This window comes from Cherax quadricarinatus, chromosome 35, assembly GCF_038502225.1.
Source record: "Cherax quadricarinatus isolate ZL_2023a chromosome 35, ASM3850222v1, whole genome shotgun sequence".
Lineage (NCBI taxonomy): Eukaryota > Metazoa > Arthropoda > Malacostraca > Decapoda > Parastacidae > Cherax > Cherax quadricarinatus.
In genome coordinates, this window is record NC_091326.1 from 12,693,726 (window position 1) to 12,921,225 (window position 227,500).

Genomic DNA, 227,500 nt, shown 5'->3' on the forward strand with positions numbered 1-227,500 from the left:
CCAGGAACTGAGTCTCGACCCCTGCCACTACTATTAGGTTAGTACAATTAGGTGAGCACACACACACACACACACACACACACGCATATACTACAGGCCTAGTGTCTAATCGACATGTGCCTAGGACAAAATGGTAACTAACACACACACACACACAAATTCATACACAAACTCATACACACACACGCACACACACACACACACACACACACACACACACACACACACACATACACACATACACACACACACACACACACACACACACACACACACACACACACACACGTACTCATATACAACAGGCCTAGTGTCTAATCGACATGTGCCTAGGACAAAATGGTAACTAACTAACACACACACACGTGGGCCAGGAGCTCGGACTCGACCCCCGCAACCTCAACTAGGTAAGTACACGTATATAATTTCACAGCCTGCTTTAGGACGATACCGTGTTGTATAAGACTAGGTTAATCTCAGCAAGATAATTACATCTAAATGTTGTACTGGTGATAACAATGAAGAAACAGCACAGGTTACAGAACAAGCTTTGAGCGGAAGAAAGTTTTGCTATGTGACTTGATAAACCTCTACACATGGCGAAATGTTGTGCCTAAGTTGTCTGCCTGGCGCATGTTTTCTTTACTAGGTAACTGCACAGTCAGCTTACACCTAATCAAACATTTATAAAAACGAAAAATTCAGAGGTCGGCTACACGATTTGTCCCGCAGCGGTCATAACGTATAAGAAAATAAAAAAAAAACTTGCAACATTAGAAGGCAGGAGAACTACTGGAGATATGATCACTACATACCAGATACAAGGCGAAGAGAGACGCTGGAAGGAATAGACCTGTGCAGTTTAAAAATACAAATGAGTCAACGTTGTCAGGAAATGCTTCTTAAGCCTGAAGATTGGAAAGTGAAGCCACCACCTGGAGGAGGAAGTGGTTACAGAAAGACCTGAAGGTTACCTGATGACAATTCCAGGGGTCTCCCTTCCCCCCACCCCCAGGGCCGGTCCCAGACCAGGCTTGGTTCATGGCCTGTTAACCGTATTAAGAAACAGAAAAACTTAAATGTACACCGAATACAAGTAGAAGTATACAAAATACCACAGTGAAAATAGGAAAAAAACTGATCGCTTTCATGTACTTACACACACCTCCATACGCTTACACTCATCTTCCTGGGAATACACACACACACACATTTTCATTCCTCTGGAGATGTGTAAGCACATGAAAGTGGTCAGGTTTTATATTTTCTATTTTCACTGTGGTATTTATGCAATCACTCGTTTTATTGTGATTTCTTCCAAGTATAAATATATACGGTGAGATTTATCTGTCATCTTACGTGTTCAAGAGACATAGAAAAGCTCAGCAATCGTGTCCGAGTGTAAAACGCTTAACAGGTTTCACACTCATACAAGAGGATCCTGCTCCCTGGATGGTTGCTGTGCAATGAATAGGAAGAAACTGCGGTAAGAAAAATGGGAAATACTGAAAGAAGGGAGAATCAAGCCTAGCCGTGGCATTCTCAGAAGTTTGTTCATAATTGTTTTTCCACCTAGCATACAAAACACTATATGACTAACGTGGAACCAAGAGCAGTTGCCTCAAAGATAGGAAATTTGTGAGACTTGCTGCCAATCCACTTAACATCAGTAACAGTATTTACACTGTTGATTATAGCAGTTGTGAAGGATGTTAACATATCCTGCACAGTAGTAACAGTATTACACTTTTCTTCACGGTAGCTTCGAGGGGTTAACCAAACGAGTCAGGGAGGAAGCCTCGCACTTCACAGAATGTTTGTGAGAGAAGTTGTCCTTGGAAGACACCAATTGCTTGAAGACGACTACGTGCGTACTACAGTGCTTGCTTGCTCTCTCTCTCTCACACACACACAATATATATATCTATATATATATATATATATATATATATATATATATATATATATATATATATATATATATATATTTATTTATTTATTAACACATCGGCCGTCTCCCACCAACAAGGTAGGGTGGCCCGAAAACGAAAAACTTTCACTATCATTCACTCCATCACTGTCTTGCCAGAGGTGCGCTTACACTACAGTTATAAAACTGCAACATTAACACCCCTCCTTGAGAGTGCATTGTACTTCCTATCTCCAGGACTCAAGTCCGGCCTGCCGGTTTCCCTGAATCCCTTCGTAAATGTTACCTTGCTCACACTCCAACAGCACGTCAAGTCCTAAAAACCATTTGTCTCCATTTGCTCCTAACACGCTCACGCATGCTTGCTGGAAGTCCAAGCCCCTCGCACACGAAACCTGCTTTACCCCCTTTATATATATATATATATATATATATATGTATATATATATATATATATATATATATATATATATATATATATATATATATATATTACAATGAACACTTGATGCTAACCAGGAACCAGCAGCAAGATCGTAAAACGGAAAATAGTCATTCAGAGCATTAAGACCTCGAACTAGGTCCACTTCAGCAGATGCAAAAAGGGAGTAAGAAATATGTTTAAATAAAAAGAAAATATCAGTACCGTAGGTGAAGTTCACATATCGATATATCACCTACACTTGAGACACTGATCTTGTCTATGTAAACATGTTCACTATTTCACTTTTTGCACCTGCTGAATCGACTTCAGCAGTTAAAATGTACACCACGACAAACAACCACTAACAACAACTATCACCACAAACAGAAACACCCATAACTACCATCTGTAACAATTATCAACACCTGTACCAACAATCACCCCTCACCAACACAACCTCCACAAACGACAACAATAACAACGACCAACAACAACAACAACCGCCACCACCACAAATGACAACAATCAACAGAAATCACCATCAACAACAGCCACCACCAACAATTACAACTGCCTCCACACCTCTACCAACATTACTACCACCACCATCAACACCCACCATTACCATCAACAACCACTACCACCGTCACACCAACAATGTCACAAACATAAACCAAGATATAGGAACCAGGGATGACGTCAATGACGCTAGGTATGACCCAAGAGTTCCCGGTATCCCCATCTTAATTGCTCCACCACTACACTGTAGCCTCTACACCCCTCCCAACCACACCCTCCACCACCCAACACCCACACATACACATCCAGTTTCTGCTCAACTGGCAGACGTTAAGTCGCCACTAGCACTGAACATAAGAATGGACAAACACTGCAGTTGGTCTACTAGCTTATCTAAACCATTTAACTCTTATTTACGTTATGTCTACGACGATTGCTAAGTAGGTCCAGCTCACACCCACTCATATAACTGTCCAACCTATTTTTAAAAGCTACACAAATTTCACACTTCAGTGACGCTACTTCAGAGTTTGTTCCACTCATCTACAACTCTAGATGTTGAAAATGATATAAAATACTAACAAGTTGATGATTAAGACACATCTGCGACAGCTGGGTATCTTGAGTGCTGAAACGTTTCGCCTACACAGGAGGTTTCTTTAGCCAAATACAGAGGCAGCAGGTGTTGTGACGAAATGAAGATGTAATCAGTCCATCAACCTTGGAGAAATAGTGTTTGAGGCGGTCAGTCCCTCAGTCTAGAGAAGAGTCCAGCTCCACGGAGCTGAACTCTTTTTTCCAGGCTGAGGAATTGATTACTCCATATCTCCAAGGTTAATGGACTGATTACATCCGTCTTCATTTCACTACTACACCTGCTGCCTCTGCATTTGACACAGCTCTTGATACAGCTTGACAGAGCTCTTGATACGGCTTGACAGAGCTCTTGATACGGCTTGACAGAGCTCTTGATATGGCTTGACAGAGCTCTTGGTACAGCTTGACAGAGCTCTTGATACGGCTTGACAGAGCTCTTGACACAGCTTGACAGAGCTCTTGAAACGGCTTGACAGAGCTCTTGATACGGCTTGACAGAGCTCTTGATACGACTTGACAGAGCTCTTGATGCGGCTTGACAGAGCTCTTGATACAGCTTGACAGAGCTCTTGATACAGCTTGACAGAGCTCTTGATACATCTTGACAGAGCTCTTGATACAGCTTGACAGAGGTCTTGATACGGCTTGACAGAGCTCTTGATACGACTTGACAGAGCTCTTGATACGGCTTGACAGAACTCTTGATACGGCTTGACAGAGCTCTTGGTACGGCTTGACAGAGCTCTTGATACGGCTTGACGGATCTCTTGATACGGCTTGACAGATCTCTTGATACGGCTTGACAGAGCTCTTGGTACGGCTTGACAGAGCTCTTGGTACGACTTGACAGAGCTCTTGATACGGTTTGACAGAGCTTTTGATACGGCTTGACAGAGCTCTTGATACGGTTTGACAGAGCTCTTGATACGGCTTGACAGATCTCTTGATACGGCTTGACAGAGCTCTTGATACGGCTTGACAGATCTCTTGATACGGCTTGACAGATCTCTTGATACGGCTGGACAGAGCTCTTGATATAGCTTAACGTTGTGCCAATAAAAGTTAGTTCTGCACTGCGACTCTTCTTCAACACTGTCCTTGAAAATTAATTTATTATTCTTTGTTCTTTTACGATTTTATCTGTGTTGTGGAGTGCTTCGTAGCTCAGTGGTAACACGTTCAACCCACAACCTAAGGGCACAGGTTCAATCCCGGGCAGATGGAGATTTGGAGGACGGGTTTCTTAACACCTACTGCCCCCGTTCACCATATATAAATCAGTACCCGACTATCAGTAGACCGGTACGAGTCGCATCCTAAGATAAAGGAACAAAGAAGCCTCCAGAGGAAATCAACCATATTGGATTTTTTTCTTGTGGGGGGGGGGGGAGGTTATCCTGGGTTACCAACCTTCCAGGGTAAATAATCCGAATCAAGTCTTCATCCACTGATTTCGCTGCTCAGGAGTTCACTTCTGCTTATTTCATAATTATCTCCAATTCGAGAGAGAGAGAGAGAGAGAGATTAGTTGGACCTGGGATGGTAAAGACACTACAACTCTTAAGCTAGGTAAATCAAGTTGTGTGTTGCTCTGAAACAGTCAACAAAATTCACGCGAGATAATACTGAACAAAGCACATGACCGTCATAACCAAACAAACTCGAGAAAGTTACTGGAACATTTCACAAGAGGAGGTTATTTGTAAATTCTTATAAATTGTATTATTATTAATTATTATTATTACTGCTGAACAAAGGGCACACGAGTGTCACAAGCAAAACGCAATTATTATTATTATTATTATTATTATTATTATTATTATTATTATTATTGTTAGCAGTAGTAGTAGTAACAGCAGCTATAATAGTAGTAGTATAAATTATCATTACTGAACAAAGCACACACGTGTCACAGATAAACAAAGCAAACAAGATACAGAGGTAAACAGAGATGATAATATATGGAGGTGTTGGCATTATCAACGTGGCCAGTAAACAAAGAAGGGACACACCCACACTGGTATTAACGTATGTACTCATTGTTTTCTCCACATGAGGAAGTGTGAGCCAACTCTCCTTTCCCCCTCCCTCCCCCTTCATACACACACACACACAGTCTCATAGACAACGGCTTTAAACAAAATAGTAACTTACACACACACACGATTAACCTCTGCAGCCAATCCTAGGTTGCCAGATCTAAGAGTAGCCTTCAGGAATCTCAACAAAGAGACACGGCCTTTTATAATAACATACGTCAGGAACGTCAAGAAACTGGAGAAAGAGGACAATGAAGGACACTTGTCGCTTGCTAGTCATTCCCCCTAGCTTCGTGGACTCTTGTCATACCTGCTCTTAGAACTATGTATGAAGCTTGCCTCCACCACTTCTTTGTCCGGGTCATTCCACTTCCTAAATACCCTAAGGCTGAAGAAGTACTTCCTGACATTTTTGTCTCATCTGTTTCTCACTTCCAACTGTGTCCCCTCGTACCTGTTTCCCGCCTATTAGGCTATCGCTGTCTACCCTATCAATGCCTCTGAAGATTTTGTATATTGTTGTCATATCTCCCTTAGTTGTTCTGCCCTCTTAATATAGTCAGGTTCAGTTCCTTTAGACACTCATACCCTTGAGCTCTGGAACAAGAGTCAATGTTTATCTCTTCACTTCTTCCAGTTTAGCCTGCTGTATCAAATGTGAGTTTTGTGCTGGCGCTGCATTCTCCAAGATATGTTCTTAGACAAGCACTCTGTGGGGTGAGTGGCACTCCTCAGAGAAAATATGCTCTTACCTCCAGGCACAAACTCAAATTCGTTAAGGTGACCCTGCGTGACTAGAAGTGGTTTTTGACTTGTTTTTGGCATATGAAAAGAAATATTTCTAATTTCTTTCAAATTCATTAATCGCTTTTAGCTCCTCTTGTCTCTCCTGGATCCTGTATGAGTCCTTTAGCTTCAGCTCAATATTTTCCACTTCCCTGGTTAGCACTTCCTTCCGTGTATCAGATAATCTGGCATTCTTGAGGAGCTCAATGATTCTTCGTTTTCTCCTGTAGAGGGAGCGTCTCTCTCTCCACTTTACTTCTTCTTTTCTAGATCAATACTTCTCAATATCCTTTCTAAATCTTAATTTTTCCAACTTAAATCCATTACTACGAGTTCTATCTTGGTTAGATATTTTCAATACTCTATTTATATCTCCTTTATGTATTCCTATTTTTCATCTGTACACTTCAGTCATATCTCTATTAGCTTTATTACGAACACCGATGCACCGTTTTCTTGGCTTTAAACTTCTAACCGGAACTCCTAGACTTTTCCACATTCACCTTGACTAAGATCTATATTATTTAGCTTTTATGTGCCATAGCTGTTTTCGTGCCCTAGGATTAGAACCTTACACTTGTCCACAATGAACTGCGTCTGTTATTTCTGCGACCACATCAGAATTTGACATCCTATTTATAGGCAAACCTACTAAAGTTATTTACTCCCTCATCAATGTCGCTTATATAGATGATAAACAATAAGGGCCCAAACACTGACCCCTGTGGCACACCACTCGTAACAGGTCCCCATTCCAATTTCTCCCCACAAATGCAAAATCTCTATTGCCTATCAGTCAGCTATGCCTCCACCCAGGAGATAATTTCTCCTATTCCACACGCCGCTACTTTCTTTTAATCAGTCTCTTGTGTTGAACTTTACCAAAGGCCTTACTGAAATCTATATATACAACATCGTGTATTCTTTATCTTGGTCTGCCGCCTCGAATGCTTGGTAAGGCAAGAACTTCCCTTTGTAAACCAATGATGAGATTCGCTGATCAAAATATATTTTTCAGGGTGACTTCAAATTGCATCAACAGTTATTGATTCCATTAACTTTCCCACGACTGAGGTCAGGTTGACTGGTCTATAATTTAATGCTAAGGACGTATCTCCCGCTTTATAAATTGCCATAGTTTGCTACGTTCCTCTTTACATTCTTTACGAACCCTTGAAAACGTAGTATCATCAGGGTCCGATGACTTGTCTGGCTTCAATTTATCTAGTTGTTTGAGGACCATGTCACCAGTGACTTTGACACAACATAATATATTCCAGTTCTGACCAGTTTAGTTATAGATTTCTGGGATTCGTTTTTATCCCCGTATGTAAAAACAGAGAGAAAAGAAGTGCTGTACATATTTCATAATCAATAACATTAAGCTGACCCGAGTTATATATAAGCGGGTATATCTTTTCCCTATTTTTATTCTTGTATACCTGAAAGAAACCCTTAGGATTGGTCTCTGATTCCGTCGCAAATTAAGAAACCGTTCAGCTTTAGAGTACAGCTTAACATTAGTTGACTGAACTTTAACTGAACGAAACGTAGCTGTGTCCCTACAAACCCCATGATTAAGTTTACCTTCAACAGGAGATGAAGGGTGTGCCCTGAAGCAGAAAGGCTATTAATGCAAGTAATCTGAGCTATCCTCGCCTTCGTTAAGTCAAACCTGATTACCTCCCATTCTGCAGACGTTCTATGATCCCTACGGGTTAAGTGCATCCCATAATAATAATAATAATAATAATAATAATAATAATAATAATAATAATAATAATAATAATAAAAACAGGAGCTAAACCCGAAAGGATCTAAGAATAATGAAGTGTTTTAAAATTACCTCGTCAAACTCACCAACTCCCACCCAAACTAATTATATTTTTTGCCTTTATTTGCTAGGAATATTTCAATTTAATTGAAACGGGTGTAACTGTATACAGAGGTGTAAGAAGGAACGAGAGTGGTGATGGAGTGCTTGGTGGTATGAGGTGACTGGTGGTGATGAAGGAGTGTCTTAGTGGTGTGGTGGTGATGAAGGAGTGTGTCTGAGTGGTGTGGTGGTGATGAAGGAGTGTGTCTGAGTGGTGTGGTGGTGATGAAGGACTGTATTTGAGTGATGGTAGTTATGACGGGGGAGGGTGTAGGGAGAGATGGTAGTGGGAATGATGATGAAGGGTAGGGGTGGTAGTGGTGGGTATCTGAGTAGTGCGTCGCCACACTGTCTAGCCAGCCACGAACTGGGGGGAAAGGGAGGGATAGGAGAGGGAGAGGGGGAACAGCGTGCAATGTGTCCCTCTCACTTTACTGTGTCTGCCTGCACTCCTGCCTTTCTGTCTGGCTACTTGTCTGTAAGCAAATCTAGTTATCTGTCTGGAGTCTTTGTTAATGTTCTCTCCTTTATATGTCTGTTAGCTCTTAATCAATACGTCAGTTTTCCTATTAAAGTGTAATCTGCTTGGCTGTTCATTTTTAAGTCGTTTTCTCTTCCTGTTTAATTATAATTTGCTTGACTTTTGCTGCCAATCTGTTTAATTGCAAACCTAATTGCAAATTCAAATACACTCGAGCAACTTGTCATCATGCTCTGTTTATATTATGTCACATAAACCCTTACAAATCTGATAAATTTTACATATAAACTAATATATTACAATATTAAAACGCAGACTACAGTAGGCTATGTTAAGATATGTTTATGTTTAGGTTAAATTTGGCGAGGCAATGTAAGGTTGCCCCGCCTCGCCTCGAAAGCACATGGTAGACAATGTGCTTTCACCAGCCTACCTTAACTTACATTAAATGTTACCAGTTAAAATTTTACATATATAATATTTATCTTGGTTGTAAGGATACTACTTCTGGCTCTCTTACTTGAAATATTTTACTTACTCGACATTAACACTATAACTTAAGAAACTGTGAATAGACTTACCAAAGAAATGAGTGGACGGTTGTAGGTTGAAAGACAAACAGAAAAATACCAATAAGTAAAATATATGAACAGAAGCAAGCGGGAATTCCAAATCTGAATGGAGTACTGGGGTGTAGGTTGAGAGGAACGCCATACATGCACTGAATCTTGCAAGAAATAATCCACGGAAACAAAATAAAGGAAAAAAAAATAAATAAAACAAAACCGTCCATGGAAAGAAACTCAAACAGAATAAATCCTTGCCTAACCTAGGTAACAGTTAAGGCTTTTTCTGTATATTTTTTTTTCTCGTGGATTTACTTCGGATTTTTTTCATAGATTGTTCGTAAATAACATTATACGAAAGTATACCTTGTCGTAAATTTGTGAAACTGACGTCAGCATTCTGGCAGTACTACAAGGAGGGCATTCTGGGGATCAACGCTCCCTGGCCAGGTCCACGACCAGGACTCCCGGTGGATCAGGGCGTGATCAACGAGGCTGTTACTGCTGGCCACACGTAGTCCAACGTACGAACCACAGCCCGACTGCTAATCCTTTTTTTTTCATATTATTAACATAAATATTACATGTAAATCTTGCGAAGTTCTACTTACATTCAGTATACACAGAATCTTACTGACCTGACCTGTGTGTTTCTTAATTGTTCTTATTCCTATACAATTTCCTCTCCATTTAGGTGGTTTGGTGTAATATCAGGTCGTGGGACGACGTTGGTAAGAGCCATTAACAGTGAAAGTGACGGTGGTAGGTAATGGGGGTGGGTAGGAAAATGAAGATGGATGGGAGGAGGATTAAGAAGATGAGAAGGTACAGAAGAGGAGGTGATGGAACACAAAGGAGATGTTGAAGAATAACTAGGCCATGACTATCAAAATAGTCACAAACAAATAACAAAGACGGGAAACTATTTTAACAAAAATATTCAACCAGCAAAACTTGGTAATAAATCTTGAAGTTATCAACAGCAAGAAGAATAGGAAAAAGAGACGCGAGGAGTTTTTTCTTTTTTTTAATGAACATCGTAAAGTGAAACGATACCTTTTACCCAATACATGAATATGAATACTTTCAACAGGTACTGGAGTTTCTTATACCCAAGATTGCACTGCTTTCTTACACAGGATATACATTCCAACACACAACCGGAGTGTTTTCTTACACAGGATATACATTCCAACACACAACCGGAGTGTTTTCTTACACAGGATATACATTCCAACACACACAACTGGAGTGTTTTCTTACACAGGATATACATTCCAAGACACACAACCGGAGTGTTTTCTTACACAGGATATATATTACAACAGGTAATAGAGTTTCTTACTCAGAACGGGAGATTTTTTTTTTTTTTTTGTATGGGATACGACATTCCATTTTTCTCTGGATGCGACCCACAAATGTCAGCTAGCACACAGGTACCTATTTTTACTGTTAGGTGCTCAGGCCTGGCAGTTAGGTTTTCCATTTGTTCCTCCATGCCAAGGAATCGAACCCGGGACACTGCGAGTGATCTCACCAATGAACTACGCGGTACCCTGAAGGGATGGAAATGAGAGATGGTTGAAGGTGAGGGGAGGGAGGGAAGGAAGGGAGAGGGAAGGAAGGGAGAGGGAAGGGAGAGGGAAGGAAGGGAGAGGGAAGGAAGGGAGAGGGAAGGGAAGGGGAAGGAAGGGAGGGGGAATGAAGGGAGAGGGAGTAAGGAAAGAAAAGAGGGGGGAATGAGCTGGGGGAGAGGACGGTTGGATATGAAGTTTGGTTGGTGGCGGCCGTCTCATTACAAGCCAGTTCCTTCACGTATATAATCTACATAACTTATGCTATATACGGTGCCTAGGCAATGTTGCGCACAGGGGAGATGCACGGGGTTGTAGGAGGGGGTCCCCAGTTCCCCGGGACTGAACCACCACCACCGACCCCCCTACACAACCACCCTCACTGGTGACCAGTAGCTCAGCGGTCAGAATGCTCTACAGTCTCTACACACTGGTCCCGGTTACGATTTTCAGACCCGTAGATACGTACGAACATATCTCCCTATACAGATCATTATCCTAAAAAAAAAAAAAAATATTATTTTACTTGAAGTCAATATCGTCGGAACAGTGACTGTGACACTAAAGTACGAACGTTGGTATTTTACTGTAAGTCAATACCGTCGGTACAGTAACTAATACCGAAGTATAAACGCTCGTATTTTACCGTGAGTCTATACCGTTGATAAAGCGGCTATGACAGTGTGTGAACGCTGATATTTTACTGTAATCCTTCCTCAGCTTTATTCTTTTCGCGCATCAAAACAGACCTGACTTTATGCATTACTGAGTTAACTGAAGTTAATGTCTGGTATACTTAGTTAAATGTGGTTAAATGACGTCAACCTACCTTAATAAGAGTATGTACATAAATTAGCTTAAACATATAAAATAAAAAATACACTCGTTAATGCAAGCGGCAACCCTTGCGACACATTTGCTTTATATAGTATATATCAAGTTTCCATGGATAAACGGAAAAAAAACATGAGAAAATACACTGAAAGAATCTGACCATTACTTAATTTGGTTTGATTACTACACCCATACATCAGTATTATTATTATTAAGAAGCGCTACAACCATGAGGAATAAGAGAATCATATTTGATCCAAAGAAGGGGAGGGGATTAGCTTCAGTCCCACTAACAGTTTTTCACTGGCATTAATGCCCTATCTTCAAGGGAACCACTGTGGATAAGTCTGATGTGCGCAGCAACAAGGAATAAGAGTGTACGAACGAGGCTACAGAGAGAAAGACACCATGAAGTACAGTTAACACTCGTAGTAATCACCGCTACCAAATTTATCCAATAAAGGCACCATAAGGGAAGCTGTTATGCGTGCGTCAGCATATTGTTGTCGGTATTGTTAACATAGCGTTAGTCACTTGCAGCCCTCCGCTGCCCCGCCATTATGGCTGACCCAAATTTAGCCTGCAATATTATATTCATGAGGAAGCACTAAACCTGTATGGGTTATACATCGCCTGAAAATGTAAGAGTTAATAACTGAATGATCGCGGTATATTTTGGCAATACATTTTAAAGTGTCCAATACAAGGTTAGTTCTGCCATAGAGATAGTTTTATGTTATGTTTTGGGGAAAATCCTAACGAAATCAAACATAACCTACTGTAACAGACCCTAACTTACTCTGTTATCGGCAGAAATAGAACTGACGTGTCTTTGTGTTCCCCATGATTGGTCCGGTGTATTGACTGATACACTAACTGCTGATTGGCCCTGACGCGATATTCGACTCAAAATGGATATTTTCACTACCTCCTAAAATAACAAGTTGCACAAGATATAACTGTTTATTCCGTGTTGCAGAAAAGTTGCGAGTATCGTAAAATATAGAACAATGCCTGATTTCCGCCGAGGATCAACATTCATTAATAGTAATGAAGGTAATCAAATTTTATCCAAGGAATGAGAGAGAAGTCCCAACTCTTTGGACCAAGCAACACCCCCCCCCCTCCCCTTTCAAGGGCTAGGCAAGTAAAGAAAGGAGACAAGGCTTTCCAAATAGTTAAAGTGGATCTGTTCGCCGAAATGCTGAGCACAGCAAAACACATTCACAGTCAGTGACTGGCTTGCTACAAACTCGGCAGCGCTGAAAAGGAAAAGTTGGTGTTTGGCGCCCCACCTCCATATCAATGTGTCACAAGTAAATTAGAACAAACATCTCGATAAACGTCAGAAAAAATTGCCTTAACGAAAGCCCAGGGCAGAGCGAGACATCCAATTGAAACAAGTCACATCTTTGACTCTTAGGTTATCCTGGGATAAATACATAATGTAATAAATATATACATACCCATAACATACATGTGCCCTCAAAAAAACACTAAAAATTAAGCTTATGTTTTCATAACCCAGAATAAATGAGCAAATTAGTATAGAATATCTTAATTATGCACTCCATTGATGTGAAAGTGGTAAACACAAAATGCGATCACTTTTCTTCATATTTAACATAAACGTTTCGGTCCTGGGACCTGTCACTCCAACTTTACATACACACACACATACATACATACATACACATACATAGATACATACATACACATGCATTACACATACATACATATACATACCTATACATACATACATACACATACACACACATAACTGGTGCTTTTATTGTTACTAAGTTTGCCATACTAGGCAGCAGTTACGTACAGCAGATCACAACTTGTTAGATACTGAGTCAGAACAATACATCAGGTGAAAAGCATCACTCCCACCTTCGACGCAACTTCCACCAGCATTCATGCCAGTCACCGTGTTGACCTCTGACCCTGGGCGAAACTTCCTACATGTCATCGTACAGGAGGGCCTCGCTTATACAGCAGGTTAGGTCCCGGGCTACCACTGAAGCTAAAGTCGCTGTAAAGTGAAACTTAACTTTTTTACACTTTCAAATGCATATAACATGTTTACACCATCATATATTAAGTGAGCAATATAGCTAGGCCTAAAAAATGCAAGTACAGTACATACATTACTTACCTTAAAATATTTTGGTTGAATGCTGAACATATTTATTGTAGGCAGTCTGAATAAATGAAGAATTAGTATAGCTGAAAACTGCTGCATTAGCGAAACGCTGTAAACGGAATGGTTTGTATTGATCTCTGAACCATGCGGGTTTAGCGCTTGGTTTTGATTACAATAATCTGACCCGAGGCGTAACTTCCGTCAGCACTCTTACGGGTCACTGTACTGACCAGTGACCCCAGGCATAACTTCCATCAGCACGCATACACGTCACTACTGACTACTAATCCTACGTATAACTTTCGTCAGCACTCATACATGACATTTCTGGCCACTAACCCAAGGCACAACTTCCGTCAGCACTCATACATGACATTACTGGCCACTAACCCAAGGCACAACTTCCGTCAGCACTCATACATGACATTACTGACCTCTAACCCAAGGCACAACTTCCGTCAGCACTCATACATGACATTACTGACCACTAACCCCAGGCACAACTTCCGTCAGCACTCATACATGACATTACTGACCTCTAACCCAAGGCACAACTTCCGTCAGCACTCATACATGACATTACTGGCCACTAACCCCAGGCACAACTTCCGTCAGCACTCATACATGACATTACTGGCCACTAACCCCAGGCACAACTTCCGTCAGCACTCATACATGACATTACTGACCACTAACCCAAGGCACAGCTTCTGTCAGTACTCATACATGGCATTACTGACCACTAACCCTAGGTACAACTTCCCTCAACACTCATACATGACATTACTGACTATTAACCCCTGGCACAACTTCCGTCAGCACTCATACATGACATTACTGGCCACTAACCCCAGGCACAACTTCCGTCAGCACTCATACATGACATTACTGACCACTAACCCAAGGCACAACTTCCATCAGCACTCATACATGACATTACTGACCACTAACCCAAGGCACAACTTCCGTCAGCACTCATACATGACATTACTGACCACTAACCCAAGGCACAACTTCCGTCAGCACTCATATATGACATTACTGACTATTAACCCCTGGCACAACTTCCGTCAGCACTCATACATGACATTACTGACCACTAAGCCCAGGCACAACTTCCGTCAGCACTCATACATGACATTACTGACCACTAACCCCAGGCACAACTTCCGTCAACACTCATACATGACATTACTGACCACTAACCTTAGGCACAGCTTCTGTCAGTACTCATACATGGCATTACTGACCACTAACCCTAGGTACAACTTCCGTCAACACTCATACATGACATTACTGACTATTAACCCCTGGCACAACTTCCGTCAGTACTCATACATGACATTACTGACCACTAAGTCCAGGCACAACTTCCGCCAGCACTCATACATGACATTACTGGCCACTAACCCCAGGCACAACTTCCGTCAACACTCATACATGACATTACTGACCACTAACCCAAGGCACAACTTCCGTCAGCACTCATACATGACATTACTGACCACTAACCCCGGGCACAACTACCGTCAGCACTCATACATGACATTACTGATCACTAACCCAAGGCACAACTTCCGTCAGCACTCATATATGACATTACTGACTATTAACCCCTGGCACAACTTCCGTCAGCACTCATACATGACATTACTGACCACTAAGCCCAGGCACAACTTCCGTCAGCACTCATACATGACATTACTGACCACTAACCCCAGGCACAACTTCCGTCAACACTCATACATGACATTACTGACCACTAACCTTAGGCACAGCTTCTGTCAGTACTCATACATGGCATTACTGACCACTAACCCTAGGTACAACTTCCGTCAACACTCATACATGACATTACTGACTATTAACCCCTGGCACAACCTCCGTCAGCACTCATACATGACATTACTGACCACTAAGCCCAGGCACAACTTCCGTCAGCACTCATACATGACATTACTGGCCACTAACCCCAGGCACAACTTCCGTCAGCACTCGTACATGACATTACTGACCACTAACCCAAGGCACAACTTCCATCAGCACTCATACATGACATTACTGACCACTAACCCAAGGCACAACTTCCGTCAGCACTCATACATGACATTACTGACCACTAACCCCGGGCACAACTTCCGTCAGCACTCATACATGACATTATTGACCACTAACCCAAGGCACAACTTCCATCAGCACTCATACATGACATTACTGACCACTAACCCCGGGCACAACTTCCGTCAGCACTCATACATGACATTACTGACCACTAACCCCGGGCACAACTACCGTCAGCACTCATACATGACATTACTGACCACTAACCCAAGGCACAACTTCCGTCAGCACTCATACATGACATTACTGACCACTAACCCAAGGCACAACTTCCGTCAGCACTCATACATGACATTACTGACTATTAACCCCTGGCACAACTTCCGTCAGCACTCATACATGACATTACTGACCACTAACCCAAGGCACAACTTCCGTCAGCACTCATACATGACATTACTGACCACTAACCCCAGGCACAACTTCCGTCAACACTCATACATGACATTGCTGACCACTAACGTTAGGCACAGCTTCGGTCAGTACTCATACATGGCATTACTGACCACTAACCCTAGGTACAACTTCCGTCAACACTCATACATGACATTACTGACCACTAACCCCGGGCACAACTTCCGTCAGCACTCATACATGACATTACTGATCACTAACCCTAGGCACATCTTCCGTCAGCACTCATACATGACATTACTGACCACTAACCCCTGGCACAACTTCCGTCAGCACTCATACATGATATTACTGACCACTAACCCCAGGCACAACTTCCGTCAGCACTCATACATGACATTACTGATCACTAACCCCGGGCACAACTTCCGTCAGCACTCATACATGACATTGCTGATCACTAACCCCAGGCACAACTTCCGTCAGCACTCATACATGACATTACCGACAACTAACCCCAGGTACAACTTCCGTCACCACTCGTACATGACATTACTGACCACTAACCCCAGGTACAACTTCCGTCACCACTCGTACATGACATTACTAACCACTAACCCCGGGCACAACTTCCGTCAGCACTCATACATGACATTACTGATCACTAACCCCGGGCACAACTTCCGTCAGCACTCATACATGACATTACTGATCACTAACCCCGGGCACAACTTCCATCAGCACTCATACATGACATTACTGATCACTAACCCCAGGCACAACTTCCGTCAGCACTCATACATGACATTACTGACCACTAACCCTAGGTACAACTTCCGTCAACACTCATAGATGACATTACTGACCACTAACCCCGGGCACAACTTCCGTCAGCACTCATACATGACATTACTGACCACTAACCCTAGGCACATCTTCGGTCAGCACTCATACATGACATTTCTGACCACTAACCCCAGGCACAACTTCCGTCAGCACTCATACATGACATTACTGACCACTAACCCCCAGGCACAACTTCCGTCAGCACTCATATATCACTATACTGACTACTAACCCCAGGCATAGCTTCTATTAACACTCATATACTTCATCGTGTTGACCTGTGACCCCGGCTTAACTTCCGCAATACATATCACCAAGGACAAAACAATATGAAACGTCGAGGAAACACTTAAAGACCAATTACTATCCAAATTGACCAATTTACTGTCATTTACGTTTTCCGGTGTCCTAGACGGTGACACTTGACACACGAGTCAGATTAATAACATCGCCGAGGTCAATGTTTCCGACGAGCTGTGTAAACCCCTTCCTAGTAGCAGTAAACAAGACATTGCCTATAAAACGCAGTAGTCACTGCCAGTCATCAGAGGTATCAAAAACAATCTATAAAAGATATGACTGAAGCAAGATATGTTATTTACTGTCGCTGTTACTACCCTACTACTACTACAGCTGCTGTTACTACTACATCCGCTATTACCCAACTACTACTACTGTTTTTACTACCCTATTGCTGTTCCTACCCTACTACTACTGCTACTACAACTGATGTTACTATATTCGCTTGTACTACCCTACTGCAACTACAACTGCTGTTACTACTAAATCTGCTTTTACTACCCTACTACTAATACAGCTGCTGTTACTACTACATCCGTTGTTACTACCCTACTGCTGCTGTTACTACCCTACTACTGCTGTTACTACATCCACTGTTACTACCCTACTGTTACTAATGCTGCTACTGTTACTACTAAGACATGGTTATAAATATGACCATAATTTTCAAAGGGGTGGACTGGTAAGCCAGCGGAAGGCCTCGGTCAGATGACCAAAAGCTCCAACGGCAGGTCATCATCTGACTATGACCCGCGTCAGGAGACACTTGTCCTGTTTCCTGACGAACCTTACCTAACCTAACCCTACTGTTACTACACCTGTTACTAAACTGCTGCTACTACCACTACTGCTGCTACTACTACATCCGCTGTCGCTACCCAGTTAATAATACTACTGCTGCTGTCACTACCCTATTATTACTGCTGCTGTCACTACCCTATTATTACTGCTGTCACTACCTTATTACTGCTGCTGTCACTACCTTATTATTATTGCTATCACTACCCTATTATTACTGTTGCTGTCAATACCCTATTATTACTGCTGCTGTCACTATCCTATTATTACTGTTGCTGTCAATACCCTATTATTACTGCTGCTGTCACTACCCTATTATAACTGCTGCTGTCACTACCCTTTATTACTGCTGCTGTCACTACCCTATTATTACTGCTGCTGTCACTACCCTATTATAACTGCTGCTGTCACTACCCTATTATTACTGCTGCTGTCACTACCCTATTATAACTGCTGCTGTCACTACCCTTTATTACTGCTGCTGTCACTACCCTTTATTACTGCTGCTGTCACTACCCTATTATTACTGCTGCTGTCACTACCCTATTATTACTGCTGCTGTCACTACCCTATTATTACTGCTCCTGTCACTACCCTATTATTACTGCTGCTGTCACTACCCTATTATTACTGCTGCTGTCACTACCCTTTATTACTGCCGCTGTCACTACCCTATTATTACTGCTGCTGTCACTACCCTATTATTACTGCTGCTGTCACTACCCTATTATTACTGCTGCTGTCACTACCCTTTATTACTGCTGCTGTCACTACCCTTTATTACTGCTGCTGTCACTACCCTATTATTACTGCTGCTGTCACTACCCTATTATTACTGCTGCTGTCACTACCTTATTATTACTGCTGCTGTCACTACCCTATTATTACTGCTGCTGTCACTACCCTATCATTACTGCTGCTGTCACTACCCTATTATTACTGCTGCTGTCACTACCCTATTATTACTGCTGCTGTCACTACCTTATTATTACTGCTGCTGTCACTACCCTATTATTACTGCTGCTGTCACTACCCTTTATTTCTGCTGCTGTCATTACCCTATTATTACTGCTGCTTTTGCTATTACATCCTTGTTACTACCCTATTACTACTGCTGTCGCTGTTACAACCCTACTGCTGCTCCTACTATACCCATTATTACGTAATTACTTCTGCTGCTATTACCCTAATACTACTGCTGCTGTTACTACTGTTTTGCTGCTGTTACCGTACTATTACTGCTACATCCAATGTTACCACTACATCCAATGTTACCACTACATTCAATGTTACCACTACATCCAATGTTACCACTACATTCAATGTTAACACTACATTCAATGTTACCACTACTATTGCTACTACAGCTACTCTAATAGCACAAGCTACAACTACTGTTAGGGCTGCTATTACTGCTACATCATCTGCTATTATTACAATTGAAACTAAATGCTAAACCTGTAAGGGTCATACAACATGCTACTGCTATTACTGCTATGCCTAATGCTATTACTGCTATTACTACTAAACTGTCACTATTATTGCTGCATCTGCTGCTGCTACGACCATATCCAGTGTTGTAACTATTGATACAATTACAACTGCAGATACTACTACAGTGCTATTGACACTATTACCACTAGTCCTAGGGTGCTACTATAACTGCTACTTATGGTGTTGCTGCAGCAATATCTGCTACTGTTGTTGCTACTGCTGCAATGCCAGAGAGTACTACATTGCAATACCCCCAGGCACCACACTGCAATACCAAGGGTACTTAACTGTAATACCAGAGGGTGCTACACAAAAATACTAGGGGTACTACATTGCAACACCAGGGGTACTAAACTGCAATACCAGGGGTATTACACTGCAATACAAGAGGATACTACACTGTAATACCAAGGGTACTACACTGCAATACCTGGGGTACTACACTGCAATACCTGGGGTACTACACTGCAATACAAGATGATACTACACTGCAATACCAAGGGTACTACACTTCAATACCAGGCATACTACACTGTAATACAAGGGGTACTACACTGCAATACCAGGGGTACTACACTGCAATACCAGAGGTACTACACTGCAATACCAGGGGTACTACACTGCAATACCAGGGGTACTACACTGCAATACCAGGGGTACTACACTACAATACCAGAGGTACTACACTGCAATACCAGGGGTACTACACTGTAATACAAGGGGTACTACACTGCAATACCAGAGGTACTACACTGCAATACCAGAGGTACTACACTGCAATACCAGGGGTACTACACTATAATACCAGGGGTACTACACTGCAATACAAGAGCATATTACACAGAAATACCAGGGGTACCACACTGCAATACTAAGTTAACCATACACTCTGGAGAGTGAAGACAGTGGGAGGTGCAATCTCTCTTGAAGGTATACAAATATATAATATAAACACAAGACCACTGCTGGTTGCCAAGCTTGGTGGGCAGGTCCAAATATGATGAAAGAGTAACTGATTTATTTAATAATGAAACCAGTTACACAAATGTCGAGTGCCTGGTCATAAAAAGTTAGTACTACTGCACTTGTGTGCAATTAAGACCAAAATTTAAGATATGTGTGTGTGTGTGATGTGGTTAAAATTATGTTTAAATGTGTGCAATATATTTCTTAAAGATCCATACCAGGAGTCATTTTTCAATATATTGCAAAAAAGTAATTTTCAGTAAATAGGGGATTATTCCAGTATAATACGCTGAATAATTATTTAGTATTACTCTGTTTTGTGTGTAAAAAATATCAAACAACACAGCAGAGTACCATCATAATATAAAAAAAACTAACAATGAACTATTAAAAGAAATGTTCGCATACAGCAATAAGCAGCATGACACAGCTCTATCAGTTTACAATTTCCTTCAACATTATGTTTTGCTTATCCCACATAACTCCCAAAACCCCCTTCTTTTTTGGTACCATTTTTATTAATGTCGAGCTGCTAAGAGAGTTTTAGAGAATAGTTCTGACACAGGCTCCAAGAACAAAAGCACAAATATAAAGTATGGGGGGTTTGGGGAAGGGGTGTCTTTGTATGATAATATGAACAGTGTGACTGCCTCATCAACACATAATACTCAGCCAATATTTACCTTCTCCAATAGAGATGAATTTCAACACTCACCTGCAAATCAAGAAAACAACTACATTAATTCATATACATATTGTATTCCCAACAATTGGACATGAGTCATTTACACAATAATTTACATCTGAAAAACATTAAAAATCTATAACACTAAGTAAAATATACAAACAAATGATCTATAAATGTGCTTGAAAAGGATAACTCTGTTTCTATCTTCTGTAAGCAGTTTTCCTTATTATTTAAGACTTAGACATGCATACATCAGTCTAATGTTTACAAAAGTGATTGTTACAGTTGGTTACAGTATTTTGCAGCATACATGATGCAAGCTTGGGATTTACAAATAATTCCATTTAACAAAGAGAACAATTAAAAAATATAATAGGTAAGGGATATTCAGCATATTTAGGGTGCATCCTACATGCTGGTGCATCTTATGTGGCACAAAATACGTACAGTATTTTATTATCCAATTATTCAAGGATAATAAAGAATTCACTGTATTCTACAGTTGGGGGGGTGTCACCCAAGAAGGGGTTTGGGGAGGAAACTAAGCACTCAAGACCCAGGAAGGAGGTCAGTAAAGACATTACATTAACCCTTCGACTGTTTACATCGTATATATACGTCTTACGCGCCATTGTTTCTGACGTATTTATACGCGTAAATTCTAGCGGCTTGAAATCAAGCAGGAGCAAGCTGGTAGGCCCACATGTGAGAGAATGGGTCTGTGTGGTCAGTGTGCACCACATAAAAGAAATCCTGCAGCACGCAGTGCGTAATGAAAAAAAAAAAAACAGCTTTTTTGGATTAAAACGCCGACTTTGAGGTGTATTTTCTTACAGAATTTATCGTGGTATTCCCGTTTTCATGGTCTCAGGTGACAAAATGGAAAACATATTATAGAAATAGAGATGATTTTCATTATTTTCATGATGAAAACGACCTTGAAACTGAGCTCAAAGTAGCGGAAATGTTCGATTTTTGCCAATGTTCAGGAGTAAACAAATTACACCGCACATTCAATACACGTCAATATCAGTGCACTTGTGCACTGATATTATTTACATAATTTTTACAATAATGCATTAGTCTGCATAACAGTAAATTTTGTATTTTTTTTGTATGAATAAAAAATCAAAATAGAAAGCAATAGTAATATAAGAGGGGCCTAGAGATGTGACTAATGAACACAGGATATGTTATTTTAGTGCCAAGAATGTCTACATTGTTTATTCTGGACCCTATTTTGAAATTGGCATCTTTTTTAATTTGTGTGAAATTGGCCAAATAGCCAATTTCTGACCACTTTATTGGGTAGTTCAAATCGGTAAATGGGCGGTTTCTTGTACTCAACTGATAGAAAAAAATGGAGTTCTAAAGAAATAGCTATGAGTTTCGTTAACTGGAGCAACGGAATTGGCCAAAAACAGGGCTCAAAGTTGGTGAAATTGCCGATGCGTATATGTCGCCGAGACCGCTAACTTCGTGGGAGCGTAATTCCATGAGTTTTCGACCAAATTTCGTATTTTTGGTGTCATTACCATCGGGAAAAGATTCTCTATCATTTCATAAGAAAAATTTTTTTTTTCCAAAACTTTTGCAACATAGAATCACAGTTTCAGAAAGGGGCTTGCGACAGTCAAAGGGTTAAGCCAACAGTACTGACTAATATCAATCTCTCTCATATTATGCATCCATAATTGCTAAATATAACATTCTGTTCAGCATTATGACATGCTGTAACATCTCTTGCAGCCCCCATTTAAAACAGTGCACAGCAAAAGCGTGTTAAACAGAATACATAGGAAATTTTAGGACATGTAGAGTGTAACAAGCTTTCACTTTGTCACAAGAGGAGATATAAAACAAATGCGGCAACAAAGCAGCAAAGCACTCACCACATAGCCTGAACGGAGATAGGCTTGAAGATGTGTTTCCGCCCACCTGTACACACACTGAAGCCACTGCAACCAAGCAATATGAAAGGGATTAGCTTTAAAAAGTATAAATGTGAAGCAAAAAAGAAAAATTTAAGAGCTTAAGTAGTTGTTTATACAGAAGGTAAAGAAGAGAGCTGTTTACTGAATATTTTTTTATAGGCCTATGACTGAGCTGGAATGTTTTGAACTCCCAACTAAAGCAATCTAAAAAGGATTATTGGAAAGGATGGCATTCCACATGGAAAAATCATAAGAAAGCATTCCTTTAATTGATGTGAAAGATTATATAAATAACAAAAAAAGCACAATACCGTGACTGGAACGATACACAAATAACCCGCACATAGAAGAGAGGAGCTTACGACGACATTTCAGTCCGACTTGGACCATTTACAAAGTGACTTTGTAAATGGTCCAAGTCGGACCGAAACGTTGTTGTAAGCTCCTCTCTTCTATGTGCAGGTTATCTGTGTAAAGATCATATACTGTACTTTACTATGTACTACTGTGTTTTCTAGATTGAATATTTCACCTACCTCAACAAGAGATATGAGTGAAGATACACGAACATGAGAGCACAAGCATCTTGAACACAAGTGCCTTGAAGACTATCATCCCTTGTTTTGAAAGCTCTCATAATCTGCCTCGAAATTTTACAGAAGAGGCTATACATGTTTTACTGTACCATACTCTATAAACATTAGATTATTTGACTTTTAATAGTCCTACATCCTATATTTGTTCCCTTCAATCTATAAAATGATGTACCTCATATATAGTACCTACTTACGAGCTCTTCCTCTTTTGCAATACACAGTAGATGTAATTTCTCACCACTGAGCATCACATCAGTATACAATACAGTATAATCTGTTTCCATGCAAAATGGATTACATCCAGGGTAACAGCCTCTAATTCCACTTGTGAGAGTCCTCAACTTACATATAAAGGAGCAATGTGAATGAATTTTTCCACACTGCTAGAGAAAATCCTATTGCATTCACCCCTAGCACTGAACTAATCAGCTACTTTACATTCTTTAAAAAAAGTACATCCAGTGAACACCCTACAACCATTCCATTATATGATTACATTGCAGTACTATCTGTACCTCTACTACTGTAGTACATGGCTTTGCCACAAACTCACCCATCGCCATTAAGGTTAATTCTGGTGTCAGCTAGAACTGGTAATACAAGTCCTATGGAAGGTTTCTCCCCAGTAAAATCTATTCCAAGCAAACAGTCCTCCTCTTTATCCTGCCGCCCAGTCCTCCCCGTCACAGCCAAGTAACGTACGCGGCCAACATGCTGCGACTCCAAACGGACAGCCTAGAAGAAAATGGATAAAATATCACTAAGACAAGCTGGCAAGAAAGAGCAACTGTTAGAAGCATAGTAAAACCATACTTTAACTTTTAATATTACAACAGCACATTTATTTTTCTACCTTATAAAAATTACTTTAATTCTGTGACAATAATAATAACAATAATAATGATGATAATAATAATAATAATAATAACAACAGGCATGTTAGATAGGAGTGAGTTGTGGCAAGTAGTTCTTCATAATAATGTGCTGTTGGAGTGTGAGAACAAGGTAACATTTATAAAGGGATTCAGGAAACCAGTCAGAAGGATATAATTCCTGGAGGTGGGTGGACACTGAAGGAGGGGTAGGGATGCTGCAGTCTGGAAGAGTATCTGAACTGTAGTATCAGTGTGCCTCAGGCAAGGCAGTGATGGAATGAGTCATGGTGAAAATGCTTCTTTTTTGAGTAACCAAAAAAGAAGTATGGCCAACTGTGTGGTTTTATCATGAAGAAATGAGTTTCCTGTCCATAAATGTGCAATCCAGTTTTTAAATGAACCATGGAAAACCTCAACATCATTTATCTGCTATAAATGTGATCTTCAAAGAAGCTAACATCCAAAATTAAATCAAAAAAAATCTGTGTTAAGCAAAGTAGTAGTATACTAACCATATGCAATGTATCCCCTGGGCAGAGGAGATGCAGCATAGCCTGCAAGTGGCCCTGAATATCAGGCGGGGCCGTACCCGTGCGCCGACCTCTACCCAACTGACACTCATTTTTTGGTAGTAGTACTCCGAAACCTGGAATTGAGAACCAGAGCAATTAAACAAAATACTATGCCTAAATATTTCCTACAGATTAAAAAATATAATGCAATGAATTAAAATTATGCTATTACAAATGCATTTAAGACTGCAGTATGCAGAATGGGGTACCTTAAACTTTTCAGCTCCCAAGTACATACTGTACATATAATACACTTCTTTATTAAAGTGATTAACTTTACTGAATTACTCAATAAACGTACTACTATGAAATGTACCAGTTTAAAAGAATAGCAGAGAAAAATACTATACAGTACTTGAACATTTTCACATTTACAGTTACACATCTCTCGAGGAACTACCAGTTACTTTGAAGATGCTTGAAAATTCATGAAAATGCTTGGGTATTTTTTCCCTGTAAATTTTTTATTCTTCTTCTTTCAACCAACCAGCCGTATCCCACCGAGGGTGGGTGACCCAAAAAGAAATACAAAAGTTTCTCTTCATAAATTTAGTAATGTATACAGGAGAAAGGGTTATTAGCCCCTTGCTCCCAGCATTTTAGTTGCCTCTTATGACACACATGGCTTACGGAGGAAGAATTTTGCTGCACTTTCCCATGGAGATGAAAGGAAATAACAATAAGAACTCGTAAGAAAAAAGAAGAAAACCCAGAGAGGTGTGTGTATATACATGTATATGCTTGTACGTATTTGCATGTGTAGTGTGAACTAAGTGTAAGTAGAAGTAGCAAGAAGTACCTGAAATTGCGCATGTTTATGAGACAGAAAAATAGATACCAGCAATCCTACCATCATGTGAAACAATTACAGGCTTCCATTTTACACTCACTTGGCAGTTGCTGTCTCCCAACCTACTACCTAGGAAATTTTTTATTATGGTATTGGATTTTTCATAATTTTAGCAATGTGTTTTATAAGGATTTCTTGCCATAGCCTACTATTTTACGAAGTAATGTTACCTAAGTAACTACTCACCCTTTACTGCGAAGTAATATTCACTCAAACTGTAGCATAAAAGAAAAAAAAAACATTAATGAAACACCAGCATAAAGGAAAAAGAAATTCTCTCTTATATTTTTTTTTTTTTCATTTTATCTGAATATGTAATTAATAATACAGTATATACAATGTACAATATAGATAAATAGTACTTTTTTCAAGTGATATTCTTGTACATTTCACACAAATTCTAACACTTTACTTATTACATTATATGGATATTATAATTACATTTAGAAAGAGTCAATATTAATGTTGAATTTCACCTTAAATAAATACCTTTCCCTTGCAATTTATTTTACAATGTATATTTTTAACCAGTGTAATTTACAAATTTTAAATACAACAAGATTACCCTACTGTAATGAAAATGTTAATAAATTCAAGTTGCTAAGTGGGATTATTTTTTGTGTAAGTGTTGATATACTGTATACAGTATCCGGAAAAACAATTACAGAAACAGTGCATACCTTCTATTTTTCTGTTCCTCTTCTTCTAATGAATGTCCTGAACTTCCATATTCCTGACACAAAAAATTATTATAATTAAAGAATAGTTATATTTCTTAAGTAGCAAAAAAATCTGACAAATGAATAGGTGATCAGTTAAAAAATACAAATAAAGTAAAAAACTAATTTTTCAAATCCTTTGAAAATAAAAACTGACAGAGCAAAAATTTTAGCATTATAAAATATACACGTACGCTATCCAGTATACATATACTCTAAATTATATAAGAATGGTTTACTGTGTAAGTACAATATACATGAATGATTGACTGTGTATGTTATTAATAAACAAGCATTCTTTTGAGGATGTACCATATTCCTATCACTTGTTTGCATAATCAATGGAAATTCCAAGAATTATTATTTCATTAATCCCACATTCATTTAACCTTTGAATCATCAACTGTATAAATTGAAACCTTTATGCCCCATTCTCTAAAAATGAAAAACACTTACTAATATTTTTAAAAGGGCCAGGGTTAATCACCACACTTGCTCTGCAGTTATATGTATAATCTTACAATCCTATCAATTATCAGTGGTACCTTGTAGGTCAGTATTAAAGTGTTCAGCTAATAACTGCAAGGACCCAAGTTCAATCATGGACATGGATAGATATATGGACAAGTTTCCTAACACCTGCTGCCCAAGTTCACCTGGTAATAAACAGATACCTAGGGGTTATCTGATGGTTGTAAGTTGCATCCTAGGAGAAGATCTATATGGACCCTAATAAAAATCAGCCATACTGCTTCCTTAGGTTATCCTGAGTTTTTAATCCGCTTGGTTAGTAGTATGTAATCCAAATAGTCTTCTTCATCCTCCTATCCAAAAATTATTATGACACCCACCTAAAGTGGCCTAGCCAAAAACAGTCATGTTTATTGAAAGAATATGGTTTACTGGGAATTAGGATTGCATAGGAACTATTAAAACCCTGTGAGAAAAGCAGGTATGTAAATAGTATTTTCACAGCCTCACTGTGAATAAGTACCATACAATAGTGAGATTCACCATTATCTGCAAAGAGGTCTAGCAAAACGTGATACAGAAATTGGAAATTTTTCACATTGCATCTGTGAGAAGCAAACAGATATTTAATGGCTGTGAAGAGCCTAAAGATGAAAACCTTTACACTGTATCTCAAAGTTATCAGGGGTAGGAATCTCCTTCAAATAACCAGTTTAATCCAGGCTCTTAACACATCAAACTCTATGCATACAGTATTATAAACAATAAACTACTTCAGTCATGCCTGATCCCATAATCTAAAATTTTTCAATGCAAGCTTTATACATATTTTATATAAGAACATAAAAACATAAGAAAGAAGGAACACTGCGACAGGCCTACTGACCAATGTGGAGCAGGTCCATGTCTCCCCCTCCAGATTAGACCAATGACCCCCCCCCCCTGGATTAGCCCAATGACCCACCCAGTCTGGTCACCTCCACTCAAGGATGGAGCACTGCACCAGACTCAGCAGCACAAGCTGGTCAGGTCCAACTCACACCCACCCACACCCACTCATGTATTTATCTAAAACTACACAACGTTTTAGCCTGAATAACTGTACTCGGGAGTTTGTTCCACTCATCCACAACTCTATTACCAAACCAGTGCTTTCCTATATTCATATAGTATAACAAGTCTCTCCATCCACTCCTGGTCCCACAATCAAACATTTCTTTGGAGTTAGGTAGTACTAGTGAGCATTACTAACATAAATACATTTTCACCAATGGTGAGTTCAGTGTTTTTTACTCTTATAACCCAGCCTCAGATTAGGCTTTCCAAAAAAAAACATAAAAACTATACTATATATTTTGTATTTTATTGACAATGGCAAAAGAATCTTTACATACCATTTAAAATTTAACATTTCAAAACAGTTATGTACATTTATATTAATTATTTAATTATGATACATGCTTGATTTTATTGGGTTGGCCTACTTTAAATCAACAAAATGTACATAATTTTATTGCTTAAAACATGTGTGCCCTCATATGACCACTGTATGTTAAATATATAGAGCCTAAATAAAAATTTACTTACTAAAGAACTACCATAACCTGAAATAACTAAGCCCAGTAAATTTATTTCCATTGGCATAAGCCTTTTTTCCCCCCCTTCAAGTTTATTTCTACTCTATGTACAATACATGAATAACATTCTAATGAGTCATATGAACCTTTTTTTAATAGTAACAATAAGAGCTAATATAGCTTCATATATATTATCAAGAAATTATCCTTCTACTGTATTTTTGTGTCTTCAATTTGTATGAAGAATTAATACTCCAAGTATTCAGACCATAAATAAATTTGTTCTAAAATCAAGATAAAATAAGCCATTTAAATTAGTACTGAAGTACAACTGCACAATGGAATAAATATTGCCATACAATTTTTGTGTGTATATTGATTTAATTAAAAAATCTTATTAAACACTTGTCAAAGTCATAACCAGAAACAAATGATTAATACTGTAATCTGCACTTATTTATATGTTTTGGCAAAACAAATCCTGGAGAGTGTTGATACGGCTATCACAAATATATGGATACAATCTTCAATGTCATTCGTGTAGTCAGTGAATAAATGTTTAGTACAGTCATTATTATTATTCACAGAGAGGGCTAAACATGTAAGGGTCATACAGAGAAGAAAGATGTATGGATGAGGAAGAAGTGGTGTTGAGAGAAGATCATTTGGCAATACCATCTCTAAAATTCTTATGTAATGAACCAAATGATGATGATAATTATTATTATTATTTCATAAATGAACCATTTCCAAAATTCACCCTGAAGATTATATTATTATTACTATCTTGGAGAGGAAATGTGCCTGTAAGGGTCACACACATCCTGGAGAATGTATTGTAGTCAGTAAAACTATATATATTTAATCTAAATAGTAATTTTTTTTTATAATTCCATTACTGAAGCCTCCCCAAATGTCTCCCCATTATTATTATAATTATGGGGAGTGGCTGAACCCATAGAAGTCATACAGCACCTGGGAAATAGGAGGCAATCAAGATTCACCAGAGGAATGAGAAGGCAACTCCACTTCCTCAGATCAAGAGTCCTTTCCCCAGCCCCGTCACCCCCTGGAAGGGTCTTCCCCAGGAACCTACTGCAGAGCCCCACCTGAGGCTCCAGGACACTTACCGACGATGGGGGTGAACTGCTGACACTGGGAGACCTCTGGATGGTCACTAGCGCCATTATCTTCCTAATAACGTCTAAGCCTCTCCACACACCCAGTGTCTATTCTATTCACATCATTATAACTTCAAGAATCTAGGACAGAGGACTTCTAAGCAGTGCCATATTTACAATAACAAATTCCAACAATATGACTCATTCTGGTATTAACTTTATATCACCATCTTTCTCATATTACTCCATATTTACCAGCATCTATTAGCCTTCTTAACCTAAATATTTTTTTGTATTTGGAATACACAGCATTTACAGCAATTTTATATATTCTGTATTTGTCTTTTTAGTAAATATTTTTCTTCTTGCATGAATTTAAATCTAAAGTCCGCGGGGTTATTTGTAATATAAAGTTAATTTGATAAATTTAACTTTCTTTGTTCAAGAATTAATTTCAAGATATTCAAAAAGAAATTTAGCCTGATAATAAGATTTGATGTCACTTAAAAAGTATTATGATAATTCCCCTAACGTAAAATAATATTAGTTAATAGAAAATGAAAGAAATCAGTTTCTGGTGATGCAGTAGTGATTATTAGATGATTCATTGGAATTATCCATTATTCCTACGAGAACATTTATTATTTTTGTTTCCTTATTTAATAAATAAATACATTTCTTGCGTTGCTGGTTCTAATTCTTTGGATGAAGAGACCTTCACCCCCATTAATGTACCCCCCTACCAGGTGGCCTGGTGGCTGAAGCTCTCGCTTCACACACGGAGGGCCCGGGTTCGATTCCCGGCGGGTGGAAACATTTCGACACGTTTCCTTACACCTGTTGTCCTGTTCACCTTGCAGCAAATAGGTACCTAATAGGTACCTGGGTGTTAGTCGACTGGTGTGGGTCGCATCCTAGGGGACAAGATTAAGGACCCCAATGGAAATAAGTTAGACAGTCCTCGATGACGCACTGACTTTCTTGGGTTATCCTGGGTGGCTAACCCTCCGGGGATTAAAAATCCGAACGAAATCTTATCTTATCCCTTCCTCTTCCTTCAAGAGCACTGCTTATAAGCTAAGAGGATGGAGATCACTGTTATTAGGAAGCCTTGAAAGATTATCTTCAAGTGGTTGTCCAAATTTTTTCCCCTCTGAGATCTTCGTTTATATCTTGAGAATGCCTCATCCGATCGGTTTCAAACTTTCAGTGGTGATATATCCTACTTAATTAAAAAAAGATGGTTGGGACTGTTGTTGCGTATATTATAAAGTGACAATTTTCCAGTTTTACTTCTAAAATTATGTAATATTTTCCAAGAAATAACATGAGTATGCCTCATTTGAACACCTTAAGCTTAAGGAGAGGATGAACCAACAAGACTGGACCTAGTATTCATCTTGAGTAGTGCAGACATTGAGGACATCACATATGAAAGACCCCTCAGGGCCAATGATCATGTGGTTCTAAGTTTCGAATACACAGTAGAGTTACAAATGGAGGGGGAAGCAGGAAGGGCCGGAGGAATGAAGCCAAACTACAAGAGAGGGGACTACACAGGCATGAAGAATTTCCAACACAGGGTTCAGTGGGACTGAGAACTGACAGGGAAGTCAGTAAACGTGATGATGGGGTATGTGACAACAATATGCAAGGAAGCTGAAGAGAGGTTTGTACTCAAGAGTGACAGAAATAACGAGAAAGCCAGGATGAGCCCTTGGTTCACCCAAAGATGTAGAGAGGCCAAAACCAAGTGTGATAGAGAATGGAAGAAGTATAGAAGGCAAAGGACCCAGGAAAATAAGGAGAGAAGTCGTAGAACCAGAAATGAATATGCACAGGTAAGAAGGGAGGCTCAATGATAATATGAAAATGACATAGCAGTGAAAGCCAAATCTGACCTGAAGCTGTTGTACAGCCACATGAGGTGAAAAAATGACAGTCAAGGACCAGGTAATCAGGCTGAGGAAGGAAGGAGGAGAGATCACAAGAAACAACTGCAAAGTATGTAAGGAGCTCAACAAGAGATTCAAAGAAGTGTTCACAGAGGAGACAGAAGGGACTCCAGAAAATTGGAGAGGTGGGGTACACCATCAAGTGTTAGACACAATACATACAACCGAGAAAGAAGTGAAAAGGCTGCTAAGCGAGCTAGATACCTCAAAGGCAATGAGGCCGGATAACATCTCTCTATGGGTCCTAAGAGAGGGAGCAGAGGCGTTATGTGGACCCCTAACAACAATCTTCAACACATCTATCGAAACAGGGCAACTACCCGAAGTATGGAAGACAGCAAATGTAGTCCCAACTTTTAAAAAAAGGAGACAGACACGAAACATAAACTACAGGGGCTGATCCACCAGGAGGCCTGGTCACAGACCGGGCCGCAGGGGCGTTGACCCCCGAAACTCTCTCCAGGTAAACTCCAGGTAAACAGACCAGTGTCACTGACATGTATAGTATGCAGAGTCATGGAGAGGGTTATCAGAAGAGTGGTGGAGCACCTAGCAAGGAATGAGCTTTTCAATGACAGCTAGCATGGTTTCAGGGATGGGAAATCCTGTCACAAACCTGCTGGAGTTCTATGACAGGATGACAGCAGTAAGACAATAGAGAGAGAAAGGGGTGGGTATATTGCATTTTCTTGGACTGTAAGAAGGCATTCGACACAGTTCCACACAAGAGATTAGTGGAAAAGCTGGAGGACCAGGCAGGGATAACAGGGAAGCCACTGCAGTGGATCACGAATACCTGTCAGAAAGACAATAGCGAGTCATGGTACGTGGCGAGGTGTCAGAGCGGGCGCCTGTGACGAGCGGGGTTCCACAGGGGTCAGTCCTAGGACTGGTGCTGTTTCTGGTATTTGTGAACGACATGACAGAAGGAACAGACTCCGAAGTGTCCCTGTTTGCAGATGATGTGAAGTTGATAAGAAGAATCCAGTCGGATGAGGACCAGGCAGAACTACAAATGGATCTGGACAGGCTGCAGGCCTGGTCCAGCAACTGGCTCCTGAAGTTCGTCCCCACCAAGTGCAAAGTCATGAAGATTGAGGAAGGGCAAAGAAAGTACAGTCTAGGGGGCCAGAGACTACAAACCTCACTCAAGGAAAAGGATCTTGAGGTGAGTATAACACAGGGTACATCTCCTGAGGCGCATATCAACCAAATAGCTGCTGCAGCATATGGGCACCTAGCAAACCTATGAACAGCATTCCGACGTCTTAATAAGGCATCGTTCAGGACCCTGTACACTGTGTACGTTAGGCCCATATTGGAGTATGCAGCACCAGTTTGAAACCCACACCTAGCCAAGCACGTAAGGAAACTAGAGAAAGTGCAAAGGTGTGCAACAAGACTAGTCCCGGAGCTAAGAGGTATGTCCTTCGAGGAGAGGTTAAGGGAGATCGACCTGATGACACTGGAGGATAGGAGAGATAGGATGGATATGATAACGACATATAAAATGCTGGGAGAAATCGACAAAGTGGACAGAGACAGTATGTTCCTGAGATGGGACACAGCAACAAGGGGTCACAGTTGGAAGTTGAAAACTCAGATGAATCACTGGGATGTTAGGAAGTATTTTTTCAGCCACAGAGTTGTCAGGAAGTGGAATAGTCTAGGAAGTGATGTAGTGGAGGCAGGATCCATACATAACTTTAAGAAGAGGTATGATAAAGCTCATGGAGCGGCCAGTGAAGAGGTGGGGTCAGGAGCTGTGAATCGACCCCTGCAACCACAATTAGGTGAGTACAGTCACTTATTTCCATTGGGGTCCTTTTCCGACACTCTACTATTTAGAAAGCCCCTGGTTACGCAGAGCATTTCAGGCAAATTAAGTTAATTTTGTCCCCAGGATGCGAACCCCACCCCAGTGGACTAACACCCAGGTACCTATTTTACTGCTAGGTGAACAGGGACAGCAGGTGTCTTAAGGAAAAACTGCCTGTTTCCACCAGTACCGGGGATCAAACCATGGACCTCACTATAATTTACTAATGTGTACCTGTGTCTAAAGAAACTTACTAAGAGGAATTGTTAAGGCAAATTGGTACAGACTGTTGGAATTAAGAGGACCACGATCAAGGGGACACAGCTGGAAGTTGAAGACACAGATAAACCATGTAAGTATTTTTTATCCTCATGGTGGATGAGAAGTGTAATAGACCCCAATGGAAATAAAGTAATTTTGAGTTTCTTGGGTTATCCTAGGTAATTTACGTTATATGATAATTGCACATATGCGTACCTAGCCCTAAAACTTACCTGATATCTGGAGAGAGTTCCGGGGGTCAGCGCCCCCGCGGCCCAGTCTGTGACCAGACCTCGCGGTGGATCAGGGCCTGATCAGCCAGGCTGTTACTATTTCTAATGACTTAGATAAGGCAGTGGTGGAGGGAAAATCATTACACAGCTTCAAGTGTGGAAAATTGCATTTATCTGAATGTAACTAATTATGTACATAACAGTAAATGATAACAAAGATAATTATTATTTATCAATGTTACATAGACAGGTAGGAATTTGGGACACCTAGGTCGCAAAAAATGTTCCCCTTCGATACCTACCACTGTCATAACCACAAGTTGCTCTGGACCTATTAATTAAATAAAATATACATACACCAGGAATACTGGTAAATATATAAATTTGTGGACTGTATATTAAAAATAATAAATGGTTATATATATACACAATTACATAACAGAAGGAAAATATATCTTAATATCACTCACCAATTTGACTGGAGATTAATGTGTATCATACTCAGAAAACCTCACTCTAACTAAATCTATGAAAATAATGTTGGCCAGAATTACACACAAATCTAGAGAGCTTATCTGAGGTCCCTGGAGCTGTCTTGTCCAGTCGTCTGATATCTCAAGTTATGCAGGAATGCACATCCACCAATTTCGCCTCCTATTTGAGAGGTGTCAACACAATTTTAACTTCTAGAGCACGAAAAATTCTTCCCATTACACCAACATTTGTACAAAATTCAAAACCAAGATTGCGAGTCTCCTCTGCGCAAACGCAGGCTTTCCGTTTTCTATGACAAATATTATTAAATACAGTATGGCCATCTATTTACATATAAATACTGAATTTCTGGAAAATATATACAGTATTTTCCACATCAAGAACAGATATGATAAGACCCCAACAGGCCCGAAGTCATTGTTGCAGATCAAAGTAGTGAAGGAGGCGGGACCAGGAGCTGAGTCTCGACGCAAATACAACTTGAGTTCATACACGTACATGCATACGTATACAATTCATATATATTCACACATACATGCACATGTATACATATGGGTAAACATACATACAATTACATTAAACATATGCACAAAAATACATACAGTATTTACACATATTACTATGCAATAAGATCACAGTAAACAAGTGATATCACAATATGTAGAACAACCACCGTGAAAAAATAGTGAAATTCATAATACTTTTTTGACTTCTCACATTATCATTATTTTTATAGTTCCTTGACAGTGTGAGAAGTAACGAAAGCACTGTGGAAAATGCTGTATATATTTTCCAGAAATACAGTAGTTATATGTAAATAGATGGCCATACTGTATTTAATAAAATTTATGTTATAAAAAATGGGAAATTCTGCGCCTGGGCAGAGGAGACTCGCCATGTTTGAATTGAGTCAACACAAATGTTAGTGAATAATGGGAAGAATTTTCCTGCTCTAGAGGTAAAATTGGGCCGACACCTCTCAAATAGGAGACGAAATTGTTGGATGTGCAAACCTGCATAACTTGAGATATCAGGCGACTGGACAAGACAGCTTCAGGAACCTCAGATAAGCTATCTGAATTTGTGTTATAATTCTGTCCAGTATTATTTTCATAAATTTGGTTAGAATGAGGTTTTTGAGTATGATACACATTAATCTCCAGTCAAATTGGTGAGTGATATTAAGATATATTCTCCTTCTGTTATGTAAATGTGTATATATATATATATATATATATATATATATATATATATATATATATATATATATATATATATATATATATATATAATCATTTATTAATTTTAATATACAGTCCACAAATTTATATATTTACCAGAATTCTTGGTGATGCATATTTCATTTGTAATTAATAGATCTAGAGCAACTTGTGGATATGACAGTGGTAGGTATCGAAGGGGAACATTTTTTGTGACCTAGGTGTCCCAAATTCCTACTTGTCTATGTAACTCTGATAAATAATAATTATCTTTTTTATTTACTGGTATGTACATTATGAGTTACATCCAGATAAATGTAATTTTCCACATTTAATTTGCCCATTGGTCCTTCGAACCGGATAAACAACTTTCGTGTCACCCGGGGTGGCATCTTTGGTGTCACCCCCGGGGTGGCATCTTTGGTATCACCCGGGGTAGCATCTTTGGTGTCACCCGGGGTAGCATCTTTGGTGTCACCTGGGGTGGCATCTTTGGTGTCACCCGGGGTAGCATCTTTGGTGTCACCCAGGGTGGCATCTTTGGTGCCACCCTGGGTGGCATCTTTGGTATCACCCAGGGTGGCATCTTTGGTGTCACCTGGGGTGGCATCTTTGGTGTCACCTGGGGTAGCATCTTTGGTGTCACCCGGGGTGGCATCTTTGGTGTCACCCGGGGTAGCATCTTTGGTGTCACCCGGGGTGGCATCTTTGGTGTCACCCGGGGTAGCATCTTTGGTGTCACCTGGGGTGGCATCTTTGGTGTCACCTGGGGTAGCATCTTTGGTGTCATCCGGGGTGGCATCTTTGGTGTCACCCGGGGTGGCATCTTTGGTGTCACCCGGGGTGGCATCTTTGGTGTCACCCGGGGTGGAATCTTTGGTGTCACCTGGAGTAGCATCTTTGGTGTCACCGGGGTGGCATCTTTGGTGTCACCCGGGGTGGCATCTTTGGTGTCACCCAGGTTGGCATCTTTGGTGTCACCCGGTGTGGAAAATACTGTATATATTTTCCAGAAATACAGTAGTTATATGTAAATAGATGGCCATACTGTATTTAATAATATTTGTCATAGAAAACAGAAAGCCTGCGTCTTCGTAGAAGGAGAGTCGCCATTGTTAATTTGAATTGGATGCAATGTTAGTGTAATGGGAAGGAATTTTCGTGCTCTAAAGGTTAAAATTGGGCTGACACCTCTCAAATAGGAGGCGAAATTGTTGAATGTGCATTCCTGCATAACTTGAGATATCAGGCGACAGGACAGGACAGCTCCAGGAACCTCAGATAAGTCTGTTATGTTATAACTCTGGCCAGTTGTTATTTTCATGTACAGACAGTGAGGTTTTCTGAGTATGATGCAACTTAATCTCCAGTCAAATTGGGGAGTGTTATGATTAAGATATATTCTCCTTCTGTTATATAAATGTGTATTTATATATAATCATTTTTTAATTTAATATACAGTCCATAAATTTATATATTTACCAGCATTCCTGGTGATGTATATTTCATTTATAATTAATAGGTCTAGAGCAACTTGTGAATATGACAGTGGTAGGTATCGAAGGGGGACATTTTTTGCGACCTAGGTGTCCCAAATTCCTACTTGTCTAACTGATAAATAATAATTATCTATGTTCATTTACTGTTATGTAGATAATGATGCATTCAGATAAATGCAATTTTCCACACCCGGGGTAGCATCTTTGGTGTCACCCGGGGTGGCATCTTTGGTGTCACCTGGGGTAGCATCTTTGGTGTCACCCGGGGTGACATCTTTGGTGTCACCCAGGGTGGCATCTTCGGTGTCACCCGAGGTGGCATCTTTGGTGTCACCCGGGGTGGCATCTTTGGTGTCACCCGGGGTGGCATCTTTGGTGTCACCTGGGGTAGCATCTTTGGTGTCACCCAGGGTGGCATCTTTGGTGTCACCCGGGGTGGCATCTTTGGTGTCACCCGGGGTAGCATCTTTGGTGCCATCCCCAAAAATCCAAGGGGGAAGAATGGGGGGAGTAAACTCCAGTTATGTCACTACTACATGACCAGTGACTAATGTTTATCAATGAGAACATTTAAGGGCCATAAACCGAACAGGAGAAAACTTCTCAACTTTATTAATGATAAAATATATAATCATAGTAATATTGAGGAAATATAAACTCAAATACCACTTTGAGTACAGCCAACAGATTCTACATTTATTCATCTTCAACAATGCAAAAACAAAAAAAACTTGAGAAATAAAGAAAAAAATTGCAATATCAGAGAAACACTAGTTCCAATATGACCTTGAGTATAGGTAACATCTCAGTGAATCTGATCTTGCATTTCCTTGCCTTCAATCCTGCAAAATCATCTATCACATCATCAAAATCAATTATTTTCCCTCCATAGGCCTATTTGTATTCTGTAATCATATAATAGGCTATATAGAAATGAAAGATTTTTCTTTTATGTTGCTGCAGCACTGTTTTGGGCATTAGTGGCATATGGTGCCACCTCTTGATGGTGTCACCCGGGGCGGCCCGTCCCCCACCTCCCCCTCCGCCCCCCTTACGACGCCACTTTGATAATCTATGTAACTGTATGTGTGTATGCCTGAATAAGCTTCCTATTTTAGGGTATTTATCTCATATTATTATTCTTACATTCATGGTAGAGCACTAAGCCCAAAGAAGGCATACAGTGCATGGAGAATGAGAGGCAATCAGATTCATTCCAAGGATGGGAAGTTCATGTCCACTTCCTTAGATGAAAAGCTGTTCACCAACATCAAGGTACCTCCTTTCCCTACCTTGAAGGGCAGAGAGAGTGGAGGTAGTTCCATTTCCTTAGACCAAGAACTGAGCATCAAAGCACCTCCCTTTAGGGATAGCACTCTGGGTGAAGGGAGACTAAATTTTGAAGCAGCATAATTATTAATATTATTTTTATATGGGAGTGGACTTGTCGGCAGATGGGTCTGTGAAAGATGAGGTGAACTATAGAATTGATGAAGGAGAAAAGGGTGGGTGGTGCATTGAGGCATCTGTAAAGGCAAAGAACATTATCCATGGAGGCAAAAAGGATAATATACCAGAGTATAGTGATACAAATACTCTTATATGGGTGTGAAGCATGGGTTTTAAATGTTGCAGCAAGGAGGCCAGAGGCAGTGGAGATGTTATGCCTGAGGGCAATGTGTGGTGTGAAAATTATGCAGAGAATTTGTGATTTGGAGATTAGTTAGAGGTTTCGAGTTACTAAAAGCAATAACCAGATGGCTGAGGTGGTTAGGACGTTCAGAGAGGATGGAACAAAATAGGATGACTTTAAGGGTGTATAAATCTGTAGTGGAGGGAAGGAGTCGTAGGGGTCATCCTAGAAAAGGTTGGAGGGAGGGGGTAAAGGAGGTTTTGTATGCAAGGAGCTTGGATTTCCAACAGGTGTATATGTGTGTGTTAGACATAAGTAGAGGCAAGTGAATTTACGACTTGACATGCTATTAGTTTTATGGAGCTTTATTAATTTTATGGTAGCCTAATACTTTGTCACCCCTCATGAGGTTGGACCACAAAGAAGTTCATGGTTCAAGTTTTCCATGTAAGAAATGTGAAATCCAGCAGGAGGACTTATTTGAGTTATACCGAAGAGATTTAGCAAGGTCATAGTAGTCTAAAGTAGGTGGCTATTGCTATACAATATGTACTGTATTCATAAAAAAACGCCAAACCTGTATAAGATATTCACAACTGATGTAGGCAAAGGGGTCTGATGACAATCAAGTTTGATCTAAGGACAGCAGAGATTCAGTTCTTTGGATCAAGAGCCCATTACCAGCATCAAGGCACCTCCCTTAAAGAGTCTAGGTAACTGAGAATGTTACATTTCACCAAATATTGAAAGGGTGATTATGAAATACGACAGCCATTGCATATTGGTCGAACGAGAGTAGTGGTCAGATTTTTCCAAGGGTGAGTCAACTCATCCAAACTGAATATTAAAATGGTATAAAATACCAACAGGTTGTTGGGTAAGACACATATGCAACAGTTAGGTATCTTTATTTCGAAACGTTTCGCCTAAACAGTAGGCTTCTTCAGTCGAGTACAGAAAAGTTGATAGAAGCAGAAGAGACTTGAAGACGATGTAATCAGTCCATCACCCTTGAAGTTTTGAGGTGGTCAGTCCCTCAGTCTGGAGAAGAGTATTGTTCCATAGTCTGAAACAATATGGAGTTATATACCGCCTGGAGGTGAGATGTAGGCCACAACTCCATATTGTTTCAGACTATGGAACAATACTCTTCTCCAGACTGAGGGACTGACCACCTCAAAACTTCAAGGGTGATGGACTGATTACATCGTCTTCAAGTCTCTTCTGCTTCTATCAACTTTTCTGTACTTGACTGAAGAAGCCTACTGTGTAGGAGAAACGTTTCAAAATAAAGATACCTAACTGTTGCATATGTGTCTTACCTATCATCCAAACTGGACCCTGGAACTGGGCACATACTAGACACCAGTTCTTGGTTATCAACGTAGTCCACTCCCACCGAGGCAGGGCGATCTGAAAAAGAAACACTTTCACCATCATTCACTCCATCACTGTCTTGTCAGAGGCATGAGTCCATATTACAAATGAACAATGCTAAACCAGTATAGGTTATTCAACAAGTATAAACCTGGACACAGTAGAGAATTTTGCATATTCTAGGTAATTCACAAACTCCAACTTGGTCTTACTTTTGAGACCCAGTCAACAAAATCACACTTATATAAATTTTAAGACTGCTTTCACTGAACTCTATTTTTTTTTATTTTGCCTGCACTACCCATCCCTCAATATTTTTTTTTTTTTATTTTTTTATTATCACACCGGCCGATTCCCACCAAGGCAGGGTGGCCCGAAAAAGAAAAACTTTCACCATCATTCACTCCATCACTGTCTTGCCAGAAGGGTGCTTTACACTACAGTTTTTAAACTGCAACATTAACACCCCTCCTTCAGAGTGCAGGCACTGTACTTCCCATCTCCAGGACTCAAGTCCGGCCTGCCGGTTTCCCTGAATCCCTTCATAAATGTTACTTTGCTCACACTCCAACAGCACGTCAAGTATTAAAAACCATTTGTCTCCATTCACTCCTATCAAACACGCTCACGCATGCCTGCTGGAAGTCCAAGCCCCTCGCACACAAAACCTCCTTGACCCCCTCCCTCCAACCCTTCCTAGGCCGACCCCTACCCCGCCTTCCTTCCACTACAGACTGATACACTCTTGAAGTCATTCTGTTTCGCTCCATTCTCTCTACATGTCCGAACCACCTCAACAACCCTTCCTCAGCCCTCTGGACAACAGTTTTGGTAATCCCGCACCTCCTCCTAACTTCCAAACTACGAATTCTCTGCATTATATTCACACCACACATTGCCCTCAGACATGACATCTCCACTGCCTCCAGCCTTCTCCTCGCTGCAACATTCATCACCCACGCTTCACACCCATATAAGAGCGTTGGTAAAACTATACTCTCATACATTCCCCTCTTTGCCTCCAAGGACAAAGTTCTTTGTCTCCACAGACTCCAACAACCTTTTAAAACTGCTAGAGGGTGCTAAATTCATATATTTTGTTGAAAACACTCATGAAAAGCAAGCCTGTTTTTCTTACTTAGAAACTATCCAGCCCCTTCAGGAGGGAGATGCACCAGATTTTCAATAACATTGGATAATTATATTTACCCTAGGTAGTAGGTTGGTAGACAGCAACCGCCCAGGGAGGTACTACCGTCCTGCCAAGTGAGTGTAAAATGAAAGCCTGTAATTGTTTTACATGATGGTAGGATTGCTGGTGTCCATTTTTCTGTCTCATGAACATGCAAGGTTTCAGGTACGTCTTGCTATTTCTACTTACACTTAGGTCACACTACACATACATGTACAAGCATATATATACATACATACCCCTCTTGGTTTTCTTCTATTTTCTTTCTAGTTCTTGTTCTTGTTTATTTCCTCTTATCTCCATGGGGAAGTGGAACAGAATTCTTCCTCTGTAAGCCATGCGTGTCGTAAGAGGCGACTAAAATGCCGGGAGCAAGGGGCTAGTAACCCCTTCTCCTGTACATGTTACTATATGTAAAAGGAGAAACTTTCGTTTTTCCTTTTGGGCCACCCTGCCTCGGTGGGATACAGCTGGTGTGTTGAAAGAAAGAATTATATTTATGGTACCTTTGTCTTGTACATTCATTTTTAAAGAATAAAAAGGTAAAATTTAGGTAGCAGGTTGGAAGACAGCAACTGCCCAGGGAAGTATTACCGTCCTGCCAAGTGAGTGTAAAACTAGAACAGCAACAGATCACAGCTGAGGAAATTGCTTCAGAGAAGGAGGAAGAGAGAGTGGAGAATGTGCCTTCGTCAGTGATAGGGACTTGATACCTGAAGTCCTTATGGAGGGGGATTCCCCTTCCAATCAATACCCTCTGCCCTCCTCGTGTCTTCCATATGCCAACAAGAGTCGTCAGTAAAGGTGAAAGTGATATTAAATGTTCATTTATCCATTTCATTAGTTCTTTATATTTATTTCTCATTGTTTTCTGTATGTAAAACTATAGTTATTCTCTATAAAATGTATTTTTTGTTAATACTTTTGGGTGTCTGGAACGGATTAATTGGATTTACATTATTTCTTATGGGAAACGTTGCTTCAGTTTTCGTCAGACTTTCTGGAACGAATTAATGACGAAAACCAAGGTTCCACTGTATCTACTTTACACTAATTTTCTCCACAATGATGATTGCTGGATAATTGACGAGCTACTGTACAATGCAATTTTTCTTAATTTTGAATTAATTTTGTTGATACAGCATTATATTAAATTTTGATCACCTCAAAACTGCCTACCCATTAATTTTTTAAGTATTTTTTAACACATCAACTGCCTCCCACCGAGGCAGGGTGACCTGAAAAAGAATTAATTATAATCATGGGGAACTGCTAAACCTGTAGGATTATACAGCGCATGTGGGGGGGGGGGCATGGAAGGTATTCAGACTCAATTCTGGGAACCAGAGCATAGATCCAATTCCCTAGATCAAGAGCCCCTCACCAGCGTCAAGGAACTTCCCTTGAGGGGCCCGAAAAATAAGAAACAATAAACTCTTCTTTTTTTGGGTCACTACATTCTGGTTTACAATTAGGAGAGAATAATTTGGTGGCTTGGTTGTCTCACTATAAGTGGATGAAGATTCAAGTCTTCACCATACCTCTCACAGAAAAAATGACTCATAAGGTTTAGCACTCTTCAAAAAATATTTAAAGTATCTACTTTCTTTAACTGTATTATAGAGAAGAAAGATTATCAACAAATGGAATAAAACTCATAAGGATACTTGTTTAATCTATTTATTTAAATTTTATTATTCCATAACTATGTGTATGAAGAAATTCAGTTGTGTTGAAGAAGACAAATGTCTCCATTAATAAAGATTAGGCTCCTAAAGCATTATGAGACACTGATAACATATTTTATTACTGCATTGCAAAGCCTGTAAAGCTGAAATAAAGCTGATAAGCAAGATGATCAGGCTAACAAAGTGTGACTGTAATTAAGTGCATTCACACAAAGTGAAATTTAATATTCAAGCAACATAAAGTACGTACATTTATTGCAATGCCTTTTTTTAATACTTTTTTAAATACTTTTAGAAACCCACAATTATAGCACCATAATAAAAATAGTCTTTCATAATTTTTAGATAAAGCAGCAAATTTTCTATATACCATTCAATGTAGAAGTTTTCATTTTCAAGTGTAATTGAAATACAGTGGACCCCCGCATAACGATCACCTCCGAATGCGACCAATTATGTAAGTGTATTTATGTAAGTGCGTTTGTACGTGTATGTTTGGGGGTCTGAAATGGACTAATCTACTTCACAATATTCCTTATGGGAACAAATTCGGTCAGTACTGGCACCTGAACATACTTCTGGAGTGAAAAAATATCGTTAACCGGGGGTCCACTGTATTTTCATAGATGACCTATGTTTTTATGAAATATGAGAATTTTTGTAATACAGTTTTTTAGGACTGCACTATTTTTAAATATGCATTAATGTACAATTAAAATTACTAATAAAAGATACCTTAAATAAATAAACAATGCATCAACAAATATACTTGTCATGAAGCAACCACATATGGGTTACTAAATAGTATTAAATCATGAACAATAATGTTAGTTTCTTCTTATTATCTGTTAGTATTTTCTTCAGATTCTGCACTGCCTCGTCTCATTAACTCCAACATCTCCTGGATGTATCCTTCTTCCTCCTGAAGAGAGAAATTTCAGTTATAAAATATTCACCCTGTACAATTTTCTTTTTCTGTAAGCTAATAAATAATACTGATTATAAACAGAGTAGGAATGAATAACTAAAGAAAATGTAATGAATACTTGTCAGTTCTCAATAATAGCCCACATGGAAACAGAAACTCAGGAAATTATTGGATCTGTATACAGTGGACCCCCGGTTTGCGATATTAATCCGTTCCTGAGAGCTCATCGTAAACCAAAATTATCGAGAAGCGAATCAATTTTCCCCATAAGAAATAATGGAAATCAAATTAATCCATGCAAGACACCCAAAAGAATGAAAAAAAATAATTTTACTACATGAAATATTAAGTTTAATGCACACAAACTGAAGAAGACATGCACAGTTTGTAGTAGTACTCTACTAACAATAGAATACATGACACTTACCTTTATTGAAGATCTGGTGATGACTGACGGGATGGGAGGGGAGAGTGTCGAACTTATTGTTTAGAAGGGGAATCCCCTTCCATTAGAACTTGAGGTAGCAAGTCCTTTTCCGGGTTACTTCCCTTCTTCTTTTAATGCCACTAATCACAGTTGCACCTATTGCAACAACAGCTTCCTTGATTGCCGTTTTCCTGGTCACTATAGTAGCAATGGGTAAATAACAAAAAGGCACAATACCGTGACTGGAACAATACACAAATAACCCGCACATAAAAGAGAGAAGCTTACGACGACGTTTCGGTCCGACTTGGACCATTGACAAAGTCACACTAACAGAGGTGGAGCAGGACGGCTATATATAGGCAGGAAGAGGTGGTAGTAGTAGTAGTAGTAGTACAAGAATTGTATATAATACCGACAGGATGAAATTAAGACACATGCACAATGCCCGGGCATCCCCATCATAGACGTTTCGCCATCCAGCCAGCCACTGGATGGCGAAACGTCCACAACAAAGACAACCAGACGCCGCACATGTGTCTTAATTTCAACAGTAGTTGTAATAGAAGAAGAAGAGGTAGTAGTAGTGGTAGTGGAAGAAGTGGGAAATAAGGAAGACGAGCCAGTCAAATACAAAGGAAGGGGAGCACTGCAAGAGAGCTAGATACCCACAGAGGGAGAGCAAGCGCACAGAGGTGCGTGAAAGGGGAAGTGGTGAAATAAAATAAATGAAGAAGGAACAGAAACACGAGACAGGAGAGAGAAAGACAACCCAGAGGAGAAAAGGAGAGAGGAAAGGGGAAGAGGAAGAAGAAAAAGAAAAAGAAAAAGTGAGGATTCAGGTTAAGTCATGGGTGTTCTGAAGTTTGGAGCATTTTACAATGTAGTGGGAGAGGAAGTCATCTACAGAGACGAAGCCAGGGCTAAGGTTCATACAAGGAAAGTTGTGTATTAGAGAGGATTCAACTAGACGGCGACTGTTCGAGTTGGAAGTAGGGAAGACAGTTTTAGCAGAAGACCAGTCAATAGGATGGCTATGATCTCTGACGTGACAGAAAAGAGCATTGTTAGTGTCGGCAAGCCTAACACTATTTTTGTGCTCCCTAAGTCTGTCAGAAAGAGATCGACCAGTTTCTCCGAAGTATTGAAGAGGACAGGAGGAGCAAGAAATAGAGTAGACACCAGGAACATCTGTAGAGGGAGGAGAGGTATGAACGAGATTAGTGCGAAGAGTGTTAGTCTGGCGGAAGGTAAGCTTAATGTCTAAGGGACGGAGAGAATTGTTGAGATTAGAAAGACCGGAAATGTAGGGAAGGCAGAGGATAGAAGAGTTCCCATGAGTAAAGAGTTTGGGAGAGAAGAAATTGCGTTTAGCACATGAGAGGGCAGAGTCTATGAAATGGGAAGGGTAGCCAAGACGGGAGAACGAATTATGAAGAGTGGAAATTTCTGCTGGAAGGAACTTTGTCAATGGTCCAAGTCAGACCGAAACGTCGTCGTAAGCTTCTCTCTTTTATGTGCGGGTTATTTGTGTAGCAATGGGTGACTGGGGTTTTGTATACAACCTGGCCAGCTCCAACACATGCACTCCACTTTTTTACTTTGCAATTATCTCTTTCTTCATTTCAATAGTCATTAGCACCCTTTTTCTCGAAGGGTTGGCACTAGAAGCTTTCTTGGGGCCCATGGTGACTTATTTTGCAGAAACAAGCACTAAAAACACTGTGATAATATGGAATGTACCGAATGTATCCTTAGATGCGAGCACACTGGCTGGCTTGTAAACACTGGCACACACGGGGCAGTTCAGGCTACACGTGGACACGTCTCGGACGAATCGCGTATACCGGGTTTTTTAACGTGAACTGAGGCAAAATTTTTGTGTTAAAATGTATCGAATACCGGATTTATCGGATACTGGTGCCATCGCAAACCAGGGGTCTACTGTATTTCGACCCCCTGCTGTCTTTGCAGAGGCACCCAGATATGACAGTTTATATGTCACTCCAAACAGTTAACACCCCAAACCCTCCCTTAAAGTGCAGGTATTGTACTTCCCACCACCAGGATTCAAGACCGGCTAACTGGTTTCTCTGATTCCCTTCACAAAATATTACCTTGCTTACACTCCAACAGCTCATCGGGTCTCAAAAACCATTTGTCTCCATTCATTCCTATCTAACATGCTCATTCATACCTGCTTCATGTCCAGGCCTCCTGCACACAAAACCTCTTTTACTTCTTCCTTCTATCCTCCTTCCCTCCACTACAGATTTATACACCCTCCAAGTCAACCTATTTTGCTCTATCCTCTCTAAACCAAATCACCTCAATAACCCCCTCTTCAGCCTTTTGAATAATACTTTTAGTAACCCCACACCTCCTCCTAATTTCCACACTATGAATTCTCTGCATAATATTTACACCACACATTGCCCTTACACACGACATCTCCACTGTCTCCAGCCTCTTTCTCACTGCAGCATTCACAACCTATATCAGTATCATATCACATATATACAGTGGACCCTCGACCAACGATATTTATCCGTTTCTGAGAGCTCATCGTTAGTCGAGTTAATTTTCCCCATAAGAAATAATGGAAATCAAATTTATCCGTTCCTGACACCCCAAAGTATTGAAAAAAGAATTTTTTACCACATGAAATATTAATTTTAATACACACAAACTGAAAAAGACGTGTACAATTACATGACACTTACCTTTATTGAAGATCTGGTGATGACTGATGGGATGGGAGGAGGGGAGTGTGTGGATGCTGTTAGTGTTTAGAAGGGGAATCCCCTTCCATTAGGACTTGAAGTGTCAAGTCCTTTTCCGGGGTTACTTCCCTTCTTCTTTTAACCCTTTGAGGGTCAACAGACCCTCCCCGAGACTTGTTCTCAGGGTCGGCCAAATTTAAAAAAAAAAAAAAAAAAAAAAATTTCTTATTAAAAGATAGAGAATCTTTTCCCGATCATAATGACACCAAAAGTATGAAATTTGATGGAAAACTTACGGAATTATGCTCTCGCGAAGTTAGCGGCCTCAACGATGTTTACGCATCGGCGATTTTGCCCACTTTGAGCCCTATTTTCGGCCAATTCCAGTGTACTAGGCAACAAAAATCATAACTATTTCTCTAGAACTCCATTTTTTCTATTGAATGAGTACAAGAAACCACCCATTTAGTGATTTCAACTAGCCAATACAGTGGTCAGAATTTAGCAATTTTGCCAATTTCACACAAATTTCAAAAAATGCCAATTTCCAAATAGGGTCCAGAATAAACAAGAAAGACATTCCTGGCACTAAAATAACATTTCCTCTGTTCGTTAGTCACATCCCCAGGCCCCTCTTATATTTCTTTGGCTTTCCACTTTCAATTTTTATTCTTACAAAAAATAGAAGATTTACTGTTATGCAGACTGCTGCATTAGTGTAGAAATGGTATAAATAATATCAGCGCACTTGTGAAAGAATATTAGACTCACCAGTTGACGTGTATTGGACGCTTGGCATGATTTGTTTACTTTTGAACTTTGGTAAAAATTGAACATTTCTGCTACTTTGAGCTCAATTTCAAGGTACTTTTCCTTGTAAAACCAGTCAAAATCATCTCAATTTCTGTAATATGTCTTCCATTCTATAAAATGAGACCAAGAAAACTAGAATACAACAATAAATACCATACGAAAATACAGTGCAAAGTCTTTGTTTTATTCCAAAAACATGGTCAAAGTTTTTTTTTTCTCATTATGCACTGTGTGCTGCAGAATTTTTTTTATACTGAGCACACTGACCACATAGACCCATTCTTTCATATGTATGCCTACCAGCTTTCTCCCACTAGATTTGAGGGCGCTAGAATTTAGGCGTACTAGTACATCAAAAACCCTGGGTCATAAGCCGTACTAGTACAGCCGAAACCCTCAAAGGGTTAATGCCACTAGGACCAGCTTGAGAGTCACTGGACCTCTGTCGCACAACATATCTGTCTATAGAGCTCTGTACCTCCTGTTCCTTTAAGACTTTCCTAAAATGGGCCATAACATTGTCAGTGTACAGGTTGCCAACATGGGTTGCAGTAGCTGTGTCAGGGTGATTTTCATCAAAAAAGGTTTGCACTTTAAGCCACATTGCACGCATTTCCTTAATCTTTGAAGTAGGCAACTTCCTCAATTTCTCTATCCCCTCCTCCTGAGCAGTTTCCTCAGGTCTGGCCTCTTGCTGTTGAAGATGATCTTGCAGCTCATCAGTGGTTAGTTCATCATTGTCGTCCTCCACCAATTCTTCCACATCCTCCCCACTAACCTCCAACCCCTTAGCAATGATCTCTCTTCATATCCATAGTAATTCTCACCCTTTTTGCTGTAGGGTTGGCACTAGAAGCTTTCTTGGGGCCCATGGTGACTTATTTTGCAGGAGCAATCACTAAAAACGCTGTGATAATATGAATTGTTCTGATTGTATGTTTGGATGGGACCGCGGTGGCTGGCTGGCTTGTAAACACTGGCCACAAGTGGACGCGTCTCGAACGGAACGAATAGCGTTGGTCGAGCTTTTTAGCACTAGTCGAGGCAAAATTTTTGCGTTAAAATGTATTGCTAGTCAGATGCCATCATTGGTCGAGGGTCCACTGTACTATATCGATTAATTTTCTGAGTTGCCGCCTCCCTTGGAGTTATTACAGAACACAGCAGTAATGCTCCATAATAAAGAAAATGTAGTTACAGTTTCCCAAGAACTCCAACTTAGGTCTTACTTTCATGCAGAACCGTTATTTGTCAACATTAAAGCTTTCTCTTGACTTGGAAATCATTCAGCTTAAACATTAAATCCAATACATGAAATTCGGATATCACATTTTTTTCTCTAAAGCATATTTGTGCAAAACATTTGTGAGTAAAAATTTCTGAATAAAACTTGCAATTTTATAACTTTTTTTTTTTTAGTGGTAAAGACTCACTCTTCAGACAATAATATCTCATTCAATGCAAGCATTGTAAAATAATTCATAACCTTAACTAAATCCACAATCTCATTATTACTGGTTCCTTTGCTGAATTACCGTTATCTAGTCTTGTCACAAAAGCTATTAAATTCTCCAATTTTCACCTGTATTCACTTATAAAATATTGTTAATTTATACCCTGCACCATTTAATATACAATATTTATTTTAAATAAAAAAAAAAAAAAAAAAAAAAAAAAAAAAAAAAAAAAAAAAAAAAAAAAAATTATTTTAACTGATGATATTAAAAATACTGTACATCATTTATGTATGTCTGTGTAGTGTTCAACAATCAATACTGAAAATGTAATATTCATATACTACACGTTTATAAAGCATGGATAAAATATATGAATCAGTGTTCAAATACAGTATACAGTATTGTGCTTAAAAAGTAAACCTTACTTCCAGTTCTTCTTTGCCTTTGATATCTTCTAATCTAGATGTCAAAATCTGTGAAACATTCAGTTCTGGTCTCAGGCACTCAGCTAGGGCAGGGGGATAAGAGGATGCCAAATTAAGGAGAGCTGCTGTACAATGTTCTCGGGAAATATCATCAGAGTTTTCATTGCTCAGTAGTGTCAACAACTGCTCAACAAATCCCATTGAAAGTGCTGTGGCTGAAAAAAAAAAATGACCTTAAGTTATACTGTATGTAAAGTAAGTGACAAATGCAATAAGTAACTTGTACAAAAAATAAAAAGCACAGCCTCCAAACTTTTTTAAGTAAGTAGCACTGATTATGCTAATTCACTCTGAAGTGCAAAACATCCAGCTGTAATGTTCTTATCCCCAGTAACTTTCTGTACCATCTTCACTTTATTTACTCTAAACACTTCCTTTTAATTTTATACTGTTTATTTTGCATGCAAATGGCAGTACATGTATTTTTTAATCTCTGAAACACCCAACATGAATACAAACTGTACCTATATTTTATTAACTGCTTCCTCCTTAGTTTGCTACCAAGGATAGTAGGTTTTATAATTTCTAAAATTCATGTTACTATGCAAGTATTTTTGAGCTATTGGAAAGCTAAGAATTAAAATTTGTAAGTTTATAATTTAATCAATTAATGTTACTCAATTTTACAATAAAGATTTGTGAAATATTTTATACAAGAAAACAATTTAGAAAAATTTCAATCTTCATATTATTTCTTCTTTAAAGGTTTTACAAAATTGAAGAAAATATTTTTCCCTAAGATAAAGAAACCTACTAACTATTATTGACTCACAAAATCACAACATGATTACAAAGAAACCACAGAATGGGTGGGGCTTGAACTTATGGCAAGTGAGTCGTAAAACTCCATGTCAGTGGCCTGGAGTTTTACGACTCACCTGCCATGGGTTTAAACCCCACCCTTTCCATGGTTTATTTAACTACTGTTATTAATTAACTAAGTATGATTATGGACTTACCCTTGTGTGAATCATTCTTTCTAAAGAAGTTGGTTAAAATAAATGCAGATTTAACGACCAATTTTTCCACATCTGATTGCATTGCACGCATTAAGTATGATAAACCATCGGTTTTAAGAAACTGCTCTTCTCCTTTAGGGCAGTGTCGAATAAGACCTTCCAAAAATGAAAAGAATATTAATACATTTAAAAACAGAGTATTTGTGTATGACTACCTATACATTATTTTAGCTTACAGGGAGTGAGTTTCAATTTTTGGTCCTGCCTCTTAAATTCTGACCAACCTGAAATACAGTATTCATATACTGTAAGTTTTTTTTTTTTTTTAATAAGTCGGCCATCTCCCATCGAGGCAGGGTGTATCATATTTAATGATGTTCATACAGCCATACTAAGTAAATTTATGCTAAGCTTTGGTTGGGTAGGTTTATGCTACTGTAGTTTGTAACTAAATGAGTTTTGGATGAAAAAAAAATGTATACCATACATACTTGCACTCTAATAATGAATGTAATGCATGGCATCCAAGTAGTGGTATTTAATTTATAAGCAAAATTTCAGTCTCAGCAGAAATTACAGTATTTTTTTCTTTCAGTGATTTCCACATTTTCAAATAAAGCATAACTTAATACAGTATTTTTCTTCTCCTTCTTTCAACAAACCAACCACATCCCACGAAGGCAGGGGGTCCCAGAAAGAAAAACAAAAGTTTCTCTTTTTCTTTCATTTCTTTCAACAAACTGGCCATATCCCACCAAAGCAGGGTGGCCCAAAAATAAAAACAAAAGTTTCTCTTTTTAACTCTGATAATGTATACAGAAGGGGTTACTAGTCCCTTGCTCCCGTCATTTCAGTCACCTCTTACGACAAGCATGACTTATGGAGGAAGAATTCTGTTCCACTTCCCCATGGAGATAAGAGGAGATAAACAAGAACAAGAACTAGTAAGAAAATAGAAGAAAACCCAGAGAGGTGTGTATATATATGCTTGTACATGCATGTGTAGTGTGACCTAAGTGTAAGTAGAAGTAGCAAGACATATTTTAAAACTAGCAAGTTTCTTTCCTTCTTTCAACACACCGGCCGTATCCCACTGAGGTGGGGTGGCCCAAAAGGAGAAACGAAAGTTTCTCCTTTTAAATTTAGTAAATATACAGGAGAAGGGGTTACTAGCCCCTTGCTCCCGGCATTTTAGTCGCCTCTTACGACACGCATGGCTTACAGAGGAAGAATTGTTCCACTTCCCCATGGAGGTAAGAGGAAATAAATAAGAACAAGAACTAGTAAGAAAAATAGAAGAAAACCCAGAGGGGTGTGTATATATATGCTTGTACATTTATGTGTAGTGTGACCTAAGTGTAAGTAGAAGTAGCAAGACGTACCTGAAACCTTGCAAGTTTATGAGACAGAAAAAAGACACCAGGAATCCTACCATCATGTACAACAATTACAGGCTTCCATTTTACACTCACTTGGCAGGATGGTAGTACCTCCATGGGTGGCTGCTGTCTACCAACCTACTACCTACTACATACTTAATATTTAAGCCTCTGAATAATACATTGAGAACTTTACTCTTTAAGTTGCTAACAAATCAAAATTATGAATTTGTGGCACATGCCATCAAAATATAGAGTACAGTACTGCATCTTGTATAGACAGAAATTCTAAACATCCACTAAAATCAAATGGAATAACAAATTAAAAGATGATGAATATATTTGGCATGCTTACCTTCCACAGAGATACCACAGAGATATCACTGTTTTGCTTTTGGCAAGACAGTGATGAAGTGAGTGACGATTGAAGTTTTTTTTTTTTCGGGCCACCCTGCCTTGGTGGGAAATGTTTGATGTGTTAATAAAAAAAATATTTAATGTTGACCCACAACCTAAATTAACTTACATGATACAGCATACATAGCCTTGACTCTTGCTTGGTTATCCTCATCTGTGTCTATCATATGAAGCAGTACGGGCATAATGTTTAGTGACAGCATATTTTCTTGACAATTTAAGTAATTTTGACATATATCTCCAATCAAACCAGCAGCACCAGTACGAAGTGATGTGTGAGGGGAATCCAAGCATTTCATCAAAATGGGAAAACCGCCTAGTTTTTGGAGGTCTGAAAAATACAAAAATACGCATCAATAGTTACTTTCATCAGCCTAAATCCTTTGCGAACAACACCCACCACAGTCAAGTGTACACATACAAAGTTGCATTTCTGTCCTGAATATAGCTCAATTTAAAATATTTGTTGAAAAAAAACATACTGCATTAATAGTAAATTACAATTTTTTTTAAATAATTACTAATTTGACTGTAGATAATAAGTAAAATGGCACATCATGAAAGGTGAAACAATAGGCCACACACACCTGAAATCATTGTCATTTTATCTAAAACTGAATATGTCATGTACTTTAGCCTAATTTAACATAAATAAGCCAAAATTTACTTAAATCTAAATAAACCTAAAAAAAACCCAACCAATGTATAAGTGGTTAGATAAGTACTCAAATCACTTGGTAAGTGGACATCAGAAAACCAGCATTAATAAGGTTCATTATCGATGGCATTACATGGTATTTCATTATATATTTTTCTATCATACATTTCAGGCAGATTTAACATTGTGTTCTGAGCACCTCTGCAAAAACAGTGATTATGTGTGAGTGAGGTGAAAGTGTTGAATGATGATGAAAGTATTTTCTTTTTGGGTCACCCTGCCTCGGTGGGAGATGGCCGACTTGTTAAAAAAAAAAAAAAAAAAACTATAAAATTACATAGATTATATTACAGAAATGTTAGTGAGAATTTAATGAATTTATAGAGAATAGGAGAAAAGACCAGCAATCCCACCAAGGCTCAAAACTTTTAAAAAGGTTGCATTTTGCATTCATTTGAAAGGTCAGTAGTACTGTACTACTTCCTAGGATGGTTGCTATCTATCTGCCTATGTCATCACTGGAAAGTTTGCATGCTGCCTTACCAAGCACCATTTTACTGATAAAGTGCAATGCTACATTCTTGAATAGAAACATTGTAATTACGTATTTGGAAACTCTTGACAAGGAAAGTCAATTAATAATATCTGTCAAAGGCTCTGCTATGAATTTAACAGTGTTAACAGTTAGAGCAGGGTAAATGGTCAAACAGTGAATATAAAGCCATTTAGAATACAGCAAAACAAGAATTATGGAAGCAGAGTAAACTGAATAAAAATATGAAAATGAAAACTTGTGTGTTCCTCCTAGGAGCATAAATGGAACATGAAAATTATGAAATACTACTGCACTGAATAATGGTATTACACTGTATGACTAAACACCATTACCTACCTTCAGCATGATTAAGGTCATCAACATATTCCTCAATGATCTCTATGGCTCTCTCTTGCTCTGTGACATCTTCACCAGGCATTGTTACAGATTCACTGCATAGTGCTTTCAGAGCATCTGCCAACCTCTTGACCACATCCACTGTCATTGAATTTAGAGCTTCCTCCAGAAAAGATCGACGCTGAAAAGTTAAAAATGGCACAAATTATTATTATGGAAACATCAGATATTTCTTTCTTTCAACACACCGGCCGTATCCCACCGAGGCGGGGTGGCCCAAAAGGAAAAACGAAAGTTTCTCCTTTTACATTTAGTAATATATACAGGAGAAGAGGTTACTAGCCCCTTGCTCCCAAACATCAGATATATGTGATGCAAAAATCTAAAAATGAACAGAGGGACATACCCATTACAAGTGAAACAGTTAAGAGGGATATTGAAATTAATGCATCAGGATGGATGAACTTAAGTTTAACATTATTAAAGTACCATCTGACTAATTACATACACCAAGAGTATAAATTATTGTAAAAACCAACATTAGTTTAGGAGGATAGGTTGCATAAATGATGTACTGTATTATACTGGATACATTCATACTGTACTCACATACATATTTTCAAATTTTTATTGACATGTTCACATACATTCATTTACGTTATCCATGGAGGCAAAGAAGGGACTGTACGAAAGTATAGTGGTACCAACACTCATCTATGGGTGTGAAGCTTGGGTTGCAAATGCTGCAGCAAGGAGGCAGCTGGAGGCAGTGGAGATGTCCTATCTAAGGGCAATGTTTGGTGTAAATATTATGCAGAGAATTCGAAGTGTGGAAATTAGGAGGAGGTGTGGAGTTACTAAAAGTATTAGTCAGAGGGCTGAAGAGGGGTTGTTGAGGTGGTTTGGTCATTTAGTGAATGGAGAATGTACAAATCTGTAGGTGAAGGAAGGTGGATTAGGAGTCGTCCTCGAAAAGGTTGGAGGGAGGGGGTAAAGGAGGTTTTGTGGGTGAGGGGCTTGGACTTCCAGCAAGCATGTGTGAGCGTGTTAGATAGGAGTGAATGGAGACAAATGGTTTGTGGGACCTGATGAGCTGGTGGAGTGTGAGCAGGGTAATATTTAGTGAAGGGATTCAAGGAAACTGGTTACATGTATTTTTATATAGCCGGACTTGAGTACTGGAAATGGGCAGTACAATGCCTGCACTTTAAAGGAGGGGTTTGGGATATTGGCAGTTTGGAGGGGTATGTTATATATGCTCTAAACTGTTGTATCTGGGTGCCTCTGCAAAGACAGTGATTATGTGTGAGTGAATGATGATGAAAGTATTTTTTGGGGGGGATTTTCTTTCTTTTTGGGTCACCCTGCCTCAGTGGGAGATGGACGACTTGTTGAAAAAAACAAAAGTTCATATAGTATATGGATACTGTATAAACATCACATACATACCTGTAATACTTTGCCTACCTCAGGATCCATTCCTTGAAACCGTGAAGGTCCTGTTGTATCTTCTCTTGCCGTTATTTCCGTACAGAAGTTTAGGAGCCCTTGCAGGTTCCGTGGCCTATTATCCCTGGCTCCCTCATTGCTATCTTGTCCATCCGACATATTGACTGGAATAAGAAATACAGTACAATATAAATTTTTAGGTCATCCTGAACTAAGATCTACCAGCATTATGCTACATGGATAAAAAAAATAAAAATATATACGTATATATATATATACTTAATGATAAAAACTCTGATAAACATTCATATAATAAAATCTTACTTAACCCTTTGAGGGTCCAAGCCATAGATCTAAGCTTTGTCCACAGGGTCCAAGAATTTAAAAAAAAATATATCTTTTATTATGATATTTAAGAGAATCTTTTTCCAAAAGTACGAAATCTGACGGAAAATTTATGAAATTACGTTATCGTGAAATTTGCATTGTGAGCGGTATTTACACATTGGCAATTTTGCCCATTTTGACGCCTATTTTAGGCCAATTACATTGCTCCAGTCGATCAAATTCTTAGCTATTTCACTAGTATGCCTTCTATTTTATCGACTGAGCACAAGAAACAGCCAATCCCCTATTTCAACTACTCAATAAAGTGATCAGAAATTGGTAATTTGGCCAATTTCACATAAATTTCAAAATATTCTAATTTCAAAACAGGGTCCTGAATAATCAATACAGACATTCCTGGCACTAAAATAACATTTTTCTCTGTTCATTAATTACATTTCCAGGCTTTACACATGAATTCCATTTTTATTTTTTATTCACACAATGAAGTTTTATTCACTCCCAAAAATAGAAGATTTACTGTAATGCAATAGTGTAATACATGTATAAATATTATCAGTGCATTAGTAAATGCATATTAGGCCCACAGTTGATGTGTACTGGATGCGTGATGTGGTTTGTTTACTCTTGAACATCAGCAAAAATCAATCATTTCTGCTACTTTGAGTTCAATTTCAAGGTACTTCCCATCCTAAAACCAATCAAAATCATCTCTATTTCTGTAATCAATTCTATCAAATGAGACCACAAAATCGTGAATACATCCATGAAAACCACATGAAAATACACTGCAAAGTTGCTGTTTTAAACCAAAAACATAGTCACTTTTTTTTTCTCATTATATGCTGTGAGCTGCAGGATTTTTTATATGGTGCACACTTACCACATAGATGCATTCTCTCATATCTAGGCCCATATTTACTGCTCACAGCTTATTTGAATGAGCTGAGCTCATCACATAGTACTATGGCACAGATCCTGGCTTTAAACCCGTAGAACAATGGCATGGACCCTCAAAGGGTTAAGATATGATTTGTTAGGATTTTTAACCCAGAGGGTTAGCCACTCAAGATAGTCAGTGCATCATCAAGGACTGTTATTCTCAGTTAAACATGGTACATTTTCAATACCAATACTGTATACTTTATTTTGAAGGTAGGTAGACAAGCATGAGAAGATTAATATTATATAGTATTTATTGGGAAATGCCCAACCCACAGGTGTTATAAAGCACCTGGGAATAAAAGGTAATCATATTTAATCCAAGAAAGGAGAGTATAACTTAAACTCCTGTGATTAAGATCCCTTGACCATCATCAAGGCACCCACCCATGAAGGGGTAGCCATACATGACATGAAAATGACAACTTGCAGTTTATGTCAATCATCATATTTCAAGACCAAACCTAAAGAAATTTTCTGTAGGAATGTTCATAATCTTTGGTAAAACATATGTATTTGTGAATAAATTTTATGTATACAAGATGAAAATTCTAAGGTCAAAACTTACTGATGAACATTTGCACAAAATTTAAGAATGTGAGCACAAACACTAAATTTAATGTTCATGCTCTATTTACTAAACTGCAACTGCAATCAAGATTAAGTAAATAAGAAGTACTCACCTAAATTTGGTTGTTGTGCATGCTATGATTATCTATCACATCTGATTATCTATCAGTCACATCAATTCAGATGTGACTGAACATTAAAAAACTGTTATATTCAATTGCATTATATTATATATTTATAACTTATTTTCTTATGTGATTTAGCTGTTTTATGCTAGGTCTCATTATTCTTTCAAGATAATAAAATATGACTGAAAATATAGAGTGAATATTTTAGCTGCTGTGTTTTTTATAATGAAAACCCTACAATATTAAAATAAGACTGTGCAAAAGAGACAGCTATAATTTTGGCTTATGGGGAAAAAATTAGGCTAAATTGAACTGTTGCTGACTTCAGGGGGCACCCTACAAATTAATCTTTTATTTTCATTTCTATAACACAAGCAATCAATCCAAAGCCCAGGAAAACAGTTATTTCTTTGTGATTTTTGGGGGGGGAGGTGATGGGAAAATATTAGTTATTGTATTACTAAATGCAAAATTAGAAAAACTTTACAGATTTCTTCTTTATTGAGTCGCCCTGCCTTGGTGGGAAACAACCGGTATGTTGAAAAAAAAATTACATAATGATTTTTAAAAGGTACAATGCACTGTATATGGTAAAATATACACCATGCCAATCAGTGCATGACTCGCTGGTCTGGCGAGGCAAACAATTCCAACATTTGAGATCTGATTCCTAAGTATGTCCTGGATTGGGCTGGGTAAATTTGTTTCAATAGTTAAATAAAAGTCGTTTTAAATATCTCTTCTTGAGACAAAAAATATCCAGAATCTTTGTTTTTCCAATTTAGACAAAATAAAATTAGCTACATTGCACAAACCAACCAATACCTGGAGTTTACCTGGAGAGAGTTCCGGGGGTCAACACCCCCGCGACCCGGTCTGTGACCAGGCCTCCTGGTGGATCAGAGCCTGATCAACCATTGAACTATTGAATTCTTGTGAAACTCAATGGAGCCCCTAAACACAATATTTACCAAAGCTTATTTTTGGTCACAAAAAAATCTATATTTAATCCAATTTTTGGTCACAAAAAAATCTATATTTAATCCAATTTTTGGTCACAAAAAATTCTATATTTAATCCAATCTAACCTAACCTAAAATTTAACTCAAAATCTAGGTGAGGTGAGGTTATATAGGGCTTCTTTTTCATTTTTTGGCACCACACACACAAAAAAAATTTCCTCTCATAAGCCCAAAATAAAATGTCTCCATTGCACAACCCACCTAATATAGGAGAAGTTACATAATAACCCATAATTAAACTGAAACATGGGCAGCTAAAGTATATAATTACCAAAGATAAATTGTGTTACACTTATGTTAATTAATTATTGAAAATTATGGTTATTTAGATAATAAGTAATTTTTAGAAGAGCTGCACTAACTTTGGTTCGGTCTTTTAGTTTATAAGGGAATACTTAAAGTTACTGATATGTCAATGAAGCTAATACGTTAATTTACCTTCTGCTTCAAAGTGCGGCCCTAAACATACATTTAACTACCTTGTATGTTTATTTTGGTACAGGTACACATAAGTACAATTATCATACATAGTGTAAATTACCTAGGATAACCAAAAGAAGAGTCAAATTGATTTATTTCCACTGGGGTCTTTGGGGGACTACTACCCTAGGTGTTTGTGTATTTATTTATTTATTTATTTATTTATTTATTTAGAAATTTGAGCACACATACAGAGGTACAAAAAATACAGATAAGAGCAGCATGCCAAAGCCACTTATACTATGCATAGCATTACGGGCTGGCTTAAAATTAACTTAAGATTAACTAAGCAATGATGATATCAGTGATAAAACTTTAATGTAAACAGATTACTATAAAGCACGAGTGAGTATTACAAAGACAGGTCATATGGTTGTATGCATTGTTGTACATTCAGTAGAATGGAGTATTCTGTTAGGTAGTGTATTTAAAAAATAATAAAGTTAGATTGGGTTTTAGGTTTAACATTTATGTGATATAATTGTGAGAAACATTTAAGATATACAATTTATAAGGTTCAGTTATTCAGTATTTATTTGGTTTTGGGTGAGTAAGTGATCTTTGAGAAGAGACTTGAATTTATAAAAAGGTAGTGTTTCTTTTATATTTACAGGTAATGAATTCCAGATTTTAGGGCCTTTTATGTGCATTGAGTTTTTGCATAGCGTGAGATGGACACGAGGTACATCAAAGAGTGATCTGTGCCTTGTGTTATGGTCATGTGTTCTGTTGAGGTTGGCAAGGAGATGTTTGAGGGGAGGGTTAATATCAGAGTTAAGTGTTCTATGTATGTAATAGGTGCAGTAATAAGTATGGATGTTTTGTATGGTGAGTAGGTTTAGTGTATTGAATATTGGTGGAGTGTGCTGCCTATAGTGAGAATTTGTTATCATTCTAACTGCAGCCTTTTGTTGGGTAATTAGTGGTCTGAGATGGTTACTTGTTGTTGAGCCCCATGCACAAATTCCATAGGTGAGATAGGGGTAAATAAGAGAGTGATATAGGGCCAGGAGGGCTGACTGTGGAACATAGTACCGTATCTTCGATAGTATGCCTACAGTCTTGGAAATTTTCTTAGAAATTTGTTGTATATGTGTATGAAATTTGAGTCTATTATCAAGGTGGATTCCTAGGAATTTTCCCTCTGTTAGCTTTGTGATAGGTGATCCGTTTATCATTATGTTAAGAGGGACATCTGTAGCTCTGTTACCAAACTGAATGAAGTAGGTTTTGTCAATGTTTAGTGTAAGTTTGTTAGTCCTCATCCAGGTAGATATTTTCTGTAATTCGGTATTTACAGTATTGGCTAGCGTGACTGGGCTCGGGTGGGAGAAGACGTATGTAGTGTCATCTGCAAATAGTGTGGGTTTGAGTAATTGCGAAGCATTTGGTAGGTCATTTATGTATAGGAGAAAGAGAAGAGGGCCAAGGACACTTCCCTGTGGGACACCAACTGTAATTGGTTGTGCAGAAGAGTTTGCCCCATTTGCATACACATATTGGCTTCTGTTGCTGAGGTAAGACTTGAGGTAGTTGAGGGAGTGCCCTCTTATACCATAGTGTGACAATTTTACGTGGAGCAAGTCATGGTTAACTGTATCAAAAGCTTTACGTAAGTCAATGAAGATCCCCAGTGGGACTTCTTTTTTCTCTATTGCAGTGTATATATGTTCTAGCATGTGTATAATAGCATCATTAGTATTTTTATTTGGCCTGAATCCAAATTGGCAGGGGTTGAGTATGTTTTGGGAGATAAGGTAGGAGTAGATTCGTTTATGAATTAATTTTTCAAAGATTTTTGAGAGAGGGTGTAAGTTGGATATTGGCCTATAGTTATTCAACTCTGTTTGGTCTCCTCCTTTGTGGATCGGGGTGACCCTTGCTATTTTGAGTACTGTTGGGAAGGTGGAGGATTCAATGGATTTGTTAAAGAGTGTTGCAATGATTGGTGATAGCACTTGTGACACTTTTTTGTATATAAAGGGTGGTAAGGTATTTAAATCTCCTGCCTTGTTTTTTAGTGTGTTGATAATAAGGGAGACTTCGTATGGGTTAGTCGGAGCTAGGAACAGTGTGTTCGGGTAGTTGCCGGTGAGGTAGTCATTTGGTGGGGTATCTGAGCTTGGGATTTTATTGGCAAGGTTTTGTCCTATAGTGGAGAAGAAGTCATTGAGTCTGTTTGCTGTTTCTGTTGGTGGGAGTTGGGGTTCATCTGATTTTGCTAATTTTATTTCGCTATTTCGTGATATCTTTTTTGTTCCTAGAATTTCTGATAGGGTTTTCCAGGTCTTTTTTATATCACCTCGTAAGTTGGATAATCTGTTCTCATAATACAATTTTTTTGCCCTTCTTATCAGGCTGGTTAGGATTGACGAGTAACGTTTTGTTTGGTCTCTGGTTATGTGACCCATTCTGTACTGTTTTTCATATCGGTGTTTTGTATTTATGGATTTGAGAATGCTGGGTGTTAGCCAGGGACTGTTCAGTCTCTTAGCTGTCATCTGTTTAGTTTTTTTAGGGCAGTGCTTGTTATAGAGGTATTGGGTCTTTTTTAGAAAATTATTAATACATTCGTCAATATCTGTATAGATTTCTAGCTCAGTGTGCCAGTCAATGTTTGCTACTGCTGTTGTGAAGTTATTAATGGCTGCCTCATTGTGAAGTCTGAAGGTGACTTTAGTAGTGTCTTGGGGTAATTTACCAAGAGTTGTTATGAGAAAAGTAGGGTAGTGGTCTGTGGTATTATCTGTAATTATGCCTGATTTTAAAGGGGATATGGTGTTGGTCCAGATGTGGTCAAGTAGGGAAACACTAGTCTCTGTAACTCTTGTAGGTTTTGTTACTGTTGGTAGCAACATACAGTTACTCATTGTGTTTGTGAATTCAGTAACGTGTGGGTCCTGGTCTTGCAGGAGATTTATATTGAAGTCACCTGAGAGTAGTAAGTGATCTTTGTTCATGCGTGCATCAGTATATACCATGCAGTGGCCTGTTATGTCAATTATAATGTATTCACACACATTAACAACGTAATAATAAAAAACGAAAAAATATATTAAGTTAACGTAATGATAACAGGAGACAATCTAGAAAATTCCAGAGGCCAAGCTAAATACCTTCTTTGGTGCCTTTGTTGTGGGTTTATAGGGCGACTCAGAGTTTACACCGCACCAAGCACTGTTGTGTTGCCTCAGCCACTAAAATGCCCTGACTTCGTCCGCTGTAAATAATGCATTAGAATAAGAATAAGAACTATATTTCAGTATATCAGAGTATAACAATTGAGTGTATATGCCAAAGGCCCTTATATATACAGAGCATTTCGAGCAAACTTAAGATTAATGTAAGATTAATAAATAAATAAAATAACTATTTCCTTGCAAAGCTTACAATGTGTGGTAAGGCAATAACAGCGCAATAAATTTGTACATATGGTCATCAGGTAAGTTTACAATGAATATAAGAGAACTGGATATTCTATTATTTCATATATAAACATGTAAGTGATTACTGACGAAATCTTAATAACACGATTGCAAATAAATCACGGTACGGGTGGAGACTCCACTGTAACTTGTTCAGCAATCAAAACTTTGCAACCCAGTCCCTGACCCATTATTTGTCTCTGCAGTCTTGAGACTACCGCCCACAGAATGGGTAGAGGGTGCACAATAGAGGTATTAAATTAACTAAGCTATTGTGTTCAGTCTGTGAACGGTAGGGCAAGTACCAGGATTACAGAGGTCACTATGGATCTTTGGCTGACCCCACCAGGCATAGTTATAATAATAATAATAATAATAATAATAATAATAATAATAATAATAATAATAATAATAATATCTTTATTTGCTACATGCACAAGGTATACAGTCCTAGCTGACATCAATGACATGCTACTACATAGAAAGTCGCTTGTTATGCAGAGCATTTCGGGTAAATTAGGTTAATTTTTGTCCCAGGATGCCACCCACACCAGTTGTTTAACACCCAGGTACCCATTTTATTGATGGGTTAACATGGACGGTAGATGCCTTGAGGAAACATGTCCTAATGTTTCCTGTCGTACCGGGTAATTAAACCCCGGACCTCAGTGTGTAAGCTAAGTGTGCTAGCGACCGAGCTATACATTATTAGAAAGAAATACTAGTCATTTCAGGTTTTATAATTATTTCATATAGTTGTTGCAAGTAGTACAGTATGGATACAATCTCATAAAATTAATGTGCAATTGCCACTAAAAATAAAACAATTATTTCATATAAGTGTACACAGTACAGTAACCTGGAGCTTGACCTGGAGAGAGTTCCGGGGGTCAACGCCCCCGCGGCCCGGTCTGTGACCAGGCCTCATGGTGGATCAGAGCCTGATCAACCAGGCTGTTACTGCTGGCTGCACGCAATCCAACGTACGAACCACAGCCCAGCTGGTCAGGTACCGACTTTAGGTGCTTGTCCAGTGCCAGCTTGAAGACAACCAGAGGTCTATTGGTAATCCCCCTTATGTATGCTGGGAGGCAGTTGAACAGTCTTGGGCCCCTGACACGTATTGTATTGTCTCTTAACGTGCTAGTGACACCCCTGCTTTTCATTGGGGGATGTTGCATCGTCTGCCGAGTCTTTTGCTTTCGTTGCGAGTGATTTTCGAGTGCAAGTTCGGTACTAATCCCTCTAGGATTTTCCAGGTGTATATAACCATGTATCTCTCCCGCCTGCATTATAAGGAGTACAGGTTCAGGAACTTCAAGCGTTCCCAGTAATTGAGGTGTTTTATCTCCGTTATGCGCGCCGTGAAGGTTCTCTGTACATTTTCTAGGTCAGCAATTTCACCTGCCTTGAAAGGTGCTGTTAGTGTGCAGCAATATTCCAGCCTAGATAGAACAAGCGACCTGAAGAGTGTCATCATGGGCTTGGCATCCCTAGTTTTGAGGTTCTCATTATCCATCCTGTCATTTTTCTAGAAGATGCGATTGATACAATGTTATGGTCCTTGAAGGTGAGATCCTCCGACATGATCACTCCCAGGTCTTTGACGTTATTTTTTCGCTCTATTTTGTGGCTGGAATTTGTTTTGTACTCTGATGAAGTTTTAATTTCCTCATGTTTACCGTATCGGAGTAATTGAAATTTCTCATCGTTGAACTTCATATTGTTTTCTGCAGCCCATTGAAAGATTTGGTTGATGTCCGCCTGGAGCCTTGCAGTGTCTGCAATGGAATAAGTAAGTAAGTAAGTAAGTTTATTCAGGTATACACAAATACAGTTACATAGAATTATCATACATAGCAGCATATGTGTAGAGAACCTAGGATAACCCAAAAAAGTCAGACAGAGCGACTTATTTCCATTGGGGTCCTTTTACCTTATTATTATAATATAAAGGTTATATTTTCTTATTATTCTACAATGAAGATAACATCTTATTATCATACTAAAAAGACTATCTACTACACCAAAGTCATTAAGACTATCTACAATACGAGGGTCATTACTAGGAATATGGTAAAATTTACACGTATGTTAGCTAAAAAATAAAAAATCATTCCCCTCCCTTTCTGTAGCTTCATTCATCAGACACTTTTTGGTACTCTTCTTGAACTGGTTCATGCTATGACTGGCTTTGACATGTGCGGGCGGTCTGTTCCATTCCTTTATTGCTGTACAATAAAAGGTGTTTGAAGCCTGGCCACTGACTGTGGGTACTACAAAGTTGTGCTCTCTCCCCCTAGTACTATGATTGCTTTGGTTCCCAACCTTGACAAAATTGACAGCAAGATATTCTGGACATTGTTTGTGAGCAATTTTATAAACATGATTTAGCTTCAGTTGTTTTACTCTGTCTTCAACATTCAGCATAACCAACTGCTGTAATTCATCCTGGCCTACATGTTCTCTTGGTCCCAGCCCCAGGATGAATCTTACGATTTTGTTCTGGGTGATTTGCAGTCTATCTTTCAGTTTTTTTGTCAAGGCAGAGTACCAAGAAGAACAAGCGTAATCCATATGGCATTGTATAAGGGCTAGACATAGGGTCCTGCGAGCCTCAGTAGGTAGACACTGTGCTTGTCTATACAGGAACTTCAGTCTGGCATTCGCTTTCTTTACTACACTGTTCCCTATCAATTCTCCTGACATGCATGGGTCAAAGGGGATTCCCAAATATTTTACTGATGAAACCAAAGTGATGGGCACTGTCATGCAGATTCGGGTGTCATCTGCAAAGGAAGACACGGTGCTGTGGCTGACATCCTTGTCTATGTCAGATAGTAGTAAGAAATACAATAAAAAAAATCTTATTACACTAAAATAAATTAGTCATAACTGTGTTACAATCTGTATAAAAACAGTGTATTCATCTAGTCGATGCGAAACGTGGATACAACCTCAAGATTTCAGATATCTTATCATTAATAGCGATGTGTTTTGTCAAATCCTGTAAGGTGTACATGGTAGTGTCTCTGAGAGGTTGGATGTTGAGACTCTCAGATATACTGTTCCAATGTCTCTGTCTCTGTCCATACACTGTGCATTTCGTGTCACTGGTACCTCCATACAAATCGTACTACCAGAGATACTATTTATGGTCCAATGGAAATAAGACAGACTCCTAGATGACGCACGCACTTTACTGGGTTATCCGAACAAAACATTATCTTATCTATATTAACATCAGTGATACTGATATTAAGGTCAATAGTAACAGTGGAGTTGTTAATATATTGTACTTTTATATATTTCTGTATTATTAGATTAGATTCAACCCAGTGTGTAAATACCTAATTTTATTCAGCCTCTGAATACTTCCAGCAGGACTAAAGTGCTTTAAAAGAATAACAATTCTTCTCTGGATGCGACATCCCTCAAGAGAGGTAGGTGCCTTGATGCCAGTGAGGGGGCTCGTGATCCAAGGAGTTGGATTTACCCTCTCCTTTCTTGAATCGAACCTGAATGCCACAAAGGCGAATTCCACTTGAGTAAAATAATAATAAAAAAATAATCCTCTGAATGCTATCCACAACAATCCCCAAGGGGACCAGGAACTGGAGATCAACATATTCAAAAGATTCAGTAGCTTTATCTCAAAATCCCCAGGAGATGTAGTTCAACATCCTGAAAATGCACAAGAACTATAGATCAGCATTCACAAGAGGCAGCAACTCTTGATCTAGTATAACCTGAGTGCTTTCCATATCCCAAGTGTTGCATCAGACATATAATAATAATAATAATAATAATAATAATAATAATAATAATAATAATAATAATAATAATAATAATAATAATAATAATATCTTTATTTACTACAAGTACAAGGTATACAGAACATAGTTGACATCAATGACATACTACTATATAGAAAGTCGCTTGTTATGCTGAGCATTTCAGGCAAATTAGGTCAATTTTGTTCAAGAATGCGACCCACACCAGTCAACTAACACCCAGGTACCTATTTTACTGATGGGTGAACACAGACAACAGGTGGAAGGAAACACGCCCAATGTTTTTACCCTTGCCGGGAATCGAACCTGGACACTCAGCGTGTGAAGCGAGAGCTCTTGTCACCAGGCCACGAGTCACTACATTTGGGTTTAGTGCTTCCTACTGCATATAATACTAATATATAACACATCTGGTGCTGGGTCTATATTGTCATGAGACCTGAATCAGGGGATCAGTAACAAGTGGCGTTCCACAGGGATCAATCTTGGGCCCGTTGTTGTTTATAATATATATCAATGATCTTGATGAAGGAATTGCTAGTGATATGAGCAAATTCGCCGATGACACCCAGCAGCAACAGCCTGGTTGATCAGGCGCTGATCCACCAGGAGGCCTGGTCACAGACCGGGCCGCGGGGGCATTGACCCCCGAAACTCTCTCCAGGTAAACTCCAGGTAGGTAGGATAATTGATTCAAACGTAGATGTTAGGGAACTTCAGGAGGATTTAGACAAACTCTACTCTTGGTCAGAAAAGTGGCAGATGCAGTTCAATGTAGATAAATGCAAGGTTCTGAAGCTCGGGAGTGTCCATAACCCTAGCACTTATAAGTTAAATAATGTAGAACTTAGCCATACAGATTGCGAAAAGGACTTGGGGGTTATGGTAAGCAGCAACCTTAAACCAAGACAGCAATGCCTAAGCGTACGTAATAAGGCAAATAGATTACTGGGATTTATATCAAGAAGTGTAAGCAACAGAAGTCCAGAGGTCATACTGCAGCTTTATACATCATTAGTAAGGCCTCACCTAGATTATGCAGCTCAATTCTGGTCTCCATATTACAGAATGGACATAAATTCGTTAGAAAACATTCAGCGTAGGATGACTAAATTAATACATAGCATTAGAAATCTTCCTTATGAAGAAATATTGAAGACTCTTAAGTTACATTCACTTGTTAGACGAAGAATGAGGGGAGACCTGATCGAAGTGTATAAGTGGAAGATAGGTATTAATAAAGGGGATATTAACAAGGTCTTGAGGATATCTCTACAAGAGAGAACCCGCAGTAATGGATTTAAATTAGATAAGTTTAGATTTAGAAAGGACATAGGAAAGTATTGGTTTGGAAATAGGGTAGTTGATGAGTGGAACAGTCTACCTAGTTGGGTTATTGAGGCTATGACTTTGGGTAGTTTCAAATTTAGGATGGATAAGTACATGAGTGGGATGGGTTGGATTTGAGTGGGACTTGCACATCGGAGCTTATTTCTTGGGTGGCATTGAAAATTGGGTTGGGCAAATGTTTTGTTAGTGGGATGAATTGTAAAGGACCTCCCTAGTATGGGCCAACAGGCCTGCTGCAGTGTTCCTCCTTTCTTATGTTCTTATGTTCTTATGTAACCTCATTAACAGTAGTCTTATTTTTGTCAGTAATTGTTTTTAACAAATGTGAAAAAAACAGAATGAGTTACATAAATGTTAAACCTAAAACCCAATCTAACTTTATTATTTTTTAAATACACTACCTAACAGAATACTCCATACGACTGAATGTACAACAATGCAAGCAACCATATGACCTGTCTTTGTAATACTCATTTGTGCTTTATAGTTATCTGTTTACAATAATGTTTTATCACTGATTTCATCATTGCTTAGTTCATCTTAAGTTAATTTTAAGCCAGCCCGTAATGCTATGCATAGTATAAGTGGCTTTGGCATACTGCTCTTATCTGTATTTTTTTGTACCTCTGTATGTGTGCTCAAATTGGAAATAAATAAATAAATAAATAAATAAATAAATACATACTGGCCTCATTCTACATCATGCTTTTGTTTATGCAATTTAGTTGTTTATTAAATATTAATATTTATCTTACACCCCACAACATTTTCAGAAAATTAAGCTTATTCAAGCTTTGAATTGATTGTTTTATTGTTAGGATCTAGCACACTAAGCACAGTGGTTATAAACCTGTTTCTTCAGTGCTGATAACCTTCCTCAAGACACATATTCAGTGGCTCCTGTAGTCAGTTTTATATTAGAACTTTTTCCCAAGAGTATTTAGCATTAATAACAACAACAACAACAATGTTGATAAATTAGACACATGTGCAACTCTTGGGTATCTTTATTGAGGAAACGTTTCGCCACACAGTGGCTTCATCAGTCCATACAAAGGAGGAGAATGAGGTAATCAGTCCCTCAACCTTGAGTCGATGTGGTCAGTCCATCAATCTTGAATAGAATACGGCATATGTGCGGAGAAGCAGCTTATAAACCGTAGGCAGGAGAGGTGCAGCAGTCGTAGGTGGGGTCACATTTGTCCAATGTGGAAGTAGGTCGTGCCCAAGGGTTAGGCAAGGGAAAAATTCTCCTGCCTACGGTTTATAAGCTGCTTCTCCGCTCATATGCCGTATTCTATTCAAGATTGATGGACTGACCACATCGACTCAAGGCTGAGGGACTGATTACCTCATTCTCCTCCTGTTCTTCACGATTCACCTTTGTATGGACTGATGAAGCCACTGTGTGGCGAAACGTTTCCTCAATAAAGATACCCAAGAGTTGCACATGTGTCTAATTTATCAACGTGTCGGTTCTCTGAACCATTCATCTACAACAACAACAACAATAATAATAATAATAATAATAATAATAATAATAATAATAATAATAATAATAATAATAATAATAATAATAATAATAATAATAATAACATACAAGAGAATAAAACACACATCCGATATTTTAGCATACATACAGAGGTACAAAAAAATACAGGTAAGAGCAGCATGCCAAAGCCACTTATATGCATAGCATTACGGGCTGGCTTAAAATTAACTTAAGATTAACTAAGCAATGATGAAATCAGTGATAAAACATTATTGTAAACAGATAACTATAAAGCACAAATGAGTATTACAAAGACAGGTCATATGGTTGCATACATTGCTGTACATTCAGTAGAATGGAGTATTCTGTTAGGAAGTGTATTTAAAAAATAACAAAGTTAGATTGGGTCCTAGGTTTAACATTTATGTGATATAATTGTGAGTAACATATAGGATATACTATTTATAAGGTTAAGTTATTCAGTATTTATTTGGTTTTGAGTGAGTAAGTGATCTTTGAGAAGAGACTTGAATTTATAAACAGGTAGTGTTTCTTTTATATTTACAGGTAATGAATTCCAGATTTTAGGGCCTTTTATGTGCATTGAGTTTTTGCATGGAGTGAGATGGACACGAGGAACATCAAAGAGTGATCTGTGCCTTGTGTTATGGTCATGTGTTCTGTTGAGGTTGGCAAGGAGATATTTGAGGGGAGGGTTAATATCAGAGTTAAGTGTTCTATGTATGTAATAGGTGCAGTAATAAGTATGGATGTTTTGTTTGGTGAGTAGGTTGAGTGTTTTGAATATTGGTGGAGTGTGCTGCCTGTAGTGAGAATTTGTTATCATTCTAACTGCAGCCTTTTGTTGGGTAATTAGTGGTCTGAGATGGTTAATTGTTGTTGAGCCCCATGCACAAATTCCATAGGTGAGATAGGGGTAAATAAGAGAGTGATAAAGGGCCAGGAGAGCTGACTGTGGAACATAGTACCGTATCTTCGATAGTATGCCTACAGTCTTGGAAATTTTCTTAGAAATTTGTTGTATATGTGTATGAAATTTGAGTCTATTATCAAGGTGGTTTCCTAAGAATTTTCCCTCTGTTAGCTTTGTGATAGGTGATCCGTTTATTGTTATGTTAAGAGGTACATCTGTAGCTCTGTTACCAAACTGAATGAAGTAGGTTTTGTCAATGTTTAGTGTAAGTTTGTTAGTCCTCATCCAGGTAGATATTTTCTGTAATTCGGTGTTTACAGTATTGGCTAGCGTGACTGGGCTCGGGTGAGAGAAGACGTATGTAGTGTCATCTGCAAAAAGTGTGGGTTTGAGTAATTGCGAAGCATTTGGTAGGTCATTTATGTATAGGAGAAAGAGAAGAGAGCCAAGGACACTTCCCTGTGGGACACCAACTGTAATTGGTTGAGCGGAAGAGCTTGCCCCATTTGCGTACACATATTGGCTTCTGTTGCTGAGGTATGACTTGAGGTAGTTGAGGGAGTGCCCTCTAATACCATACTGTGACAATTTTACGTGGAGCAAGTCATGGTCAACTGTATCAAAAGCATTACGTAAGTCAATGAAGATCCCCAGTGGGACTTCTTTTTTCTCTATTGCAGTGTATATATGTTCTAGCATGTGTATAATAGCATCACTAGTATTTTTATTAGGCCTGAATCCAAATTGGCAGGGGTTGAGAATGTTTTGGGAGATGAGGTAGGAGTAGATTCGTTTATGAATTAATTTTTCGAAGATTTTTGAGAGAGGGTGTAAATTGGATATTGGCCTATAGTTATTCAACTCTGTTTGGTCTCCTCCTTATAGAAAATATACAATCCTGTTAGTCTAAGTAATACACAAGCAATGTAGATCACAACAACAACAACAACAAAAAAAGTAACAAATTTGTCTTCAGTAACGTTTTTAGTGAAATATTTCGGCTTAGTGTGGTTGGCAGATCCTTTTGATATTTAGGTGGAATATTGGACAGACAAGTCCTCGTTACTTTCTCTGCCAATTGTAACATTTTCTCCTTGTTAGTTGTTATGTGTGTGAGCACAGAAAGTGCCAACTCACACAGGTGATATGATATACCTGCTGACATATCATGTATCTGTCTGCTGATGGTATCGTCTGAGAGTTAAATCTTTTTAATTTATTTTTTCTGCTTGGCTCCCAAAAGTCGTTTTTACTATGGTACTTTATGCAGGGAAAATAAATGTTTATGCTTCTGTATGAGGCTTCATGTTTTTAGAGAGGTAATTCTGCTACTATCTGGCCTCTTGACCTTTATTACAAATTTTGACAGTTTTGGAAAATATCAAGTTCTGTTGTCTTCCCTCATTTAAAAGTCTCTCAGAGTATGATGGAGACTTTTCAGTAAGATAACAATATTTCATAGTAAAATATCTTTAATTGCTGGGTATCATGACTTCAGTGTACAGTTTATCACCACAAATAAGATATTCTGGGGTAGGATTAACGTTATTATCACACCAGGTAAATCCCAGATCTAAATAACTGTCCAAATAAAGACGACATTTCTTTCTTCTAATCACATCAGTTTTACCCTAAGTGGGAACTGTTTCTTTTTTTGTTCATATTTCCACCTTTGTTTTCCTTTTCATCCTTATTGCAGTCATCTTCATGTTTTCTCTTCTTGATCACAAAGTTGTCCATGTTAAAGGGCAAACTACTGTTTAAAACGTCTGGTTATAATACAATGAGAAACTAACTTGTTCCATCTCCCCGGGGAGTCAACACCACACTGACGAAAACCAGTCATGTATTGGATGGCACAACTGTGAAGTTGTAAATAAAGAAAATGACAGCTTTTCACTACTCATTATTCACACTATCTTCGGCACTCGTTATCCACACTTGCTTCACTATTTATCATCCTCTATCTTTATTACTCATTCACGCTGACTTCACTACTCATCATTCACACTCACTTCACAACTCACCGTTCACACTATCCTCACTACTCATCATCTGCACTAGATTCACTTCTCATCATCCTCACTAAATTTACTAACCATTACATATTATAGCTTTCTTAGTCCCTCTCAATCCTTGATTTTCATCCCCATTAGCAAAGTTTGCCTCTGATAACAAACATGTCTAAGTACATGCGCTTCACTGGGCGGAAATCCTATTTTTTCAAAATTTACGTCGAAAAATGCAGCTCCGGACAGTATATTCTCAGGAATGAATTGCTAGCCTGGTGCTATGAGTTGGGTGGGTGTCCAGGCTAACAGACGTGTAGGAGGATGTAATGGATAGGATCAACAATACATGTACACTGGTGAGTACTGGAGTAGTAGCGTGGAGGGTCGTCCCGGCTGGTTATTGTCCACAGATCATTGTCGAAGAAGATGAGCCTTGTGATCTTCTCCTCTTGACATACTGTTACGTTCCTTTGGTGCGACTCAGTCGGAACTTGTATGATGAAGGTATGGAGACATGAATGGAAGGATGAAGAAAATTGTAAGGCGGACTTGTTTAATAATATTATTTTGGATGATGCGCAGGAGCTTCCACCATGTCTTCATTCTTAGAGAATGTGTTAAGATTGTAGTTTTTTTTCTTTTAACACAATTCCCAGAACAACTATGTTACAAAGATGAGCAAGAAGAGTGGATGATAAATTATGAATCTCAGTTCTTTTCCATCCACTCGTAAACATTACCAGCTAAAGGAAAGAGATATTAAGGATATATAAACTTTTGATAATTTTGAAAAGTAAAAAAGTTAGCACATAAGAATGGTATGAGGTTTACAGCCAATAGAGATAAATATACTGTGTTGATAAACTAGACACATATGCAACACTTGGGTATCTTTAATGGGGAAATGCTTCTCCACGCTGTGGCTTCATCAATCCTATACAAAGAAGAATGGTGAAGAATAGTGCTTATAACTAAATAATGTAGATCTTAATCACTTGGAATACAAAAAGATTTAGGAGTTCTGGTTAGCAGTATAAATAACAGGAGTCCTCAAGTTATTCTTCAACTCTATATATCACTGGTTAGTCCTCATTTACATTATGTTGCACAGTTCTGGTCACCGCATTACAGAATGGATACAAATGCGCTGAAAAACGTACGGAGAAGGATGACAAAGTTGATCCCATATATAAGAAACCTCTCCTATGAGGATAGACTGAATGTACTGAATCTACGCTCTCTAGAAAGACAGAATCAGGGGTGATATGAGTGAGGTGTATAAATGGAAAAAAAGAATAAATAGAAGGGATGTAAATAACGTGCTTAAAATATTTAGATAAGATAGGACTCGCAGCAATGATAAACGGATCACCTATCACAAAGCTCACAGAGGGAAAATTCTTAGGAATCCACCTTGATAATAGACTCAAATTTCAAACACATATACAACAAATTTCCAAGAAAATTTCCAAGACCGTAGGCATACTACCGAAGATACGGTACTATGTTCCACAGTCAGTCCTCCTGGCCCTATATCACTCACTTATTTACCCCTATCTCACCTATGGAATTTGTGCATGGGGCTCAACAAAAATAAAATATCTCACACCATTAATTACCCAACAAGAGGCTGCAGTCAGAATGATAACAAATTCCCACTACAGGCAGCACATTCCACCAATATTCAAAACTCTAAACCTACTCACCATACAAAACATCCATACTTATTATTGTACCTACTACATTGTATCATGGTTCTCGCTGCGTCCTGGTCTTCCTTGATGTAATCCCCTCGTATTTTGGGGAGAAGCTATATTTTCCCTGACTCTTAGGAGGCTGGGTTTAAATACCGTAGTAAAGTTTTACTACTACAACATGGATGTCAACCCTCTGTGTGTTATATTGGTCAAGAATGGCAGTAGGGGAGACAGGTTGCTTTTTCGTTATCCATACTCTGTTGATACAAAAATGGAGACAAAAGCTACAAATAGACGATCTAACCCATATTCAGTGATCAATGATGTGAACAAACTTACATCTCTAATAGCCCACACATCAAACATCTCCAATGGCAAACTTGTTGGCTTTAGTGATAAGATTATGTCGAATCTTTTTGCTGTGAAAAGTGAATTGTGCGATAGTAAATTTGAATTGAAAGTTAATGATGTGAGATTCGTTGGACACCCTGTACGCCTCGACCCCTCTACAACACATAGTCGTCCACAAGACAAGCGCAAGTCATCAACAATCATTCTTTTCAATATTGTCTTTGCATTAAAGGCAACTTTAAACCATGATGTTGTGAATTGCTACCATGATCTGAGTATGAGGCTTGGGTTGGCTCTGCGTCATGAAGAGTACCGCTGCCAATTTCTCTCATCTGAAGCTAAGATTATGCTTGCAGCTCATGATGAGGCTTCCCAGCTGCCAGAGGATGGTCAAGTCTCACCATTTCAGCTAATCTTGGACCGAAGCCTGCTTGCTCGGCACCTCAGGCAAGTTTATGAAGAGTTGTGTGGATCAGGTATTGTTCAACTTCGACTCAACAAATGGATAGAAGTTAGCTTTTGTTTGCCACAGAAAGTTCATCACAGTTTAGCAACTGGTCGTCCAGTTGATTGTGAAGGGCTTCTTCGAGGGCTAAAAACCTTGAAGCCATACCACATATTGCTTCTTTTGGTGGAGCGGTCAGAACTCCTACATACATTGTCACCAGATGCGTCACAAGCTCTCTGGCGATTACTTCATGTAGAAGAGTCACATCTAACTCCCTTCTTCACATTAGCTGCTGATGCTGACCTTACTCTAACTCAGGTTTTAATGCTAGTGGGTCACCTAGTGTACTGGGGCAAGGCTACTATCATATACCCTGTCTGCAGTACCAACATGTACGCTCTATCTCCAAATGCTCCCACCATTTTAAATAGCCAACTATCTGAGAGCTTTAGTCAGCAATTTCCGGGTTCCTCTCTCCTTGGTGTTATGGCAGAGTTTTCTCTACCAACATCTCTCAGTGATAAATGTTATCCCATAACTTCACCTCATCAGCAGCAAGAACAAGTGCAGCAGGTATTATGGCTGTTGAAACATGGTCTACTGCAGCAACTGCATACTTACGTCTATCTATCTCCTCCAATGTCTTATGATTGTGATGGAGTGAGAGCAGGGGGGCGAGAGCTTGGAGCAGGCCAAACAGGAAGCCATGGGACCAGTTCTCCAGCTAGTACTAGCATTCCAACACCAACTGTCCATGAGCCACCACCTCTCTCCAATGAAACCTCATATCTTGCACCACACCCTCAGTCTAATCATCATCCAGACATAACTCGTGATGCTCTCCATCATGCAGTAGTGCAACTTAGCCAGCCAGCTTCTGAGAGTGATTTGGGTTCAGTATGTAGCGATGAGAGGAGCCCTAGTCCAGGAATAAACATTGGCACCACACCAGAGGATTCAGTTCACCATTGTCTGGATGCTGTATTATCTCCTGCAGAAAAAGAGATGGTGATGAAAGTGGAAGCAGCACGCAACCCAGAAGATCTCAAACTTTTCTCAAAATTGTGTGTTTACTTCCGAGGTCATCACCATCTTGAAGAGATGATGTACAGAGTTAATCTAAGAAGATCAACTCTGCTTCAACTTATCGACAAGTTCCGCCAGGTGCTTATAACTTGTCAGCATCCAGATGACTCTACTACATTATCCTCTCATGCTAAGTGATATTGTGCAAGTCTAGCATGAGATTTCAGTTATTGTAAATAAAATGATGTTGTCATAAGACATGTGCTTAGAGAATTATATTTTTTAATATTTATTTTTTCAATTATTTAAATGTTTCTGACCTGCACTCATGACAATAATAAAGTATTCTGTGAGTAGACCATGCATTCAGAGTATTAAATGCTTTTATCACTGCTGCTGCAACTTTTATGGATTGTTTATTTCAGCAGTTGCACTGAACTTTAAAAGCATATGGAAATTCAATCTAATATGCATGACATATTCAGTTTCTATAATATGTACATTTCCTGGCGGATTCTCTCCCACTTCATGAAAGTGTAAAAAGTAATGATAATGAATAAAGATTTGATTGCTTAGTATATTTGAGGTGATAATTCGGGTTAGGTAGCATTCAATATTCTGATTCAAAAATACTGAGCTATATTATACAGAAGATACAAAGTTGCTATTTGACATAAAACTAAATAATATAAACATACCATCTTCAAAAAAAAATGAGTGTGAATGCTCAGATAAGAATTCATCATCATACGAGCAGTGGCTCGTACGTTGGATTGCGTGCAGCCAGCAGTAACAGCCTGGTTGATCAGGCTCTGATCCACCATGAGGCCTGGTCACAGACCAGGCCGCGGGGGCGTTGACCCCCTGAACTCTCTCCAGGTAAACTCTCCAGGTAAACATACATAGAACACTCCAAACCAACAGATACAGATACTAATGCCGGAAACCCCCCCCCCCCCCAGTACCAACAATACCACCAGTCCGATGACATTCTTCTTTGCAAATATACAGGGTCTAAAGCCAGCAACAAACAACAAAATACCTTTCATCCGTGGACTGCTTGCAGAGGCAAAGGCAATGTTCGCGGCTTTCACTGAGACCCACATAAGGATCACTGGGACAAAGAAATATGGATCCCAGGTTACAACCTATACAGATGTGACAGAGTGAACAGGCAAAAGGGGAGGGTTGGCCTGTACATTGCAGAGTCACTTGTTTGCACAGAACTGCTTAATGCCTCAAATGATGTAGTGGAAGTTTTAGCAGTAAAGGTCGAGAACCAAAACCTAGTCATTGTGGTAGTCTACAAGCCTCCGGATGCAACATCCCAGAAATTCCAGGAACAGCTGTTAAAAATTGACCACTGTCTGGAAAATCTTTCAGCTCCTGCACCCAACATCTTGCTCCTGGGGGATTTCAACTTAAGGCACATAAAATGGAGGAATATAGCAAATAATATTGTTGCAGTAATAACGTTAAGAGACCATACAATAAGTGTCAGGGGCCCGAGACTGTTCAACTGCCTCCCAGCACACATAAGGGGGATTACCAACAGACCCCTGGCAGTCTTCAAGCTGGCACTGGACAAGCACCTAAAGTCAGTTCCGGATCAGCCGGGCTGTGGCTCGTATGTTGGTTTGCGTGCAGCCAGCAGCAACAGCCTGGTTGATCAGGCTCTGATCCACCAGGAGGCCTGGTCTCAGACCGGGCCGCGGGGGCGTTGACCCCCGGAACTCTCTCCAGGTAAACTCCAGGTAAAACCAGGAGGCAGCTCTGATGAAAACTCACACTCACACGAGCTTTTAAATCTCTGCACAAAATTCAATTTAAACCAGCAAATAATAGAGCCTACTAGACTGGAGAATACACTAGACCTCATCTTCACTAACAATGATGATCTGATACGAAATGTCACCATATCAAAAACAATATACTCAGATCACAACATAACTGAGGTTCAGACATGTATGCGCGGAGCCCCAGACCAACATAATGAGATTAGTCACGAGGGAGCATTCACCAAATTAAACTTCAATAACAAAAACATAAAGTGGGACCAAGAAAACCAAATCCTAACTGATATAAGCTGGGAAGATATACTAAGCAACACAGACCCCAACTTATGCCTAGAACAGATTAACTCGGTGGCACTCGATGTATGCACAAGGCTTATTCCTCTAAGAAAAAGGAGGAGTAGATGTAAAATAGAAAGAGATAGGCGCTCCCTTTACAGGCGACGGAAAAGAATAACAGAGCTGCTAAAAGAGGTCAATATATCTGAAAGGCGTAGGGAGACACTTGTCAGAGAAATAGCAAGCATCAAACTTAAGCTAAAGGAATCTTATAGGAGTCAGGAATCGCGGGAAGAACTAAAAGCCATAAATGAAATTGAAAGAAACCCAAAGTATTTCTTCTAATATGCCAAATCAAAGTCGAGAACAACGTCCAGTATTGTATCCCTACTTAAACAAGATGGGTCCTACACAGATGACAGCAAGGAAATGAGTGAGTTACTCAAGTCCCAATATGACTCAGTTTTTAGCAAGCCGCTAACCAGATTGAGAGTCGAAGATCAAAATTAATTTTTCATGAGAGAGCCACAGAATTTGGTTAACACAAGCATATCTGATGTTATCCTGACGCCAAATGACTTCGAACAGGCGATAAATGACATGCCCATGCACTCTGCCCCAGGGCCAGACTCATGGAACTCCGTGTTCATCAAGAACTGCAAGAAGCCCCTATCAGGAGCTTTTACCATCCTATGGAGAGGGAGCATGGACATGAGGGTCGTCCCACAGTTACTAAAAACAACAGACATAGCCCCACTCCACAAAGGGGGCAGTAAAGCAACAGCAAAGAACTACAGACCGATAGCACTAACATCCCATATCATAAAAATCTTTGAAAGGGTCCTAAGAAGCAAGATCACCACCCATCTAGAAACCCATCAATTAAACAACCCAGGGCAACATGGGTTTAGAACAGGTCGCTCCTGTCTGTCTCAACTATTGGATCACTACGACAAGGTCCTAGATGCACTAGAAGACAAAAAGAATGCAGATGTAATATATACAGACTTTGCAAAAGCCTTCGACAAGTGTGACCATGGCGTAATAGCGCACAAAATGCGTGCTAAAGGAATAACGGGAAAAGTCGGTCGATGGATCTATAATTTCCTCACTAACAGAACACAGAGTAGTAGTCAACAGAGTAAAGTCCGAGGCAGCTACGGTGAAAAACTCTGTTCCACAAGGCACAGTACTTGCTCCCATCGTGTTCCTCATCCTCATATCTGACATAGACAAGGATGTCAGCCAAAGCACCGTGTCTTCCTTTGCAGATGACACCCGAATCTGCATGACAGTGTCTTCCATTGCAGACACTGTAAGGCTCCAGGCGGACATCAACCAAATCTTTCAGTGGGCTGCAGAAAACAATATGAAGTTTAACGATGAGAAATTTCAATCACTCAGATATGGCAAACACGAGGAAATTAAATCTTCATCAGAGTACAAAACAAATTCTGGCCACAAAATAGAGCGAAACACCAACGTCAAAGACCTGGGAGTGATCATGTCGGAGGATCTCACCTTCAAGGACCATAACATTGTATCAATCGATCTGCTAGAAAAATGACAGGATGGATAATGAGAACCTTCAAAACTAGGGAGGCCAAGCCCATGATGACACTCTTCAGGTCACTTGTTCTATCTAGGCTGGAATATTGCTGCACACTAACAGCACCTTTCAAGGCAGGTGAAATTGCTGACCTAGAAAATGTACAGAGAACCTTCACGGCGCGCATAATGGAGATAAAACACCTCAATTACTGGGAACGCTTGAGGTTCCTAAACCTGTATTCCCTGGAACGCAGGCGGGAGAGATACATGATTATATACATCTGGAAAATCCTAGAGGAACTAGTACCGAACTTGCACACGAAAATCACTCACTACGAAAGCAAAAGACTTGGCAGACGATGCAACATCCCCCCAATGAAAAGCAGGGGTGTCACTAGCACGTTAAGAGACCATACAGTAAGTGTCAGGGGCCCGAGACTGTTCAACTGCCTCCCAGCATACATAAGGGGGATTACCAACAGACCCCTGGCAGTCTTCAAGCTGGCACTGGACAAGCACCTAAAGTCGGTTCCTGACCAGCCGGGCTGTGGCTCGTACGTTGGTTTGCTTGCAGCCAACAGTAACAGCCTGGTTGATCAGGCTCTGATCCACCAGGAGGCCTGGTTTCAGACCGGGCCGCGGGGGCGTTGACCCCCGGAACTCTCTCCAGGTAAACTCCAGAACACTTAACTCGGATATAAACCCTTCCCTCAAACGTCTCCTTACCAACCTCAACAGAACACATGACCATAACACAAGGCACAGATCACTCTTTGATGTTCCTCGTGTCCATCTCACTCTATGCAAAAACTCAATGCATATAAAAGGCCCAAAAATCTGGAATTCATTACCTGTGAATATAAAAGAAACACTGTTTGTTTATAAATTCAAGTCTCTTCTTAAAAATCACTTACTCACCCACAGCTAAATAAATACTGAATAATTGTATCTCATAAATGTTTAACCTGTGACCCAAGCAAACTTTGTTATTTTTAATTACATTACCTAACAGAATACTCCATTCTACTAATTGCACAGCAACACAGTAAATAACCATATGACCTGTCTTTGAAATACTCATTTGTGCTTAATTGTTATCTGTTTACAATAATGTTTACCACTGAATATATCATTGCTTAGTTAATCTTAAGTTAATTTTAAGCCATCACTGTCTTGCCAGAAGGGTGCTTTACACTACAGTTTTTAAACTGCAACATTAACACCCCTCCTTCAGAGTGCAGGCACTGTACTTCCCATCTCCAGGACTCAAGTCCGGCCTGCCGGTTTCCCTGAATCCCTTCATAAATGTTACTTTGCTCACACTCCAACAGCACGTCAAGTATTAAAAGCCATTTGTCTCCATTCACTCCTATCAAACACGCTCACGCATGCCCGCTGGAAGTCCAAGCCCCTCGCACACAAAACCTCCTTTACCCCCTCCCTCCAACCTTTCCTAGGCCGACCCTTACCCCGCCTTCCTTCCACTACAGACTGATACACTCTTGAAGTCATTCTGTTTCGCTCCATTCTCTCCACATGTCCGAACCACCTCAACAACCCTTCCTCAGCCCTCTGGACAACAGTTTTGGTAATCCCGCACCTCCTCCTAACTTCCAAACTACGAATTCTCTGCATTATATTCACACCACACATTGCCCTCAGACATGACATCTCCACTGCCTCCAGCCTTCTCCTCGCTGCAACATTCATCACCCATGCTTCACACCCATATAAGAGCGTTGGTAAAACTATACTCTCATACATTCCCCTCTTTGCCTCCAAGGACAAAGTTCTTTGTCTCTACAGACTTCTAAGTGCACCGCTCACCCTTTTCCCCTCATCAATTCTATGATTCACCTCATCTTTCATAGACCCATCCGCTGACACGTCCACTCCCAAATATCTGAATACATTCACCTCCTCCATACTCTCTCCCTCCAATCTGATATCCAATCTTTCATCACCTAATCTTTTTGTTATCCTCATAACCTTACTCTTTCCTGTATTCACTTTTAATTTTCTTCTTTTGCACACCCTACCAAATTCATCCACCAATCTCTGCAACTTCTCTTCAGAATCTCCCAAGAGCACAGTGTCATCAGCAAAGAGCAACTGTGACAACTCCCACTTTATGTGTGATTCTTTATCTTTTAACTCCACGCCTCTTGCCAAGACTCTCGCATTTACTTCTCTTACAACCCCATCTATAAATATATTAAACAACCACGGTGACATCACACATCCCTCTCTAAGGCCTACTTTTACTGGGAAATAATCTCCCTCTTTCCTACATACTCTTACTTGAGCCTCACTATCCTCGTAAAAACTCTTCACTGCTTTCAGTAACCTACCTCCTACACCATACACCTGCAACATCTGCCACATTGCCCCCCTATCCACCCTGTCATACGCCTTTTCCAAATCCATAAATGCCACAAAAACCTTTTTTGCCTTATCTAAATACTGTTCACTTATATGTTTCACTGTAAACACCTAGTCCACACACCCCCTACCTTTCCTAAAGCCTCCTTGTTCATCTGCTATCTTATTCTCCGTCTTACTCTTAATTCTTTCAATAATAACTCTACCATACACTTTACCAGGTATACTCAACAGACTTATCCCCCTATAATTTTTGCACTCTCTTTTGTCCCCTTTGCCTTTATACAAAGGAACTATGCATGCTCTCTGCCAATCCCTAGGTACCTTACCCTCTTCCATACATTTATTAAATAATTGCACCAACCACTCCAAAACTATATCCCCACCTACTTTTAACATTTCTATCTTTATCCCATCAATCCCGGCTGCCTTACCCCGTTTCATTTTACCTACTGCCTCACGAACTTCCCCCACACTCACAACTGGCTCTTCCTCACTCCTAAAATATGTTATTCCTCCTTGCCCTATACACGAAATCACAGCTTCCCTATCTTCCTTAACATTTAACAATTCCTCAAAATATTTCTTCCATCTTCCCAATACCTCTAACTCTCCATTTAATAATTCTCCTATTTTTAACTGACTAATCCATTTGTTCTCTAGGCTTCCTTAACTTGTTAATCTCACTCCAAAACTTTTTCTTATTTTCAACAAAATTTGTTGATAACATCTCACCCACTCTCTCATTTGCTCTCTTTTTACATTGCTTCACCACTCTCTTAACCTCTCTCTTTTTCTCCATATACTCTTCCCTCCTTGCATCACTTCTACTTTGTAAAAACTTCTCATATGCTAACTTTTTCTCCCTTACTACTCTCTTTACATCATCATTCCACCAATCGCTCCTCTTCCCTCCCGCACCCTCTTTCCTGTAACCACAAACTTCTGCTGAACACTCTAACACTACATTTTTAAACCTACCCCATACCTCTTCGACCCCATTGCCTATGCTCTCATTAGCCCATTTATCCTCCAATAGCTGTTTATATCTTACCCTAACTGTCTCTTCTTTTAGTTTATAAACCTTCACTTCTCTCTTCCCTGATGCTTCTATTCTCCTTGTATCCCATCTACCTTTTACTCTCAGTGTAGCTACAACTAAAAAGTGATCTGATATATCTGTGGCCCCTCTATTAACATGTACATCCTGAAGTCTACTCAACAGTCTTTTATCTACCAATACATAATCCAACAAACTATTGTCATTTCGCCCTACATCATATCTTGTATACTTATTTATCCTCTTTTTCTTAAAATATGTATTACCTATAACTAAGCCCCTTTCTATACAAAGTTCAATCAAAGGGCTCCCATTATCATTTACACCTGGCACTCCCAACTTACCTACCACACCCTCTCTAAAAGTTTCTCCTACTTTAGCATTCAGGTCCCCTACCACAATTACTCTCTCACTTGGTTCAAAGGCTCCTATACATTCACTTAACATCTCCCAGAATCTCTCTCTCTCCTCTACATTCCTCTCTTCTCCAGGTGCATACATGCTTATTATGACCCACTTTTCGCATCCAACCTTTACTTTAATCCACATAATCCTTGAATTTACACATTCATATTCTCTTTTCTTCTTCCATAACTGATCCTTCAACATTACTGCTACCCCTTCCTTAGCTCTAACTCTCTCAGATACTCCAGATTTAATCCCATTTATTTCCCCCCACCGAAACTCCCCTACCCCCTTCAGCTTTGTTTCGCTTAGGGCCAGGACATCCAACTTCTTTTCATTCATAACATTAGCAATCATCTGTTTCTTGTCATCCGCACTACATCCACGCACATTCAAGCATCCCAGTTTTATAAAGTTTTTCTTCTTCTCTTTTTTAGTAAATGTCTACAGGAGAAGGGGTTACTAGCCCATCGCTCCCGGCATTTTAGTCGCCTCATACGACACGCATGGCTTACGGAGGAAAGATTCTTTTCCACTTCCCCATGGACAATAGAAGAAATAAAGAAGAACAAGAGCTATTTAGAAAAAGGAGAAAAACCTAGATGTATGTATATATATATATGCAAGTGCGTGTCTGCGAAGTGTGACCAAAGTGTAAGTTGGAGTAGCAAGATATCCCTGTTATCTAGCGTGTTTATGAGACAGAAAAAGACACCAGCAATCCTACCATCATGCAAAACAGTTACAGGTTTCTGTTTCACAGTCATCTGGCAGGACGGTAGTACTTCCCTGGGTGGTTGCTGTCTACCAACCTACTACCTACAAAGCCCGTGAAGGTTATACGGCATCTGGGATAGTGAGGCAACCAGGTTCGATCCAAAGATGGGAAGGATAATTATAATTCCATAGATAGAGAGCCCTTCACCAGTAATGCAGTCCATAGTTATTCGCTTCTCCATGTCTGACACAACCTATATTTTTTATTATTATGGTGCAACTGCATCCTCGAGGACAATACGCTAGTAGTATTCTAATATTCAAGGATTCTCGCCATATTAAACCCTACGGACACGATCAACCTAGTTTCGTCTAATTAGTCTCATATCGTTTGTCTGTTGATCTCTAGGCTCCTGAATATCCTTTGAGAATCGAATCATAGCTGCTAGATCTGTTTTCTTCTTCTTTTTGACGGGGTTGAACTGTAGCTCCTGTCTCTAGTGCTGAGACACGAGGAAATTGAGGGTTGGGAGTTATGTAATACTAGGATCTCACATAAATGAAACTCATCTAGTTTTTCACATTTTTTACTTTTTGAATGTAGTAGCTGACGTGTGTATATGTGTTATTTGAAACAAATATGTATTAATCTCCTTAAGAATGAAATATAATGTAAAGATGAAGAAAAATAACCTGGCAAATAAGTAAGAAACTTTAGTCCTGTTGAGAGCTGCATCCTGGGGGACAGATCAACAATACCTGAAGTATACCTAGAGAGGGTTTCGGGGATCAACGCCCCCGCTGCCCGGTCTGTGACCAGGCTTCCTGGTGAATCAGAGTCTGATCAATCAGTGGTCAGTCGTCATGTGAGGTCACAGACCCTGAGCTGCTTTGGGGATTAGCGTGGACGGTTACAAAACATGGCTTGCTTCTGCAGTGTTTTAAAAATTGAGGTTGGAGAGTTGAAGGAGGTCTTGCTTCTCCAGGAGGAGATTAGGAGGCTGAAGGTCCACCTCAATGGGTCTGGGAGAGAGTGTGAGGTGGCTGGAGTTGTGGGGAATGAGGCTTCTAGCAGTGAGGTGCAGTCTGTCTCTCGCTGTGAGGAGGCTGTAGGTGGGGAGGTAGCAACGGCTACCAGCAGTGAGGTGCAGCCCAGCACCTGCTACAAGTGGCGAGTGGTTCACAGTAATGGGAGGCGCATCAGAGTAAAGAAAGTTAAGAGGGAAGATCTGAAGGTAGGAAATCGCTTCTCTGTTCTTCAGGATGAATGTACTTCAGTGGCCAGTGAAGGTAAGGGTACTACTGCCCCTGCGGTAGTAAGATATATTGACCGTGCTTTTTGTAATAGGAATAAGAAGATGAGAGATAGAGTGTGCTTCCCTGGAGCTGGTGTTGGGGACATAGTCAACAGGCTGGATAATATCATGTCAGGCAATGGGAACAAGCCCATTATCTGTCTCAGTGCTGGTGGAAATGATATTGGGAAGGGTAGGAGAGAAGAGCTGCTAGATAAGTACAGGTCATCTATAGATTTCATTAAGTCTATGGGAGGGATCCCAATCATATGTAGCATCTTGCCTAGAAGGGGAGTAGGAAATGAATGGTTGTCTAGGGCAATTGGTGTAAATTGCTGGCTAGACAGATATTGCAAGGAACTTGCAATCCCATTCGTTGACAACTGGAACAACTTTATATGGCAAACATGATATGTATGCAAGGGATGGGGTACATCTCTCTGGGGCTGGGGTGGTAGCACTTGCAGACTCGATTGAGAAGGCCATTGGTGAAATGCCTATGATTTTAAACTGATAGAAGATAGAGGTATGGATGTGTGTGGGAAACAAGCAGGTTGCAACACTAGGGTTGGAAACAGTAAATGTATAAAAGGCATTCAGCGTGAAGTTATAAATAAAAACAATAGATCAGGTCAGCAAACAAAGGGGGACAGCAGAGGGCAGCAAGGGACTAGCTCCCTTAAGGTTTACTATACTAATAGCAGGAGTGTAAGAAATAAGATAGATGAGCTAAGATTAATTGCAAGTGCAGGAAACATATATATTATTGCTATAACAGAGACCTGGCTCAATCTGAAAGATAGAGAGATGCCCTCTGAATGTCACATACAAGGCTATAAATTATTCCACACTGACAGGGTCAACAGGAAAGGTGGTAGAGTAGCGATGTATGTCAGAGACAATTTAAATTGTTGTGTTAGACAAGATATTAAATTAGAAGCGTCAGCCACTGAATCTGTTTGGTTACAGCTTCTCGAGGGCCGAGAAAAACTAATTTTGGGTGTGATTTACAGTGTCCCAAATCTTGATAGGGTGTGCAGTAAACTTCTATGGGACGAAATTCGTAAGGCATCTACATACGAAAATGTTGTGCTAATGGGAGATTTCAACTATAGACAGACTGACTGGAGCAATTTGACAGGAAATTTAGAGTCAGGTGACTTTCTTGATACGATCCAGGATTGTTTTTTAAAACAGTTTGTGACAGAGCCAACTAGGGGAAATAACCTCCTTGACTTGGTTCTTGCCAGTAGGGAAACACTAATTAATAATCTTGAGGTTAATGATGAGCTTGGGGAAAGTGATCACAAATCACTCAGTTTTAATATATCATGGAATTCCCCTAATAATGGCAATCAAGTCTCTGTCCCTGACTTCCGCTTGGCTGATTTCATAGGACTGAAAAATTACTTAGGTGGGCTGAACTGGAATGACCTGACTAAGGGTCAGGTAGGTGGTGATGGTTGCCGATATGACGCTTTCCAGGGCATAGTTCTAGCTGCTCAGTCAAATTATGTTCCAAATAGGGAAATCAGATCAAACAAAAATGATCCTAAATGGATGAACAATAGATTAAAATATCTAATTGGTCAAAAGATAGGCATATATAGGCAATTCAAAAGAGGAGAGGGGCAATTAAGAAATCGATAAATTCAGTTAAAGAGAGAAATAAAAAAAGGAATTAGAAAAGCAAAAAGAGATTATAAGGTTAAAGTTGCAAGAGATTCGAAGACTAACCCAAAAGGATTCTTTCAGGTATACAGAAGTAAGATCAGGGACAAGATAGGCCCACTCAAAAGTTCCTCGGGTCAGCTCACTGACAGGGATAAGGAAATGTGTAGAAGTTTTAACACATACTTCCTCTCAGTTTTTACACAGGAGGATACCAGCGATATTCCAGAAATGATAAATTATGTGGAACAGGACGATAATAAACTGTGCACGATTAGGGTCACAAGTGACATGGTCCTTAGGCAAATAGATAAATTAAAACCTAACAAATCCCCAGGCCCTGATGAACTGTATGCAAGGGTTCTAAAGGAATATAAAGAGGAGCTTAGCAAACCTTTGGCTAATCTTTTCAACATATCACTACAAACTGGCATTGTGCCAGATAAGTGGAAAATGGCAAATGTTATACCTATTTTCAAAGCAGGTGATAGGTCCTTACCTTCGAACTATAGACCAATAAGCCTAACCTCCATAGTGGGAAAATTTATAGAATCAATAATTGCCGAGGCAGTTCGTAGCCACCTTGAAAAGCATAAATTAATCAACGAATCTCAGCATGGTTTTACAAGGGGGCGTTCCTGCCTTACGAATTTATTAACTTTTTTCACTAAGGTATGAGGAGGTAGATCATGGTAATGAATATGATATTGTGTATATGGCCTTCAGTAAGGCTTTTGACAGGGTCCCACATCAGAGACTATCGAGGAAAATTAAGGCACATGGAATAGGAGGAGAATTTTTTTCCTGGATAGAAGCATGGTTGACAAATAGGCAGCAGAGAGTTTGCATAAATGGGGAGAAATCAGAGTGGGGAAGCGTCACGAGCGGTGTTCCACAGGGGTCAGTGTTGGGCCCCCTGCTGTTCACAATATACATAAACGACATAGATGAGGGCATAAAGAGCGACATCAGCAAGTTTGCCGATGACACCAAAATAGGCCGTCGAATTCATTCTGAAGAGGACATTAGAGCACTCCAGGAAGATTTGAGTAGACTGATGCAGTGGTCGGAGAGGTGGCAGATGCAGTTTAATATAGACAAATGCAAAGTTCTAAATGTTGGACAGGACAATAACCATGCCACATATAAACTAAATAATGTAGATCTTAATATTACGGATTGCGAAAAAGATTTAGGAGTTCTGGTTAGCAGTAATCTGAAAACAAGACAACAGTGCATAAGTGTTCGCAATAAAGCTAATAGAATCCTTGGCTTCATATCAAGAAGCATAAATAATAGGAGTCCTCAGGTTGTTCTTCAACTCTATACATCCTTGGTTAGGCCTCATTTAGATTATGCTGCACAGTTTTGGTCACCGTATTACAGAATGGACATAAATGCTCTGGAAAATGTACAAAGGAGGATGACAAAGTTGATCCCATGTATCAGAAACCTTCCCTATGAGGATAGACTAAGGGCCCTGAATCTGCACTCTCTAGAAAGACGTAGAATTAGGGGGATATGATTGAGGTGTATAAATGGAAGACAGGAATAAATAAAGGGGATGTAAATAGTGTGCTGAAAATATCTAGCCTAGACAGGGCTCGCAGCAATGGTTTTAAGTTAGAAAAATTCAGATTCAGGAAGGATATAGGAAAGTACTGGTTTGGTAATAGAGTTGTGGATGAGTGGAACAAACTCCCAAGTACAGTTATAGAGGCCAGAACGTTGTGTAGCTTTAAAAATAGGTTGGATAAATACATGAATGGGTGTGGGTTGGTGTGAGTTGGACCTGATTAGCTTGTGCTACCAGGACGGTTGCCGTGTTCCTCCCTTAAGTCAAGGTGACCTGACCTGACTAGGTTGGATGCATTGGCTTAAGCCGATAGGAGACTTGGACCTGCCTCGCATGGGCCAGTAGACCTGCTGCAGTGTTCCTTCGTTCTTATGTTCTTATGTTGTTACTGATGGCCACACGCAGACCGACGTACGAACCGGCTGATCAGATACTGACTTTAGGTGGTTGTCCAGCGCCTTGTTGAAGGCAGCCAGGGGTCTATTGGTAATTCCTTTTATGTATGCTGGGAGGCAGTTAAACAGTCTTGGGCTCGGTGAGGGAAATGTTGCATCTCCTGCCCAGTATTTTGCTCTTGTAGGGAGTGATTTTCGTGTGCAAATTTGGGACTAGTCCCTCTAGGATTTTCCAAGTGTATATTATCATGTATCTTTCTCGCCTGCATTTCAAAGAATACAAATCAAAAGAATGCAACTGTTCCCAGTAGTTTAGGTGCTTTATCGTATTTATATGTGCCGTGAAAGTTCTCTGTACATTCTCCAGGTCTGCAATTTCATTCGCCTTGAAAGGGGCCGTTAGTGTACAGCAATATTCCAACCTGGAGAGAACAAGCGATTTGAAGAGAACCACCATGGGCTTGGCATCCCTAGTTTTGAAGGTTTTCATTATCCATCCTTTCATTTTCTTAGTAGACGTGAAAAAACATTGTTGTGATCTTTGAAAGTCAGATGCTCTGACATTATCAATGCCAGGTCCTTCACATTAGTTTCTCGCTCTATTGTGTAAGGATACTGCAGACCTGCTTGTAATATTTCAAATGGATAAAAAAAAAAAGTATCCGCAGTATGTGGAATATCTGATGTAAAAAAACATTATTATACAACTTGTGCATTATTTTTCACTCGTGTAATCTTAATAACACAACGTTCCTCTCTTGTATCGCTGTGATTATGCTGTGTGGAGGCTTATCTAATGATATTTATTTAATAAAAACATAAGCTGTCTAGTAAATATTCTTATTATGCAACCCACCCCGGTTCTTAAACTAAGACCTTAAAATTTGGCATTATAAATCGAATTCACATAATAAAAGACATACATACAATTGTGAGTAGTTTCTTCGTGAATATAACAGAAGCTAGTGATAATTATATTAGTAAGGAAGAAATGAAGCCATATTGATAATTTTATTGGGATTATTAACGCAGAAGGTTAGTAACCCAGGATAACCCAATAAAGCCATGTCATCAGATTGTCTGGTTTATTTCCACTGGAGTTTTATTATCCTCTTCCTTAGGATACAATCCACGAGAATCAGCTAAGATTTCCATTCTACTCTGTTTCATTTGCCGGTATGGATCCCGGCCCCGGGTCTCTTCCAATTTGGTGACCCGGCATTGGCGCCCCGGGTAGGGAAGTGTCATTTATCTTTTCTTGTAAGATTTCCATTCGTCCGGGAATCGATCCCAGGTTCCTCAGTATGTGAACTGGAGGTAATGAGGTTCAGTATAAGAAAGAACTTCATGGGGGGCCTTGATGCTGGTGAAAAGTTCTTGATCCAATTATTATATTTATGGGGGCACGCTAAACCTGTTGGGGGTAATAGTGCTTGGGGTTCTGAGAGGCAATCAGATTCGATCCAGGGAAGGTTAGGTCAGGTCAAATTAGTTTCTTCTCCTTCCTTGGATCAAACCTTAACTTAGGTGTACCGCCTAAGCTGCTAGTTTATAGTGTCCCCCATGCACTATAATAATAAAATAATAAAACAAGATTACAGAAATCATAATGGGTCTTTATCAGACCCCACCCTAGTTACATCACGGAAAAATACCCTGATTACCCAGGGGCTGTATAACATTTACACATTAATTAGCGCTTCCCTCATTATTATTATGATAATGAGGGTAACTCAGATTCCTTGAAGCAAGAGCCATTAGCATATGATACTCCTTGAAGGTGCAACAATTTATACCGTACTGTAGTTATAATATATGCTGGTGATTGCATCTCTGTAGCCCAGGCTATAAAACGTGATTGATAATGAATGATACACAGATTTTCAATATCTGCAATATTTGTGTATATTATTATTATTATTAATATATTCATGGGGGAGCAGTCAACCCGTAAGGATCATGCAATGCCGGGAGAATGGAAGACATTCAGACTTGATTTAAGGAATAGGAGCACAGGTCCAATTCCTTAGATCAAGAGCCCTCCACCAGCCTCAAGGAGCCTTTCTTAAGGACATTTATGCTTATTAAAAATATTGAGAGAGGGCATTATGCGGCTCCCTGACCCCGATCATGGAGTGGTGCCCAGCTAGGTAATAATACAGGCCAGCGGCAGCGAGCTAATCTCACCCTTCCACTACAGATGCACTAGCAATATCAACAATCAATTTCAACCCCCCTTGGATTTATACAAATATATATCCCCTCTCGAGCGCGTTGCTGATGTTTCTTCGCACAATTTATGAAAAAAACATAGGTTTGTGTCAGGTTTCCAGGACAAAATTAAAGACAAGGCTAAAAATGCTTAGGTATTGTATTATGTGTAGTGGAAGGGAAGCAGCAGGCGTGGAGCGGAATGGAGGAGGCCCACCTCGTCAGCTGACTCTCACCAGCACACGTTTTCCACTCTAACTACCCTAGTAACGCTCTCTCAACACTCTCCACCATGCCCCTGGCAGGAGAGAGACAGCGGAGCCCGGCTGCGAGTGACTGGTTAACGTTGGGTGCAGATGTGAGGGTAAAACTGGTGTAGAGAGTGTTGGCCTTGGAGGCGGCCCTGCCTGTGGAGGCACCAACATAAACAAAGATCAGGTGGAGCAGCAGCTGAGACTTGACAGTTTCCACCTTCATGTTTCCTCTCATTCTTCTCGCCTGCCACCTTCCTCCTCCCACAGGCTTCACCAACCTGAAGGCCATTGCCCTGTCAAGGTTGTATATATAGATGTTTCTACCTGTGAAGTTAGTTTTGTATTAATTTGTACCGCTAGTAACTTAGGGCTCTAGCATGGGTAGGCCTATGAAAGTAACTATGTACAGTGAGCGGTTGTCGCGATGGTAGTTTTATATATTTGTATATGTGATTATAGACTGCATTAGTGAAGATGAGGACATCAGGAAAAATTAATGAGCTATCGGGGTGCTCCCTTCGCTATTTGGAATGGAGAGCATATCATTCTGCAAGACCGGATTGGGGTCCTTCAGTAGCGTCTTCATCGTTTCTTTCAAGGAGACTTGATACTTCAAAGAATCTCTACCGCAAGGACCTCTATGCCCACTATGGCTGTGTCAATGCTATAGAGTTTTCCAAAGAAGGAGATCTACTGGTATCTGGTAAGTTTGAAATATTTATTTTATTGTTAATTAATTATGAGAAAATATTGCAGCATGATATACTGTTATGTTTGTACACTAATCTTCATCTTGTGAGTATTAAATGTAACATTTTAAAAAAATATCAGTCTTTTCAGGTTTTATATTTATACAGTGCAGTACAAGATTAATTCACTAAATAACTGCATCAAATATAGCTTAGGATCAGCAGAATCTGTTAGCTAATTCTACAGCATAACATAACCCAAATGGGTTTAATGTATAGTTCTTAATATTTACACTTCATGTAAAATTGTGAAAATTGTAGTAACCAAAAATTTTTTTTAGATTTTTATTTTGGCTTTGTGTAAAAGATCATGTAAGTAATTGTGCAGTGTTATTGTGAAAATTATTTGAAATAATGGTAGTGGATATATTTAGAATCCACTTTGATGAGCATTTGATTAATAAGTCATTACTGATTCACAAAGGGTATTCTTGATTAGCAAATTTGCTGATCAGCAGATCATATTAAAGAATATGTCACATACTTGAATTTAAGTAAGGTTTTTGATAGAGATCATTATAGAAAGTGGCAGCACATGGTATAGGAAGAAAAATTCTTTCATTCATTTAGTCATAGTTGACAAATAAGTAGCATAAAATTTACACAGAGACCAGTCACAGGTGGCATGCCACAAGAATCAGTTTTGGGTCTCCTTGTTGTCTGTGGCCTACATTAATGACTTTGATGAAGGAATAAAAACTAACGAGTAAATTTGTTGATGACACAAAAATAGGCTGACTAATAAATTCAGAAGATGATACCACTGAACATTAGAAAGATTTAAATAGGCTGTATGTTCCAAAGTCATTCCCTCACAGCTTTAAGAGAATTATGTCTTTTTAGCTCTGGCCATCTCATGCTCTCTTGGCACTGGTCAAGTTGTGGTCTCTTGGCTCTGCCTAAGTTATTCCTTCCTGGCTCTTCTAGAGTCATGCCCTCTGGGCTCTCTCCGAGTCACTCCCTCCGGGCTGTCCCTCGAATCACTCCCTCCGGGCTGTCCCTCGAATCACTCCCTCCGGGCTGTCCCCTGAGTCACTCCCTCTGGGCTGTCCCCCAAGTCACTCCCTCCGGGCTGTCCCTCGAATCACTCCCTCCGGGCTGTCCCTCGAATCACTCCCTCCGGGCTGTCCCCTGAGTCACTCCCTCTGGGCTGTCCCCCAAGTCGCTCCCTCTGAGCTGTCCCCCGAGTCACTCCCTCCGGGCTGTCCCCCGAGTCGCTCCCTCTGGGCTGTCCTCCCGAGTCGCTCCCTCTGGGCTGTCCCCCAAGTCGCTCCCTCCGGGCTGTCCCCGAGTTGCTCCCTCCGGGCTGTCCCCCGAGTCACTCCTTCCGGGCTGTCCCCCGAGTCGCTCCCTCCAGGCTGTCCCCTGAGTCGCTCCCTCCTGGCTGTCCCCCGAGTCGCTCCCTCCGGGCTGTCCCCCTAGTCGCTCCCTCCAGGCTGTCCCCCGAGTCACTCCCTCCAGGCTGTCCCCCGAGTCGCTCCCTCCAGGCTGTCCCCCGAGTTGCTCCCTCCTGGCTGTCCCCCGAGTTGCTCCCTCCGGGCTGTCCCCCGAGTCACTTCCTCTGGGCTGTCCCCCGAGTCGCTCCCTCCGGGCTCTACCCTGAGTCACTCCCTCTGGGCTCTACCCTGAGTCGCTCCCTCCGGGCTCTAACCCAAGTTGGTCCCTCCAGGTTATAACCCGAGTCGCTCCCTCTGGGTTCTAACCTGAGACGCTCCCTCCAGACTCTACCCCAAGTCGCTCCCTCTGGGCTCTACCCCGAGTCGCTCCCTCTGGGCTCTACCCTGAGCCGCTCCCTCCGGGCTCTACCCCGAGTCGCTCCCTCCGGGCTCTACCCCGAGTCGCTCCCTCCGGGCTCTACCCCGAGTCGCTCCCTCCGGGCTCTACCCCGAGTCGCTCCCTCCGGGCTCTACCCCGAGTCGCTCCCTCCGGGCTCTACCCCGAGTCGCTCCCTCCCGTCTCTACCCCTAGTCGCTCCCTCCGGGCTCTACCCCGAGTCGCTCCCTCCTGGCTCTACCCCGAGTCGCTCCCTCCGGGCTCTGCCCCGAGTCGCTCCCTCCGGGCTCTATCCCGAGTCGCTCCCTCCGGGCTCTACCCCGAGTCGCTCCCTCCGGGCTCTACCCCGAGTCGCTCCCTCCGGGCTCTACCCCGAGTCGCTCCCTCCGGGCTCTACCCCGAGTCGCTCCCTCTGGGCTGTCCCTCAAGCCATGCCTTCCGGGCTGTTCCCCGATCCACGCCCTCCGGGCTGTCCCCCGAGCCACGCCCTCCGGGGTGTCCCCCGAGCCACGCCCTCCGGGCTGTGCCCAGAGCCACACCCCCTCCATCCCGCCGGCTCTCCCCTTGGTTGTGGCCTTGTTGCTTGGTCCCCAGGTCATGGCCTTGTTGCTTGGTCCCGAGGTCGTGGCCTTGTTTCTTGGTCCCGAGGTCGTGGCCTTGTTGCTTGGTCCCGAGGTCGTGGCCTTGTTGCTTGGTCCCCAGGTCATGGCCTTGTTGCTTGGTCCCCAGGTCGTGGCCTTGTTGCTTGGTCCCCTGGTCGTGGCCTTGTTGCTTGGTCCCCAGGTTAGGGCCTTGTTGCTTGGTCCCCAGGTCGTGGCCTTGTTGCTTGGTCCCCAGGTCGTGGCCTTGTTGCTTGGTCCCCTGGTCGTGGCCTTGTTGCTTGGTCCCCTGGTCGTGGCCTTGTTGCTTGGTCCCCTGGCCGTGGCCTTGTTGCTTGGTCCCCAGGTCGGGGCCTTGTTGCTTGGTCCCCAGGTCGTGGCCTTGTTGCTTGGTCCCCAGGTCGTGGCCTTGTTGCTTGGTCCCCAGGTCGTGGCCTTGTTGCTTGGTCCCCAGGTCGTGGCCTTGTTGCTTGGTCCCCAGGTCGTGGCGTGTTGCTTGGTCCCCAGGTCATGGCGTGTTGCTTGGTCCCCAGGTCATGGCCTTGTTGCTTGGTCCCCAGGTCATGGCTTTGTTGCTTGGTCCCCAGGTTGTGGCCTTGTTGCTTGGTCCCCAGGTCGTGGCCTTGTTGCTTGGTCCCCAGGTCGTGGCCTTGTTGCTTGGTCCCCAGGTCGTGGCCTTGTTGCTTGGTCCCCTGGTCGGGGCCTTGCTGCTTGGTCCCCTGGTTGGGGCCTTGCTGCTTGGTCCCTAGGTCGGGACCTTGTTGGTTGGTCCCCAGCTCGGGGCCTTGTTGCTTGGTCCCCAGGTCACAGCCTTGTTGCTTGGTCTCCAGGTCAGGGCCTTTGTTACTTGGTCCCACATTTGGGGCTTTCGTTGCTTGGTCCCTGGGGCATTATAGGGCCTTCTGCAAGTCAAGGCCTTGTGGGTCCTCCAGCAGGTCTGGGCCTTGTGGGTCCTCCAGCAGGTCTGGGCCTTGTGGGTCCTCCAGCAGGTCTCTGCCTTTTGGGACCTCCAGCAGGTCAGGGCCCTGTGGGCCTGCCAGTAGGTCAGGGCCTTGTGGGTCAGCTAGCAGGTCAGGGCCTTGTGGGCCCTCCAGCAGGTCAGGGCCTTGTGGGCCCTCCAGCAGGTCAGGGCCTTTGGGTCCTCCAGCAGGCCAGGGCCTTTTGGGTCCTCCAGCAGGTCAGGGCCTTGTGGGTCCTCCAGCAGGTCAGGGCCTTGTGGGTCCTCCAGCAGGTCAGGGCCTTGTGGGTCCTCCAGCAGGTCAGGGCCTTGTGGGTCCTCCAGCAGGTCAGGGCCTTGTGGGTCCTCCAGCAGGTCAGGGCCTTGTGGGTCCTCCAGCAGGTCAGGGCCTTGTGGGTCCTCCAGCAGGTCAGGGCCTTGTGGGCCCTCCAGCAGGTCAGGGCCTTGTGGGTCCTCCAGCAGGTCAGGGCCTTGTGGGTCCTCCAGCAGGTCAAGGCCTTGTGGGTCCTCCAGCAGGTCAGGGCCTTGTGGGTCCTCCAGTAGGTCAGGGCCTTGTGGGTCCTCCAGCAGGTCAGGTTAGATTAGGTGGTCATCCTATGGGTGAGGGCCCTGTGAGGTCCTCTTGTGGGTGAGGGCCCTGTGAGGTCCTCTTGTGGGTGAGGGCCCTGTGGAGTCCTCTTGTGGGTGAAGGCCCTGTGGAGTCCTCCTGTGGGTCAGGGACCTGTGGAGTCCTCCTGTGGGTCAGGGACCTGTGGAGTCCTCCTGTGGGTGAGGGACCTGTGGAGTCCTCTTGTGGGTCAGGGTCCTGTGGGGTCCTCCTGTGGGTCAGGGTCCTGTGGGGTCCTCCTGTGGGTCAGGGCCCTGTGGGGTCCTCCTGTGGGTCAGGGCCCTGTGGGGTCCTCCTGTGGGTCAGGGCCCTGTGGGGTCCTCCTGTGGGTCAGGGCCCTGTGGGGTCCTGTGGGTCAGGGCCCTGTGGGGTCCTCCTGTGGGTCAGGGCCCTGTGGGGTCCTCCTGTGGGTCAGGGCACTGTGGGGTCCTGTGGGCCAGGGCACTGTGGGGTCCTGTGGGCCAGGGCACTGTGGGGTCCTCCTGTGGGCCAGGACACTGTGGGGTCCTGTGGGCCAGGACACTGTGGGGTCCTGTGGGCCAGGACGCTGTGGGGTCCTCCTGTGGGATGGGGCACTGTGGGGTCCTCCTGCAGGTCAGGGCCCTGTGGGGTCCTCCTGCTGGTCAGGGCCCTGTGGGGTCCTCCTGCTGGTCATGGCCCTGTGGGGTCCTCCTGCGGGTCAAGGCACTGTGGGATCCTCCTGCTGGCCAGGGCACTGTGGGATCCTCCTGTGGGCCAGGGCACTGTGGGATCCTCCTGTGGGCCAGGGCACTGTGGGGTCCTGTGGGCCAGGGCACTGTGGGGTCCTGTGGGCCAGGATGCTGTGGGGTCCTGTGGGATGGGGCACTGTGGGGTCCTCCTGCGGGTCAGCACCCTGTGGGATCCTCCTGTTGGTCAGGGCACTATGGGGTCCTCATGTGGGCCAGGGCACTGTGGGGTCCTCCTGCAGGCCAGGGCACTGTGGGGTCCTCCTGCAGGCCAGGGCACTGTGGGGTCCTGCAGGCCGGGGTACTGTGGGGTCCTCCTGCGGGCCGGAGCTCTGTGGGGTCCTCCTGCAGGCCGGGGCACTGTGGGGTCCTCCTGCAGGCCGGGGCACTGTGGGGTCCTCCTGCAGGCCGGGGCACTGTGGGGTCCTCCTGCAGGCCGGGGCACTGTGGGGTCCTCCTGCAGGCCGGGGCACTGTGGGGTCCTCCTGCGGGCCAGGGCACTGTAGGATCCTCCTGCAGGCCGGGGCACTGTGGGGTCCTGCGGGCCGGGGCACTGTGGGGTCCTCCTGTGGGCCGGGGCACTGTGGGGTCCTGCGAGCCAGGGCACTATGGGGTCCTCCTGTTGGTCAGGGCTCTGTAGATTCATCTTTAGTGTGGACCTTATAGCTCCACCCCTGTGTCTGCTATATCTGGAGTATATCTGGAGGGTGTTCCGAGTGTCAATGCCACTGCAGTGTTGTCCATGACCAGGTCTTGTGGTGGATTGGGGCCTGATCAACCAGGCTGTTACTTCTGGCTGCAGGCAAACCAGTATACAAACCTCAGGCATCAGTGATTATTGGGAAAGCACTTTGCATCTATCCGACTATGCAGTACAGGTGTGCGGGGTTGGCTTTGGTCACTGGAACCTAACCTTTGCTCATGGACACCCAGTATGACTGGTTAACCATAGATCACTTATGGAACAGTACAATACTGTAGTAGCTCATTATGATTTGAGTAGTCCATAGTTAACTAGTCACCCAGGGTGTTCCGGAGTGAAGGTCAGTTTTCTAGTAACCAGAGTCAACCCCCACACACCTCATATTACATACAGCTGAGTTCAGTATTTGCAAAGTGTTTTCCTGGGTAGTCAGCAGCAATAGCAGTTTAAAGTTTAAACTCTACCACCAGCTTTCTTACTTGATATCAATACATAGTTCATTTTTCTTAAAATCAGTTTTGAAGCTGACAATGTGGCCAGAGGTAGTGAAGGACAGCAGGGAAAGAGCCCTCTGATATTCTGGTAGCTGTTTGGACAGAAGCAGAGGTAGCTAAACTATGGTTTGTCCATTTTTGTAATAGACTTGGTATAGATCATATGGTCTTCAGCTACATGTCTTTCACATGTACTTCTTTGCACCCATGTTCTTTAACTAGTGTCTACTGTATGTGTGTTCTGTGTAAACAATTATCTTTTTCATTACAATACTATGTTTTGTTTTGAGAAACTTAATATTTTTGTTTATTAACTATGTCCTGTAGTTAATATGTAATGGCTGTTATCATTCTTTTTCTCAGTTTGATATGTACTTAGTATATTTGTAGATTTTGAGCATCCCAGTGCAGTAGAGAGGTTATAGTGTGTTATTAATTGATTTGCCTTGGGGTGTTTTACATCAGGTGGTGATGACCGGCGTGTGCTTCTGTGGAATGTTGATAAGGCCCTGTCAGGTAATCATCGGCCTCGCACAATGAAGGGTGAACACAACAGCAACATTTTTTGCCTTAGTTTTGACTCCTGCAATGCTAAGATTTTCTCCGCTGGAAATGATGAGCAAGTCATTGTACATGATTTAAAAACGTAAGAAAACTTTATTTTTAGTGTACATGTATGTACGAATGTCTCTCTCTCTGTCTGCCTCTGTCTCAGTCTTTGTCTGTATTTTTTATTAATTTATTTATTTATTTGTAATGCTGCACAAAGAACTGGCTTTAGAATAATTTTTATAATAAGCTCAGTGGAGTTTGTTTCTGAACCCCCGACACTTTTTATAAATTCACACATATTATGAATTTCAACGTATTGCATTTGACAATGTTGTCTCTTTCACATTGTGTATTCATCATCATTTTAATTGCTTGACTTCATTCTCAGCTGGCTAGTCTTGGGTGATACTTATTTTCTTTCTTTCTGGCAACATTTTTATTGCAACAACCCTTCGAGATGGCACTTTGATGCCAGTGAGGAGCTCTTGAGCCACGGAATTGGAGCTACACACACACACCTTCCTCAGATCAGATCTGATTGCCTCTTTATTTGCCAGGCACTATATGACCCCCGTAGGTGGAGCACTAATAATAGTTGAAGATTGAGACACTTATGCAGCACATGGGAATCTTTATTCAGAAAACGTTTCGCCACAGTGGCTTCATCAGTCCAATACAAAGAGGAAGGCGTAAGGAGAGGAGGAGTATGAGGTAATCAGTCCCTCAGCCTGGAGTCGATGTGTTCAGTTCATCAATCTTGTAGAATGTACAGCATAGGGCCGTAGACGTGGCTTATGTACTGTTGTGAGGTGAGGTGAAGCAGGCTGAGGCGGGGTCATAGTGGTACCATCCACTAGTCGAAGTAGGTCTTCGTCCAAAGGTTGAACAAGTGTTGAAGAATTCTTTGTAACAAGATCCCATGATGCTGCAGTGTCTGACAGTTGTGATGAATGGTTTGAAAAACCGAAAAGTTGAAGATTGAGACACTTGTACAGCATATGGGAATCTTTATTCTTCAACACTTGTTCAACCTTTGGACGAAGACCTACTTCGACTAGTGGATGGTACCACTATGACCTCGCCTCCGCCTGCTTCACCTCACCTCACTACAGTATATAAGCCACGTCTACGGCCCTATGCTGTACATTCTACAAGATTGATGGACTGAACACATCGACTCCAGGCTGAGGGACTGATTACCTCATACTCCTCCTCTCCTTACGCCTTCCTCTTTGTATTGGACTGATGAAGCCACTGTGTGGCGAAACGTTTCCTGAATAAAGATTCCCATATGCTGCATAAGTGTCTCAATCTTCAACTTGTCGGTTTTTCAAACCATTCATCACTAATAATAGTACTAATAATATAATAATATGCAGTATATACCATATTGTCTTATAAGAAACAAGTTAGGTGTAATTCTGGATAAGATTTCTCTTTCAGTATATTATTTGCACCTTGTTATCAACATTCACAGTTCTCTGGCATTTTAGTGACTGCTGTCTTCCCTTTCTGTTTTTTCTTAATTTGTGCTTTTGTTGTTTCTTGTTTCATTACCTTTTTTTTTTTTTTTTTTTTTTTTGCAAATAGGTTCTTGAGGGAATTTTATAATTTTCATGCATTCATTTTTCTCTCAATGCAAGCAGATGATATTTGCTTCATGTGGTCATGAACTAAAACATCTGGAATTCCTTAAAAGAAGGGAAACATTTTATTTCTTGAAGCCTTCTTAAATGTTTGGAGCAAGAATCTTCATTAGGATATGAAAGACAAGTAGTTCCTAGTAAGAACAAAATGCCAAAAGTTCCTCATGGATGACAGGTCATCTATGTAATTTTCCCATGGTTTCTGTTAATTGAATACGTTAGGTAGTACAGTAAGCAAATAAAATAATGTAGTACATTATTTTATTTGCTTAATAATCCTCAAGCTCAACACTTTACATGAAGTATAATAATAATGATGATGATAATACAGTGCCTGCACTTTAACCCTTTGACTGTTTCGGTCGTATATATACGTCTTATGCGCCACTGTTTCGGACATATTTAAATGCGTAAATTCTAGCGGCTTCAAATCAAGCAGGAGAAAGCTGGTAGGCCCACATGTGAGAGAATGGGTCTGTGTGGTCAGTGTGCACCACGTAAAAAAAATCCTGCAGCACGCATTGCATAATGAGAAAAAAACCTGACAGTTTTTTTGGATTAAAATGCCGAATTTGAGGTGTATTTTCGTATAGTATTTATCATTGTATTCTCGTTTTCATGGTCTCACGTGATAAAATGGAAAACATGTTACAGAAATGGAGATGATTTTGATTACTTTCTCCATGAAAACGACCTTGAAATTGAGGTCAAAGTAGCGGAAATGTTCGATTTTTACCAATGTTCAAGAGTAAGCATATCACACCACACGTCCAATACACATCAACTGGGAGTCTGATATTCTTTCACTAGTGCACTGATATTATTTATACCATTTTTACAATAATTCAGTAGTCTGCATGACAGTAAATTTTGTATTTTTTGTATGAATAAAAAATCACAATAGAAAGCAATAGTAATATAAGAGGGGCCTAGAGACATGACTAATGAACAGAGGATATGCTATTTTAGTGCCAAGAATGTCTACATTGTTTATTCTGGACCCTATTTTGAAATTGGCATCTTTTTTATTTTGCGCAAAATTGGCCAAATTGCCAATTTCTGACCACTTTATTGGGTAGTTCAAATTGGTAAATGGGCAGTTTCTTGTACTCGACTGATAAGAAAAATGGAGTTTTGAAGAAATAACCATAAGTTGGTCAACTAGAACAACGGAACTGGCCAAAAACAGGGCTCAAAGTCGGTGAAATCGCCGATGCGTATATGTCGCCGAGACTGCTAACTTCGCGGGAGCGTAATTCCGTGAGTTTTCGACCAAATTTCGTACTTTTGGTGTCATTGCCACCGGGAAAAGATTTTCTATTGTTCCATAAGAAAAAATAATTTTTTTTTTTCCAAAAATTTTGCGACATAGAATAACAGTTTCAGAAAGGGGCTTGCAACAGTCAAAGGGTTAAAGGAAGGGTTTGGGATATTTGCTGTTTTGAATGACATCTGAACTATCATATCTGTGCACCTCTGCAAAGACAGTGATTATGTGTGAATGACGGTGAAAGTGATTTTTTTTTTTTTTTTTGGATCATCCTGCCTCGGTGGGAGACAGCCGGCATACTGAAAAAAATGATAATAATAATTATAATAATAATAATAATAATAATAATCCTAGGTAGTATGTTGGTAAACAGCAGGAGCCCAGAGAGGTACTACCGTCCTGCCAAATGAGTGTAAAACGGATGCCTGTAATTGTTTTACATGATGGTAAGATTGCTGGTGTTTTTTTTCTGTCTCATAAACATGCATGATTTCAGGTACATCTTGCTCCTTCTACTTAGACTTGTCACACTACACATGCACGTACAAGCATATATACACACACCCCACTGGGTTTTCTTCTATTTTCTTACTAGATCTCCATGGGGAAGTGGAGCAGAATTCTTCCTCTGTAAGCCATGCATGTCATAAGAGGTGACTCAAATGTCGGGAGAGAGGGATAGTAGCCCTTTCTCCTGTATACATTACTAAAGTTAAAAAGAGAAACTTCCGTTTTTCTCTTTGGGTCACCCTGCCTTGGGTGGGATGTGGCTGGTTTGTTGAAATAATAATAATAATATGCAATCCTAGGTAGTAGGTTGGTAGACAGCAACCGCCCAGAGAGGTACTACCCGTCCTGTCAAGTGAGTGTACAATGAAAGCCTGTAATTGTTTTACATGATGGTAGGATTGCTGGTGTCTTTTTTCTGTCTCATAAACATGCAAGATTTCAGGTACATCTTGCTACTTCTTCTTAAACTTACGTCACACTACACATGCATGTACAAGCATGTATATATACGCCCTTCTGGGTTTTCTTCTATTTTCTTACTAGTTCTTGTTCTTTTTTATTTCCTCTGATCTCCATGGGGAAGTGGAACATAGTTTTTCCTCCGTAAGCCATGCGTGTCGTAAGAGGCGACTAAAATGCCGGGAGCAAGGACCTAGTAACCCTTTCTCCTGTATACATTACTAAAGTTAAAATAAAAGAAAAACTCGTGTTTCTTTTTGGGTCACTGCCTCAGTGGGATACGGCCGGTTTGTAGAAAGAATAATAATAATAATAATATGCAACATATACCATATTGTCTTATGAGTAAAATGTTAGGCATAACACTGGATAAGATTTCTCTTTCAGTAAATTATTTTATGTTTAAAATGGTAAAATTTTTCAGGGGTGAAACTGTGGATGTGTTCTTGCACCGGGAGGCTGTGTATGGGGTATCTGTAAGCCCGACTCATGACTGTGTGTTTGCTAGTGCTGGCGAGGATGGACAGGTGCTCCTCTATGATATGAGGGAGTCTGCTGCTTCAGGTAATATATTTTTAATAGAAATATTTTATCTTATTTATTCGAGTTTTCCTTTTCATAAACTTGTATAATGTACCAAAATCTTCTCAAAATATTCATCTTGTTGTATAGGTAGTGGATAATTGTCCTTTGTTTATTTTTAACCTTGAAGAATGCGTGAAATTGAAATTTTAGTAAACTATACTCCATTGTGCAAGAACATTTATAGGAAATGTGACATTTGAGAGATTTTAACTATGTCTTAGCTATGTGATGAAAATATGGCACACGAGAAGTAGTCCTTTACTCTATTAAACTTATATTGTTGGCATTTTAGTACTATAGTAATTAAATTTTTCTAGCTTTTATGGATCATTCAAATATATCTTACATTTCATATACAGTATGTACTTGCTTATTTGTACTGTCTTATTTTTGGTTGCAAGTGGTTGTTTCCATGCATCATGTGTGTTCAAGAAAGAGGGGGAGAAAGAAGAAAGGTTGGTTACAATCTTTGTTGTTTGTGTCATGCATATTAGGTACATCCAGGGTGGCTTGTTTTTTAAAACTGCTGGTACTACAATTACTGTACTTATTTCATTAGGGTAGTGAGTAATTATGTTGTGAGGTATTACATTTTCATGTTTCGGTACTTGATATGCTTTGTGGCAAGATATTAAAAACTTTAATATTGTATTTTGTTGTGTTGATTTTATTGTTCTTAATAGTACTGTAGTAACTAGTATGGACTCTTGCTTGACATTTTTTTATGAATCAACCAAGATTATTATAGAAACATCAAATATCACTTGATTTCTGTCCTAAGTGCCTTTTGATATAAAAGGTGTTTAGTAGCCATAAGAAATAATTGCTCAATCAAATAAATTAGCAAATATAGTAAGAAAGAAGGAAAGTAGGAAAAGTAAAGTCTTTCATGATAAAGTTATGGTATAGAGTACAGATGTTTTGCACTTCATGACACAGACAACAGTTGAAAGGGGAAGTTTGACTTGATCTTAGTACCCTACTCTTTGTATAATTTTGAATTCAACTCGAATCAGATCAGCTCAAGATTTACTTTTAAAATACCTGTTACATATAAACACAGTGCAATAATTTGAAAAGCCCATAGTATGCACAGCATTTTGAGCAAACTTAGACTAGGCCTAATGCTAGTTAATAATAAAAGTTTACATGAACGAATTGCTTAAAACTAGGACTTAACACTAGTTGATATTATAGTGTTACAATTACACTGTTTAAATGCCAAGCTTAATTTGATACTTGATGAGAAGAGAGTAATCTTGACGGATGGTAGAAATGTATAGTGGTGAAAATAATGTACGAGCAGAAATGGTAATTGGTTTTGGAGAAGATGGATATTTTAGACATTTACAGATAATTTAAATTAAGTTTACATCAGGTCTAACAGATGTGTTGTACTGAGTAGTTGAATATATAGCAGTGACAATATTGTATGAACATTCAAATTAAATTTACATAAGACATTTTTTTAAAAAGTGTTTTAGCAATATTGCAACAGCTCATATATAAGGAACTCTGCATTTTCATATAGAGAATTCCATATTTATTGGGTCTTTCATCTGCATGGAGTTATTGAACAGACTGAATCGAACATAAATCATAGATAAATAATAGAATGGTTGGGGCTTGAACCCACGGTAGCGAGTCCGAAAACTCGCAGGCCAGTGTGCTAACCACTGGACCAGCTGAATCTGATAGAATTTATCTAACTAGGTATATTTCTGTACACCAAAGGGAGGTTAGCATGGGCCTCACTGTGACCACAAATGCAGGTTGTTGTAGATGAATCTCGCACCATCAATCATATTATAATTTTGTGAATTATGATAGTAACTTTCAGAGGCTAGAGCATGTAATATAATACAATCCTTTGTTGACAATGTATTGCAAACATCTGTTCGTGACTTAATAAGACCCACTGTGTGAGTGAAACGTTATCTGTAAGGGATCTCATTATACTGCATTTATCTATTTTTTCCTACGAGAACCCCACTAGACTACATTGAGATGCATTGAGATCTAGAATGATTAACAAGTTCATGTTATTAATTTTTATTCTTTGGATTTACAGCACAGAATATCAGTATAAATTCTGAAATTTCTTAATAAAGAGCCTCAGTGAGCATACATTTTTCCTCAGATCCTGTGTGTTTAGCGCGTTACCATGACGCCTTCCATGCTGTGCAGTTCCATCCAGTAGAATCAATGTTTGTAGTTACTGCTAATTCCCGGGAAGGAGTCTCTTTGTGGGATGTACGCAAGCCCAGAATGTAAGTTGAGAATATCTAAATTATATTGAGTATATATTGTTTTTCATTAAGTATTTAAAATATTTTGCGAGTGGAAATTTAACTGGTATTTTGGCTAAGGATGAGTAATATCATGCCAAAGTTTGGTTAAAGTAGGGCACGGGTGTTAGATAAGAAAATGGGTTAAAATTTTTTTTATCACACCCGCCTCCCACTGATGTAGGGTGATCCAAAAAAGAAGAAACACTTTCCTTATCATTCACTTTATCACTGTCTTGCCAGAGGTGTGCTGATACTACAGTCAAGATGCTCCTCCAAACTGCAGATATTCTCACCCCTTCTTCAGAGTGCAGCCACTGTTCTTTCTACCTCCAGGACTCAAGTCTGGCTAACCAGTTTCCCAGAATCTCTTCATAAATGTTATCTTGCTCACTCTCCCACACTTTGTCAAGTCCCAAAAATCATTTGCCTCCACTCCTGTCTCACTCACACACACCTGCTGGATGTCCAAGTCCCTCACATGGGTTTACTGCCAATAAATAATAGAAAACTGAGTGCTAAAAACATCCAACTTAATTAAAAAAAAAAAAGACAATCCTGTTTGAAAAGAAATACGCTCATCGTGGATCATGACAAGTAAAAAACTCCACCAAGCATGTGCAATAGTGAGAGGGCCCACTGTAGGATTAGTAAATGGGTTGGGCTGCCATCCTCAGATTCCCATGAGTAAATTTGTGATTGGCAATGTAAGCCCATCCACAGTCTATTTGGTTTGAGATTGATGACTGCATAAAAAGTGAGATCCTGATTGTTACGGCTATGTAGACCTACAGACAACACACCCTCATCCTGCTGCAGTACTACAGTATACACCCACATCATCACTCCTACAATATACACCCACATCAACACACTTCCAGTATACACCCATAGCAACACTCCTGTGATATTAACTCAGATTAACACTTTTCGAGCATACACACACATCCTTCAACACACTGATGTGTGCATTCACGAGCATGTACAAACACATGCACACATAAATAACAAAAAAAGGCACTATACCGTGACTGGAACGATGCACAAATAACCCGCACATAAAAGAGAGAAGCTTACGACGACGTTTCGGTCCAACTTGGACCATTTACAAAGTCACACTAACCAGAAGTGGAGCAGGACGGCTATATATAGGCAGAAAGAGGTGGTGGTTGTAGTAGTAGTAGTACAAGAATGGTATATAATACCGACAAGATGAAATTAAGACACATGCACAACACCCAGGCATCCCTATCGTAGACGTTTCGTCGTCCAGCCAGCCACTGGATGGCGAAACGTCCACAACAAAGACAACCAGACGCCGCACATGTCTTAATTTCATCAGTAGTAGTAGTAGTACATGTAGTAGTAGAAGAGGTAGTAGTAGTGGTAGTGGTAGAAGTGGGGAAAAAGGAGGACGAGCCAGTCAAATACAAAGGAAGGGGAGCACTGCAAGAGAGCTCGGTGCCCACAGAGGGAGAGCAAGCGCACAGAAGTGCGTGAAAGGGGAAGTGGTGAAATAAATGAAGAAGGAAGAAACAGAAACACGAGACAGAAGAGAGAAAGACAACCCAGAGGAGAAAAAGGAAAGAGGAAAGGAGAAGAGGGAGAAGAAGAAAATGCAAAAAAAAAAAATGAGGAGTCAGGTTAAGTCACGGGTGTTCTGAAGTTTGGAACATTTTACAATGTAGCGGGAGAGGAAGGCATCTACAGAGACGAAGCCAGGGCTAAGATTCATACAAGGAAAGTTGTGTATTAGAGAGGATTCAACTAGACGGCGACTGTTCGAGTTGGAAGTAGGGAAGACAGTTTTAGCAGAGGACCAGTCAATAGGATGGCTATGATCTCTGACGTGACAGAACAGAGCATTGTTAGTGTCGGCAAGCCTAACACTATTTTTGTGCTCCCTAAGTCTGTCGGAAAGAGATCGACCAGTTTCTCCGAAGTATTGAAGAGGACAGGAGGAGCAAGAAATAAAGTAGACACCAGGAACATCTGTAGAGGGAGGAGAGGTATGAACGAGATTAGTGCGAAGAGTGTTAGTCTGGCAGAAGGTAAGCTTGATGTCTAAGGGACGGAGAGAATTGTCGAGATTAGAAAGACCGGAAATGTAGGGAAGGCAGAGGATAGAAGAGTTCCCAGGAGTAGAGAGTTTGGGAGAAAAGAAATTGCGTTTAGCACGTGAGAGGGCAGAGTCTATGAAATGGGAAGGGTAGCCAAGACGGGAAAACGAATTATGAAGAGTGGAAATTTCTGCTGGAACTAACTGAGGATCACAGATGCGGAGGGCACGGAGAAAGAGGGAGATAAGAACACTTTTCTTGACAGGGGAAGCATGATAGGAAAAGCAGTGAATGTACATGCCACTGTGCATAGGTTTTCGGTAAACGGAAAAGGAAAAACCTGTATCTGAGCGGTGGACATGGACATAAAGGAAAGGAAGCAAGGAATTAGATTCCCATTCAGCTTTAAACTTAATGGAAGGGGCAAGATTATTAAGAGCTTCAAGAAAAGCTTGGAAGAGACTGGAGTCATGCACACATACACAAATGCATGCACACGCACACAGACATCCTCCAACTTGCCACTACATACACCTTTTTTTTTTTTTTTAACATGCTGGCCATCTCCCACTAAGGCAGGGTGATTCCCCCCTCCCCCCAAAAAAAAAGAAAAAAAGAAAAACACTTTCACCATCATTCACACATATCTCTGTCTTTGCAGAGGTGATCAGATACAATAGTTCATATGTCACTCCAAACAGCAAAAATCCCAAACCCCTCCTTTAAAGTGTAAGCATTGTACTTTCCACCTCCAGGACTCGAGTATGGCTAACCAGTTTCCCTGAATCCCTTCACAAAATATTACCCTGCTCACTCTCCAAATTATATATATTGGGCTTCAGTTATCTAACATTTTTACTGATGTACAACCAGCCAATTAATTAAATTAAATTATGTAATGTTTAGCTGGCTTAATGAATTTCCCAAGTCTCTCTTATTCTGCTTATTATTAAGCATTTCAGTAGTAACCAAATTAATGATAGATATTTCTTTGAAATACAAAATGATCCCCAATCAGAAATAAAATTTATTCTTTGCTTTGCACTATTTAAAGTTTCTAATTTCACAGGATCTCAAGGAACATAACCCAACTGGAATTTATAGGGTTGGTTATATTATATTGATATGGTACCTTTTGTTTTTTACTGTACTTGCAATTATTTTATATTGGCAGACCTGTGTTGAGATATGGAGAAAAGCGATGTGCACAGTCGTCCATGTGTGCAAGATTTAACAGAACAGGTAGCCAGATCATCGCACTGCGGAGAAGACTTCCTCCTGTCCTTTACGATACTCATAACTCAAAACCAGTCTGTCAGGTATTATGGATTATTTGTTTGTGAGATGCACAGTACATGATTTTGACTTAGCTAATACATGGTTTCAAGTGATATTTTAAGAGCAAAGTTTAACATTGAGCAGAAATTTCTTTGATCAGCTATTATAGTTTATCAGGTTTAATCTTAAAGTATTTAACAAATTCCAAGGCTAGAGTTGTTGTTTTTAGGGACTCGGTTGAAAGCAGATTTAGCTCTTTCTTCTTTATTATGAGTGATGTTTAAGATAGGGATAATTTTATGATACTTAGAGCTTTACAAATCTTCAGACTATTTTTGAGATACCTTATTACATATGATGTAGGTAACATTATTACATATGATGTAGGTATTACAAATGATTAATGACCTAGACAGACTGTAGTGAATATTTAGGAATGTTCCTTAATATTTTTTTAGAAAATATTTTAATACTGTAATTACAATTACCCAACAGAGAAACAGGAGAGTGAAACAATCAGTTAAACTTTTATTTTAAACAAATAAGGAGGAAATCTTAGGAGAAAGAGCATTATGAAACCTTGACAAATTTGAAGAAAATTCATGATATGCATGAAGAGAGTGGAGATCATTTTTGAAGAGTTAATGATATATAAGGATGACTATTGAGTGTCATAAACTGTTTCTTTAATGTGACTAGTGTTTTGGTTAGGCAAATGCATGAGCAGGATTGGATGGTTTTGAGTATGATCTGCCTAGCACGGACCAGTAGGCCTCCTGCAGCACTGCTTTTTTATATGCGGTCATTAAAATTAATGAATAGCTAATGTTGTGTTAGGTCATAATGGTGTCTTTCACTCCCTCCTCCTCCTTTTTTATGCTTTCTAAAGAACACACCTTCCAAGATTTTTCTTCTCACCTTAAGGAAGTAGTTATTGTCTTAGGTAATAACCAAACCGACATACAGAATTCTTTAGTGATTCTCTTGAAAAAAACAAATTCTTACACATACATATAGCAGCTTAGTCGAATTTATTCAGTAAATTTTCCTGTATAAAATTTGTAATAACCTTATAATAATAATAGTAAAAATAATAATAACAATAATTCTCCATGGGGAAGTGGAACAGAATTCTTCCTGCGTAAGCCATGCGTGTCATAAGAGGTGACTAAAATTCTGGGAGCAAGGGGCAAGAAACCCCTTCCCCTGTATGCATTATTAAATTTAAAAAGAGAGGCTTTTGTTTTTTTTTCTCTGGGTCATCCTGCCTCAGTAGGATATGGCTGGTTTGATGAAAAAAAAAATAATGATCTTTATTTTTACAAGTACAGTGGACCCCCGATTAACGATATTTTTTCATTCCAGAAGTATGTTCAGGTGCCAGTACTGACCGAATTTGTTCCCATAAGGAATATTGTGAAGTAGATTAGTCCATTTCAGACCCCCAAACATACACGTACAAACGCACTTATATAAATACACTTACATAATTGGTCACATTAGGAGGTGATCGTTAAGCGGGGGTCCACTGTACATGATACAACTTATACAGACCTAGCTGACATCAGTGACATACTATATAGGAAGCCCCTGGTTATGCAGAGCATTTTGGGCAGTTAGTTTAATTTTTGTCCCCGGGATGCAACCCACACCAGTCGGCAAACACCTAGGTACCTACTTAGTGCTAAGTGAACAAGGACAGCAAATCAAAGCACCTTATCTTGCATAACAATATAATTCGGCTACATTAAGAGACTTCAAATGTGTGACTAATGTAAACTTGAGTGTGGGAATACTAATTCTGCTTCAGTTAAAAATCAACCTTAGTTATAGGTAGTGTGTAGAGAGTACTTGCATATATTTTATGGATATTTAATTTCTGATAGTGTATCTACTTTTGCAGTTCGATGCTGAGCATTACTACAACTCGTGCACAATGAAAAGCTGCTGTTTTGCAGGTGATAATGACCAGTTTGTTCTCTCAGGCTCAGATGACTTTAATCTCTACATGTGGAAGATCCCAGAAAACAATAGTTCAGGCGAGTGTTCAGTGTTCTGTTAATTTTCAATGACCTATTACATCATTATTTCTGCTATACATGTAATTATAAATGCTGCAGTGAGGAGGCAGTGGAGATGTCCTGTCTAAGGGCAATGTATGGTGTAAATATTGTGCAGAGAATTTGGAGTGTGGAAATTAGGAGGTGTGGAGTTAATAAAAGTGTTAGTCAGAGGGCTGAAGAGGGGTTGTTGAGGTGGTTTGGTCATTTAGAGAGAATGGATCAAAGTAGTATGACTTGGAGAGTGTATAAATCTGTAGGAGAAGGAAGGAGGGGAAGGGGTCGTCCCAGAAAAGGTTGGAGGGAGGGAGTAAAGGAGGTTTTGTGGGCTAGATGCTTGGACTTCGAGCAAATGTGTGTGAGTGTGTTAGATAGGAGTAGATGGAGACGAATGATTTTTGGGACTTGACAAGCTGTTGGAGTGTGAGCAGGGTAATATTTAGTGAAGGGATTCAGGGAAACCGGTTATTATAGATTGAGCTGGACTTGAGTCCTGGAAATGGGAAGTACAACGCCTGTACTTTAAAGGAGGAGTTTGGGATATTGACAGTTTGGAGGGACTTCTAAACTGTCATATCTGAGCACCTCTGCAAAGACAGTGATTATGTATGAGTGAGGTGAAAGTGTTGAATGATGATGAAAGTATTTTCTTTTTTGTGGATTTTCTTTCTTTTTTGGTCACCCTGCCTTGGTGGTAGACAGTTGACTTGTTGAAGAAAAAAAAATGTATTTCTCAATGCTAGAAGTAGTAAATTGTTTACCCTGATGTTTATGGACTTATATCTGGGAAGTATTTTTAATGTACAGTATATTGACTTTATTTTTTTATTTTGTGGTATTTACTCTGCATTCTATTTGGGAATGACACACTTATGTCAGCTCTCGCATGAACTTTTTTTTTTTTCCATTTCTTCCTAATTATAGGTAGTAGGTTGGTAGACAGCAACCACCCAGGGAAGTACTACCGTCCTGCCAGATGACTGTGAAACAGAAACCTGTAACTGTTTTGCATGATGGTAGGATTGCTGTTTTCTTTTTCTGTCTCATAAACACGCTAGATAACAAGGATATCTTGCTACTCCTACTTACACTTTGGTCACACTTCACAGACACGCACATGCATATATATATACATACATCTAGGTTTTTCTCCTTTTTCTAAATAGCTCTTGTTCTTCTTTATTTCTTCTATTGTCCATGGGGAAGTGGAAAAGAATCTTTCCTCCGTAAGCCATGCGTGTCGTATGAGGCGACTAAAATGCCGGGAGCAATGGGCTAGTAACCCCTTCTCCTGTAGACATTTACTAAAAAAGAGAAGAAGAAAAACTTTATAAAACTGGGATGCTTAAATGTGCGTGGATGTAGTGCGGATGACAAGAAACAGATGATTGCTGATGTTATGAATGAAAAGAAGTTGGATGTCCTGGCCCTAAGCGAAACAAAGCTGAAGGGGGTAGGGGAGTTTCAGTGGGGGGAAATAAATGGGATTAAATCTGGAGTATCTGAGAGAGTTAGAGCAAAGGAAGGGGTAGCAGTAATGTTGAATGATCAGTTATGGAAGGAGAAAAGAGAATATGAATGTGTAAATTCAAGAATTATGTGGATTAAAGTAAAGGTTGGATGCGAGAAGTGGGTCATAATAAGCGTGTATGCACCTGGAGAAGAGGAATGCAGAGGAGAGAGAGAGATTTTGGGAGATGTTAAGTGAATGTATAGGAGCCTTTGAACCAAGTGAGAGAGTAATTGTGGTAGGGGACCTGAATGCTAAAGTAGGAGAAACTTTTAGAGAGGGTGTGGTAGGTAAGTTTGGGGTGCCAGGTGTAAATGATAATGGGAGAACTTTGATTGAACTTTGTATAGAAAGGGGTTTAGTTATAGGTAATGCATATTTTAAGAAAAAGAGGATAAATAAGTATACAAGATATGATGTAGGGCGAAAGGACAGTAGTTTGTTGGATTATGTGTTGGTAGATAAAAGACTGTTGAGTAGACTTCAGGATGTACATGTTTATAGAGGGGCCACAGATATATCAGATCACTTTCTAGTTGTAGCTACACTGAGAGTAAAAGGTAGATGGGATACAAGGAGAATAGAAGTATCAGGGAAGAGAGAGGTGAAGGTTTATAAACTAAAAGAGGAGGCAGTTAGGGTAAGATATAAACAGCTATTGGAGGATAGATGGGCTAATGAGAGCATAGGCAATGGGGTCGAAGAGGTATGGGGTAGGTTTAAAAATGTAGTGTTAGAGTGTTCAGCAGAAGTTTGTGGTTACAGGAAAGTGGGTGCGGGAGGGAAGAGGAGCGATTGGTGGAATGATGATGTAAAGAGAGTAGTAAGGGAGAAAAAGTTAGCATATGAGAAGTTTTTACAAAGTAGAAGTGATGCAAGGAGGGAAGAGTATATGGAGAAAAAGAGAGAGGTTAAGAGAGTGGTGAAGCAATGAAAAAAGAGAGCAAATGAGAGAGTGGGTGAGATGTTATCAACAAATTTTGTTGAAATAAGAAAAAGTTTTGGAGTGAGATCAACAAGTTAAGAAAGCCTAGAGAACAAATGGATTTGTCAGTTAAAAATAGGAGAGGAGAGTTATTAAATGGAGAGTTAGAGGTATTGGGAAGATGGAGGGAATATTTTGAGGAATTGTTAAATGTTGATGAAGATAGGGAAGCTGTGATTTCGTGTATAGGACAGGGAGGAATAACATCTTGTAGGAGTGAGGAAGAGCCAGTTGTGAGTGTGGGGGAAGTTCGTGAGGCAGTAGGTAAAATGAAAGGGGGTAAGGCAGCTGGGATTGATGGGATAAAGATAGAAATGTTAAAAGCAGGTGGGGATATAGTTTTGGAGTGGTTGGTGCAATTATTTAATAAATGTATGGAAGAGGGTAAGGTACCTAGGGATTGGCAGAGAGCATGCATAGTTCCTTTGTATAAAGGCAAAGGGGATAAAAGAGAGTGCAAAAATTATAGGGGGATAAGTCTGCTGAGTATACCTGGTAAAGTGTATGGTAGAGTTATTATTGAAAGAATTAAAAGTAAGATGGAGAATAGGATAGCAGAAGAACAAGGAGGCTTTAGGAAAGGTAGGGGGTGTGTGGACCAGGTGTTTACATTGAAACATATAAGTGAACAGTATTTAGATAAGGCTAAAGAGGTCTTTGTGGCATTTATGGATTTGGAAAAGGCGTATGACAGGGTGGATAGGGGGGCAATGTGGCAGATGTTGCAAGTGTATGGTGTAGGAGGTAGGTTACTGAAAGCAGTGAAGAGTTTTTACGAGGATAGTGAGGCTCAAGTTAGAGTATGTAGGAAAGAGGGAGATTATTTCCCAGTAAAAGTAGGCCTTAGACAAGGATGTGTGATGTCACCGTGGTTGTTTAATATATTTATAGATGGGGTTGTAAGAAAAGTAAATGCGAGGGTCTTGGCAAGAGGTGTGGAGTTAAAAGATAAAGAATCACACACAAAATGGGAGTTGTCACAGCTGCTCTTTGCTGATGACACTGTGCTCTTAGGAGATTCTGAAGAGAAGTTGCAGAGATTGGTGGATGAATTTGGTAGGGTGTGCAAAAGAAGAAAATTAAAGGTGAATACAGGAAAGAGTAAGGTTATGAGGATAACAAAAAGATTAGGTGATGAAAGATTGAATATCAGATTGGAGGGAGAGAGTATGGAGGAGGTGAATGTATTCAGATATTTGGGAGTGGACGTGTCAGCGGATGGGTCTATGAAAGATGAGGTGAATCATAGAATTGATGAGGGGAAAAGAGTGAGTGGTGCACTTAGGAGTCTGTGGAGACAAAGAACTTTGTCCTTGGAGGCAAAGAGGGGAATGTATGAGAGTATAGTTTTACCAACGCTCTTATATGGGTGTGAAGCATGGGTGATGAATGTTGCAGCGAGGAGAAGGCTGGAGGCAGTGGAGATGTCATGTCTGAGGGCAATGTGTGGTGTGAATATAATGCAGAGAATTCGTAGTTTGGAAGTTAGGAGGAGGTGCGGGATTACCAAAACTGTTGTCCAGAGGGCTGAGGAAGGGTTGTTGAGGTCGTTTGGACATGTAGAGAGAATGGAGCGAAACAGAATCACTTCAAGAGTGTATCAGTCTGTAGTGGAAGGAAGGCGGGGTAGGGGTCGGCCTAGGAAAGGTTGGAGAGAGGGGGGTAAAGGAGGTTTTGTGTGCGAGGGGCTTGGAGTTCCAGCAGGCATGCGTGAGCGTGTTTGATAGGAGTGAATGGAGACAAATGGTTTTTAATACTTGACGTGCTGTTGGAGTGTGAGCAAAGTAACATTTATGAAGGGGTTCAGGGAAACTGGCAGGCCGGACTTGAGTCCTGGAGATGGGAAGTACAGTGCCTGCACTCTGAAGGAGGGGTGTTAATGTTGCAGTTTAAAAACTGTAGTGTAAAGCACCCTTCTGGCAAGACAGTGATGGAGTGAATGATGGTGAAAGTTTTTCTTTTTCGGGCCACCCTGCCTTGGTGGGAATCGGCCAGTGTGATAATAAAAAAAAAAAAAAAAAATCTTCCCAATTTTATTTACTTTTTTTAACCTTATCAGTCACATTTCCCAAAGTAGGGTGACCCATATATGGAACCATATTTATCATCATTCATTCAATCGCTGTCTTGCCAGAAGTGAGCTGAGATCACAGTGGGTAAGTGGAAAAGATTCTTTCCTCCGTAAGCCATGCGTGTTGTAAGAGGCGACTAAAATGCCGGAAGCAAGGGGCTAGTAACCCCTTCTCCTGTATATATTACTAAATATAAAAGGAGAAACTTTCATTTTTCCTTTTGGGCCACCCCGCCTCGGTGGGATACGGCCGGCGTGTTGAAAGAAGATTTATCATTCATTCAATCGCTGTCTTGCCAGAAGTGTGCTGATATCACAGTGGGGAAGTGGAATAGAATCTTTCCTCCGTAAGCCATGCGAGTCGTACGAGGCGACTAAAATGCTGGGAGCAGTGGGCTAGTAACCCCTTCTGCTGTAGAAAATACTAAAAAAGTGAAGAAGAAAAACTTTATAAAGCTATGATGAAAGTGTTTCTTTTTCAGGCCACACTACCTTGGTGGGTAATGGCTGATGTGTTAATAAAAAAAATAATAAGTTATATGTTTCATTGTAAACACTTGGTCTATACATCCCCTCCCCATTCTAAAGCCTCCTTGTCCATCTATGATCCTGTTCTTTTTTTTTTTTCTCCAACAAGTCGGATGTCTCCCACCGAGGCAGGGTGACCCAAAAAGAAAGAAAAACCCCCAAAAAGAAAATACTTTCATCATCATCATTCAACACTTTCACCTCACTCATACATAATCACTGTTTTTGCAGAGGCACTCAGATATGACAATTTAGAAGTCCCTCCAAACTGTCAATATCCCAGACAACTCCTTCAAAGTACAGGCGTTGTACTTCGTGTTTCCAGGACTCAAGTCTGGCTAAATCTATAATAACTGGTTTCCCTGAATCCCTTCACTAAATATTACCCTGCTCACACTCCAACAGCTCAACTCTCAAAAACCATTCGTCTCCATCTACTCCTATCTAACACACTCACACGTTTGCTCGAAGTCCAAGCCTCTAGCCCACAAAACCTCCTTTACTCCCTCTCTCCAACCTTTTCTGGGATGGCCCCTTCCCCTCCTTCCTTCCCCTACAGATTTATACACTCTCCAAGTCATTCTACTTTGATGCATTCTCTCTAAGTGACCAACCCACTTCAACAATCCCTCTTCAGCCCTCTGATTAATTCTTTTAGTAACTCTACACCTCCTCCTAATTTCTACACTTCAAATTCTTTGCATAATATTTACACCATACATTGCCCTTAGACAGGACATCTCCACTGCCTTCAGCTTCCTCCTCGCTGCAGCATCTACAATCCAAGCTTCACACCTATATAAGAGTGTTGGTACCACTATACTTTCATACATTCCTACATTCCTTTTTTTGCCTCCATAGATAGCATTTTTTGTCTCCACAGATACCTCAACACACCACTCACCTTTTTTCATTCATCAGTTCTTTGGTTAACCTCATCCTTCATAAACCCATCTGCTGACAAATCAACTCCCAAATATCTGAAAACATTCACTTCTTCTATACTCTCTCTCTCCAATGTGATATCCAATTTTTCTTTATATAAATTATTTGATACCCTTATCACCTTACTCTTATCTATGTTCACTTTAAACTTTCTTCCTGCTCTCTGTCTTGCCTGTAATTCTTTCAATAATAATCCTCCATACATTCAGTAGGCTTAATCCCTTATAATTTTTACTCTTTGGCTCCCTTCCTTTTATACAAAGGAACTATTCATGACCCCTGCCAGTCCCTAGGTAGCAGATGGCAGATGTTGCAGGTGTATGGTATAGGGGGGTAGGTTACTGAAAGCAGTGAAGAGTTTTTATGAGGATAGTGAGACTCACGTTTGAGTATGTAGGAAAGAGGGAGATTATTTCCCAGTAAAAGTAGGCCTTAGACAAGGATGTGTGATGTCACCGTAGTTGTTTAATATATTTATAGATGGGGTTGTAAGATAAGTAAATGCGAGGGTCTTGGCAAGAGGCGTGGAGTTAAAAGATAAAGAATCACACATAAAGTGGGAGTTGTCACAGTTGCTCTTTGCTGATGACACTGTGCTCTTGGGAGATTCTGAAGAGAAGTTGCTGAGGTTGGTGGATGAATTTGGTAGGGTGCGTGCGTGAGCGTGTTAGATAGGAGTGAGTGGAGACGAATGGTACTTGGAACCTGACGATCTGTTGGAGTGTGAGCAGGGTAATATTTAGTGAAGGGATTCAGGGAAACCGGTTATTTTCATATAGTCGGACTTGAGTCCTGGAAATGGGAAGTACAATGCCTGCACTTTAAAGGAGGGGTTTGGGATATTACCTGGAGTTTACCTGGAGAGAGTTCCGGGGGTCAACGCCCCCGCGGCCCGGTCTGAGACCAGGCCTCCTGGTGGATCAGAGCCTGATCAACCAGGCTGTTGCTGCTGGCTGCACGCAAACCAACATACGAGCCACAGCCCGGCTGATCCGGAACTGACTTTAGGTGCTTGTCCAGTGCCAGCTTGAAGACTGCCAGGGGTCTGTTGGTAATCCCCCTTATGTGTGCTGGGAGGCAGTTGAACAGTCTCGGGCCCCTGACACTTATTGTATGGTCTCTTAACGTGCTAGTGACACCCCTGCTTTTCATTGGGGGAATGGTGCATCGTCTGCCAAGTCTTTTGCTTTCGTAATGAGTGATTTTCGTGTGCAAGTTCGGTACTAGTCCCTCTAGGATTTTCCAGGTGTATATAATCATGTATCTCTCCCTCCTGTGTTCCAGGGAATACAGGTTTAGGAACCTCAAGCGCTCCCAATAATTGATATATTGGCAGTTTGGAGGGATATATTGTGTATCTTTTTATGTATATGCTTCTAAACTGTTGTATCCTGAGCACATCTGCAAAAACAGTGATAATGTGTGAGTGTGGTGAAAGTGTTGAATGATGATGAAAGTATTTTCTTTTTGGGGATTTTCTTTCTTTTTTGGGTCACCCTGCCTCGGTGGGAGACGGCCGACTTGTTGAAAAAAAAAAATATAGAAAAGAATAAATTAAAAGTGAATACAGGAAAGAGTAAGGTTATGAGGATAAGAAAATTAGGTGATGAAAGATTGGATATCAGATTGGAGGGAGAGAGTATGGAGGATGTGAATGTATTCTAATATTTGGGAGTGGACGTGTCAGCGGATGGGTCTATGAAAGATGAGGTGAATCATAGAATTGATGAAGGGAAAAGGATGAGTGGTGCACTTAGGAGTCTGTGGAGACAAAGAACTTTGTCCTTGGAGGCAAAGAGGGGAATGTATGAGAGTATAATTTTACCAACGCTCTTATATGGGTGTAAAGCATGGGTGATGAATGTTGTAGCGAGGAGAGGGCTGGAGGCAGTGGAGATGTCATGTCTGAGGGCAATGTGTGGTGTGAATATAATGCAGAGAATTCGTAGTTTGGAAGTTAGGAGGAGGTGCGGGATTACCAAAACTGTTGTCCAGAGGGCTGAGGAAGGGTTGTTGAGGTGCTTCGGACATGTAGAGAGAATGGAGCGAAACAGAATGACTTCAAGAGTGTATCAATCTGTAGTGGAAGGAAGGCGGGGTAGGGGTCGGCCTAGGAAAGGTTGGAGGGAAGGGGTAAAGGAGGTTTTGTGTGCGAGGGGCTTGGACTTCCAGCGGGCATGCGTGAGCGTGTTTGATAGGAGTGAATGGAGACAAATGGTTTTTAATACTTGATGTGCTGTTGGAGTGTGAGCAAAGTAACATTTATGAAGGGATTCAGGGAAACTGGCAGGCCGGACTTGAGTCCTGGAGATGGGAAGTACAGTGCCTGCACTCTGAAGGAGGGGTGTTAATGTTGCAGTTTAAAAACTGTAGTGTAAAGCACCCTTCTGGCAAGACAGTGATGGAGTGAGTGATGGTGAAAGTTTTTCTTTTTCGGGCCACCCTGCCTTGGTGGGAATTGGCCAGTGTGCTAATAAAAAATAATAAAAAATCATTGAACAAAAGTACCAACTGCCTCATAACTATATACACACCTACTTTTACCATTTCTGTCATGATTCCATCAATTCCAGCTGCTTTATCCCCTTTCATTCTACCCAGTGCCTCACACACCTTCCCCACACTCACACCTGGCTCTTCTTCACTCATAAAAGATGTTATACCTCCCTGGCCAATACATGAAATTGCTGTCTCCCTCTTGTATTTGTTTCCTTGGTTTTCTCAACCTATTTATCTCCCTCCAAAACTTTCTTATTCTCAGCAAAATTTATTGACAGCACCTCACCCACTCTGTCATTTGCTCTTGTTTTACACTCCATCACTCACTCCTCTCTTCACCTCTTTTATTCTCCATATACTTCACCCTTATCACACTTCTGTTTTGTAATATCCTCTCGTCAGTGAACTTTTTCTCCTTTATCACACCCTTAATCTCATCATTCCACCAGTCACTCCTCTTTCCTCCTACACCCTCCCTCCTATATCCACAAACTTCTGCCCCACATTCAAACACTGCATTTTTAAAACTATCTACACCTCTTCAACCTCTGCACTACCTATACTCTCACTAGCCCACCTTTCTCCCAGTAGCTGTTTATATCTCGCCCTAACTTCCTCTTCTCTTAGTTAATAAACTTTCACCTCTCTTACTTGCTGATGCCATTTTCCTTCTGCCCCCATTTACTTCTCACTCTAATTGCAGCTTTAGCTAAACAGTGATCTGATATATCTGTTGCCCCTCTGTAAACATGCACATTCTGAAGTCTACTTGCTAACCTTTTAATAACCAGTACATAATCCAACAAACTATTGTCATTATGCCCTATATCATATCTTGTGTATTTGTTTATCCCCTTTTTCATAAAATATGTATTACTTATTTCCAAGCCTTTTTCTATACAAAGTTCAGTTAAAGTCCCCTCCGTATCATTTACCCTTGGCACCCCAAACTTACCTACTACCTCCACAACAGTTTTTTCCACTTTAGCATTTAGGTCCCACACCACAATTTCTCTTGTACTTGGTTCAGAACTTCCCAAGCACTTGCTCAACATCATCTTTCTTTCTTCTTTCAATGCACCGGCTGTATTCCACCGAGGCAGAGTGTCCCAAAAAGAAAAACGAAAGTTTGTCTTTTTAAATTTAGTAATTTATACAGGAGAAGGGGTTACTAACCCCTTGCTCTCGGCATTTTAGCTGCCTCTTACAACATGCATGGCTTACGGAAGAAGAATTCTGTTCCACTCCCCCATGGGGAATGAATTGTAAACCATGGTTGCATACCTGGAGTTTACCTGGAGAGAGTTCTGGGGGTCAACGCCCCCGTGGCCCGGTCTGTGACCAGGCGGCCTGGTGGATCAGAGCCTGATCAACCAGGCTGTTGCTGCTGGCTGCACGCAAACCAACGTACGAGCCACAGCCCGGCTGGTCAGGAACCGACTTTAGGTGCTTGTCCAGTGCCAGCTTGAAGACTGCCAGGGGTCTGTTGGTAATCCCCCTTATGTATGCTGGGAGGCAGTTGAACAGTCTCGGGCCCCTGACACTTATTGTATGGTCTCTTAACGTGCTAGTGACACCCCTGCTTTTCATTGGGGGGATGTTGCATCGTCTGCCAAGTCTTTTGCTTTCGTAGTGAGTGATTTTCGTGTGCAAGTTCGGTACTAGTCCCTCTAGGATTTTCCAGGTGTATATAATCATGTATCTCTCCCGCCTGCATTCCAGGGAATACAGTTTTAGGAACCTCAAGCGCTCCCAGTAATTGAGGTGTTTTATCTCCGTTATGCACGCCGTGAAGGTTCTCTGTACATTTTCTGGGTCAGCAATTTCACCTGCCTTGAAAGGTGCTGTTAGTGTGCAGCAATATTCCAGCCTAGATAGAACAAGTGACCTGAAGAGTGTCATCATGGTCTTGGCCTCCCTAGTTTTGAAGGTTCTCATTATCCATCCTGTCATTTTTCTAGCAGATGCAATTGATACAATGTTATGGTCCTTGAAGGTGAGATCCTCCGACATGATCACTCCCAGGTCTTTGACGTTGGTGTTTCGCTCTATTTTGTGGCCAGAATTTGTTTTGTACTCTGATGAAGATTTAATTTCCTCGTGTTTACCATATCTGAGTAATTGAAATTTCTCATCGTTGAACTTCATATTGTTTTCTGCAGCCCACTGAAAGATTCGGTTGATGTCCGCCTGGAGCCTTGCAGTGTCTGCAATGGAAGACACTGTCATGCAGATTCGGGTGTCATCTGCAAAGGAAAACACGGTGCTGTGGCTGACATCCTTGTCTATGTCGGATATGAGGATGAGGAACACGATGGGAGCGAGTACTGTGCCTTGTGGAACAGAGCTTTTCACCGTAGCTGCCTCGGACTTTACTCTATTGACGACTACTCTGTGTTCTGTTAGTGAGGAAATTATAGATCCATCGACCGACTTTTCCTGTTATTCCTTTACCACGCATTTTATGCGCTATTACGCCATGGTCACACTTGTCGAAGGCTTTTGCAAAGTCTGTATATATTACATCTGCATTCTTTTTATCTTCTAGTGCATTTAGGACCTTGTCGTAGTGATCCAATAGTTGAGACAGACAGGAGCGACCTGTTCTAAACCCATGTTGCCCTGGGTTGTGTAACTGATGGGTTTCTAGATGGGTGGTGATCTTGCTTCTTAGGACCCTTTCAAAGATTTTTATGATATGGGATGTTAGTGCTATTGGTCTGTAGTTCTTTGCTGTTGCTTTACTGCCCCCTTTGTGGAGTGGGGCTATGTCTGTTGTTTTTAGTAACTGTGGGACGACCCCTGTGTCCATGCTCCCTCTCCATATAACCACAAGTGTTACATAAAAATGTTATAGAACTTCCCAAGTTAACTACATGTCTAGGTTATTTTTTTATTTAAGGGGAAGGTAAATGAGAAGGAATCACAGCGCCTGGGTAATGAGAGGCAAGTCAGGTTCGATTCAATCCCATAGATCAAAAACTCTTCACCAACATCGAAGAGCCGCTGTTCTGAGGAATCTTTCTCTAAACGTATGTAAACTAATTACATAGCACACGCATGGGTTGGTCTATTAGGTTTAAAGCCTATCTACAACACTAGGGTCATTAAGGCTGCACCTATCACCCGTACACCACCAGTACACCATTTTATTATTTTTTATAAACACATCGGTCGTTTCCTACCAAGGCAGGGTGACCCGATAAAGAAGAAACACTTTTATCATCACTCCACCACTGTCTTGCCAGAGTCGTGCCGCCACTACAGTTCCAAAACTTCAACATATCCGCCCCTCCTTTAGAGCGCAAACAATGTACTTCCTACCCACCTCCATGACTTAAGTCCAGCTAACCAGTTTCCCCGAATCCCTTCATGTTACTTTGCTCACACTCCAACAGCACGTCAAGTCACGTAAATTCCTGGTAAACACACCCCTACACCTCCACTCGTTCCTAACACGTTCACACTACAGTATTTAATCAAAATACAAGTATACAAACTTTGTAATATCAACAATGTGCTAGTTGTAATTATAGTTTTGTTTCAAACACGACACAATTATAATTAATATTATTTAAAAATTATTATCATAGATATTATTAGTTCTGCCCGAAATGCTGCATATATTATTTAATTTTCAACACATGAGGGACAAGTCCCTACATAGTAACATTTATTATTAGACCAATAAATGTACTCCATTGACACGGTAATATTGTTCGCCTTCACCGTGAGAAAAATACTCACAAGCAAAAGTCAGGCCTCGCCTAAAATCACCAAAATGTGATCACAAATCAGCAAGAAAACAGACGATGTTGGAATACGGCAGGGGCAATCAGGATTATTACCAACGATGATAAAATTGTCCCCCAGAGATTCCACCATAGCCGTTGCTCTAGAGTGGCAAACATCCATCCATGTACTTGATAAAGACTTTTGCCAACATGTTTTTTTTTTTCCCAGCACTAGTGGGTACACCGCTTCACTCCAATTATTTGGGACTGCACCACACTGTCTTATAACTGTGAACATTTATAACTGTGAACATTATCCATCTATCTGTCAACTGATGTGAAGGTTTGACTTGCAACAAGGCACCTCCCTGGAAGGTAATATTACTGTTGACTCCTAGTCTCTCCGCCTCCCAGCAGAAATCCTTCGTTGTCATCTTGAAAAATCTTTGGGGAAACCTTTAAAAGTTAGATTTGACTTATCTTACCGATTTTTAATTCCAGCAACACAAAATCAATAATCACAAAGGCTTAAGAAGACGAAAATTCGTATACACAAATGGTATGTGCATATGGTTGTCAGTGTAGCTTCACGTCCAATATGGCTGACAAAACAGAGTTGGTAACCTGAGACATCGCGTGAAAAATCTCAACGGATAACTTTACAGAATGAGAAGTGATTAGTGATGGTACGATTGTTAGTAGCAGTTGCACTGATTAATGATAATAATGGTAATTTGTATTTACAATTATGATAACAGTAATTGCAGTTAAAATGGTGACTATAGTTACGATAATTATGATAATGGTGTTAATTAAAATAATAGTTAATTTGAAAATGATTATGGTGAAGATGAGAATGATTAACCAAGATTAAGAAAAAGAGCACACCAGTGGTAACAGTAGAACAGGACCCCTGGTTCCTTCCCTGGGACACTCCCAATTCCTGGCATTGTGACACCCCGGTTCCTGCTTTTATGATCCCCCAGTTCCTTTTATGATTCCCGGTTCCTGCTTTTATGATCCCCCGGTTCCTGCTTTTATGATCCCCGGTTCCTGCTTTTATGATCCCCCGGTTCCTGCTTTTATGATCCCCCGGTTCCTGCTTTTATGATCCCCCGGTTCCTGCTTTGGTGAACCTGGGGCCACTGGTTCCCAACCAAAAAAAAAACAGGAAACTGCTTCATAACTAGTAGTACCTTATGTTACATAAACCTATAACATGTTTAGCCGCACAAGCAAAATATAAAAAAAAAGTTTGCGATACGTCTGGCAACGAAGTGACAAAGGAAGCCCAGGAAACATTCAAATTTGAATGTCCTATCATTTGCGATGCGAGAACAACTGGTTTTTCAATATGGGGAAAATTTTGTCTCGGTCGCCATAGGAAAATCAACACTCCCCCAACTCAACACACAACCAACTTCAACTTCAACTTCTTGACCAGAGCTTTGGTAAGATGGGTAAGGAAGAAGGATGGGTGAGGATAGAAATATTGGAAAAGGATGGGAAAGGGGGAGAGAGGTAGGATATGAAGGGGTAGGATTGAAGGGGTATAATACTAACCCATCAGTCACATAGATATAACAAATATACAAGTACATGATTCTGAATTGGTAGTACAGTGGACCCCCGGTTAACGATTTTAATCCGTGCAAGAGGGGTAATCGTTATGCGAAATAATCGTTATGTGAATGAATTTTCCCCATAAGAAATAATGGAAATAAAATTAATCCGTGCAAGACACCCAAAAGTATGAAAAAAAAATTTTTTTACCACATGAAATGTTAATTTTAATACACACAAACTGAAAAAGGCATGCACACTTACATGACACTTACTTTTATTGAAGATCTGGTGATGATTGATGGGATGGGAGGAGGGGAGAGCATTATCTTCTTACTGTTTAGAAGGGGAATCCCCTTCCATTAGGACTTGAGGTAGCAAGTCCTTTTCCGGGGTTACTTCCCTTCTTCTTTTAATGCCACTAGGACCAGCTTGAGAGTCACTGGACCTCTGTCGCACAACAAATCTGTCCATAGAGCTCTGTACCTCCCGTTCCTTTACGATTTGTCTAAAATGGGCCACAACATTGTCATTGAAATAGTCACCAGCACGGCTTGCAACAGCTGTGTCAGGGTGATTTTCATCCATAAAGGTTTGCAGTTCAACCCACTGTGCACACATTTCCTTAATTTTTGAAGTAGGCACAATGGATTCCACAACTGGCATAGGCATCTCAGGGTTAGCCCCAAACCCTTCAAAATCTTTCTTAATTTCCATACTAATTCTCACCCTTTTTACCACAGGGTTGGCACTAGAAGCTTTCTTGGGGCCCATGGTCACTTATTTTCCAGAAACAGCACCGAAAACACTGTAATAATACGAAATATTCCGATTGTATGCTTGGATGTTATTGCGGAGGCTGGCTGGTAAACAATGCCACCGGCGGAACATGTGAGCGTGGCTCAGGCCGCACATTGGAAGCGTCTCGGACGAAAATCGGTAAGCGGGTTTTTAAGCGGTATGCGAGGCAAAATTTTTGCAATTAAAGTAAGCGGTATGCGAAATAATCGCTATGTGATGCCATCGTTATGCGGGGGTCCACTGTAATTATACAAGTTGCAATTTCGTTTTTTTTTTTGCGATTGCACAACGGATATTTAAACGACAATGAAGGCAATAATTTTCTGGCCAGTTTATAAAGAATTACTTGACATTAGCTTCTTACAAGGTGGTGTCCCGCCATAATAAATGCAGCATAATTTTAACAGTAGAATATTGTACAAGATGTCTCCCTAATCGGGGGCGATGGTTTTCTTAGTAAACACAGAAGGGTTCTGCATATGATAATGTGAACAAATATTATTCAATTTATGATATGGAAAGAGAGAGAGTAACTGCAGTCTAAATAAAAATTAACTTGCCTTTCCCTTGTGCCAACCAGTGATGCATATGTGAACATCTGTGCTGACAGACAGCAGTTCTTACAGTTCTTTACCAATCTCTATCAAAGAAATATATAAAATATGTGAGTAGGGCATGCCTAGGATGATCCAGTGAATTTGCTGCAGCAGACTAACTTGCATGAGCAAGTTAGTCTGCTGCAGTGCTCCTTTGTTCCTATGTTTATCAACTGTAGGGTGTTTTTTCTTGATAATAAGTTGTTTGGGTTGACTAATTTTTTGCATTTTTTTTTTTTTCAAAGTTTTGACCAGAATATATTTCATATCGGAACCATGTGACCTTTATCAAAAATACATAAAAATGGGGTAGATTTCTCCAAGCGATATATGAAAACTTAGAGTTCAGCAAAAACGTTACTCAGTCGGTTATACTCAAGTATATGTAATAGTTTTTGACTTAATGAGAAGTGACACAATGAATACAAGAAAAAAAAATTAGTCAGAACACCAAAAATAACTTTGTTTATGCATTAAGTTTTTCATCTAAAACTGTTAAACCAAACTGTGCGGTGTAAATATTATGCAGAAAATTCGGAGTGTGGAAATTAGGAAAAGATGTGGAGTTAATAAAAGTATTAGTCAGAGGGCTGAAGAGGGTTTGTTGAGGTGGTTTGGTCATTTAGAGAGAATGGATCAAAGTAGAATGACATGGAAAGCATATAAATCTATAGGGGAAGGAAGGCGGGGTAGGGGTCGTCCTTGAAAGGGTTGGAGAGAGGGGGTAAAGGAGGTTTTGTGGGCGAGGGGCTTGGACTTCCAGCAAGCGTGCATGAGCGTGTTAGATAGGAGTGAATGGAGACGAATGGTACTTGGGACCTGACGATCTGTTGGAGTGTGAGCAGGGTAATATTTAGTGAAGGGATTCAGGGAAACCGGTTATTTTCATATAGTTGGACTTGAGTCCTGGAAATGGGAAGTACAATGCCTGCACTTTAAAGGAGGGGGTTTGGGATATTGGCAGTTTGGAGGGATATGTTGTGTATCTTTATATGTATATGCTTCTAAACTGTTGTATTCTGAGCACCTCTGCAAAAACAGTGATAATGTGTGAGTGTGGTGAAAGTGTTGAATGATGATGAAAGTATTTTCTTTTTGGGGATTTTCTTTCTTTTTTGGGTCACCCTGCCTCGGTGGGAGACGGCCGACTTGTTGAAAAAAAAAAAAAAAATTCAACACAACGGCTGTCTCCCACCAAGGCAGGGTGAGCCAAAAAGAAAGAAACACTTACATTTATATCTGATCCTAATTGTGTTTATTCATTCTTCGGTTATAGATTTAATAATTTCCAGTAAAACAGTTCTTCTATAAAATGCACATTGTCTTGAAATCAGTAATGTCTTTTGAAATGCTGTTGATCATTTAATTGGGAAATATCACCTTTCTGTACATTAGTTTTTGTTTAATACTTCAAGCCTTGTTTTATTAGGCAGAGTAAGTGCACCAATTCTTCATGAAGAAAGTTCTTGTAAAGGATATAATTTCATGATTAGTAATAAGTACAAAAATAATTAGAAAAATTATCTGATATTCCTTGTGTATTTGTAGTATACTTATAACTTTTTAAATCCACAGAACACTTCGTATCGGAGGCTCACATGGTTTTAAAAGGTCATCGTTCTATTGTCAATCAAGTGCGTTTTAACCCACAAAACTTCATTGTTGCATCCTCTGGAGTAGAAAAGATTGTAAAGGTATGATATATAGGTTATTGCACAGTCCACCTTAATAGCATTCTGAAAGTGATTGAGATAAAGTAACAAGAATTTGATGAAAATTACCTTAAATAGTAGCTATTATCAGAGATAAACTGATTGAAGTGTCTATGAGTTGAGTAAATCTGAGACTTAAAGAAATGACATCCACAGTGAGCTTGACGATGGAATTAATAGTGATAATTTTGGATTGGTTTAATTTTTATAACTTGTGTTTGAGGGAGATGATACATAGGAAGAAATATAAGGAATAAAGGAAGATAACTTTGCAACATAATTACTGAATTTTTTATTTAAAAATTTTCTTTCAACAGCTTTGGAGTGGATTGTCTTTGCCTGGATGTAATGGCAGTTTAAGAACAAGCAATTCTGGAAGTTTCATGACTAGAAGAGTCTACACACACGAGGAGTACATTGGACTTGTTATGGAGAGTGGCCAGGTAGTTGGGGTATGTCTTGGGATACTGAGGACAGAGAAGGGACTTCAAAATAATTGCCCATCTTTAGTAAAGTTGAAATCACATTGTTATCAGTATAACTATGTGAGGAAGAAGGAAGTGTAAATTTTCTCGCGTCGTGACCATGGGGTTGGCAGTTGGCAGCCTGTGCAATTCCTCCTTCCTCATTTAGTAACAAACTTAGTTCTGAGCCTTAGAGAATGTCTTAGAAAAGAAAATAACTATACAAATAACTGGTTATAGTTGATGTACTCAAAAATTTAAAAATAAAATGAGAACAGTGAATGAACCATAGGTTAACATACATTGTTTGTGTGAACAACTACACAATAAATGTAGTCAAGAATCTAGATAATTAGTGATTTATGGTAGTTAGAAAAAGAGCTGTGAGGATAGCTCAGATGACTTGTTACTGCAGGCAAGTCCTATTCAGCATCATAGTTTGCTTAATAGAGAACCATTTTCAAAGGGGTGATTTTAAATAAGGCTGTGATCCTAGGCAAGAAATATTTAAGTTGAATATGAAAATATTAAGGCCTAAAACATAGGTTAAATTTTATGCTTGAACCATATTTACTCTAGTACTATTTTTGTGGTACATGTGAATGGTGGCAGACATGCATAAATAGTCTTATCTCAAGTTGTACAATGTGCAAAGAAAACAACCCAGTTTCATATAGGTTCATTGAACTCTTGTGGTATAATCCTGCATGTGTTTGCTTTCTCTATACATACTGTATTTGCATGGAGTGAATGGCAAGACAAAGAGCATGTGGTTGTCATCCATTCACATAGTTTTTCATATTGAAAATCTGGGTCATGTAGGCACCATCACCAGTTATTTCTAGCAAAGCAAGTATTCACTTGGTCATTAAATATTCATCAGTCAAGTAAGGTATGATGCAGTGTGGCAGGTTTTAGAACTGGTCTGATTGGTTCTGATATGCATTTGTTAATTTTTTTTAATGTCTTTAGCTTCCCTCATGGGAGATTCATTAATGCCATTGAGGGACTCTTGATCAAAGAAATTGCATCTGTTTTCCCTTGCCCTTTGATGGAATGTAAATGCCTCCCAATTCACCAGGCATCGTATGATCCCTATAGGTTGAGCCTCCCTGTGAATGTAATAATAATAATGACAAGAAGTAAACCTTTCAGAGAGGTTTTGTTTTAATTAAAGAGGTATGGAATAATGCACTGTTTTTGCCTGTAATGAATGGACTGGATAGTGAAAATTAATGTGAGGATAATTACATTGCTAGTCATGGCATTATACCAGGTGAGTGCCCCGGCATAATGCTGTGATGAAAATCAAAGGCCTACCGTACAGGGGGGTCTTTTCGTCAGTGCACTATGCCGGGTAGCAGCCGTTAGCATGACGTCATGGCCTGCTGCCACATTCCACAGTGACTCCTCAGTGCTCATGTGGCTGCCGTGTGAGAGGAAATGTTGCACTTTTGTCTCTCATCTGCCCCATCTTTTGTCTGGTGTTTCCTTTGGTTTTGGGGCTATACATGGTTGATTGTGGGTAAGAGGAAGTCTTTAACACCTGAAACTATAGCTCAAATCATAGGGCTTCACAAACCTGGGCACCAGATGAAATTAATAGTGGAGAATGTTGGTGTGTATGAGCATTCAGTGAGGAACTGGGTGCAGCGTTTCAAGGCTGGTGGGTGCGTCGAGTTACCATCTTCCAAACCTTGGCCTGGCCCCTCGAAGAAGACATCTGTTCATATCTTAACTGTATTAAAGAAGTAGTTAGAGAGCACACCTAAGGTAACTATTAGAGAATTGAAAGAAAAGAACCCACATCTTCTCTCGGAGTTGTCTGTAAGAACTGTTAACAGACGTGTCAACTGGGTTACAGTAGTCACTGCCAGGTTATGAAACTAATCCTCCAAGCCACAGAAGAAATGTAGGCTGGATTATGCAAAGAAATATCTTCACTGGAATCTTCAACAGTGAAGTACTTTGGAGTGATGAAGCAACCCTCACCATCACCTGTAACCGTGGGGGATGTGTACCGGCCCAGAGGTAGTGACCCACTAGACCTGTGTGGGACCACTAAACACCCAGACTCGCTCATGGTTTGGGGGGTTTCAGCGCTCAGTGTGTTGAACTCATTGCGCTTCCCAAAAAACAGTATATGAACCAGTATAATTACCTGGAGTTATTGTGTGACAATTTACCTGAGGCATTTGACAAGTGTGGGGCTATGGTTTTTATGCAGGACAGTGCGCTGTGTCATGCCACCAAATCTAGTTCGGTGGCCAGGCAATTCCCCAGACCTAAACCCTATTGAAAACCTCTGGTCAGTAGTGAAGCGAAGTTTATTGGGTGAGGATGTCAGTTCCATCCCACAGCTGGAGGCTGCAATACGTACGGCATGGAATAATATACCTCCCCAAACACTCAAAAATTTCAGAGAGAGTCTTCCTACATGGCTGAGGGACGTGATTAAGAGTAAAGGATACAGCACCAAGTATTAAAACCTCAGTAAGTGTGCAATTATATATACATTATAATCTTTCATGGGATGTGTTTGTGTTTTGGTATGTGTGTAGGGGAGGGGGAGGTATAATTCCATGACTAGCACTGTATATCTCTTCTCCATGAGGAAGCAGAACAAAATTCTTCCTCCATAAATCATGTGTGTTGTAAGAGGAGACTAAATGGGAGCATGGGGCTAGTAACCCCTTCTCCTGTATGCATTACTAAATTTAAAAAGAGAAATATTCATTTTTCTTTTTAGGTCACCCTGCCTTGGTGGGATATGGCCGGTTTGATGAAAAAAAAATATATATCTGTAACATGATTGTCACAAGAAGTACTAGCATAAATTCCATTGCATTTTTTTTTTTGCATAAAATTATTACTATTAATTAGTATCATTGTATAATGATAACATCAGTTTATAGTACAGTGGAACCTCAAATATCGAACTGCTCCCAACTTGACCAGTTATGTAAGTGTATTTTTGTAAGTTCTTTTATAAGTGTAATTTTGAGTGTCTGAAATGAACTAATCTAATTTACATTATTCCTGATTGGAATAAATTCATTCGGTAATGGCACTCGAACAGCCGTCTAGAATGAAGAAAGTTTGATTTTTGAGGTTCCGCTGTAATTCCAATTTATCAATCAACTTTATAGAACTTCTCTAGTCTTTTCACTACATATTCTGATCAAGTGGTGGTATGTTGCTGGTCAGCATGAGTCATTCTAATTATACATTAGTTATATCTGTATACAAGATACTGTATAGCCAAAATAAGTACTGATAATCTAAAACTTTTTGACATTTTTTTTTTTTCCACATTGGCAATTTCCTACCAAGATAGGATGACCCAAAGAAGGCAACATTTATATCATTTATTCAGTAATTGTCTTGTCAGAAGTGCAAGGATTATCACAATTTAAATGACCCTCCAAACTGCTATATTAAGACCCCTCCTTCCTCAACTGCAGAGCTCAAATCTGGCTAACCAGTTTTCCTGAATCATCCTACTAATGCTACCTTCCTTACACTCCAACAGCATGCCAGATTCCTTTATGGAATTAGCCTCCACTGTATCATTGTCCATTTCATTTGACTTTGTCTTTAACCTGAATAAGTAATGTCCTAAAGTATTTTATGTTACCACCCTCTTGTTTGTTCTGCCAGACACGAGCAGCCTTGCTCTCGCATTCTTCATAACTAATTTTCCTCAAACTTTGGTGCCAGTCTAGATGCATTTCTTTGGTCTTAATTGAGTTTCACTTTGTGTTTTACTAGGTGAGGGTTCCATACAGTGCTGCTTACTCAAGAATGGGTCACACATATGAGGTAAAGTGTGTTTTGAAATGTCATTGTTTAAGTGTCTGAATGCCACTCGTATGTTCACAAGCTTAGCCTATGCTGCTGCTGATGTTTGATTTGTGTGCTTCAGAGGACAGGTTTGGGGTAATGGTTTTTCCTATGGTAGACATTTCTTTAGTGAGTATACACTTGATGGAAGTCTGCTTAAGTCTGGCTTGAGGGATTGTACACTCAGATCCGTGCCTAGTGTTCTAGGTTGTGGGAGTATGCATTCATATCTGAGCTCTGGGGGTCTGGTTTGAAGGAGTATACTGTACATCCTGAAAAGACTGAAAGCCGGATTTTAGGGCTGACTTTATAAAACAATTATTATTTAGATAGCAGGAACTATAATAGTGAGATGATGATGATGAATAAGACATTTATGCAACACCTGGGTATCTTGTTTGGAGAGATTTTGCCCACCAGGGGCTTGACAATCTAATATGGAGATAGGATATTGGAGCATTTTTTAGTCAAGCTAGCAGAATGATGCAGCAGTTGTAGATGTGGTCTCATGTAGGCAGGGGCCACTGGTGGAAGTAGGTCAGGCCCTAGAAGGTAGGCCAGAAATTTAGCAGTCAAGTAGTCAAGACATCCTCTAGATTTCTAAAAGGAAGCTAGTGGTCAGTCTGGTAATGGAGCCAGTAGAAGTAGTGATGCAATAATAGTATACATAGTCACACATGGGTGGGGCTTAATAGTGGAAGCAGGTCATGTGCACAGTGTGGGCCAGAAATTTAGCAGTTGAAGTATTGCACATCTGTCTGGACACATCGATCCTCTAATGTTTAACTATAATGATTCAAGAACATAGAGATTGGGTTGTAAGTTTTTTCTATTATAGGCCATTTTCTGACAAGATGGTGATCCCCAAAAAAGAAAAACATTCACCATAATTTAATAAGTAGCTGCCCTTCTAAAAGTACACAGACATCACAGATCCAATGATCCACTGGATTGTAACTTCCCATCTGTTCTTCAAAGTGCAAGCACTGTGCTGACCACCCCAGAACCCAATTCCAGCTACTGGTTTCTTCAATTACCTTCATAGATATTACCTCACTCTTATTCCAACAGCTCATCATATCTCAAAAAGCCACTTGTCTCCACTCTGATCAGGAACACACACACATGCCCACTAGATGCTCAGCTTCATCCCTTTGTCTTCACACCCTTCCTCTGACCCTTCTTGGGATGACCTCTACATCTCCTGCCCTTGAATTTATATTTTTTTAAACACATTGGCTGTTTTTCACTATAGTGTGTTGACCTATAGAAGGGAACATGTTCACCATCACTCGCTCAGTAACTGCACTACGAGAATTGTGCAGACATCACAGCTCAAATGACCCTCCAACTCCCACATGCAAACCCATCTGTAGGGTGAATAAATAAAATTGTTTTCATGGTTCAAGTGTGTTTGGGGTTAGTGTATGGTAGGATCGAAGACCAGGTAATTCAGTGTGGTAGATGCTAGTGTAGTGTGCAGCGAAGATTGTGTTTTCAGAGAATTAAGTAATATTATGCCCTTTTAGGGGTGCCTTGATATGTAGGGCTCTTGATCCAAGGAACTAGAGCTACCCTCTCCTTCACTGAATCAGACCTGATAATCTCCCATTCTGAAAGAGGCTGTATGACCCTTACAGATTTAGCACTTCCATGTGAATATAATAACAACATTAGTCATAAATTGTCAGCTATGTACGTGTGTTTGTGATCAAAATAATTTTACTCCACAGGATGTGAATCATGACTACAGCCATGGAAGCACAGATGAGGACCCTCGCATGATGGCTTTCTTTGACTCTCTAGTGCAGAGAGAGGTGGAAGGTTGGACCTCGAACACCGACCTTTCTGATGATCTTGAAAATGATGCACAACTCTCAGGGCAAGATGATGATGATACAGAAACTACTACAACTCACTCATCTCTGGCTGTTGTCACATCACAGTCTGATGATAATGATTCCGATGATGGTAAGATTTTACTACACAAACTAGTTTCAGAATAAAATAGCTTGCTGAAATCTCAGGTTGAATTTTTAACATTGATGTTATTGTATTTATGATAAAGAACTAGAACATATATACCTTCACAATTTTTATTTATTATGCAAATCTACTTGTAGATACAGATGACTTAATATAAAGTAGTTACTTAACAGGTGAAGATAATCATTTGGATAATGGAAGGATGACAGGAATACTTACTAATGAAAATAGGATGTTCTAAAAACACCTGAAATAAATCATATTACACCCATCTCTTGACCTGCACAATAATGTGATCCTAAAAATTGCCTATAAGGTGAAGTCATACAGTTCCATCAATAAAGTACATGAAATTTGAATTTTACTAAAATCATAATTCAGAAGGCTGAGGAGAGGTGGTTGAGGTGGTTTGGGCATTTAGAGAGGATGGAGCTCAGTAAGATGACCAAGAGAGTACAGGAAGGCCCCGCGTATTCAGCACCCTCTTTTTGGTGTTCCATCTTTTCATTAGTTTTTAATTGAGCCATTGTTCATTATATTCTGTGCTTTTTTTCCCACTTTTCTGCAGTTTTTGCACAACAGTTGCATAAGGAAGGGCAACTGGCACCATATTTTAATGTAAATATTGTATGTACTGTGTATTTATTTTACTTTTGTATCTTTTTTTTATGCCTAGCTGTATTGAGCACTGAATACATACATGATAGTGTAAACACGTTAGGAGGCATTTTAGACGTATTCGATGTTGAACAACACTCTTTTTCCACTCCCTGGCGATTTTTGGTTATTACCGGGGGTCAAGAACCTAGCAGCCATACAAACGGTGTTCTTCTGTATATAAATCTGGATTGGAAGTTATGAAGGTTAGGGGTCATCTTAGGAAGGGTTAGAATGAGGAGGGGGCTAAAGGAGTTTAAGAAGGATCAGCAGGTAGCCTCAGGGTTTGGATTAAGCTTTGCACCAACAACTGGAGGTGTTAATTTTCTACATGTTGGAAAAACATCAGAAGGCTTATGTGAGTGCATTGGATTGATTGGCGACTGTTAGATTTTCTTTCCGTAATGGTCATTTTTTTCTTCTAGAACCAAGTGGTAGCCATGGACAAGAAAGTTCTGATGAACAACAAGAAACTAGACAAAGGTCAAATCAACTCTCAAGAAGAAGACAGAGTCGTAACGATCCTCCAAAGAATGAAGAAGATGAGGATGATGATGATGATGATGAGGATGATGATGATGATGATGATGATGATGAAGGAGATAAAGTGGGTTTTGGCTGTGGTAGTTTTTAATTGCTTTACCTGAAGATAGTTTACATTTAAGAACTTTCACCTAATTAATGCTTTCATTGCTGAAATTATATACCTGGAGTATACCTGGTTTGTAATAAGAAACCAAGGCTTTTTTTTCTATCTCTTTCTCTGTCTCTCTCTCTCTCTTTGCAGAGGTTGTGATTTCACTTTTACTGACCAAAAATATTTTACACATTTTGGCCATTAAGCAAATGTGTAAATACCACACTGGATATGGCCGGTAGACGGTGCCTGGAATAGGGTTCTCAGATCTATTGTAGCCATCACATTTTGATGGTAGAATGCAGGACTAGCTCACACTTAGACTTGGATTCGAATCTTGTCTGTTCCTTGAAAGAAAGTTGTTTTCATGATTTTCCTGAAGCCTTTTGCATATGCTGTCTCATCACACAAGAGGTGAAAAAAGGTGCTGCCATTTCCTGCTCGGTGTGTGTCTGAATTGTAAATATTCCTCACCTGATAGCACCAAGTTGCACGTGTTTTTAATGATAGATTTTCATAATTTTATACAGTGAGTTGCTAGAATTTCTGGTGAATATTATTTTTAAAGAATGGGAAATGAATCACAGAATTGATGGTGAGATGTGTTGAAAATATAAGGCAAACATCTTCCCTAAATGTCAAGTACTCTCACCTTCCTCTCTCTCCCTTATCTCCCTCCTTCACTTCATATTCCTCACTTTTTACTTCCTACACTCTTTCCTTCTTACTCACTTTTCCCCTCCCTCCCTCATCCCTTCTCTACTGGTCCAACTCTAGAATTGTTTAGTCTGTTTGTGTGCTTTACAGAGAAAACTTGGTAAGGTTTGTAACTTCAGAATCTTTCATTTCTAGTCCATATTTTGGATTATACCATAAATATGGTGTAATGTATGTTGCATAAGGAATATACAGTGGACCCCCGGTTAACAATATTTTTTAATTCCAGAAGTATGTTCAGGTGCCAGTACTGACCGAATTTGTTCCCATAAGGAATATTGTGAAGTAGATTAGTCCATTTCAGACCCCCAAACATACACGTACAAATGCACTTACATAAATACACTTACATAATTGGTCGCATTGGGAGGTGATCGTTAAGAGGGGGTCCACTGTATATGTAGAATAGTGAAGTAAACTGCTAATTTATTCACCTCGGATGAAAGAATGGCGATTTGCTACTGCACTTTTTTTTTTATTTTAAAAGATAATGCAGATCAAGTTGAGCTAATACATTATAAAAAACACACAATGAACATTTTTTTTTTTTCACAAGGTGAAAGTCTTTGACAATGTTTTAAAGCTTTTTCATGGTTATGGGCTTCCTTATACTTATAGGCCTACAATGCTCTGTTGTGTTATAATGCAAAAAAAAAAAATTGTCTGTAATACGTCTGGCTCCATTTGATAAACCTAGGTCAAGATACTTTCATATATGAAAGAATATACAGTGGAACCTCGGTTTTTGTATGCCCTAGTTTGTATGTAAAACTGCTATAGTTATTCTCTATAAAATGTATTTTTTGTTAATATTTCCCATAAATAATGGAAATCCAATTAATCCATCCCAGACACCTAAAAATATTAATAAAAAATACATTTTATAGAGAATAACTATTTTATATACAAACTAGGGCATACAAAAACCGAGGTTCCACTGTATTTTTAAAAGTTTCATTGTGAGGTTTTTAGGTAAAAATAAATTCCAGGTGTGGGACCTTGTGATCTCTTATAAAAGCTCATCTGAGTGGTTTAATTTTGTAAATGGAGAAATGACTCTTGCTGAGAATCAACTGGATGATGCATGACACGGTGAAAGGGTTAAGTAATGCTAAAGTTGTTACTGTCAGTTTATTAACTGCTCTTAAGAATGTATGTTTTTACCCTCTTGACTTAAAGGTCCACAAGGCCTCAGTCTTACTTATTTTTCCTTTTTGTTTTATGCAGGTATTTGTGCTTGTAGGTAGTAGATTGGTAGACAGCAACCACCCAGGGAGGTACTACTGTCCTGCCAAGTGAGTGTAAAACGAAAGCCTGTAATTGTTTTACATGATGGTAGGATTGCTGGTGTCTTTTGTCTGTCTCATAAATATGCAAGGTTACAGGTACGTCTTGCTACTTCTACTTACACTTAGGTCACACTACACATACATGTACACGTTTATTTATACACACTCATCTGAGTTTTCTTTGATTTTATCTTAATAGTTCTTGTTCTTATTACTTTTCCTTTTATATCCATGGGGAAGTGGAATAAGAATCTTTTCTCTGTAAGCCATGCGTGTTGTAAAAGTCAACTAAAATGCTGGGAACAATGAGTTAGTAACCCCTTTTCTTGTAATAATTACTAAAAAGAATAAGAAGAAAATTGTCAAAGTGGGATGTCTGAATGTGCATGGATGTTGTGCAGATGATAAGAAAGAGATGATTGTGAATGAATGAGAAGAAGCTGGATGTCCTGGCTTTAAGTGAAACAAAGCTGAAGGGGGTGGGAGAGTTTCAGTGGAGAGGAATAAATGGGATTAGGTCAGGGGTTTCAAATAAAGTTAGAGTAGCAATAATGTTGAAGGATAAGCTATGGCAGAAAAAGAGGGACTATAAATGTATTAATTTAAGGATTATGTGGAGTAAAATAAAGGTTGGATGTGAAAAGTGGGTTATAGTAAGTGTATATGCACCTGGAGAAGAGAGAAGTGTAGAGGAGAGAGAGAGAGATTTTGGGAAATGTTGAGTGAATGCATGGGGAGTTTTGAACCAAGTGTGAGAATACTTGTGGTTGGGGATTTCAATGCTAAAGTGGGTAAAAATGTTGTGGAGGGAGTAGTAGGCAAATTTGGGGTGTCAGGGGTAAATGAAAATGGGGAGCCTTTAATTGAGCTATGTGTAGAAAGAGGTTTGGTAATAAGTAATACATATTTTATGAAAAAGAGGATAAATAAATATACAAGTTAGGATATAGCACATAATGAAAGTAGTTTATTAGATTATGTATTGGTGGATAAAAGGTTGATGGGTAGGCTCCAGGATGTACACGTTTATAGAGGGGCAACTGATATATCGGATCATTATTTAGTTGTAGCTACAGTTAGAGTAAGAGGTAGATGGGACAAGAGGAAAATGACAACAAGAAGTAAGAGGGAGGTGAAGGTGTATAAACTAAGGGAGGAGGAAGTTTGGGTGAGATATAAGCAACTATTGGCAGAAAGGTGGGCTGGTGCAAGTATGAGTAGTGGGGGGGTTGAAGAGGTTTGGAATAGTTTTAAAAATGCAGTATTAGAATGTGGGGCAGAAGTTTGTGGTTATAGGAGGGTTGGTGCAGGAGGAAAGAGGAGTGATTGGTGGAATGATGAAGTAAAGGGTGTGATAAGAGAAAAAGGTAGCTTATGAGAGGTTTTTACAAAGCAGAAGTGTTACATGAAGAGTAGAGTATATGGAGAGTAAAAGAAAGGTGAAGAGAGTGGTGATAGAGTGCAAAAGGAGAGCAGATGATAGATTGGGAGAGGCACTGTCAAGAAATTTTAATGAAGAGAAGAAAAAATTTTGGAGCGAGTTAAACAAGTTAAGAAAGCCTAGGGAATGAATGGATATGTCAGTTAAAAACAGAGTAGGGGAGTTAGTAGATGGAGAGATTCAGTTCAATTCAATTCAATTCAATTCAGTTCAGGTTTATTCTCTATAAGGGTTACAATGTGGGGTTTACAGGTTTTGGGTATTGTGTGGTTTACATGTTATAAAATACTAATTACAGAGGGGGCCACTAGGACACCTAGCATGGCTAGGCATTTCGGGCAGACTTAGATTAATTCTTAGAATTAAATCCTTACAGATTATGGTATTAAGGCTAAGTGACTACATCATAATTTGTGAGTTTAGCAATGTGAATGCTTTTGTTTTGGCACAATACAAAGTGTCTATATTGGAGTATCATTGGCAAACTTATGACTAGTTAAAATTTATTATTTTAAGATTAAGATTAGTATTTCTGGGTTTATAGTCAGTGGGTGAGCGAGTGTAATTGTGAACCACCAGGTGGTTATCATGTAGTTAGTTGTCGGGGTGTATGAGGGAGATAAGATGTTTTCTAACTGTAGTTTTGAAAGTGATGAATGTGTCTGCAGTTCTAAAGTTTTCAGGTAGGGTGTTCCAGATTTTAGGTCCTTTGAAATACATTGAATTTTTGTAAAGGTTTAGTCGAACACGGGGAATGTCAGAGATGTTTGTGTCTGGTGTTATGCCTGTGGATCCTGTCACAACTATCAAGAAAGCATTTTAGGTCAAGGTTAATATTGGAATTTAAGGTCCTGTTGATATAGATTGCATGGTAGTAAGTGTGGATGTTCTGAACAGGGAGTAAGTTTAGATCTATGAAGAGTGGGGGGGGGGGTGTTGCCAGGGATGGGATTTAGTGATTATTCTTACTGCGGCTTTTTGTTGGGTTATTATTGGCTTTAGGTGTGTTGCTGCAGTTGAACCCCAAGCACAGATAGCATAGGTGAGGTATGGATATATAAGTGAATGGTATAGTGTGAGAAGGGCAGTTTGCGGCATGTAGTATCGTATCTTGGAGAGGATCCCCACCGTTTTGGATACTTTTTTTGTTATGTGTTGGATATGGGTGCTGAAATTTAGGTTGTTGTCGAGGTATAGGCCAAGGAATTTGCCCTCATTATGTCTGGCAATTAGAGTGTTGTCGATCTTAATGTTAAGTTGCGCAACACCTGCTCTGCTACCAAACATAATAGAGTAGGTTTTGCCATTGTTAAGTGTAAGTTTATTGGCTATCATCCAAGTCGATATTTTGAGCAGCTCCTCGTTAACAATGGTGTTGAGGGTGGCAAGATTAGGGTGGGAGATGACATAAGTCTTGTTGTCAGCAAAGAGAATGGGTTTAGGAGTTGGGATATGTTTGGAAGATCATTGATGTAAATGAGGAAGAGCAGGGGTCCAAGGACACTTCCCTGCGGAACTCCAGTATCAAGTGGCCGTATTGATGAGGCTGTGTCTTTAATGGTGACATACTGATACCTGTTAGAAAGGTAGGATTTAAAATATGCAAACGCATGGCCTCTTATACCATAGTGGTCAAGTTTGTGGAGTAGGATGCCGTGGTCTACTGTGTCAAATGCTTTTCTTAGGTCAATAAAAATTCCTAGCGGATATTCCTTATTTTCCAGTGCTGTGTAAAGCAGGTCTAGCATTTTTATAATTGCATCATTAGTGCTTTTATTTTTCCTGAATCCAAATTGGCAGGGGTTGAGTATGTTTTGTGATGTTATAAATGAATATAGTCTCCTGTGCACGAGTTTCTCGAAGATTTTGGATAGCAATGGTAAGTTTGATATTGGCCTATAGTTGTTTACATCTGTAGGGTCACCACCTTAATGTATTGGTGTAACCCTTGCTGTCTTGAGTAGTGTCGGGAAAGTGCTAGTTTCTAGTGACTTGTTAAAAAGTAATGTAGTAGGATGCAAAAGGACATGGGCCGCTCGCTTGTACAATAATGGTGGGATGTGAGACAGATTCCCCGAGTTATTTTTAAGTGACTTTATGATCGCGGTGACTTCCATGGGCTCAGTTGGTACAAGATAGGAGTTTGGGAAATTCCCATCTAGGTAGTCCCCGGCAAGAATATTTTGAGGAACTTTTAAATGTTGACAAAGAAAGGAAGGCGGTAATTTCATGCACTGGCCAGGGAGGTATACCATCTTGTAGGAGTAAAGAAGAGCAAGATGTGAGTGTGGGGGAGGTGCGTGAGGCATTATGTAGAATGAAAGGGGGTAAAGCAGCTGGAACTGATGGGATCATGACAGAAATGTTGAAAGCAGGGGGTGATATAGTGTTGGAGTGGTTGGTAATTTTTTGTTTAATAAATGTATGAAAGAGGGGAAGGTACCTAGGGATTTGCAGAGAGCATGTATAGTCCCTTTATATAAAGGGAAGGGGGACAAAAGAGATTGTAAAAATTATAGAGGAATAAGTTTACTGAGTATACCAGGAAAAGTGTACGGTAGGGTTATTATTGAAAGAATTAGAGGCAAGACAGAATGTAGAATTGCGGATGAGCAAGGAGGTTTTAGAGTGGGTAGGGGATGTGTCGATCAAGTGTTTACATTGAAGCATATATGTGAATAGTATTTAGATAAAGGTAGGGAAGTTTTTATTGCATTTATGGATTTAGAAAAGGCATATGATAGAGTGGATAGGGGAGCAGTGTGGCAGATGTTAAAAGTACAGTGGACCCCCGGTTAAAGATATTTTTTCACTCCAGAAGTATGTTCAGGTGCCAGTAGTGACCGAATTTGTTCCCATAAGGAATATTGTGAAGTAGATTAGTCCATTTCAGACCCCCAAACATACACTTACAAACGCACTTACATAAATACACTTACATAATTGGCCGCATTCGGAGGTGATCGTTATGCGGGGGTCCACTTTATATGAAATAGGTGGTAAGTTACTAAATGCTGTAAAGTTTTTATGAGAATAGTGAGGCTCAGGTTAGGGTGTGTAGAATAGAGGGAGATTACTTCCTGGTAAAAGTAGGTCTTAGACAGGGATGTGTAATGTCCCCATGGTTGTTTAATGTATTTATAGATGGGGTTGTAAAAGAAGTAAATGCTAGGGTGTTCAGGAGAGGGGTGGGATAAAATTATGGGGAATCAAATACAAAATTGGAATTGACAGTTTCTTTTCGCTGATGATACTGTGCTTATGGGAGATTCTAAAGATAAATTGCAAAGTTTAGTGGACGAGTTTGGGAGTGTATGGAAAGCTGGAAAGTTGAAAGTGAACATAGAAAAGAGCAAGGTGATGAGGGTATCAAATGATTTAGATAAAGAAAAATTGGATATCAAATTGGGGAGGAGTATGGAAGAAGTGAATGTTTTCAGATATTTGGGAGTTGACGTGTCAGCGGATGGATTTATGAAGGATGAGGTTAATCAGAGAATTGATGAAGGAAAAAAGGCGAGTGGTGCGTTTAGGTATACGTGGAGACAAAAAATGTTATCTATGGAGGCAAAGAAGGGAATGTATGAAAGTATAGTAATACCAACACTCTTATATGGGTGTGAAGCTTGGGTTGTAAATGCTGCAGCAAGGAGGTGGTTGGAGGCAGTGGAGATGTCTTGTCTGTGGTGCAAATATTATGCAGAAAATTTGTAGTGTGGAAATTAGGAGAAGGTGTGGAGTTAATAAAAGTATTAGTCAAAGGGCTGAAGAGGGGTTGAGATGGTTTGGTCATTTAGAAAGAATGGATCAAAGTAGAATGACATGAAGAGGACATGTAGGGGAAGGAAGCCGGGGTAGGGGTCGTCCTCGAAAAGGTTGGAGGGAGGGGGTAAAGGAGGTTTTGTAGGTGAGGGGCTTGGACTTCCAGCAGGCGTGCGGCTTGGACTTCCAGCAGGCGTGCATGAGCGTGTTAGATAGGAGTGAATGGAGATGAATGGTATTTGGGACCTGATGAGCTGTTGGAGTGCGAGCAGGGTAATATTTAGTGAAGGGATACAGAGAAACCGGTTATTTTTATATAGCCGAACTTGAGTCCTGGAAATTGGAAGTACAGTGCCTGCACTTTAAAGGAGAGGTTTGGGATATTGGCAGTTTGGAGGGATATGTTGTGTATCTTTATACGTATATGTTTCTAAACTGTTGTATTCTGAGCACCTCTGCAAAAACAGTGATTATGTGTGAGTGAGGTGAAAATGTTAAGTTATGATGAAAGTATTTTCTTTTTGGGGATTTTCTTTCTTTTTTGGGTCACCCTGCCTCGGTGGGAGATGGCCGACTTGTTGAAAAAAAAAAAATTATGCTTGTACTTGTTCTCTCACAAAAATAGGTAGAGAGTCTTCAGAAAGCAGTGTGATCCATAAAGGAATCATGTTTATTTATAAATACAAATGTTTTGAATGTGTTAGCCATTATGATGTTCACAGAAGTGTGCACATCCAGTCATGTTGACAAATATGTTTTAATATAACTTAATATGGTAATCTAGTGTGACTAATGCTGACCTCTAGTGCATGCTGTGTCTGAGGACAAAAGGAATACATAGTGTTCTTTTAGAAGTCCCCATAAGAAAAAATCAAGATGAGTAAAATTTGGAGATCTTAGCCTAGTTCTTGGGTAACGAGTTTCCTTTGAAACACAGACTCCAAGTAATCTCTAAGTTGCAACACAATCTGAAGATCCTGTAGTAAGATACAAAAATGCAAATACTGTAATTTATAAATTCTAGTTGTAAAAATCCAGAACAAAGGTGAAAAATTTTGAATTGTTAATGCTTACAATTCGCCATTTAGCAATATATGTAACAAAAAATTGACAAGATAAACAAGGGATTTCAAAAATGTACTATGGGAACTATTAATGAGAAGCAATCATGTCAAGACAATTTTTGAAATAAAGAATTTTAACTGCATGTAAATGGAAACCAAACTGGATTTGGTTAGCATACGAGGCTGGAACAGCAAATAAATGGTCAATCAAATTTCTTAGTGTAATGACTAGTTTCTTAATGTATCAGCACATTAAATAAGAGACTTGTGTGATGAGAGAGGGCAACACACTGTTGATACTAAATTTTTGTGTTTAAAAGAAAAAGTGGAAAATTTTTAAACTTTAAACTATATAAAGCCATTTTGAAAGGGTGACATTATTTTATTGAAAAAATGTTTTGTTAAATGTGGCCTGGGGAAATATGATTTAAGGCAGTATTCATGGAAACAAACTGGAATAGAATTTTTGCAAGAGACATATAAACAAGCTATAAAAGGAGTTCTACACCTTGTACACTATGAACATACCTGTAGTGAACTATATTCTGGATAGGAGCAAAAGACCTTAGGTTTGACAGATATGTTTCATATAAGTCAGAAGTTAAAAGGTAGGACCAAGTGTTGGAGCTGATCCTTTGCAACTTCAACTTGATACAGTATTAGCATACAATAACACATCATTACTATAGTTTAAAAGTATAAAAAAATTTATCCTTAAATTTCAGATCTCTGGAGGAAGTGAATGGATTATGCGTTTGATTGCCAAGAAAAGAGCCAAACTTAGGATTGCTAAACGAGCCAGAAGGAAACACAAGCATCTCAGGAGACACCGCAAGAAAGCTCAGCATTTTCTTCGCTCCTTTACAACAAGCAGAAGGCGGTTTGTACTCATTAATATTATTCACAAGGAATGCATTTATCGAGAAAGGTCTGGACCAAGGGGTATCTACAGTATATATATGTAGTTTTGGCTAATCAAAGTTCATGTTGTTGGGCATAGTTTACCCCCCTAGTGATGATTAATGGACATATTCCTGTTAAGGAATATGCCATCTCTATTACTCTCCTCTAATTCCCTGAAGTATGGTGTGAATGATCTGTTAACTCTAGTTTGCTATCACCCAAATAGTCATTAGCTGAATGTTATCATGTGCAGGTATTAGTTAGGGCCTGAATAGCCTACACTTATTCAGTTATCATACTTAACCCTTTGCGGGTGGGTGCTGTAGGGCTTTGAAGTGCGGGTTGGTGCCATAGTTCTATGTGATGAGCTCGGCTCACTCAGATAAGCTGTGAGCAGTAAATTTTGGCCTAGATATGAGAGAATGGGTTTGTGGTGAGTGTGGACCGTATAAAAAAAAAAAAAAGTCCTGCATCTCACAGTGCATGAAGGGGAAAAAAAAGTGACTGTTTTTGGTTTAAAACCGAATTTGCAGTGTATTTTCGTGTGGATTTTGTGGTTGTATTCTCAGTTTCTTGATCTCGTTTGATTGAGTGGAAGATATATTACAGAAACAGAGATGATTTTGATTGGTTTCAGGACTGAAAGTTGCTTGAAATTGAGCTCAAAGTAGCAGAAATGTTCGATATTTGCCAATATTCCAGGGTACACAAATTTCGTCACTTGTCCAATACGCGTCCAACTGGTTGGTCTAATACACATTTAGGAAGGCTCTGACATTTTTTTATAAAATTATTACAATGCTGCAGTAGTCTGCATAAGAGTAAATTTTATGTGTTTTTTTTTTTTTTTTTTTTTTGTGTGTGTGTGAATAAAAATTCAAAATAGAGAGTAAGCATAATATAGGAGGGGCCCAGAGACACAACTAATGAATAGAGGAAATGTTTTTTAGTGCCAGGAATGTCTACATTTTTTATTCTGGATCCTATTTTTAAATTGGCAGTTTTTAATTTTGTGGAATTGGCCAAATTACCAGTTGTTGATCACTTTATTGGATAGTTGAAATAGGTAAATGAGCAGTTTCTTGTGCTCGTAGTGAAAATAGCTACAAGTTTGGTTGACTGGAACATTGGAATTGACTGAAAATAGGGCTTAAATTGGGTGAAATTGCAATGCATGAATGTTGTCGAGATCACTAACTTTATGAGAGTGGAATTCTGATAAGTTTTCCATTTCTGCTCTTCTTCACATTTATCTTGGGGATAGCCAATTGTTTTGTTTGATGCACCTAACTTTTGATTGCTGTGCTGCGTGCCTGGCCTGTTTGTAGTCTTATATGTGCATAGTGTAAGCAGGCCCTTGGTCTAGGAGCCTTGTTATGCCAGGCTATGCTACCTACTTGTGATATATCTTATGTGTACATAGCATGTGGGCCTTGTCAGGTCATGCTTGCCTCTTCTGTATCATGGTCATCCCTACTTAGACTCTGCCTCAATAGCTACCTTCTCTTTTTCTTTTCTGTTGGTGCAATTCCAACTGAGCGAGCAATGATCTTATAGCAGAAAACTGCCTTTTGTAGGATACAAGATGGACACTTTTCAGTGTCAGGGACCATGGGAAAGACTCTGAGTTTCCAGTTCAGCTGATTTGGTTTCTGGATGCAAACTGGGTTGTGACAAATCATTCAGGCCTCAGCTGACCCCTGCTCACCGTACCTTTTGGGTAATAACTACTTAGTGGAGGTGAGCTAGGACTTATTAGAGCATTCTAAACCTTTACTAACTTTTTTCACTAAGGTATTTGAAGAGGCAGATCATAGTATTAAATATGATATTGTGTATATGGACATCAGTAAGGCTTTTGATAGAGTTCCACATCAGAGGCTATTGAGGAAACTTAAGGCACACAGAATAGGAGGAGAAATTTTTTCCTGGGTAGAGGCATGGTTGACAAATAGGCAGCATAGTTTGCATAAATGGGGAGAAATCAGAATGGGGGCACGTCACAAGCGGCATTCCACGGGTCAGTGTTGGGCCCCTTGTTAACTTGTTCACAATTGACATAAGCATAGATGAAGGAATAAATAGCGACATAAGCAAATTTGCTGATGACACCAAAATAGGCCGTCCAATTCATTCTAATGAGGACATTTGAGCACTCCAGGATGATTTGAATAGACTGATGCAATGGTCGGAGAAGTGGCAGATGCAGTTTAGTATAGACAAATGCAAAGTTCTAAATGTTGGACAGGAAAATAACCATGCCACATACAAACTAAATAATATAGATCTTAAAATTACTGATTGCAAAAAGGATTTAGGTGTTCTGGTTAGCAGTAATCTAAAACCAAGACAACAGTGCATAAGTGTTCATACTAAAGCTAACAGAATCCTTCGCTTCATATCAAGAAGTATAAATAATAGAAGTCCTCAGGTTGTTCAACTCTATCTTTGGTTAGGCCTCATTTAGATTATGCTGCACAGTTCTTGTCACCGTATTACAGAATGGATATGAATGCACTGGAAAACTTACAAAGGAGGATGACAAAGTTGATCCCATGTATCAGAAATCTTCCCTGTGAGGATAGACTGAAGGCCCTGAATCTGCACACTCTAGAAAGGCATAGAATTAGGGGGGACATGATTGAGGTGTATAAATGGAAAAGAGGAATAAATAAAGGGGATGTAAATAGCGTGCCAAAAATATCTAGCCTAGACAGAACTCGCAGCAGTGGCTTTAAGTTGGAAAAATTCAGATTCAGGAAGGATATAGGAAAGCACTGGTTTGGTAATAGAGTTGTGGATGAATGGAACAAACTCCTGAGTACTGTCATAGAAGCTAAGACGTGTAGTTTTGAAAATAGGTTAGATAAATACATAATATAAAACTGGGATGCTTGAATGTGCGTGGATGTAGTGCAGATGACAAGAAACAGATGATTGCTGATGTTATGAATGAAAAGAAGTTGGATGTCCTGGCCCTAAGCGAAACAAAGCTGAAGGGGGTAGGGGAGTTTCGGTGGGGGGAAATAAATGGGATTAAATCTGGAGTATCTGAGAGAGTTAGAGCAAAGGAAGGGGTAGCAGTAATGTTGAATGATCACTTATGGAAGGAGAAAAGAGAATATGAATGTGTAAATGCAAGAATTATGTGGATAAAGTAAAGGTTGGACGCGAAAAGTGGGTCATAATAAGCGTGTATGCACCTGGAGAAGAGAGGAATGCAGAGGAGAGAGAAAGATTTTGGGAGATGTTAAGTGAATGTATAGGAGCCTTTGAACCAAGTGAGAGAGTAATTGTGGTAGGGGACCTGAATGCTAAAGTAGGAGAAACTTTTAGAGAGGGTGTGGTAGGTAAGTTTGGGGTGCCAGGTGTAAATGATAATGGGAGCCCTTTGATTGAACTTTGTATAGAAAGGGGTTTAGTTATAGGTAATACATATTTTAAGAAAAAGAGGATAAATAAGTATACAAGATATGATGTAGGGCGAAATGACAGTAGTTTGTTGGATTATGTATTGGTAGATAAAAGACTGTCAACTTCATACGGTAGGGTTATAATTGAAAGAATTAGAGGTAAGACAGAATGTAGAATTGCGGATGAGCAAGGAGGCTTCAGAGCGGGTAGGGGATGTGTAGATCAAGTGTTTACATTGAAGCATATATGTGAACAGTATTTATCTAAAGGTAGGGAAGTTTTTATTGCATTTATGGATTTAGAAAAGGCATATGATAGTGGATAGAGGAGCAATGTGGCAGATGTTGCAAGTTTATGGAATAGGTGGTAAGTTACTAAATGCTGTAAAGAGCTTTTATGAGGATAGTGAGGCTTAGGTTAGGGTGTGTAGAAGAGAGGGAGAATACTTCCCGGTAAAAGTAGGTCTTAGACAGGGATGTGTAATGTCACCATGGTTGTTTAATATATTTATAGATGGGGTTGTAAAAGAAGTAAATGCTAGGGTGTTCGGGAGAGGGGTAGGATTAAATTATGGGGAATCAAATTCAAAATGGGAATTGACACAGTTACTTTTTGCTGATGATACTGTGCTTATGGGAGATTCTAAAGAAAAATTGCAAAGGTTAGTGGATGAGTTTGAGAATGTGTGTAAAGGTAGAAAGTTGAAAGTGAACATAGAAAAGAGTAAGGTGATGAGGGTATCAAATGATTTAGATAAAGAAAAATTGGATATCAAATTGGGGAGGAGGAGTATGGAAGAAGTGAATGTTTTCAGATACTTGGGAGTTGACGTGTCGGCGGATGGATTTATGAAGGATGAGGTTAATCATAGAATTGATGAGGGAAAAAAGGTGAGTGGTGCGTTGAGGTATATGTGGAGTCAAAAAACGTTATCTATGGAGGCAAAGAAGGGAATGTATGAAAGTATAGTAGTACCAACACTCTTATATGGATGTGAAGCTTGGGTGGTAAATGCAGCAGCGAGGAGACGGTTGGAAGCAGTGGAGATGTCCTGTCTAAGGGCAATGTGTGATGTAAATATTATGCAGAAAATTTGGAGTGTGGAAATTAGGAGAAGGTGTGGAGTTAATAAAAGCATTAGTCAGAGGGCAGAAGAGGGGTTGTTGAGGTGGTTTGGTCATTTAGAGAGAATGGATCAAAGTAGAATGACATGGAAAGCATATAAATCTATAGGGGAAGGAAAGAGGGGTAGGGGTCGTCCTCGAAAGGGTTGGAAAGAGGGGGTAAAGGAGGTTTTGTGGGCGAGGGGCTTGGACTTCCAGCAAGTGTGCATGAGCGTGTTAGATAGGAGTGAATGGAGACGAATGATACTTGGGACCTGACGATCTGTTGGAGTGTGAGCAGGGTAATATTTAGTGAAGGGATTCAGGGAAACCGGTTATTTTCATATAGTCGGACTTGAGTCCTGGAAATGGGAAGTACAATGCCTGCACTTTAAAGGAGTGGTTTGGGATATTGGCAGTTTTGAGGGATATGTTGTGTATCTTTATACGTATATGCTTCTAAACTGTTGTATTCTGGGCACCTCTGCAAAAGCAGTGATAATGTGTGAGTGTGGTGAAAGTGTTGAATGATGATGAAAGTATTTTCTTTTTGGGGATTTTCTTTCTTTTTTGGGTCACCCTGCCTCGGTGGGAGACGACCGACTTGTTGAAAAAAAAAAAAAAAAAAGATAAAAGACTGTTGAGTAGACTTCAGTACATGTTTATAGAGGGGCCACAGATATATCAGATCACTTGCTAGTTGTAGCTACACTGAGAGTAAAAGGTAGATGGGATACAAGGAGAATAGAAGCATCAGGGAAGAGAGAGGTGAAGGTTTATAAACTAAAAGAGGAGGCAGTTAGGGAAAGATATAAACAGCTATTGGAGGATAGATGGGCTAATGAGAGCATAGGCAGTGGGGTCAAAGAGGTATGGGGTAGGTTTAAAAATGTAGTGTTAGAGTGTTCAGCAGAAGTTTGTGGTTACAGGAAAGTGGGTGCGGGAGGGAAGAGGAGAGATTGGTGGAATGATGATATAAAGAGAGTAGTAAGGGAGAAAAAGTTAGCATATGAGAAGTTTTTACAAAGTAGAAATGATGCAAAGAGGGAAGAGTATATGGAGAAAAAGAGAGAGGTTAAGAGAGTGGTGAAGCAATGTAAAAAGAGAGCAAATGAGAGAGTGGGTGAAATGTTATCAACAAATTTTGTTGAAAATAAGAAAAAGTTTTGGAGTGAGATTAACAAGTTAAGGAAGCCTAGAGAACAAATGGATTTGTCAGTTAAAAATAGGAGAGGAGAGTTATTAAATGGAGAGTTAGAGGTATTGGGAAGATGGAGGGAATATTTTGAGGAATTGTTAAATGTTGATGAAGATAGGGAAGCTGTGATTTCGTGTATAGGGCAAGGAGGAATAACATCTTGTAGGAGTGAGGAAGAGCCAGTTGTGAGTGTGGGGGAAGTTCGTGAGGCATTAGGTAAAATGAAAGGGGGTAAGGCAGCCGGGATTGATGGGATAAAGATAGAAATGTTAAAAGCAGGTGGGATATAGTTTTGGAGTGGTTGGTGCAATTATTTAATAAATGTATGGAAGAGGGTAAGGTACCTAGGGATTGGCAGAGAGCATGCATAGTTCCTTTGTATAAAGGCAAAGGGGACAAAAGAGAGTGCAAAAATTATAGGGGGATAAGTCTGTTGAGTATACCTGGTAAAGTGTATGGTAGAGTTATTATTGAAAGAATTAAAAGTAAGACTGAGAATAGGATAGCAGATGAACAAGGAGGCTTTAGGAAAGGTAGGGGGTGTGTGGACCAGGTGTTTACAGTGAAACATATAAGTGAACAGTATTTAGATAAGGCTAAAGAGGTCTTTGTGGCATTTATGGATTTGGAAAAGGCGTATGACAGGGTGGATAGGGGGGCAATGTGGCAGATGTTGCAGGTGTATGGTGTAGGAGGTAGGTTACAGAAAGCAGTGAAGAGTTTTTACGAGGATAGTGAGGCTCAAGTTAGAGTACATAGGAAAGAGGGAAATTATTTCCCAGTAAAAGTAGGCCTTAGACAAGGATGTGTGATGTCACCGTGGTTGTTTAGTATATTTATAGATGGGGTTGTAAGAGAAGTAAATGTGAGGGTCTTGACAAGAGGCGTGGAGTTAAAAGATAAAGAATTACACATAAAGTGGGAGTTGTCACAGTTGCTCTTTGCTGATGACACTGTGCTCTTGGGAGATTCTGAAGAGAAGTTGCAGAGAATGGTGGATGAATTTGGTAGGGTGTGCAAAAGAAGAAAATTAAAAGTGAATACAGGAAAGAGTAAGGTTATGAGGATAACAAAAATATTAGGTGATGAAAGATTGGATATCAGATTGGAGGGAGAGAGTATGGAGGAGGTGAATGTATTCAGATATTTGGGAGTGGACGTGTCAGCGGATGGGTCTATGAAGGATGAGGTGAATCATAGAATTGATGAGGGGAAAAGGGTGAGTGGTGCACTTAGGAGTCTGTGGAGACAAAGAACTTTGTCCTTGGAGGCAAAGAGGGGAATGTATGAGAGTATAGTTTTACCAACACTCTTATATGGGTGTGAAGCATGGGTGATGAATGTTGCAGCGAGGAGAAGGCTGGAGGCAGTGGAGATGTCATGTCTGAGGGCAATGTGTGGTGTGAATATAATGCAGAGAATTCGTAGTTTGGAAGTTAGGAGGAGGTGCGGGATTACCAAAACTGTTGTCCAGAGGGCTGAGGAAGGGTTGTTGAGGTGGTTTGGACATGTAGAGAGAATGGAGCGAAACAGAATGACTTCGAGTGTATCAGTCTGTAGTGGAAGGAAGGTGGGGTAGGGGTCGGCCTAGGAAAGGTTGGAGGGAGGGGGTAAAGGAGGTTTTGTGTGCGAGGGGCTTGGACTTCCAGCAGGCGTGCGTGAGCGTGTTTGATAGGAGTGAATGGAGACGAATGGTTTTTAATACTTGACGTGCTGTTGGAGTGTGAGCAAAGTAACATTTATGAAGGGGTTCAGGGAAACCGGCAGGCCGGACTTGAGTCCTGGAGATGGGAAGTACAGTGCCTGCACTCTGAAGGAGGGGTGTTAATGTTGCAATTTAAAAACTGTAGTGTAAAGCACCCTTCTGGCAAGACAGTGATGGAGTGAATGATGGTGAAAGGTTTTCTTTTTCGGGCCACCCTGCCTTGGTGGGAATCGGCCAGTGTGATAATAAAAAAAAAATAATAAAATTAGTGGGTGGGGGTGGGTGTGAGTTGAACCTGACTAGCTTGTGCTACTAGGTCAGATGCCATGCTCCTTCCTTAAGTGAATATGACCTGACCTGACTAGGTTAGGGCATTGGCTTAAGCTGGTATTAGAATTGGACCTGCCTCTCATAGGCCAGTAGGCCTGCTGCAGTGTTCCTTATATCTTATGTTCTTATGTTCTTACTGGGGTTAGGAGAGGTGAGTAATAAATAGTTGTAGGCAAGAAGTATTTCATCTTGGTCTTCTGTGGGCTCTTAAGACAGAAAGGTGTCTTTCATGATTTTTAACATTTTATTATTTTGTGTTTGCTTTCATGAATGTTTGATTTAATTTTCTTGTATACTTGTATTGCAGAATTCTTTGCATACTTTATTTTGTTTATATCTGACCTTTTTAATACAGTGGGCCCCCCGAGTTTCATGATTAATCCTTTCCAGAGAGCCTGCCGAAAGTCGAAATTCACGAAACTCTAAACCATTATCCCCATAAGAAATAATGGAAATAAAATTAATCCATTCCAGACACCCAAAAATATTAAAATAAAATATTTCTTTCAAATTAAATAAAGATTTATACACTGAAATCAATGAGAAATCAAATACATGCATATAAAAAATAATAACATTACACTTACCTTTACTGAAGACTTTTGGGTGGATGGAAGACGGGAGGAGGGGATAGGAGGAAGGTGTACACTGTTGTTTGGAAGGAGAATCTCCTTCCATTAGGACTTTAGGTAACAAGTCCTTATCTGGGGTTACTTCCCTTCTTCTTTTAATGCCACTGGGAACAGCTTGAGTCACTGGACCCCTGCCGCACAAAATATCTGTCCAAAGAGGTCTTTTACTGGCGTTTCTTTAACCCTTTCAGGGTTTCGGCCATACTAGTACGGCTTACGCACCAGGGTTTTTGACGTACTAGTACGCCTAAATTCTAGTGCCTTCAAATCTAATGAGAGAAAGGTGGTAGGCCTACATATGAAAGAATGGGTCTATGTGGTCAGTGTATGCAGTATAAAAAAATCCTGCAGCACACAGTGCATAATGAGAAAAAAAAAACTTTGATGGTGTTTTTGGATTAAAACAGCGACTTTGCACTGTATTTTCGTATGGTATTTATTGTTGTATTCTAGTTTTCCTGGTCTCATTTTATAGAATGGAAGACATATTACAGAAATTGAGATGATTTTGACTGGTTTTACAATGAAAAGTACCTTGAAATTGAGCTCAAAGTAGCAGAAATGTTCGATTTTTACCAAAGTTCAAAAGTAAACACATGATGCTATGCATCCAATACACGTCAACTTGTGAGTCTAATATTCTTTCACAAGTGCGCTGATGTTATTTATACCATTTCTACACTAATGCATAACGGTAAATCTTCTATTTTTTTTGTGAGAATAAAAATTCAAAGTGGAAAGCAGGAAAGCAAAAGAATGTAAGAGGGGCGTGGGGATGTGACTAATGAACAGAGGAAATGTTATTTTAGTGCCAGGAATGTCTTTCTTGTTTATTCTGGACCCTATTCGGAAGTTGGCATCTTTTGAAATTTGTGTGAAATTGGCAAAATTACTAAATTCTGACCACTGTATTGGATAGTTGAAATCGGTAAATGGGTGGTTTCTTGTATTCATTCGATAGAAAAAATGGAGTTCTAGCGAAATAGTTATGATTTTTGCCGACTAGTACACTGGAATTGGCCGAAAATAGGGCTCAAAGTGGGCAAAATCGCCAATGCGTAAACATCGTTGAGACCGCTAACTTTGCAGGAGCATAATTCCATGAGTTTTTCATCAAATTTCATACTTTTGGTGTCATTATGATCGGGAAAAGATTCTCTATCTTTTCATAAGAATATATATATATATATATATATATATATATATATATGTATATATATATAATCATATATATATATATATATTTTCTTTCTTTCAACACACCGGCCGTATCCCACCGAGGCGGGGTGGCCCAAAAGGAAAAACGAAAGTTTCTCCTTTTACATTTAGTAATATATACAGGAGAAGAGGTTACTAGCCCCTTGCTCCCGGCATTTTAGTCGCCTCTTACAACACGCATGGCTTACGGAGGAAGAATTCTGTTCCACTTCCCCATGGAGATAAGAGGAAATAAACAAGAATAAGAACTAGAAAGAAAATAGAAGAAAACCCAGAGGGGTGTGTATATATGTGCTTGTACATGTATGTGTAGTGTGACCTAAGTGTAAGTAGAAGTAGCAAGACGTACCTGAAATCTTGCATGTTCATGAGACAGAAAAAAGGACACCAGCAATCCTACCATCATGTAAAACAATTACAGGCTTTCGTTTTACACTCACTTGGCAGGACGGTAGTACCTCCCTGGGCGGTTGCTGTCTACCAACCTACTACCTATAATATATATATATATATATATAATTTATATATATTTTATATATATATACATTAAATATGTATATATATATATATATATATATATATAATTTTTTTTTTTTTTTTTTTTTTTTTTTTTTTTTTTTTTTTTTTTTTTTTTTTGAAATTTGGGCGACCCTAAAAGGATTAAGATTTCCTTGAGTGGGACACAACACTGTCATTGTGCATGTTGCAGATATGGCTTGTTTCAGCTTGGTCAGGGTGATACTTTTCAACAAAACTTTGCAACTCATTCCACATTCCACACATGTCCTTAATCACTGAAGAAGGAACCTCCTTCACTCTCTTTTCCTCCTCTGAAGCAAGTTCCTCGGCTGTGGTCTGATGCTGTTCCAGTTGAAGCTCTTGCAGTTCGTCAGTGGTTAGCTCTTCCCTGTGGTCCTCCACCAACTCTTCCACATCCCCGTCACTCACCTCCAACCCCATGGACTTGCCCAATGCCACAACACCTTCCACAACAGGCAGAGGGTCGGCAGGGACAGGGTCTGCCTCAAACCCTTCAAAATCCCTCTGGATCTTGTTCCTCATTTTATTTACCAAAGGGCTTGCACTAGCTTTCCTTGGGTCCATGATGACTTATTTAGCAGTTGCAAGCACAAAAAACAATGGATTATTATGAAATGTATTGTATGAACCCAGGGGTGATGGTCACATGTTGGTAAACAATGGCACACTGAGCGTGAATGGTGTGGGAGACTGGCTTGGTGTGCGCGGTGACGGGCGGACGGGTACCGGACGGTCGCCGAAACACGAGTCTAATCACAAAACTCGAGGCCAAATTTTGCCAAAAAAACTTGCTGAAGGTCGAATTTCACGAAAGTCGAGGCTGCCGAAACTCGAGGGTCCACTGTATTTCTTATGGAAAATATTACTTTGGTTTTCGTCCATTTCGGATTTCGACCGACCTTTTGGAACAGATTAAGGACAAAAACTGGGGTTCCACTATACTCTTACAATATTTCATACATGATTACTGTAACATTTTACAATTACAGTATTTTTATTACCATTATTATTGTAAGTGCAGCATTAGATTATTCTCACTCTTCCTTATCACTTATTCCATGTTGATACATTATAGTCCATAAATGTTAACAGTGTCCATGAAGTAAATCTCCTCTCTGATCTCTTTAATAAAAATCTTTGATCTGACTACTCGTGTAATATTTGCAGATAAAGATTACAGATATATGGGTATCCATATAAGACTACAGTATCATCAGCAACACCGAGAACACCTCGGTATTTAACTGCAGTACCAGAGCCCAGAGTAAACACAATGATAATATCATTGTGCTCCTAGAATTACTAAAATACCCAGTTTTCATTATTCTTATGTATAAATGGCTAAAACATGATATTCTAGACTTAATAAGTTACCTGAATACACAGCCATATATAACTGCAGACCTGGTCAAAATTGAGGTGGAAATCCAATTTACTACACTAATGAGATGAAATGTATTCACCTAACATTTACCAGAAATAGCCTCATGGAATAAGTAGTGTTTGCACAATTTGCAACCAAAAACTTCGGCTCGAATTATAATAGGTGTCTACAAATAACCACATACCAGCACAGGAAACTTTGGTGATAATCTTATAAAAAGTTAATCATAAACAATAAATAAACATCACTGATAATTATTGTGAACTTCAACATCAACTTCATTCAGTCAAGAGACCTGAATATAACTCATGATCTGCATGGGGAAGCAGAAAAGAATTCTTCCTCCATAAGCCATGTGTGTCATAAGAGGCAACTAAAATACTGGGAGCAAGGGACTAGTAACCCCATCTCCTGTATAAATTACTAAATTTAGAAAGAAAAACTTTTGTTTTTCTTTTTAGGTCACCCTACCTCGGCGGGATACAGCCGGTTTGTTGAAAAAAAAAAAATTACTCGTTGGAACCATAAGAGAATTACTGAGACAACTGCTTCTTCACTTACCACATCTGCACAGATAGGATAGCTCCTATAAAAAGCAGGCATTATCACTGACATTGCAAATGATCACTAGCCTACCTTCCTAGTTGGCAACATAACAAAATTACTACTTGAAACTAATGTAATCTCATTCAGGCTTATTGATGAAGCAGTGAATAACTTTGACATCACAATCTGTAACATTGGCAGAAAGAATTTAACAATGATGAAAACATTATTTCCTGTGGCCACATATTCCTACTAAAGTTCAGAGCTGCAGTGAACACTGTCCTTCAAAACTAAACAGAGACTGAATTGCCCATGATAACCAACAGTGCCTTTGGAGCCATTGACAAAAAACAACTGTCAAAACTATACAGATTGGATTTAGTACCCAGAGAACTAGCAAAAGATTATAGTACATAGTGCACATGAGGCTAATAAAGAAACCCCAACAACTGTGCTAGGCTAACAAATTTAATGAAACAAAGGAGATATATAACAAAGGACTGGAAAATGCACTCAGATACTGGGTTGAAGTAAATTCAGTAATACCTTAGAAATTGTTAACTTAATCAACTGAACATCACCAAAACGGTAAATAAACCCATTAACTTATTGATTATATTAGCAAACCTAACCAGCAAAATTTCAAGTTTCCATGCCCAAGTTAGAGATTATTTCACTGATTCTCCAGGATCTCTATACCAATCCCTAACGAATTCTACAGAGGTAGCTTCAATAATCAATTTGCTAAACAATACAGGAAAAATAGCCAACATACCACCATTTGTATATAAGAAGACTGCTTGTGGTATCACCCACCATTGCAGCATTGTTCAACAAATCTATAAAATCAAATTTTCCTAAACATAAGTTAGTGAAGCTTATGCTTATCAACAAAAGTGGAGACCCAACAGAAATCAACAACTACTAATTTCTAACTTGCCTTTATTACCTAAAAATTGTGAAAAAAATAGTTCATAAACAAATGTATGCATTCATAACTGAACATGGCAGCCTTAAACTTTATCTCTTTGGTCTCAGGCCGGGGGAAAATGTACTGATGATACTATAACAAAAATGCTTGACTCGAGCTTCTCATTGCTTAGAAAATAGTGAATGTCTAATGGGCCTCTTTATTGATCATAGGGAAGGTTTTGATAGAAGACCACAACATCCTGCTGCCCATGGCAAGCCAGTCCTAAAACTAGCAGGCTTTGAAGGGATTTGAGCTAGATCTTGCCACAGCTGTATTGGTGTGAGAGTCATCAGTAAAAATATGATGTGATTGGTGTGGCATGCTAGCCTTCCTAGTGTTAGACAAATCTTATTAGACCAGAATGGTATAGTTGTTAGAACACTAACCAACTAGTTTTAGGACTGGCTTGCCATGGACTAGAAACCTACCTCACTTGGACTTTCTCTAGCTCTTATTCTCATTCTCTGACCCTCACATTATTGTGATGTGTACATGGGATGGAGTGTGAAGTTCTCACTTCCTAGCAATTTGTTGCCTCAGTCTGTCACTTGCTTGTAAACAGAAGAGAGAAGTTCATTTTCTCTGCATGGCTGTTTTTAACACCTTTTATGCCTGTATCTTCATCAGTCACCAACATGCAGAAAAGCTTTAGAATTTTGCTCCTGAATCAGCATATTGCTATAGTTATTGTGTAACATAAAAACGAGTTGAAATCTTCCTGCTTGATGTCTGCAATTAAGACTTAGTTCACTACTTCATTCTCGTTTCATCCAAGTGTTTTTGTTTAACAGGATGAGTAGAACCAACCATACCACGGGTGGGGATAGAACCCGCCTGTAGTATGGTTTGTTTGCAATCATGTCATTACGATTTTGTGAGTCTCGAGTAGAACCAGTAAAATTTTGATCTCAGCAAAGAGGATCTGATACAAAAAAAGCTTGGGTAAATGAGGCTTGACATTATTGTACAAGTAAGAAAAAGAAAGCAGTATTCAATGTAACTAGGGTGTTTGAGTGTGCTTGGGTGTAATACAGATAAGAATTTATTGTTAATACAGTATTATGAATGAAAAGCATTAAGTGAAACAAAATTGCAAGCTGTGTTGGACCTATCATCCATGCAGTGGTAACCCAGTCTCCTAGCATTGTATTCCTGGCCTAAGCCCAAGCCTCTCTGCTGGCCATGATAAGCCAGCTCCCATGGAGTCTATACTGTATGGGGGAGGTATCTCTGTTGGGATGGAATAAATGGGATTAAATCAGGTGTATCTGAAAGAATCAAAGCTAAGGAAAGAGCAACAGTAATATTATCCCTTTGACAGTTGCAACCCCAAATCCTGAAGTGTCTCCTGGCGTCGCAAAATGTTTGAAAAAAAAAAAATCTTATGAAATGATAATCTTTTCCCCTTCATAATGACACCAAAAGTACGACATTTGCTGGAAAACTTACGGAATTACGCTCTCACGAAGTTAGCGACCTCGGCGACATTTACGCATTGGCGATTTTGCCCACTTTGAGCCCCATTTTTGGCCAATTCCTTTGTTCCACTCCACCAAACTCGGCTATTTCTTTGGAGCTCCATTTGTTTTGTTGATTGAGTACAAGAAACCTCCCATTTACTGATTTCAACTACCCAATAAAGTGGTCAGAAATTGGCAATTTGGCCAATTTCATGCAAATTAAAACATGTTAATTTCAAAATAGGGTCCAGAATGAACAACGCAGACATTCCTGGCACTAAAATAACATTTTCTTTGTTCATCAGTCACGTCTCAAGGCCCGTTATAATACAGTACTCTTGCTTTCTATTTTGAATTTTTATTCACACAAAAAAATAGAAGATTTACTGTTATGCAGAATACTGTAATATTGTAATTGTATAAATAACGTCAACCCATTCGTGACTGCATATTAGAATGGCTATTTGGACATTTGTTTAATCTTGAACATTGGCAAAAATTGAATATTTCTGCTACTTTGAGCTCCATTTCAAGATCCTTTTCATAGTAAAACCAATCAAAATCACTTCTATTTCTATAATGTGTTTTCCAGCCTATCAAATGAGACCAAGAAAACAAGAATATAACCATAAATACTATACGAAAATACATCTCAAAGTCAGCGTTTTAATCCAAAAACACGGTCGGAGTTTCTTTTTCCCATTTATGCACTGCATGCTGCTGGATTTTTTTTTTTACTGCACACACTGACCGCACAGACCCAGTCTCACATGTGGGCCTACTGGCTTTTCTCCTGCTTGATTTGAAGCTGCTGGAATTTTTGAGTATACAGTGGACCCCCGGTTTACGATCACCTCCCAATGTGACCAATTATGTAAGTGTATTTATGTAAGTGCGTTTGTACGTGTATGTTTGGGGGTCTGAAATGGACTAATCTAATTCACAATATTCCTTATGGGAACAAATTCGTTCAGTACTGGCACCTGAACATAGTTCTGGAATGAAATAATATCGTAAACCGGGGGTCCACTGTATACTCTATGTCAAACACATTGGTTCGTAAGACATATATATATGACCAAAACAGTCAAAGGGTTAAATGATCATTTACAGAAAGAAGAGACTATAAATTCGAGGAATTATGTAGATTAAAATAAAAGTGAGATGTGAGTAATGTGTATGCACCTGGGGGCGAGAGGAATGTAGAAGAGAAAAAGTAATTTTTGGGGAGTATTAAGTGAATTATTAGGGAGTTTTGAACCAGGCAAGAGAATCAGTGTTGTGGAGGACCCAAATGCTGAGGTGGGTGAGATAGCTGTACATGGTGCAGTAAGCAAGTTTGGAGTATTGGGTATTTTATCGAGCCGGGAAATAGTAAAAACATTTTTGATATTTTGTGCAATGATGGATTCAAAATGAAAAGCAAGTGTTGTACAGGAGAGGCATCAAGATGTGAACTGAGAAAAGATTGCTTTAGTTCCCAGTATACCTACAATGTTTATTTTGGACTCTGCTTTTAAATTTAAATTTCTTGAATTTTGTATAAAATTAGAGAAATAACTGACTTCTGTGCACTTTATAGGGTAGTTTTGAAAGTTGAATGGGCATTTCTTTGCACTCTTTGACAAAATGGAAAACATACTAGTGAAATAACCAGGAATTGCATCCAACTTCACATGTATGTCATTCTGTGTTTTCACATATTTAGTGTGATTACCTTCAGAAGAAGATTCAGTACTATTTTAAAAGATAATTATTATTTTTTAAAATTTGTAACAATGACAGCACTTTTAATTTCAGGAGTTGCAACAGTGAAAGGGTTAAGGAAAAAAGAAATTGGGCAGGAGACCCATCTTCTGTATCTTCTACTCACTCTTGCTTAAGTATTTCTCTATTGCATGAAAATTAGAAATAATGATTATGATAAGAATACTGAAGATAAAACATATGTAATTTAGTTAATTTATTTTGCAGATATTTGTACCACCCTGAAGGGCAAAATTCCATTGAAGACCGTCAGGTTCGAGGAGAATTATCAGGGCTTCCAAGCACCGTGGAAGGCAGTGGTGGGTCAGTTAGACGGCGGACATCATATAGTAGAAGGTATCTAGCCCCTTACACTATTATGGTAGTCCAAAATACTGAGCCAGATTCTGAACCAAATTCAGATGAACAAGATGATGGTAATGCCAGTGACACAGAGGAAGAGGCTCAGACTGTTCAGCAACGGTATAGAGAAAATGGTGAAGTAGAAAATGGAAAACGTATAGTGTGGTCTTCCGATAGCGAATCCAGTAGTGATGATGGCGTATTACCTTCCAAACGGAAACGAACTAATTTAAATAACAGTGATAGTGATGAGGAAGAATTGCAAGAGACAAAAAATGGGCATATTATATCAGAAATAGTTGATTCTAATACTAGTGATTCTGAAATAGAAAAATCAATAATTGCTGTAACAACACAAGACCAAGGGAGTAATTTTAGTGAAGGCCCTAGCAGTAGATCTAATTGTAATCCTGATATTCTGAATGATACCACTTTATCGGAAAAGAGCTTTGGTGATAGCAATGGTATCAATGACATTGATAATGAGTTGAACATAAGCAGTGCTGTTAGTGATGCAATTCCAATTAGTAGTATTTCAACTGATGATAATGGATCTCTCTTATTTGACATTGATCATGGCTCAATTGTTTCTGGGTTGGATCTTCCAAGCAGTTTAGATTTGGATCCACCAGCACCAATTAGCAAAAAAATCATGCAGAATGGATCAAACCAAGCATCCAATGGAGCACCATCTGCAAGCACCCCAGATAGTGGAATTTTAGTTCTTCCATCTAGCACAGAGAAAAGTGAAGATGAAAATAGAACTGGAAATGAAATTGAGGGTAGCATAAGCATTAATGGAACAGAAAATTCTAGTGCAGGTGGCGAACAATCTTTAGTGTTTAAAAAGCGAGTGTCTGCTTGTAATCTTAGAAATTACCGAAGACACAATGAAGATCTTTGAGAGTAGTAGTTATTTGCCATTGGGATTTTTTTTTCTTGATGGTCTTCTATTTTTTTTTTTTTTTAAATTTTTAAAATATCTTTGAAAATTTAACAGATTTGATTTTTACATTATTAAAGTAAGTATATTGCTTTTTAAATATGTATCGGAATAAATAATTCCAATAGTTGAAATAGGCCAATGGGCAGTGTGTGATATATGTTCTCTAGATTTTGCAATTATATTCAAATTTAGGTTTTTTTTTTTTTTTTTTGTATATATTTTTATTTCCTTGCCAAAGAATGTGTGTTTTTGTTTGAAGTCAGATATTGTGTTCTTTGAAGAGCTCAGTGACAGCATTAAATATTTTTTTCAAGTTTGTCATAGTTTACCACAGCTAGAACGATCATTGGAATACCACCGTGACAACATTACTAACTGAAGGTGAATTTTCTTCTGAATTTCATTTGAGTGTGTACTTGCCTAGTTGTGTTTGTAGGGGTTGACCTTCAGATCCTGGGCCCTGCTTCTTACTAATTACTTGATGAGTGGGATTAACCCCAAACCCCATGAGTCGCTATCATGTTTATCACATTGTGTATGGAGTTTGCCTACACAACTTTTATTTCTTGGGCTCATTCAAATGTTTAGCTTCTATTTGTGTCCTCTCTTTCTAGTCCCATTACTTTCAAACTGTCTTTATGTACCAGGTCAGTATTTCTGAGTATCTTGTGTAGTGTGACTCACAGGTATGTCCCCACTGAGCTTTCATTTCTCCTGCATTGTAATGCTTAATTCTTTCTGTCTGTCCTCATACCTCAGGTCCTATAACTCAGGAACTCTCTTGGTGGCAAATCTCTGGATCTTCCCAAGCTTTCTCATTTACCTGAGATATAGATTCCATGCTGGTGCTGTACACTCCAATATTGGTCTCAAATATGAGGTGCATATTATCCTAAAAGAATCCATGTTGAAATTCCTGAAAGCTGTTCTTCTGTTTGCCATCAATGCATATACTGATATTTTGCTGTATGTGAATCTGGTATTAGGTCTTTCTTATCCTGACAGTAGTAGCTGCTTTCCTTTTAGGTTGTAGGTACTACTGCCTTTCTCTTTTGCCTATCTTCATAACCTTGTACTTGTAGGAGTTGAATTCAAATTACTAACTTGACAACTTCTGTAGCTTATCAGTGTATTCCATGTATTCCTGCAGCTATTTGCAATTCTCTTTCGTTTCTGTTCTCATTAGTTTTGGATTATCTGAAAAGTATCAATATTAGGAAGGGAGATCTCTAGGTAAATTATTCATATGTATCAAGAACAGTTCAGTACTGATTCTCGGAGTACTCTAGGTTTTACTTCTCCCCAGTCTGATTTCTCTTCTCATTGTGGTTTCTGTTTTTCAAATGCCAAGTTTTTGACAGGAAGAGCGAGAAAGAGTGACCCAACAAAGAAGAAAATACTTAAACTGTCACTCAATCACTGTCTTGCTAAAAGAGCACTGACATTGCAGTTCAGATGTCCCTCTAGACTGCAACATCCCCACCCCTCTTCCAGAGTGTAGGCACTATATTTCCCCACCTCCAGGACTTAAATTTGGTTAACTGGTTTACCCTGAACAGTGCAACAGCATGCCGTAAAAAAACCACTTGCCTCCATTCACTCCTATCTAGCATGATCACACAAGCTTTTTGGATGTCCAAGTCTCTAGCACTCAAAACCTCTTATACGTCCTCCCTCCACCCTTTCCTAGGACAACTCCTACCCCTCTATTCCACCCCAGATTTATACACCTTCCTAGTTGTTCTGTTTTTCTCCATCCTTGCTATATATTCAAACCACCATAACTCCCTCTCCTCGGTCCTCTAAATAATTAAGAGGTGTGGTAACTCCACACCTCCTGATCCCCACACTCCAAATTCTCTGCATAATATTCACACCACATATTGCTTTCAAATACAACATCTCTATTGCCTCCAGCCTCTTCCTCCTTGCTGCAACATTCAAACCTATTCTTCATACCCATATAACAATGTTGGTACCACTATACTCTGGTACAGTCTCATTTTGCCTCCATGGATAAAGTTCTTTGTTTCCACAGGTGCCTCAGTGTACCACTCACCCTTTTCCTTTTGTCAGTTCTGAGTCATCTCCTCTCTCAGAACCATCTGCCAAGTCCATTCCCTAATACTATCTGAACACATTCACTTCCCCCATACTTCCTCTCTCCAATCTGATGTCCACTCTTACTTTTCCTATAGGTTTTGATACTTTCTTCACCTTGTTCTTTCCTGTGTCAAGTACAGTACTCAGTCTGAAATATTATATTTCTAAGTTAGTCATTAGTGAGGCATCGAGACACCATGAGAGGCCTTCTGACTTTTTAAAAATGTAATCTGACCACCATTCACTTTTATCATATTTCTGTCATCCTATCATAGAAACCTTTTATCAAGTTGGTGAGGCAGAATTTGCATTCCTGTACCTGTGTGTTGGTCTGTTATGATGTCTACGCTTTCCAGGTGATCTACCATCCTTATGCTACTTTTGCATCTTTTCATAAATTGCTCAACATACCCACAACCTTTTTCTTTTCCATCTTATGATGTATTTCATTCATCATGGCTTCACACATTTGATATTTCCACTTACGAGCATTTGTTTAGATTTACTTCCTCCACACTTCTTCCATGAGATTAAATGACAGAATGAAAAAAGGAGAGATGTATCACCTGATGGGTATTCAAAAAGATGTCAGTCACAGGAGAAAAATAAAATTATAGGAATGTCTAGAAAGGAAGAAGTTAGTAAATGTTTGCAAAAATGGAAATACAATATATCAAAGTATGGTGATGTAAATATTTTTGTGTGAGTGTGAAGTATGGAGTGAATATTTTGCAGAGAATAAGGTGTGATTCAATGCCAGAAGAATGGTTATAGGGATGATTTGGTCTTTTGAAAGAGTAGAGCTTGACTTTGTCTCATAGTATGTATTGACAGATTAAGCTTTGTGTGTGTGTGTGTGTGTGTGGGGGGAGCATGCCTGACTCATGACATGTTTCAAGGTCTGCATGGTCTTGTTTTGTTCAACACTTTATATATCATAGCTATTACTACTAAGAATACTAAATATCTCTCAAAATTTATTTCTTAAGTTGTCATACAGTTACTGAGGAAATTAATCTTTATTACTTCTATCACTCCTTCATAATAGCTATGTTAAATACTGAACACAAAATACCATGAAAACTGGTTAGTTATGATTTGCCTGTGTGATGGTGTGTGAGTTCATTATTTGTTTCTGTAAATCTTTCACAGTGGTTGAGTCGTGTGCGGTTCCATTTGTAGCCATGCAGCTTGAAATTGGTAAATACGTATTCAAAAGAGCAAGGAAATAACCTACAGGAATGATGTGAAAGCTTTGCTTAGTACTATATCCAGTACTATTCATTGGGCCACTAAAGATTTGAGAAGCTCGACTCACTTTTCACCAATATAAGTTGCTCCAAAATTTTCTTTCGTGATGTTACTGTTTCTTCTGCTGTATGGAGGCTTATCTTTCGTTGCATGGAATAAAATTTGTGTTTTTTATGCTAAGAGTTTGATAGTAATGTGCTCACTGGTGTTTTTTTTAGCCATTATATTACATGTACAGTGGAACCTTGACTTACGAGTGTCCCAACGTACAAGTTTTTTGAGATACGAGCCGTCCCTGGGTCGATTTTTTGCTCCGAGTTACGAGCCAGCTCCCCCGCTTCCCCATCTAAGCAAAACCTGGACACCTCGCTTGTTTATCTATGATTTCATGTTTTAATTTCATGGAAATCCTCTTTTTCTTCTCGGCTTTGTCCTTTGCACTTACTTTCTTAGGACCCACGCTTAGAAAAATGAAATTTGGCCAAATGACTGTCAAAAATGTAAACAAAACATGAGAAAACTGCTCCCACAACGAGGTAAACAGTGAACTGAGTTGGTGGCGTTCGTTATTATAATAATAATAATTATTATTATTATTAATTTAGGTAACTAGAGTACAGATCCAATTCCCTAGATCAAGAGTCCCTCACCAGCGTCAAGGTTCCTTGACGCTGGTGAGGGGCTCTTGATCTAGGCAATTGGATCTGTGCTCTAGTTACCTAAATTAATAATAATAATAATAATAATATTATTATAATGATAGAGTTTGTTTCCTAAACTAATAATAATAATAATTATTATAATAATAATGATAGAGCTTCAGTTCCCTAAATTAATAATAATGTAGAAGAGAGGGAGACTACTTCCCTGTAAAAAGTAGGTCTTAGACAAGGATGTGTAATGTCACCATGGTTGTTTAATACATTTATATCTGGGGGTGTAAAAGAAGTAAATGCTAGGGTGTTTGGGAGAGGGGTGGGATTAAATTTTGGGGAATCAAATACAAAATGGGAATTGACACAGTTACTTTTTGCTGATGATACTGTGCTTATGGGAGATTCTAAAGAAAAATTGCAAACGTTAGTGGATGAGTTTGGGAGTGTGTGTAAAAGTAGAAAGTTGAAAGTGAACATAGAAAAGAGTAAGGTGATGAGGGTATCAAATGATTTAGATAAAGAAAAATTGGAGAGGAGTAGTATGGAAGAAGTGAATGTTTTCAGATACGTATTTGGGAGTTAATGTGTCAGCGGATGGATTTATGAAGGATGAGGTTAATCATAAAATTGATGAAGGAAAAAAGGTGAGTGGTGCGTTGAGGTATATGTGGAGACAAAAAAAAACGTTATCTATGGAGGCAAAGAAGGGAATGTATGAAAGTATAGTGGTACCAACACTCTTATATAGGTGTGAAGCTTTGGGTTGTAAATGCTGCATCGAGGAGACGGTTGGAGGCAGTGGAGATGCCCCGTCTAAGGGCAGTGTGTAGTGTAAATATGCACAAAATTCGGAGTGTGGAAATTAGGAGAAGGTGTGGAGTTAATAAAAGTATTAGAGGGCTGAAGAGGGGTTGTTGAGATAGTTTGGTCATTTAGAGAAAATGGATCAAAGTAGAATGACATGGAGAGCGTATAAATCTGTAGGGGAAGGAAGGCTGGGTAGGGGTCGTCCTCGAAAAAGATAGAGGGAGGGGGTCAAGGAGGTTTTTGTGGGCGAGGGGCTTGGACTTCCAGCAAGCGTGAGTGAGTGTGTTAGATAGGAGTGAATGGAGATGAATGGTATTTAGGACCTGACGAGCTGTTGGAGTGTGGGCAGGGTAATATTTAGTGAAGGGATTCAGGGAAACCGGTTATTTTTATGTAGCCGGACTCGAGTCCTGGAAATGGGAAGTACAATGCCTGCACTTTAAAGGAGGGATTTGGGATATTGGCAGTTTGGAGGGATATGTTGTGTATCTTTATACATATATGCTTCTAAGCTGTTGTATTCTGAGCACCTCTGCAAAAACAGTGATTATGTGTGAGTGAGGTGAAAGTGTTGAATGATGATGATGAAAGTAGTTTCTTTTTTGGGGATTTTCTTTCTTTTTGGATCACCCTGCCTCGGTGGGAGACGGCCGACTTGTTAAAAAAAAAAAAATACACAATATGTATGTGGTAATAATTCACAATGCTGCTGCTAGATGGCACAGCTGATGCCAAACCATCGAACACGTTTACATCGCTGTGGGAGCAGTTCTCTCGTGCTTGCTTGCATTTTTTTTTACAGTCATTTGGCTAAATATCTTTTCTAGCCATGGGTCCTATGAAAATAAGTGCAAAGGACAGTGCTGAGAAGAAAATGACGACGATTTCCATGGACTTAGCCAGGCAATACGAGCTTAGTACATCTATGATATGTAGATATTAAAGCTGTATCAGTTATGTTCAGTGATTAAACAAAACAAATTGCATCAGTTAAGTTCAGCAATCAAGCAAAACAATGTTGCTGTTGGAGGTTTACAGGGCCACTGACATCATATGCCACAGCCTCAACCTCCCCTACCATCTCTGCTCCAAGTGTGTAAATACATATACACTTTCTATAAACAGTTTAACATTTCTTTACATTCTGTAGTGTATTATGATTTATTATGTTTTTAACATTCTGCAGTTAGCCTCACAAATACATACTCTGTTTTCTCTTACAATAAGAGCACGGGAAGATACTATAGTCAAAGTTAGACAGGAAATGGCAGACGCTTACAACGCTGCCTCTGCCACCATATTATGGCCTATTTTATTCATTCTAGAGTATATATCATGTTTCTGTGTTAATTATATTGTTTATTATGTCATATTAGATGAATTGTGATAGATAAATAAGCCATACAGTTGATATTAGTGTCATATTCAAGTATTTTGTCTTGTCTCCAGAATAAATTGAGTTAAGAGCTAGGTCATGGAACAGATTAAACTCGTAAGTCAAGGTTCCACTATTGTTTTTCTTTGTCCTTGATTCTGTAATCAGTTTAGGCAGCTCTTGCCACTTGATCATCTCAATGTTGCCCTTCATCTGCTTGGAAACAGTGGCAGGCCTTGGCTGTATCAATTTCCTCCTCTTGGCAAATAGTAAGCTATATATATACTGAGAGGTGAATATCTCTTGTATATATACATTAAAGGTTTACCTTAATCCTATTTTAAGGATTAACATATCCTTGATTGGTGGTGTACAGGTTACATGGAGCCTTAATTACCCTTATGTAGTCGATAGGGTTTAAACCCAATAAACCAACTAACCAGTCAGCAAACAGAAAGCTTAATAAAAGATTTGTGCCTGTTTTTTTTTTTTAACACGAGCTAAAACAGTTAAGATACTGTGCCCTTGGATGTTTGTGTGTTGCATGTCAGGGAATAAGCAGTACGTATATTGCAAGTTCCATGTGGAAACCTTTTAACATCATGAAGTTGCAGTCTTGACTTTGGCACTGGGACATTACATCTTTGTCTGGCTGAGTATTTACATTTTCTTTTTAATTATATTACTAAAGACAGTTTTGAACACCATTTCATAAGGCATTCATTTGACTTAGTTTTAGCCTATTTCTTCTTTTGCCCAAAGTCTTGGAATTTTATGCATAAACTGGTTTATAAAGTACTGTAGATTAATTTGGAAGCAAGAAGTAAAGAAAGAGGTTGCTTGAGATTGATTGGATCAGCAACTGTATCATTGGATTTAAGATGCCAGTGAAGTAAGACAGTGGGAAAATAATTACATGTTGCAGAAAAGAGAATGAATGGAAACAGAAGTGGCATGATGAATTTAGTGAGCAAAGAAAATAGTTATCAAGCATTGCATTCATGTGACATATTAGTGTTTCATTTTGTTATTTGGTGTGTTTGTGATGAATGACTATTTTTGCTTCTCGTGAGGCTTATTACCTCTATGTCATCTCTTATTTGCAAATAATGTAGAATTATTCAGTGAATTGACTCATTTGCTTGGGTTTCATGTTCTAAAACCTTAGAGTAACTTTTAATAAAATGCTAATAAAATCTGTTGACATTTTTAAAGTTGCTAATTTTCCTTTTAAAAATAATTTTTCAGTAGCTTTAAAACTTCTATTCTTTTAAGAATCATGGTTTCCCACTATAAATATATATAAAAAAGATGCTTGTCTTCTAATAGAAGTGATAATTTTTATAATATGAAAGACTATTGTTTTAATGTTGACTTATTATGAATGGACCACTGTGAAAGAGAGGCTGGATATACAGGAGGGAAATGGTAAGGGGATAGATAATTGGCAGAAAAATAATGGTGGCTTTTTCTAAACACAGTATTGATCTATAGGGTACTAACTGCCCTCTCCCAGTGGACACCCAAGGATACTGGTGCTAATTTTCTCCCATTTGAATGGCTGTCATGACAATGTCTTAGTTCTGTCTCCTAGTGCTGCACAAGTTGACTGGCTGCTGATGGAGGCTCCAGCATTGATAATGTTTAGTGGCTTGCCGCTGATGCATGGAACTACGGTAACCCATCGTTTAATGGACTTAGGAAATATGGACAAAAAATCTGGGTCAATAGATTTGGAAACAATGGACAAAGTCCTTTGGTTACAGAATTATTCATTTTTGTTACAAAATGTGCAAAATAATAATTTCTCTATCCAACACAAAAGCCATACTGGCCACCTGCTTCCCCCAATTAGTCCATTAAATAGAGGGTTTGCTGTAATGTATGAAATGATGGCTTGAATTATTTTTTCTGTAAAGAGGTTTAACAGATAAGTTTTGACAAGAATGAGTGCAGGTGTAAAAATTTTATGAGAGACCAGCTCATTTAAGTGTGCTTATTACCAATAATTTGCCATTTTTAAATTCAGTTTTACTCTTGAATTTTGAAAATATGATTTTGTCAAAGCATCATACAGTATAACATATTCTTTAAGCTTTTCTTGAACGTATCTAATAACATATATTGTAAACAAAACAATAGCAGATGTTGGCCAGTTCATGGCCATTATTTATTAGTTTCAAGAACTATTTTATAAGAATAATGTAGTGGTTGCCCTACCTGTGACCTGAAATTTATGTACAGTAGTAAACTACTGGTATGTACAGTATTACTATTTGGCACATGAAATAATGCCATTTTTAATTTATAAAAGTTATATTACAATATTTATTTTTCATAGAAATATTGCAGCATCTTTAATCCACAATTGCAAGTAGGACTATACTGTACTGTTCCTCATCCAATGTATGTTAACTTTATATAAAACTGTGAACTGATTTTTTTGTAAATAGCTGGGAGTTTGATGGAACGTAGAGTTCTACCTTTGATAAAATTCAGGTTGAATTCTACTTGTGTAATGTGAAAAATATTGTATTTTAGATATTTTCTGAATAAGATTTATATACAGTACTTATAATTCACTTTATTTAATTAATGTATAGTACCAAAAATAAGATATTTGTTTTTCTTCTCTATTTTCTGGAAAGCTAATAGAGCATGAAAGGAAAAATGCCAAAATAAAGCAAGTTTTTTTGAGATCATAATATCTAAGGATTGCCTGTGTGCATATTGATAGTAAAATAAAAGCTGCTAGCCTACCAGTGGTCTTTAAAATTGTACTGAAAAATTAGTGAAGTGATTTATAATTTGAGCCAAGCATCTAGTGGTAAGCTCATCATTATCGTTATTATTATTACCCTAGTCACTGTATTTATGGGGCTCGTTAAACCCTAAAGGTTACTCAGTGGCAAAAGGCAAGCTCGTCAATTTTTTTTTTTTTTTTTTTTTTTACAAATATCCGTATATGTATACGGTATATAATTAGGATAGGCAAGTAATATTTTCATTAACAAAGTTTTTAAATTGTCATCCAAGGTCAAAACCCACTTTGATATTTATAACAAAGCAGGCTTTGTGTAATTGCTAAGGTTCTCCCACTCCCTTACAAAAATGGTTTGTCTTGTATACTGGCTATTTGTATATACGTGCAGGTACTTTATTATCGATATTACCAAAATTAATGATAACTGTTACCATGATATCAAATTTGGTAATGATGAAACTATTGACTATGTAGATGAATAAGATGGCATAATGATTAAAACAATTTAATTGGAATGTCTGTATTTGCTTGGGCTGGTAGACCCCTAGATGTTTTTTAGCAGCAATGATTGACCCATACTGGTTTAGATTTTTTTTGTGAATTTAATATAGCATATCAAAAATGTAAAACTATACTATTCCATATTATAATCATGGGGGAGTGCTAAACCCAGAGGATTATACAGCACATATGGGAGGGGGGGGGGGGAGAATGGAAGGCATTCAGGGAACTGGAGCACAGATCCAATTCCCTAGATCAAGAGCCCCTCACCAGCATCAAGGAACTTCCCTTGAGGAGTATTATTCCATAAAAATCAAAGATAATAAAAGTAAATGAATATGAAGAGGAAATTTTGTTGGCTATGAAATATAAAGTCAAGTAAGGGATTACTGATAAATGAATAAGAAATGATAGCAACACTTTGGCATTTTCACTGTATGACCCTTGTGGATTTAGCGCTTAGTTTCGATTAAGTGGGCATCGTCATTGCCGAAATGTTTCGCCTGCATAACAGGCTTCTTCAGTCAAATACAGGAAGCAGTTGCAGTAATTTTTTGTTAGTCTGTCACTCTAAGTGCAAGGTGGTCATTCCCTTAAGCATTGGTGTGCAGCCAGACCTTATATACTCGAGTAGAGGCAAGATGAAGCAGTTGCAGTAGTCACCACAAATGAGCGTTGCCCATGATTAGAAGTAGGTCACACTGAACAGTGGTTCAGTAGTGTAAAGGAATTCACCCGTACCAAGATACCATGGTGTTGCTGTATTAGACAAGTATATTATTAATGGTATACAATAAAGTATTGTATACAAGTTGAATTAGGGATACCATGGTATCCTCTCACTTCCAGTAAATAAGGTCTGGCTGCATACAAATGTGTTCAAGACCTTATATACTAGAGGAAAAGACCAACTACCTCCCACCAAGGGTGATGGACTGATGACATCAAAACTATTACTGCTTCTAGAATTATACTGCTTTTTGTATTTGACTGAAGAAGCCTGTTGTACATGCAAAATGTTTCAGCAATAATTATACCCAAGTGTTGCTTATGCCTGATTAGTCAAGTTGTTGGCATTGTGTATCATTACAAAGGATTACTGTACCCAGCAAGGCACAGTAGCCAATTATCCATTTATTAATTTAAACACTTTCCACTACCAAGAGTTCAAACGTGTTCACCATGAACCTGTGTGTGGTAGCATATTGTGTAGCTCACATTACCATTTTGTAGCTTGTCTATGAACTTTCCTAGTTTGTCCAAACATTTTAATGAAGTGCTGACACCTTACCATTATTATTATAATCATGGGGAAGTGCTAAACCCATAGTGATTATACAGCACCTGTGTGGGGAGGGGATGGAAGGTATTCAGGGAACTGGAGCACAGATCCAATTCCCTAGATCAAGAACCCCTCACCAGCATCAAGGAACCTCCCTTGAGAGGCGACACCATACCAATATTGTGTATCCCTTAAGTATTTTGAAATTGGCCAGTGACACAGGAAGTTCTCACTATTACAGGGTCTTCCTGTAAGTCTCTCTTGCCTCCTAGGTGTCTGTCTTTGTCTAATGACTTTAATACTGTATTACATTTTTTCACTTCACTAATTTGTATTAAATGGCATTTATGTCCAATTATGGTCCGATATCGATCTCGTACCCCACTTGCTCAATCTATCCAAGTCTTCCAGCAGGGACTGTCATTTTTCTAGCTTACCTGGCTGGGATTTTTCCATCTGTATGCATAGTCATAATTTCAACATATTCCAGGAACAATAAAGGCTAGATGTGCCTTAAAACACTACAAGTCAGCACTGACCTAAATTAAGCTTCTAAATCAAAATCCAACAGCATGACAATCCTGAGATATGAGACATCTCCTATTCTACTGAAAAAAAATCGTTTGGAGGTCAAAATATACAAATTTTTAATGTTTCCATTTTCATTTTGGTTTACCTTCATGTTCATATGGTTTTAAATTCCTTCTGGCAAGTGATTTATATAGAATTAGAAAGCATTGATCCTTCTGTCAACCCACTAGGTAGTGTTATTCCATTAAGAACATAACTTTTCTCAGTGTCCTTTAAAATAAGAAATGGGTCATCCAATATGTTAATATGCCTTTAATTCCTCCTGTTTTCTATTTTTCAGACTAGTTTTTCATGAATTGTTATGGAAATCCCTCCTTCAAGTTGAATGCATTCTAACCATCCAATTCATTTTTGAATAACTTCTGTGACTGTTGTTGTAGCCGACAGAATCGTGGTTGATCTCTCATTCTGATGAAGGAATGGCAGTTAACTGAGCAATTACTGTACAGTATGTAGTTCAATTTTACTTTCAAAAGACAAAAAATAGCAATGTCAATTTTATTGTAATTATTTTGTAAATTATCATCATACTAAATGATGGTTCAAAATGTTTAAGTGATGTTCAAGATATACAGCTGTTGGCAAGTCTGAGTACAATTAATATGTCTAGTCTGATCTCTGCTGTGGGCATGTGCTCCCTTTTCCTTGAATATTTTCAATTACACTCTCATGCTACTGCTGCATGTGACCCTTGTCGGTTTAGCACTTTCCTTTGATAATAATAATAATACTGCTGCATGCAGTGATATATCATGACAGTAAGATACAAAGCACTTTTTCTGGATAGTATGACGTGTACCGAGTATGCTAATATTTTCGCGATAGTTATATGTACTTCTTGCAGCTATTGTACACATTGCTTCTCTTCCCACTTCATCTTTTGCTGTAGTTTCTTGATTCACTGCATTACAGGTTCTTCAGACCTTTGACTCATTACATCCCATCAACCCTCACATTCAGCGCTAGCACAGCCGTGTTGCTTCTTCAGCAAGCATAAAGACATCATCATTTGTTAAGTCCCTGATCATTCTGATGTTCAGGGCCATGAACTTCAGATTCTGCATGCTCTGCAGTCAAGGCCCTATCAACTTGCAGGGTTCAACCCTCTCCCAGTTTTGTCTTGGAACATTTGGGATCATTGGCAGCATTGTTGATATAGGTTAGAAACCAACAAGCTGTTCATGATCAAACCACAATCAACTTCTTGGCCAATTTCTTTTCATTACTATCCCATTTGGAAAATGGTTGTTGCACGACTGCACGTTCGCCACACGAGACTTGCACCAAGTTGTCACATGGAGAGGTGTTTGGTGCTTCTTTGTGAAACTTGTCAGGTCTTGTTGGCTATTAAAACTTAACTAGTTGCACCGTTTATCAGAGCACAAAGACTTCACTTCGTCTTGTTTTCAGCATCTGGGTGCCCTGTGTCTGCTCTCCTTTCAGAAAGTCTTAACCTTTATTGCAGACTAACTTGTGCTATCTTTGACTTTTCTTGTATTATTATTATTATAATCAAGGGGGAAGCGCTAAACCCGGAGGATTATACAGCGCCTGGGGGGGGGATATGTGGAAGGCATTCAGGCTTAATTCGGGGAACTGGAGCACAGATCCAATTCCCTAAATCAAGAGCCCCTCACCAACATCAAGGAACCTTCCTTGAGGGGGACTTTTCTTGTAACTACTTCCCTTTGCCCATAGGTCTCCTGAACCTTGCAACACTACGATACATGCAGGTTTGGCTCATTTTATGAATATATTTAATAATTATAATCAAAATTATTATACTGTAATTTATCACTGTATAGCATTGGTTCCCAAACTTTTTCAGCTTGTTACCCAATTTAATATGCCACATAAAGCATGTTACCCCTTTCACAAAATGTTGTTATTATTGATATATATGGCTAAATTAAAACACTTGAGATATTTTCTTTTATTTATTGTATTTGAACATTGTGCATCTCTAATGACTATTACCAAAGATATCAAGAACATCAGTGGGATGGATGGAGTTGCATACTTGAAGCTAGTTTAGGAATTCTTGGCTTCATACCAGCTTATGTCTACCTCGGCTGATGCTCACAGATAAACTGACAGTGTGAAATAGAGGCACCCTCAGGAAGTGAGTGACGCGTACTGGACAGGTCGATCTGGGCTACTGAGTGACTTTTGTCCTGAAGCATACTTGTCAAAATACTTTTGGGTTTCCACACACTTAGCTATATATTTCTTCTTTTCTAATAGTGTATATTAGTTTTTGATGTTTATTGTTATTTGGTTTAACTTTATTACTTACTTATAATAGGTTTACTTTACAACTTTATATACTAAGACAAAGTTAACAATAATCCTCATACCGGGTACCGCATTGTTTTCTTGATTTTCAGAATTCATAACTTTTTTTCTGTCACCCCTCCATTACCCCCCAAAAATGGTTAAATTACCCCCAGGGGGTAATTTACCCCCAGTTTGGGAACCACTGCTGTATAGTATTCAGTGAATTATGAAACTATCAGGAGGCAAGAAACTACTCGTAAAAAAGATTTAAATTACCAGTCGAGAGATTCCTCCATGCAACCCCTCAAGGGAGGTTCCTTGATGCTGGTGAGGGGCTCTTGATCTAGGGAATTGAATCTGTGCTCCAGTTTCCTGAACTGAACCTGAATACCTTCCATCTAACCCCCCCCCCATGTGCTGTATAATCCTACGAGTTTAGTGCTCCCCATGATTATAATAATAATCCTCCATGCAAGGAGTTCTTGATGCAAGGAATGTGGATCTGTCCTCCCCATCCTTGGATTAAACACGATTTCCTCCTTTTCCAGGTACTCTGACCCATATAGGTTTAGCACTTCCTCTTAAGTATAATACTGAATAAATAATACAAGCACAGTTACTCAGTAAACAGATTTCTACAGAGAAGCTCAGGAAAATAGTCATTTTACAACTGGAGTGACTGCAGTAACTAACTGATGTGCTGTATAACCAAACACCCAAATTTGCTGGACATGTGTTCTGGAACTACAGGCCATTGCAATTTCAGAAACTATTAATTGTTATCACTAAATTATGATAAAATTAGTTGCATTATAGATTTGGGCTCATTTTGGGCATCAGAAATTTTAATTCTTTAAATATCTCTGAAGTCTTAATACCAAGTTGCAAAAAAGAAAACTAGTTATTTTTGGGCAAAGGGAAAAACTGAGCAGTTTGACTGAAATCCTATGGTTAGTTTTCCATTATGGGGTCCTGCACCAATTTAATAAAAAAAAAAAAAATAATCTATAGTAGATGGCAAACCTCAACAAACTGTAATCAGAGAGAGTCTTTTTACAGTACATACATACCACCACCTTGCTAAAAGTTCCACCTTTGATGCAGACTCGCTCTGACTTTTCCACAAACCTATTGCACCATTTCTAAATTTTACTCTTACAGGCCTGCCTCTAATTCTTACTGTTGCACACCCCTGCCCCTCCATCTCTTCATATATTCCTCCCTAGTATGACCCTTTCAAGTTTAGCACTACTCTTGATTATATTAGCATTTAAAGACACTTCAACAGTTTGGACTTGATGTTTCATCAAGTCTTTGATTCACTGAAAAACCAGTGTGAATAACTGATGCTATTTGCAAGGTGCATCAGTATTATTATTATTATTATAATCAAGGGGAAGCGCTAAACCCGGAGGATTATACAGCGCCTGGGGGGGGATGTGGAAGGCATTCAGGCTTAATTCGGGGAACTGGAGCACAGATCCAGTTCCCTAAATCAAGCGCCCCTCACCAACATCAAGGAACCTTCCTTGAGGGGGGTGCATCAGTAAAAATGTTGGATAATCAAAGCCCATGAACTGAGAAGCCCTTGATACTGGGGGTCTGACTAGTAATTATATGGATAGTTGTCCCCACAAATCTGCAGGCGTTCTTATTTGTGGATTTCACTTATCCAGCGTTTTTGTTGATGAGAATAGATTTGATCATCCATGGGGTTACACATGGTAGCCATTTTTTTTCAGGCTTTGTGAATGATGACTAGACTGACAACAAAGGATTTTATTCAAATGTGCTTAACAGCTTTTCCTTTACCTAAAAAATCTCTTCATTCTGGACATTCTTTTTGTATGTCAATATTAACCAGATTAGAGCAAGTATTTACAAAGAAATGACCTCAAACACAAAACAAATGCAAAATCTGAAATGAAATTTATTTTGGAAACAACTGTGCATTACTTGGCAATTTTAGATTAGGGGGACCTCTAAGAATGTAACCCCTTGCACACTGTTGTCACACCTGCATTTGAAACTAATGAAATTAATAAAACTTTTATTGCTCTAGAATATGCACCGTATTTTGTGGCTTATTAGACACTTTTTTTTTTTTCCATAAAATGTCTCTAAAAACCACCCTGCATCCTATAAACCGAAGGTCAGTGATGGAAGCTATAAGTTTGGGGGGGCTGTAGCTCTCCCAGTTACATTCGATGCCGAGCCATTGAAACTAAAACAAGTCTTAAGAGCCATGAAATATGGTATATACACTGGAGTTATAATGTATGAGTTTGTACATTATTTAGTTACAAACTGGTTATAGGTACACAGCATATTTTAAGGCAAGCCTATTATGTACTGTAAATTAACTCTAAACAAATCTATTCTTGCATGGCTTATGATACTGAACTGTAAACCAAGTATTCTTTCATGGCTTTTAAACTTAATACTGTACTGTGAACTAAGTATTCTTGCATGGTCTGTAACTAATACATTAACTCAAAACTAATAAAGTATTCCTGCATGGCATATAACCTAAATAGTTAATACATTATGGAGATAAATGGCACAAAACCGAAGGGTTGTGAAAAAGATATAACTGCAGAGAGAGACTTTAGATGTTTTGTTTGTGGAACAAGTTTCTTCAGTCAATACAAAGGGATGCACAGCAAGCAAATTTATACAAGCATAGTCTGGTGAGTGGTCAGATTAATGAGGTCATTGTGGGATGAATTGAGAGATAAGAGCACTGATAGGAGGGTGGGGGCGTACCGGCCCTTTCTATGTCCTTTCATGTAATATGAGCTGAGCCATGGGTTTGGTTAAAGTGAAAGCTTCTTGAATTTAGCCAAACCTGTAGTCCAACTTATCTTGTGCAAACAGTTCATTCAAAGTACCTGTACACTTCCTTTACAGTTCACCTACACAGGGACTTCACTCACCTAGCTAGTCACCTGACTATAGTTGTATAAATTTACTTGTGCATCCCAGGTATTGACTGAAAAAGCTTGTTGCACTGGCGAAATGTCTAAATAAAGGGCTTCTCTATAATTGTTTTTCACCACCTAATGCATTAAACTAGTGAAAGAATTCTAGTATGGCCTATAACCTAGATAATTAATGCAGTACTTTAAACTAATAAAAGTAACCTAAGAAACTAATCAATTAACTTTAAACTAAAGAATTCTTGCACTGCATGAAAGGGAATGTTCTGTTATTCACACTTCTTTCAAGTGATAAGATAATGGAATATACATTATTTAATTTATTAAGGAAATTATATTGTTGGAGTGTGAGCAAAGTAACATTTATGAAGGGATTCAGGGAAACCGGCAGGCCAGTTTCCCTGAATCCCACTGTACATCCCATCTCGCATAGCGCTAAAAAACTATATTGTGCATGTACTACTATACTATTGTGCATGTATCCTTCTCTTTGTGTGTAGGAAAATGTATATTTCATGTGGTAAAATTTTTTTTTTCATACTTTTGGGTGTCTTGCACGGATTAATTTGATTTCCATTATTTCTTATGGGGAAAATTCATTCGCATAACGATAATTTCGCATAACAATGAGCTCTCAGGAACGGATTAATATCGTTATGCGGGGGTCCACTGTACTTTCCACCTCTGGAACTTAAATGTAAAACAGATAGCATGGAGTTTCTTGATAAAATACATTTAACAAATTCTAAATATTTTCATACCTCCTAAGATGACTGAAAACCACTTGTTACTGTTGTAAATGACTCTGCATCAGTGGTGCTCAATTCACTGACGAGCCAAGTCATTGACTTTGATTCTGGGCTTGACTTAGGGGTCACGAAGACTTCTTCATCCGAGTGAGATGAATCTGGAGCTGGTGCTAAACAATCTGACGGCCCTCCCACAGTTAACTTTTGCTTAGATATTTTCCCTCTCTTCAATGTTTTAGGTTGTTTTTCATAATCTGCATGTTTAGTTCCTGTACGTTTACATTTATCCACACTCGATTTGGGTGGACAAGCCACACTTTGCTTGGAAGTATCTTTACTACTATTGTCACTTTCACTTACATCCTGCTTAGTTTGTCTCATAAGTGAAGATTTCTTTTCATTAGCTGCAAATTGCAGTATACTACTCTCATCAGGTGCATAAGCCGTTTCTTGTATAGCACTATCAAAATGGTATGGATTTGTGGCTTCAAGCATAGACTGTTGTCTATCAGCTGCATGTTTTGTTTCTGTACGTTTACGCTTACCAGACCTTTGTTTGGGTTGACAAGCCACGTCTTCAGGAATTTTCCTCACATTTATTCTGTCTTCAGTCACAGTTTGCTTAGAAGCAGCTTGACTTTCATTAGTTGCATTTATATTCTGCTTAATTCTTCTCCCAAGTGAGGATTTCTTTTCATTAGCTGCACATTGAAAAATACCTTCATGTACAAAAGTGGTTTGTTGTGCAGCATTATCAAAATGGTTATTATTTATACCTTTAGGCAAATTATTTTCATTTGCTCTGAGGGAAGAGTTCATTAAAGGAGAGCTACTGTTTAATAAAATTTCAGCAGAAGTTTGAGAATGTAAATTGGGTTGTATAGGTTCATTTTCTTTGTTTTTAGAAGCTTCAATGCTTTTTGGTTTCTCCTGGCACAGACTTTTTAAACGATACTGAATTTGTCTGCTGGATGTTAATTCTCTAAGAGGATCTGCAATTCCAGGTGTAACTTTTAATTCTGGAAAGGTATTGCTTAAATCAAAATTAGGAGTGCTTTGATTACTATCACAATCCTGTGGTGAAATATGTTCTGGTACCTCATTTGGGTAAGGAGATACAAGAGTAAGAGATTCTTTGGATATAACTCCCTGGCTTTTATCTTGAACTATCTTTAAGGGACTCCTATTATATTCATTTAAATGGCTTTGACTGCTTACTTCATCTTTTTCAAAATTAAAAAATACACTCAGTGAATTTTTGGCATCAGAATTCTGAGATAACTGTGAAATCTGCAAAGAATGTTCCCCATTAACAGGACTTTCTTGCTGACAACTATCCTCAGCTTGTCTGTTGTCATCTGTCAACTGCTGAGTCACATGTGAATCAGCATGATTACCATATGACTGAAAATGACTTGAAGGATTCTTATCAGCTGTGTCAGAATTACTGTCCTCATCCTCAGAATGCTGGCTCCCAGAATTTTTGGCATCAGAATTCTGAGATAACTGTGAAATCTGCAAAGAATGTTCTCCATTAACAGAACTTTCTTGCTGACAACTATTCTCAGCTTGGCTGTTGTCATTTGCCAATTGTTGAGTCACATGTGAATCAGCATGATTACCATATGACTGAAAATGACTTGGAGGATTCTCATCATTGTCAGAATTACTGTTCTCATCCTCAGAACTCTGACTCCCAGCACTTATTTTCATTTGGCCTTGCCTCAACTTTTCCTTTAATAATGGAAGTAAGGTTTCTAGATGATTAATAGCACTTTCTAAATCTTGAAGGTCTGAGTCAGTAAAGTTACTTTTCATCATAAGAGACTGCACAGTTTGAGGGACTTGTAGTCTCTGCCCAACCTGGGGGCCCATTCCAGAAATAATTTCATATACTTCAGATTTGTGAATTATAACTTCAAGCATATTAGGTGACTGGAAAGCCTGTCCAGTATCATGTTCATTACTTGCATGCCGATAGGGGACTTCAAATGCATTACCCCTCTTGACATTATATATTTTTCCCTTGTGTATTATAACATCGACTTCTTCATCAGGTGATGTGTGTGTGTCTGCACCATGTGTAGAGGCCTGCAAATTGCTATCTTCATCACTGGTGGTAGTGATATTCTGGCTTACTTCAACTTCACTGAGAACCTGAAACTCTTCAGTTCTTTCTGCATGTGTCTGTTCTTGTGATTTAGTTTTTGTCAAAATTGCTTCTAAGACTTCATTTAAGGCAGCTTCAGTGACACGAGTTTCGTTTTTCAAAGCATTCAGAAGGGCTGTATATTCTGCTACATTCTGTCTTTTAAGATTTTCTTTAATTTCTACATTATCAATCATCTGAAAGAAAAAGAAAATAAGTTAGTTTGCTATAAAGAATGCAGTTTTCCCATCCATCATATCATGCATGTTTTATGTTTTCCAAAAATGTTCTTGTGCAGTAAGCTATTACAGTTACTGCGTAAAGATATGCTTGTGTCCCATCTAAAATAATCTTCCATAGCTGTCTCATCACTTTCTGTGAAGAATTATTTGGTCATCATAAACTCTGGAACAAATAGTATCAAACACGAGCCATCTTTGTACATTATAAAAGTGAATGTTTGTCCGACCTCTACGTTTCCATAAGCAAGGAAATTAAAAATATGAAAAATTCTGAGAAAGGCATACACAGTTATGATGATTATCTCAAAATGTGAATGTAAATCTGCCCTCACCTTTTCTAATGCAGTAGTGGGAATAAGATCCATCAAGAATATCAGGAGTTTAGGAAGCTGAACTTGAAGGTATTTTTCTAATTCAAGATGTAAATCATTCTTTAGGTGCTTGAGGCTATTTACCTGCTCACCCGCACTAGCTTCTATAGCCTCAAGAGCAGCTTTGACAATTTTGGCATGATAATCTTTGAAACTGTCATCCTGAAGAAAAAGCAGTTATTCTCATTTAAATTTAGTATCTATACATTAGCTCTTGTTATAAAATAATCACTATGTAATCAAAGAAAAAACATAATAGACATTCACTTAGCAATAAGAAAAACTTTCCTGATTATAATTATAATTCATGCTAAGCGCTAAACCCATGTGGGTCTCATTCAGTGCATGATGTGGTAGAGGCTCAATCCTCTGTTGGCTGAGTGCAAGACAGAAATAATTTAAACAGTGTTGCAGTATTGTACTAATTTAATTATGTCTAATACAGGAACATTATTTTTGTAATACAAATAATACAGCTCAAAAAAACTAATTTGTATTGTTGACATAAGTACCATTTTGTCAATAGAGATTTCTGAACATATAACTGAAAGTCATTACAGGCAAACTAACAAGACAGAACTGAAGAGGATTAATATTATATAAAAAAGAAATATTAAGAAAGCTAGTAAAACACCAAAATGCTGATGAAGCATGCAAGAATGATGTTAAAAGAGTTGTAGCTCTAACTACTAGACCCCTTTCCTCTACAATCCCAAATGGTATACAGCAGTACAAGAACAAGTTTACATCATGCAGAAACATGCTGAATTTGGTAACTTTAGAAAAGTAAATAAACATTACTTTCTCACTACTGTACCTGATAATTAAATTGAAGTTTCACTTCATCCCAATTAAAATATGGTAGAGTATCCAGTACAACATCAGGGTGAAGGCCTTCACTATCCACGTACTAAGAAAGTGTAAAATGTAAATTATGGTAGTAAAGTATGTTTATACAACTGTTCACATACCCTTGCATAAATGTTTATCATCAAAATTACCTCTACCTATCCATGTCTATGTTGTAAATTTTAGGCAGAGCTTGTAATCTTGGCTTATAGAGCAACAATAGTGTAAATTTATTGTTGCAATAACTTGAGACAATAAGTCCAAAAAATCATAAAATAACTGAATTTCTTTGATATTAAATAACACAATTTCAGCTTACCTTAGGTAAGTTAGAAAAGATTAAGCTCAGTAATAGTAATGTACAGTATAGTACACTGATTTTTAGTATGATTGGGTGAGATTGCTAAGTTAATTTTCATGTAAAATTACAAGTTTATTCTGTATACCATGATAATTCAAAAAAATATGCAATCAATAAATAAGAGAAACTATTCAAAGATCTATTTTTAGGGCTCTTTAGCTTGGTTGATTGACTTTGCCTAAAAAATAGGGAAATGACCCTCTCCAAGTCTTTTTTCTGATCTTTCATTAAAATAACTTACATTGCATTACATTACTAACATTACATCCCCTAAAGGAGATCTGATCAAGAGGTGGTTATATATGTAGCTTAAAGTTTAGCTTTTAAACTGTTTATCACATAGATCTATGACTGCACAGGAACTATTTATCATGTACAGTCACTCCACCCCCAAATTCACCTAGTTTCTAATTTGCAGAACTCTATTACTGTATCAAGGGTTTTTACTGATAAGAACATAAGAGAATTACAGTATGCCTACCTGCCCATGCTAGGCAGTTCTTAGTCACACCCAACAACTCCTGCTTGTGTACCTGTGCAATCTATTTTTTAAGCTGCCCAAAGTTAAAATATAACCTCCTTAAATCTGTCTTTTCTACATTTGGTCTGATTAAGATCTACATTATTTTACTGGCAGTTACAGTGATTTATAAGTTTCTTAATTTTTTATCACTCTGGCTATCTCCCAGTCAGACAGGGTAACCCAACAAAGAAGAAAAAAAAACACTCATTCAATCTCTGTCTTGCTAGAACATTGACATTAGTTCAAATGATCCAAGGAACTTGAGGTACCCTCTTGTTCCTTGGATCAAACCTGATTACCTCTCATTCCCAAGTGCTATATGACCCCTCTGAATTTAGTACAGTGGACCCCCACATACCGATGGCATCACATAACGATTAATCCGCATACCGCTTGCTTTAATCGCAAAAATTTTGCCTCGCATACCGCTTAAAAACCCGCTCACCAATTTTCGTCCGAGACGCGTCCAATGTGCGCCCTCAGCCAGCCTCACATGTGCCGCCCGTGCCATTGTTTACCAGCCAGCCTCCGCGGTAACATCCAAGCATACAATCGGAATATTTCGTATTATTACAGTGTTTTCAGTGCTGTTTCTGGAAAATAAGTGACCATGGGCCCTAAGAAAGCTTCTAGTGCCAACCCTACACCAATAAGGGTGAGAATTCCAATAGAAATGAAGAAAGAGATCATTGATAAGTATGAAAGTGGAGTGCGTATCGCCGACCTGGTCAGGTTGTACAAGAAACCCCATTCAACCATCGCTACTATTGTGGGCACCAGAAAGGCAATCAAGGAAGCTGTTCTTGCCAAAGGTTTAACTGCGTTTTCGAAACAAAGATCGCAAGTGATGGAAGATGTTGAGAGACTCTTATTGGTGTGGATAAATGAAAAACAGCTAGCAGGAGATAGCATCTTTCAAGCGATCATAAGCGAAAAGGCTAGGAAGTTGCATGAGGATTTAATTAAAAAAGTGCCTGCAACTAGTGCTGATGTGAGTGAATTTAAGGCCAGCAAAGGTTGGTTTGAGAGATTTAAGAAGCGTAGTGGCATACATAGTGTGATAAGGCATGGTGAGGCTGCCAGTTCGGACCACAAAGCGGCTGAAAAATATGTGCATGAATTCAAGGAGTACATAGAGACTGAAGGACTGAAACCTGAACAAGTGTTTAATTGTGATGAAACAGGCCTGTTTTGGAAGAAAATGCCAAGCGGCTCCTGCTTCCAGTAATTTTTTCATGAGTTCAGTGCTTTTTTGTAAGGTTTCAATATTTCTGACAAATTCTTTAAATCATTTTCATCATATATCTGATCAGAAAGTCAATAATCTGTCCATACTCAGGAGGAAAAGGCACTCCCACGACATAAGCCTATGAAAGACAGGCTTACTTTGTTGATGTGTTCCAATGCTACTGGTGATTGCAAAGTTAAGCCTTTATTAGTATATCACTCTGAAACTCCTAGAGCGTTCAGGCAAAAGAATGTCCTCAAGGAGAATTTGTGTGTGCTGTGGAGGGCAAACAGTAAGGCATGGGTCACTAGGGACTTTTTCTATGACTGGTTACACCATGCATTTGCCCCCAATGTGAAAGATTACCTAACTGAAAAGAAATTAGAACTTAAGTGCCTCCTGGTGTTAGACAATGCCCCTGGTCATCCTACAGACGTGGCAGAGCGACTTTATGGGGACATCAAATTCATTAACGTCAAGTTTTTGCCTCCTAATAACACTCCTCTCCTGCAGCCCATGGACCAGCAGGTTATTGCAAACTTCAAAAAACTGTACAAAAAAGCTCTGTTTGAAAGGTGCTTTGTAGTGACCTCAGAAACTCAACTGACTGACTCTAAGAGAGTTTTGGAGAGAGCACTTTAATATCCTCAATTGCGTAAACCTTATAGGTAAGGCTTGGGAGGGAGTGACTAAGAAGACCTTGAACTCTGCTTAGAAGAAACTGTGGCCAGAATGTGTAGACAAAAGGGATTTTGAAGGGTTTGAGGCTAACCCTGAGAGGATTATGCCAGTTGAGGAATCCATTGTGGCATTGGGAAAGTCCTTGGGGTTGGAGGTTAGTGGGGAGGATGTGGAAGAGTAGGTGGAGGAGGACAATGAAGAACTAACCACTGATGAGCTGATAGATCAACTTCAACAGCAAGAGGCCAGACCTGAGGAAACTGGTTCAGAGGAGGGGAGAGAGAAATTGAAGAAGTTGCCTACTACAAAGATTAAGGAAATGGGTGCAAAGTGGCTTGAAGTGCAAACCTTTTTTGATGAAAATCACCCTCACACAGCTATTGCAAGCCGTGTTGGCAACCTGTACACTGACAATGTTGTGAAACACTTTAGGGAAGTCATAAAGGAACGAGAGGTACAGGCCACTATGGACAGATATGTTGTGCGAAAGAAGTCCAGTGACTCTGAAGCTGGTCCTAGTGGCATTAAAAGAAGAAGGGAAGTAACCCCAGAAAAGGACTCGACACCTCAAGTCTTAATGGAAGGGGATTCCCCTTCTAAACACTAACACTCTCTCTCTCCTCCTCCCATCCCATCAATCATCACCAGATCTTCAATAAAAGTAAGTGTCATGTAATTGTGCATGCCTTTTTCAGTTTGTGTGTATTAAAATTAACATTTCATGTGGTAAAATTTTTTTTTTTCATACTTTTGGGTGTCTTGCACGGATTAATTTTATTTCCATTATTTCTTATGGGGAAAATTCATTCGCATACCGATTATTTCGCATAACAATGACCCCTCTTGCACGGATTAAAATCGGTATGCGGGGGTCCACTGTACTTCCCCTTGAATACAATAATGATAATGTCAGAAGTCAGATGGAAATGACTATATTCATACTTGTAGTTTACTACTACATGTATATTAATACTACATCAGTATAAACTGTCTCAGAACCCCTATGCCAGGAATCAAATTCATGTGGCATGACAGAAAGTACAGTGGTCCCTCGTTTATCGTCGTTAATCCGTTCCTGGAAGTGCGACGATTATCGAAATAGACGATTTTCGAATCAATTTTCCCCATAAGAAATAATGTAAATACAATTAATCTGTTCCTGACACCCAGAAGTATTAAAACAAAAATTTTTTTTACATGAAACATAGATGTAGTACATAAACAATACAGTGGGAAATGATGAATGAAACATTAAGAGCATAACACTTACCTTTATTGGCGATTCTTCTTAGTGTATGGAAGACTGGAGGAGGAGAGAGATTGGAGTAGTTACTGTTTGGAAGGGGAATCCCCTTCCATCAACACCTCAGGTACCAAGTCCTTTTCTGGGGTTACTTCTCTTCTCTGTTTCTTAATGTCACTAGGACCAGCTTGAGAGTCACTGGAGTCCTGTCTCACAAAAAAAAGTGTCCAGAGAGCGCTGTTTCTGGCGTCTCTTTAAAACTTCCCTAAAATGGGTCAAGACTCTGTCACTGTACAAATTGCCAATATGGCTTGTAACATCCTTCTAAGGGTGATGTTTCTCCATAAATCTTTCCATCCTACCCCACATTTCAAAAATCACCTTAATTTCTGAAGAAGGCACCCTCTTCCATCTCTCTTCCTCCTCCTCTGCAGCAAGATTCTGAGCTGCGATCTGTTGCTGTTCCTGCTGAAGCTCTTGCAGCTCCTCAATGGTTAGCTCTTCCTTGTGGTCCTCCACCAACTCTTCCACATCCTCCAAACTCACATCCAATCCCATGGAACTCCCCAATGCCACAATAGAGTTCACAACTGACATAGGCTCATCAGGGTCAGCCCCAAACCCTTCAAAATCCCTCTTGTGGACACAATCCGGCCACAATTTTCTTCAAGCAGAGTTCAAAGTCCTGGTAGTCACTCCCTCCCAAGCCTTACCTTTCCAAAAATCTCTTGGGGTCAAGCGAGTGTCTGAGGTCACATTAAAGCACCTTTGAAACATTGCTTTGGTGTAGAGCTTTTTAAAGTTTGAAATGACCTGCTGGTACATGGGCTGGAGGAGAGGATTGGTATTCGGGGGCAAGAACTTTACTGTGATGAACCCAAACTCCTGCAGAATTAGGTCATCCAAGTTTGGAGGATGAGCAGATGCATTATCCATTACTAGGAGGCACTTGAGATCCAATTTCTTTTCCAGGAGGTAATTCTTCACACTAGGGCCGAACACTTCATTGAACCACTCGACGAAAATTTCCCTCGTGACCCATGCCTTATTATTAGATCTCCAAAACACACAATTTACTCTTCATAACATTGTTTTTCCTGAATACTCTGGGATTTTCAGAATGGTACACTAGTAACGGCTTCACTTTGAAATCCCCACTAGCATTAGCACAGAACATGAGCGTCAGCCTGTCTTTCACAGGCTTGTGTCCTGGCAGTCCCTTTTCCTCCTGAGTAATGTAGGTCTTCTTTGGCATTTTTTTCCAAAAGAGGCCTGTTTCGTCACAACTGAACACTTGTTCAGGTTTCAGTCCTTCAGCCTCTATGTACTCCTTGAATTCACTTACGAATTTTGTAGCTGCAATTTTGTCTGAACTGGCAGCCTCACCATGCCTTATCACACTGTGTATGCCACTACGCTTCTTAAATCTCTCAAACCAACCTTTGCTGGCCTTAAATTCACAATTATCAGTACTCGTTGCAGGCAATTTCTTTACCAGATCGTCATGCAACTGCCTAGCCTTTTCACAAATAATCGACATCATAAGAGTATCTCCTGCTAATTGTTTCTTGTTTATTCACACCAATAATAACTTCTCAACATCTTCGAGTACTGGTGATCTCATTTTTGTCAGCATATTTACCCCCTTTGCAACAACAGCTTCCTTGATTTCCTTTTTCTTGGCTATGATAGAAGATATGGTTGTACGGGATTTGTTATACATTCTGGCCAGTTTGGCCACACGTACCCCACTTTCATATTGTTCAATGATGTTTTTCTTAAGTTCAATCGTATTTCTAACCTTCTTTACCAAAGGCTTGGCACTAGGAGCTTTCTTTGGACCCATGGTAGCTTATTTAGCACTTGCAGGCACTAAAATGAATGGAATATTATGAAATATTTCGTATGAACAAGTGAGGGGGCCGTCGCTCACTGGCAAACAATGGCACACTGGCTAGGAAGGGAGGCCGAGGCGGCTCAGAGCATGAGTACGCGTCCTGGACGAAGGACGATTAGTGAGTCAACCGACCGTTTGCGAGCCAATGTTTGTACGAAAATAACGCGACGATTTCCAAAAAGGATGACTATCGAGCCGGATGATTATCAAGGGACCACTGTACTGCACTGGTTTGGATCGAACAGTACTGGCCTTGTATTATGCCACAACCTGTCATCCTAGTGTCAAAGTCAGTTTGTCATATAAGCAAATTTCTCAATATGCATTAATTAGGTTAGACTGATGCCTATTAACCCTTTCAGGGTCCGTCCCGTAGATCTACGGCTTTACGTTCAGGGTCCAAACCGTAGATCTATGTCATGAGCTCAGCTCCCTCTGATAAACTGTGAGTGGTACATTTGGGCCTAGATATGAGAGAATACATCTATGTGGTATGTGTGCACCACATAAAACAAATCCTGCAGCACACTGTGTATAATGAGAGAAAAAAACTGAGACCATGATTTTCGATTAAAACAGCAACTTTGCAGTGTTTTTTCGTATGTTTTTTATAGTTGTATTTGCGATTTCTTGGTCTCATTTGATAGAATGGAAGACATATTACAGGAATAGAGATGATTTTGATTGGTTTTAGCACTGGAAATAGCTTGAAACTGAGCTCAAAGTAGCGGAAATGTTAAATTTTGCCGATGTTCAAGAGTAAACAAATGACCTCACACGTCTAATACACGCCAGCTGGTGGGTCTAATATACATTCACAAATGTGGTGATGATATTTATGCAATTATTACAATATTGCATAACAGTAAATCTTCTATTTTTTGGTGTGAATAAAAATTCATTATGTGAATAAAAAATCAAAATGGAATTTATTTGTAAAGCCTCAAAATGTAACTAATGAACAGAGGAAATGTTAGTTTAGTGCCAGGAATACCTACATTGTTTATTCTGGACCCTATTTTGAAATTGGAATATTTTGAACTTTGTGTTAAATTGGCCAAATTACCAATTTCCGATCACTTTATTTTGTAGTTGAAACAGTTGACTTGGCGATTTCTTGTGCTCAGTCGATAGAATGGAAGTAATACTAGTGAAATAGCTAAGAATTTGGTCGACTGGAATAATGTAATTGGCCTAAAATGGGAGTCAAAGTCGGCAAAATCGCTGATTTGTAAATATCTCTGACACATCAAAATTCGCGAGAGCATAATTTCGTCAATTTTCCATCAAATTTCATACTTTTTGTTTTATTACCTTCACAAAAAATTCTCTACCATTTCATAAGAAAAAATAAAAAATTTTTTTTTTTTAAATTCTTGGACACTGGGGCACACTTCAGATTTTGGCCTTGGACCCTGAAGGGGTTAATAAAATTAATAAATTATACCATACATTAATATAAATAAAATTATACATAAAGGTGATAAATTCTGAAGCATGAACAGACAATGAAGACCCACAATAGACAGTAGAATACACTATCAAATAATCAATTGTGTGTGATATTGACATTACTTTACTAACAGTCTTCAGCTAAATTAGAACACTGATGTTGCTTAGAAGGATAGGCTACATGACATATAATTTTGCCTTCTCTTATAAGAACATAAGAACGAATGAACACTGCAGAAGGCCTACTGGCCCATGCAAGGCAGGTCCAAGTCTCCTACCGGCTTAAGCCAATGCACCCAACCTAGTCAGGTCAGGTCACATTGACTTAAGGGAGGAACACGGCAACCGACCTGGTAGCACAAGTTATCAGGTCTAACTCACACCCACCCACATCTACTCATGTATTTATCCAACCTATTTTTAAAGCTACACAACGTTCTGGCCTCTATAACGGTATTTGGGAGTTTGTTCCACTCATCCACAACTCTATTACCAAACCAGTACTTTCCTATATCCTTCCTGAATCTGAATTTTTCCAACTTAAAACCATTGCTGCGAGTCCTGTCTAGGCTAGATATTTTCAGCACACTATTTACATCCCCTTTATTTATTCCTGTCTTCCATTTATACACCTCAATCATATCCCCCCTAATTCTACGTCTTTCTAGAGAGTGCAGTTTCAGGGCCCTTAGTCTATCCTCATAGGGAAGGTTTCTGATACATGGGATCAACTTTGTCATCCTCCTTTGTACATTTTCCAGAGAATTTATATCCATTCTGTAATACGGTGACCAAAACTGTGCAGCATAATCTAAATGAGGCCTAACCAAGGATGTATAGAGTTGAAGAACAACCTGAGGACTCCTATTATTTATGCTTCTTGATATGAAGCCAAGGATTCTATTAGCTTTATTGCAAACACTTATGCACTGTTGTCTTGGTTTCAGATTACTGCTAACCAGAACTCCTAAATCTTTTTCGCAATCCGTAATATTAAGATCTACATTATTTAGTTTATATGTGGCATGGTTATTGTCCTGTCCAACATTTAGAACTTTGCATTTGTCTATATTAAACTGCATCTGCCACTTCTCCGACCACTGCATCAGTCTATTCAAATCTTCCTGGAGTGCTCGAATGTCCTCGTCAGAATGAATTCGACGGCCTATTTTGGTGTCATCGGCAAACTTGCCGATGTCGCTCTTTATGCCCTCATCTATGTCGTTTATGTAGATTGTGAACAGCAGGGGGCCCAACACTGACCCCTGTGGAACACCGCTCGTGACGCTTCCCCACTCTGATTTCTCCCCATTTATGCAAACTCTCTGCTGCCTATTTGTCAACCATGCCTCTATCCAGGAAAAAATTTCTCCTCCTATTCCATGTGCTTTAATTTTCCTCAATAGTCTCTGATGTGGGACCCTGTCAAAAGCCTTACTGAAGTCCATATACACAATATCATATTCATTACCATGATCTACCTCCTCAAATACCTTAGTGAAAAAAGTTAATAAATTCGTAAGGCAGGAACGCCCCTTTGTAAAACCATGCTGAGATTCGTTGATTAATTTATGCTTTTCAAGGTGGCTACGAACTGCCTCGGCAATTATTGATTCCATAAATTTTCCCACTATGGAGGTTAGGCTTATTGGTCTATAGTTCGAAGCTAAGGACCTGTCACCTGTTTTGAAAATAGGTATCACATTTGCCATTTTCCACTTATCTGGCACCATGCCAGTTTGTAGTGATATGTTGAAAAGATTAGCCAAAGGTGTGCTAAGCTCCTCTTTACATTCCTTTAGAACCCTTGCATACAGTTCATCAGGGCCTGGGGATTTGTTAGGTTTTAATTTATCTATTTGCCTAAGGACCATGTCACTTGTGACCCTAATAGTGCACAGTTTATTATCGTCCTGTTCTACATAATTTATCATTACTGGAATATCGCTGGTATCCTCCTGTGTAAAAACTGAGAGGAAGTATGTGTTAAAAATTCTACACATTTCCTTATCACTGTCAGTGAGCTGACCCGAGGAACTTTTGAGTGGGCCTATCTTGTCCCTGATCTTACTTCTGTATACCTGAAAGAATCCTTTTGGGTTAGTCTTCGATTCTCTTGCAACTTTAACCTCATAATCTCTTTTTGCTTTTCTAATTCCCTTTTTTATTTCTCTCTTTAACTGAATATATCGATTTCTCAATTGCCCCTCTCCTCTTTTGATTTGCCTATATATGCCTCTCTTTTGACCAATCAGATATTTTAATCTATTGTTCATCCATTTAGGATCATTTTTGTTTGATCTGATTTCCCTATTTGGAACATAATTTGACTGAGCAGCTAGAACTATGCCCTGGAAAGCATCATATCGGCAACCATCACCACCTACCTGACCCTTAGTCAGGTCATTCCAGTTCAGCCCACCTAAGTAATTTTTCAGTCCTATGAAATCAGCCAAGCGAAAGTCAGGGATGGAGACTTGATTGCCATTATTAGGGGAATTCCATGATATATTAAAACTGAGTGATTTGTGATCACTTTCCCCAAGCTCATCATTAACCTCAAGATTATTAATTAGTGTTTCCCTACTGGCAAGAACCAAGTCAAGGAGGTTATTACCCCTAGTTGGCTCTGTCACAAACTGTTTTAAAAAACAATCCTGGATCATATCAAGAAAGTCACCTGACTCTAAATTTCCTGTCAAATTGCTCCAGTCAATCTGTCTATAGTTGAAATCTCCCATTAGCACAACATTTTCGTATGTAGATGCCTTACGAATTTCGTCCCATAGAAGTTTACTGCACTCCCTATCAAGATTTGGGGCCCTGTAAATCACACCCAAAATTAGTTTTTCTCGGCCCTCGAGAAGCTGTAACCAAACAGATTCAGTGGCTGACGCTTCTAATTTAATATCTTGTCTAACACAACAATTTAAATTGTCTCTGACATACATCGCTACTCCACCACCTTTCCTGTTGACCCTGTCAGTGTGGAATAATTTATAGCCTTGTATGTGACATTCAGAGGGCATCTCTCTATCTTTCAGATTAAGCCAGGTCTCTGTTATAGCAATAATATCTATGTTTCCTGCACTTGCAATTAATCTTAGCTCATCTATCTTATTTCTTACACTCCTGCTATTAGTATAGTAAACCTTAAGGGAGCTAGTCCCTTGCTGCCCTCTGCTGTCCCCCTTTGTTTGCTGACCTGATCTATTGTCTTTATTTATAACTTCATGCTGAATGCCTTTTATACATTTACTGTTTCCAACCCAAGTGTTGCAACCTGCTTGTTTCCCACACACACCCATACCTCTATCTTCCATCAGTTTAAAATCATAGGCATTTCACCAATGGCCTTCTCAATCGAGTCTGCAAGTGCTACCACCCCAGCCCCAGAGAGATGTACCCCATCCCTTGCATACATATCATGTTTGCCATAAAAGTTGTTCCAGTTGTCAATGAATGGGATTGCAAGTTCCTTGCAGTATCTGTCTAGCCAGCAATTTACACCAATTGCCCTAGACAATCATTCATTTCCTACTCCCCTTCTAGGCAAGATGCTACATATGATTGGGATCCCTCCCTTAGACTTAATGAAATCTATAGCTGACCTGTACTTATCTAGCAGCTCTTCTCTCCTACCCTTCCCAATATCATTTCCACCAGCACTGAGACAGATAATGGGCTCGTTCCCATTACCTGACGTGATATTATCCAGCCTGTTGACAATGTCCCCAACACCAGCTCCAGGGAAGCACACTCTGTCTCTCATCTTCTTATTCCTATTACAAAAAGCACGGTCAATATATCTTACCTGAGAGTCACCAACCACAAGAATGCGCTTACCTCCATTAGCAGGGGCAGTAGTACCCTTACCTTCACTGGCCACTGAAGTACATTCATCCTGAAGAACAGAGAAGCGATTTCCTACCTTCAGATCTTCACTCTTAACTTTCCTTACTCTGATGCGCCTTCCATTACTGTGAACCACTCGCCACTTGTAGCAGGTGCTGGACTGCACCTCACTGCTGGTAGCCGTTGCTACCTCCCCAGCTACAGCCTCCTCACAGCGAGAGACAGACTGCACCTCACTGCTAGAAGCCTCATTCCCCACAACTCCAGCCACCTCACACTCTCTCCCAGACCCATTGAGGTGGACCTTCAGCCTCCTAATCTCCTCCTGGAGAAGCAAGACCTCCTCCTTCAACTCTCCAACCTCAATTTTTAAAACACTGCAGAAGCAAGCCATGCTTTGTAACCGTCCACACTAATCCCCAAAGCAGCTCAGGGTCTGTGACCTCACGTGACGACTGACCACTGAGTATACATGTACATGTATAATGGTTTAAAAGAATTAGATGCTTCCTTGGTACCTGGAGTTTACTTGGAGAGGGTTTCGGGGGTCAATGCCCCCGCGGCTTGGTTTGAGACCAGGCCTCGTGGTGGATCAAGGTCTGATCAACCGGGCTGTTACTGCTGGTCACATGCAAATTGACGTACCAACCACAGCCCGGTTGGTCAGGTACTGACTTTAGGTGTCTGTCCAGTGCCTTCTTGAAGATAGCCAGGATCTATTAGTAATCCCCCTTATGTATGTTGGGAGGCAGCTGAACAGTCTTGGGTCCTGAACACTTATTGTGTTGTCTCTTAGTGCATTTGTGGCACCCCTGCTTTTCACTGGGGGAATGTTGGATCTCCTGCCAAGTCTTTTGCTTTCATAGGGAGTGATTTTCGTGTGCAAATTTGGTACTAATCCCTCTAGGATTTTCCAAGTGTATATTATCATGTATCTCTCTCTCGCCTGGACTCCAGGGAATATAGATCAAGGGCCTTCAACCGTTCCCAGTAATTTAGGTGCCTTATCGTACTTATGTGTGCCGTGAAAGTTCTTTGTACACTCTCCTGGTCAGCAATTTTCCCTGCCTTGAAGGGGGCAGCTAGTGTATAGCAGTATTCCAGCCTAGAAACAAGAGATTTGAAGAGAATCATCATGGGTTTGGCTTCCCTAGTTTTGAAGGTTCTCATTATCCATCCTATCATTTTCCTAGCAGATGCGGTAGATACATTGTTGTGGTCTTTGAAGGCGAGATCCTCTGACATTATCACTCCCAGGTCCTTCACAATACTTTTTTGCTCTATTGTATGGTAAGAATTTGTTGTATACTCTGACATAGTTTTAATTTCCTCAAGTTTTCCATATCTGAGTAGTTGAAATTTGTCTTCATTGAACTTCATATTGTTTTGAGTGGCCCATTTGAAGATTTGGTTTATGTACCAATTAAGTGCAAATATAACCCTTTTTGGTTTAGTACTATCTATAAATATAGGTTTCCCTTGATTTATGTGGCTTTACTATATTAAGATTCGATTACATGCAGTGACCCTGTTTTTGCCAGCAATTTCCTACATGCTCTGTAACTTTGCTCTTGTGTGTTCACCAATCCCCATTTATTTTTTAACCATATTACATTAATTACTGCTCAAAATTGGGTTATAATATAAAAAAAAGTATTGTAGCAGGCATACTGGCCAGTGGAAGGCAAGTCTTACTCTTCCTAACTGTTCCCACTTACATATACATACATCCCTACTGCAATAACACCATCTTCACACAAGAACAAAGAAGCACTGCAACAGGTTTACCGACCCATGGTAGGCAGGCTCTACTCTCAGCCAACCATTCTCATTAACATTACTATTACTATTTACTATTACTAAACAATTACTTTCCTGCATAAGAACAGGAACAATGCAGTGGCATATTAGCCCATACTAAGTAGGTCCTACTCCCACCCATCCTTCACCACTTATAAACAATTAACTATAGAAAAACTAGTGCTCTCCTAAATAAGAGCAGAAGAGAACTGCATTGACCAACCTGCTCATGCTAGGCAGGTTCTCCTCTTGGCCAACTATTCCTGCTCATACACAACTACAGTAAATACCAAACCACTGCTTGCCTAAAATAAAAATATAAAAAAGATAAATACTGCATTAGTCTTACTGGCCCATGTCATACAGGACTACCGCTCACCCAACCATTGCCACTTGTTTTTTGATCAGATTACTACCGGGAACGCCTTCAAATCTTGAACATGTACTCACTGGAGCGGAGGAGAGCGAGATACATGATAATAAATACCTGGAAAGTACTCTAGTGCCTGGTCCCAAATCGGCACACTGCCATAACATACTGGAGTGAGAGATATGGGAGGAAGTGCAAAATAAACCCAGTGAGGAGCAGGGGTGCAGTGGGGACAATAAAGGAACACTGTATCAACATCTGGGATCCCAGACTATTCAACATCTTACCAGAAGATATCAGAAACACAGCTGGAACAAGTGTAGAAGCCTTCAAAAGGAAACTGGACAAGTATCTTCAGCAGGTGCTAGATCAACCAGGCTGTGATGGATGTGGGGGGCAGTGGGCCTCCAACAGCAACAACCTGGTTGACCAGGCAAGCACCAAACGAGCCTGGCCCATGGCCATGCTCCGAGAGTAATGAAACTCGCAAAGCTCTTCAAAAGTATACCAAATTGTACAGCTGTTTGGCACATGTGCTGTAAGCTACCGTTTTTTTTTTTTTTTTTTTTTGGTAAACATTAGAAATGCTGAATTTACAAGTCTCAGAACTCATCCCTATGTTTTACATGTTGGGTTTGCTGTATGAGATTTCAATTTATGTGCCATGGACTTGGAATGTCTATAGCATGGGGCAAGGGATACCTATAGAATAATAGTTGATACACCTGTTAATGTTTTCCCTGTGATCAGCTCGATCACAGTCTGATCTGAGGCCAGGCTTACCTACTGACTACCTGGTTAACCAGGCTGTTTATGCCAGCGACCCACAAGCCCACACAGCCATTACAACCTGGCTGATATGGTACTAGTAGAAGGAAGCCATTCAACTTCTTGAAAATTTCTATCCACAGCATTCACATCAATAAGTATTACTACTTTCAACGTTCAACTTACTGTATTTCATGGTTTATTAGGCACATTTTTTTTTTTTCCATAAAATGTCTCCAAAAACTACCCTGTATCCTATAAACTTAAGGTCTGATGGTAGTTATAAGTTTGGGGTGTGGGGTGGGCTGTAGCTCTCCCAGTTACGTCTGATGCCGAGCCACTGAAACTAAAACAAGTCTTATAAGCCGTGAAATACAGTAATGAACGTCGACTTTGGAAAAATGGGACAAAATCCACTGGGTCAACTGATCTGGAAAGGAGCTAAGTCCGTTGGTTATAAAACTGTCCATTATTACTATTACACTCAAAGAAGTGTCCGATATTACTATCACAGTAAAACATACTCCCTTCCTCCATGAATCAAACCTGATTACCCCCTTCTGTTTCCAAAGCGTTGTATAACCTTTCTAATTTAATACTTCCCAGGAGTATAATAACAAGAAATTACCCATATCACTTACCAGTAACTTGGTTACTATATACAATTTTATAATGGCTTTATGGAAATCGATGTGAAGGTGGAATGGCTTATAGCACAGAATATCTTTCCAGAGCTTTCCTAATGTCACAAGATGACTCTTAACTATCTCCTCGTGTTTGAGTAATATCTGAAGACGTCTCACATAGAGAATATAGCCCAATACTGGAATGTTCAGTTCTCTCCCCCTCCTCTTGAATTCAACTTCAATTTCTGAAAGTCAAGAATCAGATACTAGATACAATAACACAGGACTGTATTTGTAAAATAATAATAATAATAATAATAATAATAATAATAATAATAATAATAATAATAATAATAATAATAATAATTTCTACAAGTACATGTATATGGTATACAGGCCTAGCTGACATCAATGACATACTACAGTACAGGTTGACCATCACTAATCCGTCAGTCAGTTATCCGGTTCCATCAGTAATCCGGCACTAATTTCGGCTAGCATAATTTCAGATTTCATCATTATACTGACTCAGAAATTGTGCAGATGGTTGTAAATCCACAGTAACAAGCCAGTGGAGGATAGCAGTGACGAAAATGAGGAAGATGTAGCAGTCTCTCTATTGAGTGGTTAATTAAGTGTATTCTAACCTAACCATTCTGTAATCCAGCAGACACACTAATCTGGTACACTACAGATCCCAATGATGTCAGATTAGCGATGGCCGACCTGTACTATATAGAAAGCCTCTTGTTATGCAAAGCATTTCAGGCAAATTAGGTCAATTCTGTCCCAGGATGAGAACCACGCCAGTTGACGAACACCCAGGTTCCTATTTTATTGATAGGTGAACATGGACAACAGATGTCCCAAGGAAACTAGACTTACTGTTTCCACCTGTACCAGGGATTGACTCCTGGACCTCAGTGTGTGAGCTGAGTGCACTAGCAACTGAGCTATGGGACACTAATTTGCAATACTGTATCAACATTCAGTACAATACTGTATCCACATTCAGTACAATACTGTATCCACATTCAGTACAATACTGTATCCACAGTCAGTACAATACTGTATCCAGTCAGTACAATACTGTATCCACATTCAATACAATACTGTCCCACATACAATACAATACTGTATCTACATTCAATACAATACTGTATCTACTTTCAATAAAATACCGTACAGTATCTACATTCAGTAAAATACTATACAGTATCTACATTCAGTAAAATACTATGCAGTATCTACATTCAGTACAATACTGTATCTACAATCAATACAATACTGTATCTACAATCAATACAATACTGTATCTACAATCAATACAATACTGTATTTGAAATCAATACAATACTGTTTCTACAATCAATACAATACTGTATCTACATTAATACAATGCATTGGTACCTCGGGTTACGAACTTAATTCATTCCAGAAGGCTGTTCGACTGCCGATACCAAACGAATTTGTTCCCATAAGGAATAATGTTAATTAGATTAATCCATTTTAGACCCCCAAACATACACTACAAAAGCTCTTACAAAAATACAACACAACCATGGGTAAAATGAACCTACCATTATAGCAATACCAGTTGCATAATTATCAGGCATTCTGCACAAGGTTGTTTTAAATAGTCAATACTACAGGCAATACATAGCTCACATAAAAAAAAAAAAGCCGTTCCACTACCCGTCTGCAAGAAGATAGCAGTGACAGTGTATTAGCACATTCATTGAAGAACACAAAACTTGAGGCTCATATAGCACTTGGGGAACAGTAGGCAATCAAATTTGGTTCAAAGAGGGTAATACAGTGGATCCCCGGTTAACGATTTTAATCCGTGCAAGAGGGGTAATTGTTATGCGAAATAATCGTTATGTGAATGAATTTTCCCCATAAGAAATAATGGAAATAAAATTAATCCGTGCAAGACACCCAAAAGTATGAAAAAAAATTTTTTTTACCACATGAAATGTTAATTTTAATACACACAAACTGAAAAAGGCATGCACACTTACATGACACTTACTTTTATTGAAGATCTGGTGATGATTGATGGGATGGGAGGAGGGGAGAGCATTATCTTCTTACTGTTTAGAAGGGGAATCCCCTTCCATTAGGACTTGAGGTAGCAAGTCCTTTTCCGGGGTTACTTCCCTTCTTCTTTTAATGCCACTAGGACCAGCTTGAGAGTCACTGGACCTCTGTCGCACAACAAATCTGTCCATAGAGCTCTGTACCTCCCGTTCCTTTACGATTTGTCTAAAATGGGCCACAACATTGTCATTGAAATAGTCACCAGCACGGCTTGCAACAGCTGTGTCAGGGTGATTTTCATCCATAAAGGTTTGCAGTTCAACCCACTGTGCACACATTTCCTTAATTTTTGAAGTAGGCACAATGGATTCCACAACTGGCATAGGCTTCTCAGGGTTAGCCCCAAACCCTTCAAAATCTTTCTTAATTTCCATACTAATTCTCACCCTTTTTACCACAGGGTTGGCACTAGAAGCTTTCTTGGGGCCCATGGTCACTTATTTTCCAGAAACAGCACCGAAAACACTGTAATAATACGAAATATTCCGATTGTATGCTTGGATGTTACCGCGGAGGCTGGCTGGTAAACAATGCCACCGGCGGAACATGTGAGCGCGTCTCGGAAGAAAATCGGTAAGCGGGTTTTTAAGCGGTATGTGAGGCAAAATTTTTGCAATTAAAGTAAGCGGTATGCGAAATAATCGCTATGTGATGCCATCGTTATGCGGGGGTCCACTGTACCAATTCCTTGTATCAAGAGCCCTTCACCTATATCAAGGGTCCCCCTTGAAGGAACTAGACTACCCTAAAAAAGATCAGATACTGTATGAGATATTACTCTGAATCTGCAGCTTTATTCTTGATGATATACCATTCATTATCAAGGTTACAATTGTCTAAATAAAGAAGCATAGCCAAGGGGAAGGAAGGAAGGGGTAGCAGCTGCTCCCCTTGAACACATTCAGGCACATTTTGCACCTTTTATGCATTTAACTTTTTAGATGCTAAAGCCTACTATATTACTAAAAAATAAGAATGGAAGAACACAGCAACAGGCCTGCTGGCCTATGTTAAGCAGATTCTTCTCAAACCCAACCCTTCTCACATACAATAAAGAGTATCACTGCAATAGGTCTACTGGCCCATGCTGGGCACATCCTCAAGCTGAACCTTTCTAATTCAAGTAAGAATTAATCCTTTCAATGTCTCCCACTTGTATACATGTTTCTGAGGCAAATGTCGCTCACACAAACATACAGTAGACCCCCGGTATACGATATTAATCCGTGCCTGAGAGCTCATCGTATGCCAAAATTATCGGAAGGCGAATTAATTTTCCCCATAAGAAATAATGGAAATTAAATTAATCTGTGCAAGACACCCAAAAGTACTATGAAAAAAAAAAGTTTTACCACATGAAATATTAAGTTTAATGCACACAAACTGAAGAAGACATGCACAGTTAGTAGTACTCTACTAACAATAGAATACATGACACTTACCTTTAATGAAGATCTGGTGATGATTGATGGGATGGGAGGAGGGGAGAGTGTCGAAGTTGTTAATATTTAGAAGGGGAATCCCCTTCCATTAGGACTTGAGGTAGCAAGTCCTTTTCCGGGATTACTTCCCTTCTTTTAATGCCACTAGGACCAGCTTGAGAGTCACTGGACCTCTGTCAAACAACAAATCTGTCCATAGAGCTCTGTACCTCCCATTCCTTTAAGATTTGTCTAAAATGGGCCACAACATTGTCATTGTAATAGCCACTAGCACGGCTTGCAATAGCTGTGTTAGGGTGATTTTCATCCATAAAGGTTTGCAGTTCAACCCACTTTGCACACATTTCCTTAATTTTCGAAGTAGGCAAAATGGATTCCACAAATGGCATAGGCTTCTCAGGGTTAGCCCCAAACCCTTCAAAATCTTTCTTAATTTCCATACTAATTCTCACCCTTATTACCACAGGGTTGGCACTAGAAGCTTTCTTGGGGCCCATGGCGACTTATTTTGCAGAAACAAGCACCAAAAACACTGTGATAATATGGAATGTACCAAATGTATGCTTAGATGCGAGCACACTGGCTGGCTTGTAAACACTGGCACTCACGTGGACGCGTCCCGGACAAATCGCGTGTGGCGGGTTTTTTAACGAGCGGCGAGGCAAAATTTTTGTAATACAATGTATCGAATACCGGATTTAACGTATACTGATGCCATCGAATGCCGGGGGTCCACTGTATATTAGTTGCAGTGCCCTCAAATATACTGTGAGCAGTTAATTTTGGTGTAGACATGAGAGACCAGGACTGTGCAGTGGGTGTTTTGTATAAACAAAGAGGAAAGGTTGCCTTAGTGACTGGAATGCCTATAGTGTTTATTCTGGGCTGTTTTTAAACAGGAATTTTTTAATTTTGTGAAAAATTGGCCAAATTACTAACTTCTGGGCACTTTACAGGGCAGAACTATGTTGCCCACTTTGAGGCCCATTTTAGGCCTCAAAGTAGGTAAAACTGCAGTTGCGTACTGCACTCCTCAACCTCCAACTTTGTACAGTGGACCCCCGCATAACGATGGCATCGCATAGCGATTTTTCCGCATAACGATTACTTTTATCGCAAAATTTTTGCCCCGCATACCGATTAAAAACCCGCATACCGATTTTCGTCCGAGACGCGTCCAATGTGCCCTCAGCCAGCCTCACATGTGCCGCTCCGTCCCATTGTTTACCAGCCAGCCTCCGCGGTAACATCCAAGCATACACTCGGAATATTTCGTATTATTACAGTATTTTCGGTGCTGTTTCTGGAAAATAAGTGACCATGGGCCCCAAGAAAGCTTCTAGTGCCAACCCTACACCTCAAAGGGTAAGAATTACTATAGAGATGAAGAAAGAGATAATTGATAAGTATGAAAGTGGAGTGCGTATAGCCGACCTAGTCAAGCTGTACAAGAAACCCCAATCAACCATCGCTACTATTGTGGGCACCAGAAAGACAATCAAGGAAGCTGTTCTTGCCAAAGGTTCAACTGTGTTTTCGAAACAAAGATCGCAATTGATGGAAGATGTTGAGAGACTCTTATTGGTGTGGATAAATGAAAAACAGATAGCAGGAGATAGCGTCTCTCAAGCGATCATATGTGAAAAGGCTAGGAAGTTGCATGAGGATTTAATTAAAAAAATGCCTGCAACTAGTGATGATGTGAGTGAATTTAAGGCCAGCAAAGGTTGGTTTGAGAGATTTAAGAAGCGTAGTGGCATCCATAGTGTGATAAGGCATGGTGAGGCTGCCAGTTCGGACCACAAAGCGGCTGAAAAATATGTGCAGGAATTCAAGGAGTACATAGAAACTGAAGGACTGAAACCTGAACAAGTGTTTAATTGTGATGAAACAGGCCTGTTCTGGAAGAAAATGCCAAGCAGGACCTACATTACTCAGGAGGAAAAGGCACTCCCAGGACATAAGCCTATGAAAGACAGGCTTACTTTGTTGATGTGTGCCAATGCTACTGGTGATTGCAAAGTGAAGCCTTTATTAGTGTATCACTCTGAAACTCCCAGAGCGTTCAGGCAAAAGAATGTCCTCAAGGATAATTTGTGTGTGCTGTGGAGGGCAAACAGTAAGGCATGGGTCACTAGGGAATTTTTCTATAACTGGTTACACCATGCATTTGCCCCCAATGTGAAAAATTACCTAACTGAAAAGAAATTAGAACTTAAGTGCCTCCTGGTGTTAGACAATGCCCCTGGTCATCCTACAGACGTGGCAGAGCGACTTTATGGGGACATGAGCTTCATTAAGGTGAAGTTATTGCCTCCTAATACCACTCCTCTCCTGCAGCCCATGGACCAGCAGGTTATTTCCAACTTCAAGAAACTGTACACAAAAGCTCTGTTTGAAAGGTGCTTTGTAATGACCTCAGAAACTCAACTGACTCTAAGAGAGTTTTGGAGAGATCACTTTAATATCCTCAATTGTGTAAACCTTATAGGTAAGGCTTGGGAGGAAGTGACAAAGAGGACCTTGAACTCTGCTTGGAAGAAACTGGCCAGAATGTGTAGACAAAAGGGATTTTGAAGGGTTTGAGGCTAACCCTGAGAATCCTGTGCCAGTTGAGGAATCCATTGTGGCATTGGGAAAGTCCTTGGGGTTGGAGGTTAGTGGGGAGGATGTGGAAGAGTTGGTGGAGGAGGACAATGAAGAACTAACCACTGATGAGCTGCTAGATCAACTTCAAGAGCAAGAGGCCACACCTGAGGAAATTGCTTCGGAGGAGGGGAGAGAGAAATTGAAGAAGTTGCCTACTTCAAAGATTAAGGAAATCTGTGCAAAGTGGCTTGAAGTGCAAACCTTCATGGATGAAAATCACCCTCACACAGCTATTGCAAGCCGTGCTGGTGATTATTACACTGACAATGTTGTGAAACACTTTAGGCAAGTCATAAAGGAACGAGAGGTACAGGCCACTATGGACAGATATCTTGTGCGAAAGAAGTCCAGTGACTCTGAAGCTGGCCCTAGTGGCATTAAAAGAAGAAGGGAAGTAACCCCAGAAAAGGACTTACTACCTCAAGTCCTAATGGAAGGGGATTCCCCTTCTAAACACTAACACACTCTCTCCCCTCCTCCCATCCCATCAATCATCACCAGATCTTCAATAAAAGTAAGTGTCATTTAATTGTGCATGCCTTTTTCAGTTTGTGTGTATTAAAATTAACATTTCATGTGGTAAAAAAAATTTTTTTTCATACTTTTGGGCGTCTTGCACGGATTAATTTTATTTCCATTATTTCTTATGGGGAAAATTCATTCGCATAACGATTATTTCGCATAACGATGAGCCCTCTTGCACGGATTAAAATCGTTAACCGGGGGTCCACTGTACCTGCATAATTCTGAAAGTTTTACATCAAATTTTGCAATTTTGATGTCATTGCCTTTGGAAAAGATTCCCTACCTTTTCAGATTCTTTTAAAATTACAACACTGATGAGACTCTTAATTTCAGGGGTCACTACAGTGAAAGAGTCAAAACAGGATATTAGAATATGTAAAAAGACAAACTATAGTAAAAGGAAACCATTTAGCCAACATAAGAACAGAGGATCACTGCAATAAACCTACTGGCCCATACCAGGCAAGTCCTGTAATATTATGGAAATGCCAAGTTATAACTAATAAATACATATACACAAACAGCAAATGGAAACTTAATAAAGATGATACTATTTTGCTTGGGAGGCAGGGTTTATTAAATCTGATACATACCTGGAAGCAGCACAATTTATAGGCAAAAGAGATGAACACAGCCAGGTGTTACAAGAAATAAAGCAACTCTTAGAGAAGCCTTGTAGTAGGCCTACTGGCCCATGTTAGGCAAATCTTTGAGACATGTTGGCATGTTGAACAGTGCTGGTAGTACTAGAAGTAGTAGTAGTAACGGTGCTAAAGAAAGCATTCAGTTTATCCACAAACAGAAAAGTAGTCTATACCTGTTAATGGCTTCTCATCTGATTCAGCCTTTTGAAAATATAATAAATATAAAAAATAAATTTGAATCTAAACTCAAATAGATTAAGACGAAGCAACTGAGTTGGCTTGAAAATGTGAAAATTTGTGCAATTTGCTTTTTAACTACTATTTTCTCTCCTGGTTGATACCCTGTGCTACAGGTATATAATCTTTTTAGTATTTAGTTTTACTCCTAAACTATGTTGTCCAAAATGCTGTGCATGCCATAGGCTTTTCAAATGCAATATTTATGTACAGTATTTTTAAATTTTTTTTTAATTTACATCAGAATAGTAACATAAGTGCTAAACCCAAAAGGGTCTCTCACTGACATCAAGACCCTCTGTTAAGGAGTGTGGCACTGTTGGCTCAGTTCACACACACAAGGACCAGGTTTGATCCCAGATGAATGGAAACATTGTGCATGTATTTTTACACCTGATGTAATCACTCTCTCAGCCTGGAGTCGATGTACATAATAAACTTTTCACATCGACTCCAGGCTGAGGGACTGATTACCTCAAACTCTTGATCTTCACCATTTTTCTTTGTATTATATTCTCTGAAAGGGTTGTAAGTAGCAAGATTGCCAGCCATCTAGATACCCATCAGTTGCACCACCCAGGGCAACACGGGTGTTTACCTGGAGTTTACCTGGAGAGAGTTCCGGGGGTCAACGCCCCCGCGGCCCGGTCTGTGACCAGGCCTCCTGGTGGATCAGAGCCTGATCAACCAGGCTGTTGCTGCTGGCTGCACGCAAACCAACGTACGAGCCACAGCCCGGCTGATCAGGAACTGACTTTAGGTGCTTGTCCAGTGCCAGCTTGAAGACTGCCAGGGGTCTGTTGGTAATCCCCCTTGTGTGTGCTGGGAGGCAGTTGAACAGTCTCGGGCCCCTGACACTTATTGTATGGTCTCTTAACGTGCTAGTGACACCCCTGCTTTTCATTGGGGGGATGGTGCATTGTCTGCCAAGTCTTTTGCTTTCGTAGTGAGTGATTTTCGTGTGCAAGTTCGGTACTAGTCCCTCTAGGATTTTCCAGGTGTATATAATCATGTATCTCTCCCTCCTGCGTTCCAGGTGTAGAGCAGGTTGTTCCTACCTGTCGCAACTACTGGACCACCATGACAAAGTCCTGGATGCTCTAGAAGACAAACAAAATGCAGATATATACACAGACTTTGCAAAAGCCTTTGACAAGTGTGACCATGGTGTCAATAGCATACAAAATGTGTGATAAAGGAATAACAGGAAAAATTGGTAGATGGATCTATAATTTTCTAACAAATAGAACACAAAGAGTAGTAGTAAACAGAGTAAAGTCTGAGGCAGCTATGGTGAAAAGCTCTGTTCTACAAGGCACAGTACTTGCTCCCATCCTGTTCCTCATCCTCATATCTGACATAGACAGGGATGTAAGCCACAGCAGGGTCTTCCTTTGCAGATGACACCTGAATTTACATGACAGTGTCCTCCACTGAAGACACTGCAAGATTCCAGGTGGACATCAACCAAATCATTAAATGGGCCACAGACAACAACATGAAGTTCAATGATGAGAAATTTCAATTACTCCGATATGGAAAATGTTGGGAAATTAAAACTATATCGAGTATAAAACAAATTCCAACCACACATAGAGCAAAAAACTAATGTAAAAGACCTGGGAGTGATAATATCAGAGGATCTCACCTTCAAGGACCACAACATTGTATCAATTGCATCTGCCAGAAAAATGACAGGATGGATGAGAACCTTCAAAACCAGGGATGCCAAGCCTATGATGACACTCTTCAGGTCGCTTGTTCGATCTAGGCTGGAATATTGCTGCACACTAATAGCACCTTTCAAGGCAGGTGAAATTGCTGACCTAGAAAATGTACAGAGAAACTTCACGGCACACATAACTGCGATAAAACACCTCAATTACTGGGAACACTTGAAGTTCCTCAACCTGTACTCCCTAGAATGCAGGAGGGAGAGATACATGATTATATACACTTGGAAAATCCTAGAGGGATTAGTGCCAAATTTGCACATTAAAATCACTCCCTATGAAAGCAAAAGACTTGGCAGACGATGCAACATCCCCCAATGAAAAGCAGGGGCGCCACTAGCATGATAAGAGACAATATAATTAGTGTCAGGGGCTGAAGCCTGTTCATCTGCCTCCCAGCATACATAAGGGAGATTACCAACAGACCCTGGTTGTCTTCAAGAAAATGCTGGACAGGCATCTAAAGTCAGTACCTGAACAGCTGGGCTGTGGTTCATACGTCGGGTTGTGCGCGGCCAACAGTAACAGCCTGGTTGATTAGGCCCTGATCCACCATGAGGCCTGGTCACAGACCAGGTTGTGGGGGAGTTGACCCCTGAAACCCTCTCCAGGTATATTCCAGGTATGTCTAATTTATCAACTTGTCGGTAGGCAATGCTCTTGCTCATACACTGTCCATGGTTCAATCTCTGGCAAGGGTGGAAACATCAGGCATGTTTCCTTACACCTGCTGTTCCCATTCACCTAGCAAGTAGGTTCCTGGGTGTTAGTCAACTGGTGTGGGTCGCATCCTGGGGGACAAGATTTATGGACCCTATTGGAAATCTGAGGCATTCCCTTGATGATGCACTGCCTTTCTTGGGTTATCCTGGGTGGCTAACCCTCCGAGGTTAAAAATTCAAACAAAATCTTATCTTTACACCTGCTGCCCCTGTTAACTTAAGGGTAGGTAGGGAGCATAGCATTAATGGATTGGTGAGTTGCATCCTGGGGGAGAAGATTAAAAGACCCCAGTGGAAACAAGCCAGTCTGATGACCCTGATTTATTGAGTTATTCTGGGTTATTAACTCATCGGATTAACAATCCAAGTAAAATCTTCTTGCCTCCTTTGCTTAGTAAGTTTACCTGGGTTCAGGTACATGTAAGTAGTCACATCAATTTAGGTGATTACAATTATCATTATTATTATAATCACGGGGAAGCACTAAACCCGTAGGATTATACAGCATCTTTGTGGGGGGAGGGATGGCAGGTATTCAGGCTTAATTCAAGGAACTGGAGCACAGATCCAATTGCCTAGATCAAAAGCCCCTCACCATCATCAAGGAACCTCCCTTGAGGGGTACAATTATTATACAGATTAACATATGTATATTATTACTATTCATAACCAAGCATTAAACCTGTCAAGGTAATACAGAACCTGTGTAAATTACAAAGGATAACTCCACAAAAAACTCAGACGATGTGACTCATTTCCACTGCGACCACAAAACCTTATAGTAAGTTTAAGTACAAGTATCATACCAGGAATATACCTTAAAACACCTGTTGTCCAATATTCACCTAACAGTAAAATAGGTACCTGGGTGCTAGTCGACTGGTGTGGGTCGCATCCTGGGACAAAACTGACCTAATTGCCTGAAATACTGAGCATAACAAGTGGCTTACTATATATTATATTATTATAATCAAAAAGAAGCGCTAAACCACAAGGGCTATACAGCGGCTTACTATATAGTAGTGTCACTGATGTCAGTTATGTTCTGTATACCTTGTACATGTACTTGAAGAAATGAAGATTATCACACGTACTTGTAGTTCTACTACTGTGATCGCGGGTTCAATCCCTGCCCGTGGTATGGTTTACATCACTAACTACTACTTACTGCAACATAAACCATCATAACCATACTTGACGCCGTATTCATATATCCAACAGCACACCTGCTCCTCCATGTTTTTAAAATCTTACTGTGAGTGTTGGCCATGTTAAGGTCCACTAAAATCTGGTCGGGGTTGTAATTCCATGTAAGTAATAATCTTTATTTCTACAGGTACAGGTACAGGTACACACAAATACAATTACACAAATTATCATACATGAGTAATTTTTTTTTATTATCACACTGGCCGATTCCCACCAAGGCAGGGTGGCCCGAAAAAGAAAAACTTTCACAATCATTCACTCCATCACTGTCTTGCCAGAAGGGTGCTTTACACTACAGTTTTTAAACTGCAACATTAACACCCCTCCTTCTTCTTCTCTTTTTTAGTAAATGTCTACAGGAGAAGGGATTACTAGCCCATTGTTCCCGGCATTTTAATCGCCTCATACGACACGCATGGCTTACGGAGGAAAGATTCTTTTCCACTTCCCCATGGACAATAGAAGAAATAAAGAAGAACAAGAGCTATTTAGAAAAAGGAGAAAACCTAGATGAGTAATATGTGTAAATTACGTAGGATAATCCCCCCAAAAAGTCAAAGTGATTTATTTCCATTGGGGTCCTTGTAATATCTAATTATTTAAACCATAAGTTAAAGCAGATAAATGACTCATCTGTGTGAAAATCACTTACAATACAAAGAAATATATTAGGTATAAGGTGCAGCGCTGTATGACCCTCATGAGTTTAGCGCTTCATTATGATTATATAAACGGATCACCTATCACAAAGCTAACAGAGGGAAAATTCTTAGGAATCCACCTTGATAATAGACTCAAATTTCATACACATACACAACAAATTTCTAAGAAAATTTCCAAGACCGTAGGCATACTATCGAAGATACGGTACTATGTTCCACAGTCAGCCCTCCTGGCCCTATATCACTCACTTATTTACCCCTATCTCACCTATGGAATTTGTGCATGGGGCTCAACAACAATAAAACATCTCAGACCATTAATTACCCAACACAAGGCTGCAGTCAGAATGATAACAAATTCCCACTACGGGCAGCACACTCCACCATTATTCAAAACTCTAAACCTACTCACCATACAAAACATCCATACTTATTATTGTACCTACTACATACATAGAACACTTAACTCGGATATAAACCCTCCCCTCAAACGTCTCCTTACCAACCTCAACAGAACACATGACCATAACACAAGGCACAGATCACTCTTTGATGTTCCTCGTGTCCATCTCACTCCATGCAAAAACTCAATGCACATAAAAGGCCCTAAAATCTGGAATTCATTACCTGTAAATATAAAAGAAACACTACCTGTTTATAAATTCAAGTCTCTTCTCAAAGATCACTTACTCACCCAAAACCAAATAAATACTGAATAACTGAACCTTATAAATTGTATATCTTAAATGTTTCTCATAATTATATCACATAAATGTTAAACCTAAGACCCAATCTAACTTTGTTATTTTTTAAATGCACTACCTAACAGAATACTCCATTCCACTGAATGTACAGCAATGCATTCAACCATAAGTGTCAGGGGCCCGAGACTGTTCAACTGCCTCCCAGCACACATAAGGGGGATTACCAACAGACCCCTGGCAGTCTTCAAGCTGGCACTGGACAAGCACCTAAAGTCAGTTCCGGATCAGCCGGGCTGTGGCTCGTACGTTGGTTTGCGTGCAGCCAGCAGCAACAGCCTGGTTGATCAGGCTCTGATCCACCAGGAGGCCTGGTCACAGACCGGGCCGCGGGGGCGTTGACCCCCGGAACTCTCTCCAGGTAAACTCCAGGTATATGACCTGTCTTTGTAATACTCATTTGTATTTTATAGTTATCTGTTTACATTAATGTTTTATCACTGATTACATCATTGCTTAGTTAATCTTAAGTTAATTTTAAGCCAGCCCGTAATGCTATGCATATAAGTGGCTTTGGCATGCTGGAGTTTACCTGGAGAGAGTTCCGGGGGTCAACGCCCCCGCGGCCCGGTCTGTGACCAGGCCTCCTGGTGGATCAGAGCCTGATCAACCAGGCTGTTGCTGCTGGCTGCACGCAAACCAACGTATGAGCCACAGCCCGGCTGCTCAGGAACCGACTTTAGGTGCTTGTCCAGTGCCAGCTTGAAGACTGCCAGGGGTCTGTTGGTAATCCCCCTTATGTATGCTGGGAGACAGTTGAACAGTCTCGGGCCCCTGACACTTATTGTATGGTCTCTTAACATGCTAGTGACACCCCTGCTTTTCATTGGGGGGATGTTGCATCGTCTGCCAAGTCTTTTGCTTTCGTAGTGAGTGATTTTCGTTTGCAAGTTCGGTACTAGTCCCACTAGGATTTTCCAGGTGTATATAATCATGTATCTCTCCCGCCTGCGTTCCAGGGAATACAGGTTTAGGAACCTCAAGCGCTCCCAGTAATTGAGGTGTTTTATCTCCGTTATGCGCGCCGTGAAGGTTCTCTGTACATTTTCTAGGTCAGCAATTTCACCTGCCTTGAAAGGTGCTGTTAGTGTGCAGCAATATTCCAGCCTAGATAGAACAAGTGACCTGAAGAGTGTCATCATGGGCTTGGCCTCCCTAGTTTTGAAGGTTCTCATTATCCATCCTGTCATTTTTCTAGCAGATGCGATGATACAATGTTATGGTCCTTGAAGGTGAGATACTCCGACATGATCACTCCCAGGTCTTTGACGTTGGTGTTTCGCTCTATTTTGTGGCCAGAATTTGTTTTGTACTCTGATGAAGATTTAATTTCCTCGTGTTTACCATATCTGAGTAATTGAAATTTCTCATCGTTGAACTTCATATTGTTTTCTGCAGCCCACTGAAAGATTTGGTTGATGTCCGCCTGGAGCCTTGCAGTGTCTGCAATGGAAGACACTGTGCTGTGGCTGACATCCTTGTCTATGTCGGATATGAGGATGAGGAACAAGATGGGAGCGAGTACTGTGCCTTTTGGAACAGAGCTTTTCACCGTAGCTGCCTCGAACTTTACTCTGTTGACGACTACTCTCTGTGTTCTGTTAGTGAGGAAATTATAGATCCATCGACCGACTTTTCCTGTTATTCCTTTAGCACGCATTTTGTGCGCTATTACGTCATGGTCACACTTGTCGAAGGCTTTTGCAAAGTCTTTATATATTACATCTGCATTCTTTTTGTCTTCTAGTGCATTTAGGACCTTGTCGTAGTGATCCAATAGTTGAGACAGACAGGAGCGACCTGTTCTAAACCCATGTTGCCCTGGGTTGTGTAACTGATGGGTTTCTAGATGGGTGGTGATCTTGCTTCTTAGGACCCTTTCAAAGATTTTTATGATATGGGATGTTAGTGCTATCGGTCTGTAGTTCTTTGCTGTTGCTTTACTGCCCCCTTTGTGGAGTGGGGCTATGTCTGTTGTTTTTAGTAACTGTGGGACGACCCCCGTGTCAAGGCTCACTCTCCATAGGATGGAAAAGGCTCGTGATAGGGGCTTCTTGCAGTTCTTGATGAACACGGAGTTCCATGAGTCTGGCCCTGGTGCAGAGTGCATGGGCATGTCATTTATCGCCTGTTCGAAGTCATTTGGCGTCAGGATAACATCGGATAGGCTTGTGTTAATCAAATTTTGTGGCACTCTCATAAAAAATTCATTTTGATCTTCGACTCTCAGTCTGGTTAGCGGCTTGCTAAAAACTGAGTCATATTGGGACTTGAGTAGCTCACTCATTTCCTTGCTGTCATCTGTGTAGGACCCATCTTGTTTAAGTAGGGGCCCAATACTGGACGTTGTTCTCGACTTTGATTTGGCATAGGAGAAGAAATACTTTGGGTTTCTTTCGATTTCATTTATGACTTTCAGTTCTTCCCGCGATTCCTGACTCCTATAAGATTCCTTTAGCTTAAGTTCGATGCTTGCTATTTCTCTGACCAGTGTCTCCCTACGCATTTCAGATATATTGACCTCTTTTAGCCGCTCTGTTATTCTTTTCCATCGCCTGTAAAGGGAGCTCCTGTCTCTTTCTATTTTACATCTACTCCTCGAGTGCCACCAAGTTAATCTGTTCTAGGCATAAGTTGGGGTCTGTGTTGCTTAGTATATCTTCCCAGCTTATATCGGTTAGGACTTGGTTTACTTGGTCCCACTTTATGTTTTTGTTATTGAAGTTGAATTTGGTGAATGCTCCCTCGTGACTAGTCTCATTATGTCGGTCTGGGGCTCCACGCATACATGTCTGAACCTCAATTATGTTGTGATCTGAGTATATTGTTTTTGATATGGTGACATTTCTTATCAGATCATCATTGTTAGTGAAGATGAGGTCTAGTGTATTCTCCAGTCTAGTAGGCTCTATTATTTGCTGGTTTAAATTGAATTTTGTGCAGAGATTTAAAAGCTCGTGTGAGTGTGAGTTTTCATCAGAGCTGCCTCCTGGTGTTATTACTGCAACAATATTATTTGCTATATTCCTCCATTTTAGGTGCCTTAAGTTGAAATCCCCCAGGAGCAAGATGTTGGGTGCAGGAGCTGGAAGATTTTCCAGACAGTGGTCAATTTTTAACAGCTGTTCCTGGAATTTCTGGGATGTTGCATCCGGAGGCTTGTAGACTACCACAATGACTAGGTTTTGGTTCTCGACCTTTACTGCTAAAACTTCCACTACATCATTTGAGGCATTAAGCAGTTCTGTGCAAACAAGTGACTCTGCAATGTACAGGCCAACCCCCCCCCCTTTTGCCTGTTCACTCTGTCACATCTGTATAGGTTGTAACCGTCTGCCTACCTGGAGAGCATTCCGGGGATCAACACCCCAGCGGCCCGGTCCACCACCAGGTCTTCCCGGTGGATCAGGGCCTGATCATCGAGGCTGTTACTGCTGACTATGTAGTCCAACGTACGAACCACATCCCGGCTGATCCGGCACCGACTTTAGGTATCTGTCCAGCTCCCTCTTGAAGACAACCAGGGGTCTACTGGTAATGACCCTTATGGCTAATGGGAGGCTGTTGAACAGTCTTGGGCCCCGGACACTTATGTTTTCTCTTAGTGTACCAGTGGCCTCCCTACTTTTCACTGGGGGTATGTTGCATCACCTGTCAAATCTTTTGCTTTCGTACTGAGTGAGTTCTGTGTGCAGATTAGGAACCAGTCCCTCCAGAATCTTCCAGGTGTAGATTATAATATATCTCTCTCTCTATAATATATCTCTCTGCGCTCCATTGAGTACATTATGAAAATTATTTAGATAATTTCCTAAATGTAGAACATATAAATGAATAATATAGTAATTGTGTAATAGAATTTGATGCTGATTTGACCCTTTCGAAAAATTTCGAGTGATGGGGGTGTAGAAGAGCTGCTGAGTGACGCGGACGGGTTATATTTAATATCTTTATTATGCACCCCATACCCATCCTGTGGGCGGTAGTCACCCCATACCCATCCTGTGGGTGGTAGTCACCCCATACCCATCCTGTGGGCGGTAGTCACCCCATACCCATCCTGTGGGTGGTAGTCACCCCATACCCATCCTGTGGGCGGTAGTCACCCCATACCCATCCTGTGGGTGGTAGTCACCCCATACCCATCCTGTGAGCGGTAGTCACCCCATACCCATCCTGTGGGTGGTAGTCACCCCATACCCATCCTGTGGGTGGTAGTCACCCCATACCCATCCTGTGGGTGGTAGTCACCCCATATCCATCCTGTGGGCGGTAGTCACCCCATACCCATCCCGTGGGCGGTAGTCACCCCATACCCATCCTGTGGGTGGTAGTCACCCCATACCCATCCTGTGGGTGGTAGTCACCCCATACCCATCCTGTGGGCGGTAGTCACCCCATACCCATCCTGTGGGTGGTAGTCACCCCATACCCATCCTGTGGGCGGTAGTCACCCCATACCCATCCTGTGGGCGGTAGTCACCCCATACCCATCCTGTGGGCGGTAGTCACTCCATACCTATCCTGTGGGCGGTAGTCAAAGAATTACAGAGGTACATAATGGGTCCAAGGACTTAGCCGGGCATGAAGAGCCATTAATAGAATTAAGGGTAACAGAACTGGTCAGATCGCTACCTTCATCCCTTACACAGGGCGAGTGAGGTGCTACATCTCGCTATGACAATCTTCCATTATCACAGGCGAAATTAATGGACAAATGTGATGCAAGGGAGAGACTTATTTGTTTTATGCTCGGCAAGGAAGATGACTGTAACATTCCTTTCACTAACTTTGAACTTGATGCAGCACTAACTAGGACGGGGAGATGCTATTTGTAATGTGTGAGCTCTGGTTGTTGTGGGAAATTCTGCTAATAATCCGGCGTCTTCCGAGCCAAATTGGGGTTTTTCGGCATGAATTTATATTTAGAAACCCGTGTTAATGTCCCCTGCTGAAGAATTGGGACAGGAAATTTATGAGACCTCAAGAATTGCGTGTGGAGGACGGAAAAATAGAGGACTTCAATAAATCCTCCACAACAACACACCTTACCTAAGCGATGCTTACCCATAATGTGCGGTAGCTTATGTATTGGCCATCGTAAATCCTATTTGCTAAGGTAGTGTTAGGGTGTGTTCCATCAGCATTGTCTTCCAGTAATTAAATGGTAAGTGTTAATACCAATTATACTTGGTATACCCAGCAAGCCTAATCCTATACAGTCCACACAACTTTATTCACCAGAGTAGCTGGTTTTAATATTATAATTATTAATTTAATGTCAGGTCTAGCTTTTTGTGAGAGTGGTGAAGAAGTGGGCAGTCGAGGGAGGTACAGTTCAGTGACCTACTGTGACTAAGTCCCACTTACCTCACTCAAATTACTTGCAGGTAATAACTCAGGTAATACCCTGTAAATCTCATGCAGGTAATTTACTCATATAATAATAATTTTCACAAACCGAGTTATTTGCAATAACATTAAAGAGAGGCTCAGCTTAAAATAGGTACATGAATGTAAGTATATTTAAGTACAGGTACACATAACTACAATTACCATACATAGTGTAAATTACACAGGATAACCCCAAAGAAAATCAAAGTGATTTATTTCCATTTTGTACATTTATTTTTATTGCAAAAAGCATTCGTCAATTACCATACTTTCTTCTTATACATGTTGCAACATTTATTTATGTAATGTAATTTTAAAATGCATCTCTAACAACAATAATAATCATTATTTCTACAAGTACACGTATAACGTATACAAACCTAGTTTACATTAATCATATACTATATAGAGAGCCCTTTATGCAGAGCATTTCGGGTAAATTAGGTCAATTTTGTGCTCAGGATGCGACCCACACCAGTCGACTAACGTTCAAATAAGCAGGGACAGCAGGTGTCTAAAGGAAACACAATGTTTCCACCAGTATCGGGGATCGAACCATGAACCTCAGTGAGTGCGCTACCAACCAAGCTACGGGACATCATGGATCAAACATATTCCGTAGGTACTGTATGACCCCCATATGAACTTAGCACTGTCTTATAGGTTCTTTCAAGGAAAAACATTAGTAATTAATTTTATTTAGGTACAGGTTCACATAAAAGCAATTATATATAGTAACATACGTAACATTTACATGAGAGAACTGATGAACTGGAAAGTCAAATACTTTCAAAGACGGGGTAAGTTACAATCTTGGGCTGTCAATTAGTAGTTCGAGAACAATAATAAGAAAATAGCTTCATTAATTTGAGACTGAGGTAGAGTGACACCAGTCAGATTATAATGATATAATATCTTTATTTACTACAAGTACATGTACAAGGTATACAGTCCTAGCTGACATCAATGACATACTATTATATAGAAAGCACCTTGTTATGCAGAGCATTTCGGGTAAATTAGGTCAGTTTTTGTCCCAGGATGCGACCCACATCACTAACACCCAGGTACCCATTTTACTGATTCAATTCAATTCAATTCAAGTTTATTCTCTATAATGGTTACAATGTGGGGTATACAGGTTTTGGGTATTTTGTGGTTTACATGTTATAAAATACTAATTACAGATGGGGGCCACTAGGACACCTAGCATGGCTAAGCATTTCGAGCAGACTTAGATTAATTCTTAACATTAAATCCTTCCAGATTATAGTATTAAGGCTAAGTGACTACATCATAATTTGTGAGTTTAGCAATGTGAATGCTTTTGTTTTGGCACAATACAAGGTGTCTATATTTGAGTATCATAGGCAAACTTATGACTAGTTAGGATTCATTATTTTAAGATTAAGATTAGTATTTCTGGGTTTATAGTCAGTGGGTGAGTGAGTGTAATTTTGAGCCACCAGGTGGTTATCATGTAGTTAGTTGTCGGGGTGGATCAGGGAGATAAGATGTTTTCTAACTGTAGTTTTTAAAGTGATGAATGTGTCTGCAGTTCTAGAGTTTTCAGGTAGGGTGTTCCAGATTTTAGGTCCTTTAAAATACATTGAATTTTTGTAAAGGTTTAGTCGAACACGGGGAATGTCACAGAGATGTTTGTGTCAGGTGTTATGCCTGTGGATCCTGTCACAACTATCAAGAAAGTGTTTTAGGTCAAGGTTAATATTGGAATTTAAGGTCCTGTTGATATAGATTGCACAGTAGTAAGTGTGGATGTTCTAAACAGGGAGTAAGTTTAGATCTATGAAGAGGGGGGGGGAAGGTTGCCAGGGATGGGATTTAGTGATTATTCTTACTGCGGCTTTTTGTTGGGTTATTATCGGCTTTAGGTGTGTTGCTGCAGTTGAACCCCAAGCACAGATAGCATAGGTGAGGTATGGATACATAAGTGAATGGTATAGTGTGAGAAGGGCAGTTTGCGGTACGTAGTATCGTATCTTGGAGAGGATCCTCACCGTTTTGGATACTTTTTTTTTGTTATGTGTTGGATATGGGTGCTGAAATTTAGGTTGTTGTCGAGGTATAGGCCAAGGAATTTGCCCTCATTATGTCTGGCAATTAGAGTGTTGTCGATCTTAATGTTAATGTTGCGCAACACCTGCTCTGCTACCAAACATAATATAGTAGGTTTTACCAGTGTTAAGTGTAAGTTTATTGGCTGTCATCCAAGTCGATATTTTGAGCAGCTCCTCGTTAACAATTGTGTTGAGGGTGGCAAGATTAGGGTGGGAGATGACATAAGTCGTGTCGTCAGCAAAGAGAATGGGTTTCAGGTGTTGGGATATGTTTGGAAGATCATTGATGTAAATGAGGAAGAGCAGGGGTCCAAGGACACTTTCCTGCGGAACTCCAGTATCAAGTGGTGAACATAGACAACCGGTGTAAGGAAATACATCCAATGTTTCCACCATTTCGCCGGGAATTGAACCCGGACCCTCACCGTATGAAGAGAGAGCTTTTGCCACCAGGCATCCCACAAAATAAGCAGATTCATGGATGTCACTACCGCCCGGCTGCGGCTGGGTTACAAGTATCTCTGGCAGGTTAAATCACCACCACCAGATGAAGTAGACCAAACTAAAAGTAAACTTCGCCAGATGGATAATTGTCTCACCTTGCCTTAATATGTACTGGGATGCGATAGAATTAATGAATACAGAGACAACTCGCTCAGAAATGTTCAAGAAATATCAAAATATTTTATCCACAGTGGCATATTACCAACCATTCTGGAAAAATACTTTGCCTTTCCCACTGTAAATAACGCATAACCACTTCAACATTTTGTTTACAAATATACCTTGCTAAAATATAAGATAATATTTTTTTGACGTAATTCATATCTGCATAAATAACACATTACGACTGTAACCATATATAAAAATGTAAATAACTAACTTGTTTAGCTATCAAAAATTTGGGGCCCAGTCCCTGGACCACTTATGTGCCATTGTAATCTTTGACCGCCCACAGGATGGGTATGGGGGCATAATAAATATATTAAAGTAATTGTAACATTTTCCGTACCGGGTGCTTTATCATTTTTTTTCAGATTGAATAAATAATTCATATCGGAGATGCAAAGCAATGCTGTTAATTGTCTCTTGTATTTACAAAAGAGATGACACAATACCGTGCAGTCAGAGTGAACTAAATTGAAGACTAAGTGCAGTCAGGATAGTCAAAATAAAGTCAACTAGAAACTCCAGTAAAAAAATAATGGTAAATGGGCTACAAAATTGTGATTTGACAGTAATTACAAGTTGTATGGATGTAAATGATGCCTGGGAAAAATTCAAAACAATGTTCACTACCATCCTTGATAATATTGCACCAGTTAAAGAGGTTAGGATTAAATGAACAACCGAACCCTGGATGACTACTGAGATATTAGATAATATGAAATTCAGGGACCAGTTGCTAAAAAGATTTAAGATAAACCAGGAATATATTGCAGCGCTAAATGAGTTCCAGAGTTAGGAACAGAGTATAGATACTCATAAAAGGAGTAGAGGCAAGGCACTATTGCTCAAAAATCGAAGAGTACAAGAATAACCCCAGAAAGTTCTGGCAACAACTACAACATTTGGCATATAGCCATATACCCACAGTTAGATCTGACACGGAGAATGCCACGAGACAGATAAAGTGGCAAATTGTTTCAATGCGTACTACACTTTGTGATATCAACAATAGTAAGTAAACTTGTTTTAGCACAGACTCTGATGGCCTGGTGGCTAACGCACTCGCTTCACACGGAGAGGGCCTGGGTTCGATTTCCAGCCAGAGTAGAAACATTGGGCGTGTTTCTTTCCACCTGTTGTCTATGTTCCCCATCAGTAAAATAGGTACCTGGGTGTTAGTCGACTGGTGTGAGTCGCATCCTGGGACACTGACCTAATTTGCCCGACATGTGGAGCATAACAAGGGGCTTTCTATATAGTAGTATGTCATTGTTGTCAGCTAGGACTGTATACCTTGTACATGTACTTGTAGTAAATAAAGATATTATATTAATAAGGGCGTCACCCCGAACAGTTGCCAACTAGTAGGTGTATCTTATGACTTTGTACGAAAAGAACTAAGTAAATTAAACCCAGCTAAGAGCATCGGCCCCAATAACATCCCGTCTTGTTCCAAAAGATGGCGCCTCTGAATTACCAATTCCCATTGCGCACATAATAAATTTGTCCATAGCCACGAATACTGTCTGAAGGGATTCAGGGAGGCCAGAGTTACTCCTGTCTTCAAGAAAAATGGTAGACCTGATCAGTGTGTTGTTAAAAATTCTGCAGAAGGAGGTATACTGTCAAGTAGTTAAGTATCTTAATTAAAAAAAAAACATTCTCCATAGTTACTAGTCAGGTTTTAGGAGATCTAATTAAACCGATACCTCCCTCATTATTTTGATGGACTACCTGAGAACTGAAATGTAGCTAGGGAATTTCAAGTCGAAGGACTTGCAAAAGTCCTTCGATACGGTCAACCACAGTACATATTTTTTATAAGAAACTACAGGCTATCAGTATAAGTTCTGTAGAATGGTTTAAGTCTTACCTGAGCAACAGGAAACAAATTGTCAAGATCAGCAACATAGAATCAGAACCCCTGCCAATAACATGTGGGGTTCCCAGGGTAGTATTCTGGGTCCTTTACTCTTCCTGTTACGTGGATGACATGCCTATGAGTGTCAAATGCAAGCTACTACTGTACACAGTTGATAATGCTCTGTTAGTATCAGGTAAAGACCCACAAGACATTGCTAATGTACTATCACTAGAACTAGAGTCCTGGTTGGTAGACAACAAATTATCACTACCCTTCGGGAAAACGGAAACCGTACTCTTTGGCACGAAACAAATTGAAAAGGGTAAATAACTTTAATGTCCAGTGTAACCTGGAAACCTGGGGAACCTGTTATTACAGTAAATTCAGTGAAATATTTGGGGATCCCCTTTGATCCTTGGATGTCAGGAGAACTAATAGGAAACAGTGTAGTAAAGAAAGTGAATGCCAGACTAAAGTTCCTCTACAGACAAGCGCAGTGTCTACCAACCGAGGCTGGCAGGACCCTATGTCCAGGTCTCATACAATGTATTATAGACTACTCTTGCTCTTCATGGTACTCTGCCTTAAAAAAAAGATAAGTTATAAATCACCCAGAACATAATGATGAGATTCATTGTGGACCTTGCTCCAAGAGAGCATGTAGGCCAGAATGAATTACTACAACTGGATGTGCTGAATGTTGAAGACAGAGTAAAACAACTAAAGCTAAATTACGTTTATAAAATTGCTTACAACTAGTGTCCCCAATATGTTACTGACAATTTTGTTAAGTCTGAGCATTAGTTAGGTGCATGAGTATGCCACTGAAGTCTGGAAGGATTACAGTTAGGTGCATGACCATGGCAGTCAGGTCCATGAACATTTCTATATGGTCTTGAAGACTGGAATTTAGGAATACGACCATGGCACTGAGGCTTGCAACTATAACAACATCTGTCTTGAGAATTATATCGGAGACCATGATTAAAGTTCCCAGTATCATGAGAGTTAAAACTCATATTAATTGATACTGGGAAAGAACATGGATGTAATCTTACGGAAGACATCGGTGGAAGGTCTGATTTACTACATGAATGACTTAATCTCTTTTTACAGTCAGCTCTTTTACACCTGTCTGTACTGAAACTCTGTTCTTTATATGTTAATGACGAGTTTGCTTGACGCGGCAGAGGTCTGGGTGGCCTTTGTGCTGGTAGTGTTCTCATCGCACTAGCAAAAACATTATGATTGGAATATACATCTACCCTCTGATCTTGATGTCCTGGCTCTGGAATAGACTCATATAAATCGTCAGATTTTGGAGAAGCGGCTTGTCCACTTCGACGTGGCTGTTCATATACTTCAAAATCCGTAAGATATAAATCTTCTACCGGTGAAGGAGCCTTTTTTCCCACGTCGTTTGCCAAAAACATCTGCTCTTTGAATGCATGAAGGTTCTTCTGTGAGGAGTCCTCAAACGTGCCCAGCAGTTTGTTAACCAGAAGATTGCTATAGTCATAGCAACGTTCGTAGCCAGATTCATCATACCATATTTCTTCCTTGTCTACCCTGCCAGGGATAAACAATTTATACAGAATGTGTTCTTCAAAGTTGGAAAACAAAGGAAGGAATATGATTTTATAAAAGTTCATACCATTGCATACTTAAGTAACCTGCAATAATTGTTATATAGCAACTCTTGTAAATACTACAGTAGTTTATTATTACTGTCAGTTAGGTTAGGTTAGGTAAGGTTCGTCAGGAAACAGGACAAATGCCATTACTGTCAGTGGCTTATTCTAAATAAATAATGTGCAGTGAAGTCTTTATTAGTACAATGTTTCACCCAGCAGCGAGTTTTCTTAAGTACTCAGTTGCATAAAATGTCTGTAAATGGGCTAGCTAACAGAATATTGGAACCTAGTCCTTCAAGCCTTCGTGTATACTGATACATGGAGAGATGAGTTAAAAACAAGAAATACTGTATACATAGCAGCTGCATGACATTACAAACAAAATGCCAAATTATTCATTGGGATTATCTACGCTATTTAATATTAGTTTAGTGCTATACATGAATATAACACTATAATGTACCATTCAGGAAACAGGTAAACCATGGTAAAGAGAGAGGTAACAGGTAAACCATGGTAAAGAGAGAGGTAACAGGTAAACCATGGTAAAGAGAGAGGTAACAGGTAAACCATGGTAAAGAGAGAGGTAACAGGTAAACCATGGTAAAGAGAAAGGTAACAGGTAAACCATGGTAAAGAGAAAGGTAACAGGTAAACCATGGTAAAGAAAGAGACTCACTTGGACAAGGTACAGTTGAGCCTTTTCAAGACGAAGCTGCTGAGCTGCAAAGAATTCTTCAGGTTTGGGGACTCGACCAAGAGTCCTCCACTCTTGCCTCCATACACCCCAACACCGCGGTGATACAGCCCTTGTATGAACATCGTCATCCCATGCTCACTCATCTCGCTCCTGGGTAAACAGATGCTGGCGAACTTTCTTTGTGAGGGAGATGGAGAAATGGTCGTGTTAGTGACAGTAAAATGACAGTGGGGTTAAGAATGAGAGGTTTTATAAATATTAGCTAAGAGATCGTTTCCTGCCTTGGCTTTCTTGATGTTGGTGGAAGGCCCTTGATTCAAGGAACTGGATCTGTTTGTACATTTATAGTCCTTCGAAAGCGGTCCCTTGATGACTCACGAAATCGTAATGACGCGATTGCAAACAAACCATACCACGGGTGGGGATAGAACCCGCGATCAGAGAGTCTCAAAACTCCAGACCGTCGCGTTAGCCATTGGACCAGCTAGCCACAATAAAATTCGTCCAACTAGGTATATTTCTACGCCATAGTGGTGCCTATGCTAACCTTCCTATGGTGTAGAAATATACCTAATTGGACGAATCTTATTGTGGCTAGCTGGTCCAGTGGCTAACGCGACGGTCTGGAGTTTTGAGACTCTCTGATCGCGGGTTCTATCCCCGCCCGTGGTATGGTTAGGTCCCTTGATACCGGTGAGAGGCTCATAATCCAAGGAAGTGGACCTGCTGTCCCTTTCTCTAGATCCAACCGGAATACCTCCCATCCCCCACGTGCCGTATGATCCCTTACGGGTTTAGCGCCCCAATAAATATAACAATACACAGAAATACAAATAGTTCACTGTTCTTTTCACAGTAGTTGTTCTGCACGTAGAAATGAAAAAAAAATTGAACCATCAGTAACTTAGATTTTGCCACCGAAGTGGCTAGTTTATTGTGCACCCCATATCCATCCTGTGGACGGTACCGCGAGAGCATATGGATACACAAAAGGCCTAGGAACTAGGCCCCAAAGGGTTAACAGGAATACATATGGATTTATATCTACATATCTATAGTTCACTTATCTGTTACAAGCAAATTTAGGAAATTTGCTTAGTATATCTGGTATCTTATTTTCATTAATAAGATATCTTGACATGTCACATAGGTTATTATACTCTGTCTCTGTATTCCTCAATAAGTGGACAATTAAGCACATAGTGTTCAAGACAGTGACCATATGCCTGATCACATAATTTACATTTAGTTTGATCATCATCTGTGTGTCTCCCAAACTGCCAGAAGTACTTGTAACCAAGCCTAAGCCTGGCCACTACAACATCAGTCAGTCTGTTCACATTGCAAGTTGCTCCATAAACATATTTATCTACGTTCATGTTATCATAGTGGGTTATAGATCTACTCAGGCTTCTAACTGCATTCCTATAACAATCATTTTCGTTATTTACTTCTCTCCTAATATTATTCCTAATGCTAGACACAGTTATACCAAAGTTATATTCTACATTCTCCTTCTGGGTACTCTTCTTGGCTAACATATCAACTTTATCATGAAGGAGTAATCCAATGTGTGATGGGATCCATAGCAATTGTACATTAATTCCTTTGTCCCCAATTTTTGAGTATCTATACCTGGCTTCTCCAATGAGCATGTTGTTGGAGTCATTATATGAGTCAAGAGCCTTCAATGATGACATAGAATCAGTAATGATGATAAAGTCAAGCTCAGTGTCATAGGTTAGCTTTAGCGCCATTAGGATTGCAAACAATTCAGTTTGCAGTGTAGACGCCCAGTTGTTAATTCTTATGCCTAACTCAACAAATTTATTATGGTTCTTAACTAGGGAGGTGGCAACAAGAGCAGATGCAGCCCTGCCAGAAGACTCCTGTTTAGATCCATCAGTGTATATAACTTGTGATAACTTATTACTACCAGCTAGGCCAGAAATTTCTTCTTGAGCAGTTGCTCTAACAAGAGATTTAAGGAAGGGATTACTAGCAATAAGCTTCTTGGGAGGGACTTGTATGTATGTGATATTAAATGAACACATCTTCCATGGAGGGGTGAAATGCTCTTGTTGCCTGCAGTGATACAGTTCATGCAGGTTATAAAACTTAATGCAATTGCACGTTTTCACAATCCATTTAGATCTGTGTGTATTTACCTCTAGACACTTGGTAAGATTCACTGTGACAGTGTCTGGTTCGTTTCTCAACATTCTAATACCGAGTACAGTGTTAATTTCAACAATCCTATCACTGATACTAGAAATACCAAGCTCCTTCCTCATGTTAAGAACTTTTGTAGATCTGGGACAGCCAAGAATAATCCTGAGAGCTTCATTTTGCATTAACTCCAAGGGTCGGAGAGAACTTTCTCTAGCTAATATCAACATGGGAGCAGCATAATCAATTAAGGACCTAACATAGGCTATGTACATCATTCTCACGATTCTCACATTAGCACCATAGTTGGGATTGTAGCCAGCAACAGCTTTGAGAGCATTTAGCCTAGCTTTGCATTTCTTGTTTAGTTGTGGTATAGTGGATTTGTTAAAGGGTACATCTACACCAAGATATCTGTAAGTTTTAACGTAGCTAATGATTTCACCCTGCAAATAGATGGGTGGGGGATGTCGCTTGCTTGTTAATATCTTTGTTTTAGAGGAAGATATTATGAGGCCTAGTCGATTACAAATTGCTTGAACTTCATTAAGAATGGTATTCATCTTCTTATGCCCTGTTGTATGGATCATGATATCATCAGCATAGCTTATAGCTATATGTTTAGGTGAGGCAGGTAGAGCATTTAGGAGAGCATTAATCAGAATATTAAATAGCATGGGACTAAGAACTCCTCCCTGCGGTGTACCTAAAGACATTTCTTTAGAATCACTTCTGAAGCCTTGGTAAAGGACAGAGGATACTCTATTTGACAGGTATCCTATTATCCAGCAGGGTAAGCTACCACCAATATTCATTTTGGCTAGTTCATGTAGTATAACGGTTCTGTTCGCAATATCAAATGCAGATTTTAGATCAAGAAAAGTGGTAAAACTAGTAGAGGTGTGTGCAGTGAGAAAGGTGGAAATACAGTTCTGCACACTTTTACCTTTCATGAACCCATAGAGGTAGGGGGAAAGTTGGTGTCTGATTCTGTAGTACAGTCTGTTAAGCATCATTCTTTCAAAAGTTTTACAAAGACAACTAGTTAAGGAGATCGGCGTAAATGTATCAGGCTGTTGGGGCTTAGGGACAGGCACAATGAGACTATTGGTCCAGGATGTAGGAAGAACGCCCTCAATGTAACTGAGATTATACAGTGCCAACAAAGGGTTATCAGGCACGTGCCTTAGAGTTCTGAGAATATCATAGGTTATACCATCCTCTCCAGGAGCAGTTGATCGATCTTTGGTTAATGCATTATCTAATTCATACTCGGTAAAGAGGCAATCACTCTCATCAATATTTTGGCTCATAAAATTAATCAGTTTCAACATTTCTTCAGAAGTACTCTCTAAATTTTTTCTAATATGAGATGGAAGGTTTTCATGCCTGGATGTTTTGAACCACTCATTTATGAGGTCATTTGCTTTTTCAAAAGGAAAGGGATGAGCAACATTGCCAGTCTTTTTCCTGGTTATTTTATTTATACCTTTCCAAGCCAAACTCAAAGGGGTGGACCTATTTAATCCACTAACAAACTGTTCCCATTCCTGTTGCCTAAGTTCTTCCTTTCTATTCCTTGCATTTGTTAGTGCAGCTTGGAACGTTCTGAGCAGGTCTGGGGTTCTACATTCACGGTATGCTTTACCAATCCTTCAGTAACTGTATAAACAAAGTCACAATTTTGAAAATTACAACAAAAAATAGTTATTAATGAGGTGTGAGGCAGGTTGTTGAGATTATTAATAGTTTGTTATGTTAATTCTCAGTTGTCAGGTGGAGTGAGCAGTGAAAACTTGTTATACATGTAAGAGGAAGACTCGTTCAGTATGTTGTAAACATGTCTGTGTAAGACCAGTGACAGGAGATACTTGTCTCCTGACACGGGTTAGGAGATACTTGTCTCCTGACACGGGTCAGGAGATACTTGTCTCCTGACACGGGTTAGGAGATACTTGTCTCCTGACACGGGTTAGGAGATACTTGTCTCCTGACACGGGTTAGGAGATACTTGTCTCCTGACACGGGTCAGGAGATACTTGTCTCCTGACACGGGTTAGGAGATACTTGTCTCCTGTCACGGGTCAGGAGATACTTGTCTCCTGACACGGGTCAGGAGATACTTGTCTCCTGACACGGGTTAGGAGATACTTGTCTCCTGACACGGGTTAGGAGATACTTGTCTCCTGACACGGGTTAGGAGATACTTGTCTCCTGACACGGGTTAGGAGATACTTGTCTCCTGACACGGGTTAGGAGATACTTGTCTCCTGACACGGGTCAGGAGATACTTGTCTCCTGACACGGGTTAGGAGATACTTGTCTCCTGACACGGGTTAGGAGATACTTGTCTCCTGACACGGGTTAGGAGATACTTGTCTCCTGACATGGGTTAGGAGATACTTGTC

At 39.8% G+C, this 227,500-nt stretch overlaps 6 protein-coding genes across 15 annotated transcripts in view; 2 read left to right on the forward strand and 4 right to left on the reverse strand.

Annotated features, from left to right (window-relative positions):
* Positions 1-30,231, reverse strand: part of ssh (Protein phosphatase Slingshot) — a 435,152-nt gene extending 404,921 nt beyond the window's left edge. The window contains exons 1-6 of one of the 2 annotated variants that reach the window (XM_053785577.1): positions 30,067-30,231; positions 26,850-26,902; positions 26,356-26,384; positions 25,260-25,393; positions 24,426-24,607; positions 23,235-23,300 (exon numbers count right to left, since the gene is read on the reverse strand). In XM_053785577.1, the coding sequence (XP_053641552.1) occupies positions 23,235-23,300; positions 24,426-24,607; positions 25,260-25,393; positions 26,356-26,384; positions 26,850-26,902; positions 30,067-30,123 (521 nt within the window). In that variant the 5' untranslated portion in view covers positions 30,124-30,231. The remainder of the gene's footprint in view (positions 1-23,234; positions 23,301-24,425; positions 24,608-25,259; positions 25,394-26,355; positions 26,385-26,849; positions 26,903-30,066) is intronic. The other variant, XM_053785578.1, reaches the window with a different exon arrangement.
* Positions 30,232-43,407: 13,176 nt separating this feature from the next.
* On the reverse strand, positions 43,408-64,633 carry LOC128695137 (hsp70-binding protein 1). 3 transcript variants are annotated; one of them, XM_053785575.2, is made up of 8 exons: positions 64,614-64,633; positions 62,623-62,726; positions 56,035-56,180; positions 54,568-54,748; positions 53,127-53,348; positions 51,222-51,377; positions 50,203-50,417; positions 43,408-44,351 (listed from the first exon to the last, which is right to left on the reverse strand). In XM_053785575.2, the coding sequence occupies exons 3-8, from the start codon at positions 56,173-56,175 to the stop codon at positions 44,271-44,273; spliced, it is 996 nt and encodes a 331-aa protein (XP_053641550.1). In that variant the 5' UTR covers positions 56,176-56,180; positions 62,623-62,726; positions 64,614-64,633; the 3' UTR covers positions 43,408-44,270. The 3 variants fall into 3 exon arrangements, with proteins under 3 accessions (XP_053641550.1, XP_053641551.1, XP_069947492.1); XM_053785576.2 differs by lacking the exon at positions 64,614-64,633 and adding an exon at positions 62,897-63,128; XM_070091391.1 differs by lacking the exon at positions 64,614-64,633 and adding an exon at positions 63,022-63,040.
* A 9,606-nt stretch (positions 64,634-74,239) lies between these two features.
* Positions 74,240-76,388, forward strand: LOC128695136 (GATOR1 complex protein NPRL3). The gene has a single exon (XM_053785574.2). It carries the CDS (start codon positions 74,389-74,391, stop codon positions 76,231-76,233), a length of 1,845 nt encoding a protein of 614 aa, XP_053641549.1. The 5' UTR covers positions 74,240-74,388; the 3' UTR covers positions 76,234-76,388.
* A 15,143-nt stretch (positions 76,389-91,531) lies between these two features.
* On the forward strand, positions 91,532-171,658 carry LOC128695135 (DDB1- and CUL4-associated factor 5). Of its 4 annotated transcripts, XM_053785569.2 has the most exons (14): positions 91,532-91,925; positions 92,084-92,327; positions 98,680-98,860; positions 103,076-103,215; positions 105,377-105,506; positions 108,759-108,903; positions 110,766-110,901; positions 127,730-127,848; positions 128,184-128,318; positions 132,102-132,152; positions 133,907-134,144; positions 135,242-135,423; positions 144,452-144,606; positions 161,107-171,658. In XM_053785569.2, exons 2-14 carry the CDS (start codon positions 92,099-92,101, stop codon positions 162,143-162,145), a joined length of 2,880 nt encoding a protein of 959 aa, XP_053641544.1. In that variant the 5' UTR covers positions 91,532-91,925; positions 92,084-92,098; the 3' UTR covers positions 162,146-171,658. The 4 variants fall into 4 exon arrangements, with proteins under 4 accessions (XP_053641544.1, XP_053641545.1, XP_053641546.1 ...); XM_053785570.2 differs by having other exon boundaries at positions 91,532-92,327; positions 128,184-128,309; XM_053785571.2 differs by lacking the exon at positions 132,102-132,152 and having other exon boundaries at positions 91,532-92,327.
* Positions 171,659-177,558: 5,900 nt separating this feature from the next.
* LOC128695133 (dentin sialophosphoprotein) lies at positions 177,559-209,256 on the reverse strand. Of its 4 annotated transcripts, none has more exons than XM_053785565.2 (5): positions 209,121-209,256; positions 197,913-198,142; positions 183,062-183,154; positions 182,206-182,406; positions 177,559-181,828 (listed from the first exon to the last, which is right to left on the reverse strand). In XM_053785565.2, exons 1-5 carry the CDS (start codon positions 209,188-209,190, stop codon positions 179,498-179,500), a joined length of 2,925 nt encoding a protein of 974 aa, XP_053641540.1. In that variant the 5' UTR covers positions 209,191-209,256; the 3' UTR covers positions 177,559-179,497. The 4 variants fall into 4 exon arrangements, with proteins under 4 accessions (XP_053641540.1, XP_069947493.1, XP_069947494.1 ...); XM_070091392.1 differs by having other exon boundaries at positions 209,147-209,194; XM_070091393.1 differs by having other exon boundaries at positions 209,047-209,147.
* A 7,403-nt stretch (positions 209,257-216,659) lies between these two features.
* The window catches only part of LOC128695132 (uncharacterized), a 32,560-nt gene continuing 21,719 nt past the window's right edge, over positions 216,660-227,500 (reverse strand). Inside the window, exons 5-6 of the mRNA XM_070091395.1 lie at positions 222,903-223,100; positions 216,660-222,158 (exon numbers count right to left, since the gene is read on the reverse strand). Of these exons, the coding sequence (XP_069947496.1) occupies positions 221,390-222,158; positions 222,903-223,100 (967 nt within the window). The 3' untranslated portion in view covers positions 216,660-221,389. The remainder of the gene's footprint in view (positions 222,159-222,902; positions 223,101-227,500) is intronic.

What these genes read in the sequence shown, in the direction of transcription:
- LOC128695133 (XM_053785565.2), bottom strand. Translation starts at nt 209,190, where the DNA reads ATGGAGGAGCAGGTGTGCTGTTGGATATATGAATACGGCGTCAAGTAT. An exon ending in TTATGATGGTTTATGTTGCA is followed by an intron (nt 198,143 to 209,120) that starts GTAAGTAGTAGT and finishes CTTGACTTTCAG; the next exon opens with AAATTGAAGTTGAATTCAAG. An exon ending in AACTTCAATTTAATTATCAG is followed by an intron (nt 182,407 to 183,061) that starts GTACAGTAGTGA and finishes CTTTTTCTTCAG; the next exon opens with GATGACAGTTTCAAAGATTA.
- LOC128695135 (XM_053785569.2), top strand. Translation starts at nt 92,099, where the DNA reads ATGAGGACATCAGGAAAAATTAATGAGCTATCGGGGTGCTCCCTTCGC. An exon ending in AGAGTGGCCAGGTAGTTGGG is followed by an intron (nt 128,319 to 132,101) that starts GTATGTCTTGGG and finishes GTGTTTTACTAG; the next exon opens with GTGAGGGTTCCATACAGTGC. An exon ending in GAATGGGTCACACATATGAG is followed by an intron (nt 132,153 to 133,906) that starts GTAAAGTGTGTT and finishes TTTACTCCACAG; the next exon opens with GATGTGAATCATGACTACAG.
- LOC128695137 (XM_053785575.2), bottom strand. Translation starts at nt 56,175, where the DNA reads ATGTCGGATGGACAAGATAGCAATGAGGGAGCCAGGGATAATAGGCCA. An exon ending in TGACCTTAATCATGCTGAAG is followed by an intron (nt 53,349 to 54,567) that starts GTAGGTAATGGT and finishes TGTATTTTTCAG; the next exon opens with ACCTCCAAAAACTAGGCGGT. An exon ending in GGCTATGTATGCTGTATCAT is followed by an intron (nt 51,378 to 53,126) that starts GTAAGTTAATTT and finishes CATTTTTGGAAG; the next exon opens with GTCTTATTCGACACTGCCCT.
- LOC128695136 (XM_053785574.2), top strand. Translation starts at nt 74,389, where the DNA reads ATGGATGTCAACCCTCTGTGTGTTATATTGGTCAAGAATGGCAGTAGG.